Source organism: Panonychus citri, unplaced genomic scaffold, assembly GCF_014898815.1.
Source record: "Panonychus citri isolate SS breed McGregor unplaced genomic scaffold, ASM1489881v1 Contig00140, whole genome shotgun sequence".
In the NCBI taxonomy this organism is placed as follows: domain Eukaryota; kingdom Metazoa; phylum Arthropoda; class Arachnida; order Trombidiformes; family Tetranychidae; genus Panonychus; species Panonychus citri.
Window position 1 is genome coordinate 2,714,098 of NW_026515545.1, and position 275,535 is coordinate 2,989,632.

General features: G+C 30.5%; 33 protein-coding genes, 1 long non-coding RNA gene and 2 pseudogenes across 38 annotated transcripts; 18 read left to right on the plus strand and 18 right to left on the minus strand.

Moving 5' to 3' along the window:
- Positions 1-15,578: 15,578 nt before the first annotated feature.
- LOC128394751 (UDP-glucuronosyltransferase 3A1-like) lies at positions 15,579-17,308 on the minus strand. Its single transcript, XM_053355112.1, has 2 exons — positions 17,148-17,308; positions 15,579-17,013 (listed from the first exon to the last, which is right to left on the minus strand). The coding sequence occupies exons 1-2, from the start codon at positions 17,189-17,191 to the stop codon at positions 15,738-15,740; spliced, it is 1,320 nt and encodes a 439-aa protein (XP_053211087.1). The 5' UTR covers positions 17,192-17,308; the 3' UTR covers positions 15,579-15,737.
- Positions 17,309-19,211: 1,903 nt separating this feature from the next.
- On the plus strand, positions 19,212-23,241 carry LOC128394978 (TOM1-like protein 2). The gene is made up of 8 exons (XM_053355361.1): positions 19,212-19,361; positions 19,488-19,712; positions 20,014-20,098; positions 20,322-20,406; positions 20,479-20,607; positions 21,074-21,946; positions 22,048-22,242; positions 22,308-23,241. Exons 2-8 carry the CDS (start codon positions 19,649-19,651, stop codon positions 22,494-22,496), a joined length of 1,620 nt encoding a protein of 539 aa, XP_053211336.1. The 5' UTR covers positions 19,212-19,361; positions 19,488-19,648; the 3' UTR covers positions 22,497-23,241.
- LOC128394983 (protein cornichon homolog 4-like) lies at positions 23,211-24,511 on the minus strand. The gene is made up of 3 exons (XM_053355366.1): positions 24,350-24,511; positions 24,042-24,223; positions 23,211-23,850 (listed from the first exon to the last, which is right to left on the minus strand). The coding sequence occupies exons 1-3, from the start codon at positions 24,422-24,424 to the stop codon at positions 23,679-23,681; spliced, it is 429 nt and encodes a 142-aa protein (XP_053211341.1). The 5' UTR covers positions 24,425-24,511; the 3' UTR covers positions 23,211-23,678.
- A 131-nt stretch (positions 24,512-24,642) lies between these two features.
- On the plus strand, positions 24,643-26,669 carry LOC128394977 (transcription factor IIIB 90 kDa subunit-like). The gene has a single exon (XM_053355359.1). It carries the CDS (start codon positions 24,777-24,779, stop codon positions 26,523-26,525), a length of 1,749 nt encoding a protein of 582 aa, XP_053211334.1. The 5' UTR covers positions 24,643-24,776; the 3' UTR covers positions 26,526-26,669.
- A 382-nt stretch (positions 26,670-27,051) lies between these two features.
- LOC128394982 (ras-like GTP-binding protein RHO) lies at positions 27,052-28,659 on the minus strand. Its single transcript, XM_053355365.1, has 3 exons — positions 28,504-28,659; positions 28,075-28,243; positions 27,052-27,798 (listed from the first exon to the last, which is right to left on the minus strand). The coding sequence occupies exons 2-3, from the start codon at positions 28,228-28,230 to the stop codon at positions 27,376-27,378; spliced, it is 579 nt and encodes a 192-aa protein (XP_053211340.1). The 5' UTR covers positions 28,231-28,243; positions 28,504-28,659; the 3' UTR covers positions 27,052-27,375.
- Positions 28,660-28,718: 59 nt separating this feature from the next.
- LOC128394981 (protein-L-isoaspartate(D-aspartate) O-methyltransferase-like) lies at positions 28,719-30,183 on the plus strand. Of its 2 annotated transcripts, XR_008326482.1 has the most exons (4): positions 28,719-29,298; positions 29,385-29,470; positions 29,541-29,782; positions 30,033-30,183. XR_008326482.1 is itself a non-coding variant. In XM_053355364.1 (3 exons), exons 1-3 carry the CDS (start codon positions 28,881-28,883, stop codon positions 29,718-29,720), a joined length of 684 nt encoding a protein of 227 aa, XP_053211339.1. In that variant the 5' UTR covers positions 28,719-28,880; the 3' UTR covers positions 29,721-29,787. The 2 variants fall into 2 exon arrangements, 1 of the variants encoding a protein (XP_053211339.1); XM_053355364.1 differs by lacking the exon at positions 30,033-30,183 and having other exon boundaries at positions 29,541-29,787.
- LOC128394896 (sulfhydryl oxidase 2-like) lies at positions 30,011-30,980 on the minus strand. The gene is made up of 2 exons (XM_053355269.1): positions 30,893-30,980; positions 30,011-30,624 (listed from the first exon to the last, which is right to left on the minus strand). The coding sequence occupies exons 1-2, from the start codon at positions 30,978-30,980 to the stop codon at positions 30,011-30,013; spliced, it is 702 nt and encodes a 233-aa protein (XP_053211244.1).
- Positions 30,981-31,322: 342 nt separating this feature from the next.
- LOC128394979 (poly(ADP-ribose) glycohydrolase-like) lies at positions 31,323-33,455 on the minus strand. Its single transcript, XM_053355362.1, has 2 exons — positions 32,655-33,455; positions 31,323-32,551 (listed from the first exon to the last, which is right to left on the minus strand). The coding sequence occupies exons 1-2, from the start codon at positions 33,329-33,331 to the stop codon at positions 31,618-31,620; spliced, it is 1,611 nt and encodes a 536-aa protein (XP_053211337.1). The 5' UTR covers positions 33,332-33,455; the 3' UTR covers positions 31,323-31,617.
- A 543-nt stretch (positions 33,456-33,998) lies between these two features.
- Positions 33,999-43,442, minus strand: LOC128394980 (homeobox protein ceh-17-like). Its single transcript, XM_053355363.1, has 3 exons — positions 42,408-43,442; positions 42,090-42,286; positions 33,999-34,464 (listed from the first exon to the last, which is right to left on the minus strand). The coding sequence occupies exons 1-3, from the start codon at positions 43,105-43,107 to the stop codon at positions 34,231-34,233; spliced, it is 1,131 nt and encodes a 376-aa protein (XP_053211338.1). The 5' UTR covers positions 43,108-43,442; the 3' UTR covers positions 33,999-34,230.
- An 8,494-nt stretch (positions 43,443-51,936) lies between these two features.
- LOC128394544 (lysine-specific demethylase 5D-like) lies at positions 51,937-59,357 on the minus strand. Of its 3 annotated transcripts, none has more exons than XM_053354870.1 (12): positions 58,964-59,357; positions 58,567-58,704; positions 57,822-57,848; positions 57,238-57,382; positions 56,338-57,087; positions 56,038-56,159; positions 55,799-55,913; positions 55,438-55,601; positions 55,021-55,280; positions 54,638-54,878; positions 54,124-54,553; positions 51,937-53,541 (listed from the first exon to the last, which is right to left on the minus strand). In XM_053354870.1, exons 1-12 carry the CDS (start codon positions 59,111-59,113, stop codon positions 53,051-53,053), a joined length of 3,033 nt encoding a protein of 1,010 aa, XP_053210845.1. In that variant the 5' UTR covers positions 59,114-59,357; the 3' UTR covers positions 51,937-53,050. The 3 variants fall into 3 exon arrangements, with proteins under 3 accessions (XP_053210845.1, XP_053210843.1, XP_053210846.1); XM_053354868.1 differs by having other exon boundaries at positions 56,038-56,183; XM_053354871.1 differs by lacking the exon at positions 57,822-57,848 and having other exon boundaries at positions 56,038-56,183.
- A 93-nt stretch (positions 59,358-59,450) lies between these two features.
- Positions 59,451-60,573, plus strand: LOC128394545 (uncharacterized protein DDB_G0283697-like). The gene is made up of 3 exons (XM_053354872.1): positions 59,451-59,611; positions 59,818-60,086; positions 60,196-60,573. The coding sequence occupies exons 2-3, from the start codon at positions 59,822-59,824 to the stop codon at positions 60,525-60,527; spliced, it is 597 nt and encodes a 198-aa protein (XP_053210847.1). The 5' UTR covers positions 59,451-59,611; positions 59,818-59,821; the 3' UTR covers positions 60,528-60,573.
- LOC128394546 (NADH dehydrogenase [ubiquinone] 1 alpha subcomplex subunit 5-like) lies at positions 60,527-61,240 on the minus strand. The gene is made up of 3 exons (XM_053354873.1): positions 61,133-61,240; positions 61,019-61,066; positions 60,527-60,897 (listed from the first exon to the last, which is right to left on the minus strand). The coding sequence occupies exons 1-3, from the start codon at positions 61,148-61,150 to the stop codon at positions 60,613-60,615; spliced, it is 351 nt and encodes a 116-aa protein (XP_053210848.1). The 5' UTR covers positions 61,151-61,240; the 3' UTR covers positions 60,527-60,612.
- A 1,102-nt stretch (positions 61,241-62,342) lies between these two features.
- LOC128394758 (neuropeptide CCHamide-2 receptor-like) lies at positions 62,343-63,814 on the plus strand. Its single transcript, XM_053355119.1, has one exon. It carries the CDS (start codon positions 62,533-62,535, stop codon positions 63,568-63,570), a length of 1,038 nt encoding a protein of 345 aa, XP_053211094.1. The 5' UTR covers positions 62,343-62,532; the 3' UTR covers positions 63,571-63,814.
- Positions 63,815-67,303: 3,489 nt separating this feature from the next.
- LOC128394659 (eukaryotic translation initiation factor 3 subunit D-like) lies at positions 67,304-69,643 on the minus strand. Its single transcript, XM_053355013.1, has 3 exons — positions 69,367-69,643; positions 68,033-69,273; positions 67,304-67,938 (listed from the first exon to the last, which is right to left on the minus strand). Exons 1-3 carry the CDS (start codon positions 69,493-69,495, stop codon positions 67,653-67,655), a joined length of 1,656 nt encoding a protein of 551 aa, XP_053210988.1. The 5' UTR covers positions 69,496-69,643; the 3' UTR covers positions 67,304-67,652.
- A 555-nt stretch (positions 69,644-70,198) lies between these two features.
- LOC128394990 (serine/threonine-protein phosphatase 2B catalytic subunit 2-like) lies at positions 70,199-89,930 on the plus strand. Of its 2 annotated transcripts, none has more exons than XM_053355373.1 (7): positions 70,199-70,347; positions 71,033-71,595; positions 75,036-75,140; positions 75,238-75,331; positions 75,886-76,053; positions 88,784-89,094; positions 89,187-89,930. In XM_053355373.1, the coding sequence occupies exons 2-7, from the start codon at positions 71,040-71,042 to the stop codon at positions 89,555-89,557; spliced, it is 1,605 nt and encodes a 534-aa protein (XP_053211348.1). In that variant the 5' UTR covers positions 70,199-70,347; positions 71,033-71,039; the 3' UTR covers positions 89,558-89,930. The 2 variants fall into 2 exon arrangements, with proteins under 2 accessions (XP_053211348.1, XP_053211349.1); XM_053355374.1 differs by lacking the exon at positions 70,199-70,347 and adding an exon at positions 70,689-70,847.
- Positions 89,931-96,212: 6,282 nt separating this feature from the next.
- LOC128394993 (sorbitol dehydrogenase-like) lies at positions 96,213-97,863 on the plus strand. The gene is made up of 4 exons (XM_053355377.1): positions 96,213-96,394; positions 96,621-96,948; positions 97,020-97,505; positions 97,580-97,863. The coding sequence occupies exons 1-4, from the start codon at positions 96,310-96,312 to the stop codon at positions 97,725-97,727; spliced, it is 1,047 nt and encodes a 348-aa protein (XP_053211352.1). The 5' UTR covers positions 96,213-96,309; the 3' UTR covers positions 97,728-97,863.
- A 138-nt stretch (positions 97,864-98,001) lies between these two features.
- Positions 98,002-100,618, plus strand: LOC128394992 (prostatic acid phosphatase-like). Its single transcript, XM_053355376.1, is given in 3 exon segments — positions 98,002-99,341; positions 99,344-99,501; positions 99,563-100,618. Coding segments are annotated over 3 exon segments (1,371 nt in total). The 5' UTR covers positions 98,002-99,034; the 3' UTR covers positions 100,469-100,618.
- Positions 100,619-101,498: 880 nt separating this feature from the next.
- LOC128394995 (E3 ubiquitin-protein ligase MARCHF8-like) lies at positions 101,499-109,413 on the minus strand. Its single transcript, XM_053355378.1, has 3 exons — positions 108,756-109,413; positions 108,419-108,589; positions 101,499-101,932 (listed from the first exon to the last, which is right to left on the minus strand). The coding sequence occupies exons 1-3, from the start codon at positions 109,071-109,073 to the stop codon at positions 101,732-101,734; spliced, it is 690 nt and encodes a 229-aa protein (XP_053211353.1). The 5' UTR covers positions 109,074-109,413; the 3' UTR covers positions 101,499-101,731.
- Positions 101,939-106,374, minus strand: LOC128394991 (ammonium transporter Rh type B-like). The gene has a single exon (XM_053355375.1). The coding sequence runs from the start codon at positions 104,821-104,823 to the stop codon at positions 103,054-103,056; it is 1,770 nt and encodes a 589-aa protein (XP_053211350.1). The 5' UTR covers positions 104,824-106,374; the 3' UTR covers positions 101,939-103,053.
- Positions 109,414-110,380: 967 nt separating the features above from the next.
- On the plus strand, positions 110,381-112,450 carry LOC128394629 (uncharacterized). Its single transcript, XM_053354973.1, has 2 exons — positions 110,381-111,243; positions 111,528-112,450. The coding sequence occupies exons 1-2, from the start codon at positions 110,505-110,507 to the stop codon at positions 111,863-111,865; spliced, it is 1,077 nt and encodes a 358-aa protein (XP_053210948.1). The 5' UTR covers positions 110,381-110,504; the 3' UTR covers positions 111,866-112,450.
- Positions 112,451-115,355: 2,905 nt separating this feature from the next.
- Positions 115,356-118,093, plus strand: LOC128394628 (mucin-5AC-like; annotated as a pseudogene).
- Positions 118,094-118,419: 326 nt separating this feature from the next.
- Positions 118,420-125,625, minus strand: LOC128394627 (putative uncharacterized protein DDB_G0286901). The gene is given in 4 exon segments (XM_053354972.1): positions 118,420-119,241; positions 119,244-120,062; positions 122,657-122,941; positions 122,944-125,625. Coding segments are annotated over 4 exon segments (2,886 nt in total). The 5' UTR covers positions 124,697-125,625; the 3' UTR covers positions 118,420-119,212.
- Positions 125,626-130,488: 4,863 nt separating this feature from the next.
- On the minus strand, positions 130,489-132,404 carry LOC128394590 (cysteine-rich hydrophobic domain-containing protein 2-like). The gene is made up of 2 exons (XM_053354930.1): positions 131,401-132,404; positions 130,489-131,097 (listed from the first exon to the last, which is right to left on the minus strand). The coding sequence occupies exon 1, from the start codon at positions 132,224-132,226 to the stop codon at positions 131,660-131,662; it is 567 nt and encodes a 188-aa protein (XP_053210905.1). The 5' UTR covers positions 132,227-132,404; the 3' UTR covers positions 130,489-131,097; positions 131,401-131,659.
- Positions 132,405-135,597: 3,193 nt separating this feature from the next.
- On the plus strand, positions 135,598-150,447 carry LOC128394898 (ATP-binding cassette sub-family G member 1-like). The gene is made up of 3 exons (XM_053355270.1): positions 135,598-135,970; positions 146,135-149,472; positions 149,504-150,447. Exons 2-3 carry the CDS (start codon positions 147,553-147,555, stop codon positions 150,044-150,046), a joined length of 2,463 nt encoding a protein of 820 aa, XP_053211245.1. The 5' UTR covers positions 135,598-135,970; positions 146,135-147,552; the 3' UTR covers positions 150,047-150,447.
- Positions 150,448-151,068: 621 nt separating this feature from the next.
- On the minus strand, positions 151,069-153,578 carry LOC128394720 (G protein-activated inward rectifier potassium channel 3-like). Its single transcript, XM_053355077.1, has one exon. It carries the CDS (start codon positions 153,258-153,260, stop codon positions 151,941-151,943), a length of 1,320 nt encoding a protein of 439 aa, XP_053211052.1. The 5' UTR covers positions 153,261-153,578; the 3' UTR covers positions 151,069-151,940.
- A 691-nt stretch (positions 153,579-154,269) lies between these two features.
- LOC128394565 (ctenidin-3-like) lies at positions 154,270-155,519 on the plus strand. The gene is made up of 4 exons (XM_053354899.1): positions 154,270-154,601; positions 154,726-154,764; positions 154,832-154,894; positions 154,978-155,519. Exons 1-4 carry the CDS (start codon positions 154,538-154,540, stop codon positions 155,391-155,393), a joined length of 582 nt encoding a protein of 193 aa, XP_053210874.1. The 5' UTR covers positions 154,270-154,537; the 3' UTR covers positions 155,394-155,519.
- A 1,813-nt stretch (positions 155,520-157,332) lies between these two features.
- On the plus strand, positions 157,333-158,894 carry LOC128394928 (astacin-like metalloprotease toxin 5). Its single transcript, XM_053355305.1, has 6 exons — positions 157,333-157,566; positions 157,665-157,822; positions 157,937-158,018; positions 158,091-158,205; positions 158,267-158,508; positions 158,577-158,894. Exons 1-6 carry the CDS (start codon positions 157,497-157,499, stop codon positions 158,738-158,740), a joined length of 831 nt encoding a protein of 276 aa, XP_053211280.1. The 5' UTR covers positions 157,333-157,496; the 3' UTR covers positions 158,741-158,894.
- A 74-nt stretch (positions 158,895-158,968) lies between these two features.
- On the minus strand, positions 158,969-161,885 carry LOC128394926 (QRFP-like peptide receptor). Its single transcript, XM_053355304.1, is given in 4 exon segments — positions 158,969-159,506; positions 159,593-159,880; positions 159,959-160,158; positions 160,797-161,885. Coding segments are annotated over 4 exon segments (1,374 nt in total). The 5' UTR covers positions 161,248-161,885; the 3' UTR covers positions 158,969-159,071.
- A 350-nt stretch (positions 161,886-162,235) lies between these two features.
- LOC128394924 (solute carrier family 26 member 6-like) lies at positions 162,236-174,981 on the minus strand (annotated as a pseudogene).
- Positions 174,982-177,045: 2,064 nt separating this feature from the next.
- On the minus strand, positions 177,046-178,930 carry LOC128394925 (signal recognition particle 54 kDa protein-like). Its single transcript, XM_053355303.1, has 2 exons — positions 178,517-178,930; positions 177,046-178,414 (listed from the first exon to the last, which is right to left on the minus strand). Exons 1-2 carry the CDS (start codon positions 178,845-178,847, stop codon positions 177,252-177,254), a joined length of 1,494 nt encoding a protein of 497 aa, XP_053211278.1. The 5' UTR covers positions 178,848-178,930; the 3' UTR covers positions 177,046-177,251.
- A 312-nt stretch (positions 178,931-179,242) lies between these two features.
- LOC128394929 (cytochrome c oxidase subunit 4 isoform 1, mitochondrial-like) lies at positions 179,243-180,714 on the plus strand. Its single transcript, XM_053355306.1, has 2 exons — positions 179,243-179,632; positions 179,809-180,714. Exons 1-2 carry the CDS (start codon positions 179,347-179,349, stop codon positions 180,075-180,077), a joined length of 555 nt encoding a protein of 184 aa, XP_053211281.1. The 5' UTR covers positions 179,243-179,346; the 3' UTR covers positions 180,078-180,714.
- Positions 180,715-183,046: 2,332 nt separating this feature from the next.
- Positions 183,047-184,118, minus strand: LOC128394930 (cytochrome c oxidase subunit 4 isoform 1, mitochondrial-like). The gene is made up of 2 exons (XM_053355307.1): positions 183,741-184,118; positions 183,047-183,559 (listed from the first exon to the last, which is right to left on the minus strand). Exons 1-2 carry the CDS (start codon positions 184,024-184,026, stop codon positions 183,291-183,293), a joined length of 555 nt encoding a protein of 184 aa, XP_053211282.1. The 5' UTR covers positions 184,027-184,118; the 3' UTR covers positions 183,047-183,290.
- A 402-nt stretch (positions 184,119-184,520) lies between these two features.
- LOC128394931 (signal recognition particle 54 kDa protein-like) lies at positions 184,521-186,249 on the plus strand. Its single transcript, XM_053355309.1, is given in 4 exon segments — positions 184,521-184,758; positions 184,761-184,805; positions 184,808-184,849; positions 184,950-186,249. Coding segments are annotated over 4 exon segments (1,488 nt in total). The 3' UTR covers positions 186,113-186,249.
- Positions 186,250-190,355: 4,106 nt separating this feature from the next.
- On the plus strand, positions 190,356-208,988 carry LOC128395045 (myosin heavy chain, muscle-like). Its single transcript, XM_053355436.1, is given in 26 exon segments — positions 190,356-190,724; positions 190,879-191,019; positions 191,111-191,267; positions 191,972-191,999; positions 193,026-193,288; positions 193,379-193,477; positions 193,809-193,912; positions 194,986-195,393; positions 195,849-196,019; positions 196,997-197,401; positions 197,610-197,697; positions 198,561-198,678; positions 199,583-199,703; positions 200,674-201,117; positions 201,119-201,148; positions 201,454-202,029; positions 204,219-204,303; positions 204,306-204,467; positions 204,470-204,515; positions 205,526-205,604; positions 205,845-206,090; positions 206,169-207,278; positions 207,358-207,485; positions 207,487-207,938; positions 207,941-208,083; positions 208,182-208,988. Coding segments are annotated over 26 exon segments (5,835 nt in total). The 5' UTR covers positions 190,356-190,535; the 3' UTR covers positions 208,224-208,988.
- A 246-nt stretch (positions 208,989-209,234) lies between these two features.
- On the plus strand, positions 209,235-210,361 carry LOC128394543 (uncharacterized). The gene is made up of 2 exons (XM_053354867.1): positions 209,235-209,538; positions 209,690-210,361. The coding sequence occupies exons 1-2, from the start codon at positions 209,335-209,337 to the stop codon at positions 210,140-210,142; spliced, it is 657 nt and encodes a 218-aa protein (XP_053210842.1). The 5' UTR covers positions 209,235-209,334; the 3' UTR covers positions 210,143-210,361.
- Positions 210,362-210,652: 291 nt separating this feature from the next.
- LOC128394752 (uncharacterized) lies at positions 210,653-232,375 on the plus strand. The gene is made up of 3 exons (XR_008326455.1): positions 210,653-210,941; positions 216,114-216,226; positions 232,267-232,375. It is a non-coding gene; the product is annotated as an uncharacterized LOC128394752 (long non-coding RNA).
- Positions 232,376-275,535: the final 43,160 nt, after the last annotated feature.

Sequence of the window (275,535 nt, forward strand, 5' to 3'; positions counted from 1 at the left end):
TAAATATAAATAATTTTATATAAATTTTTATCACCATAAACGAATAAAGTACAATAAATCCTTAATACGGCTTTTATCCAATTGAAAAATATCACTTATCACAGGTATAAATCCGAAAAACAGGTATATCCTTATGGCAATATAATGATAATCTGGTTCATTTAATTTCACTTTTTTTCTTTTCTATTAATTGGATGAACTTCATTAATATTAGCATCAAGAAAAGCATTTAAAAGTAAATCAAAAGAATTTGAAGGTAAATGTTTTAAACGTGGTAAAATAGGTCATATTTTAAAGGATTGCCGTGTTGATATTAATAATATTAATAAATATTAAAAAGAAAAGAAAGACAATGAAGATAAACCTAAAGCTAATAATGTCCATGAGTTCGAAGCTCTTATGGCTTATGATGTGTCTGTCTCTGGTAACGGTTGGTAGTTGATTCTGGGGCAACTTATCATATGTTTAATAATATTAATTTATTCCCAAATTTGATAGTGAAGCTAAAACAGTAACTCTTTCTGATGGTAATCGAGTTAAAAATCACGGTGAAGGTGATATTATGATTAAATTGCCCGGAATAGAAAAAGAATCAGATTAACAGGTTGTCTATTCGTACCTGAATTAAAACATAATTAACTTTCTATTTCGAAAATTGTTGAAAAAATAGTTAAAGTTATTTTTGAAAATGATTCTGTGCGTGGCTTTCGTAATAATAATATTATTTTTGTTGTTCGAAAGAAAATGGACTTTTCAAAATTGATGATCAGCCAGAGAGTAATATTGTTACAAATGATGAAGATGAAGAAGTTGTTTGGCGGTGAGACTCTAGAACACCACCGTTCGAAAATCGTCTTGAAACTTTTTCTGTGTATAGCCTTCAACATCATGGTCATAAATATTGATGGAATTTCTGCGGAAACCATTGGTTCAGAAGATACAGGTAATCAAATATCCATTTTTACATAGGAGTGTATGGAGAAAGTTTTCTACAGCATGTCAAAAAATTTCTAGAACGATGTTTTTGATACCATGTATACATATAGGTCTGATGATGTCGAGTGTAAAAATTCAATTTCTGGGTGCCTTGGTTGTGTAGTTATGACCTTGACTAGTAAATTTGACCTTGAGAATAATATGTACTAAATTCTGAGTGTCTGACTTCCGGTTCAATAGTTATCCATGAAAACAGTGACAGATTCCTTATGAAATCTGGTCAGGTAATCAAGCTGATTGCAATCATCTCAAGGTATTTGGTTGTATTTATTTCGTTCGTATCTCGAAATTTTTAGGGATAAACTTGGTAATACTATATCAAAGAAGCAACTATTTGTTGGTTATAGTGACTACCACAAAGGCTATAAGGTCTGTGATCAGGAGAAAAAAGGTAATCGTGTCACGTGATATCGTTTTCAAGGAAAATGGGTTTCGAGAAATTGAAGATGAAAAAAATTATGTTAATATTGATAATAAATATTAATTTCCAATCTTTGTTCTCACTTTAAAATGAGAGACATTCAAATGGAACGACTGAATTAACTTAAGATTACATTACATCCCTCCACTTAGGGTGGAAAACGGAAGGTAATGGGTTAGGTAGTTTCTGTGTTATATGAATTGGTTAATGAATTGAAATTTTATTAATAATAATAATAATAATAATAATAATAATAATAATAATAAACGTAACCCAATTAGGTTTTAATAATAATGACATATATAAAAAAATTAATAATAAAGAATTAGAAAGGAAATGAATTGAATAATTGTTTAAATTAGTTTATGTTGATTTGATTGGAATTAAGTTTAGAGTGAATTTCTTCAATAGTTAATGGAGATTCAGTTTTAGCTACATTATAAATATTAGTTGCGTATTTATCAATTATTTAGGTAAGGTTTTAGTTAATGGTGGAAGGAGTGGCTTATGTTAGTTTTGTTTGGTTAGTTTTCACACTGATCCTCATCAGTTAATCGATTAACTCAATTCATTTATATTGTGGTGAAGTGAAATTTCAACTCACTTTCCGAAACAGTTACTTATCTAACCCATAGAGGGAAAGACAAAATTAGTTAATTCATCATCTCTCATAACCAAAGATGAGTAACTAATCAGAAAATTATTTTCAAAAGAAAATAACCAATTAATTAACCTCAATTTAACTAACTCTTTTTAATTAACTTTTAATTTCAATTTGACTACAACAATTACCATTGATTAACTACCAACCGTAATCTCAATTAACCAAATGAGTAATTTGGTCTCTCTCCCCTTAAATTGTAACAATTAACCAATGGTAATTAGTTATTAATAATATCCCTTTTAAAATGGGTATAAAAGAGAGAATTTTCTTTAGGAAAATTAGATCAATATTTTTATAATCTAAGATTAATTTGTGTTAAATTTCTGTTAGAGAAATTATTGTATCTCATGATAACCTTGTCTTAATTAATTAACTTTAATTAAGTTACCTTGTTTTTTTGTTCCCATTTGTGTTCCCCATATTTAATCTTATGTTTAATCACCTTCATATATACCGTTTTCAGCCTCGCAGTTAATTTGGTTTTGTCAGTTCAAGAGGTAGTCATTTAATCACAATAAATATTTGATTTTGGGTTATAAATATTAAATTGTCACTTGGTTATTTTTATCAATCTTAAGTCAACGGGAAGTAACATCCTGAGAATCGTTGTGGAATATTCAAACTCTAACGGTTTCAAACATCTGAATATTAAAGTGAATTACCGAGTTTTCTCAGTCTCTCATTTTAATCTACGACAATATAAGAAACAACCGGGATAAAAATCAGCAATATCTTATAACACAATCGAAAAGTGAATACCAAAATTTTTAGAGAAATAAGTTTTTCGATAAACCTACTCCTCGATGTAACTTTTCCGACCTTTCTCATTTGCACTTTTAGACAAGCAGATCTTGAGTGATCTCCAGGGTCTCTCTATTTTCTGAGTGTTGATTGAAGGTTCAATTGGATCAACAAAGTTCTTGGAATGGTTAACTTGATCAAAAATATAATTGTGCTTAGTGAGACACAGATAGGATCTCCACTTGTCAGTGATCAAACGTGTGTATGAGTTAACCCATCTCATAATCAACTCTTTGGTTTTATCTGCTCATCTGTCAGAAACTAGTTTGGCGAAACACGAATTAGTAGCACGATCAATACCACCGATTACCCAAGACTTTTTTCTCTCACTGAATAACAAACGAACACGATGGGATTTCCGGTGAAAGGCTTTAGTCTCATCAACTTCCATCTCGTGACCATGATCGCAAATCTTAATTTTGTTGTCACTACACTTGTTTATACACAATTGTCGCAAATCGTTGAAATAATTAGTCACGGTGTTTTTATTAAGTCCAAGGATCTTAGCAGTATAAATACGTGTACATTTAGTGGTCCAAAAAAATATTAACCTCAGCGACATCGACACATCTAGCCGAGTTCCAGAAAACCATGTATATTTAGCCATGTTGATCACTTAATTGCACTTGTTACAAATGTAGCGGTAGTTTAGCTTAGGTGATAATTTTTCTTCCTTGGTCATTGACTCACTACAATTAAAGTCGACACATCAGTGGGTTTCTGGAGCTTTAATTAGTTTAAAGTGTTTACTTAATTTGAACGCTGGTAATACTTCACCTTCACATTTAATCATTGAATCAAAATTAACTAAAGTTAATTTAGAAAAATTAAAATTATCGAAACTCATGTTCACAAAACAATAATTCAGATTTGTTTATACCACTTCGGTTTACAATAAAAACCAGATCATTTGGATTCAATTGATGAAGTTGATGATGTTGTTGATAAATAAGTTTATATTTTCATGGTATTTTATACTATTGCTTCATTCAGTGGAGGAAATTTAACCTCAGAGCAATTAGGAGGTAAAGTACACTTGATTAAATAATAAGGTATAAATTGAGTAGTTGAATGGGGTGAGTGATTGTATTACTGATCGTTGGATGTACTTAACCCAACCACAACGGTAATTATTACTAATCATTTTGACTCGAACTTTGTCAATTATTGTATCACCAACTTTTTCACAGAGCCCATTACATTGGGGAGCAGATTTGGGAATGAAACTAATATAGATATTGTAATATAAAAATTACATGAAAAATAAAAGGTGTTGAATTTTCTTATATTGAGCACAATTTGTTGATGATTCACCTTTAGCCTTCACTGGCTATTCAATATGTCAACAATTAATCAATTTTTATTATCGAACTGAGGGTCAAATAAGGTCTTCACTGACGCGGTATTTGACCCGGTTAAATTAACACAACAATTAATAGGTTTTAACTAATCTTTATTCACGAATTTTATTCTTGTAAAATGTTATTTATTAAATAGATAAACAGATTCATTAAACATTTAAACAATATTAATTAAACACCGACTTTGGTTGCCCTTCACTGGAATCGTAAATTGATCTTTACTGATCAACTTTGACTTTGTCGTTGACTAACTAATTATTACTTACTAACTAACAGAAAATCATTATTTATAAAACAATATTGAATTTTATCTTCAGGTAATCTTGGATGAGTCTTTTGTTTTTTCTTATTCTCTCTATCGCAATTGTTGATCTCTAAGTCTAAAGTTTAGTAAATGTAACATTGCATAATATTACAACAAATATTATTATTTGTTAAGTATTCAGAAAGTTGATTTGAGGTATTTATCAGCAACTATCAATTTAGGTTGACCCATTTTTTTAATTTTCTCAATTAGTTTAATAAATTCACTTGCGCTTTGGAGAAGTGATCGACAGCTAAATGGATGTACCTTTTCTTACATTTTTATCCATCTAGACCACAAATTGTGTCAATTACGATTATTTCAAATGAATCTTCAGGAAATTACTGTGATCATTTTTCTAACACCTGAATGACCAAATTGTTCATAACCTGAGCTTTCAAATTTTCAGGTAATATGATTGTTGATAAATTTGGTTGTAATTTCAATTGTTCACTTTTTATTAGATTAATATTAATAAAATTAACAAGACGAAGAGGAGATTCAATTTCTTCATTTGAAATTGGTTCTCTCGACAGAAAATTAGCTTCGATATTTTCACTACCTGGTCTGGATTTAATTGCAAAGTTGTATTACCAAGTAAAAAGGCCCAAGTGAATAAGCGGGAATTTGGTTTCTTAATTTTTCTGATTGAAGTCAAGGCACTATGATCAGTAATCACGTGAATTTCCGGTCATAAAGATAATGGTGCCAATATTTAATTGACTCAACTACCGCTAAACACTCAAGATGAGTAACTGGATAATTTTGCTGATAATTAGTTACTTTTTTTGAAAAGTACTCAATTGTGTGTAATTGATTCAATTCATTTGGTTGTTTAAGTACTGCACCTATTCAAATTTACTGGCATCAGTTTCAATGATTAATTCATTATTGGGATTGAACATTTTTAATAATGGTTCAGAGGTAAGTAATAATTTAATTTGTTGCAAATGATTTTTGACAATTTTCGTTCCATTCGAACTTATTTTCTTTTCTCAATAATTGATGAAGAGGTTCAAGAATTTTACTTATATTATTAATGAATTTTCTATTATAATTTACTTTATCAAGGAATTTTCTTAATTCAGTTATTGTTTTGGGTGGTGTTAATTTCAGAATCGAATCAACGAACTTCTCTAAATAGATGACAATAATGACGATGCAAATTTCGAAAATTAACTGGAATAAAATAAAACAATATTAATAAGGATTACATATTTTTTTGATTAAATAGCACAGAATATGCGGGAATTAATTGGGAGGAATATTTTCTTTATTAGCTCCAACAGGATCTCGAAATTCTTGACGAATAACGTCCAATGCATTATCCAATCGAAAATATCGCCAAGCATTAAGGTCATTAAATTCTTCGAAAAATTCTGCAACCAGAATCGAACATTCGACCAATAGTTCCTTAACTCTTTCATAATTGGCTGCTAGTTGTTCGATAAGAGCTTCACCTCTTTTTTCGCAAATTGTAATCAGTTTAATGCATAACATTTGCTCATTTTCCATCATTTCTCTCATTCTAATTCGAGGTTGATAGTTTTCGATATCTTCGTCAATTTGAATGATTAACATACTGCATTGACTATAGAGTAGATTGTATCGCTGATGACGAGCTGTAAAAAAAATATCATAGATTAATATAGATGATGTAAAGGTACTTCTTCGACTTTTGATGTAAATATTGATGCGGTTAAAGTTGAAGTTCGTAAACATTTAATAAGCAGCACACAAAAAGCGTAAAGCAGAGTCCATCCAACCAATACTAATGAGATAGTAGTGATATAATCTTGATAGTTGTGAAGGAAATTAGTGAACCAATTAGTGGATCCAAGACTTGTAAAGTTTAATTTATTGAGATTCACCTCCTTTAGTATCAATTCATTATCATCACTAACCACAAGATGGAGATTAATTTTGTCAGACCAAATAGAAGTTTCAGGTGTATTAATGTTAGTTAAAATGGTTGACACAGAATAATTAACCATATCAATACTAAAATTCAAAGTTGTTGGTATTCACATAACAGCATTTGGACATTTTCTGGTGATGTCATAAATTGTTATTTTATGACCAGGACAATCAACATAAAACATTTCATCAACACTTTTGATTTCAGGTCTCATTGTTGTTAGATTCTCCTTAAAACAATCAGTAATTTTCCATTTAACATTATTGATATTGGTTAAACAATTTGGTCCATGGTGAAGGATAATATTATTCATTGTAATATCTGATGTTTTCATTTTGTTGATTTAAAACTTTAACATACTCTTTGTTCATCTTTAATTGATTTCCAATATTTTCATTTTTATCGATTGAGAAGTACATTTTCGTACCAAGGACCAAAATTCCGGTGGTAACCAAGGTTGTAAGAATTTCACGTTTAACTTTAATTTTAGTTAAACACGTACTTTCTAAAGGTTCGAAAAATTTTTCTTTAGCGTGAATTGAACAAAGTTTCTGGCTTTGGATTAAATAATCACTGATCGAGAGAAAATAATCACATTTTCCATCTTCCAAAGTACAATTAGGTTTATCTTTTTTTGAATTGTTAATTCACAAGCGGAAGACGTAGGTTCAATGTTCTTTTTCTTAAACCATTCGTCCATTTTCGAAAATGTCCGATTACAGAATTTGGTATTTCTCAAAATCAGAACCGAAAGATACTCACCCCCACTAGGTAGACCTGAGCACGGATCAGGTATTGCAATATTCAAATTTACCTTCATCATTCCTTTCATCAATTTGTGGTCAGTTTTTCTCCAAACTAAAGATGATCCATAGTCAAAACATGAAATCATCGAAATTAATATAAACACAATAATCATTGTAATTAAATTGATTTGAGAAGAGTCACGTGAACGATAAGGTTTGATTTGTGAACCATGAACTTTTTTCATGTTTCTCGTTTCCTCTATCGTCAGTAATTATATATGTTGTGTTTCCAATTTTTCTTTTAATTTCATAAGGACCATCGAATTTACTTTCTAATTTATACGGATTTCGTTCTTCAATTAGAATTTTATCTCCAAGATTAAACTCTCTAGTTTTGTGTTTATCATCATGTCGTTCTTTTTGTTTTGTTTTTGATGATTCATCATTGACTTGTGCAATTTCACGAATTTGTGGCCATTCATCTTCAATAAACTTTGAGTACTCAGACAATGTACTTGAGCCGGTTTCTGGGATGATTTTAAGATCGATTGGTAATGTAGGTAAACGGCCATAAAGTAAATAAAATGGACTGGCTTTAGTACTTTGATTCATACTTGTGTTATAAGCGAAAGTGATCAACGGAAGAGCATCAACCCAACTAGTTCGATTTTGCCGTTGACAATAATGTCTCAACATAATACAAAGTGTTTGATTAACTCTCTCAGTCAACCCATTAGTTTGTGGATGATATGGAGTTGAAAATCCAAGAACCTTTGTAAGATTGAGTAACAAACTAAGTATCTGACCAGGACTCGAATTGGGGTCAGAGACTTTAAAAGATATTTTCGACTTACCCAATCCCTTGGTTGTACGGCTTAAGTGGACCAGTGAGTTGTCAATGAAGACGATAGAGATTATTAATAAACTTGGTGCACTAGTTTATTCATTAAACAATTAAATTGAAACACAATATACAAATACAATTTAATAACACATAGTTTAAACAGTAACATTAATGTTGGAAATACAAGTATTATTTTGATATTCATTTAATCATGATACTCTTAGGACTGACCCCTACCCCTTCCTCTACCTTCCTTTTTATTTTAGTTATTGTTTTCCTTTTATACTCCTTTCTCCCTAAAGTTTGATATAGAATTATTTCAATCGGAAGTATTTTGATTAACAATTCCGAAACCTTAAATGAATTTAATTAACTTGTAGTAAATTGATTAGAAATTGACATTCATGAAATCTTATAAATTCTGACAATAATTAATTGTGAACTTTTAAGTTTCGATTAACTAATCGGCTGATGCTTCCCTGTTGCGCTACTTGATTGCCCTTACAATATTTTTGATTAATTCGATGATAAGTTTGTTGAACTCCCACATATCCAGAAATCGGGTCGTTGTGATAAGCATTCATCACTTCAGATCGTTGATTTATAGGTAAAACAATTAATTTTGAATTACCGAAAGGTGTAGATTGTATTCGGTTGAGAATTCCATTTATCAGTTCATAACGTTGACAAATTTTAGGATCGTGTTGTTCAAGTTTATTTAAAATGATCATGATTTCAGGATCTGATCGTTGATCATTTATCAGATTATGTTCATCTTCGATATTCAAAGCTACCAACATATTGAAAGGATCATCTGATTCTTCATCATCAATCTTACCTTCATTCAATTCGATTTCAACTGGATATCTACTCAAGCAATCAGCGTCTGCATGAAGTTTTCCTGATCGATAGATAATATTGAATTCATAACTTTGAAGCATTAAAGAGTAACGAAGTAAACGAGTGGGTAATTGTTTTTTTGATTTTAGCCAACAAAGAGCACAATGATCTGTCACAATTTCAAAAACTAACCCTTCGAGATATTGTTTAAATTTTTCAACAGCGAAAACAATTGCTAAACATTCTTTGTCTGAGATTGAGTAAGATTTTTCTGCTCCTCTCAAAGCACGACTAGCGTAAGCAACTGGATGCCATTTCTCAGCTCTTTTTTGTAGAATTATTGCTCCTAACCCTTGATCAGATGCATTAGTTCGTAGTTGAATGGGTAAAGTTGGATCATAATGCATGAGGACAGGGAGTTGAATCATTTTTGATTTCAAAGTTTCAAATGCTTCCTCTTGCATTTTACCCCAAACAAATATCACATCTTTTTTTGTTAATTCGGTCAAAGGTTTCGCTATATTCGAAAAGTTTTGAGTAAATTTTCGATAATATGAACACACAACAACAAACAATTTAACATCTCTAACATTCTGAGGAATTGCAAAATTTTTTATCGCAACTATTTTGTTTGGATCAGGTTCTTGGCCTTTTGGTGTTATTATGTGACCAAGATACAAAATTCGAGTTTTCAGCCATTCACACTTACTTGGTTTCAAAGTCAATCCAGCTTGAATTAGTCGAGTGAGAACACGTTCAATTTTATCACAATGTTCTTCGAATGTTTTGGAGAGTATGATAACATCGTCAATATAAGCTAGACAAGTGTTAAACAAGAGTCCAGCTAATACTATGGTCATCATTCGACTGAAAATTGCTGGAGCATTACAGAGTCCAAAGGGCATTACCTTGAATTGCCAAAGACCATCCATAGTTATGAAGGCGGATTTCTAAGCATCAATTGGATCAAGAGCGATCTGATAGTAACCGCTACGTAAATCAAGAAGAGAAAAGAATTGTGATCCACTCAGAGCATCCAATGAACATTGGATATTAGGCATTGGATAAACATCTCGTTTAGTTATTGAATTTAATTTACGATAAGCGACACAAAATCTTTTTTCACCAGTTTTCTTGGGTACAATAACAATTGGAGATGACCATGGAGAACGAGAGTCTTCGTTAACACCTTGAGCCAATAAACCATCAACCATCTTAGCGGTTAATTCTCTTTTCCAAGCTGATTGTCGATAAGGTGTTTGTGAAATGGGAAGAGAGACTACAGTGTCAATTTTGTGAACAAACAAATTTGTTTGGCCTAATTCAGAATCATCAAAAGCAAAAGCTTTTCTATTCTTTTCAAGAATTGATATTAATCGAATTTTTTTATCTTCACTTATCTCTTCATTGATATTCCATTTGGGTGGTTGAGGATTATCAATTTTTATCGTTTGCGTATAAATTTTTTCATCATCACTCTGATCACCATTTGATTCTCTTTCAATGTCTGAAAAATCATCAGAACTTGATGGATCTCCATTTAAAAGGTGACTGATTTCTAATTGTTTAGTTGCACAGTTAATTGAAAACTTACCTTCACATAGAATATCTTGTCTAATGAGAAGTTCAATTTTAATCGGTAACTCTTTCACCACCATTAATAACGACTCAATCGTTACTTGAGAAAATCCATCTTCAAACGTTAATTTCAAACAAATTTGACCAATTGGATTTAAAGGTGAATTACCAGCAGTATACGTTTTTGGACCATAATACTCAGTATAATGTAAATTTAACCTTCTGACGGCATCGATCGTGATTATCGATATCTCTGAACCAGTATCAATTAACCCTCTGAACCTCTGTCCGTTGGTCAATATATCCGTGAAGATCAGGTCCTTTTCATTGCCAGAATTCGAGTGATTGCAAATCAGAGTTGAAGAAATGGTTTTATTCTCACCTTCTTGATCATCAATTGTATTCGAATTTACGACTTTTGGTTTATTCCAGCCTTTACTACCAGATGTAGCTGCTTTACCATTTTTCTCATCATTCGCTTTTTTCCAACAATCAACAGCTTTATGGCCTTTTTTATTGCAATAATTACAATTACCATTGAATTTTCTTTTTTGATCGTTTTGTTGACTTTCATTACCTCTAGAAGTTACCCTTTCAATCTTCTCATGTAATGAACTTAACAAACTCTCAACAGTTCTCATTTCTTCATTTGGTTTTAGATTTTTATTGCGATTGACCGATTTCTCAGCAATTGTTGCTTTTTTTAGGAAATCTTTCATATTCACTGGAGTCAAAAGATCTAAAGCTTCAGCTATTCTAGGTAATAAACCAGCATACATATAACCCATGGTTATCAAATCTGTCATATTTGGATCGATTCTTCGACAAATATCTATCATTTCATAGATATAAGAAGCTACACTTTGGTTTTCTTTCTGTTTGTAATTTGCAAGTTTGTGTGTTAAATAACTACGATAATTAGTGGGACAAAGGCCTTCAATGCGAGCTGCTTTTAACTCTTTGTAAGTTTTTGGAGCATCAGGTAAACATCTTTTGCACAATTAGTAAACCATCTTCTAGCTGTTCCCTTTAGAAAGGCTGGCAATTTATTCATCTTCATCACATCATCCCAACCATGAGCTTCGGAAATAGTCTCATAACAATCTAACACATCTAAAAGATCTTCATCATCATCACAAGTCAAAGGTTGAAGTGGGAACAAAAATTTTTCGGAAGTTCTAACATTGGTTGAAATGGAAATTGGATTGGAGGATTCAGAAGCGTCAGCATTATCGCTCATGGTGTTTTAAAACTTTATTAAGAGCGGAATAAGCAATGAAAGCGACTAACTAATGCAAAAAATCTTTACCTGGATTGTATTCCATTATGACAGAAAAGATGAGACCAAAGTTTAAGCCAAAAAGAAATCGAAATCAAAATCAAGATATAAAATCAGAATCAGAATCAGAATTGAACCAGAAATAAAGTTGGAACCAGAATCAGAATCAGAATCAAAACCAGGATCAGAACGAATTGGAACCAGAATCAGAATCAGTAATGATAATAATAATAAAGTCAATTGTAAATGTTGAATGATAATTGAAAATTTGAAAAATAAATCACAATTAACAAAAAAATAATCAATGAAATAATAAAAATTATCATTTAGATCAATTTAACTGATCACAATTAACTGATCACAATTAACTAATCACAATTAACTAATCACAATTAACTAATCACAATTAACTAATCACAATTAACTAATCACAATTAACTAATCACAATTAACTAATTAACTTTTTTTTAATTGTTATCAATAAATTAACTGCATTAATTTATGACCTGGCGAAGACACCAAAATTTGTTGAACAAATTAAATTAACTAATTGTCGATAATCTTGATGATTAACTGATTAATTTTAATCAAGAACAATTTTCTTTTTATACATGAAGATTGAAATTAATATCAACCTTAAGGTTGATATATAAATCTACTTATCACGATTAATTAATATCTTAAAATCCAATTAACCATATTGATCAAATCGACCATATTAATTAACCATAAGGGTTAATTAATATCAGGTAACTCAAGGCATTGGGTATTTATTTAATTTATTTCTTTTAATCATTTAATTTTCTGTGATCGCTACAAAATCGGCTTTTTTCATTTTCCTCTCTTTTAAATGCTAAGGTGACAGGCGAGGCATAAGGTGTGTGAGAAGGGTGAATTAGATTCGCTTTTAGTAAGCTCGTTATTTCATTTTCGATTCTATTCTGTTCATTAGATTAAGTTCTGTAAGGTTTACAGTTAATTTGAGTTTTAGAATCTATGAAATAATACATTGTGCCTCAGAAAGAACACCAATGTTAAATTTGTTGTCACTAAAAACACATTCAAATTTTGTTAATAGTTTGATTAAATCATTATTATTATTAATTGAATTCAATTTAGATTCAATATCAATGAGGAAATTTAAAGGTAAGTTAATTTGAGGGTTAATTAATTGAATGAATAGAGTTTGTGCCTTCGAAAATTGTCCATACATCATACCAAAACATCATCATAATTTTTACCTACATAAAAGATACCATAATGTTGACCATATTGAAAACGTCGTCGTGCAAATGACCAAGGATCAATATGCGGCACGACGTCATCAATGGGAAAAGTCTAAAAAGCGTGTACCATCACCAGAACCATCAGCAGAACCACTGGTTAACTGATCAACCACCAGCAATTAACTTTTAATTGTTTTCTGTTACCGCTGGTGATCTGTAACGAGGCAATTGAATTGAATGGTTGATTGCTTGGATCATTAATCGTTATTATTATCTATAAGAAGCTGTCAATCGTTTTGGTGACTATTTAATCATCATCGTCATTGTTAAGTTATTATCATCGCCATCATGGTCAATATGATGATTAATAAGTAGTAATAATTAGTAAACAACAAAACTTATTGTCATGAATAATATTATTTTCATTAATATTGTTGTAAATTAAGATTGTTGAATGGATTGATCATTACGAATCAGAAACTTTATTCTAATTAAATTAAATTAAATATGATTAAAGGTTAAATAGTAGACAAAACAACAATTAGATTTATACTTAATTGTAATATCCTTGATTAAATAATTAAGCTAACAATTAGCAAATTAGTTAAATGGACAATTGATAAGCAGAAAAGAAAGAAGATATTAATCTTAACCATTTCTCTTTCTCTGTAACTCAACTTAAAATTTTGTTTACTTTTGATTAACTTGACTTGTATTTAAATAATAATAATAATTGATTAATAATAATTTAATTAATCAACATCGATAAGCATTTGCTTCAACAAATATAAAGAGCAACAAAAAATTAAACTTACGGTCAAAAGGCCAGTTGACCGTTTTTTTAAGATAATAATAATAATAATAATCTTCATCATCATCATCCTACTCGCCCTCTCTCAGGTTATTCATAATATAATATGATCGATATAATATTCACCAAAAAATTTTGCTAGAGTTCAGGGTTACGACGACGACTTACTCGTAAGAGAGACGAGAAAGAAAGATGTTGACAGAACAGATCATCAAAATTAATTGTAAATCTTTTTTCAACAATCAATATAAATTGTTACTAATTAAGATCGCTCTTAATTTTCGAGCGATTCGAATTAACAATCAAGTTTTATTTGAAACTACAGTAATCTCTTGACTAATGCATAGAAATGTAATTAAATCGCACTTAGCGCTCAATAGATAGCGTTAATTTTTTCTGCCTTTCGCAGTGCATTTTTTCCTATTCTAACGCCACCTGGCGTGAATAAGCTGCGATTCAACCCACAATTTTATGCGTTAACCGAGTTATGCATTAGTCAAGAGATCACTGTAGTTTTATTTGAGGTTCATCAAGCTTAATTGTTTGGCAAGTTTCTTAAAATTGATTTTCGATCTCAGATTGATGATTAAGTTGAGTAATTAACGCGATAATAATCTTATTGTCTGTCCAATGAACAAACCTATTAGTTTGATCGGCCTGGATCCAGGTTTTGATCAGAGCTAATTACTGAACTTAATCATTAATCGACAAATCAAGTTTAGAAAACTTGCCAAACAATAAAGTTTGATGAACCTCGAATCAAATACTTAGTTGGCTATTGAATACGATCCAACCAAATATTATTGGCACTATTGCGACCAGCCTTAAGCCTGTCGTTGTTCTGGTCGTCGAAATGAGATGGACACTTGTAAGCTTCCTGGTTCGGCCAATCATGCATGCGTTTCGGGGTGTGATCCAAATTTTATTGGTAATCGACCTTACGTTCCGACTCCTGATGGACGAGCTGGTCAAAAAATGGTTCCTCACTGGCGCAAAATCAGTTGCAACGATGGTGAGGAGGAAATTACAATGAACTTCTTTTCATGTATTTGAATTTCATTTTCAAAAGCATAAAATTAAAATTAAAATTAGCATTAAAATTTAACAATTAAAACTTATCTAATCTACTTCATTTATAACAATCGTGACTTTGAGCTGAACTAAAGTTAGATTTGATCAAATTAAGAAAATAGTTATAAAGACACAGTAGTAGTTATATCGGGACATTGAGTTTAAAATAAAGTATTAATATATTAATATATAATAAATTCAAAAAGGAAGACAATGATAATACCACTTTCTTTGTCGACTATCATAAATCTAACGATAAAATGCATGCTGATAAATACCTTATGACCCTGAAGACATTATTGATTCTATCTATGGGAGTAAATTTCTCAGTGTCTTTGACATTAGATCTGGATTCTGGCACATCAAAGTACGAGAGCAGGAAATTCACAAGACCGCCTTGATTACTCAACATGGTTATCATGAATGGCTAGTGATACCCAGTTGATTTTCTATTTAAACTAGTAAATTTTATTAATGCTGATGAAATTAAAGCTGAACGATCAAAAATCAATAATATGGATTTACAAATTGCTAATGAAGCTGGAATCTGTTACAAGGTTGATAAATATGCTAACAGGAAGGTGATTCTACCTCTAACCGTGAGGTACAAGCTAATGGACGCTGTTCAACATTTAACACCAAAGTTTTAATTGATGAAATGGAGATTTTTGATTGCAATTATAAGATGATTGTAAATGAATTTAAAGAGAAGTGGAAATAATTATACTTGAACTTTAATTGTTGAAACCAAATTAAATCCCCTTCTCAAACCATAGTAAATAAAGTGACAGATTTTCAGTTGATAAACTGTCAATTTAAAGTGAGTAACAATCAATTGATGAGCGAAATTTGAACGATAACAATCAGAGAAATAAAATCAATTGGTTGATGATGATTTGTGTTTTCTAATTACTTCTTCAATCATGGTGATCGCTTCCGATGAACTTTGTGAAGTTTTCATGGTCTCAGAAATTTGAACGATTCGTTTTTTCATCTCATCATCAACAAGCGATTTCTCAATACAATCTAATAGATAATCTTCATCAAATTCCCATGGATTAACTCGGAATCCGATCTTCTTATCCACAACTCTCTGAGCATTATCCAGTTGATCAAAATAATATCCAACTACGATCAACGATTTACCATATAAAAGTGTTTCCATCAAGGTATTGTTACCGCCATGAGTTATAACCAAATCAACTGATTGAATAACCGCAATTTGATCAACATAATTATCTCCCCACATATTATCAGCTAATTTAAGTTGATCTCCTCGAAATCCTTTTGAAATGATAAATCGATGAGGTGATTTAGCAAGAGTATCAATCATCCTTTGCATTAATTGAATATCGTTTGAAGCAGTTGATCCAAGGGAAAAGTAGATCAATGAACCAGGTTTATCTTTCAGATTATCGGGTATCTCGAAGCACTTTGATTCGGAACATCTGATGAAATTATCGATTCGATGCCAACCAGGTTCAATTGGTTCACATTCGGTGTAATCAAGTTGCTTGGGATAATGATAGAAGCCGATATTGGTCAAGGGTAAGGAAAGTCGAGTAGGACGAAAGACCGGAGGTCGACCGATTTTAGCTAAATGCTCATTCATACAAGTGATGAAAACTTCATGGGAATCGAGAAGGTGATTCCTCATCTCTGCCCATAGTTTACGATCAGATGATGTTGATAAACCAAATTGAATCGGTGGTCCGTTATTGTAAAGTCCAAGTGGATTACAAGAGTGTAAGTTGATCACTGGTAGACCCGTAGAGAAAATAGCACCAGTAAGATCACAACAATCGTGAATTATGCCATCAAATTCATCGATATTCGTCCGACTAAGAAATTCTTTATGAGCTTCATGAAGAGTTAACCAAGCACTCATGTCATTCATATTCTCTTTATCCTGTTGAGTAAAATTAGTGAATCGAACCATCGGATCGCGACGAAGTTTTTCCATAGTCTTGTCGATCGTTTCAACAAGAGAATCTTCATTTTTTTCTGGAAAAAGTTCCTTTTTGAAGGCGATGAAACCGAACCCACGATTCGTAGCAGCCTTTTCGTACTTCGGTAAATGAGCAAAGGTCACTTTGTGTCCATGGCGGGTAAGAACTTCGCCAAAACCAAGTGTCACATTGACTGGTCCATATCTGCAACAGTACAAAGAGGTCAAAAAATGAGGACACGGGAATAAAATGTCGAATTATTAGTAAACTATGTAAGCACAATCAACAATGGTCAGTAAATCCTAACGATAACCATTTATATTAGTTAAAATACTCACGCATTCATAGTGGTCAAGAGGAAGTGAAAACTTGTGTTGGTCATTTTAACGATAATTTATTCAAATTAAGTTGGCGATTTACTTATTGTTGATCTAGTTTTACTGAATACAACTAGAACACAAACAACCTGTTTATTTGCAGTTCTAATTGTACAATGATAATTAAAAGCGAAATCGTTGATTCCAAGATGACTCGAATTAATGATTAAAAAGCGCCTCAAGCAATTAACTATGCGTGTTCGGAAAAATTATGGGACTTATCATTGATTTATGATTCTAACTAGTACTTGACAACATTTATCATGAAAATCACTCTGTTCTGAAGAGAAACTCGCAGCTACCGAATAATCTTTATGAAAATTTCTTTAATCAGTTTATAACGATTGAAATTAGATTAAGTAATTAAATACCTGATAATAATCTTTCAACTTTTTCTTTAGTAAGCTCATAACTTTGCAAAGAAAGATCGCAAAAATATAAATGTAATATCATGGAAAAGAAGAAAAAAATGCTATTCATTTCATTTAATCAAATATCAATTGTTTGCGAAATAATTACGATAATCTGATTGGAATAAATAATTTTCCGAGATACTCGAAAAAACTGGTTTCCTCAGGTTAACATGTAAATAACATAGAATCATAGGGTCTAAGTTTTTTTATCATCGTGTTTTCAACTTAAACTTAATAACTTTTTTGTTTTTGAATCATTAACTATAAAACTTTCGAGATATGTTGTTAAATGTTTGCATAATATTTAATTGAAAAAATCAAGACGATCGCATGAAAAGCCACTGAGATATTCTAAATTTACTAATCAGTCCCATAATTTTTCCGAACACGTTAGGTTGATTCATTTGATTCTGGTCGATCTTATTTTTGAATATCATTTTTGCTTGACCTTCAAATGAGCTGAATGTTTGTCGGTTACTAACATAGACCTTGAGCATTCACTATCAGAGATCTTCCTCTATGGCGAGATTCTATAACAGGGTCACCTTGTTTGATTTTCATCGCCCAATTTTTCACTGAGGATGGTGAGGCGGCTTCGTCTCCTAACATTTTGTATAGTTAGTTATGAGTAAAACCCGCTGATCATTCCAAAAGGCATGAAAACTTCACAAAAATCATGTTGTTTTTGATAATTTATTGAATTCATCAAAAGTTCTTTGGTAATCATTTTTAGAAAAACTTAAAATTTTCATATCTCAATGTCCGTTACTTCAAAATGGACTTAGAACAATTTTTCTACATCTTCTTAAGCTGAATTTAGAGGGTGACAAAGGCCAGAATTAAGTGAATCAACCTAATAGCTTCGATGATTGTGATGTAATCAATCAAATTGTTTCAATGTATTAATACATATTTTCCAGTGCAATTGTTATCATTTGATTGAAATCTTTTTTATCACCATCGAAATGATTAAGATACAGTTTTAATTGTATCAAACAATTGATTAAAACTAAAGGGTGTGTAGTTTAAAAAGTTCCCTTTTTGAGATAAGAAAATAGCAGAGGCAAAGGGTAAGAAAAAAATTTTATCTAACCTTTTACTTGTTATTTTCTTATCTCAAAAAGGGAACTTTTTAAACTACACACCCTTTATTTGACAAGACAGTTGATTTAACAATGAAAACATTTCAGAATTAATTATAAAATGTCAATGATATTAACCAAAGAGTAATTAAAGTTAATTTTAACCTTAAGCAACGACAATTAACTCAAAATACATGTAAAAGGTTACATGTTAATTGAATCCACCAATTATTAATAATTAACTCAAGCATCATTTTCACAATTTTGATTAGTCTAATTAACTTTTTGTTTTCCTGATGAAACCAAACAATCAAATGTAATGTAATAAAACTTTCATTTTTCATCGTTGATTATTTCTAAATTGTAATTAGTCAACATGAAGATAATAAAATCGAGAGAATAATTAAATTTATCTAACGCGCTGGAACAGCAATTAGACGATAATGTTAACCAATAGAATCCAATGGAAATTGAATTGTTGGTAAACAAAAGAGAAAAACAATTGATTGTTTTCAATGGAAAACTAAACTAATCAAGTTAATAACAATCAAGAGAAAATCAATTGATTGAATGGTCGATGTGTAGATTAATCGAACCACGTTGAGCAAACTCCATAGGAAGAAAATCAGTGTTATGGTTTTTACTTCATTCTCTTCATCACCTTGTCATCCATTTCCAACGTAAACAATCAAAAGAATCTCTTTCATTTCTCTTTCTTTTTCTCTTTCTCATCTTCTTCTTTCTATTTCTTCTCTCTCTCTCTCTCATTCACATTTTGAGTCACTTTTATTATTGTTTTCTTTTAGGTCTTCGCATCAAAAACATCTCTCTCTTCACCGGATTCTATTCGTCAACCAAACAAATATATTTCCAATTCTCTCCATCTTTCCAATCATCAAACTCTTTCATCTTATTCATCATCACCATCATCTTAATCATCACCAATTAATTAATCCAACAGTAAACAATGGCTGCTCTACTACAGACCTTAAGTGGTAATCCATTACAAACACCAATCGGCCAGAAAATAGGTAACCTACTCACCTTTTTTTATCTTTTCATTTATATTTCTGTTATTTTCACTTAATTACGTCTTATTTCAACAATTAATCTTTGAACAATTACAATTAATCAACCGTATATTGTACTTAAACTGTTTAATTAATTATGGAGCGACGAAAAAAACAACCAAAAGCTTCATCACTTAGCAAAAGAAAACAAAAATCTCCATCAGCTCATTTTTAGATTGTCATGTTTTGTTTACATATTTTCACAGTTAATCATCATCTTAACTAATCAATATTATTTCATTTTCTACTCAATTAATTAAAGAACAAGCAACCGAATCAAATTTACCTTCCGAGGATTGGGCTTCCTTCATGGAGATTTGTGATATGATCAATGATACAGATGAAGGGTAAATATTATGATTCTTTCATGATTATTTGCATGTTTCTGAGACCTTGAGACTTATGAGTTTATCTTTCAAGAGACAATTAGATAATCACTTAATTTACTTTTATCAATTAATCAATTCTAATTATCCTTCCTTCTCTCTCTCTCTCTCTCTCTCTCTCTCTCTCTCTCTCTCTCTCTCTCTCTCTCTCTCTCTCTCTCTCTCTCTCTCTCTCTCTCCATAGACCCAAGGATGCAGCTCGAGCAATTAAGCGACGACTTCAGCAAAATGCTGGAAAAAATCATGTCACCGTTATGTATACACTAACGGTGAGTAATTATTAAGCTGATTAAGAGTAATTATCGATGATGATTAACTGATTAATTTCCTTCTAATTACAGTTACTGGAAACTTGTGTTAAAAATTGTGGAAAAAGATTCCACACTCTTGTTACTAGTAAGGATTTCGTTCAAGATTTGGTTAAGTTAATTGGTCCAAAAAACGATCCACCTCCGGTTCTTCAAGAAAAGGTAAATCACCTAATTGGATTAATCAATTTCCAATTATATTCTGTATTTCAAATCAACTGTTCAACTGGATTCTTATTGTTTTATATATATAATATTTTTCCGATTAATGTGATAACTGATCCGGACAATTTACTTGTAACGTTACTTTAATCACTGACAATCAACTTGAGAAACATTTAACAACATAACCTTTCAACATTTCACCTTGTTAACCATTTCTTTTATCCAATTGTTTACCTTTTCCGTTCATGATTGTTTACAATTTAAGTTTTCCCTTTTCAAATTAACTATTCTTTTTTTTTTTAATTCTTTCTTCCAAAATTTCACTTTCGATCAGTTGTTGTTTTATCCTCAATTTTTTTGTTCCTTCAAATCGGTTGTTCAATTGACACCAAAGTAACTTTGATCTTAATCTATTATTATTATTATTGTTTTTTACTTCTACTTTTGGTCTTTTTGATTACAGGTTTTAAATCTCATTCAAACTTGGTCTTTAGCATTTCGAGGACAACCAGAATGCTCCGGAGTTGTTCAGGTGTATATCGATTTGATGGCAAAAAAGGTTGAATTTCCAGTCACTGATCTTGAGTCAACTGCACCAATCCACACTCCTCAACGAAGTGTACCACCATATCAACGAAAGGCGACCAACGAATCAATTGTAACAACTGGATCACCTACTAATGCATCAAGCAATTCATTGCTAAATCGTTCACTACCAACAAACATTATCTCAGGATCATCAACAGCAACATCAACATCATCATCGTTACCTTCATCAACCACAACAACAACAGCCCCATCCTTAGCCGCTACCGGTATATCAACAACAATCGGTGCTCCTGGATCATCACCAATTAGTTCATTTCATCATCATCATAACATGTCTACTGGTGGACAAGTAAATCATAGTCCAGATCAGTTGATTAAACTGAAAAGTGAATTGGATGTTGTTCAAGGGAATATAAAAGTCTTCCATGAGATGCTCAATCAATTGATTCCAGGTAAAGAGCATCCAGATGATTTAAGTTTACTTTGTGATTTAAATACAACATGTCAAGCGATGCAAAAAAGAATCGTTGAACTGATTGAAAAAGTGGCCAATGAAGAAGTGACCAATGAGCTATTGAGAGTTAACGATGACCTTAACAATGTCTTTGAACGTTACGAAAGATATGAAAGGAAACGATCCAATGCTTCATCGTCAACATCAACAACTTTCCCGAAATCGAAGGCTTCAGAACCAAGTTTAATTGATTTAAGTGTCGATGAGACAATACCAACGGTAGATCTGTTATCCAAAGGAGTTCAAGGAATAAGTTTATCAAAAAATGTCAAGGTAATTGTCTCAAGATGATTGATTCTCTCTTGACTAATTCACTGATGGATTAATCAATTTTTGTTTTCTTTTCATGTTTCTCTCTCTCTTTTTTTGTATAGTCAAGTAATTCTGGTGCTGAAGAATCTGCTGGTTTGGGTGATGCTGATTTCGACTCTTTTGCTCAATCTCGAACGTCTCTTGGCCGAACTGAGCCGAAAACCGTTGAACCAACAGGATTAGATTCTCTTGAAAATGCCGTTCGCTCGAGCGGAGGTCCACCCGATTCTCTTAATAGTGAAGGAAAATCTCTTATGGTAAGAAATTGATATTATCACGAGATCAAGACATTATCATAATCTGTTTGTTTCTATTTCAATAGTTGGACAGTGTTCGTGATTTAGTTGAAATGGAAAATTGGTTACGTGAACAAAACGCTTCCGCTAATTTGGGAACAACAACAACCACAACCACGAACACATCGACAACACAACAAACCGGAGGTGATTTTAGCTTCGAAAAGTTTCTAACCGAAAGAGCCGATGCCAGAGATAAAATGTTCAAACAATAATTCCAATTGATTGTGAACAAAATCAAGAACCAATATAAATAATCAATAGAAACAAAAAACACTTTCTTCATTATCCATTGTTGATCATCATCTCCAGCGATTCCTGTAATTGGTACCGAAGATTATCATGATCACCATTGGGATAATCTATTGTTTACTTGAAAGAACTTATTTAATGAATGACAATTTAATGGATCTATGATGTTATATCAAAAATTTATCTCTTCTACAATTTGGATAACGTTAATTTTAATTTTCTTTTCTTTCTTGTAAAGTCAAAATTCAAGAGTGATACTGAAATTATCTTCATCTTACCTGAGAATCTTGTATTAACTTCCCATGTGAGCATGTGAAGAATTTAATTGGAATTAATCACAGTTAATCAATTCCCTTCTTCTTAAAATAATCTCTCCTTTCTCTATCAAGAAATTTGCCTACTAATTAATACGATCAATTATCAAATTTCATACACGATTTTGTAATCCAAATATTTTATTCCTTTAATTGTTGTTATGTATTTAACGTGAGACCTTCCCGATAGTTTAGTCAATTAGAATCACTAAATATGCTTGTGAATGTATTAATTATATTGATTGAAAGAGAAAAGGACTAAATGATTTATGAGGAAAATCATTTACATTGATTAACTTTACTTCTCAATACAATTTAATGAAACTTATCTTTCTGTTCCTAATATTAGTTAAATTGCACAAATTAATTTAAATAAATGATTTTAATAATTTGATCACTTTGATTTTACTCTTATTATATTACAAATTAATTGTTACCGTGGTTTCGATTATAAATTATTGTAAATTAATGACTATTGGTAAAAATAAAACGTTGATAAAGTAACGAGAAAATGGTTAAATTCAAATGTAGAAATAGATGATTAATTGATTGTGAGTTTGCAATTGGGTTAAACAGAAGCCATTCTGGTTGATTGGGGTTAATTTTTTTATGATTTATCGATAATTAACTTTGTAATCATCTTTTTTTTCTCACTCGCTTCTTAAGATCTTGGAAATTTGCGATCTCTCTTGAGTATTTACAGTTGGATTATTGGATTTGGTTCTTTTAGCGAATAGAATAAGATTGTTTTCTGAGTAGAAATCGGGAATGATTTGTGTAGATTAAATCACAAATTGGAAAGAAAAAAAAAATGATTTCACTTTAAGTGATTCAGCTACTTGTAAGTAGAGAAATAATTAAACAATAAAGGTAAATGAAAAAGTGAACCAATTGAAAACAAAGATGAACAATGGAATGAGTTGTGTACTGTTTCAAGTTCCCTCGGTGATAAATTTCCGTTGGATCAAAAAGTCCCATGTTTCCTTGTGGCACTGAACAGTATCTAAATTAACAGAAATCAGATTAATTAGTTAAATAAAAAGACACCTGTAAGTTAATTGTAATAGTATTTGAAAAGTCATTGATTGAATCTGTTTCTCTCAATTTTTGTTGACAAAAAGACAACACAATTCAATCAATCATCCACTATCATGTACTACCAATCATGATTGTCATCTTTTCCATTTAACTTACCTGTAAATCATCCACAAGGTTAAAGGAGCATTGAAAATGAACAAAATCCAATGACCGGTCAAAAGAAGAGCAATTGTTATGATCCCATGACCGAATATTTCTAATTTAACAAGTGGATTAAGTTTATTACAACAATCGCGAGCGTTGATATAATCACATTCCAAATCTGAAAGGGTAATAATCTAAAACGAAAATAACAAATCAAACACATTAAAACAAATTATTCGATTCGAGAGAGAGAGAACAAAAAACAATAGAAACCAAAAAAGAGAATAAAAAAAAGCAAAAATTAAAAGAGAGAAACTTACAAAATAAATAGAGAGAAAAAGTAAACATCCAGTGTCAGCGATTGCGAATGCAAACAAAAGCGATTCCAAATTCATTTTGTTAATTAGTGTTTAATCAATTGGTCCAAAATGTTAATCACTTTAATTGTTGAAAATTGAAACAAAAACAAAATGAATTCAAGTGACTAATGAGAGAGTAAGTGTCATGCTCATTACATTGAATTCTTGGCGTTGATTTGAAAAACGCGCGAGAAACTCGGTTGCCAATGGAAACCAAATTAAAGGGAAAATCATCTAATTAAACTTTGATCAATGAGTCTTTTTCTTAATCTGTAAACAATAATTTTAATTTCATTTTCAATATTTTATCATTTTGATTGTAATCAAGTGGATTTGTTTTAATTGTTTTACTTTTTTTTGTGACTGTTTATTTTAGCCATTCTAAAGGATGGCTTCTCGGCAAAGTTGCCCTAAATGTGGCTCAAGTGATTTGGAAACTGATGCTGCCAGAGGTGACACTGTTTGTACTAATTGTGGTTCAGTTCTTGAAGATAATTTAATTGTAAGCGAGGTTCAATTTCAAGAGGGTAGTCATGGTGGTTCCAATATTATTGGACAAACCATTTCGGTTGATAATGGGTTTCAAGGTCTTTCCATGGGAGGTATGATGGCCACTGGTAAAGAATCAAGGCAAATAACATTAGATCGAGCTAGGAAAAGGATCAAAGCAATCGGTGCATCTTTAAGCCTTAACAATCATTGTATGGACATGGCTTTCAATTTCTATAAGATGGCTTTGAGTAAACGTTTAACTTGTGGTAGGAAAAATAATCACGTCATCGCTGCTTGTATTTATATTACTTGTCGTGTGGAATGTACTTCACATATGTTACTCGATTTATCTGATTTGATGCAGGTAAATGTCTATGAACTTGGACGAACCTATTTAAAGTTATCTGGTGCTCTCTGTTTAAACATTCCTGTTCTGGATCCATGTTTGTATATTGTAAGATTTGCCCATAAATTAGGTTTAGAGGAAAAGACTCATGATGTCGAAATGACTGCTCTTCGTTTAGTTCAAAGGATGAAAAGAGACTGGATGGACACCGGTCGCAGGCCTTCAGGACTTTGTGGAGCTGCTTTACTTGTGGCTACTCGATTGAATAACATTGAACGATCGGTAAAGGAAGTTGTTGATATTGTTAAAGTTTGCGAGACAACAATTAGGAAACGTTTAAATGAATTTAGTGATACACCAACAAGTAAATTAACTTTAGATGAGTTCATGACGGTTGACCTGGAAGGAGAGGAAGATCCTCCTTGCTACAAAATGGCTAATAGGAAAGCAAAATCGATTGTGGAAGATAAAAAGCAATTGGAAGAAGCGGAAACTCAGGTGGCCAAAATTCAACAGCAAATAGAGGAAAAATTGGATAGTTTAAGGAAAAAATTTCGTTCACCTTATGTCACATTGGCAGATATTGAAGAGCTTGCACCTAAACGTAAAACTGTCGGAGATGAAGGAATAGAAGACGATTACGTGGATGTAGAAGAAGTTATTGAGAAAATAGTGGAAGAAAATCATTTCAATATAATCAGAGAAATTGTTGGACAAGATAATCCTCAAGCTGATTCTTTCCTTCAACAACTTCAAACTTTCAGGCCAACAGCCGCTAGTCTAGGAATTAGAGAATCTTTAAATTTAGGATTTACCAATGGATCAGATGAGGAAAATGGTGATATGATCAATCAAGAAGATGATGTAGATAATGAATATGACGAAGATACTGACATTGATGATGAAGAAAATAATTCAATCAATTTACCAACTTCAGAAGATAATCAAAGCTCATCCGAATCTAAAGAATCGGGAGTCTTAGATTTAGAAGGAATTGACGATACTGAATTGGATAATTATATTCTATCATCTGCAGAAATTCAGGCGAAAACTAAATTATGGTATTCGGCGAACGCTGAATACTTAAAGGAAATGGAAGAGAAAGAGAAACGTAAAGCTGAAGAAGAAGCCGAAAGAGCCAAAAAGGAGAGTTTAGGTGAAGTTCAACCGAAAAAGAAACGTAAAAGCAAAAAGAAAACACCAATTGAGGCCAACACGGCCGGAGAAGCGATTGAAAAAATGTTAGAAGAGAGAAAACTATCAAATAAGATTAACTATGATGTTCTAAGAAGATTGTAACATTAACCTTGTAAATAGAAACAAAATTATTTTATATCTTGTAAAAAAAGAAAAAGAAAAATATCATTTTGACAAAAAATCTTTTGTTTACCTTTTTTGTTTTCTTCTTTTCCATTAAATGTCTAAAGTTAAATCTCTTTAAAAGAGCCAATGGATTAATTTGTTTTCTTGTTTTCTAAATTTTTGATCATTTGTTTTTCTTGTAAACGAAAATGTTGAAAATTATTGTTTCATTTGTGATCATTTGTTATTAGAAATTTGTGATTTATTCTTGGGGGAGGTTCACTTGTTGCTATTTCATTCTAGTTATGCTAATTAGTGAAACTCTCTCTCTCTCTCTCTCTCTCTCTTTCTCTCTGTTCTCAAATTGTTGCTCATCTAAATCTTGTTTATCTTCCTATAAGGGATAAGGGATTTAACTATTGTCATCAATTCAAGTTCTGGGTTTGTGTTTACATTTATGAGCTTTATATGTGGTACCGATGGTTGAGAATCCATTTTGAGTAGATTTTGGTTTAAAGATATGTTTATGTTGGTGGTGGTAATTTTTTTTAATCAATTGATAGTTTAATTACTAATTTTCACAAAAATTCATAAATGAGAGAAGGGTAAAGAGGGAGAGGGAGAGAGAGAGAGTGTGTGTGTGTGTATGTGTGAGAGAGAGAGAGATTGGAGAAAAGGGTTCTCAGATATAGAGAGAAGAGCGTAAGAGAGTGAGAGAAAGAGAGGAAGAAAGAGAGACAAAGAAGACAAAGAGAGATAAAGGAGAGAGATTTTGTATGGCGGTGTTGTATCAATTTTCCACCGAAAAAAGGAGATAAAAGCGTTAAACATTGCAAAATAACGACAATTAGAGAATAAGACACTTCGTCCTTTTCTTTCTTTTGGTCTGGAGAGCAGCTCTGGTTGCTGTCTCAAACACTTCACGGACACCTTCCTTCGTTTTAGCGGAGCATTCCAAATATCCATAGGCGTTAATCTTTTCAGCCATAGCTCGGCCTTCCTCTGGAGTTACCGGCTTCTGTTTCATTTTTGATAGCTCTTTAATAGTGTGGCTATCATTTCGCAGGTCCTTCTTATTTCCAACAAGTATTATGGGTACATTTGGGCAAAAATGCCGTACCTCGGGTGTCCATTTTTCCGGAATATTTTCCAAACTGTCTGGACTATCAATTGAGAAGCACATTAAGATGACATCAGTGTCTGGATAGGAGAGAGGTCGTAGCCTGTCGTAATCTTCCTGTCCAGCAGTGTCCCATAATGCTAATTCAACCTTGAATTGAATTGAAGGAGAGAGAAAGAGAAAGAGAAGATAAAAGATAAAATAAAACAAAACAAGAAAAACAAAATGTCAAATTAGAAAATTGTATCCTCTTTTCAACAAACAAACAAAAAAGAAGAAAAAAAATAAGCAAAGGTCTTAAAAGGAAATGTTGAATCTAAACAGAATAGCAGAATATACATAAAAATAAAAGGAAAGATAGGATGAGTAAAGAGAGAAGAGAAACAAAAAAAAAGAGAAGAAGATAGAATAGAAAATCTATTTTACCTGTTTACCATCAACCTCAATGTCAGCAACATAATTCTCAAAAACAGTTGGCACATAGACCTCAGGAAATTGATCCTTACTGAATACAATTAATAGGCAAGTTTTACCACACGCACCATCCCCAACGATGACCAATTTTTTTCGTATTGCTGCCATAATAATAAAATAACTGAATGGCGGTTAGAAAAAAAACACAGATGAGAAAAAAAAAGAAATAGAAAAAAAAGAGAAAGTAATAGAATTAAAATGGGGACTACAAGGTGTGGTCTTTGTATTGAAAGGTGAAAATGAATTCACTCTGCTGCCATACAGCGTCTAAATACTCAAGAAAAACAAGTTAAAAGAGAATAATTTAATTTTCTTTTATTAATTGTTCTTCTGGTGGTTCACAGTTTATTTAGAAAATAGAAAATAAATTAAAATACTCACCTTAGAATACTAACAAATTGAGTAACAATAAAACTACTTGTAGATAAAATTACCTTAAACAATCAAAATAAATTTCACCGTAAATGCAGTGAATACAAACTGAAAGATTTTCTACAAACTCTCTGTCTATTTCTCTGTCTATTATTCGTCTTCTTGACAGTCTCACAAATGGAAAACACAATTTGTAGATTAGTTAATGTTCCCCTTGTTTTGGAACATTTTTTTTCGGTTTTCGTTAATTGTTTGAGATTTTGACTTCATTCGGTTGATTGTTTAATTTTATATTCGTTTGATTGTTTTACTGTTTCTGATTTGTTCCTTTTTGTTGAGTTATTTCTGTTTCCATCATTAGGGTGTTTAATATTCGTTTGTTGTCAATGGCTTGGAAATGTTCTGGAAGGGACAATATTAATTTGATTGAGAATTTAAAGAGAAATGGAATCATTACTTGTGATCGAGTTGAAAGGTCAATGTTAGCGGTTGATCGGTCCAATTATTGTCAATCTAATCATTTCACTGATGCTCCACAAAAGATTGGATTTGCTGTTACCATTTCAGCTCCTCATATGCATGCTTATGCTTTAGAGTATTTTAAAGATCATTTGGTTGAAGGTGCAACTGCTCTCGATGTTGGTTCTGGTTCGGGTTATTTAACTGCTTGTATGGCTCATATGGTTGGTCCAACTGGTAAAGTCTATGGAATTGATCATATTCCTGAACTAGTTGAACAATCAAAGGTCAATATTGAGAAAGATTCACCTGATTTACTTTCATCTGGTAGAGTTACATTAATTGGTATGTAATTAAGATTTTATATCAATAAGTTTATTTCTTTTGTAATTTTCCTTTTTCCTTTTTCATTTATTATGTTCATTAACTAGTTGGTGATGGTCGTAAAGGTCATCAACCAGGAAGTCCATATGATGCTATCCATGTTGGTGCAGCAGCTCCAGTTCTACCTGAAGATGTAAGTTACAATCAATGACCATCAATCTGAAATTGTGTTAATTTTGAACCTTTTTCGTTTAATTCTACAGCTTGTTAATCAATTGAAACCCGGTGGAAGATTAATCATACCTGTTGGTCCAGAGAAAGAAGGACAAAAATTAGAACAAATTGATAAATTACTCGATGGAAGTGTCAAACGAACTACAGTTATGAATGTCATTTATGTCCCATTAACTGATCGAGAAGCTCAATGGCCAACAAAGAAATGAATGTTGCTAAAAGAAAACAATTTTAAACATAAATTTTGGCGACAATAAACTACTCAGTCAATGTAAATCATTATTCTATTAATATCCTGGTGTTATGATCGGTCCATCGGTTGATCCAAAATTGAAAATGACAAAATGACAAAAAGAGTTGATCAGTTTTTTACTTGTGAAAGACAATTCGAAACTATTTAATTTAGTCGCAGAAATTTAGGTAGATAATAGTATTAGTACATTGAAAAAGAAAAGTTGACAATCAGTTGTCTTGAGGAAGTAAAAAGTGAAACAATTGATTAATTTTTGGTTTTTTCGCAGGGAATCCAATTGGAAGGATTGTATCGATTAATCAAATATTGAATGACTTGATTATCGTTAAATCGGCCTCGAGTCCAACAATTGGAACATTGAGTTTGTAAAGGAAATTGGACTTTTGGAAAGAACGGATCTTGAGTTGGATCGCCGGCGATTCTTTTGTTGACTGAATTGTGAACAGACCAAAGATATCGAATAGATGAAAATGGATCCGATTGATGAATTACTTGGAACATGTCGATTGTCTCATTGATGAAATGTTGTCGACACTCTTGACATGAGAAAAAGTCTCTGATGAATGAACGCATCGTAAAAGCGACCTGATGATTAGTTAATTGTCCATCAACTTGGAGATACTCGGCTACAGACAATGTGTGCCAAAGAAGCCACAAGGAACAAGTGTAACCTCGATAAATTGGATTAGATCCTCGACAAGTGATCCAATTGTTTGGCTTAGGAAGACGATGAACTTGTTGCAATTGGTTAATTTTCCTAATCAATTGGTTAACTGAAATGGAATCTAGAGAATCATTGGTTAACAATTGATTCTCATATGATTCTAGTGATTGTGATAAATGATTGAAAAAAGGTTTTCCTGTTGATGAATTAGTGAATGGAAAGTAATTAGCAATGAGATTGGTAAAATTTTTCAATGAATTAATTTTTTTCCAATGAATAATTGTCATAAATCAAAATTGACTGTCGAAATATTTAACTCATTGGTTGGTTACAACATGAGTAACAATTTAATCTTCAAGGGTAACATTTCAGAATAAGAATGACATTGATTCCTTATTTTGTTACAACAACCTCATTAATGGGTGAATCTTCAATTAATTTAGGTGCATCACTTGATAGAATACCATGTGAGGCTATAACGTATATTCTAGTTGCTCCCTTTTCTCTTGAAAATTCAGCAGCAGCAACATAATAGACAACATCATCAATCATATCTTAAACCATGATAGCGATTCGTCCAGAAACATCACCAACTACGGTAATCGGGGTTTCCTCTTTAGAAGCCAAAGTCGGCATAATATCGAGACCAGGATCTAACGGTTTGGGTGCAGGTTCCACAGTGGGTGGTGAATATCTTCCATCGACTTCATCAGATTCAGCGGTTTTCTGTGGTTCACCATGAAGAACAGCAATTCCCAAACGAAGACGCTCAGCTTATGATGACGCCTTTTCGGCTGATCCCGAATCTTTAGCCACTATCTCAGCACTTTCATAATCAGGAATAGAATCGTGAATTTATTGTGAAAGAAAGGGTGAAGCTCGTAAATGATCGTATCGTAATAGAATAATACTTTTTAATAACTGATCAAGAATGAAAAGATCTCGATGAAACTAATTTGCGTTTAAAGATCAACATGATGATCAAATTTGATTCAAATGAATGAATATGATTAAACAGAACGTAACAGCCAAATGTTTTTCTAACGATCGATCAAAATAAATGACAAAGTGACCTGAAAGTTACTAGCGCTCGTAAGAATAAATATCTGGTTGTTACGCTCTAAATATAAAAAGAATAATATAAAAAATTGTACAAAGTTAATAATTTTGTAAAGTCGATTAAGAGAAATTAAGTTGATTCTGTTAAAAATTTTCTTATGACATAATCAAATAATGGTTCCTTTTCTTGGTCCAAATCAAGGGATGAAACATAATCACCATAATCAATTAAAAATTGATACAATTGACCAGTTGTGATTTTTTTTTGTCCTAAACTGTTAACAATTAGACTCATATCAGTTGATAGTTTGGCATCACCAAAGGTAAAATACATAACATCTCGTCCCGATAATGAAGCAGCAATTAACTGTATTAGAGACTTTAATTGTGGATCACCTCGAAAAACACCACAACCCCAATTACCAGTGGCGACGGCACAAAGATGTTTACGGTCCAATTTCCGTCTATCCATAAATGCGACATAAGCCTTGGTTAATTCTCGATCAATGAATAATCTTTTATATTGATCACGAACTTTATTACCAGGAAAAGATTTCGCATCCATGGCCACAATTTTGGTATAACGTCGACCCCATTCATCTAATTGCGTTGGATCATAATAATTACCATCAAAGAGAAATGTATTACCATAACCAGAATATTTGTTAAATTGTTCCGTTCCAGTGATTAAAAGACATTCATTTTCAAGGAGAGTTTCAGTGAATAACATGGAGACCATTAATTCCGGATTAATTACAAATCTAATCTCTTCCTGTACAAGGCCAGATCGCAATACACCACCGCCGACACATTTATTTGCAAAATCGGCCTGAATCATACCATAACCATGAGATTCAATGGTTCCTTTCAAATGGACGGAAACTTTGGACAATTTTAATGATGATGATGACCAGTTGACCATTTCATTTTCTTCCAAGTGTCGCCTTTCAAATGAGACAATACCCTTAGGAGGTTCACTGACCACTCGATGTAAATAGTTCAATATACATTTAAGCTTTTCCAGTTTACGATTAAAACGATCATCTTTGGGTGATGAGAATAATCTGAAGAAGATAAAAAGAAAAAGTAAATTGTTAACAATAAGCTTATAAGAATATAATTTGAATTCTAATTTTTTCTTTTTTTTTCGTATTTATATTCACTTACTTGGAGAATGAGAAATCTTGTAATTTGAATTGTTTGTGTTCTGGAAAAGTACAAAAAAATCCATTACAAAGTAACGATGATATTTGTTGTTGACTAAAAAATAATGAATGATTAGATCGCTGCTTTAAGATTGGAATTGGTTGACGAATTAATTTGGGTAAATCAACAGTTAATTTAATCATTTTGGGTAAAATGATTGAGAAAAAGTGTTCACGTTCACTTGGAGTATAACATTCATCTAGGAGAGTTGATAAAACACTGAAACTTTCTTTAATCAGGCCTGGATTATAATCTTTAATAACAGAGATTAGGTTAGTTGTTGTCAAGATTGAACTTGATGTAAGTAGATTAACAATTTTTGTCCATTCACTTGTTCCCAATAGTTTATGTTTAGATTGATTGTCAACCTTAAAAGGCATTCTAACATAATCTGAAGGTAATGAATTCGATGGTATCACTAAAGATGAATAAGATGGCGATAATACCCATGAAGATGCTGTTGATGACCAATTGTAAACAAATCGTTCAGGGTAAGGTTTGGGTGGGCCATCGGTAGATAAAGGGATCTGATAGAAAATTGTTTTATCCAATGAAGCTTTTAATTCACCAAGAGAATAAGAGCAATCCGGTTCACGATTTAATTCGAAATCTTCATCTCCCGCCGGCGGAACTTCCATAATTGTAAAATTAATTAGACACAATAAACTTTACCATTGCAGAGAAAATTAATCAAAGTAAATTAATTGAGGAAAACTATTAATCAACATGAGACAATTTTGATAAGAATTTTTTGTTTACCTTTACAACTTTATCGGCGCTCACCAGATGGAAGCACAAGCGAATTCTAAAAAAAATTCTGATCATGAGCAGTGAGAGAATGAGAAAAATTGATTCGATAAACTTTCAGAACTTATTAGGATGATTATCTTTTTGGAAGAAAATATCGAAACGTTACTAATAATATGTAAACATATTCCATCGAGTAAAAAATAATCAGCATCATTCATTTCATCAGTTTGATTGTCAGAATTACCGAACGAAAACTTTAGATGAGAATAAAAGTTTTTGTTTTGATCTTGAAGAATTTGATAAATAATTAAAATAGACTAATTATCTTGTCAATTAGGTTCCAGGTGAAATTGAAGTAACTTGACAAACTTGGTCAATTCGAACGTTGAATAGATTTTCCAATTCTATTGGAATATATTCATTTCGAACCAGAGTTCTGACTCTATAAGAAAATTGCTCGAAAAGTAAACTAATTCAGTTACTAAGACGCTTCTTCAAGTGTCAGGTTAACATTTACCGTTATGAATTTTGTATTAAATTGATGATAAAGTTCATATGAAGATGATTTTAATAGTCTTTTTTATGTATAATGAAGGTAGTTTTTTTAATCAATTGATGTTTATTACTAATTTTCACAAAAATTTGATTCTTAAATGAGAGATGAGATGAGATAGAGAGAGAGAGAGAGAGAGAGAAAAGGATGACAAGAGATGAGAAAAAGGATTGACAAGATATATATCATAATAGAGAGAAAGAGAGATATTTGTATGGCGATGTAATCAGTTTATTAATTATTCGATTCTGGTGAAGAGACAATTGAGTTAATTCCACTTTGATGACATGAACCATTAAGTGTGGGTGTTGGTGTTGGCCCTTGTGAAATATTACCGTTACTTGATCCATTGCTTCCTGGACCAACTGAGGAACTTGTTATATTACCTCCACCACCACCACCGCCTGATTTTTGATTATTTAAACGCTCTTGCTTACGAAATTTAGCTCGACGATTCTGGAACCATACCTTTCATTATAATCAACGAAATTAAAGCAAAAGTAAACGTTAGATAATTAATCAGCCTCAGTATTGAATAACGAAAAAAAATAAAACGAAAAGTTTTTCATAAATATGAATAAAAAATTTTCTCCATTCTCGCCATGTTTATCATCTTCATCCCGAATCAACCCTCATGTCTCTCATTCTGAGTGGTTTCTGTATTATTTACATAAATATAAATATTATTATTATTCTTCCCTGAGAATGAATTACTCTGTTGATTGAATATGAATGGAATATGTGTTTATAATATCTCTCTCTATTTTTTTCCTCTCTCTCTCTCTCTCTCTCTCTCTCTCTCTCTCTCTCTCTCTCTCTCTCTCTCTCTCTCTCTCTCTCTCTTTAGAGTTTCAGAATCATTTTCATCATTTGCAAGTGGCTTTATTTTTACATATATGTTCATCTTCATCTTCATTTTGTTGACAATCATCATCTATATTTCCTAGAAAATGAAAGGCGAAAAGAGAGAGAGAAGGAAATTTCATCCTTGATGAAATATAATTCGAGAACCCTGCAGATATCTAAATGAAGAGTAAAAGAAGAGAAGAATTTTTTTTATCATGAAAATGAACAAGATGATGATGATGAGGATGGAGTGGGTGTGGTGAAGTCACTTTCACTTTTTAAGATGATGAAGAAAGAAAAAGGGAGAAAAATATATAAAAAAAGATATGTTCATTTCTGCTTTTCTTATCCAATTAGGAAAGTGAAAAAAAGTTAGATTGATGAAAGAAAGATGAGCAACCATGATGATGATGATGATGATAAGGATGAGGATGCGGAAGAGATGATATGAAATTCAATGCAATGTTTAGCTCAGGATATTTTTTATCTTATATATGTTGACGTAACAATGAGAGAGAGAGAGAGACTAAATTTCCAATCAATTTCAATTGTTTGTTCAATCATTGTCACAATAGTTTTGCCACTTAAAGTATCATCATAATTGTTTAATCGTAATAATGACAAGTAAGATAATCTTGATTCATCTTTTAATCCACTTTCTTAATCTTATCTATCAATATATTAATATGTATATGAGAAGATATTAATAAATGTTGATAATTTGCTACCTTGATTGTGGTAATCATTTAATGTGAAATAAATTGATACTTGATAATAATAACATTACATTTGTTATTATATCAAGATAAAAATGTGAAAACTCAATTAGGGATTTGAGTTAATTAGGTTATCGGTTAAGATTTGGGTTTCATGATAATAATAATAGAGGATATCAAGTTAACCCAAATCTTGTTATTATCAATCATCAGTGTATCAGTATCATCATTATCTTTATCATAATCATATTGATAGTAAATAGTATTGAATAATATCACCTTGATAACGGTAAAAATGATTCAGTGAGGTAATCAAAAGATGAACTCGTAAAATATATTAGCAAGAAAAATAAGATGATAGTGAAGAAGATGGAGATAAGGATGATGAGGAAAGAGGAAGTCAAATTGATGATGAAAAATCAAGGATCATCTTCATCTTCCAATCCTATAGAAGACTAAAAGTGATGAAGAAAATGTTATTTCAAGATGAAAATGATAATGATGATAAAAGAAGAAAAAGAAGACAAGAAGTTGGACAAAGAATGAAGATGAAGATGATGATGATGATGATGATGGTAAAGGATGAGGATGCTCTTAGCTATCAGTTTCATGTGAACCTATTGGATAGGCGTAAATAGCAATGAAGATGAAAAGCTGAAAGGCTCATAAATATCAACCTTTTTTTTGTGATAATATTTTTCCCTGTAAGGAAATAATTCAGAATGACCATCACTCTATACATCCACAGTATAATATAATAATAATAAGAATATACCATATGTGGTCATTCAAATGATAACTTATATTCAGTGGAAATAACCAAAGCCTCAAATGACCATTATCATGATAATAGGAAAGCAAAGACAAAACCATTTATCCTCCAATTCACTTCTCATATCAATGTTTATGTTTCCATATTTGTTTTCTCAATTCTAACACTTTATTATTGCAAATAATTCATCTTTTTAATCAACTTTAAGTAATCTCATGTTCTCGGAGTAATTAATTAGAATACATAAATAGAGGGAGAAAATAATGATAACCATGAAAATCGGAGGAAAAAAACTTCGAGACTTGGAACTTCATTCATATTTTATCTTTACTATTCTTCATGTTATCCGCATCACTTTTTACTCTCTCTCTCTCCCCATCATCTTAATTGAATTAGTATTGATTCAGACTGAACAGTAACATGGTAAAAGAATATAAATAAAAGAAGGAGCCAAAAACCAAGAACAAGGGAAAACCCTGTTTACCTAATTTTCCGTTTTCAGAGAAAAACAAAACCAGAGAATAAGATTAAAAGGTTATATTACTAATTATCTTCTTAAATAATGATAATTGATTAATTATACACCGATTAAAGTTTCTCTCTCTCTCTCTCTCTCTCTCTGTCATCCATTGATTCATTAACTGGTGGTGTAACTTTTTCAGGGTTAATTTAGTTTTAATTATCATTTAATAGTAAATTGAATATAAAATATTTTCCTTTCGAGTTCAATTTGTGCTGATTGAGATATAAACACCAAGCAAAACTGACATATGCTCAATTTATCATTTCTAGAGTATTAAAAGTAGATGATGAAGATGAGGATAAGGATGAAAAGATGTCAATAAATGGTATCATCATCATCATCATCTCCATCCTCATCATCATCATGGAGACAAAAAAAAAGATGCAAAAAGCTTAACACACATAAACAATGTTCACTTTTTTGTCTGATCGTATTGTCAATAGTATTTATAATGTTATACATACACAAAAAGGACCACAAAAGACCTGCCCAAATAGTATTTATATCTAGTTCCACTTTCCTCCCTCTCAACATCATCATAATCATCCTCATCCTCATCTTCCTCCTCTTCATCATCATACTTGTTTTCATCTTTATTATCTCTCTCTCTCTCTCTCTCTCTCTCTCTCTTGCTTTTTAATTCACTTTTACAAGGTTAATCTTTATATACAGTTTTATCCTCCTCTCGTTTACCGTTCATAGACCACCCACAAAATCACTTTACATTTCCTCATCCTTATCGCCATCACTTTCATCCTCATCACCACCACTATCAAAATCATCAATATCATCGTAATAATAATAATACAGCTCAAAGTGTATAATCAATTCAATGGTTTTCGATATTGAACAAAAAGTTTCTTTTCATATTATTTATCGTATTATAATATTTGGATACTAGTTGTTAATCCTCTGGTCTCTTCATCTCAATCCTTTTCGTAAACAAAAAACTTTTCAATCAAGAAAAAACTTGATCAAATCGACCTAATTTCAATCTATATTTACATCGTATCACTAATCAAGATATCAAATACTAAATTTATAATAACAATCAGTGATTAATTCTGATTGACCAGATGGATATTGAGATGGACAAAAAGTAACAACAACAATCAATTGTTGATTGTTGTTGATAAAGTGAAACAATTACAATTGAAAAATAGGATAAGATGAAAAATTTTTTTTTTCCTGTTCTCTGTCTTCACTTGATTCATTTTTCCAATTGCAATTAGTAAATTGTTGTACTTATGCACTGCAAAGGTAAATACAATTAGTAAATTGTACAGAAAAATTAATTCAAATTGTTGACATTGGCACACTTTCAATTCTCTCCTTATTCTAATAGTAATAATAATCAAACAAGAAAAAAAAAATTAATAAACTCGACAACTAAATTGATAATCAGGAAATACCTTTGAAATTACAATTTGATTTATCCATTAATAGATTGATAATAGTCACAATTTAAGGATCATTAAGTGTTAATAGTAAATGTTGACAACAATAGATGACAAGTAAAAATAAAGTATTTAAATGTTGACACGGTTATTTGATCATCATTGATGATGAAGATGAAGATGATTATCAAAAGTTAACTGTACTTCATTCATGATCATTGTATTATTGTTAATAATATTGTATCATAATTAAGGTCACTAAATATGATAATAGAAACTGAGAAAAATAATCAACTATCATTGACACTTTTTTTTACTCTGATTGTATTTAGTTGATTGTTAATCTCGCTATTTATTACCATATGTTCATCATTGAGAGGGAGAGAGAGAGAGAGTTACTAGCATCCTCATCACTTTTTCATCTTCGTTAATAACAAAGAAATAGACTAATAGTGTAAGTGTAATATTTACTTCCGTGAATACAAGTTCTTTTCATTGGAAATTTAAATGGTTGGATTAAGGATTTGGATGGAAAAATATTGTCAGGATTAAGGATTAATTGTGAACAATATCTGATCACTTGAGGTGTGATAATAATACAAAACCATTGTAACAATTGTGGATTTATATTATCATCTAATAGCGAGTATATTATATAATTGTCGCTACAATTATCTAATTACAAGGTTAATTGTATCAAATAAGATGAATGAAACTTTGCTGTTTCAATAGTTGAATATGAGGATGATGTTTATCAAAGGATCATGGAAATCTGGTAAATATCATCTCAATGATTCATTTTCATGATAATAATTCACTGGGATGAGTAAAGAGTAAAACAGAAACATGATTATAATTATTATCCAAAGAATAGCAAAAGATGTTAATCTTTAAATATACTAATCCAAATCTCTTACCACAATTTACTGTTGAAGTGAATTTAATATTGCCTTTATGTTGATTTTAATGGTCAAGCTTTAATGGTCATTCATATGATTATGATGATGATGATGGGCAAGAGATGACCACCATCAATAAACATTGTTACTGTTACTTAAAAAGCATGATAAAGGTAAATGATTTAAAAGGCTTGACCATTGATAATTGATTGAAATGCATTTAAACCTTTCTGTTCATCTCAATGGTCAAATTGTGATCGCTTGATAACTGGACATTGTCTTCATCTTTTATGTATCTCACTGGTCATCAATATCTAACCAGATATTGACCATTGAAATGACCAGAAAGAGTTTACCATCCATTATAATGGATATAAACAATTGTTATTATTTTCTGATGATACATTTTGATCAGTGTAATCAATTTTAATCAATCTACTGGAACCAAATAATTATCTTGAATCAGAAATGGACAATCAAGCTTAGATATATATGTAAAAGTGATTAGTTATAATTGTTATTTAATTTTCAATGGTATTGAAATGATTTAACCAATCAAACAATAATTAATTTCAAATCTGCATTAAATCCTGAAATGAGTGAGTGAAAGTTTATTGAGGTAAATCAACTCACGGGAATACTGATGGTTATAAATTGTAATCAACATTGAACAACAATCAGAATGAAAACAACAAAAAAATTAATCAAATATTTACACAAGTGACTGTACAATAACAAACAACGAGGCAAATTGTCAATAAGGTCAAAATACAAAGATGAGGATGAGGATGAAGATGAAGATGAAGATGAAACTCTGAATGTTTATTTTTTTGTTCCATGTCAAAAATGTTCAACAATCAACATCAATATAATTGTAAGAATTTAATCAAGCAAAAATGAAAATGATTCAGTTGAGAATCTAAATGCTTATCAAATAGTAATAATTTTAATTGTAACATGAAAATTGGGTCAAAATATTTAAAAAAAAAATCGAAATCAAATAATGAAATTGGTTCCAATCTACTTGTTATCGTGAGAATTTACAGAAAATTAGAACATTTTAGATTTTAGAAAATAATATCACTTTTCGAATGAAAAATCCAACAGAGAGAAAGAATAAGAGGGAGTGAGTGAGTGAGTAAGTGAGAGTGAGAGAGATTCTCAATGTTATCAGAACGATTGTAACGTATTTCGAATTTGAAATCCTCAAGAGGATCGAAATTTTTTCACACTAATCCTGAGAATCTAAATTATCATTATGATAACGATAACTTCGAGTCCATTGTGAGTTATTACCAGGTTGATATCATCAAAATTGTAGTTAACTGATTAGTTGATTGATATAATATATTTTCACTCCCAGTGAAAGTCCCACTTTGTATGGTTACCCTATTGGGATTTGTTGTTTTGCTGTTATGTTGATCTTGTATTACTTTTCTGATGACGGTGATGATGATCATTATGATGATTATCATCAGTATTTTTTATTTATATTCAATCTCCCTTGATAAAGACAAGATAATTTTACTCAAGTGATTTGAATTTAATTTCCCACGAAAAAAAGGAGAAAGTTAAACGACAGTTTAAACCTCACAGTATTAAGTTAACAAGCTCTCATGGAAAGAGTCAATAGAATCTTCATCATGATAAACTCAGAATTTCCATATGATAGATTCTGACAATTAAGAGATAAAAGGAAACAATTAAAGAAAAGATTAATAATAAGGAAGTAAATTAAGTTGCTATTAACACTTGAGAGATAGGAAATGCTAATTGATTAGAAAATTGTTAACATTGAGTTTGATTGTTATTGGAGGAAAGTCATTGAAAGGATAATTGTTGTTGGGATAAAATCGGATTTTGAGGTTAAATGGACATTATTCAAGTGGATTTATGTGGATCAGGGGGTTTAGTGTGATTCAAGATACTGATAATGATGATTATCATCCGAAATGGATGAACATTGATCACGTGTCAAGTCAAATTTAATTAGGATTAGAGGGTTGATTTGGTAACGGATGATTAACCTGAACGTTGGTTTATTCATTAACTATAATAGGAGATACAGATGTCGCAAAGGCAATGAAAAATCATCTTGAGGATGAGGAGGTGATGCTGATGGTGATGAGGGTGAAACGGAAAAGGAAAAGATAACCTTGTTGTTATTATTGTTTCTACATGTTAATCTTGTTTCTTTGATCATTTTGAGTTATGAGGCACGCGTTCAAATGTTGAACGTGTTCTGTTTGTACTACCAACCGTTATATTCAAATTGAAATAAAAGGAAAGTATCAAAAATCTCATAACACTGCACACGACTGGACACATACAAGTAAATACAACATTTATACAAAATGTTTCCTTCCTTCATCTTCATCTTCATCATTGAGGAACAAAAAAAACACCAAACAAATGACAATAAAAATTTGTCGAAAAAAAAACTCCAACAATTTGTTATTGATTCTTGTTGTTATAATCAACTTAATCATCAGGTACAATAGTTGAAAAGATGATAAGAAGCATCCAAATGTCAACAATTGATGAAGACACACTTTCGTATTATCTTGTTTATCATCATCATCATCATCTTCATCATCAGATTATCATCTGAGCTGCTCTTCATCAGTGTTACCTTTAACATCAACAGATGCAGTTAACTATTATCACTATAAGTACAACACGCGATTCGCATGTTCAAACGTGCCACTTTCCCTTTCGTCTCCTGATTTACCTTGATTAAGCCTTTAATTTGACAATCGACAAATAATTTCAATTGAAGGTATTAAATAGTAATGATAACATTATGATAACAATGTTTCTCTCTCACTTTCTGGTGATATTATTCATTAGTATTCATTTGTAGTATAGTCGATTAATGTTTCGTTTTTAGATATTCAGTTAATGTTGTGTTAATCATAACGATAATTAGCAGATATTTACCTGTACACGAGCCTCGGTTAGATCGGTTTTACGTGCTATATCCTCACGAGTGTAGATATCAGGGTAATGAGTCTCATGAAAAGCTCGTTCCAACTCTTTTAATTGTGCACTTGAAAAGGTTGTTCGGATTCGGCGTTGTTTTCGCTTCTCGGTTAGTACTGCTTCGTGCGATGGAGAGTACATTTTATAAGGCAAACCTGTTGGAGAAAAGTTCGAGACAATTTTCGAAAAAAAAAGTTACAATCAAAATCGATAAGATGAATCGAGATGAACAGAATGATAATCGATGATGTGATAATTATGCCATTAATTGTTTACCTCTTATTGATGATGGATTCGTATGAGCTGATAGAAGGTCAAAAGTTGATTTAGTTGATGATGTATCAAAAGGATGATGAACATAATGTGAATTCGTGTCCCCAAGTGAGTAATGGCAATTTTTTTTGGACAACTTTGATTTACATTCATCAAGATCAGGTGATGTATCCCATGATGTTACTAATTGAGCTCGAGCTGATGAAGAAGCGGTTAATTGTTGATAAAGTGATGCCGATGCAGCCGATGAAGCAGCAACAGCTACTGCAGCTGAAGCATTATAAGCTACCGCTGCGGAGGCACCACCGCCAACTGAATAATAAGAACCCGGATATCCTCCTGGTCCAGTGGATGGTGTTGAATATGCACTATGATTATAATTATCAAGAGTTGTTGGTATCCCACCTCCTCCTCCTCCACCACCACCACCACCTCCTCCTCCTCCCCCACCTACACTACTTACACCACTTCCACCACCACCTCCGGTTACTATTGATGTGATTGAAGATGATACAGATCCAGTTGAAACAGCTGATTGTTGATGACAGTTATTTAATGGGGAAGATGAATGTTGAACACTGTTACTGTTAAATCCAGTTGGATTATCACCATCAGAACCAATCATACCCCAATAACAATTTAAATTACCAGTACCTTGTGAACCTGAAGAGGTTGGTGTTGTTGAACTGCCCATGATTAACATTTGTATTACGATTATGTTAATTATTCAATCATACACACGAACAAGAAACAAGATAGAAATTAAATTCAATTAAAAAAAAAAAGAAACACCGATTGTTGAAGACTAGGAAAAAGGAAATTGACACAGAAAATTAGAGTAATTTGTTGATTATCATCGTGACGATCACTTGCATAATTTGTTTGAATGAAAATCAACTAATTGATGGTAAAATTTGTCGATAAACAAACAAAATTTTCACTCGAAAAACTTTTAAATCAATTCATTTGGTGGTAAAACTTTTTCTCGAAAAGAAAAAAACTTTTTTGTTGTGACTCTTTTTTGCGAAAACATTTGACTGTTCACTTGCATTCGAAAACTCATCTTCATCTTTAATCTCTTTCTTTTTTTTTCTCTCTCTCTCTCCATCTCTCTTTCTTTGTTTCTTTCTTTTCCAATATCATATTCACTCCTTGTTGAATCTATAGTCATGATATTTACGAGAAAACCAGTCAACACTTTTGACTCCTCCTTCCAACTCCACCCAATCTCTTTCTCATTCTCATCTTCATCTTTTTTCCTATATAAACATCAAACTCATCATCATCATTATCATTATCATCATCATCTCCTCTCCCTTCAAATTGTCTCCACTTGCTTCACTTTTCATCCTCATCACTTTTTATCCTATAGATTAGACTTGCAGCTTCAATTTGCCTTAAGGTTTTTCCTTTCCAGGCATCTCACTTGCCTCATCATCCACATTCATCCTCATCCTCATCGTCTCTCTCTCTCTCTTTTTCACCATTCAATCCATTCATTTAGCTAACATCCTCATCACTTGTTTTTAAGGGATGGACACTTTTTCTTTCTTTTCATTTTCTTTTTATTTTCACAACAAGGACTTGGAATTGAGTAGAAAAATATTATCAAACAGAAAAAAACAAAAGGATAAATGTTTCTCTTCCTCATCCTCATCCTCATCCTCATCTCTCTCTGACCATCTAGACTGATGCTGAAAAAAGGTCAAGAAAATGTTGAGATAACAAGGAAATTGATTGATTCCCTCCTAAGTGTTACTTCATTTGGGTTAACATACAATTCAATCAATTGATTATCTTAAAAATACAAACATAATTAAGATGATAACCATTGAGCAATTAAATTATGATTTGTGTCACCAATTATTTTCATTCATATACATAATATAATTATCTTGTTAATCATTTTTTTTTTAAAAAAAGTGACACCAACCAAAAAAACCAAACTAAAAGAGTAATTAGTTTGCTAATTTAAGAGGGAAGAAAAAGTTAATTGAAACAATTTATCAACACAATTAACACACAGCTAATTTAACAGTTGAGAAAAAAAGTTTCATTTAAACAGATTAAGTTAATCAATTGGATAACATTAAAAAGGCGAGGATTGATAATCCATGATAATATTAGTTGATTAATAATGTTTGAAACTTAATATTGTTCAATATTGAAATGGTAAAAATAATCACCAAATCAAAACGTAAAATATTAAATTGTTATTACTGTTAACAGCTGATTAATGATTTTCCCTTTATAATCTTAGGAGAAAATCATTAATCTTAAATTCATCTGATTGTCCAAAGGATCATCATCATCATCATCATCATGTTAATGTTGTTATTTACTCTCTCATTCTCATGACAATGAGATTTTTTCATCTCAAAGTTATAAACAAAATTGGACAATAAATAACCAATTTCAATAGCGTAAATGGTAAGTAAGTGTTTTTCCAGATTCGTGCGTGTTTATCCAATGTCTTTTCATCTTCGAACTTTTCTCTCTCTTTCGAAAAACTGATTCTCTATTTGATCTTGAAAGATCGTTCTTCCTCCATCATCATCATCATTTCCATCTTCATCCTCATCATCCTCATCATCTTCTCTTTCTTTCTCCTCTATCATCCCCTTCCACTCTTAATCATTCACTCCAAGTCCCATTCAGAATTATGCAATTGATCTTCACTCTTTTTCCTCTCCATCCTCATCCTCATCCTCATCTTCATCTTCATCCTTCTCCTCCTCTTCTCTTTTTTTGTATACATCAACCTTCAATTCCCTTTATATAGGTCTTACCTCTCTCTCTCTCTCTCACCCACCCCACCCTCTCTTCCTTATCTTCCTCATCTTGTTCATTTTCATTCATTCTCTTTCATTGACGCCAATGTATCCCATCTAAACTGAATGCATTTAGCTAATTGATTCCAATAAACTTTTCCATCCCTTTAGAGTTACTTTTTCAAGTGAACATTTATTTTCACCATCAGAGAAACAACATCAACAACCAGGTAAACAAAAGTTAAATTGTTACCCGAATATAAAATATATAACATGATCAAATTTCCCATGGATTAAGAATGATTAACAATTAACCTGATTAACTTGATCTACAGATTAATACATATGAATAATAGTAGACTGATACATGTAATATTATAATAATGAGAAGAGGGAGAGAAAAAAAAAATTTTTTTTTCTCCCAATTTTCTGGTTAACTAATTAACGTACTTATCTGAATTAAATGATCATTAATTTGTGAATAATTTGAATCTAATTGATTTGAATAATCAGATTAAATCAACAGTAGATTAAATGTTTTTACAGTCAATCAAATAAAATATTGAACAACAACAACAACAACAATCAGCTGATCGATGTAAAAATAAATTGTCAACATCATTTAATCATCAAGAGTATAATCAATATTTTCTCATCATTATCATCATAAAAATCATCATTCATATCAAATTATTATTATATATTTTTCACCGTGAGAAATGTTAATCACAATTAAATCCTCAAGAGACAACAATCAAAATCTGAATCTCAAGCCAATACAAGTAAATTGTTAATTAACCAGGAATAAGAATTGACAAGACAATTAGATGAGAAAGTGTTATAACAATTAAACAAAACGGAAACAATTTAGAAACGTTTTTCTTAATATAAACAATATATATTCAAATATATTATATTATATGATAATACATAAGGTTAATATACAATCAGGATTAATATGATTAACTATTTATTGGTTAATCTGTTGAGTTAATTTAAAATCAATGATGCAAACCAGTTAATCAAGTTGATCATTGAAAATCCTATTTATTATTATTATATCATGATTATGAATGACTATTTGTTTAGCTTATTATTCAACCAGCAACTGAATTAATATCAACTGTATTCATATCCTTATATACAAATTAATCTGTTAACCAACAATTTAACTGATCCATCATATGTAATAATAATCACATCAGGATGATGATGATGATGAAGATGAAGATGAAGATTAAAATAAATTATCCTCATCCCTTGTATATGATTTTTTTTATATACTTTACTGAACATCAATCTTCAGGCATTTTGTATATTTATATTCATGGAGATGAGGATAAAAAATGAGATAATCATTTGCTAGAGTAAATTGTTGTCGGTGGTAACAATTAATCCGATGATGATGACGATTGATTTAATAGTGAAAATATTAAACCAATAAATGATATTTGATGAATGGAAAGTGAATCTTATATTCAATTGGCAATATTGTTTATTGTTTATTCAATTGATAATAATAAGGCCATTTTTAAGTAAATAACTTGTTTACATGATTGTTAAATGATTCGGAATCAGGAATAATATTTAATTTGCCTGAAGCTCAGTCTGAACTTTATTCAATCATTTCAACACTTTTTACCTCAAATATCATTTTTCATGATAAGTTAAACATGAAAATCAATTGCAATTGTTCAATGATCAGTGTAAATATAAAATGATGATGATAATCATCATGATATAAGATGAAGCAAATGATAATATCATCAGTTAAATAGCCTCAAGGAATAATAATTATTACTATCAATCAATTGATTTTTAACAATCAATTCTAACTGGTTAATGTTTTCAATTATTCTGATTAAGTTTTAAATGCTTGAAACTTTTCTTGTTATCAATTGAATTACTTAACTTTCAGTTTCCATAAAGCAAATTAAATTTCACTTTATGATTAGTTAATTGCTGTCGTTCATATTAATTGTGGTGTCAATTGGTCATCGTAATTGGTGGAGGTTGTAAGTGTTTGGTCAATTGGCGATTCGATTGATTGTAAGATCGTAAAGATGATTTCGATTGGTGCTAATTTCGTAATTAAAATATTCGTAATTATATTTGATTGTTTTTTTTAGAAAAATGTTTAATTACAATTGCGAAAAGTTAATAACAAGCAAATTTAGAAAAGAGAAATCCTAATTTTCATTAAGTTAATTGTTCAATTTTGTTAATTATTTCGCTAATTTATCATAATCACTTGTTTAATTAATCATAAAAGTGGCAATTTAGTTTAATCTAATTTTAATTGTCATCTTTCTTGAGAGAAAGAGGAAATTAAAATCCTCTTTCTTTAATTTTCTTTAACACTAAATTTTAATTAGTTAATCGTTGTTCATTTTGATGATAAAAATTGTTAGTCTCATTTTGTTAGTTAATTGTGATTAACTAATAATCTTAGAAATTAATTGTTAATTAGCTGTTATCATTTAATTTCTATCCGCTAATTTAAAGTAAAAATAATAAATTACAAAATAATAGAAAGAAAATTAATTGTGTAACAATTTAATCCAAAGGAAAGTGATTTAATTGTGTCAGTGTTAATTGTTCCGGATTAATATTAGTCTATTTGTTTATCCATTCATTTTTCTGATGGAACAAGAATTCAGCAAAAACCAAGAAAAAGACATGAGAAAAAAAAGATGAGGATGCTACTGATAAGTGAAGATTCGGGATGAGGATGCTAAGAGAGAGAGAGAGAGAGAAACAGAAAGAAAGAGAGAGATGATCTTTATGATGATGAAAAAGATGCTCCATTCATTTGGATGATGTGGAAACCTCAATAATGGTTTAGGTTTCATTGGAGTGTTAAAAATTTGATTATCATCATTTGATTGATATTGTCTCTTAATCTCTCTCATATTAAATTGTTTTTTTCCTATTAGAAAATGTTGTAACAGTAAAAAATATTATTCTTACAGAGAAACAATATCATTGAGCTTTGATTTGATGAAGAAAATTAATCATTTAAACGATCAATTAAATTCTGATGATGGTTTTCAAGAATATACCAAATTCAGGGAGAGAATCAGATGAATTGGTGTTATTTAAATGATCCCAATTATGTTTACTCATTTTTCTTGTTGTTTTACTTGGAAAACCAATTGTTTGGAGTGATTTCTAAGGTAACAGGAAAAGAATCTTGTTCTTCTTGACCAAAGAGTAAAGTGACCATTGGATTATATTGTTTTCTACTAATCAAAATACTCTAAATTGTTATCGTTATCCCTAATTAAGGGGATCAAATGGAACAATAAAAATAATATGAAATTAAGGAAAAGGAAGGTTAGTAAATTGGGAAAAAAAGAGTTGATCCTTTAAATTAGTGAATAGAAAAGAGGTTAATATCTTGCTGATCTTGTTTCTTTTTATCATCAGCATCTTTACTCTCTCATTTTCTTCTTGATGGTCATCATCTTCATCTTCATCCTCATCCTATTCTTATATATACTTTTAACTATAAAAACAACTTGAGTTTAACGTCTCTCAGGAGTAGGGATAAGAATTGTGATATGGATTCAGGGCTGAAAAGGGAGAAGATGATGAAGATGATGAAGCTTATGATGATGGTGATGATCTTCCATGAAGAAGGTAAAGAGTGAGAGAGAATCAACTAAAGGCTGTAATCTAATCCAATATTAAAGGGTTGAATTAGAATTGGTAAACTGAAGGTAGACAAAAGGGTTTACCTGTAGTCAAATAAAACGAACCAATAAAGTTCAGATATTTATCATTATCGATTCTCAATTCAATTCTCAAACTTTTCTCAATACCAAGGGTATTCAAAATTCTAACCGCTGATTCTAAACTAAGAACATGCTTTCAATCAACTTATTGATCAATTGATTGACTATCGTATTGCAAAAAGTTAAAGGAAACGGAAAGTGACCGGCGGATGAGGAAGTAAAATAATAGATTAACGGTAAAACCAAGTGAACATATTAACTCCCAGTAGAACTGGAAAAATAATGATGACGATTTAAGATGAAGATTAAGTCTCATAAAAGGATTTGAAATGAAGTTGTTTTCTCACTCCAAATTGCCCTTATCATCTTCATCTTTTGTGGACTCAAAAATTATTCTGGAATTGGTTCAGGATTGTGTACGTTTTGTATATACACATCTCAAGAGAGATCTAGGGTCAGATGATGAGGATGAGGATGGAGAAGACAAGGAAAGGATGAGCAAGAGAAAAGTTTCTAAAAGAGAATAAGAATTTTTTTTTTCTCTTTTCTCTTTCTCTTCCCTTTTGGTATTTATATTTAACTGATGAAGGGACAGTTTACCTATTTTTTTTTTCATTCTTTATCCATTTAATCCAATTGGTGTTCTAACTCATAAAAATAACGGTTCTTAGTTGTTGTTATAATCAATTGTTTACTCAGTGTTTTTATTAAAGTATAATAGCTTAATATTATTACCTTTATGTTTACCTGATGGCACAAAAGCATGCGAAGCAATTTAAGAGCAATTTAATATCAGGTAAACTTTGGACAACAATTTAAATTATAAATTTTCATGTCGTTTTTATGATTAGAAGGATAAATGATCAACAAGGAGGAAATAATTGACTTGAAAAGGTAAATTATAAGATGAAGGAGCTAAAAACAAGTGAAAGTGTTTACAAGTTTTTCTTGTGAATCTTTTTTACTTCATGTTGATTACATTTCAGTTTTCATCAGTTGAACGATCAATTCAGTTATCATGGAACAGTGAAAAATGAGTGATGAAGATGATAAAATATCTCTCAATTTGATTTGATCAAGATAAAAGATGATAACAAGAGGAAGAGGAAGAAGAAAAAAAAATATATATATAAAAGAATTGGAATCAATATTGGAATTGATATTTTCATCATCAGAATCAATTTTCAACAAAAAGAATCAAGAAAATAACAACAACATGATGATGTTATCATGATGATCATGATGATTATTGAATAAGAATCAATAGAAAAATATATTGACAATCAAACAACAGTTTTCACAAAGATTGATTTGAAATGTGAGACATGAGAATTGTAAAATTATCTTGACAATTTGATTTGATTAGAAGATGAAATCGATTGTTGATCAAAAATGGAAAAGCAAACAATATCATTATCGAAACAATTACAACTTATCAGCTAATTGTTTCCATAGATCGATTGTTGATTATTGATTAATGAACAATAATTAAAAGGATATTTTGTTTCCTTACACTTTTCTGATTTAATTACCTTGAATGATAGGCTCCTTTTAACACTTAATTGCAATGATTTATTCATTTAATTATATTATTAACCTCAGAATGTGTTATTTTTTAAGTGATAGTTACAATGATAATAATAATATAACTTGATTATGGTTAATCTTTTTCACTTGTTAGTTTTTTTTCTGGTTGTTATTATGTTAGATTATTAAGTTAACTTGAATCAATGTAACAATCAATTGTTCATCTAATCAAAGTTAATATAATAATAATAAAAATCAATATAATCATCTGATGGTCAAGAGTTGATTGAGAAATATATTAATCGGTTACACTTTAAAATAATTAGTATCATAATGAAAACAATCAGATAAGTTGATTGTGATGGATTAGGATTAAGTGATTATATTATCATCATGTTAAAGAAAAGGTATCAACATTTGACCAGAATATTGATCAGATGTGAATGAGAATTGTTAGTTTATTTTTTTTTCTCGTTGATTCTCAATTGAAATTGTTGTTGATTCTGTTGGTAATTCAGTTATTAACATGATAGTCTAATGCTGGTGAGAGAGAGAGAGAGAGAGAGAGAGGTGATTGTAATCACAATTGACAGTTAATCAAAGGCATTGGATGTGAATTGAAAATTGAAATTGAGAGGAAAATGTTATGATGAATTTTTTGATTGTCAAGATTTCCCTTGAGTGTTAATTGTAAACAATAAATATATTAAGTGTTAGTGATGCTGGATAATGATGGTAAAGAATATGGATAAAAGTTGATTAACGTTGATTGTTATTGATTGATAAAGACAAGGGATAAACAATCAATGAGATGTTGAACAATTGTAACTAATATATTATTATTATCAATTGTGTTCCCATGTCATTCACTGAATTATCAACATGATGATTGGGTAATTTTCAGAATCATCTTGATAACGTTTTTGATACAACAATCTAATTTAATAATAAACAATAAGACCAGAATGATAAACATAATTTAGACTCGATAACATCATCATAATCATAATCAGTTAATAATCAACATTGTCCTCTTGTTGTTATCGTTGATAATTAAATCAATTGAAAGGTTAAATCTGTTCACAAAGGTTTAATCATTCATCAGTTAGCATTATCTAAGTTTATTGTTAATTGTTTACACTAATAACTTTTCACAAATAACAATTAGTTAATTATCTCCTATTCTAATTGATAATTCAATGTAAATTCATTTTCATTTTCACTAATTAACACAACACTTTCTAATATTATAGCTTTTAACATGTCAATTAGTTAATTATTTTTGACACTCATTTAACTTGACACCATTATCATCAGTTAATTGCCTATTGATTATGGTATTGTATTAATAGTATAGTAATTGTAAGATTAATTGATTATCAGCAATGAGAAAATAATCAAATCATCATAATCAATATTTATTAATTGTGGTCAGTTCATTTCTCTCTCTCTCTCTAGATTAACAATTAAAATCAATTTGAGATGAAAATTGAAAAGTTAAACATTTCATGTAAATCTAATTGTGGTTTTGTAAATTAGATTTTTATATATTATTGGTTAATCGCATCTAGAACAGGGTCACACAATTTATGAATGAACCTTAATACAGTTACAATATTTAATGTTTCGAACACCAAAGATTGAATTTACAGAGAAAAGAGAGATTTTGTTTTCATGATGACAATTTCGAGATGGAATACAGAGGATAGAAAATATTGTTTTGTAGTTGAAATGATGAAGGTGATTGTTGAAAAAAAGCTAATTGTTGATGATTTGGATTCGAGAGCGAAGACAAAGTCATCGCTGAAGGTATTTTGTTGTTGTTAAAATGCGATGAAAGAGAAAGAGAGAGAGAGAGAGAGAGAGAGAGAGAGAGAGAGAGAAGTGTTAGAAGGAGAATATATAAGTTGTAGTAGAGATGAAAACGGGACAAAGGGAAGAAGAGAGATATTGATGAAGATGATGACGATGAGAGAGAGAGAGAGAAAGAGAGAAAAAAAGATGATGAGGAGGAAAGAAAGTAGATGAAAACTACTTCTCAACTCTGGCTAGTAAATTGGATGTTGCACAAAAAAAGGAGGATAAGATGAATTGGCTAATTTGATCGGTGATCTATTCAGCTCTCATTTGATCGATTTCAAGCAAGTTTATCGATCAAATTAATTCATATTCAAATATAATAATAATACATTTTCTGTTGGTTTTATACTTTATATAATATATAACTTTAGGGTATAGGGAAGAGGAAGAAAAAAAGACAGAGAAAAAAAAGCTAAGGAAGAAGAGAGTGTGAGAGAGAGAAGGAGGGAGAATATTATTCTGCAGGGTGATTTTGGGTGTAAAGTGGAGTGTATATTTATATTATATATATTTATGTATATTATTTATAAGCATTGTATATGAGGGTTGTTTGTGTACTTGTAAATATTTTGTATGATTTTGTAGTTAATTCAAGATTCTGATTCATAGCGTAGGTGAGAATGGATTTATCCAAAGCTGGTAATTGATTGTTATTGTTGTTGTTTCTTTTTGTTTTCAAAGTTGATCATTATTTTTTTTTACTTGACATTAAAACGGCTCGAATTGATGGTTCGATTTTTTAGATTTTCATTTACACTGCTTTCTTGAGCTTTTTGGTTTTCATCATGCTGTTCATTTCATCCCCTTCTAAGCTCATGTCATTGGTGTAATTGGTTATCGATGAGTTTCTACCTAAAAGTTCAACCTTGAGTCTCTTTAAAATTGATAGATTTTCTCTCTTCTTTGCTTGTTCTAACATTCTTCTTTGCACTTTTGATTGTTCTTTCATATCTTCGATTAAGGAGGACAATTGTTCATAAACATTGGTGTTTGTTGGAAAAAATTGGATCTTTGCTTCTTCGGATAAATTTTGGACTTCCGCGAGGTGGACTACTTCCTCTGTATCTCCATTTAGAACTTTTTGCACTTTCATTATCCATTCGTCGTAGATGTTAATTCGCTCCTTCAATTTTTTCATCATTTCTGGAAATTCTTCTAAACCATGACGATATTTAAGGATATGTTGAGATGGTGTGCACTTTTTACACAACTTGTCCTTATGAATTAGACAAACAAATTTATCTGCAATTAAAAGGAAAGTGAAAAAAACAAATAATTAGTAAGATAATTATATATATTGAAAATGAACAACAATCGAATCCATAGAATGTACCAAACTCCATAGAAGATACGAGAAGCTTGAATGGATTGGATAATAATAAGTCAATTATAATAAAATGATCAAAGAAATGAAATAATACAAAGTAATTACAGTTAAACTGTTAAAAAGATGAAACAAATTAATCATGAGGTTACGTGAGTAAATGTAATATAAGGACGAGATTTGTAATGATTTAAAACAAGTATTAATGTAAAAGATGCAATTAAATTGATTAATTGACTATTGAGAGAGTGAATGAAAGGTAAATAAAAAGATTTGGAAACAAAAAAAGTTGAAACATATTGAATTTCCTGTAATGTAATTGTTAACAACAACTATTCAATGAGATCTAATTGGAACACAGTTTTAACGGAAACTTGGATACTTTTGTTTGAGACTAAATGGAAAATTAAACTTTGTTATGTTAACAAATGAAAAACGAACTGAATAATCAAGTTGAAAACATTCATTTTCAAGTGAATTGAGAATTAAATTGTTCTCACCTGATTTACATTGACACGAAAGAGATGACAAGTAACATGTAGTTCGACAATAATAACATTGTCTTTCATCATCGGCTAATGCTTCAAATACCATTTGTTCAGTTTGTATGATACCCCAATCGTCTAATTGGCTTCTAAGGTGTGTCTCTTTCTTAACCATTTCCAGCATATCATCATATGTTGCAGATGCAATGGCTATATCTAATTCATCAGCTATAAACGCCATTCTACATATAAGTTCATCGTGACTAAAAACGGGATAACGCTGAAGCATAGCATAGTGATCTACACAAATTCTGCCCATTGATATCCATTCAGATGGCGCAAAATTAACAGCTTCAGCTAAATTTAATCCTTGATTAAAACCAGCGTGATACGCTCGTGGAAATGTAACCACAAATTCGCCGGCTTGTTGATTTGTCCGATAAATCTGTCAAAAGGTAAAATGAGATAAAATTAGTAACTAATGAAAAGAAGCAATAAGATTGATAATAATAATCAGCATGATACTTACAGGTACGTCAGATTTCATCAGAATATTTGGATTACATATCGTCACAAGTTGGTGTAAGAGATCAGGTTGTGAATCGAAAAGTTCGGGAGCTACTTGTTTCATTGCGTCTTCGAATTTTTCAGCAGCATCACCAGGGACTCCATACCAAGTTTTGGCTTCGCCCCAATGGAGGTAGTTAATTGAATAGGACCAATGATCCTCATTGTGCCAGCAAAATGTTGAGAAACACATGCCAACATATCTATCAAAATAGACAAAGAATTATCCAAAAAATTAGTTCTCTTGCTTGTGTGTAAATTAGTCCACAAAATGATTACTGATTATTAATCGCCAATAACAAGTAAATCAATTATTAGATGTGCTATTGATTAAAATTAACTTACATCCATGGAACTATCATTCCACTAATATTTGAATTGATATATTTGAAAACACTTCCTTCGAGAATAGGTAAATTGTTGAGATTCCAAGGATGATCAATATATTCAAGATCTGCTGGTGAGATGAATTTTGACTTTTTAGTCGGAAAACCTGAGCCGAAATCATTGGTGTGGAGATCAGCTCCATATTCAACTGTAACTGATTCATCCATGGAGGACACAAGTCTCCAAAATTCTTTTTCTACTCGAGATAGTGGAACCATCTATAAGAAAAAAATCAAAACAACAAGAAAGAAAGAAAGAATGAATGAAAGAAAGAAGAAAATACAAATAAAAAATGAAATTAGAAAACAAGGTCATCTAGAGGTGAATTGGAGGAAGTTCAAATTAATTGATTAAAGATTAAATTGATTCAATTACATGTGGTGGTAAACGGAAATAGTCCGCTTTAAATTGGTCTGCCATTTCACCAAAATCAGCTAATGTATAATCTCGTTGACTTTGGGCGAAGCCGAACTCATGTGTAAATGGTTGTGGCTGATTTTGTACAAAGGAGGCTACACAACGGGGACAATGCCAAACACCTAATGGATTAGGATTAAGCGAGAGAGAAACAAAAAATAAGATTAGCAATACATACAAATAGATTTTGATTTTTCCCATTATTTCTGACGAAAACAAAATCTAATCAAAATGCATCATATTAGTGAATAACCATGAACTAGATTGATGCTAATTGAAAACTCGTGTCCATGTACTTGAATAAATTTTAATAACATACCCGTCGGCATATTGTTAAGAGGAGGAATAAGACAGTAAAGGTGAAATAAGTGATCACAACCCGCACACCTAAGCAATTGATGGGAGAATGTATTTTCATTACAAAGAGTGCAAATCTAATATTGAGAAGACAAAAGAAGAAAAAATGTAGAGAGAGAGAGAGAGAGAAAATTTGATTAGTTCGAAGTAAAGAACAAATTAAATCGATTGTATAATTTTCATCAATTAAATTTGACGAACTTGATTTTTTCCATTGGTGATTTCTTTTCCATTCTTATCCTGAGTTTTAGTCTTTGATGAGTCTTGAGATGAGAAACCAGGCATCTTAGGTCCAGCTCCATATACTTGTAGTCTTTGTAATTCTGAAAAAGGACAAGAAAACAGACCTGAACTGTCTGTGTAAAATTGACTATTCAACTAAAATCTCATCTAAGATGAAATTTTGTATAATTATTTCATGATAAAAAAAAATTTTACACCCTGATAATTATAGATATATATTTATATATAAACTCATCTATCATTTAATAAGTGACAAACCTTTGTCCACCCTTGGATAACTAGTTCTACGCCTTTGTCCTTGTTGAGTTTGCATTCGATGAGCAAGCCTTCTAGGTGATGGTCGAAGTTGAATCGGCTCATGTTTATCTTCCTCTTCTTCTTCATCTTTAGATTCTTCACAATCGGTTGTTTCGTCTTCATTAAAATCACTTATACGAGAATTAGGAGCACCATCAGGTCGACCATTAAGTCGAGCCTGTCTGCTTAGGTCAACATTTAAATTATAAGTTATTGGTCTTCCAACTCGACGTGGAGATGTCCGTAATTGTTTACTTTCTTTTTCCACTTTAAGATTTTTGTTAATGATTGGACCTGAGGGTACAGAGGTTGGAGTTGATGGTGGTGGTAAAGGTGAAGGTCCTTTAAAGGACGACATGCAAGATTCTTCAGAGTTACTAATACCATGAGAAGAACCTTCTTTGTCCAAGATAAAAGTAGATTTTAAACAATCACCATCATTTGATTCTAAATTAACAGGTTCTGTCTTTATTTTAGGCTTTTCAAATTCCACGGTGATTGGTGTTCCTTCATTGAGTGTTCCATTATTATTATTGTTATTATTATTAGAATTGTCAACATTTGGTTTGATATCATGAGTAACTTTGACTCCAGGGATTTTAAGATCACCGCCAATTGTGGCACCACTAAGGAATACATCGAATGGATATAAGATGCGCTCGTAGTGTTGACGTAATAGAGATGATATTGTACCCTTATTGTTGGGATTTACTGTAGTTTGTATAGATGATGATAGTAGAGTAACCAAAAATGGGTGTAGCAAGATGCAAGAGTAGAGGGAGAGAGAAAGAGAAAGAGGGAGAAATTAGTAAAGATGAGCCATGATGGAATAATTTATGTATTAAAAGTGAAAACACTTACAGTTAAAATTCATGCGACTTGCAACTTTGGACCATTTTCTTTCTCTTGTACATGTTTCAAAGCCTCCTTCTTCTGCGACAACTTTATGTAACGAGTAGAGATCAAGAACTTTCCTTTCAACTGTCGGTAATTTAAAAGGTGCTCCCTGAATAGGAAAATAAAATTACAAGAGAAAAGAGGTTAGGTTAATGTGACCATTGTAAAAGTAGTAACAAGATAAACAAAAAAAAATAGGAAAGGAGAGAGAGAAGGTCAAATGTACAGTCGATAGTAAATACTGGACACAGTTAGTCAATCAGTCTTAATGGTGATCAATCTGAGGGCAATAATCCCCCTCAATTGATTAACCAGTTAACTGATGAGCAAAAATATAAGTAAATGTAGACAATAATTAAATAACAGGGCATAAAAATAAGATAATCAAAATAATCAAAATGACACAAATCATTTGAGCTGTGTCACCCTTAATCTTTGACCTTATATATAACCTTATAAGGTTTTGTGACCAAAAAGTCAAGATTATTTTGGATAAATAAATGATAGTAATGATAATTATAATAATCAATTCCAATAAAGGTTCCTACCTTAACTTTGTCTTTGGTCAAGGTTCCCTTTAAAGGGCAAGTTTGTAAAAAAAAGAGAAAAGCAAATGAAACAAATGAATTTGTAGAAATATAAAAAAGTTGACAGAAACCTCAAATTAATAACGGAGATTAAAGATTAGTGAATTAGAGATTAGGGATAGACAACAATATGGGTTAAGAGATTTTGAAAAATATCGTTAGTTTGCAACAATAGGAAAAAAAGAATAGATTTGGACAGTTATTAATAAAAACAGTTTGAATTATGAGAGATGCTAATAATGGGAAGAAAGAGAGTGGGAGAGGGATGATAGAGATAGGTAGAGAGAGAGAGAGAGAGAGAGAGAGAAAGAAAGAGAGAAGGGGGAGTTTGAAGAATGGAAAGAGAAAGAAAGAGAGAGAGAGAGAAGACAGACAAAGGAAGATTTTTTTTAGAGCTAACAGAAAATGATGAATATGGAGATAGAGGTGATACACAAAGGGTGACAGAAAATTGAGTAACATTCACAACTGAATAAATAGGTGAAAATGAAGTTTCATTCATGAAAATTGAAGAGAAAAATTATAGGGAAAATCATGATGAGATAATTATTGATAAAGAATCGTAAGTGAGAAAGAAACAAATTCGCTTCAACAGAAATAGAACACGAGATGGAGAGATAGATTACTTGTTGACAAGAAAATTCTTTTCTTTTTTCTCAGTAATATTATTTTTTTACTTGCACAAGTAAAACGAAATAAAAATTACCTGTAAATCCCAATATTTGATTATTTGTTCCAAAAAATTTAATTTAACCCGTGTCTGTGCTTCCAATTCATTTAGTCGTTGAACCCTCGGGGTGAATCGAAATTTTTCAACATCAACCGCAAATGGAGGTTGAAAAGACTGTTGCAAGAAAAAAAGAAACAAAATTAACAGAAGAAAAAAAACAATTAAAAGAATGAGAAATTTAAAAGGAGGAAACAACATTAAATAAATTAGTTGTCATAATCATGATAATGGGATAAGTGTGAATGTGAATCAACATGAAAATAAATGAAGAAAATCATCTGAACCTGAGAAAGAAAGAGAGAGAGAGAGAAAGACACACACACACACTACCACCATTGTTATGAGAAAATAAAAAAAGACTCTAAATACTTACAGGGGGTGGTATGATTTTACAGATTCCATGTTTTTCAGCTAATGGTCTTATTTTAGAAATATACTCGAGCGGACCTTTGATAAAATCCTCTTCTGATGGACGAAATATGGGTGCCTCGGCTGGTGCAATGAATTCTGTTCCTGGTCCCATCCAAAATGCCTGGATTATTACACTATGTGTGTAATCAAACCCTTTGTCAAATCAATTTTCGGTTTTTATTTATTTTTGGTTTTCTCCTGATAAACACAATTCCAGGAAGAGTTAAAATGAGTTGATTAACATCTAATTAAACCAAATTAATAAATTACACTTATTGTTTTAAAAGATTATCGATAAAAATGAAACACAAAAATTGGACATTAATGTTTAGTCTTATTTTTAAATGGCTACCAAGTCAAAGTCTCTCTTTCTTTTCTTCTCTTTCTCTTTCCTCTCTCCGACGCCATCTGGTGGTTACAACTAGAAAAAAACTTTTTCTTTTTCTATTGTTTACATTTTGAAAAATTCTTTTTCTTTCAATTAATTTTGTCTTTTAATTTAATTCCATCTTCTTCTTTTTTTTTCTATTAATTTCTCATCGATTTTTTTATTTAATTGTTGTGTTAATTTTCTTCTCTCGCATCATTTGGAGAGAATCTTAGAAACTGTGTAAGTATTAATCACTTTTTGGTAGAATTAGTTTAATCTCTTGGTTACATGTGGTAGTGAATTTTTTTTATTATTATTTTGTTAATTTTTTTTATTTAAAGTAAATTTTGATTGAATTGTTTGAGATTTATTTTATCTGTTATATTGTTGTTTTTGTTTCCATTTGATTGTTTTCTAATTGATTCGTTTTTGTTTTTCATTTACAGAGAAATGGTTCATGCAAGGTATGCTAAAAGTAGTAAACATAAGAAGTTGAAAAGTGTTGATCCTGCTTATAAAACGCATTCGCAGCCGATTTCTAGTGCGAGAAAATCTAAGAAAAAAGCTCTAAGGGAAAAAGCGAGAGTAAAAAAATTGGCCGAGCAACATGTTCCTAAAAGAATGGCCGCTTTAATGGACATGGATGGTGAAGATTTTGAGGAGGAGAAACCAAAAAGAAAAAGAAAATCAAAATATGGACAATCTTTATTGAAAGGTAATTAGTTTATTGAATTTTTTAATTGTCACACATTTAGATTGTTGTGTGTGTGAGAGAGAGAGAGAGGGAAAAAGCAAAGATTAATAAAGATTGTTTCGTCTTCTAGTTACTACTAATATGGATGATGGAGATACTATTGGTGCCACTCGACCTCTCAAATCGATACCCGAGACTCTGCAACAAGGTCCATATGAAAGTCAACACTCATTTTTAAAACGATTGGATAAATTATGCAATAAAGTTCGTGGTGAAACTAAAATTGAAGCAAAATATAATTTGGGAGATAAAGTTGAAAAGGATGAAACCAAGACAAGTAACAAAATATTGAGACGACGAGAACGAGATAAGAAACGAAAATCTAAGAAAAAAAGAAACCGAGGCCAAAAGGATGACAACGATTTCCCGAAAACCGAATCAAATATATTTTTGCCTGCATAAACACAGTATAATTGTTATTATTAAACTATTATTTTGGTTCAACTAATTCAATAACAAGAACAATTTTGTTATTCTTTTAACTGGTTTAAACAACCGGCCATTTCCATTGGGTTTCTGATGGTGTTTTAACTAAAGGTTCCCAAACCTTATACTTTGCCATATTTCGAGCACATTTTAATTCATCCTCTGCGTGCCAAATCAATTCCTCCATTTGTAGTTTATATTTGGTCTCCATTCTCCTGTGATCAGGATCTTCTTCAAGATAAGCCAATCTTTCATTAATCAACTTCTCGGTGTGATTTCTATACCCAGATTCCTTTGGCATCGTTTGAACAACACTCAATATCCTCCTGTAGACGATAGATAAAGCCTGAAACCAGAAAATCACAATTAAATCAAAATCATCAGCAATTGAATCACAAAAATCAAACCAAAGAAAAAAAAATTAAATCTCTTCACATGCCAAAGAAACAAAACAAAATTAGACTTACCTGAACAGGCTTCTCAATAACAGCTAATCCAGCAAGTTTAGTCGTTGACTGGAATAGATTAATAGTCACAGATTAGTCATAAAATAATTAAATTGCAAATGATTTAATTCTTACCTTTAAAACAGCAGACATAATGATTAACTTAATTGAACAAAAATGTAAACAATAACCTTCAATTCAAAGCAAAATTTGCTAAGAAAATGAATAAGTTCGGGGATCGTATTCTCATTAAAAGATGTTTTTTGTACTTGGATTGAAAATATTTCGATTTCTTTTTTGAACTGAGCTGTTTAAGGAAATTTTAATCGAAGGTAGAATCTAATTAACATATAGAATATGGATACACTTGATTGGCACATTTATAGAAATGATTATAATGATTAATTGTCTGGGCTTCGATCAAGAAACGAAAATTGTTCATGATGAAAATTTCCGGATTCGGTTTTTTTGTGAGTTCGAAATAGAAAATTTTATAACGACATTATAATAGCATTGCCTTGGATCTTCAATTTGGTGGATGGTCTAATTGTGCTTAAATTGGTTCTTATTTCTCGCTCAATATTGTTCAATCGATTCAGAATTCACCTTAGTGATAAATAGAATCGCCATTCACTAATATCATCGAACTCTCTTTCGTGGTGTCTTTGATAACCATCTAAAGATCAATCTCAAGGTCGAAAAAAGTTCTAACTATAAAGGTCATTGCTTGGAATCCTTAAAATCAATTAATTTCAATTAAAAGAAAGTCAATTCAAATGAAATAAAAGACGAAAATTGTTCATATTTAAATAAGAACAAAAAACAACGAATTTCAATGATTAGCAATTAATCTGATTTCCAATGGAAAATTTCAATTGAATTCATGTGATTTGAAAGGTTTCAGAACTATTATCATGATATCAGCATGTTGATTGAAAGTTCATTTCATCAGATTGATAATTAATATTTAATTAATACACTTGAACCCATTCTAAGTTCAAGTTGATCAAAAGGAATTAGCAAAATAATACTTTCAATGCATAACTAAATCAACTAATATGTAATCATTGATCAGGTTTCCACCTTAATTATCAACGTAATCAGAGCACCAATGAGATATTTGGAAATGTCCATGTAAATATGATCAAAGTTTCATTGACACTTTCATCAAAATCTTGATTACTCTTAATCATTAACCTGATGATTACTATTAGTGAGTAAGAAAAAAAAATTAAATTCATAACTATGATAATCACTTAATCAAAGTTGATCAACTTTCGACGCATGTTAACTAATCACAATTAACGTTTCTCCATTCATTGGTAGTAGTACTTAATGGTCAACTCAGAGAGAAAATTAAATCAGTAGTAAATTGAGTCTAATTGTGTTAACATAATTCAAAGATGATTTATTTTTAATTTCCAATTGTAATTGTTTACTAAATTACTTTGTTCTCATCACAAGCAAACCAACAATCAACCGAAAACTTTGCTCTTTGATTGGAGAGAAAAAGAAAATCAGTTTAATTGTTAATCATGTGGAAATTATTTGATGTTGATTGGATTCGCAATGAATATTATGGAAAAATCGAACTACTAATTGTGGCAATATTGTTCTCACCAATCTTTTTAACTGGACTTTTGGGCAATTTATGGTTAATTGTGACAATCTTACGCAAAGAGATACCGGTAACATCGTCAACAATTTACACCTTGAGTCTTGCACTTTGTGATCTTTGTACAATCTTAGGACTTATACCAATGTTATTATCAACTTATGTAACTGAATCTTCAGAATCTTCATCATCAACTCCATCGCAATCATCATCTTTATCCTTAATTTCACCTTCAATGGCCTCATCAATGTGTATATTATCAGATACCCTTCGAGATATAACAGTTTCCGTTTCATCTTTGACCTTAATCGCCGTTTCCTTAGATCGTTATCTTGCCGTTCTATCAGCAGTGGCCTGGATGCAGAAGCAAGTTGATCGTAAACATCGTAACCTTGCACTGGGAACAATTTATCTAATTTGGTTAATATCAATCCTTTTGGCCTTACCAACCTCACTTTCCTCTCATTTAACACCAACTCAATTGACCTCAGGTACAACTCTACTCATATGCACACCAGGATTCACCTTTCTACCTCAACCAGGGTCACAAATATTGATCACAATGAAGACAATCATCTTCTACCTGTTCCCATTGATAATAACCTCTTATTGTTACTCAAATGTTGCTCGTAAATTGGTTTTCAATGTGAAAAACAAGTTAACTTATCGAAAAAGTTCAAAAGATCGAGCACTTCGAAAGGCCAGTTTTACCGTTCGATTGGCTTTCCTATTGGTCGGACTTTTTGCTCTCTCTTTTCTTCCTCATCATTTAGTTAATTTGTATTATTACTTTAAACCAATTAAATCAACTGAAGCCCTTTTCTGGCAAACAGCAAGAATTACATCATTCATGTGCATCTTTATTAATTCAGTTGTTAATCCGATCATAATCTGTAGTACATCTTGTCACCTCAAGAAATTAATCAAATCAAAGATCTCATTTCTCAAAGATATCTAATCAATAACAATAACAATTTATTTTTAATTGTAAATATTTGACGATCAACCAAAAACAAAATCCCAACAAGTAAAACCAATCAAAACAATTAAGATTCAAATTATGAATTATGAAAATGATTTAATCAATTTTATTAATAATAATATGAAACAATTTAATGTAATCAAATGAAACATTTAAATTTTGTACTTTTATATTCATTACGATTTAATCAAATTTAATTAAATTGATTCCAATTTGAAAATTGATTGTTTTTTGTTGTTGTTATTTTAAATTGATTACTATTAATATAATTTTTTTTTTTGCTATCGATCAATGAAATTAAATCATTTGGTAATTATTGATAATTTAATGATCTGTTTATGCAATTTAATGTACACATTTGGTTTGTCAAGTTAATAATTAGTTAATGGTTAGTTAATCATTTGAGGTTCAAAGTTAATTTGGTTGATTTTTTGGAAGACAATTTAATCTTCAATGTGTTTAAGTTGAATAACTGTTATGTTGATGAAAAAAAAATCTTAATTCGTTCATTAAATTGTTGAACCTCAATCACATTGATCGTCAACAACAATTAAGCTTCAGTTATTTACAGTAATTGACAGAGTTTAACTGGACATTGGTCAACATTTGATTCCTTATTCTTATTGTTTCAATTTCGTATTCAGGCCGAAAAAGGAAAAAAAATTATTTCGAATTGTCGATTTTTCTCGAAAACTTTGTTCATTCAACTATTAAACATAAATCACTAATTAATATCAACCAAATCGGTTTAGATGATTAAATATAGAAACATTAATTAGCCAATGTGATTAAAACTAATTCTAATTACTATCAGATTTATCTCTTGAACAGTTGATTAGTATCAAGATGATTAACTTGTGATTAGTAAATATCGTAGCCTTGACTCTACAAAATGACCTGAATCTAAATCTTATTGATCACAATTACCAACACACTTAATTGATTTAATTTAATTTCTGTATAAATGACTATTTGCCAATCAAAATGGTTGATCAAATCTACTCCAGTTACTGTTAATCCGAGTAAATGATTAATCTGAGAAATGTTGATTAACAAGGGAATTAACATTAACTTTGATATTGATCATTGATTTACCAATCACAATTGGATCAATTGATTAACCAAATCAATTGATCTGAATTTGGTGATAATTATTTATCCATGTGAGACCTTGAAATTAATATATCAGGTAAATCCATAAGTCTAATCAGTAAATTACTTTGATTAAACCAATAACACAATTTTAATCTAAAAAAGGTAAATTGTTAATCCAATAACTGGACAAGAAGGTCAATGGATTAAAATGATTTTTAATCAATCACATTGAAGATTAAATTGTGTTAATTTGGTTTACTTTTTTTTCACCTTTTTTCCGTCGTAATCAAATCAATTAAATTGATTCAAACTTGACCAATAAATAATACAAATACTAAATCACGTTAAGATTAATCAAATTACTTTTACAAACGATTAATTGGTTTACCAACTGAATCAGTGGTTGATTAAATTATTTTTTTATTCCATTCTTACAATTTAATATATAATCGTTTTAATCACGTTCCTAAATCTATGTGATTCCAATATTGGATAATAATAATAATAGAAAACAATATTTTCCAAATTATTATTATAACAATTTACGTTTCCATTGGTTTATCATTTACTAATTGTGATACTAATTATCTAATAGAACATCTATTTATAACAATTAACAAGTAAAATCAATTTCTCTTTTGTTTAAATAATAATAACAGTTAATTTTATCCAATCATTATAACGGTAAATTGAGAGGTGCTCATATTATATTTACGAGTGGACATTGTCCATTCAGGGGTTTGACATTTATGAAATATTATTAATATAAAATGATAATAATTTCACATTGAAACTTTTAATATATAACAATCAAACAATCTGATTGATTGTAGATGAACCTTAATCAGCTCATTTTCATTTGGTTAACTAATCAACTTTATCCATGTGAATTAAACATTCTTGTTGTCGATTGTTAATCTTTTAAACTCATTATTGGTACATGTGAATATGATTAATTGATTGTTATTAATATCTATTAGCATGTATCTAATTGATTTTATAATGTTCATTTAACTTATTAATCAGTAATTAAGGATTGTTGGACTTTATTGATTGTTTTCATTTCGTTCAACTTTCAAATTTGAATGTGTCAATGGAAACTAATCCAAGTCACATTTTCCTTTAATCAAAACAATTAAATTAACTTTAACCCGCCATTGGATTTATCTTAATCACTTACAATCAACGATAATAACTCTTTAATCATTTGTGTAAATAAAAGTGGACAATTTGTTAATCAAGCTCATTGACGTGATTAATTTACAATCTAACTGATGTAATAATTAATTCATCTTAAGCTACAATATCTTATTAACTATTGACGATCAAATTTAATCATCCCAAAGGTCGTTAACTACTAATGTAAGATTAATTTCGTAAACTAATTAAAAGTTAAAATAACAATTAACAATCAAATTGTGCGACAAAAAAAAAAGTAGCGCAAAGTTTGAAAATCATTATGGTGGTAACGTTTTGATTAGTTATTAATTGGCTAAATCATCAGCAGTTAATCAAGTTAATCAATGAACGATTACATTGACTTCCGTTAATCATATTAACGGTAAAAAAGTTTTCTCTTTACTTGTTAAGTCATAAAATTGTAATAGTGAGAAAAAAAATTTACTTTTTGCGATTTAATTGTCGCCTCATCTAAATGATGAGCAGTTAATATTAATTGAGAAAAAAAAGAAAATCAGTTAATTCCTTACAATCAAATATTATATCTAAATGTTTACAACTAATCAGTTGATTCTTCCCACGATTAACTTTTCTGTATTAAAGGTAATTGGGCTCTCGATATAAATACAAATAATATCGACAGGTAATAAGAATCAGAATAACATAAAAGTTAAATAAAGTTGGAAAAAAATGACCACTGGTCAATATCCTGATCTTTGACTTCATACATTGATGATGTCGATTGTTAAATGATGTAAGAACCAGAAAGTAATTTAGTTAAGAAACTGTTGATTAACTGTTTTCGTAAGAGAGAATCACAATTTTTTTCATCCTTTCCAATGGTCAAGTAGATTTAAGTTATACAAGAGATGATGAATATTGTAAGAGGGAGATGAAGATGAAGATGACCAAAAAAATTCATATTAATATTTGGATGAATTATCCGCATCATCATGATTACCGTTTGACGATTATCATCAGAATTAAGACTTTCATGATTACATAGACATTTGATAAGTTTCAGCGTCATGTTCATTCAACTCAATCAATTCAACTTACAATTTACTTGATTCATGTTATTTAGATTATGTTTTTTTACCTTTCAGGTTAATTGTTCATCTAATCATCAAGTTAATCATAAAATCATGAGTGAAAAAAGATACAAATTGTAGGATGAATAAAAAAATAACATCTAAGCACAAAAAACTTTGCACTTTTTTTTACGTATCAGTTGATTGTTGAGATTGTCACTAATTCACTAATTTAACAAATTAGCATCTCATTTGTAATTGTGAATTTATATTCAAGTCAGTGGTTAATAATTGAAAATTTCTGTTCAAATTGTCGCAAAGTTTAAACAAATTTTTAACTTGAAGAGTTTCAAATGACAGATAATAGACTAATTAAAATATTAGTTAAACTTGATGTTAGTTAATTGCTGGATTAATAATTTTACAATTATTATTACAACTTTAAAGTTACACAATGAATAGAATCAAATCAATTGTGATGTTTAATCAAGTTTTTTTTTTGATTTGTTAAGAGGAGAGTCATTGATATTTAATCACCAATAACATAAATGTATCTTTTTTCATGATTGATGTTACTATAAATATCGGATTAGTTGAAGTTCATTGGACAATTGTTGATGTTTATAAGTGTTACGTTTAGATTGACAAACGTTGATTTTTTTTCTCTTGCTTCATATTATCATCACCTTATTACATTTGAAAGTAAATGATGAGGATACGAAACAATTACGACATGGAAAACATAAGTTTTGATCAATTATCATTGTCATCATCATCGTCAGATCCACTTTCTCCATCGTCCGTTTCAAAAGTGTCATTGGGAATATCGTATAAAAGTAAAGCTGGTTTATTGGGATCCTTAAGAAGAAGATATTTGCCCTCAGGTAATTTCATGCAAGTATCTATGATGTATCGAAGGACACCCCAAGCATTGTCCATATTCAAATTAATTTGATCAGCAAATTCTTTAGGTTTAAATTGTTGAGTACCAAGGATTGAATGTTTAGTACTATCACGACTGTGAACTCGAGACACGTATCTAGGAAAATGAATATTGAGAATGAGAAATTCATGAGAAATCATAAAGAAAAAGTATTTTCCAAAATTCATGTGATTGATTTCATGGAACTTACCCAAATTTAATATAATCAGATCCTGCGAGAAGCGCTTGGACAGTCCATTTACCAAGTTTACAAGAGTTATTTTTCAATTCGTTTGCCAGAACTGCTCCTCGTTGTACATCCAATTTTTGTCGCCAATCAATTCCACCAGAGTGTCTTGAATCCCATTCATTAAGAGCCTTGATGTTCATAAATTGAATCTCATCTTTACCCGATCCATGAGTGACCGCATCATGTTCACAACGACAGATTAGCTGAATATCATCACCAAGATCAAATTTACGATATCGATAACCAACAGAAGCAACTTGTTCAATTTCATCTTCTGAAACGAATGGATTTTTTTCTGGAAATTCAAATCGTTCCTCTCCTTGTTTAAGAACTTGCTGTGAAAAGTTATGGTTAATGAATGTCGCTTCCAGAGCTAAATTTTTCGGCCAATTAATACTATTTTTGGTATCTTCATCGTAATAAGGTGGATCAGCGGCTGTCTCATTAACGGTAAGCAGATCAGATTCTGAGTCATCTCTCTTATCGAAAAATAATTTGTCACCAACTTTTTGAACAAGTAAATCCCATGAAATAACTGATCGAGTGGAACACATTAATGTAGCAATAATGGCATCGGTAGCATAAATGTTTCCTTCAGTTTTTGACAATTGACGGATAATTGGATCATCGGTGGTGGTAACTTTGTGGAAAACTCTATTCACTCTGATTAATCTTTTCTCATTTTTACAAGTCACTCTATCATAAAGTTTATCGTAAAAGTCCATAGCCCCACATTTTTTAATATCTTTAGGCTCAACAACAGAGGGTAATGATAGTTTACCCAAACGAGGAAAATCCATTTCTTCAATAATCTTCCATGTAGATTTAATAGCAACCGATGCTTCCCTTTTCTTCATAGCAGCAGCTCCTTTCTGATCATATCTACCTTTCATGCCGACATTTTTAGCAGGCCATTTACCACCTCGAGTCTGACCACCAACTGCACGACCTGAGCCTCTTAAATTTTTAGATAAAACTTGCATACCACCAGGACCAGATTTACCTCCTCTTGAACGAACCCTTTGACCAATCTTAAGTTTACCTCGTTGAACTTTAGTAGTACCCCGACCGGCATCAACCAACTGGAAGGAGCTCTCATCATCCTCTTGAATGTAAGCATATTGTGCACCTACACCAAACTGAGAATTGTATTTACTGGCCATTCGCTTATCGGCATAAGTTTGATTAGTCCAATCAGCAATCTAAATGAGAGAATAGAATAAATTTAATGGTAAAGAGAACAAAAATCAATCATAAATTTTAAATACAATTTAAATCTAAATTAAAGAACAAACCTTTCCAAGTCTATCAGATTTAGAGAAAGGCTGGTAAGGCATATCCTTATACGCTTCCGCTATGGAACAAGGTCCCCATCCTCTTGGATTGTCCTGAGTTTCAGGAGCTATAAATGGTTTTCTTTCCATAAATAAAATCCCAAAGTTTCCAATAAACAATTGAAAAAAAAGAAAATAAATTGACACAATTAAATTAATTCACTAAAAAAGGAACAATTATTTTCCGGTTATCAAATCAAATCAAAGAAAAATTTTGAACACGTTTAAGTGACTCCGGTTGGAGAGAAACAATAAATTCCAACAGGTGGAGCCACAAATCGAATTCAAATCAACCCAAAAGCAGAAAATAAAATAACCGCTTCTTTTGAATGGATTGAGAAAAATCTGATTATTAATTAACTAGAACTTTTCGAACTTTTAGAAGAAGGAAAAATCAACAAACCGATTCATCTAAATCGAAGAGTTTACTGTACATATGAAGAAAAAGAATATTAATTCATTTTTTTCGTCCTTTTTTTCACCGTAAAAGATTTCATATAATCCTTTCAATGGAAAAATTTAATTTTCTGATCAATAACATTGGAGAATTTGTTTTTCTGGCTCATTTTAAGGATTTGGATGATTGTTGATTTGGAGAGAAAGAAAAGCTTTACATATTAATCAGGGGAAAAGTGAATCAAATGGATTAATTAATTTAATTGGAATGGAAATTGGATCTATGAATAGTGAGAATAAGCTATTTTCACGAAAAATTGAATTTTCTCTCAGGTGATGAGAGAAATTCTTTGTGCGCATGCGCAGAAAGGGGAAAAAGAGAACATTTTCCCCATTGTTTACATGTGGTTGCCAAGGAAAAAATTAAACCAATTTTATTTTTCCTGAAGAAAATTTAATTTATATTTAATTTTAGTTTCAAATCTAAATTAGTTACTATTTATTTTTTGTTTTCTTCAAATAAGTTAATTGATTACAAATCAAAAGGTAATTGTAATTTTCTGTTTGTTCGTTTTACGTTTTTCAAATGATAAAAATAAGAATCCATATTCCATATTCTTGATTGTGTGTGTGAGTTTATCTCAATAGTGATTATTTTTTTCTCGATTCCACTTGACATTGCGAGAGCAGCAAAAATTGGGTTCCAATGGCTTTGGTGTTGAGTCAATTTTCACATAGTCATGCGTGACAACCGTAAAAGGACGAAATCTAAAGAGAAAGAAAGAGGAAAAAAATAGAAGACAGAGAGATAAAGAAAGAAGAAAAAAAAATATCAGAGAAAGTGAGATAGATAGAGAGAGAGAGAGAGAGAGAGAGAGAGAATTGAGTTTCACGAGTGAGAAAAAATGATAGAAATGATGATGAGAATGATGGAGTGAGAAAGGTGAATATAAGTGAGTCTTATTTATTTATTTCGCCATCTTGATCGAGATTATTTTCTCCTCTTAATTGTTTTTATTTGTAGTTGCAAATTATTAGTGTTTGTTGTGAGTTAATCAATTAGTTTTTTAATTATTTCTTTTATTCTTCTTTTTTCTTAATTTTCTTTACATATTATATACAAATTATTCTCTAATTTTGTTTTCTTCTTTTTTTTCTTTTCGTTTTTTTCTTCCTCTTCTTCTTCTGGTGATCATCTATTTTCCTTTTTATTGTTCATCATCACCATCAGCATCATCATGTCTTCTACTGGTGGTGGAACAACATCATCATCAACAACCACAACAGTAACAACCACATCAACGTCAACCACCTCATCTAGCAAGCTATCAACAACTGAGAGAGTGATCAAAAGTGTACCTCTACCACCACCTAATAAATTAACAAGTGGAGAAGTCTATGATTCAAAGACTAATAAGCCTCGCCCAGAAGTATTGAAAAATCATTTCATCTTAGAAGGAAGAATAGATGAAAATTGTGCACTAAGGATAATCAATGAAGGAGCAGCGTTATTACGAGCTGAAGACACCATGATTAACATAGAAGCACCGGTAACCGTTTGTGGTGATATTCATGGTCAATTTTACGATTTAATGAAATTATTTGATGTTGGAGGTTCCCCTTCAACCACGAAGTATTTATTTCTGGGTGATTATGTTGATAGAGGATATTTCAGTATTGAATGTGTTCTCTATTTATGGGCATTGAAAATAAATTACCCAAACACATTATTTTTATTGAGAGGTAACCATGAATGTCGCCATTTAACAGAATATTTTACTTTTAAAACTGAATGTAAGTATAATCACCATGATCCCTACTTTCTCTCTCACATACACACACACCAACTCTCTTACTCTATCTCTTAATCCACTATCTTCTTAATCCTTTTTTTCCTGTAAACTCCATTAGCCAACAATCCATTTCATATTGTTAATATATTTTTCATTAACTGACCTCAGTCTCTCTCTCTCTCTTACTCCTTCTCTCTTTCTCTAATTTAGTATCACTTTCTATTCTTGTATCTTATTCCAGTATTTTCCTATTTTTCTTCCCTCTTTCTCAATGTAATATTTTCTGTGTCTTCCATTTTATATCATATCACTATGATGGTAAATCAGGTCTTCTTTTCCCATTCCTGTGAATTTTTTTTTCAGCTTTTCTTCATTTTTGATCAAATATTATTATTCTATTCTAACAATTGTTTACATGGAAAGGGAAGCAAAGCTATACTCACCTATGGACTTTCCTTCAAATTCACTTAAATCATAAGACAGAGAAGGAGAAAAGTAATCAGATCGATAGAAGGATCAATGAAATGCAAACCTTTTCCACTCTCTTGCCATCCTTACTTTCTTCTCTCTCTCCCTCCCTCTCTCTCTTTCTCTCTCTCTCTCTCACCCACTCTTACCACCTTACTTTTCAGTCCCTTTTTTCTTACCATAATTTGTCAGGTTAATCTTTTTCTCTAAATTTATTCTCAAGATTCCCTCATGATCTGATCCCTTTTAATTCATATCAATTATTAATTTCATATTTACCGCTTTTATTTCATTTATTTTCTTCACCAAGATCATGATTTTTTCCCATCCTTCTCACAATATATCACCACACGAATCCAGACTCAATATTGAAAAGTAACTTTTGTTTACCTCTGTTTTTATCTATGTCACTATCATTGCGATTGTCTCATCATCCATACTCCTCTTATATTCCTCCTTCATTTCCATCTCCATCTTCATCTTTTTTGTTTCTTTAGAAAATGAAATCCAACTTCATTTTCAACAACCCAATGTTCATTAATTCATTCAATCCTCTCTCTCTCTCTTTTGCTACCTCTCTCTCTCAGTGTTTCCTTGTCGCTCTTTCTATTAGCAACAATTTTCACTCAAATTTTTTGTCTACTTCCCAAGTTTCCATGTTATTTTTTTGCCACTCATCCTCCTCATCCTCATCCTCATTCTTATCATCTTTTCATCATCCTTTGCTTCTTCCTTTCTCGTCATCTCTCTTCTTTTTTACCATTGTTCCTATTGACTTAACAACAAATAATGGTTACAATCTAAATTATCTTTCTCTCTATTAACAAGTAGCAAGTGAGAATACAAAGTGTAAAAACTTGGTAAATATACTCACAGAAAAGAGTAAAAGTCAAGTTATAGTTTAGTGTATGTTGTTAAAATCAAGGTATGTTAAGGTTAGAAAAGAGAGAGAGAGAGAGAGGGAGGGAGAGTGAGTAAGAGAATTATGATGAAAATGAAGAGAATAGAAAAAAAGATGATGAAGAAGAAGAAGAAGAGAAAAAAAGTAAAAGTGTAAAAGAGAAAAAAAAGAAAGAATCTAATTGGATATTTCTAGATGAAGATGAATAAGAGTCTGGGTTAGAATGAGATGAAGATGATCCTCCTTGATTTGATTAGAACACATATTCTAATCTACCAGAGATGTAATTTAACTTTAATCACTGTGAAGAAAAGATTAAGATTCGATTCTAATTTTTAACTGATAATCATTCAATTTTGGATGATTAAATTGCACCATTTAGCTGGATTAAGATGATTTCTAGTGATATTATTTACCTGTCGATTAATTTCCACGAGATTCATTTTTAATTGTTGCTAAAAGTTAACAAATTAGAAATTAATTTACAAACCTAAATGAAAAGCAACAAACATCCGCTTACGTTTTTTATATTTAATTGTTGTAATTACACCACAATGATAATTCAAACAGTTAATAAGACAAATTAGCTAATTATGATTAGTATATTAAAATGAGAGAGGCAGAAAAGTAATAAGCAATTTGTGTTAATTGTACTAATAGTTTTTTAATCAACCAGAAAGTAAATGAGAAAACAATTAATCAACAATAATAATAATCTAAAGTTTATTATTATTTTTTATTCACTCTAATGTTAATTATTGAAAACAATTTAATAATCATCATGAGTGAAATTCATTAACATCCTAATTGACTAGATTAATACAAATGATAAAATATTTGCAATGGATTAAGATTATCATTATGAGGAGTAAAAAAAAACAACCATTAGTCTATCAATCAATTAACATCATTTAATTAACATCGTTAATATCTGGTCAAAGTAACTGTTGTTTGATTGTGATGATGATATTATAATAATGATGAAGTATCAACGTAAAGTTAACTGTTATCATTGACAATTTATCGTTACCTTGCAAGTTTATCAAATGATGATTTACTGAAGTAACCTGTTTCTTTGGGTTGTTAAATGTGTTGTTGTCAATGATGATGATGATGATGATGATGATAATGTCCTTGGTGTAACTTTAATTCAATTGAATGTCTATGTTACCTGTTTCTTTTATCACCAATAAGGAAACCATGTTGATGTTAAAATCAGCAAAGGAAATATCCAATCAAAGGTTCCTTTTTCTTGATAATCTTTTTCTTGACCTTATATCATGTATATACTCATCTTTTAGGTTTAATGATAAAATGAAGATGAAGATGACGATACTGACGAGATGAAGAATGATGAAGATGAGAGAAGAGTAAAGAAAGTGAGAGAAAAAGAAAGAAAAAAAATCTGAGTATCAGGTTACCTTAAATCAAGACGAATACATGTAAACTTTTGGGTAGAAACTGAAAAGGAAAGATAAGGAACTAACATTATCATCATCATCTTCTCTCTCATTCTCATTCTCTCTCTCTTTCTCTTGCTTTCTTTCTCTATTTCTCCTCATCATTATCATCAAGATTGAATAGACATTGGAAAATAGATAACATCGAAAGATGAATAGACAGAGAGAAGTAGAAAGTGATGGAAGATGAGCAAGAAAAAAGCAGGTTAAGAATTCTGTTTGTGGACTTAACTGAAAAGATACTCAGGTAAAGATGAAGATAAGATGATACTGAGATGACGATGATTATGATGATTCAGAGATGTTGGTAATCTAAGTTTTATATGTACATTTATTTATTAATCAGAAATCTTCATGAATATATTCATATCTCCCTCTCACTCTCTCTCTCTCTCTTTTTCTCCCTATCTTACATATAAACCCAAGAATTGTAAGAAAATAATAAGAAAGAAATTTCCTATTATAATGACAATCGTAAATTTAATTGTAACACATAAAAAATAATTCTTATTGATTTTCAATCATCTTTTTCTTTCCTTCCCTTAAATTGACTTAATTATTTCTCAAGGATAATTAACTAATCATTTTCTCATCTTTTTCATTTTCTCACAGGCAAAATAAAATACTCTGAGAGGGTGTATGACGCTTGTATGAACGCATTTGATTGCCTTCCATTGGCTGCTCTTATGAATGGTCAATTTTTATGTGTTCATGGAGGTAAATATGATTTAAATGACATTTTTCTTTAGATTATCCTTTAACTAATTGAACAATTAACTAAATTATCTTGTTTTCTTATTCTTTATTCCTTTAGGTTTATCCCCTGAAATCCATAGTCTCGATGATATCAAGAGGTTAGATCGTTTTAAGGAGCCACCGGCTTTTGGGCCAATGTGTGATCTGTTATGGTCAGTTTTACTTATTTCATGGACACAATTGTTTTCCATTGGAAAATTTAAACCATTGAAACAATTTCACAGAGAAGAGAAAATTCTTGTACACTTGGACATTCATTTAATGAAGAAATTATCAACTAATCAACAATCTATATTAGCATTATTATAATGCTTATCAGACTGAGATCCATAACGAGAATAGTTGAATTGATTTTGCACGAAAATATCCCGTTACTTTTTAACCCAAATACTTTGGATTGAAGATTAACATGAGATCAAAGGGGATATAAGAGTAGACCATTTTGTCTGTTAAATGTTACCAGGGATCAAAAAGGACTTAAAAAGAGCTTGGAAAGAATGGAGATAATCATGATCATCTTTGAGAATCCACAATCTAAACAAGTTGATTTGCAAAATGAAATAATTTATATATATAAATCTGTGAATTTGTATCCCATGAATCGTGAATTTCACTCAATCGTTATCCTTTTATAGTTACCAATTGACCTGAAATCGAATCATTGGAGTAAAGTTTCTCTTCTTTTTCTTTTCTTCCATTAATTCAGGTCTGACCCTCTAGAGGATTTTGGTAATGAGAAAAGTGGAATCGAGCATTTTACTCATAATTCAGTTAGAGGTTGCTCGTACTTTTATTCGTACGGTGCATGTTGTGACTTTCTTCAGCAAAATAATTTATTAAGTATCATAAGAGCCCATGAAGCTCAGGATGCAGGGTAAGTTACTATTCATTTATTATTATACATACACACTAGTAAATCATGGACACACAAAATTTCCCCAATCAAATTAATTGATTTTTAAATTGTGATGAAAAAACAAACAAACATGAATAATACAATTATCATGTTGCTTTCTTTATCATTTGTAACCTCTGTTGGAAATATTTTGGCAACAACAACACGAGAAAATTTAAAGAGACCAAAAGTGATTTAAAGTAGTATTTTCATCTGTTTAAAAGAGATGCAGAGAGAGAGAGAGAGAGAGAGAGAGAGAGAGAGAGAGTGAGTGAGAGGAGGAAGAGACTATGATAAAAATGAGAAGTTATATTGATGAAGAGAGAGAATGAGAAGAAAAGAAAGAAAGAGATATTCGAAAAATAGAAAGAGGAAGACGAAAGTTGCTTAGTATTTGTTGGGGGATCGATAAAATGGTCTTGAAGGTGTACTTGAAGGCTCATTGAATAAACTGGTTACTATTAAAGAGGAAGAAGAAAGTAGAATGATGAAAATGATGGTGATGATAAAAAGAGGAAGAGAGGGAGTCACATATTCTATGTTACTCTCTCTCTCTCTCTCTTTTCCTCTCTCTATGTTTTACTGTTGATGTTATTTTATTGTTATTGTTGTAATTTCATTGAAAAGGCGCAGTCTCACCCTAAATTCAACTGAAAAGGCTCGTTAACCTTATCAAACTGATTTGGTAACAATTTATTACCTGAAAACCCAACCTGCAAAACCTTATTATTATCATCATTTTCTGCATCTTCATCCTGATACCTGTTCTCCCATGAATATATCTAATCTATCTGATAAAAAGGTCCAGTTACCTGAGCTCGAAACCAAAATGTTTTCAGTGTTAATGATTCATTTTGATGCTCAATCATTTTAGTTTATTTTTTTTTTCTTCATTGATTTTATAAGAATTTTTTTTCTCCTTCTTTTCACCTTTGCAACATTGCGTGTGAGGTTATGCAGATACCTGTTTGTTATCATTTGATTATTATTACATTTGTAATAATAATGATGCTGAATTGATGTCAAAGTTGATGATCTATTTATCTATGTACTTTGACCTCACCCAATAAGAAAGAGAGAGAGAGAGAGAATGAGAAAGATGAAGAATGATGATGATGAATGTTGAAAATTTTCTCCTTTTACTTATTTTCTGCTCGCTGATATTCATACATGATGATAGACTTCCTATCAAATTTTGCTTCTCATGCACGAAATTATCTTGAAACTACTTTCAAGATTACATGATTAATTGCAGATTATTAGGATGCAAATTTAATTAAGACAAAATTATAATTGGAAAACAACAAGAGATAACCTGACAATGGCAACGGTTTCTTCATTAACTTGAACATTTTCATCTTACCTCTTACATTATGTTGATGATTTTAACCAATCGGCCAATCAATTAGTTAAATTAATCAACAAGTAGACGCTTACTTTTCGTGTGCTTTTGATTTAATTGGAAAATTTGATTAACTAGTCTAATACGAAAATAATTATACAATATGCAATCAGTCAATTGATTAATTGTGTATTCAGAATATTGTTTATTACCATTATTTTGTACATAAAGATGCTAATAATTATATTACAATAATGATTATATTTTCTGTATTTTCAATGTGTATGAATAATGATGAAACAAACATAATCTAATGTTGATGTCTACTATTAATGATGATGATGATTTTGATAAAAGATGATGATGAGAATGATAATCAGTTTAAGTTAAATTGAACTTTCATCAGAACTTTGGTTACATCCATCAAGCTAAATGTCATTTTCTTTGTTATTCTCATGAGGAAAAAAAAACTCTTATCATCTTCACTTCTCTCTCACTTTTTGTCTTCTTTTTTTCTTCATCCCTTTGACACACATTATTTGAATTGCATCCTCCCCATTTACTCCCACTCTTCCTCATCCTTTTCCTTCATCATCATCATCATCTCCCTAGTTACTCAATCAAACAAAATGATCTCAATGAATATGAACCATGGAGAAACATTGAAATATTGTAACCTGAAAAAATCTCTCGATTGCAATTTAATCATGATTATCATTAATATCGTTGATCATGCGTATGAATTTTGAGAAAAAAAAATCCCTGTTAACTATTATCATCACAATTTACGAAAAAAAAAAACTCTTCTAATGATTAAGAACTTAAAGATTGGTAACCAATGCATAATTATCGTTAACTGATTTTTAATTGTTCACCAATTAACCAGAATTTATTTATCTCTCTATTTTCTTTATGTTATTTTCAAGTGTCAATCTTCCCAATTCTCAAATGCTTATTACCCTTAATCCACTTGAATTGTTTAATTAATTAGTTTTACAAGAAATTCAATGTGATAACATGATTAATCTTTGAGGACAATTTAGTTTCTCTCTTCCTTCAATTGTTAATCAACATTGAATAACAATTAATTTATAATTATTACCTAAAAAAAACTCATCAACTTATAATTTGAAAATTTGTTTGTTTTAAACTCATCATGTTGACCTAAATTTTTCCCCTCTCACTCTCACTGGGCAATTTAGATTGACCAATATCTTGAAATTTAATTGAAAACAATTAACTGACCAGTGAAATTAATATAACCTTTTATTATTATCACTGTTAATTTTACGTGATTATAGTTAATCTTAACTACCACTAAGGTGTGTTAATTGTCAAACAAGAAATTTGTGATTAACATGATTAGAAATAACATTTTATATATTCTATCTGATTATTTTTCATCACCCTGAATTTTGACACTTATATTAATGTCAACAACCAAACCTCTCTCTCGAATAGATTTAGTTTTCTATTTTTATTCTGAATAGTTCTGAATTACCTTTTTAATAATCGCAAAGATATCATGACAATATTTTCAATCTAATTATCTTTTTTTAAACACTTAATTTGCAAGAAGAAAACATAATAAACAAGAAAAGAAAAGGACATCAACATGAGAACTGAAATGAAACTCGATGTTCAATATGGAACATGATAGAAAACTGTACGTGTCTTTTACTTTCACTCGAATTATTGTATATATAAAATGTTAGAACTTTTTTCTTTTCCACCCACTCCACCCACTTTTTTCTTCTTCTTTTTTTCTCTATTCTCTTTTATTATGATATCATTTTGATCCAGAATTCTAGGTTCTATCTTTCTCTCTCTCTTCTCTTTCTCTATGTCCCATAAGATTTATTCCATTTCGACTTTTTTTTCTTCTTCTTCTTCCTCATTTTCTGGTCATTTCATCATCCAATTCCATTCGAAACATATTCTATCTCATATTCTATTCTTTACTACTGTCCCAAATGTTTTTATTCCACCAGAATTCTGATGGAAACTCTCATGATTATTATGTGAATTTTTTATCACATGAGTAAATGTAATGAATAAATTTCATCTTTAGAACAAGAAAAACAAAAAAAAACGAAATCTTTTCAGTTAATTCAACTGATTTACTTGTGAATTAGATTTAGTTACTTATTGGTTGTTATTATTTACGATCATCATTAAGATGATGATCTTTGATTATCGATTAATCCTCTTGTATAATTAATATCGATATAATTTATTAATTACCCTTTACCTTTATATTATCACCAATACTTTTATTTTATGTTACAGATTTAATTATTTACAATCGATTGCAAGTTAATAGTTAATTTACTCAAGGAAAATAGTAACAACTAATATTTTTTTTTTCTTCTCCATATATAAATTGTTATTAATTATTCAATATTGAAAATCTTCATGGGGATTTTGCTGATTCTTTGTTTTCAATGAGAGTCTTTGTATTCATGATGATGATGATGATGATGATTAGTTAATCAATAGTTACCTATTATCTTGATTATCTTAATGAAGAGCATCTTTATCATCCTTAATTGTTCATCAACTCATCTTTTCATCTCTTCTTGTTTAATTAAGAATAGGAAAACAAAAACAAAACTTTCGATACTCATTTCAAGATAATTAATGAAAATAATGATAAATTGTATTAACTATTTACATGATGGATTATGATACAGTTAAATTAATAAAGATTTGTGATTATTTTGAATTTAATCACAAATCCCTTGTAATCATTTATAATAATTTTACTCTAATCTCCATTCAAGTTTATTGATCTTATATTCAAACTTAATTATATTAATAATAATAAAATTAATAATCATTAATCAAATGTGTGTCCAATTGAACAATTAAATGATATGATATTGTTAAGTTAACTCAATTGTATCATTGAGTTTTTAATTGTAAAGGGAATATGATTGAATTATAATTAATATTTGCAATTTAAATTAAGTTTTTTTTTAGTGCCAATAATTGTTGTATGTTGATTAAGTTAATTGTTGTGTCTATTTGTTGATTATTTCTCTAATTAAATACCAACAACAATTACAATTTAATACAAGCAAATGTATTAAGGACTACAGGGAGTCAATTTTGTGATAACACTGAGATTGACAGTTTCATTTGATTACAAGTTAAATTGTTGATGTCATTTTTAATCAACATTTGATTATTAATCTTAAATATGTTGTTCATTTAATAATCAAGTTAATCATCTTTTACTATCCTTCATTTTATTATCCATCTAATTGATACACTGAATAATAATATCAGGTTATCCTCATGTTTACCAACTCTCATCATGAAAGTGAATTAAATTTTTCAATTTCTATCAAGAATAAATTGATTTTCGTTTCTGTTTTTCTTTCAGAGAAAATTATTTATGTCATTCAATGCACTTCTCTCTCTCTCTCTCCCTCCCCATGAACCCCTGAAAATTTCTGAATCAAAAAGTTAGTCTGAATTACTTGAGAATCCTTAGTCTCAATGTTGTATTTTTTTCTCACTCATGGTAAACATGAACTTTGGGTTGACAGTTTTTTTTTTCATTAGCAGTTCTCACATCTCGATATTGATCTCCAACACTGGAATTACAGGTGACAATATATATCGATAGCTGTAGGTAAATATTATGAGAGTCAACCTTTTTTCTTACTCATCATCATCATTTTTCATCTTGTTGATAATCTTCATCATAATCATTCATCTTTTTTTCCATGACAATCATTTTTTTTCTCCATCAATTTTTATTCATAATTATTTTTGACACTTGAATTGTGTCTTGAACAATATTCATTCACCTTGATCATGTTGATTATTTTAATTTCAATGGATGACCATTCATTCAAGAAAATATCATTATCATGATAATTTCATTTTAAGGCCAAGTTTTTTTTCCTCTTCTCAGGAATCATGAAAAAAGAAACCAGAAAATGAAAACATTTTATTCATTTCACTTTTGAACTTTTTTCTTCCCCATGTTGTTTATCATTAGAATGATGTCTTTTTTTTCAGTTGAAAAATATTCATTCATAAGAGAAGCAAAACTTTGGAAACAATGGAACATCTCTCAGCATTCATATCATCATCTTCTCTTACCCTCTACCCTGTGTGTGTGTATGTGTGTGTTTCTTGTTATAAATCGAGGCAAGAATCAAGTCATCCTCCTCTATGGTCGATTACTCCATAAGCTTTCTCATCACGAATTTCTGGTTGACAAATTTCACTGAGAATGAGAATGAAGATAATGTGAGAGTCTCGGTGTTTACCTTACAGTGACATGGTTATTCTCCCTCAATCTTGTTCCATATTAAGAGACTTTTAAGACAGAAGACGAGAGAGAGAGAGAGAGTTTTTCTCTCTCTCTCTCTCTTTCTCTGATTAAAGTTCTTTCTTTCTTCGTTTCGTTGCTTGAGAATAGAAGATGTTGATGGTGATGATAATTCGGGATGATTCTGATTATTGTACGATTGTTGATGATACAACAATAGAGAAAAACAAAAGGCTCAAGTTGTTCCATTCCAAACGATTTTTTTGTTGCTCATCATAAACAACATCATCTTTATCCTTTTATCTTTATCTTTCATCCTCTTGAAACACGTTTCATCCATTTCATTGAACTTTTCACTTTCCATTTCAAATTTATCATGAATTTATTTTTACTTTCAATCGATTGCATCATTGTTTACTTTTCTCTCTCCATCTTATTGATGAAAATGAGGAAAAATTAATATAATACCTTCATATAATGAGTAGTAATACATATTCGTTAATCTCCAATAATTTAAATAACCGTTAGTAGTTTTATTGATTAATCAGCTTAATTAACTAATGAAAAACAATGACAATGATAAATCAAAAGTGTCTCTGTTAATCATTAATCATTGACTGGGAACAAAAATGATTAAAAATAATAATAACTAAATAGTCATTAACAGTTAAATCAGATAATCAAACCCTTGATGATTACCTTGACATTGATTAGCATTATCAATCCTGATTCAAAACTTTTTTTCTTGCCAATCATTAATCAATTAAATTCATAAATTATCAACCGGATCAAAGATAATCACAATTGAATGAAAATTTTGAAACTAATATTACAATTAATTTATGGGTCAATAATTTTCATTTGGATTCGAGATGAAAGAAAAAGTTTACATTGAAACTTGTGCCGCATGATATTGAAAATTGATTGTTACACAAAATCTCAACACAATTAAGCTAATTAAATTAACAGAATAAATCTTAACCATGATACATTGATTCTCATACCAATTGAACTGAACGAAAGTTAATTGTGAATATTTTATACCTGTTGAACTTGAATAATTGGTTTAATCATCTCAACTATTAATATTATTATAAACCATTATGTTCATTGTATAGTCCGATTATTGATAATATTATCAATTCACTTGATCGATATTATTGTGTAATAATATTACTTTTTTTCATGGTTAACTGTTGAAACTATATAATATACTTGAAAACACCAAAGTATCATGATAACATTACCTTTTTTTGATGGTTAGTTGAATATCATAATGAAACTGATGAAATTTATCATCAACAATTTAATATGCTCATTAGATTATTACTTTTTTTTATTAATGTCCATTAACTTGATAATATGTTAAGCTAATATGTTGATATTCATATTTTCAATCAATACTCACTCCCAGGTTATTCCCTCCCTGTAACTCTCTCTCTCTCTCTTTTTCTCTTCTTCCTGGTTTATAGCTTCAAGGCTATTCCATGAGCCGTGAAATTGTTCATTAATCAGTTTCTCGATGTGGTTTTAACAATTGCAGCCTCGGTAATTGTCCAATTATCGTACTAAACGAATCTCGTTTATCTCAATTGTTTGGATTACTGATCATCGTTTTGATTAAAAGTTCTGAGTTTCATTCAGCAAAATGTTATTGAAAATATTTAGTCTTTTATTTACTTTTCGTTTTTTTTTATTTCATTTTTCATCATTTTTTGGCTCAATTAATATTCAAAACTATTAATAAATTGACCTTATCATGATTTGTTTCAATTGCAATTGTATGTTAATTTGTTGACATTAAGTTGCAAACAATGTGACTGAAAATTTTTGTATCCAGTTAATTGTTATGACCTGAATCATATTCATTGATTTAATCATTAGTTGATTTGAAATCTTTTTTTTTGTTTTGTTTTAATCGTTAATTGCGCAGTAGCGATAATAACAATTGCCTATTATTATTATCATGTTAACCAAAGTATTAATAATAATGATAATTTAATGTTAATTAATTATTAATTTTTCAATCTTGATATGACACAAGTGAAACTTATGAGAAAAAAAACTCAATCCCACTGCAATTAAAGTTAATTGTGTCAAATTAACGAGAAACTTACTTATAATTTTAAGTGAAAATAAACTTGGAAACATTTGATAACAATTAACTTTTGATACGGATATATTTTCATGCTATTAATTAGATAAAGTAATCATGAAATTGATTTTAAATTAATTTCTACTAATTGTTGATGATTGTGATTTTAAATCACTAGACAATTTGATTGAATCTCAGTTTACATTTAATTCAATTGTTAATAAGCTATTATTTGAGTCTCTAATTAACAGTTTATGCTCAACATATAATCAAAGTTAATTTAATACTTTTAATTTGATTACTTGTAACTACTTTTAATGTCTAGATCATGTTGTTCCCTTGATTGTTCAGTTTAAATTGTTTTACTTTTACTTGATTAAGTTTTTTTTTATATATAAATTATACCCAACAATCCTGATTAGTACATTGTTTTCAATGTAATAATACATTAATTGTATTTTTTTCCCTGGATTCAAGACTGAACATGTTACTCTGATTATCTGATTATGAATGAAATTACATTGTCTTAATCTTGATAAACTTTTATTAACCTTGTTAGTTGTTACAATAGTAACAATTGTTAATACTATTGTAGTTGCTGATGATGATTACATTGTAAAAACCTTTGCCAACGATCCCAATTTACTTTTTAATTACAACTGTCACCGTTGATTGTTAAATTAACTTGGTGTTTTAATTATGTCTCATCAATTAGCATCTTAACTAACTTATTATTACTACCAAATAATTAACTTGTTTATCTTCATGATGGATTGATTATCATGTACAGAGTAACAAGTCGACTTTACCTGAATTCTGCCATAGGAATTGAATATTGAGTTCTCTCTCTCTCTCTCTCTCTCTCTCTCTCAAAATATCTGAATTTGCAACATGATTTTTTTCAATTTCATCAGGTATATATTCAATCATCCAAAGGTATATATCACTTGAAAGCCTTTTTTATCATCACGTTTCTCACTCACTCTTCATTGACTTACATCCAATGAACCATTCAGGTTATAATACAACCACAATTGTATTTATTGTTGTTGTATTTTCATCAAAATGAACATTAAATTGAGTTGCAATGATCAATTTACTGTTAACAGCAAACACTTTTTTATTATTAATCCAAACAATTGATAATTTAATCAACAATAACACAAAAGTATTCAAATAACCTGAGGCGATATTTAATCAACCTGAACTTTAACCATATTACACTTGAAACATCATCTCTAATTAGCATATATATTTATATTTTGATTATATTCAATGGTAATTTTTTGATTGACCTCTAAAATTATCAGCTATTAATCATGATGACCTCTATTGAAATTGAATACAATTGATGAAAATTTAACTTGATTACCGTTATTATATTTGCAAGAAACAATAATTTTGTTTGACAATAGTGTTTACATATGATGAATGATTTAACTATTTTTCTGGCTTAATGATTGATTAACAAAACAATTGTTGGAGATTTTCAATTGTTATTAATCAAATTGAAGCTGGACAATTGGCCAATGGTCATGAAAATAAATTAATTCATTTGTAACCATCACCTTATCGTTGATTGTAAATTAAATCAATCAAATGTATTGTTTTGATTGAATTTACAATGAAATCAACTGATTGTCATTTCTCGTTAAAATTGTTGCCTTGATTGATTTGATTTCCTTTCTATATGGAACATATTGCTTTTAATTAAAAACAATTGTCATGATTAATTTGTTAATTGTTCTCTCTCTCTCTCTCTCTCTCTCTTAATCAATCTAGTTAATTACTAATTACAATTTCAATTCTTTTTGTCTTTGTCTTTCTCTCTCTAACTGATCAAAATTGCCAACAAATTAATTCCAACTGATTAACAATCATCACAATTGTTATAATCTTGTAGGTGACTAGCTAATTATTTGAATTATTTTCAATTGTTTGATTAATCAGTCAAACTATTAGTTATAATTATCTCTCATGTTGATTATCAATTGAACTTAATTATTTCTTTAACTTGAAGGTAAATTAACTCATCATGATTCACACTGAGTTTCAATCAAAACCAATTAACGAATAATAATAAAATCAATGTTATTATTACCTGTTGATTATCATTCAAACATAACAATAAGATACAATTGAAGTGACAATAATCAGCTAGTTAATTAATATAAATTATATTCGATAATCAATTAATCTAATCGTCTTAATCTAAATGTTTGAAATGTTCCCATTTCCATTGTTGTTATTGTTGAAAATGAACAAGATGAAAGTTCAATTGAAATGCTGAAAACGGAAGTATATTAACAATAGAAAATTGAAACAATTTCTCTTGATTAAGATTGAATAGATTCAATGTCCGTTTCTCTTGACCATCATCATTCTCATTCTTATCTACATCATCTTGACCACTCTTGTTCCGTTCTGTAGCCTCATCCCAAAGTTATCATTTCAAATTGTTATCCTTTAGCTGACCGGTCAACGGAAACTAACTATTCCTTGGGATAAGTCATGATAAACAATGTAAACATTGTTATTCTGATTATCATGATGATTAAATTGGTTATCCTTTTGTTGATTATCCTTGTTTTTATTATACATCAATTCAATTGAATCAATTTTATTTTCCACATGATTATTAATATCTTAATTATCTTAATTACATTGTAAACAATGTAAATATATTTACTTTTTAGATTTACTTATAGCAATCAAAAGGACGATGATGATTATTATTTTTCTAAATTGTTTACAATTAAAAGAAATTAGTTTCTCTAAATTGCTGATATAAAACTCGTTTTATTATACACCATCATTAGAATTGGTTTAGAAAGTGAATTAGATTTTAATGTAATCACAATTTATCCTTTTTCCTTTTCTATTCTAATGAAATTATCTAATACAATTTAATAATAGTGATTAACAAGTAATCCAGTTAATCAACAATTGATATAAATCTTTGATTTAAGATTACATTTATGAAAATATTTCAGTTGATTGGTTTATATCTTGATTCAGAGTTTTTACCTGAATTTGAGGTTGAGGGGAAAAGGAAAAGCATCAAGATGAAGATTGTGAAGATACATGGTGATGGTGATGGTGATTTCTCTTTATCAATTTAATGATGATGGAAAAATGAAGATCTTGGAGGCAAAAAGAACTTGGGAGTTTTTCCTCATCTCTTTTTCCTTCACAAATCTGACAGAAAATAATCATCTCTCATCCTCTACCTTTCACATCACCATCATCATCCTGAAATCTTTTCTGTTAACAGTTTCTTTTCGAGTCAACATGAAGCAACAGCAACAAGAAGATGAAGAAAATTTTTCTCTCTTTTTATCTGATTCTCAAATTACTTAGCTCTTTCCATCTCTCCATCTCTCCATCTCTCCATCTCTCCATCTATCCCTCCCTTCCTCTTTCTCTCTTACTCACTCGCTCAGTCTCTTTCTCTCCTCTCTCATTTTCATCTTCTTTCAATTTCTCTCTCTCCTTATCCATTATTATCATTTTCTTCATCACCAGCTCTCTCTTCCTCCCTCGTACTCCCATCTCAATAATCCATTGTATCTTTAAACTTTCAATAATATTGATTCATTTTTGACGAGATTATTCAAATCATTCATTGAAATCTTATTGATTGATTTATTTGAGAAAAAGATCTTCACCTCTTCAGATTTTACCGTTACCTCAATACAACGACAAATAGTCGATATGATTAATAATCGAATGAGTAAAAATCATTAGAATCCTTTATGATTATACAATTAGAACATTTTTTGTTTATTCTTCTAATTCATTTTCCTACTAAATGTTATCATTTCTCTTATTAGTTTCTTTTTTGTTTCATATCATTTGCCTTGAATTTTTTTCTGTATCAGTTTTTTTATCTTTATCATGATCATTTCTTTTCTTCTCATATTTTCATCATGCTTTTTATCCTGATAGCACCAGAAGATATATATAAATATATTCCAATGCAAATACTGTTGAATTATTATCATTTTGTTTAGAAGAGAAAAAAAAAATTTCGATTTCAAATATTTAGCGAAAGAAAAACAAAAAGTTCTGATCAGAATTTTCAACATTTTCCTCTTTCTTTTTCTCACTTTCATCTAAAATTGATTATCTTTCTGTTATAATGTTAAGATAAAGTTCTAGTCTTTATCGAATATTATATCACGAACTTGATAATCAGCTTAATTCTGTGACATTTTCTTAATCATTGGCTCATTTGTTTTCATTTTCAAGTTAAATCGCATCTCCAGTTTTACTCCTTCTCGATTTAATAACACAACTTTTTCCTCACTCGTTTGGTCCTGAAAATGTTCAATCGATTATCTTGCAACATCTTCATCGTTTGTCAGACATTTAATCAACTATTATCTTCTTACAATTTTCATTTTCTCAAGTTAAATAATATTATCGTTTTTCATGAGCTTCCTGGTCATACTCATGAATAGGAACCAGAATATGAAAAAAAAAAGTTGTCATGGTCACGCAATTTCAAGTTTCTCGAGGTTATAAATTGTCAGTGATAACATTAGACTATGAATATTATAATAATCATCTTGAAACTCCCAGCAAAAAGATTCACCATGAATTCACCATGAAATTTTTGTGTCCTTGATTTGCTATATTTGAAATATTTTCCTCCCCAATTCTTATTAAAAGAAATCAAAGTTAAGACAATTAATTAATTCTTATAATATTTTTTCTCTCTCTCTTTTTTATCATTCTTCATCTCTTTACTTACCTGTCTTCTTTTTTACATATGGGCGTTAACACGAATCCACACCCATCAATATATACCTTCTCTTTGATTCCCTGTATATTATCTTCATCATCTTGAACTATTATCATGCTCATTCCATGGATTCTGGTTCTCTGGCTCTATGGTTCTCTCTATCTCTTTCTTTCTTTCTTTCTCTCTCTCTTTCTCTCTCTCTCTTGATCTATTCTATCCATTGATTGAATTAATTAGTTACCGAATGTACCGTAAATCAAATGTAACTGGTTTCCCATCATTGATAACAATATTTAGTGCACCCAATTATCTTGATGTTTACAATAACAAAGCTGCTGTCCTTAAATATGAAAATAACGTTATGAATATAAGGCAGTTTAATTGTTCACCTCATCCTTACTGGCTGCCTAATTTTATGGATGTTTTTACTTGGTCATTACCTTTTGTAGGTGAAAAGGTAACTGAAATGCTGGTCAATGTTCTCAATATTTGTTCGGATGATGAACTGATGCACGAAGGAGAAGAAAACTTTGATGCCTCAGATGAAGGTTTGTAATTGAAGATTGTGTCTTGGAAAATTGTCGATTATGAGAGAGATTAATGGTTTTGGTTTTTATTTTTTTCTTCTTTTTCTGAATAGCAAATATGGCAAGTTCTGCTCGAAAAGAGGTTATTCGTAACAAAATTCGTGCAATCGGTAAAATGGCTCGGGTATTCTCAGTTCTCCGTGAGGAATCTGAAAGTGTCCTGCAGTTGAAGGGTTTAACACCATCAGGAACATTACCTCTTGGAGCACTTTCGGAAGGAAAAGAGTCTCTTCGTCATGCTTTAGCTGGATTCTCACCACATCATAAGATCACAAGCTTCGAAGAAGCCAAAGGTCTTGACAAGATCAATGAGAGAATGCCACCTCGAAAAGAGGCTCCACCGCCACCACCTCCTGCGGCAGCAGCATCTCAAGAGCATTCAGGCCAAACTGGAAACCAGATCGGCTCACAAGCATCATCGTGATTGCATCAATAAAACAATAATGATACTGTTCTTTTCTCCCCCTGTCCCCCTGTCCCTCTTTCACTCTTTCTCTCTCTCTCTCTCTTTCGATCTTCAATGACTTCTGTCTTCTTCTCTTCTTCTCTTTTTTCTTCTTATCTCAATTGTCATGCAAAAAAATATATAAAATATATAAACAAAATTCAAAAAGGATAAACAAACAAATCAACAAAACTAATATAACCATGCAGATATTAATGATGTTACCGTTATGAAGCAATGATGAAAGTCAACAACAACCAAAAACCCTTCACCATAACACACTCATAAATATATACAACACAATTCACACTAAATACAAATTAACATTAAATCTCTCCCCTCTATCACTCTATCTTTCTCTCTCTCTCTCATCTCTCTCTCTCTCTCTCACTATCTTCACATTCTCAACACAAACATACACAAATACACAATGCGATGCTTAAGATGTTGATGGTTATATTTACAGCAAAAGAAAACAACAAAAAAATCAATTATAATGATGCTTGACTATAAATATATATACATACTGATAATAATTTACACGTTTAAACAAAGAGGAAAACAAAAAACCACCAAACTAATTGAAGATAATTAATGATTAAACCAAATGAGAATTTCAACAAATTGATGATTTAAAAACTAACCAAATAAACAAAAACAAGAAGATTTCAAGTTTAAGTGGAAATTAATCACAAGCAACATGAAAAAATTGAAACATTTTTGGGGATAAACTGAATGTGGAATATCAATTGAACCAGTTTTCATTTTCTTCCGACAAATAACAACAAATTTCTTCTTTTCTCTTTTAAATTCCTTTTCCCGCTCTTCTCTTCTTCTTCTTCTTGATATTGGAATATAATATAACAAATGAATATCGCCTCTATTTACATCCTTATACTTTCCACTCTCTTTCCTCACCCACTCTCCCTGGAAAACCCACCACATGATCCAACCTCTTACCTTTGTTATTTCTCTTTCTTTCTTCATCGTTTTCAGTGTGACTCACATATTTTTCAAAATAATTCTTTTTTTCTTCATTAGTTTATCCAATAGATTGTGTACTCATCACCTGTTATCAATTTTTCTCATGATGATTAACTTTTTTTCTCTTCCTCTTCTCACTCTCACTCTCGTCCTCTTCTCTCTTCCTCTCCCTCTCTCTCTCTCTCTTTCCACCCTGACCCACCTTCTTTATCAAGCAAAAACATAATAAAATCCTATCTGATTAAATTGACTCTCTAACCTATTTAATTGATTGTTATTGATCTTTAATATATCATCAAAATAATAGAAATTTAAAATTTTATTGAAATGTCAAGAAAAAACCGATTATCAGGATTACCTTTGGATACAATTGACATTTTCCTGATTTCCTGTTTTCGGAAAAGCAAAATTTCAAATTGTTTTTAATTTATCTTTATGAGAATACCGATAATGAGCCCTTGCCGCTGATTCCGTTCTGAAACTTTTACAACAAGTTTTACATTCTCGTTGCTGTCTCGTTAGAATCGCGTAATACTCATTCCTTGCGGTGATCACGGACAAATGTCGACCAGCGACCAGTTGAGCTTGAGCACGAGCTCTTGACATGGATGAAAGTCTCGATCGTCGGATGAATATCGGCTTAACCATTTTGACAACATTATGATGGTCATTTTTCACCCGTCTACTTATTTCAACCTGAGCAATTCTTTCACTCTCATGTAGAGATACACAATTATCCCGCTCAGTTAAAGTGAAATAAAGAGTTGAACAAATGCCGCACTTAAAAACACCATGATCACGATTATGATGATCCCTTACAATATTCAACTGATCGGAAACAAAGTAACAATCAATGTATCTACATTGGTAGATAATCGCTCCGGAGATGATTATCTTCTTGTACGTTGGTAACATTTCAATTAAAGGTGAATCAGTTTTTGGAACACAAGAAATATCAACAGAATCAGAATTAGAATCAAATTGATACAGATTATCACAAATTGTTGTTTCTCTTTCAGGTAAACACTTAGAATCATCGATCTCTTTTGAAAGCGAGCCAATTGGTTCAATTTTTTTCTCTTGATGGTCAATTGGTTTGCTCTCTTCTATGTCAACATCACTAGAGGATAAATAAACCCACCACATGATCCAACCTCTTACCTTTGTTATTTCTCTTCTTTCTTCATCGTTTTCAGTGTGACTCACATATTTTTCAAAATAATTCTTTTTTTCTTCATTAGTTTATCCAATAGATTGTGTACTCATCACCTGTTATCAATTTTTCTCATGATGATTAACTTTTTTTCTCTTCCTCTTCTCACTCTCACTCTCGTCCTCTTCTCTCTTCCTCTCCCCCTCTCTCTCTCTCTCTCTCTCTCTTTCCACCCTGACCCACCTTCTTTATCAAGCAAAAACATAATAAAATCCTATCTGATTAAATTGACTCTCTAACCTATTTAATTGATTGTTATTGATCTTTAATATATCATCAAAATAATAGAAATTTAAAATTTTATTGAAATGTCAAGAAAAAACCGATTATCAGGATTACCTTTGGATACAATTGTCATTTTCCTGATTTCCTGTTTTTGGAAAATCCAAATTTCAAATTGTTTTTAATTTATCTTTATGAGAATACCGATAATGAGCCCTTGCCGCTGATTCCGTTCTGAAACTTTTACAACAAGTTTTACATTCTCGAAGCTGTTGCTCCGTTAGAATCGCGTAATACTCATTCCTTGCGGTGATCACGGACAAATGTCGACCAGCGACCAGTTGAGCTTGAGCACGAGCTCTTGACATGGATGAAAGTCTCGATCGTCGGATGAATATCGGCTTAACCATTTTGACAACATTATGATGGTCATTTTTCACCCGTCTACTTATTTCAACCTGAGCAATTTTTCACTCTCATGTAGAGATACAAATGTCGACCAGCGACCAGTTGAGCTTGAGCACGAGCTCTTGACATGGATGAAAGTCTCGATCGTCGGATGAATATCGGCTTAACCATTTTGACAACATTATGATGGTCATTTTTCACCCGTCTACTTATTTCAACCTGAGCAATTCTTTCACTCTCATGTAGAGATACACAATTATCCCGCTCAGTTAAAGTGAAATAAAGAGTTGAACAAATGCCGCACTTAAAAACACCATGATCACGATTATGATGATCCCTTACAATATTCAACTGATCGGAAACAAAGTAACAATCAATGTATCTACATTGGTAGATAATCGCTCCGGAGATGATTATCTTCTTGTACGTTGGTAACATTTCAATTAAAGGTGAATCAGTTTTTGGAACACAAGAAATATCAACAGAATCAGAATTAGAATCAAATTGATACAGATTATCACAAATTGTTGTTTCTCTTTCAGGTAAACACTTAGAATCATCGATCTCTTTTGAAAGCGAGCCAATTGGTTCAATTTTTTTCTCTTGATGGTCAATTGGTTTGCTCTCTTCTATGTCAACATCACTAGAGGATAAATTAACTTCGTTTGTTTCGCTTGTCACATCTTCGAGTGTTATGGTCACTGGCGATGTTCGTGTAGTTGTTGATTGTTGAGGTGATAAACACGATTCAGATTTTGGAGATGAGGTTAAGGAGGGCGAAGAGGAAGAGGAGGAAGAGGAGGAAGAGGACAAAGGCCGAGAGTTCATTGTTAACTCCAATATCTCTTTGGACATTGTCAACAGTTCGTACAACGAGTAACATGATAATCTGCTGTAATCCATTTCGTTTTGTGTGAATAATCAGTTGGATATCAACAATTAACAGGGAATTCTGGAAATAACAATTTACTTCAAACAGAAAATCAGATGAACACTTTGATTGATTTTGATGAGAAGACTAAATTAAATCATAAAATTAAATGACCACTTTGATAAGGTTCATCATAATGATCTGGATTAATATCAATTTGGTTCACAATTTCAAAGTGATTGGACATTAAACTTTTATGCGGTCAGTTGAGAGTTGAAACAATTAACGTTAACATCCGAATGATGAATTAATAGTTGACCAAATTGTTACCATTAAATCATCATCACTCAAGAGCAAATTATCAACTTTTGATTAGATTATTAAGTAAATTGTGCCATCATTTTAACTACTAATAACATTTGTAACAGTGTTCTACATATCAAAATCATCGTGATTATTATGATAATCTGAATTCTATCATCAGATCAATTGACTATTCTCATCTCACTAAATATAAGTAATATTTTCATCTCTATGTACATTTGTTATCGTGATGTCAATTTGTCTATCGAGTTGAAATCTCAGTTTGATTTGTAATAATTATTACAAAATTGGAATCGTTTTGATATAATCCTCGTTTCGTTTTGTGTTGTTTTTTTGTGGATTTAAGTGGCTGGATTAAGGGGAAAGAGTATGAGGTCACTTAATCCCCGATAAGTCAATTTCGTATGTTGATTTTTTCTCAATTTTTGGAGGATTAGTAGTCGCTTGTTTATTATTATCACTATTGTGGATTATGATGACTCGATTATATTGTCGCCATTTAGAAAAAATTGAGAGATAAAGGCGAAGTTGAAAAAAAAGGAAAATGGTTCCACCTCAAGAATATCGGTGAAAATTTCATGCTAATCAGGTGAAAGATGATTTAGTTTTAATCCTCATGAAGATTCAAACAAATCGAAGATAAAATAACAACAATTGGTTTCGTAGCAATTTATGCAAATCCATTGGAAGCCAGATCAGCAATAAGTGTTTGCCACTAAAAAGTGTCTCTTGTCACCCAATGCATGGGAACTGTTGAGTTTATTGAAATCGATGATGACAAAGAAAGAAAAGAGGAAGATGATGATGATGATGATGAAGGTGATGAGGAAAAAGTTAAGTTTCCTCTAGATTGCCCCTCTGATTTAACCGATTCCCATGAGGAAGTAATCAAATGAGGCCACAAGAGTGCCCATGATGATGCAAATGTAAATGTGAGTAAATTGAAGCTAAACTTGCAACAGGGTAGATGAGCTCGTTGATGATAAACCTAATCCAAGTAATGATAGAATCATATGATCACGAAGATTGGGTAAATATCGTTCAATTGGATTGGACATTTGATAAAACCCATCGACGGACGAGTAACGACGATCTGATGGCTCAGCGGACTCTTCGTAAACACTGAACAATGTCAACAAAATGGCGATAATTGTTTGGAAAAACGTTATGGTGAAACAAAGTTTACCACGTTTCCAAATGATACTATTGACCCTCTTGGTCGATCTGTTGACCAGTTGATTGTTGTTTGACAACATTAGGCTTGACCAGTGAGAGAGACTCAATAGCAAAGGTAAAAAAAGACATGAAAATATCACAACTACTTTGAAACAAGTTCAGAAAACAAGTAATTACGATTTCCCATGAAAAGGACACAAAGATAAACATGATAATGATAAACCGGATACAATTTAATTCTCAATATCAATAACTAATTGTTGACGTTAATTGTTGTACAATTAAGCAAAATTTTCCTCAATTTAGTATATGTAATACGGTTTCCAGTTGATTTAAAACAAAGGAAACCAAATTGTCAACAATTAACCAAATCAAAACAAATCAACTAAATTGTCAACAATTAATTGTAAAAAAAACAATTGATCAACTTTGAAGTAAATTACATTTATGATTAACAACAAGACAATCAACTAATTGAAATCACCTTTGTAACAATATAAATAATCAATTAATGATTGACATTTACAACCAACCAAATTAAAAGTTTTCATTTAATCGTTGACTTAATTGTACTCATTTAATTGCAATGACCTGTGTCATTTATTTATCGGTTCAAATGTAATTAACTGATTGGAATCACCTTATAAACAACTGACAATTAACCAAAAACAAACTGTTCAATGTCATTAAATGATTGATTGTCAATTTAACCTTGAATCTGATTACTAATCTAATCAGCTGATTCAGTTTCTTCATCTTTAATTATTTAACCAGAAAACCGAATCAAATCTTAGTTCTTGATTAAATTGTCAACAATCAAATAAATTGTGGTGTTTTCTCCTTAAAGATAATTAAAACGAGATTTAAGCATTCGTTAATTGTGATTAATCTTACTGATTGCTAGTAATGAGTTAATTGTTTCTTTGAACACGACACTTAATTATGATTAAATAATCACAATTTGTGAGACCAATGAAAACAGTAAATCTATTCACAGGGTAACTAATTTCACGACAACAATTTATTTTTAATTACATAATTTAATGATTATTCACTTTAATCATGAATGACGAGCAATCAATTACCAAGATTAACCAAAGAGGATTAACTAATTGTGATTAATTTGATACACGTTTTTCTTATGATTATCAATCAATATCAAGACAAGACTTTGATCAAATTAAACCATTAGAGTCTTATAATTGTGATAATTTTATTTAATTTTGATTACATTTTCACAATTTATCTTTAATGTTGAATGATTTGTTTTTTTCTTCCCTTAACCTTGATTGTGATTAAACTGTTTGATTAAACCAAGGACTTGGAATATCATCATTAATCAACATATACAATTTATTAATTAACCAACAATCAGCTATACTTAATCAACTACTACCCTCATGGTTTCGTCAGCATAGTTAGTTAATTTCTGAGAATATAAATTGTCAAGACATTTTATTTAATCCTCACAATTAAAAGTTTCTCCTCTTGAATCACTTTAAATTCTCAATAGTTAGTTAACTAATTGTTACAATGGTTAAGGATAGTCTTGTGTTTGTTAAACCAGGTCAATTGCGACTTGATCACTACGAGAATGACGATGAACCATCTGAATCAGGTATTTAATTGTAATCAATTTAAATTGTTAACAAATAGACTTTAAATTGAGACAAAGACAACAAACAAGATTCGGATTAAATTAAGTCTTTACCTTGATTGAAATTGATTAATTTTGATCAAAATCTATTATTTGATTTGACCATTTTATTTAAGTGAACGTTAAACTTTAAATTAACTTTAGTTTTGATTGTTGATTGTTTGTCTTTGCTTTTTAATTGTTTTAGAGGTTTTAATTGATGTCGCTGCCTGTGGTATCTGTGGAAGTGACCTTCATTGGCACCTTGAAGGTAAATTGGGTCCGTTTTTGGCCAGGGACAACGCGATTATGGGACACGAAGCAAGTGGAACCGTCATCAAAGTTGGATCTAAGGTAACTCACCTTAAACCTGGTGATCGGGTTTGTGTTGAACCTTGTGAACCTTGTTGGACATGTGACCTTTGCCGAATCGGTTCAAATAATTTGTGTCATGATGCTGATAACATGTGCTGTGGTGGATTACGGAAAGGGTTCTTCAGGTCAACCAATGTTTGGCCTGCAATCTTGTGTCACAAGTGAGTTACTTGGTTGATTGGTCGGTTGAATTAATTTCAACTTTGGAAAAAAATTTTATTTTGTCCAACAGATTAGCCGACAATATGACCCTTCAAGAAGGTGCCGTCGTTGAACCAGTGGCCTGTGCTGTTTGGGGTGTTCGAAGAACCAAACTCGAAGGCAACGAGAAAATTTTGATCACCGGTTCAGGACCAATCGGTTTATTAACCATGATGGTAGTTAAGGCCTTTGGTTCGGGTAAAATTTGTATCACCGATGTTAATGAGACACGATTATCGATCGCTAAGAAACTTGGTGTTGATTATTCACTTCTAGTTGATCCTAAATTAAGTCCAACCGAAATCGCTGCAAAAGTTAATGAAATCATGGGCGGACCACCGGATGTTGCCATTGATTGTACCGGAATTGGTTCTTGTATTAACACTGGTATTTATGCTGTTCGTCGAGGTGGAAAGGTCACTTTAATGGGACTCTCATCTCATTCCGTTCAAGCTGATTTAAGTACAGCATCACTACGAGAAGTTGATTTAATTGCTGTTGCTCGTTACAACAATACGTAAGTACTATTCACATGTACATATGAATTGACATGAAATTAATTGTTATTTTCATCTTAATTGAATTGAACAGATTCCCAACTGCAATTGATTTAATTTCATCTGGTAGAGTTCCTGTTAAATCATTGATCAGCCATGTAATTAAACTTGATGATTATCAACAAGCCTTTGACACTTTACTTCAAGGCAAAGGAGTTAAAGTTTTACTTGTAACTAAATAATTAACTTAAATCCAGTTCCTAGTCCAAACAATTAACCTATTGATTGATTGAATAGAGATAATAATCTTAATCATTTTCACTTCAAATGTACTGAAATTTAATCATTTTAAACAATTAAACAATCGTCGACTTTGAATTGGTTATTAACAAACTCTAGTTGATTAGTTAAGCCCCACAACACAATTTATCAGTAATTAAAGTTAATCAAAAGTCTCTATGAGATTATTAAAATTAACAAATCAAACAAATTGTATCACAATTAACTCATTATGATCAATAAATGATGACAATTTTTTCAAGTTAACTAAATCATTTAGTACACAATATGAATTGGAAAGTTAATTTGAACTGATTAACTTTCTAATCAAATAAGGAAAGACAGAAAATTGAGTTAATTGTTACAATGATTAACTAACTATCAAGGAAAACTAATTGTAATTTTACAACTAGATTCAGCTGGTTACTAATTGTTGAATATTAATCACAATCAGATGAAAATCTATCAGTATTAATAAAAATTAAAGACAATCAATTTAATCATAAACCATAAATAGTTTTTAATTGCTCACACCTCCAATGATTATAAATCTAATACATGGTAACTAAATCAACCACACACCTTTTTAATTGTTTAATAAATAATATATTGATTCATTGATTATCCTTTTATTGTGATTGATTTAATTAGCTGATGTTTATAATGATAACAATTAACTTCCCTTTTGGTTTCTCAATCTTACAATTTGTCATTGTTTAATTGTAAAGATTTAATATAAACACAATCAAATTAATCAACAGTTAGAAAGTCAAATAGTCACCACACCTACTTAATTATCAACAATCAACAAATAATATTGATAATTTAATTGCAATTAACTCACCAACAAACTGTAACAATTAGTCAATCTCATCATGTTGAGGTAACTTCCATCATTAGTTTCACAATTAAATTAGATGGAAAATAATCAACTATTGATCGTGTTAATTGTAATTAATTAAATGAACTAAATCACGTGTAAATTTAACAATTTACAGTCGAAGTGAAAAAAGTAATTAAATCTTAGATTATGATCATGATTAATTGTGATTAATTTGATTTGGATAAAAGTGAAATCAGAACATGAAACATAAAAAAAATATTATTCATTATTAACTAATTGTTGATCAATGATTATCAGAGTAACATAAAAATGTCAATCAAATTAACTTTCACCAACAGTTACAATTAGTCTGTTCATCACAATTAACTTGTGAATAAAGATCATCACTTTCCTAATTTAATTGTGATACAAAATTTTACATTGATAATGTTATTTTCAACTCAACAATTAACCACAACAATTGTGTTAACAATATTATCAATTATTGGAAATTATTTTCTAATTGTTAAAGGGCAACAATTAACTTCACCATCAGAATTGAAACTCAAATTAGTGGCCATTGTCCATCGACATGGTGACCGATCACCTTTATTTTTCCTACCTGGTGATCCGTTTGCCGATGACATTTATTGGCCTGATGGTAAATCGCAATTACTTGCAACAGGTAAAAATCGTCTTTTCCAATTAGGTGAATCACTACGATCTTATTATGGTCACTTTTTGACGGACAATCCCGTGAGGTTCAGTCTTATAGTTCGGATGCCAATCGGTGCCTCGAATCAACTTCATTACTGTTACATGGTCTTTACAAAGCCTCAGGGCGTTGGAAGTACAATGATCGGACTAATTATCTGCCAATTCCAATTCATACTACACCCAAAAGTCATGATAGGGTAAGTTGATCATTGAAAAAAGCTTTACAATTTAGTTAATTGTGTTATTTTCTTTCAATAGATGTTAGTTGAAGGTGTTAATTGTCCAACTTTAAACAAGGAATTACAATCAGTCCTTGATCGACCAGAGGCTAAATCCTTTCTAACCAGTTATTCATCGACAATCAATGAGATCTCATCGCAATTAGGGATTCCAATCAATGATTTAGGTTCAATTCTGGGTCTTTATGATGTTTGGAGCATTGAGAAATCAGTTAATTACAGTTTACCCTCTTGGTTAACTGATCCAATGATGTCTGATTTAGAGTCAATGGTTGATTTATATTCAACCATTCAAAATGATTCACCAATAATCCATCGCCTTAGGGCAGGTAATTTTTTCAAAAACCTGAAACAATACCTAATTGATGCAATTTACCAGCAATCAACTGACCAATTACCTAAATTGTTAACATACTCAACTCACGATACAATGTTGGGATCATTTATGTCTGCATTGAAAGTATTCAATGGACGACGAGTGCCTTATGGTGCATCCTTGTTGATTGAATTGTTGGCTAATCCAGTTAATCAGAAAGAAAACTATATCACAATTAAGTATTGGAATGAGACTTATGTTAATACTCAGCATCAATTAAGTTTACCTTTCTGTTCATCTGGTCAATTGTGTCCATTGGATCAATTTTTAAATTACATTGAACAATTTATCCCAATCAACTGGGAATCCGAATGTGGATTTGATCAAAGTCAACCCGAGAAATCAACAGTCAATCAAGTTAATCAAGAAGAGGATAAAGCTTGGAAAATCATTGGAATCGTAACTGTTACCTGTTTATCAACAATTACCTTAATTATTTGCTTCCTTTTTGTTTCCTTTGTTTACAATTTATACAGAAAATCAACTCACTTAAATAGTGATTCAAATAGATCTGATCGAGAGAAACAAGAATATGATAGAATATTGTAAAGTTTCATCCTAATTGCTATTGTAATTACTTTGTAAATAGTAGACAATCATCATCATCGTCTTGTCCAGTTTTCTTTTCCTGGAGACTTTTTTACGATACAATCAAGTTCTAAAGTAATTAAATGTTGTAAATCGCAATTCTAATGGAAACGATGCATTTTGTGTGAATACTTTCGAGTCTTAAACCAGCTTAAAGCTGTTGAGAATTAACCAGTTGATTGAGCTTAAAGATCACTAATCCTAAGAACTGGAGACAAAGAAATAAGTAAAGTATAGTTCAGTCCATTAGTCGATGTCCATTTGAAGAAGAGCCAAAGTCCGACACTTTGAAGCTCCATTTCTTGTTTGTTATTGTGAACATCAGTTGAATTTTTCCCATCGCCATGGAACCAGAAAATGAACTGAACAATTCAATGATCCAAAGTTTAGGTGAATGTTTCTGTAAATTTGGAAGCTGCAATGTAACAACCGGAAGGTGCGATTGTCTCATGGGTTTTACTGGAATCAATTGCCAATCTCCATGTGAAATCGGATTCTATGGTCATCAGTGTATTAATCTATGTTACTGTCCAATAGAAAAGTGTGACAATCAATATGGATGTTCATTTGATTCCTCATCCTACCAACACGATGAAAATACCGCCAATATGATTGGTCCAGCATTCATTTTATCCACCATGATATTCACCATAATGATTATCTTTATAATTTTACATAAAATCCGAAAATATGAAAAAATGATTCACCAGAGAGATGAAAACTACAATGGACAACCAAACATTCACTTCAATCCAATGGAAACCATTGAATTTGATACTTGTCACCATCAACAATTTTGACAATCAACACAAAACAACAACAACAACAATTAAACACCAAGGACCATCCGAATCCAATATAAGGAGCCAAACAATCAACAACAACAACCTAATCCATTTAGTCCCAGAAAATAATGTGACAGGTTCACTTTTGTCACCTAGAAAAGGATTTGAATGGTCACTAATTGTGAAAGAAAAAGATCAAATTAAAATTAAGATTATTGTGATTCTTATTTTCATCTTTAAGTACATTAAGTTTTGTCAATTAGTTAATTTAAATATATGAATTAATAGTTATCGAGATGTCCTTTTGTCAATCGAGTCGAAATCTCAGTTTGATTTGTAATTATTACAAAATTGGAATCGTTTTGATATAATCCTCGTTTCGTTTTATGTTGTTTTTTTGTGGATTTAAGTGGCCGGATTAAGGGGAAAGAGTATGAGGTCACTTAATCCCCGATAAGTCAATTTCGTATGTTGATTTTTTCTCAATTTTTGGAGGATTAGTAGTCGCTTGTTTATTATTATCACTATTGTGGATTATGATGACTCGATTATATTGTCGCCATTTAGAAAAAATTGAGAGATAAAGGCGAAGTTGAACAAAAAGGAAAATGGTTCCACCAAGAAAACCAATAGAAACGACCTGTTGGATTAATAATAGAAATAAAGAAAATCAATTAATCTACCGGATTAAATCGTTAAATCCAACAACAACAACAACAAAGTGCAACAATAATAATAGAAGGGGAAAAAAAGTTCTAATCTTGAAAGCGAAAAGTTTTCGTCAACATAAGACAATCATCAACCGATTTACATGTTAATTGTTGACAATTGTACAATTTGGTGTCTTGATGTTGATACCTGGAAAGGTGAGATATCAAGAAACGGAAATAAGATGAATGAAAGAGCACAAATTGTCAGTTCTATTAACGGGAATTACGGTTGGTGAATCAGAAAGATTTACGTTCATGGTAAAAGGATATCGGTGAAAATTTCATGTTAATCAGGTAAAAGATTAACTAATTTAATTTTAACCCTCATGAAGATTCAAACACAACTAAGATAAAATAACAACAACAACAACAAATTGTTCCGGTTATTTGATCAGTAAAATTAAATTGCTTGGTCTATATATATATCACACTAATTAGCAATTAAACCATGAAATTGATTGTGACAAAAGCAAAAAAAAAGCAAAACTGGTTGACAATTATTATTACATAAACAATATTATGTGTGTAGTAGTATTAGTTTGAGATAAACAATTAGCAAACAATTAACATGCAGTTTTTACAATTAACTGTCTTCTTTTGTTTAATGTATTGAACATTAATAAGAATTCATTGAATCCATAATTGAGATTTTCCTTTAACAATTAATATTAGTAATACATGTACGTTGATTATCAAACAAATCACTTTCTTTTCAAGGTATAATCATAATTGTTGCCTGATTGTTTACAAATTTATCCTTAATTAATTGTAATTGTAACAATTTCCTGTAGCAATTAACAATAAGGAAAAACGAGGAAACCCTTTGTTGGGTCACAATTAACATGGAGATGATCATATTGGTTAATAGAGATGAAGGAAAAAAAAATTGTTCATCAATCATAATAAGGGTGAAGGAAATTAATATTAAATGATCAATTATCTTAATTAACTGTTGAAGATGCTAATTAATTTGTCTTGATTATCAAACTAATTTTGTTCTAATTGAATTTTCTATCAAGTTATTAGAAGAAGAAGAAGAAGAAGGAAAATATTATCTTCTATTCCTTTCGTTGTTCATTTCCTCTGAATTGGGTTCATTTTCGTAGACACTTTGAAAGGTATCTTCATGTTCACTGGACAACACCCAATAGAGTCCATCTTGAAATAGATCAATTTTATCGGGTGGATCGAAAACAGGTTGAATTAATATGATTCCAGCAATGAGACCAGTTATTATTGAGATTAGAAGGATGAAAATGAGTCCAGTTAATTGGTAGAATGCTTGAGAATGAGCAGAACGACCAATACCTGCTTGGATTCGGTGTAAATTTACCTGAATCTCTTCAAGATCTTTTGAATTCTCGGGTGGAGCTCGAGCAGGAAAAAGTTCATACAAATTTAGATCATATGATTTCTCATTAGCCATATATGCAAATCCACTGGAAGCCAGACCAGCAATAACCGCAGGTAAACCATAAGTTGCATGCATGGAAAGTGTATCATGAATACGGAAACGATTAAGTAAATAGGGATTCAGATAAATGTGAGTTATTATTGATAAACCTCCGATCATCATTCCTGAAATGAATGCTGTATATGGATAGAGTATGTATTGACCAATGATGGACATTAAAACACCTCCAGAAGAAGATCCTATTCTTATATGTCGAACTGAGAATCGATCTTGTTCATCTAAAAGTGATGATATTGAAAATGCCGATAAACATGAGGCCGTTACCGAGATCCAAGTGTTTACCGCTAAACGGTGTTTCTTGTCACCCAATGAATAGGAACTTGTCATCGAGGGAAAAGTTAAATAGATGAAAATTGTTCCTAAAAGTACCGACATCTCCCTATCCGAGTTGTAATTTTGATTCTTACGGTGGGTTGATTGAATATTCCGACAGATTATACATGAGACACTTAATCCAAAGTAAATGGAAAAGGTATAAATAGTTAATCCATTTGATTCATCTGATACCTGCCAAGAGGATAAAACATATCCGGTAAGTGACATTATTGGAACCTCGATAACTGCCAAAATTATACATTGTATTGGACTTAATTTACCCTGAAGGCTTCCAAGTGATAGGGTGACACCTAAACCATAATGAGCTGACCTTAGAATTGAATTGATTCCTAAGGTTATATGGAATGATTGTCGAATTGATAATTTAACGGTTGGTTTAATTTTTTTTCGATCTAAATCAGATAAATAATCATCACAGGATAAATTAGATTTAACTTGAAGATCATGAGAAGGCGATGAAATTACATAAACTGTTGAATTTACTGGAATCGATGAGGAGGAAGACGAAAATGGTGATGACGAAGAAGAAAAAGATGAAGAAGATGATGATGCTGATAATGATGATGAAGGTGATGAGGAAAAAGTTAAGTTTCCTCTAGATTGCCCCTCTGATTTAACCGATTCCCATGAGGAAGTAATCAAATGAGGCCACAAGAGTGCCCATGATGATGCAAATGTAAATGTAAGTAAATTGAAGCCTAAACTTGCTAACAGGGTGGCAGATGAGCTCGTTGATGATAAACCTAATCCAAGTAATGATAGAATCATATGATCACGAAGATTGGGTAAATATCGTTCAATTGGATTGGACATTTGATAAAACCCATCGACGGACGAGTAACGACGATCTGAGGGCTCAGCGGACTCTTCGTAAACACTGAACAATGTCAACAAAATGGCGATAATTGTTTGGAAAAACGTTATGGTGAAACAAAGTTTACCACGTTTCCAAATGATACTATTGACCCTCCTGGTCGATCTGTTGACCAGTTGATTGTTGTTTGACAACATTAGGCTTGACCAGTGAGAGAGACTCAATAGCAAAGGTAAAAAAAGACATGAAAATATCACAACTACTTTGAAACAAGTTCACCAAACAAGTAATTACAATTTCCCATGAAAAGGACACAAAGATAAACATGATAATGATAAACCGGATACAATTTAATTCTCAATATCAATAACTAATTGTTGACGTTAATTGTTGTACAATTAAGCAAAATTTTCCTCAATTTTGTATATGTAATACGATTTCCAGTTGATTTAAAACAAAGGAAACCAAATTGTCAACAATTAACTTTTGATTGAATCATTTCTTACATCTCAATGATAATTAATATTATTGATTATCTAATTGATTAAATCATGTTTTCGGATTTAACTGTCACGTTGATTTGTTGTATGTTATAATTGTGCCGATAAATCAATCAATTAAATTGTGAACAATTAAATTAATTGTTAATAGGAAAATAACCACAACAATTGATCAAAGTTTTCCAATCAATGTGATTAACTTTCAAGTATATTTGATTAACAACCAGACAATTAATTACTAGTAATTAACAAGCCAATTGAAACTACAACAAGAGTAAAAAAGTTTAATTAACTTGAGTGTGAATTAAGTGTTTGAAAGGTTAACAGTTATTAACAATTAATGTTAATGAACTTGAGAAAAAAAAATTGATTAAGGATTAAGATTATAAATAAAGATAATCAAATGGTAAAACAAAAACAGTAAATCTGATTAATTAATGCAATTGATTAACCTTCAAAGGCGATGAGTTTAACAACAATTAAACTTGATTTGATTTGATAGATTTGTGGTCATTGATTAATATTGTTTAAGTTGAACAACTTGATTATCCAATTAGCTAATAATAGTTAGATTTAATCACCTTTGATCATGAAATGATTGCTAACCAAGAAAGTTACTATAACATGAGAGATTAACGATTAATCAACAAGAGAGATGATTAAATTGTTCACGCCACAATTAAATCTAACAATCAAGTTAAAGTAAAAATCTCACTCAATCCTAAGATTGACGTTGTATTAAGTATATTACATAAGAGTGAGAAATAAAATCCTAAATCCTTGGCCTGAATTCAGTTATCATCATCATGATGGTGATGAATGAATGAAATATAACAACAAATTTAATTTAACAACAAGTTTGGGTTGATTAGTTATTGAATTTAATTCAATATAAAGACAATAATGAGAGGGGGTGGATGATTACTATCAATAGGATAAGCCCGATAACCATGAAAACTTGGCGATCAGAATGAAAACTCATGAACCATAATAATAACAACATGAAATCAGTTTGAGATTTGATAATAATAAGGTAACACAGAATCTGAATTCAACTGTTTCAGGGTAAAAATATAATAATAATATTGATGATATTTGACAATCGCGAGGGCGTTAAGGTGTATTATCAATGTCTATTTATCCAGGTAATTGGGATCAGGTTAATCTGAATATTGTTTATCTTATCACCAAACCCTTAACCTGTTAATTAGATTTCATTAAATCATTAACCTCGTAATTATTATCGGTGAACAAGGTCCATGGTAACTAATAGAAAATCAATCAACTAATAAAAACGGTAAAAATTATCAAAAGTAAATCAAGAATATCTAAAAATAGAGATCAAGATAATCAGTTGATGAAAAAATATGAGAAATTATCATTGTCTTGTAATAATAATAACAAGAAAGATTATCAGATTAAGAGATTATCAGATTAAATGAAATAAACTTGTCTCAACTTATATATAATAAGTTTCTTATTAACTGTCCTGGTTAATGTGTCCATTTAGTTTATTGTTATTATCATGTTGATGGAAATGACAATCAACGTTAACAACAATATAAAGTTATCATCAACTTCCGCAATTTAAATTGTTGATTATCTTTTGATACTTTATTTATATTTTTGTCAACAGAAAATAAAATAATCATAATATGAGACAATTTAACTCAATTGTTACAATAAAATGAGTAAAAAACATCATCATCATCATCACGCATCAATTGTCATCTTCATTCATCAACTTTAAATTACTTTCATGTCAAAGGATTAACAAGAGAAACGTCAAGTTAATTAAAATACAATTAAGATTAAATTGTTATCATTATGATGATAGAAAATTTAATCTTTATTTATAATCAATATGAGAAGAGATAAACAATTTAGAAACAAGATTAATGATCAACCGTTGAAATTATTAGCAACAAAAAGTTCTGAATCAATACAATTAAACAGACTAATCGTTTTTCAGGCTCACAAATTTACCTCAACAATTTAATTAATCAAGTTAATCATATGGAAAATATTAATTCTCAAGATAATCAAATTTTTACAATCAACTTTTGTCAATTGTTTTGCTTTCATGTTTCTGATCAAATATTAAAGTTGATCATTAATTTCAGTTGATTGAAAAGTTTCAAGAAAATTTCAACTGATTAATGTCAATCACAAATCCGATACCATGACAATCATCATGAAATAAACAATGAAAAAAAATAAGGTAAATGAAATTTTCATCAATGAAAATCAAATTCCATCAATATAACTGTTTAAATGATGATGATGACCTGTCGATGACTTGATTTAAAGGCTGATAAAGATGATTATCGATAAACAATCAATAGATTTTGTTAATCTCGTTCAATATAAACGATTATGTTTTCCAAAATAGTAACAATTGTTTAATAATAACAAATGATAAGAATTAGTGGCGATTAAAATTCAATTGGATAACTTGATCATCTTGATCGTTAGCCTTAATTTTTTTTTTCCTCCTCATCATTATCTTAATTTGAACAATCATATTGATGATAATACATAAAAGACACCAATGTAATAACTCAGGTAAACCCGGAACCAGTATGAAAATAAAGGTAACTGACATGCTACTGTTACTACAGAATTGAATAACTTGCTCAACAGGTTAGTTAAACATAACGGGAATATCACCAAGTCCCGATAACAGGGCCATTCGGCCAATGGGCAGAAACTTTTCCAGGTAAACACAAAACAACAAATCCTCCTCTCACAAGGTACAATTAGAGGAAACATGAGAGGCAATCAAGTGAACAGGTAAACAATTTAGTTACCATTTAAATAGATTCTGTCTGAATCTCAAAGATTTAGATTAATCCTCAAGTTTATTTACCTTTGTGGTGAAGGAAAAAAAAAATATTATATTTATAACTTTGAATTTACATTTGACTTGAACTAATTTATGATTTAAGTTAATTGTTTCAATACATTATGATTATTCAATTGATTGAAAAATAATTTTCACCATCTCAAATAGTTAATCACAATTGGTTAATTTAATTTAATGATGATCATCATTAACAAATCAACTGTTAAATGTATGTCAATCACACACACACACACCAAGCAAATATAATTAAATTTCTGGTTAATAATTAATATTGATTAGTTGAAAGCTCAACAACAACAAGGTGATTGAAGGACTTTGGTAATTAAGTGTTATTATTATTATTATTATTACTGTTGTTGTTGGTGTAATTTCAATTGGTCAACCTTGGACTGACCATCAGAATTTTTTTTCTCATATATTACTTACAAGCATTTTGGTCCAAAAAGGCCAATCGAGAAGACCAAATTTCGCTTCGTATGTCGCTCTCTCAATCAGAACATAAATTGACCAGAAAACACAAAACATTGAAATCAAATTAAACAGCAAATTGTATAACAATTTACGTCGTTCACTGTTGGTCATCTCAAGTCGTTCCCACTGAGATGGACAAATGATGAAATAAGAAGGATAAGAAAAAAAAAAAATAATAATAACATTAGACAAGAAAATTTGCATATTGATTGATTATTATTCTATTGAGTTTTGGTGTGAAAATTTCTCAATCAATGGTCAACTGATTATTAGCTAATTAACTTGTATTTACCTTGTGAATGGGCTTAAATTTGATGGACATTTTAAAATGATATTTACAAAGTTCACAGTATTTATTATTTGATGATCTAATCCATTGTTGAAGGCAATAATGATGAACATATTTTAATGAACCTGAGCAACAACAGGGTGTAATTAAGTCCATATCAGATGATGATGAAGATGAGGATGAGGATGAGGATGATGAGAAAGTCGAAAGCACTTCATTTAGTCCACAATGACAGATTCGACAAATTGGTAGATCAAGTTGGTAATTGTTTATTGAATAATTATCTACAATAGAGATTGATGTTGTTTCATCAGGCATCATTAATAAATATGTATAAGTTAATTGTTACAATTAAGTCTTTTTATTATAATCCATTGACTTTAATCAATGAGAGAGGATGAAAAGACACAGAGAGAAAACCATTCGAATAACGGTAAAAAAATTAATAATAACTGTCAATGGTAAAGTAGATTGTTATTCTTATGTAACAGGATCAACAACAACAATCACAACACTGAATGAAACTGAATAACCGATAACTTGGTTATTCATAATGATGAATGAAAACCTGAATATCTGGTTTTCTGGATTCTCATGGATCTGAATCTTTTACCTGATACACATTCAGGTTAATACAATTTTATTTTCATTCCAAAGGTCAACTCTTGTTATTTTTACTCTCAATCAATTGGAAATTTGCTTCATTACGATTGATTGTTGAGTTTTTTTTCTACTATCGGTTATCAAAAGCTCTTTGGTAATTAATGATTAAGTAAATTGTTTAGGTTTGTTGTTTGTTTTCTCAAACCAGATTAGTTTTGTTACTTTCAAGAGATGGCGACACCAGTTAGAACAAAATTTTTCCTCGATTTTATTTTCTCTGATCACAATTATATAATCAAATGATTAACCAATTAATTTAGGGAACTGATCAAGTTATTTGATTAAAATAGCAGTTATCAATTGGATGATATCCGATAAAGTTAAAAGATGATTGATCTGGACAGTGAAAATCAAAATTGATTGATCATAAATTGCTAATTAATTAGTTGATTAAATTTTGCAGCAACAATTAAATTAAGATGAGAAACTGGTGATAAGCCTGAATACTTATATAATAAGTATTACAATTTAACCGTTTGGTTATTTTCTGTTTACTTACTATTAACTGGGTTAACCAAATTAACCTTTCCAATGGTAAATAAAGTGACAATTAGCCTGTTCAAACAATTAAAAGGTAATTAAACTTTTCAATTAATAACAAAAAAAATCGGTTCAATAACCAGAAAATTCAAATTGATCCATTGATTTATCATCAAATTAAGGGAAATGATGTCCAGTCACTTTCAACAGGTAAAATTTTAATGATTCAAACTGACCATTGGTGATTAGATTGCTAATAATTAAACTTAATTGCCTCTTGATTATTCAATTAACTTAAACTCTATCAACACTAATCAACATTAATCTTGCTCTTCCTCTTCTTAATTTTCCCTCATCATTGATTTTCCTGTTTAACTTCCGATCTGATATTCTTCCCATCAATATATCCAATAATACTTGGAGAAGATGATTAACTAATTGTTCATGATTAATCATCAATATATGGCAACATATTTTCAAACAATCAACTAATACAAATGGAAATCTATACAACATGAAAAACAAAGAGGAAATAATTAAATCCAGTAGGATTAAATTCACATACACAGCGCAATTAAAAACATCTAAACATTAGAAACAATTAACTAAATGATTATGAATAAATGTACTTACAAATCTGTGATTAAAATGATTAAAATTGATCAACTTGTGTTAATTATTTTCTTAGTATTTTTTACCCAATTGATTAACTGTTTTCCCTCATCACCAACAGAATTGGAATCAATTCAATTCTGTCCACCAAATTGGAAGTTCATTAAATCAAGTTATAAGTGTATTTATTTTGATCGAACTCAAAAAGGAAATTTCGAGGAAAACGAAAAGTTCTGTAGGTCCGAAAATTTGAACAGTTCAATGTTGGTTATCGATTCATCCGATGAGTCGGAACAAGTGAACAAATTGATTAGAGACTCATCGATCAGCCGATGTTGGCTTGGTGGTAAAACTATTCAGTCCCATGGAGGAGGAAAACAGGCCAATCTTACAATTGTATGGTCACCAAGAAAGATGACCAATTACACTAATTGGGCACCAAAATCACCTAATTGTTTATCATCACCATTTTGTTGTGTTACGATCAATTCCAGATCATGGTGGACTGATATTAATTGTCAAGCAAATGCCGTCATGATTTGTGAAAAAAGTGCCATCAAATCAACTCGAAGTGAAATCGTTTCATATTTTACTCAATTGTTGCAACAAATTGATTCATCTAATTACAGTGAGATAATTAATTCAAATTTAACTGAAATTGTCCCGAAAACTGCTGAATACGATTCATCATCATCTCCATTCAATTCAATGGTTTTAATTGCTGAAATTCAACAAAGTGAGTATTCAACCAGAATCAATAATTTAGATTCATTTATTTACCATGACATTGATAACTTTTAGTCCATAACCTTTAGTTGACAATTAACTGATGATGACTTAATTTCAACAATCAATCAATCATCACAATAATAATAATAGTTTTTTAATTGTCCAACTCTTAAAAAATTAGCCATGTAAATAGATTGGCAACAATTAAAACAACACTTTGAATCTTTTAATTATATTAAACAGCTACTGATTTGATTTGATTTTTTTTTCTTCTTTCTTGTAACAATTTAGAGCAATTGGAAATGATTAAATTCATAGTGTTTTTAATCAATGATCTTAACAATTTAATCCAATCCCGAAATCAAGATGAACCAATCAATTCAACTACTGATTCAATCATATCCCAACTAAACGATCAACTTAAACAATCAATTTTTGGTACAGAGATTTGGTTGATTGTAGCTGTAATTGGTTTAACAGTAATTGTGATAATAATCGTGTTGATTAAGATAATTAAATGTTATCACAATCGATCAGCCAAAAAACGTAGACCTGAACAACTTTTGCCCAACTCAGTCCAATGGCCCTGTCATCAAAATGATTCAGCTTATGGATTTCAATTAGATTAATTAAAAATATCAACAAAATAAAGATACAAATCAACAATTATCCATTAATATTATCTCAACATTGGAGATGCTTTTAGCTTATTAAAGATAAATATTAATAGCGACAAATAATGAGTCTAATTGTTGAGATGTTTAATCGTAACAATTAATTGTAATTTAACACGAATCTTGTTTAGCATCAAAAGAGAGAGAGAGAGAGAGAGAGAGAGAGAGAGATTGTCAATATTGAGAGAGACTTTGTTTGCGTTTTCCAAATAATAGAATTGCAATTGATTCCAAAGAAAATAAATTGTTACAATTAAGGAAATAATAATCATCAGCGTCATCTGATTAATCATCCGCATCATTATCATGATAATAACTAATAAAAACCACCGATTGAGATGAACCAAATCAACTGGATGAACCCAATGGATGATAATTAATTTAAATATTAATTTACTGATTGGGTGGAGCAATTTACTTATCTCTCTCTCTCTCTCTCTCTTTCTCTCTCAATGTATTTAATTATTACCATGATAATAATAAGAAATATATGATAATTAAAATGCTACTGAATAAATTGTAATTCATTTGTAATCCAAATAAAAATGAATATTTGAAAAAAAGGGATAATCAACAATGAGAAATGTTAATCTACATGACAATTAGTTTAATAATGAGTTATTGTCATTACAATTAACTTAATCGATTAGAATTTCTTTCTGTGTTTATAATACATGTTGATTCATTTGATGATAATACACGGGAAAAGTAAAATTGATTTAATTGTGTTTCCATATTTACGTTTATCCTCCTAATGGTTTAAAAAGGAAATGATCACAATCAATGATTCTATGATTATGATTGTTGATTTAATCAACTTTTATAATCAATTGATTTTTATAGTAAATCATTTCACCAACGGTTAAAATCAGTAAAAAAGACAATATTAACAATTTAAATTTCTTTACATTTCAATTGATCAGTTAATTGTTTTCTCAGTGTTGATATTTTTTCCTTAACTTTGTGAACATTTAAATTTTCATGAGATGATGATGCCAGTTAATAGAGTGAGACTCGAGGATAAGGATGATGATGATAAAGAAAGAGAAAGTTAAAGATGAGGAAGATAAATGATGATGATGATGATGATGAGGGAGAGCTGAGGGCAGATGGATTAACCAACATATGGATATTTGAATTAAATACCTTGCATCATATTAGTGATATAAGTGGTTGGTAGTTGGATAATCATGATTAAATCAACATTGGTATTAACAATCAGGAAAATTGTGATAACAATCAGGACAAAATTGATTGTCAACAATCAAAATTGTTTATTGAGTGGTTACTTTAATCATTTGGGTTACCAGTTGAAACCAAAATCCGTTGGTAAAAAAAGTGTAATAATAATAATCATTGGATTAGCTTAATAATCAGTGAAACTATTTAGATTATCTCATATCTTAAATTTAGTTAATCGTATTGAGCAATTAAATTTGTATTATTATTGATCCTTGTTCAAGTCACAATTTAGTTTAATTGTAGTATCAACTACAATTAGTAAGGATAAATTGTTGTTGATTTGAATACTTTCACTTAGATAATCACAAATTCAAGTATCATGACTTTTCATTGATAAATTGTCGTTATGGTTGATTGTTGCTGGTGAAATTGTTTCAGCTAAATTGTTATTTTAACTGTTACTTTGTCAACAATTTAATGTTGATATTATATCATATCTATATGGGAAAATATATACATATGATAATGATGATAAATGATGATAGGATGATAAAAAAAAATGCTCTGTAAATATTTATAAGGTATCGAGACTTTAACTGGGAGTTATTATTATTATATTACTTTTAAATTTAATCTCAACGCTTAAATTGTTGTAACAATTATGCTTGAAGCGATTGATTCAATTAAACTGTTACAAATAATTAGACAGTTAATAAATCAACAGGTTAATCAAAATTGAATCAACAAATCAATCATGAAATGATTATAAATATTATGATATTACAATTTATTTCATCAGGGAAACAATTAGTTGATTGATTGAGTTTAAAATTGATGATTAAATCTTGTGAAATATATATTATAGTAAATGTTAATTGTTTGTCCGCTAGTTTATGATAAATTATTGTAAATTAATAAACAATTAATAGGATAGAATCAAGAAAATACTTATAATTCATATTGACGATTGAATAATTTAAAAAATGAAAACAAAGGTAAAAATGTGAAAATATTGATTACATGTGATTATATTTCATTATTATACTTTCTGAATAGCAATTTATGTTATCTAGATGATGGTTTAATGATGATGATGATGATGATTGTGAATGAATTGTTTGCAAAATTTTTTGCGTAATTTTCATACCCACCCCACCCACTTTCACCCACCCAGAGTATTTTATATTAAATATAATGTGAATTATGTGAACATGTAGTAATAATATCAATCGATAATAATAGTTTTTTCCTCTTTTCCAAAGAGAGAATTTTTTTTCTCTTCATCTTCTGGACAGGTAACCCAATGATAAAAGAAATACAGAGAGAGAGAGAGAAAGAGAGAGAGTAGATGATGATGAAAAGTGAGATGGAGTAGCAGGTAAACACGCGATGTTATCATTGATTCTTAATAAGTTCTAGTGAATAGTAAACATAAACTCACGGAGATATTATTATCTTTATTATTATTTTGAAGGAGCTTGAGGGAGGAAGGTGAGTGATATCATTGTAGACAGAGTGGGAAATTGTGAGTGAGCTAGAGAGAGAGAGAGGGAGGGAGAGACAATTGTGACATCGCATTTATATAATAATAATAGTTTATGATGATAATAACCATAGGTAAAGGTATGAGGCTTAACGGTAAATGATATTGATCCGTTTCCATTGTATTCCTTTGGCTGTTTTATCTTAATGGTTAATGATTAACAGTTATAATTGTTAATGTTTCACAAATCACAAATTACTTTTATCAATATTCATTAATTGTTATCATTATCTTTCGGGTGTTGATTGATTGGAAATGTTCATCATGATTAAATTTGATTTCTTAATACATGTAAAGATATTAATTGATCTTGGAAATTGTTGAACAACAATAATTCAATGTTACCTTTCATTTGATTGTTTTAATGACTTTCTCAACAATTTAACCCTTTATATTGCATTTGTATCGATTGATAAATGATTAGTTAATCAAGTGAAACAATTTTAATCACTTTAAATTGTTAACTATTATTTTAATATGAAAATTTGTCAGATTTTCATTTTTTTTTTTCATTTTCTCTCAATCGATTTTAACTGTTTTCCTTTTCCTTGTACTCGATTTTTTGACAATATTTTGATTGTATTGATGACAATTTGTTGAGCAATACTGATTGTCATTAATAGAGAGCATGATTTAGTTTCAATTGTAAGTGAATTTAAATTGTTATCTTTCACAATTCTCACTCTATTTTTGTTTACTCTTTGCCTATGGTCATGGCAACGGCGGAAAAGTTTTCGCAAGGATCAAGACACAAATTTAATGTTACCTTTTTTTTTTATTTAGTCTATAACATTTTTCTTACTTTTTCAAAATATATCACCACAATTAACAGTTAATTAGACCAATTTAATCTCAAGTGATTAACACCTTATCCATAAATGATTGTGATCAATAGGAAATCAATCTAATCCTTATGAGTGATAATCAACAATCATCACGACTTTTGTTTCACAATTTTCGTTAAATTTTCTTACACTCCCACACTTACATGTTAATCCCAACAACAATTGGATAATAATTAATCAGGTAAGGAGATTAACTAATCCTGTTTCTTTCTCTCTGTCTCTGTATCTGTCTCTCTCTCTCTCTCTCTCTCTCTCTCTCTCTCTCTCTCTCTCTCTCTCTCTCTCTCTCTCTAGTTTAAGAGCAATTAATTAGTTATACAGTTTAGTATCTAATTAGAATATTAATTAGTTGTAAATGTGATAATTTTTTGTCTTCCATGTTATGATATTCGTATGTGTGTTTTGTTACCTTGAATATTCAAAATAAATTCAACGGTCGTGGTAATGACCTCACTCTATGTTAGAGATCGACCGTTAAAAAGGGAGAAAGTAACAGTCAGAGAGAGAGAGAGAGAGAGAAAATGATGATAGGAAGATAAAGAAAGAGAGGGTAGAAAGAGAAGATAAACTGGAAGATGAAAAGAAAGTGAGTATTAAGCAGATGCATTGGAAGCAGAAAAAGGTTGAGACATATGGATTTACGCTTAGATATCGAGAGATTGAGTTACCGTTGGAAAAGCAGTTTCCATTGAGAATCCATTTGGTTTTCTTTATAAATGTATTTTCGTATTTGAATCTGTTAACAATTCTGATTATTCTGTATGGTTAATAAACCGCCACCATGTTGATTCATTAATTCTGTGCAATAATATGTCTCTCTTTCTCTCTCTCTATTTGTATCTCTTTCTTTTTATTTAACTTAATTGTATTCCAATGAACAACAATCAATGGTAAATGTTACCAAGTGAGGAAGAAGAAACAAAAAACTTCTCATCGAAAGTTAATCATTCCAAAGGATCATCACAATTTCTAGTCGACAAAACTTTGATTCTGTTTCTGGTGATTAGTTTTCGAGGATGGGATTATCTTTAATTGGTCATCTTTTATCATCATCTTAATCCAGTTTCAAACTTTCTTTAAGTCTTCAAACTTGCAACAGAATTAAGGATATTCGAGTTGTTATTTTATTGTTATTTTATCGCAAAGTGAGGCCATGGTTATGTTAACCGATGAAGCTTTAGCTGAATTGGCAAAGATTGAAAATAAGATCGGCGATTATATTTGTCGACTTTGCTGCCAGAAATTTGAAAACGCCTTCAGTTTGGCCTTACATCGTTGTAGTAAAATAGTTCATGTTGTTCATCGTTGTCCCTGAATGTGCCAAGGTGTTTAATTGTCCAGCCAATTTAGCATCACATCGCCGTTGGCATAAGCCCCGTTCATCTTTAGGTGACCTGAAGGAGACACTCGGTAAAGAAGAAGGTGAAATTGATGATGAGGATGAGGATGAAGATGAAGGTGATTTCATTGAAATCGAAGGTGAAGAAAGTACCAGTGGACAGACAATGGTCAATTCGCCGATATCCAATGGTAGTATTTCACCTTTGTCCCAATCGTTTGTTCAAACTAACGATCTCGACCTCCGCCTTCATCATCACCTCCACCTCTTAAAAGGACAAAAACTGTTTGTGTAACTGGAACGGTGAAAATTGATTCACAAGAAACATCTTCAATCAATCCAATCGAATTGTCAACAATTAACTCACAATTACCAATTCCATTGATTTCCAAATGTTCAATCAAATTTCCATCAATTAGATCACCAATTAAATCACCGATAAGATCACCATATAAGCCATCGCCGTTGTGTTCATTATCGCATCAACCACCAACACCACCGCTTAAATTACCTCGACCTTCACATGGACCTTCACCTACGATTTCAACTAAATATCCATTAATCAGAAACTCTGCCAACATTTTGCTAAATTGTGAACCAACAATTGCACCAACAACAACTGAATCAGAATTACCTTTAGCATTGACCTCACCAACAACACCAACTTCACCTACATCTCCCTCAGTACCAGTATCATCTTCATCTTCATCTTCATCCTCATCCACATCATCTTCACCTCCGCCCCAAGGACCAAAAACATCAACTAAATCGAGACCAATTATGGAAACAATAGAATCATCATCATCATCATCTTCATCATCTTCTAGTCCATCACCACAACCACCACCACCTTCATCAACACAGCAACAAATGAATACGCCAACAACACCACCACCCACTCCACCTCCACACCAACAGCAAAATCAACAACAATCATCATCATCATCAACAACAATTATCGGTGAAATGACAACAATGACCAAAGATCCTCTATTTGGTTGGACATATTATCCGAAAAAGTTTCGTCGACAAGCTTACATGAGGATTAAACATTGTTGTCCTTAAATTAATCACGATCAACAATTTGAAACAATTAATCAACAAAAAGAAATCAACAATTAACCAGCAAACCAAATAAGCAATTGACAAAAAAATCAATCAACATTAATCGCTCATTCTAGTCCAATTGAATTCCTAGTCCATTTATATTAATAACAAGAAATTAAGAAAAAGAGGAAAATTAAATGTTCATCTATTCAGAGAGAGAAATTAAATTTAATTGTATTTGCCAATAATTAACTGATTTCCATCCAAATCAACTAAGTCAATCAATCAACAATCTAATCCATCCTTTCTTAATTATAACAATCTAATTATTTTAAATGTTCTTAATGATTGTGATTAACTATTTCAATCATATTATTATATCAAATCAACAATCTTGTCAATGTAAAACCCAAACAATTACCCTGATCATTTAATAATTGATTACAATTAATCAATAATTTAACCAATCAATTCCGTCTATTAAATATGAAAGATTATTGTAATTTTTGGGACAATCAATTTTTGAATAAAAAATTTAACTTCAATCAATTTTAATTTAGTTTGATCAGAAATCATTTGCAATAAAATTAATTTCATCATCTATTGATCAATTTTAAACAAATACAATCAATTTGATCAATATTAAAGTTGATTAACTGATTATGATGAAGGTGATGATGAAGATGATGGGTAATGATGAGTCTCTAATTGAGAAAATTAAACAAAATATAAATCCAACAATTAACAAAATGTGATTAGTAAACAACAATTAGCAAAGAGATAAAAAAATGAGAGCTGATTAAGAGCAGAAAAAAGTTAATTGTGATGATTGATTTGATTTGATTCCTTTGATTGTGCAGCTTATCACGATTTTGGTTTTCTTTTATCAGAAATATGATTTAAATTATTAATCCATGTTAATCAATTAATCCTTAATTCCCCTTTTTCTGATTGATCAGTAACAATTAGATTAAGTTGAGAAGCAAAAAAGTTACAAATGATGATTGGGATGAAGATGAATGAACAAAAAGTGATGAGTATAAAATTTATATGGATTAAGATTAACAATTAACCAATAATTTACAATTAGAAAAAAATAATTATCATGAAGATGATGAAATTGGTGGTGATGATGAAATTGTAATGATTAAATCAATCGATAAAATTGATAATTAACTAATCAATGTTTGTGCGTTAAAAAAAGGTAAGGCAGTTTAATAATAATAATTAAAAAGATGATGATGATGATGATGAGATGATTGAATGAAATTAAATTTCTAGAATTGATTGTTGGCCCGGATGATGAATTGTTGTAATAATAATAATGATGATGATGATATTTAAGATTAACATTGATTGATAGCCGCTGCTGCTATGCGGCAACTGCTGCTGCTGCCTGAGCAGCCATGGCCTCAGGGTGTTTCGTCCTCTTGTGTTTTGAAAGGTCACCAGGCCATTTGAATATTTTTGGACACATATTACAGGGATGTCGTTCATTAAGATGAACAGAGCGATAATGAAGCTTAAGTACATCGGGTCGGACAAAGACTTTGTGACATTCGGGACACGGGCTAATGTCTTGAGCTTTGTTTCCTTTTCGTGGTCTTCCGGGTCCTCGAGGTTGCAAGAAATCGGGTGTGGCTAAAGGTGTTGAAGATCCACCATTTGAGTGACCATTGTTACCAATAGAATTGTTATTCAGTGTTGATGTTGTTGTCGTTGTTGTTGTTGAGTTTGTGGTTGTGCTATTAATCCTGTTATTGTTGAGTGGGGATGAAGATGAAGATGATGCCGATGAAGATGAGGAAAAGGGTAATGGGATAGCGTTACTTGGAGCCATCAGGCCAGGATGATGACCCATTGCAGCGGCAAGTGACATGTTATTATGATTAGAGACTAACATTGCTAATGAGCGATTCTGAGCTGCCAGGGAAGCCACTGAATTAGCATGATGGTTACGAATATTTTTATCAGAAGGATGATAATCATCCATGAAACTTTCCTGATCATCTGAATGATTATCACCATTGGTTATCTGTTTACCATTAAATGGAGCCATTGATTGTAATTGCTCATAGAATTCAATTAATTTGGCTTCTTGAGAATCGTGATGAAATGATTGTTGAGATAATTGATAAAGATGTTGACGTTGTAATTGTTGTAATCGAAGTTGTTGTTGTCGTTGGAAGATTAAATCTAAATTTAATCCAAATAGATTAACATTAAAGATGATGAAGAAGAAGAAGAAAAAATCAAACATCAAATGCGAAAATTAAACAATCAAAGTCAATTGAGATTCCATTTGAAATGGGTGAGAGAGAGTTAATCCATTCAGATGATGATGATGATGGTTAACATGATGATTATGATACCAGATGGATAATTCCAAACATGATGATGATGGATTAAGAAGATTAGGAAACAAAAAGAAGAGAGAGAAAATTATTATTAGAAAAAGTATAATAAAAAGTTAATTCGTAATAAAATACAAGATGAGAAAAAGATTACGATTGAAAGAAAGAGTGAATTAAACTACAATTAACCAGCAGGGTGGATTAACAATCATTCATAACCTTAAACGATTAATGAATCAACCCAATTGAAGGTTGGAAAATGGGTCAACAGAGTGACCACAAAGTTTTTCTGGTTTTCTTATTATTATTTTCGGGCCTCATTCGTTATTCCGTTTAAAGTGTTTACCATGAGAAGAAAAAAAAATTTCATGATAGAAAGAGAGAAAAGAATTGACTTTCTTTCTTTCTTTCTTTCTTTTCTCTTTCTCTCTCATCTTCATCTTCTTTTTGGTCAGTAGGAAACTAGGACATGATGATGATGATGATGATGAAAAATTCTGGTTTCACCTGAACATCAAATTGATACATAACCAGTTGATTATCTCAACCATTAAAAGTCAATTCAGTTTCATTTTAGCATAATTTTCATTTTGTTCATAATCTGATTGGTTAAACTGATCATCAGAACTTTTCCCCTGGGTCACAGTTTAATCAAATTATCATCATGAAGAAATAAATTTCAGCTCAATTATATTTTTATGGCTTTTGGAATAATTTAAATTCACTTGACCAAATTAACCAAAGTATCAATCAATTATATGGATAATATTTTAATCAATAATCAACAAAACTGACCATCAATTTGAGAGATGAAAACTTTTCTCATCTTAAAATCGTTAAATCTTAATGATTATCATGTTCTAGATGATGAATATCATGTTAGTCAAATTAATGAATATCCAATTGAATGTAAACAGAAAATATCTTTAGATAAATTGAGATGAGAGAGAAAAGTTTCAAAAGAAATCACGATCATGAGAGATAAACGATAAACGAACTGAACAACTTTCCAAAAGTTTTCTTTCATCGTTGTTGTGAATAATTCTGAGTGAAAAATGAACAATGAATCGTATAGATACAGAAGAGAGAAAGATAATAATACGATGAAGAGAGAGAGAGAGAGAAAGAAAAAAAACTCAGAAATTAAGAATCAGAATTAAATTGTAATCAGATTAACGTGTAACCCAGAAAAATAAAAAAATCCTAAAATTGGTTAACATAAATAACAATAGAAAACATGATTTACATTGTTGTTAACCTTGCGATTAAAGTGCTTGTCACCTAAATGAACAAATTTTTACTCTGGACGATGACCTTCGACCTAAATCAATTGATTGTCATGTGATTAACCTTCTAACCATTGTTATCAAGGTTTAATTGTTTCCACGAAGAAAAAAAAAATTAATCAACAACAAATCAAGAATCAAATCTCTTACCTAATAATATGAAACTTTCACAAATCTCTCATTGTACTTGTTTCAATTACTCTTGATATTAGATAACTGAATCTTAGATTGTTTTTTATTTTCATTCAATTCTTTTTTTTTCTTCCATTTTTTCAGCTTCTTTTTTAAATCACACACATTAAACAACAATCAAGGTAATTGATTATCGTTGATTAACTCTAATCATGTCTACATTTATATATATATAAATTTCTTAATCAAGAATAAGAATAAAAAAAAGGTACAGTTAACTCACAGTTGAGAGATCACAAGAAAATATTAGTAAACATGTTGATAGGGTTTTCCCTTTGAGAATTGAAATTAACTCATAATTTCTTATTACAATTAACTTGATTGCTAATTAATTCATAATAATAAGTTTCCAAGAGATAATTTCGTTTCCTATTTTCTTAGGTAAAACTTTTTAAAGGTGACAGGTAAATAGTTATGATAATAATAATATTCAATGTCCTGAGAATGAACAAAAAAAAAAGGATAAGATTCAAGTTAAATTGTCAAGATTAACCTTGATTACAGGAAATACACAATCTAATTAGTTTGAGATTTGTATTCAATGTCTCTCACCAGATTGAACAATTTAATCTAGAGCAATTCATTGAAAACAGTAATCAAAATTATCGCCAATAGAAATTAAAAATTCAGGTTAACTGATTAAATTAACATGATGATGGATGATGAAAACTTGAAGCACCAAAGATATAATAAAGAGAAACCGATAAACCAAAAACAAACTGATTAAAAATTGGGAACACAAGACAATCAATAATTCATCAACAATCTACCTGAAGATTAACCAGAATCGGATTGAAAAGATGAGAGAAACGGATTAACTGTGGAAATCAAACTGATCACCTTTTGGGTTAATCTTTGTCCAATTTATCAGAGAGAAACCCTAATGATCATAATTGATAATTTATCTTTTCCTCATCAATTTTGATGTTTCATTGATTAAATTGTCACTTTAACTCACCTTTTGCTATGTCAACCTCATAATCTTCATTATCACCGTTAATCTCATCGCTCATGTAACCATCCATATCTTCAACCGAGGTATTGATTACTATTGGCTCTTCATCCATATCATCATCTCGTTTATTGTTTTCCTCATCATCGTTATCCTCATCACTTTGATTACCATTCTGGTTGAACCTTTTTCTTGAACTGTTAATGTTATTCATCATGTTATTTCCTGTTGATCCTTCACCATTCCGGTGATCATCATCATCGTCAATATCTTCATCAGCCTCTTCATCACTCTCTCAGTATCACCATCATCGTTATTATTATTAGAATTATTATTATTATTATTTTCCTCTCCACCAGCATTCAAATCTTTCATATTATCATCACGATCTCCATTATGATTACGATCAATTTCCTCATCATCTTCCCCTGATCCACCATTCGCTTCAATTGTTAATTGTAACGGTTTATCTTCATCATCCGATTGATTATCATCAGCTTCATCTCGACGCGATTCTTGATTCCTATTGGTAACATTACCTTTTTTACTCTCATCATTTCCACCATGACCCTCAGAACGGACATCCTCACCATCTTCCCTTTCAATCTTATCATCATTTACATTGGTTCTCATGTCTTCAGGTTTATCATCATCATCAACTTTAATCTCTTCTGATGATTGACATTCAATCTTTACTTTTAATCCAGATTCGGGTGTTGATGATTCTTTTGGACTTGATGCTCTTTTCGATGCCTCGGAAACTCCTGAAACTGTCGGGGAATCACATGAACGTGAAGGTGAACCCTTGGATCCATGGGATGAGATTGATGAACAAGAACCAGGTACCAATGATAAAGGTTGAGATTGTTGTTGTTGTTGTGGTGATGAAGTTGATGAATTTCTGAGTAATTGTTGTTGTAAAATTTGTTGTTTCATTTGAGCTTGAATTTGTTGGGATCGTAACTTTTGCGACTTTAATTGGCGCTGTTGATGCTTTTGGGCCAGAAATTGTTCAACTGTCATGTTTCGTGATTTTAACTGTTGATTCAATGTTGCATGAAGTATTTCTCGTGACGTTGAATAACCAGATAAATTGGAACTGAATCTTGCTGGTGATGACAGTGCATTCCTAATCGATTCAGCTGAAGACAAATTTAAACCATGGTGAGTATAATCACCATTGGAATTACCCAAATTAAGCCTATCCGAATAATTTGATGAACATCCATTGGAATTACCATCAACCGTAATCCGTGATTTTTTCATTACATGGGAATCAATACCATTTGAGAAAAGAGATGAAGATATTAACGATTCAGTTGATGATCGTTTCCATCCAGATGAAGATGATATTGAAGATGAACCATTTGTTGATAGATTTAGTGATCCCATAGGATGACCAGAGGTCAACGAAGCAAGGATACTATGGGTTGATGTGGAATTGGGTGAATTTGAAACAGGTAAAGAGGATGAGTGTTGTTGATATGAAGATGATCCTGATGAGGAAGATGAAGATTTAGCATCTCCATCACCATGAGAATTGTTATTATTATTATTGTTATTGTGGTGAGACGATGATCCAAATCCATTTGCGGCCATAACTGCGGCAACACCAGAAGATTGTAAACTAGATGATTCCACTTTTAGGTCAGATAATCCGCTTACTTCGAGGGCTCGAGCTGCATGTAAAATGGCTGAAAGTTTATCTCGAGAAACTGAAACTTCACCTTTGTAAATAAATTCAACGATCGCCCTTAATTCACTTAGGGCTAAATCTTTAATCACAATTACCGGATATTGGCATGGATTATTTGAAAAGGGTTGTGCTTCAAAAATGGCCTTAAAATAGGGTGAAAATGTTGATAAAATAACACGATGAGCACGGATAGTTTGACCTCCGTTGCAGATCAATGTTACATCGGTCATTGATTCAGTTTTGAGTAACTTTGAAAAGCCTGAGACAATTTCATCGGAATGATTAACCCGACGAAGTCTCAATGGTTTACTCATTGATGGTGTTGATGAAGATGCTGATGATCCCAACATGGTGATGATAAGGATGATTAGCTAACAATTAACTGTAACAATTTACTGTTACTATGAAGAAAATTTTGTTTACAAACAAAGTAACTTGAACAGTTAAAACAAAAGTAACAATTTAACTCTACGAATGAAAAAAAAAGGGAAGACAATTGGTAATCGATTGTGTATTTGATTGTTAATTGTTGACAGTTTGATTGAGATTTGATCGGTTATTGGCACAATTAAGATGAAACAAAGTCCATTGGGAAATTAATATTCGAGGTGAATTCAAGTTTAACATTGATGGTTAACGAAAAACTTTTTCAGCGAAAACAATTTACTCCAAATTGTTCACATCGATAAAAATATAAATGAGATGATCACTTGGATATATTAACGGTAATTTGTTGATCAGTTGATTATCATGATGATGATCACAATTTACAGGAAAAAAAAGTTCAAAGTAAAAGATGAAAAACTTAAAATAAATGATGAAAATTGAACTTTAATCAACGTAAATGATTAAATGACTACGGTAATAAGTAAGTAGCACAAAATGAAACTAATCTCAATCTTTCATCTCTCTCTCTCTCTCCCTTGTCTCCCACTCTTAATCTTGTTGAACTGACTCACTAAAATTTACTTTCTTTCTCACCTTGCCACAGGTCTTAAGAAATTTGGTGAAAACTGAATGGAAGAAGCTCCACTGAATGAAGATAAATGATGAAAGAGAGATGAAGATGATGTTAAGGTCAGAAACTATTCTGTCAAATGTCCTGGATTATTTTCTTTCTGGTACCGTTAGTTTGGCCTGTTAACCCTCAAGAACCGCCCTCGAGAAGGAGAGACCTGAGATGATAAAATAGGTTGTACCTTGAGAGAGAAAATAAAGTAAGTAAGAAAGAAAGAGAGAGAGAAAGAAAGAAAAAGCCAGAAGAGAATTGCCGATTTCGTCTCTTCTTTTCTTCTTCATACCAATAGTACCGTTATCTTTTCCTTCTCTTTCTTTTTCTCTTTCTATTCCATTGACAGTTAACTTTGGTTAAGAATGTAAAAGAGAGAGAAAGAAGACCTGAAAAGTAACTTGCTAACAAAAGAAAGAGAGAGATGAAGATGATGAGAGAGAGAGAGAGAGAGAGAGAGAGAAAGGTAAAAGGTAACCTGGATAATAATGAAATGTGAACGTAGTAAGAGGCAGAAAAAGGGGTTAACTGTTGATTTCGTGTTTTATTTTGATTCTTGTTCTTGCAACGTTTTCCCGAAACAACAGCGAACCAGAAAAAATTATGCAAAATAACATTTTTGCCTAACGGTACCTAGTTACCTAATAATCCTTAAAAAAAGAGGAGGAGGCAAATAAACAGGTAACTTTAAATTGCTTGGAACGTAGGTTACGTCTTATCATTACCTCTCTCAATCTCGTTGCCTCCCATGAACAACCTCCCACTTACTTTGAATCTCTTTCTTCAGACACTTTGTTTACCTCTCTCTCTCTTTCATCATCACAATGATGCTCTCTCTCTCTCTCTCTCTCTCTCTCTCTCTCTCACTCACTCACTCTCTTATCCCTTCAAGGTACCTGTAAGGCAACTTTACCTCTTTACCGAAGGGCTTCAATTGGCTTACCTCTTTTGCGCAATTTTTTATATGCACTTATCTTTCCTCTCTCGCTCCCTCTCTCTCTCGTCATCATCTTACCTGTTGATTATTCTCTCTCTCTCTCTCTCTCTCTCTCTCTCTTAATCTTATCCTTATCTTTCTTTCTTTTACTTTCTTTTTCTTGTTTTTTTTCTACTCCTTTTGCGAATGACCCACTCCACCGATGAATGAGTTCTAAAGTATGTTTGTCCTAAATTCTTCTTCTTCTTCTTCACAGGTTTTTGTGTAATTTCTCTCTCATTCTTTTCATGAAGAAGATAAAAATGATGATGATGAGAGTGGGAAAAGAATGAGATATTCTTTTTGTTTGTTGTTATTCTTTTTTTTGTTGATGTATTCATTTTCTTTTCTTTCAGATGGACGCATGATAAATATGAAAACTTTGTTAGTTCAATCAAAGAGGTTACTCAGTTTTCTCTTGAATTGAGATTGAGAAAAATGAACGACAATAAGAAGAAGAAAAAAAGAACTTGTTCTCTCTGCTGAATACTCTCAACTCTTTAATTCTTATTTCATTCAATACCATTATTATCTCACCATGAATTTCCACCACCTCTCGATTTCCCTCCTTCTACAATAATTAGATAATCATATCATGTTTTATTTTCCTTTTTCTCTCCTTTTATAGTTTTTCATGATTCGTTGGATCTCAAGAATCAGGCGAATCCTCTGCTGGAGCGAAGACCTAATTTAAGTCTAATTCCATCTTGGAAAGAAAGAAAGAAGAGAGAGAGAGAGAGAGACGATTAAAAGGAAAGGTAGAAAAGAGAAGATTAAAGAAGATAAGATGATGATGATGGCGAAGAAAATAACAATCGCTCGAGGCTTCACTATTAGAAAATGATCATTTTCGTTCCTACGATGTAACCATTTCTTTTTTCCCCAACTGCCTTTAAGCTTCAGAATATTAGATAATTTACTCAGTCAGTTACTTCCATTATCATCATCATCACCTCTCACTCTTGCTCTCTTCATACATATAATTTGCTCCTTCCCTGATTTTTTTCTCTCTCTCCACCATCATGATCATACTTGTAACCTGAAACAAGAAAATTTGTTCAGAAAGTCTCGAATCATTAAGTATCTCTTTCTTTCTCATTTTCTATCAACAATAATCTTAACTGTTTTTCTCTTTCTTTTTTTTTCTTCTTCTTTCTCTTCTCATTCTCTCTCTCTATTACTAATCACTTTGCTCCCTTTTTATCATGATAATAATCACACTCACACACAAACTTTAATCCACCTTCGTCAGTTTTTACCCACTCTCCTTCTCATCGAAAAATCTTCAATTCGTCTTCTCGATTAACCCATTTTCATGGAGAGAGCGAGAGAGAGAGACTGGAAAAAAGAGATAATCATATTTCATAAACTAAGGAAAATAATATAAGATGAATAAGAAGCGAGAAAAAGTTCTGATTCTGATTGAGGCGAAAACTATTTTCACTTGATTCGAGAAACTAACGGTTAACAAATTATTACCTTTTCCAAATAAGTTGCTGCCTATTCGGAGAGTTTATCATTCAGGGGCCTGTGCCCTAAATAACCTGATAATTTTTAATTCTTTTCCCGCCTTTGGCTAATTGTTTGACCCATAAAAATGATCAACATGCTAATTTAATATTAAGCAGGTGAATTAAGAGACACGAGAGAAAGAGAGTAACAAACCAAACGAAAGGTAAATTAATGGTAAAAAAAAGGAAAATGATTAACTTTAAAAGTGATCATTATAATTTAACTACGAAGATTAAATTTCGTACAAAAGTAAAATCAAATTCCCGTTAACGTAGGTCGTTGACAACGATAACGACACAATTAATGATTAAACTTTTTTTCGTTTAAAAAGTTTTGTCTCTCAACGAACCTTAATGTTTATGCTTCTTTACCATTTTAATTTTCTAATCGTAATAATAATCGTTAGTTGATGATGATGATAATTTAATTTCGTTATTTGTGGAAAAACTTTTCTCAATTAATTAATTTGTTTCTCTTTCTTTCTTTCTCCAGGTAATAGAAGAAAAGTTCTCTCTCTCTCTCTCTCTCTCTCTCTCTCTCTCTTCGCTTCGACAACGATTTAAAGTTAATTGATAAAATAGAAAATCTGATTCCATGCTGATGATGATTCTAATTACTCCTGAGATTTTGAGATAGATTATCAATAATTAATATTTGAACAAGAAGATCATACAAACTGTCAACATGAATTATAAGTTAATGCAGATTAATTGGCATAAAAATAGAAGCGTTTTTTTAAATTACCTAAATTGTTTACAATCAATTGCAGACCAGTAAACAAATAAACGGTATCAGAAAACAACAACAACAACAATTGAGGCGAGTTTTTTAAATCGATTTGGCATCTTGACGGAAAGTTATCAAGTATTATATATATAAAATAATGACCTGACCCAATGAGATTGACGTACAGGGAGATAGACACACGTAAATTTTGTGTATATAATATTATGAGAAGATTGATCTACACCAAGGAAAATTTAAAGTAACTTGTCATCATCCTCATCATTTTTATCTTCATCTTGATCATCATTAACCATCATTAGTGATCATCTTCATCTTTTGACCTCAACGAGATTTCCAGATTTACCCAGATTCTGTTTCCATCTTAATCTTACCTTAAAATCTTTGAACTATTATATTAATTTTCTTCTATTTTATTAGGCCAACGTCACATCTCAACGAAAGATGATGATGATGATGATGATGATGGAAAGAAGAAAAGAAAAGAAAAGAAGATAGAAAAAAGAAGCAAAAAAAAAAGAGGCCAATCATTCTTGAATTACCTATTACCTTTTTCATCGGAATCCTGTTTCAATGAATGAACCCGTTGAACATCATGGAATCAAGATTTTCACTTCGTTATTAAACTCGTTTCTCTTTTTTTTCACTAACGAAATAATATATTTACTCAATATCTTTTATATTCTTGATTGTTATCATCATCTTCGCAACCATTATGGCAATAATAATAATATTAATAATGATTCTAAGCTACAATATTATATGTTTGACTTACATCTTCTTACCTGGTTTTCGTTATTTACTTCAAAGTTCAACTCTCACTCAATATCCTTAATCACCTGAGAACTGAGAGAGAAACTGAGTGTAAACAAGTGAATGAGTAACAGGTAAAGAAAGAAAGAGAGAAAGATGATGAAAAAGGAGTTGAACAGGTAAAAGAGAGAGAGAGAGAGAAGATGAAGAAACGGGCTTCAAGATCGCTGTTATATTGTGTGAGTGTATGCGTTTGATGTGTATGAACATGAACAATTTCAACAGTCCGTTAACTCGACCTAAAAACATAGATTCAGAATTGAGTGAGTCAAATCGAGAGAGGAGAGAGAGAGAGAGAGAGTATGTGTTCACTCACACAGCACGTATAATAGGTGCTTTCTAAGAGAGCGACGATGATGACGAGGAAAAGAAAGAAAAGGTTTAGCATTTGTAAGAGAGAGAGAGAGAGAGAATCGAATAAGATATTTTCTTTTATTTTCTTCTCACTCTTTCATTCCCTTGACGTTTATCAATTGTACCGTACAATTGTTACTGTAATCAGTTGATTGTTATCATTAACTGAGCTCGAAGAAGAAAAAAAAAACAAAAAAATTACCTTAACCCAAAGTCGCAAATTTCAATTGTCGTTTACTAACTGTAAATGTGAATGACTTTTTCCCTTTAATTTCATACTAATTATCTCTCCATCTCTGTCATCCATTAAAAACTTAATTCATATTACAATTTAATTACCATACGAATTAAATTATATTTTATGAGTTGTAATTGTTGGTAATTCTAAAATACAGTCGAAACTTTTTCTTAACTAATTATTATTTTCAACTTTTTCTTTGCGCTGGTTTGTTTGTTTGCTCTGCGATTTTGATTATACACCAAATCGAAATATACTTTTGTTAACTTAATTGTCAACGATTATGATTGTTTCTTGATTTTTTTTCTCTCTCTCTCTCTTTTCAGGATAAAATAATAATCTACCTGTTGAATCTGTAATTAAGAGAGAGAGAGAGAAAATCGTTTTTTTTGTCTTCAACTAAGAGGATAATTATTAGACTGGAAATTAGTGTTATCATTTACTCAGTTTGAATCATGATTACTACGTATTGGTAAAACTTTGAATTGATTAACAATTCTGATGGTTGAAATATAAATATATTTAGTGTACAATTTTTATCAATGGATGATTGAATGATTTGGGAAATTAAAATGATTTGTGATTTAGATACAGTTGAAAATTAAGCTGATCTTTTGGATGAATACAACAGGTAAATATATAAATAGTATATATTTATATATACATGCGATGGCTTAAAGGCTCAAGCGAGGAAAAAAAATTACCAATAAACAGCTAACGTTTTAAATGAATAAGCAAAAATTATCGATGGATTGTGAATTAATTAAATCAATTTTAAAGAGGTAAATCAGTGGCAATGAACCGAAGAAGAGGGAAGACGAAGAAAAAAAAATATAACGGTAAACAATATTTTCAGATGATGATGATGAAGATGATGATGGTGATGGTGATGGTGATAGGGATGATGATGATGGAAACTCGTATTTTATCTTGCAATTTAAGATGGATTCCAGTTCCAAGTTTGCACCGAATGAACCATATTAATGATATATATATAAATACATCAATTCTATTGACATGGTCCGATACCTTGATTGATTGAAGGAGATGAAGAGGATGATTGAGATGATGAAATCAATGATGAGATCAAGTGCACAGCAAGAAGCTAGAAAAAGATAAAAAGGGAGAGAGAGAGAGAGAGAAAAAAGTTAGTGAGAAAATGAATGAATGAGAAATAATATAATGAAAAGATGATGATGACGAGAGAGAAAGAAAGAAAGAACAATAAGAAGAAAAAAGTCAAACAGAAGCCATTTTGATTGTGGGTAGAATTTACTTTCTTTCTTCTCTTCTAACTACCTGAAGATCTTGATTTTTTTTAGAGGAAAGATTAAGGTTTAGGTTCATCGTGTTGATAATTTTCTATTCTCCTTGTTTAAGGAGAAGATTTTTCTAAATTAACAATTACCTTTTTAGAAATTAAGTCAAATTAAGGTGAAAGGTAGGGAAAGCAAAACCTGTTGCTAGTCACATAATGTTGTTGGTGGTTTGTTGTTGTTGTTGTTGTTGTTGATTTCTTGCTGCTCTTGTGACTACTACTGGATGATTGTTGATGATGAGGGTCAAACGATGGTGAAAGAGAGATAGAGAGAGAGAGGGAGAGATGTAGTTCAACAGGTAATATCTATCGATATACCGATGACTGGGAGAGGAAGAGAAAAAGTCAATCAATCGGGTAGATAAATATGATATTTAGGTAGAAATTCAATGATGAGAACGTAATCCATGAAAGAATTGTTATTGTGACATCTTTCTTTTCCCAATTTCCAATTAAGGCCCAATTTGTGATATAATCGATTATTTTCACTGTACAATAGTTTCTCTAGAGCGCTTCTTGTTCGTTTGGATAGTGCAAGGGTAGGCCAAAGGAGAGAGCAACCAAATGAACAGCAACAGCATAAACATCCAACCAAAAGAAGACGAGCATTAATTGAATGGTGACTTTTCAATAGATTGTTAACTCGGTTAATGGTTCCTTCAAATTCTTCCCTTGAAACTTTACCAATTAAACTGGTTGGATATTCATTGGAGAATGTATTTGATAGGCCGAAAAGGGTCATATTACCGTTACCACGGATTGTTATCTGTTCCATAATTGGATAGTCAATGTCGGGCATTGAAATGATATCACTCTCATGGGAATGAGATTCATGGTGAGATTCAACTTCTTCAATAATATCATCAAATTGTTGTCTAAGTAAAAATGATGATGAACAGGGAACACTTTGTGCCATGGTTATTACACTTTTATCGATAAATACATAAAGAGTGAGGGAGAAACAGAGAGACTGGTTAGATTGGAGAGAAAATTATTAATTTAAGTAAAAATGAAACAATTTAATTCTCACACAGAGAAATAAATAAACAGAAATTGGGAAGAAAAAATAACAAAAGATAAAAATGTAAACAAAGAGATTGCGACAATAAAAAAGAAAGAGAAAAAGAAAGACCCAATTCTAGTTGTAAATCGAAACACTAGATGACACCACTTGTTCACTTTCTTTATTATTATTAACCCAAAGATTCAAAGAAACGAAGACATTTTGTAAGGTAATATAGTTAATCTAATTAATTGATTTGACAATTTACCTTGGGACAATTTGATGAATAAATTTGAATAAAGAATGGATCACAGATTCGTTTAGACCTTTGAAACAATTAAATTTAATATCGACAAAGAAAAAAAAAGAAAACGAAAGTAGTGAATAGTAGTGACACCTATTGGTCAACCCGAATAGTTATTAGTCTTTCGAAAATCTAATAATGAGTTCGAAAGTCACCAGATGGCAGCATTAAAGTCGAATTGGAAACTTGTCCCAAATTCGTGAAACTTTATCTTTTTTTTTGTCATTATTATTAAATTTTCGCTCTTTTTATATCGGTGGACATAAATATATATCAAATTCTATAAAAGAATCAATGGAAATGGAGATTTCCCAAGGGAATTAATGACTCTGGTTCATGGAAAAGTATATAATACACATAAAATAATTCTCGATAACAAGACTAATAATAATCAACCAAGAATAAATATATTCTCACATAATTAATCAGCAAATTCGATTTTTTCTCCTCTCTCTCTCTCTCTCTCTCTCTCTCTCTCTCTCTCTCTCTTCTTCCTTAATCTTTACCAATAATACTAATCATTAACACACCTTTAAATACCCACCCTTAACCTTAACATTTAACACTTTTTTGTTACAACAGGTCGATAGTAAACCTTGACCTAATTGTTGATCACAATTGTTAATAAATATTATTGATGAATAATAAATAATAAGTTGATCATTTGATTTAGTTAGTATTTGATAAACGACTGTTAATCATACCTGATCAGGTAAAACATTAAAGAGAATCCTTAAAAGTACAAAAAAAGTTATATTATCACAACTCCCAGCAATTTAAATTTCACCATCGGATCAAATTAAAATAATCCTTTAAATTATCATCCCTATAATTTGTCCATCACAACAATCAGTAAATTGTTTTACCATAATAATAATCATATTATACATGTTTTCCTTTACCCTAACAACCTTGGCACCTTTTTGTTGATTATAATCTTGGACTGATTGTTTTTTTTTATGATTATGATTATTATTTCATGGATTTAATCATCATCATCATCATCACCACCCTTTCAACACCATAATCACATAATCACATCATTAAACAACAATTTGATCATCTTTTAAGTTTCATCTTCGTGATTTAATGTTTTTTACACCTTAATTATTAACCACCACACCAACAATTTCACCATGAATTTAAATTGTCAATTTTTATCAACAAAAACAACAACAAGTTAAGGTCATCACACTTGATAATAATAATCAAATTAACAATCAACCATCACAATCATCATCTCCATATAATCATCATCATCATCAACTGGGTATGTTTATTTATCATAATTCACAATTTACTAATCATAGACAATGAATACCAATCAATCAATCAAAATTGAATTGTCTTGATTGTTAACAATTTAAATAAGAATCATATCTTATTCAATATCAATAGTTTTCAATATCAAATGGTCATCAGATATTCACTGAGAAGGTCAAGTAAACAAGTTAATTGTATTGTATTGAAAGTATTGATTACTGGTAATCACAATTATCGATGATAGTTAAGATCAAGATAACTTTTAATTGTTTGAATAATGTTTAAGGTAAATAGTGTTGATTAAATGTTTTGAAACAATCAACATGAAAAACTTAAATAGTTAAGATAATTGTTTGGGGTTAAGAAACAAATAAATGTCTCTTCCTTATAATCATCATCATTGTTATCATCATTCTGATCACAATTTAATCTTGATCATCATCTAGATGATAGTTATGAAGATGATGAGGATGATGAGGATGATAATAGATGAGGTAAAGCGGAAAATGTTTTACTATTATAAGTAAACATTAACATGGTTGAGACACTTTGAAAAGGTTGAATAAATATAATAGAGATCAAGTAAACGTAACGGTAAAAACTGTGATATAATCATAACAATCAGTTAATTATTATTAGTACAACTGATCATTTGTGTTTCATTTAAGCAAATTAAAAACAAACTCTATACAAAATCAAAGTTAATCAAGTTTCTAACTCGTAGTTACTCAAATAATTAACTTTTCATAAGGGATTGAGATCTAATTTCTCAGTTATTAATTTAGCAAGCCCATAATTGTGATTACTAAATTAACTGTGAAATTAACTTCATCTCTGCGTAGTTATTTAGTTAATTACCATTTTCTAAGAAATGTTTACAATTAGATCTAAAATTCATCATAACGGTGGTTCTAAAGGTCAGAACTTTCCATTGAACATTTACAATTAACTCGATTTCTCGAATATACCAAACATCTCGAAAAGAAAAGTTCTAACACACTCAGACTATTTTCGAACAGAAAAAAAATCTAAATTTCCATTTGAATCAAACTATTACCAAAGACAAGAGTATGAACTGTTCACTCAATTTATGATCGACGATTTCGAGTCCACAATCGTTACTATCGAAAGTTTTTCCTATGTATTCAAGTAGTAATACTTTCAGATTGAATGAATTTCAATCCTACAATTAGTATTAATTCCCAATCAGCATAATAAATCATTTACAGCTCAAATTACCAATGATTAAAAGCTACAATTTACTTAATTGTAAAATGAAAAGTTTGATATTTCAGTTAATTAACCGTAAATGATAATCATTGATCATATTATTGGTTAGTCGATGTTGAGAATAGCGAGCAAAAAAGTTGATCATCTATCCAATCAGACAAAATAATCAATTGACAAGCTATCACAATTAGTCAATTTAGAGACAAGGTATCTAATTGATCAACTAATTACGATTAAAATATAAAGTGTTTCAAAAAAAAACCTGTAAAGAGATTACAGGTAAACGGTATCATTTACCGTTATGTTTACATCAACAACATGAAAGATTCTGGAAAACAGGTTTATCATTTATCATCATGATTCTTTCTCTCTCTCTCTTGACTCTTTCTTTTTTCCTGGTACCTCCTTTCTCTCCCCCTGTCTCTCTCTCTCTCTCTTTCTCTCTCACCTTCATCTTTCTTCATCTTCTACTTGATTTTTTGGTGAGTTTGTTGTAACTTGCTGATAGTATTTTAAGTTTCTGATTGAACCCTGATTCTAATTCTGGTGTTGAAATGAATTCCGTAGAAAAATACCAAATCCATCATCATGAACACCAACAGTAAATTACTCTAATTAATCTCAACCTGAATTAATCACTTACCTCTCTCATCTTAATCCTAATCCATTGTTGATATTTTTGTTTCTCACTTGATTTCCTAATCCTTTTTTACAATCAACAATTGTGTTCCAACAATTAAATGGACTTAACAAAAATAATTCTGATAACAATGAACTCTAATAATTGTCTCTCTTGGATTAGCTGATGTTAATTGTGCTTCTTAATTAATCTTGGACATTTGCTCAGCATCCTCATCAAGGTAAAACCTTTTTGCTATTATTTTTACTATTATTACAATGATTATTTCAATTATGACAATTTGGTGACATTTCAATTGATTCATATTATAAACATTTCTCAGGTAAATTAATCTACTCGTTAATTGTGTCATATTTGATCAACTGTGTTGATAGATTACTAATTATTTCATCTCCATTGTTACACAACAATATTAGTCAATTATACTTGTAATTATTTGATTGATATTGATGTTGATTATCATTATTATCAAAGATTAATCAACAGGAATCAACGACAATTTAAAAAAAAATGAAAGAGACAACAACTAGACATGTTAATCTATTGATGACAGTTTATTGGATTTACTAATAATGATTGTTGATTGAATCCATTAAGATGATTTCGTTGATTTAATTGAGTTTATTTTCTGAGAAATGGTGAAACTAAATTATCTCAATGAATCAATGAAACGATCAAGATAATCAAGGAACTAGAAATGATAAGGTCAAGATAAATAAGATTATATCAGTTGATAGCATTTTCTGATGAAATTTTCATCAACTTGTTCTGAATTTTTCACTCATCTTTCATCATGATCACTCTCATCATGATAATGATGTTGATGATCCATTGACCAACATACACATCTAACTCTAATTGGTGATGAGTATCATTTCATTCACCAATTATATAGTAATAATTTATTAATTTTCCAGGTAAAAAAATGTGAAATTGTTTCAATCGTCAGGTTAAAATGAATTTTGAAGACCATGAGGTTTACAATCAATTTGAATTGGACATTTCAGCTAATCAGCTTATTGATGAGATAAACTTATTGAGCACTTATTGGAAATCAATCTAATAGAAAACTTTGATAGTCTGGAATTGTATAATAACGACCGGAAATGAAAAGAAAAGAGGACAGAAGATGCAAAAAGATGATGATGATGATGAGCAAGTAAGAGAAAGAAAGAAAGACAGACAAAAAAGACAGTAAAAAAAGCCGGTTTATGGGGCCAATTGATTTCATCGAAAAAGTGATATTGAGACCAGTTTTTTTCTTCTTCTCTTTCTTTTCTTTCTCTTTTCCTTTACTCCCTCACTCCTTCAATTTCTCTCATCATCATCATCACCATATTCAGCTCACTCTAAGGTGATTACATGAGACTATTGATCCATATGGTGCGTTGATGAATGGCCTTTGTATGAGGTACGCTTTTATGACGACGACGATGACGACGACGATGATGATTAGTGATGATGATGATGATGATGATAATGATTGTTGAAAATATTTGATATCTTTTACCTGTTCTAACGCGTCCCCTTTTCTTGTAAAGTGATGATCATTGATGACAATCTTTTAACATTATAACTTCAATTAGTTTACCTGATAATGGTAATTATCATCTATTCGAGCGAATCGAAATGAAAATACTCTATATATTATCAATCGATGACGATGATACAGCATACATAATGATGATGATGATGATGATGATAACATTCAACGTCTCATCTTGTTTGACATGATCGCCATCATCTCATTCACTCTTCATTCTCCGGTCGAAGTTCTCATGTTGGTCAAGACGTGACTCGTATCTTTAGTTTAAATCAATTTAAAATTCACTTATAAACCAATTATAGTGCATTTCAATACTATACAACCATCTTTGCCCTTAGGCCTTTAAAATTGAGTCTTAATTTTTTCTCAATCGCCATTTCAGTTTCTGACGTTTATTATTATTATTTTACTCTTCTTTTTCTTTTCAGGCTATACATTCATATATCTATCTTGTTGTTATTGAACATTCTGATGATGAAGATGATGATTAACTTGACTAATATAATTACGCAATCAGATATCGTAACGATAATAATAATAATAGTATAACGTTACAACGAAACCTAACGTAGTAAAACTGTACGAACGATTTGTAAAACTTTTTGATTCATTCGAAAATCTAAAACCAAATCATCAAGCTCGTCTCTCTCTCTCTCTCTCTCTCTCTCTCTCTCTCTCTCTCTCTCATCTTCATCTCTCATCTTCATCCTCATCTTCAGTTACTGTACAAAAAAACCATATAATATAAAACTAATAATATAATAATGATACCGATGATAATATATTTATATATTATAAATAATCACCATCCACACAAACTCAATATAAAAAAGCAGAAAATTTTAGTTACAACTTTTTTTTTAATATATTCTAATAATTATTATTATTATAAATATAATCAAATAAAAGTTATTTATTATTTTTATTATTAATAATTTAACGCAATTTATATATTATTCAATTAAATATTAAAGTTATTAGTTAATATATGAGTTTGTTAATAGGAAATTGATTGGGAAAATATAAACTTATTGATTTGGTGGTGAAAGCAAAAAAAGTCAAAATTGATTATTGTTTTCTGTTGTTGTTGTTGATTGTAAATAATTTAACAATTTAAATTGTTGATTATCTATTATTTTGTTAATGATTATGATGATGTTTGTATCTATTGATTGATGTATCCATTTCTTAATCATGTTTAATCATCAGATTGTTAACTTTTAAATGATCATGTTAATGATAATAAGAATTTAAGTTTTTTTTTATTTATCAGAATTGAATTGAATCATTAACTTTTATTTATTTTGTATTATTTTCAATCATCATTATTGTTATTATTATATTGTTACTGTTGATTGTTGATTGTTGATCTTTGATTATTGTGATGAAGACAAGATGATTAAGGTGATTAAGATGTTGATTATTAAGGTTTGGGAGTGTGACAAAGTTTTTGTTTTTGCTTTCTTCTTGTTGATCAGGATGAGGATTAAATAATTAAACCATCTCAACGATTATCATATGAGTTCAAGGGTGTTTGATTGATTGGCTACAATTACATTCAGATTATCTATTGATTATCTTGTTGGATAATCTCATTGATGACAATGATGATTAAAATGTTTCACTTGATTGGTTTGCTATTTTTTTGCACTTACCTTAATGAACGAAGTAGGAAATTGATAAGTTTTGACAATGAATATGAAGAGAAAAAAGTTTTTCATTCAAAAAAACGATAATTGATCATTGATTATATTTCTCAATGATGATGATGATAAACATGATGATGGTGATGATGTTAATCTTAGTGTTTGGGTTAACCGATTGGGTTGGATGAAGGGGTTTGATGTTAGCTAGGAAAAGGTATGAAAAATGATGATAAAATGGGAGTTGGTGCATAACGAATGTCCCAGAAAAGTACTTACCTTTCATGATTATTATTATAACGGTAATTTTGTCTTACTACAGGTAAATGCAAAATAGAGAGAGAGAGAGAGACGTCAAAGTGTCATGAACGCTGTGCGTACATAATTGTAGGTAAAAGGTGAAGATGATGAGAAGATGATGATGATGATGAGTGTGAGTTGTATTAACACACTGGCCTTTTGCTTTGGTCCGATGATTTAATTGATTGAAGTTCAAACAAAGCCAAAAAAAGGAACCACGATCATGATGATTATTGAGTCATTAAGATTGTCATTTAAAGAGACACCAGAGATGACTGAATAATGTTGATCATCATCATCATCATCTCATCAATGTTGACAGTTGTCAATTAACAGTTAATATGTTTACATGCCTCGATAATTAATCATGATTCAATTTCCTACCTATCCTACTTACCTGAGCTCCCATGTCCATCAAGGTAATAAAAAAAGGTCAGTATTTGTCTTGTTAACAAATAAGAAACTTTTTTTTTACTCTCATTTATATATTCACACTTTTTCAGGCTCGAGCATTTCATCATGTAACCTGTTGATTTGTTAGCTTGTTTTTTAACTGTATTTCTCCTTCATCACTTACATCAAACACCAAATCATGATCATCAACATGATGATTTCTCATTTTTTCTTTATCATCATCATCATCATCATCATCATCATCTTGTCCTTTAGTTTTATGAGTTAATCCAAACGACTATCTGATTGTTGATATTGAGTTTTTTTTTCTTCTTTCTTCTAAATTCATCATAATAGTTAAAACTACTTGAAAAAAGTTCTGAAATTAGGTGAAACCCTGTTTTTCATCCTCATCTTCATTTCTATCATCATCTTTTTTATCCTTATTATTATTATTTCTTAAAATGTAACAAGTTTTTTAACTTTAACCGGATCACGATTAACATCTTATTTCTATCAAATTTCTTCCCTCTTATTTCTCAATGATATTCGATGATGATCATGATGAGGATGATAATTCTCTTTCATCTCATCATCATTCTCATCATCTTTGCTCATCATCACAATCTTTTTCTCTTTTCCTATCTTTAGAATGAAAAACCCGAAGGGTAAGCGAGAGAGAGAGAGAGAGAGAAAACTATTAGCAAATCGAGTTTATTAAATCCCGAAAAACTGATAACTCTCATTGATTCCAATATTATTTAAACTCTTAATTCCCTCAACTGTTAACTAATCAACTGATAACCCATTTGCAATTAAGAAGATGATGAAGAAAAAAACTTTTATCATCATTTAGATTTTGTAAATCAACAATTTAGATTTTGTTTTCTTTTTCTTTCCTCAACTAATCAACAACAATCATTAATCAACTCGAATCAAGACAAAAAAATGATACACTTTTTTCAAATTTTACCTTTGGTTGGTCATCTTCATCTTCATCTTCATCATCCTCATCATCCTCATCATCTTCCTCATGTATCATATTGCTTAAGGATATTGTATCTGAGTACTTTGAACAGCTAATCCAACTTAATTTGACATTTCCTTTTCCGTTCAGGTATCAATACAAGAGCAAAGTTTTTTAATTAAAACGCTTTTGCCTCATTAATCAATAAGTACAATTATTACTTAGGATTAAGCTTAATCCATTTCAATCCTGTTATTTATTTATATTATACAAAAAAAAACTATCGGAAACAATTAATCATCAATGTCACAATTTAAAGTGTTTCCAATTCTCAGCTTGTTAATTGTTTCAATTTACTGATTAACAAATTGTCTTTATAAACAATTTATGAGGGTGAAAATTTTGTTGATCCAATTTTGATTTTGTTTTATTATTATTACCAAAGTTAATCAGCTAATCAACTTGCATAGTCATTGATATAACAACGGTGACAATTTGTAGTAGTAGTAGTAGTAATCAAGTGGATAAACGCATCATCATGATGATAAATAAACGTTCAACGACATGAGAGTATTGCTGAATTATCATTTCCTGTATTCTGAATGCTGAAAGTGTTAAAATCGTGAGAAATATTCACCATTATCATTACCATTCCAATATCATCTTAGATTGAATTTTCAAGTGCTCGGTGTTAATCCGTGCATACTGGAAACACACTGAGCACACACACCCACCTTGAGACACCAAGAAGGATGTGTTACCTGTTATTGTACCTGACAGAGCATCCGATTACCATGGTGGAGGATATTGAATCGCTTCCTTGAATATCACATCAACCATCAAATTGATTCAACTTCATCAATACCCAGAACTTACAATGATCAAACTTGTTTTTCTTTCTCTCTCTCTCTCTCTCTTTTAAATTGGTTGACAAATTAACTTTAATTCACCTGATAAATTAAGTGATTAAATTGTTAGTTAATTTTAAGTGATTTTCAACCTTTTTTTCCCTGTCGATTGTTGTTGATTGTTGTTGATCAATGTAAACAATATTTGATTGTTTGTTTTCATTGTGAAAAACAAAACCAAAACTTATCCTTACAAAACTACTCAAGATAATCAACTTTAAATTGTACTCTTAAATTTAATTGTTCAAACAATTTACTACCTCAACTCTTTGATTACTATTAATAGATTTAGTTGATTGTCTCTTCAATTAATTGTTTTTCTAGGTAATCACAATTACAATGACAATTTTCACTTGTAGCCATTATCATAATTGATTAGCATCAATCAAACTTATCGACAATTAATTATAAATAAGATTAATTTTTCAATTGTTTTAATCAACTGACCATTTAATTGCATTGACAATCAATTTACTTTTTTGTTTTTCTCAATGACTTTTGCTGATATTCAATTGTTACTTGACATTAATGTTTATAATTATTGTTTTTCTTAATTGTTAATGAAATTATTGTCATTTATTTCAAACTTGGCTAATTAACGGTTCCACAATTAAGCTGATTACTTTTATTATATTATTATAATAATTCAATTATCACAATAATTTAAATCTAATATCTTTGTTTCAATGACAATTATATAAAGTTAATCAACGATTGATGATTTTGTTGAAAGCAAAATATTCAATGTTAATTGTTTAAAATGAGCATTAAATTTTTGATGGTTAATCAAGTTAATTAACAACAGTAACAACAACAACAAAAAAGGTTAAGGTAAAATGAATTAACTTTGATTGTTGTGAGTTAACTTGATCAAAATTGATTAAATTTGATTGACAGCAATTTAAACTTTATTGGTTTGATGAATTGGGATTGTCATTTACAATTAACATTAAGAGTAAAAAAAAAGCGATAATATTAACTTTAATTGTTGGTATTTTTTTATTTACCTGTTGATTGTTGTTTTTACAAATCGAACCATGAATTTTGTTAGTTATTAAATTGTCAAAATGTGACTTGAAAAACTGAATCAATTGATTAACCAGATGATTAGTAAACTATTGATGAGGTAAAGGTATTAAAAATGATAATAATGATTAAGTTTTGTTAATTTTCATCATGATTATGATCAACAATCAGTCTGATCTCACCCAATTGTCTGAAAAGTTTATTTATCTTTACCTTTTTTTCAGCATCATCATCATGTTATTCAATCCAAATGATGATGGTGATGATGATCAGAAGGATGCTCATATCATGATTGTATCAAGATTAATCAACACACACACCTTGATTGCAGACAATTATTATTAAACTAGTAGCCAGTTAATCAACAATTAACCACCAACTCTTTAATCACCACAATCATCATCATCATCATCTATTAATATCACTTTTTATACTTGAAACCATTTTCACTTTTTTTCTCACTTGTTTTAATATTAAACTGTTGATGATAATCAATTTTAATCATGTTGTTGTTGTGATGATGATGATGATTATTAATTCAGATGATACCTTGATTTATATTTATCATGTTAATTTATTATTATCAGATTGGGATTTTTTTTTATTTTACTTTAATTACTTCTGATTGGAAATTGTGCTTTTTTCAATTCACATTTCAACATGTTTAAGATTAGAAATTTACTTTGGACGATTATAATTATCGTCATTATAATTGGAATAGTTAATTAAATTGTGATCAACGGAGAGATTGCAAATGATTCTTTTAATTGTTTGGCGAACAAAAAAAAATGGGAAAATAATCGAATCCAATTGTTCAATTATCTAATTAGTTAATTACCTTGGATTCTTATAATGTTCGTTCAGATCCGAATTTGAATTCGTCTCCAAGTATTATGATAACATATTGTCCTTGTCGAAAAAAAAAGTTCTAATGGAAAGATGAAAAGTTTCGAGAGAGAAAAAAAAAATGGAAAATAATTTAAATTCTAATCATGCTGAATTCTTGTCATGATTAATTCTGATTATCACCAGTTCAGAGACATGGTGGTTATCATTCAATTTCTTGTAATCATATAACCGGATCTTTGATTTGGAAAATAAAATGAATGAAAATTTGTTAATGATAATTTTTTTTTCTGTCTCCAATCTGAGTAACTTTTTTTTTGCTTCTCCTCTCATTCTGATGTTACCTTCATTCAGCTATTAATTATCATTATATTAATTGAGAGAGTTCATGTCCTGAGGGCTTTTTGGAACAATTTTCAAAAGTTTCAGCTAAATCCAAGCTAAGATACAGTTATAGTTATTAGTAACAGATAGGGTGGGGTTAAAGGTTCCTAGAGTTATCTTGATGAATCCCCACCCGAAATCAGGTGATGAGGTAAACTTGAAAGTAACCATGGTAACGGTCATAGTTTTAAGCATTTCAAGTTAACTTTTTTCTGCATTCTGATAATGAGAAATACTCACAACCCGGACATGGTATTAATCGTATAATATATATATATTTATATGAATAAAAGGATTGAGTTGTTGATGATGATGGAGATGATTCAGATTCTGATTCATGATTGATGAAAAAAAAACAATTTTCTTACCTTTTTTTGTTCACATCATCATCATGACAATTAATTAACTGATAATCAGGTAATCGGTTGATACTTTTGTGCCAAGTTTTGTATTTTTTTTTTCGTGTTTTATTTGTTAATTATCAAGCTAATGTGTTAATTGCAATGATTAACAATAACACAATTTGAACAATTAACGATAATCACTTAACAAAATTAACAACATTCTGCTTTCTCATTTGGGTATATAAAATTTTCATCATGAAATGAAAATTTTCTTGTGAGTTTAATGTTATTATTTTTCTGTTAATTGTTATGCTTAATTGTTGCTGTTGTTGTTGCTAATTGTTGTTTATTTTTGTCTCTCTCTCTCTCTCTCTCTCTCTCTAAATTGTTTGATTCACTTTGATTAGCTTCTTGAATTTTTATTCAACAATAATTTTATCATGAAAAAAAACCATAACAATTGAAATGAGTAAATGAACTTTATCTCCATGAAAATGAATTGAAATTTTTGTTTTTCTTTTCATTTTCTCATTTATATCAATTGAATTATTTTTCACATTTTAACTAACAATTAATTGAACTCTATTTTTATGCTGATGATTTTATTATCATGTAAATCAGTTAATTGTCTATGGTTTAATGGTTAATTGTTTGGTTAATGGTTGAGAGGATTAAACGAAGAAAGTTAATTAACGATAACAATTAACTTATCGAGGGAATGAAGGTTTTAAACTTATATGTTAATTACGTTGGTTAGGTGATAGATTTTAATTGTTAAGAGCAAGTAAAAACCTATGTTATAAAAAAAATCACAATTAGCTAATTGTTAACTAGCTGTTCATAATGATTACCCATTAACTGTGGCAATCTTATTAATCAGTGACTCTTAATTGTGATTTAGCATTTAATTTGTTATTGTTACTGCTTATGGATTTGTTATATTTACCATGTTTGATAATTAATTGTGTGTTTCCCTGTGACAATGTAAAAACAAAATGGCAAATCAATTAGTTAATTTTGTTTTAGCAAATTGCTGTTAAATTAAACAACAATTTACCTGTAATATAACAAACAGGGCGTTGACATTTACCTGTTGATTGTTGTTGTACCTTGTCAATGACAATTTACCTGTCGACAAATTTTGATCATCAAGTATTGATTCAAGTTCACTCAATACTTATGCATATACATGTATAGAGATGTGTGTACTTAGATTGACAAACAAAGAGGTCATAGGTTAACAAGAGGATGGTCAATATACTTTCAAGAGGGTGACAAAATCAGGAATCAGGAAAAACAATGATGAAGATGAAGATAAACATTTACAATAAAAAGTAATTGTCCTTTCAATTGGTGATGCGGATAAAAAGTGAAAGCGAAAGTGATAAATTGAAAACCTTTGAAAATTGGTCAACAATTAGAAAGCAATTGTAGTTAAACATCAATAATTTGAATATGAATATACTTGAAACCCTCTTGACCAATTGTTATCCTTATACTGACCATTGAATTACCTTTATCACCATTTAACTCCCAGTGTTTATATTTAACCATTTTAATTGTCAACTTGATAATAAGTTTTTACCTCAAGGTTTATATCGTTTAGTTACCCTTGATTATTTCATGTTACCTGTGATTTTTATTATCATAACAATTTATTAATCATAACTTCATAGCAATTGACTTGATTAAGGCTTTTTTTTAACGTAATTGTTAAAATAACAACAACAGGTAATAATTTATTTATATTTTTCTGCAAAGAATCAACAAATAGTATTGAAAAAAAATCCCCTTTTTGGTTAGTTAAAAGTACCAATAAAATTATATGGAAAACATCACAATTAACATTATCATCATGATGATTAACTCCAATTGTTTACAATTAAATGTTTCCAACAATTTATATAATCATCGGTGTAACATTGATTTGGTCATCATTTGTCTTTTACCTGTTCAACTAAATTGATAATATACGAAAAAGTTAATTAACTGAAAATTTTACCTTTTCTTTCTCTATACATTTATAGTGATCAACTAATTCTAAACAATTAATATTCAACATTGTCCAACAATCAACAATATCAACGAAAATTGTTAATCACCTTACCCAAAGTTGCTGTTAATTAAATTGTTAATTCGTGATAATATTTAATCATAGATTGGAGAGATAAACAAACAATTGTCAACACCCGATTTGTGAACGTTAATCAATCAATCGAAATCAACACAATCAACAAATAATTTAAAACTTTTCTTTCTTACAATTAATTGTTAATCAGATAATTAAGGTGTAATTAGATTATTAATTGTTACCTTAACGTTGTTGATCATTGATCAAGTTTCATTTTCCCTCAATTATTGGCCTTTAATTCAATTTCTTTGGTGGATTTTTCATTCAATTCTCTTGATTAATTCTGGTGGATTAACTCATTTGGATTCAATTGAGTTTGATTAACAATAACAATAACTATTATGAGGAGATCACAAATGATCATTACCAAAACCATTGGATTAACTATTGTTATTAATCAATCAACTACTCTAATCCAACAACAACAACAAGGCGATTCTATAAGATCAACAAGTCCTTGATTAACATTTTTCGCAAATCACAATCAATCTTGATAGATTCAAGCGTGACACCTACAAGTTTCATCCACAATTAACAGTCAACAATCAACTGATCATATTCGCAATCATAATCTAATCGAAAATTAAGTTTTACCTTCGTTTTCTTCATCTTTCTATCTCTCTCCTTAATCTTGTCCTCTATCGACTTTTCATCTCATCGAAAAACGGATAACGTTCAATCTGACGATTTATCCTCATAATCTCATATAATATAATCACAACAATTAATCATCAATAATTAACCTTAACTTTGACCTAAATTCATTGATCGAATCCGCAGAAGACAAAAAAAAGTTATCACTTCTATTTAGAAATCATAATTAACCAGTTTGATTGTTGTGAATACTTTTTTCTGTTGTTTCTGTTGTTTAATTGCTTACAATTAATTTTGATTAGAGCTGAAAAAAAAACTTCTCTTCAATTTATATTAATTCACAGTTAAATCATCATCATCATAAATCATCATCAAAGTTGATCAACGAAAATTATCAACAATCAAAACCGCCGAGAACCTTTTTTTTGTGATTCACCGTAAACTTAAGGCACGACGACGATACCCAAAAGTCCAAACGGTTCACCCGTTACCAGGTCATCACAAGTGACCCCGTGTGACGTAACGGGAAAGTGTGAACCCATAGGAAATCGTTACCGTGATTGTTGTAACGGTTTAAATAACCAATCAGCTGATCCTGATAATCAACCATCTAAACAGGTAACCAACATTCAGCATCACGGATTATCATCAGGATCATCAACAATCAAACCGATTGATTTGAGTGGTAAAAAGTTATCACCACCGTCAACAAATAACATCATGTGTCCACCTCAAGTGACCACCGTTGATGAAAACAATCATGTGGCCGTTGTCTGGCGAAACCTTACCGTTTATAAACCAATGGATCTACTTGACGGTTTCCTGGTTAAATCCATGTCCCATAAATGTCGTAAGGCCATTTTACGAAACATTTCAGGTGTCTTTCGATTCCATGATCTATCCGCTATCATGGGACCTTCGGGTGCTGGTAAAACAACATTGTTACAATGCTTATTTGGTACATGGTCAGGTCGTTATAAGGGTAAAATCTATCGTAATCCATTAGCAAATAAGGCCTCATTTATAACCCAAAAAGAGGAAGATCACTTGTTCCCTTGTTTATCGGTTATTGAATCCATTTTTTATGCTTCCCGTTTAAAGGGTGCTCAAAATGAGTCCAAGGTTGTTGAAGAGCTTATTGATCAACTTGACCTTCGTAATTGTCGCCATACTTTGGTACACTCATGTTCGGGTGGTCAACGTAAACGTTTGGTTATCGCTCAAGAATTGGCCTCAGAGGTTAAACCTAAAATTTTATTCATCGATGAGCCAACATCAGGTTTAGATTCAAACGTTTCTTTTACCGTATTAACTCAATTGCAAAAACTTTGCATGGCCCATGGAATGGCCATAATTGCGACAATTCATCAACCCTCATACAAGATTCTTAAACTGTTTGATCAACTTTACGTTCTTTCACGAGCAGGTAAATGTCTTTACCAAGGTAGACCGGAAGTACTTCGCTCATATTTATCTCAATTCCAGGTTAATTGTCCAAATGGACATAATCCAGCGGATGTTATCATTGATGCCGCTGCGATAAATACAGTTTGCCTTTTGGACGAAGAAGAACCAACCGATTGCTTTAGTCGAAGCCATCGATCATCTCGATCATCATCTAAATCCTCATCAGCAGTCGCCAAGTCACAAGTCAATAAAACGACAACCAATTTATCATCAAATTCCCTGTCACCTTTACCCCTTTCACCCTCACATTTTACAACAACAACAAATAATTGTCTCAATAACTGTAATCACACCAACAATCATAATAATTGTCTTCATCTTTCACCACCACCAACATCCTTCTCATCTCATCCAATTTCATACTCATCCTCATCACCACCAAATGGACCTGCAAGTCAACAACAACAACGTAAAAATCACCAACAACAACAACCCAAAGAGTCAACGACAATTTCAATAGTAACACCATTAGATGAGAAAGAATTATTAAAAGTTCGATTATTAGAAGAATCTTCTGCCAAGTTGATTGAATTCGAAATGGATTCAATTGATACCAGTTCAATGTCTGAAGTTGAAGAAATGAGAGAAAATCGGAATCACCTTAGCCTTCGCCATATGATGTATCTACTTCGACGTTCATTTCTCCATGGTACTTGTCGTGAACCTTTATGGTTATTTATTCGTGTTGGTTTACATGTATTCGTTGCCCTTTTACTTTCAATGCTTTACGATGGTAATATTGGTGTAGATGATGGTTGCCTAAGGGTAAATTCAGCTGGATACTATTATCGACCCAATTGTACGGAGCAAGTTCCACTTTCCCGTCTTCGTGAGGAATCAAATATCGATAGGAACATATCTTACCTATTTTTCAATCTACTTTTCCTCATGTTTGCCGCTCTCATGCCAACGGTGTTAACCTTTCCCTCTGAGATAAAAATCTTTATGAATGAACATCGTAACGGATGGTATTCAACCGCCTCCTATTATATGGCCAAAACATTAACAGAATTCTGGATTCAGTTAATCCTTCCCTACCTCTATTCCCTATTCACTTATTATACAACCCAACAGATTGGCCTGAATTCATGGGTAGACGCGATCCCCTTTGCCACCAAGTCATCAAGATTTAATAACTTTGTCTCAATATCAATTCTTGCCTCTTATATAGCCCAAGGGTTGGCTTCTTTATCGGACCATTTTCACCACCAATTTTAACATCTCCATTTTCGTGGCCACCGTTATAATGTTATTCAATTTTCTTTTCTCTGGTTTCTTTGTACGATCCAATTCAATGGGTCGAGCACAATTTATAACTTACCTTTCCTTTATACGATTCGCTTTTGAGGCCATTCTATTAACCATTTATGGACAGAAAAGATGCCACTCCGATGAGAATGGTGTCCGTCTAAGTGATTCTGGTTCGTCTTTTGCATCAAACGATCAAAGTGATTCTGAGTATAATAATGTGATCTCCGTAGTGATGTTCAAATTTGAGCTCAATGATAAAGATTATTCAACCCATTTTACCGCTCTAACATTTCACCTTATCCTTTGGAGGTTGGTGACATTTTTCATCCTTTACTGTAAAGTTAATCCGGAGATTAATTTCCGTTTCCCTAATTTATCCTGTTTATCACCAAGGAAAATTTTCTCAGCCAAATGCTGTCTCTATTTTTCAACCCTTGTAATAATTATATCTTTAGCTTTTATCATTTTTTCCGTCTATTATTTAATCACTGAGTGATTAATACAATCTAAATTTAAATCGTAATCTCGTAAACAAAATCAACACCATAATCTATAAACACACACACACAATACAATTAATTACACCAGGATGATGATGATGATGACCACCACCTCCACCACCACGATGACCACCACCTCCATCAATCTTTGCCCCACTTCCTCCTCCCAATTGCAGCATTTACAATGGATCCAAATTTCCCGCGAAAAACTTTTAATCAATTATATGAGAAACTAAAAAAAAAACCAATCGACAACAATTAACAATTTAATTATATCAATTGTAAGCATAATTATAATTTCAAATTAATTTGATTTAAATGAAATACACACAAAAAAATACATACATTGTAATAATAATAATGAGATAATAATTATATTGTTTCAATTGATTGTTAATTCATTTCATTGCAATCGACTACTAATTAATCAATTTAATTTAATATCTATTACGGGACAATTAAGTTAATCACATTGCAACGTATTCAAGTAATCATCTTTATTATATTGATTATCGTTAATTGTTTATTACTGTGAATACATTTTGGTTAATCAAATTAGCTCAACAATTTACGCATTTCAAGTTGATTTGTAAACAGAAAAGTTTTTTCTCAATTTACCCTAAGGGCATTTGTAGCATTTACCTTAATTTAGATTTAGTTTTTTCTTTCTGTCCGGATGTTCAATCACTTTCCATTATATTTAACAATTAAACTAATCACAATCAAGTCGAGTGTCTTAACTGTAGTATTTATATTTAACTTGGATAATTGATCTTTAATCAATCGGAATCAAATTGGTTATAATTAATTGCTCTGTTATTTAGCCGGAAAGAGTTAATTGATTTCCAATTAATTTAATCTAAAATTAACAAAAGTCTCTTGATTTATATTATTAATTATCGGTAATTAATTCAACTTGAATTAACCTGAATTGGTTAAACAGTATTTACTATATTAAATTGTAACAATTAAAGCTACTTCAAGTGTATCATTTACTAAATTATCAACTAATATGATGATGATCATGATGATATTTAATCAACTACAATTTGTTGATTTTTATCAATCAATTTAATCAATAATCAAGGTGAGTAATTCAAAAATCAATATATTATATATCAACAGAACCTTGGTAAGGTTATTTAACTACTTAATCATAACAATTAACTGATTGCTTGAAAATTTTCTGGGTCAATGCCTACTTAACAATTCATAAATCATGATCAATTTGTTTTGTTACAGTTAATTGTTAATCTTAATCATGTCTGCCAATTGATGCAAACTACCCAATCAATCAACTACAATTACGATTTTTGTATTATTAATAATATATAATATAAATATAAACAGATCAATGGACAATTTAACAATCAAAACAATTAACATCTTAATGATAGTGATGATTAGTTACAAAAACAACAATTAAAAACATAATAACCTTTTTTTTAAATATATAAATATTATTTACCTTAATCATGATAATTTAACTGTTAATTGTTTTAAATTGATGTTATTACAAAAGTATTAGCTTTGATTGTGATATGAATACATTAATTGTTCAAAGTGAAACTTAATCATTGATTGTTAATCATTATAGTTGATTACGATTTATCATGATGATGATGATGATTGTCACATTTGATTGTTAAACTATTTCAGTTTAGGGATATAAATTGTTTGCTATTAAAATCCAATGATTAACATTAATCACTTTGAGGATAAGTTTGATTAGTTATCCATTTGTTTGTTGTTTTCACTTCTCAAGTTGATTAACTTTGGATTCTAATTTGATTGTATGTACACAATCATCATCATCATCATCATTAGCAACATTATAATTATATCTAGAAACTTAAACGGATGTTAATTGTTGTTGATTTGTTTAAATTTCTAGATTAGCATTTGATGCATTGGGATAAACAAAGTGCTCGACACTCCCGAATCAGGTGAATAGGCTTGATTGTTGTCTTCTTCCTCTTTAATTTTGTTAATTGTCGCTGCACCATTGAACATTTCGATTGGTATTAATCCTCTTCCACTCGTTGAATTGATAAACTTTTGATATTCATAATAATCTTTAGCTGATGATGTTGGCGTATCGATTTCATAAGTGTTGTTAAATTTTGAATAATCGACTCGATATTGTCCAGTATCTTTACGATAACCGATCATCTGTTCAAATCGATGGCCCCACAATATTTCACATGGAAGGTAAGAGGTTCGAGCTTGTATTGATTGACCAGTTGATTCAATTGTTCCCTCAAGAATAACAACAATCTCAAAACGTTCTCGAACCAAATGATCAGCGGACATTGAATAAAAGGGTGAACTTGAATCAACCTCATGGACAATTGTCGCAGGCCAGACAAGGAAAACATTTGAATCGCTATTATCAAATTTAACCGAAACTCTATTGTGATAATAAGGGATCACCTCTCCTTCCGATGTAACCTTACGATCAATTACAAGAGCCGAAATGGAAGCACCAATTATATGAGATCGATTACGAACATCACCAAGTCTAAACATTAGACACAATTTACCATCTCGAAGGCAAATACAAGCATTTTGACTGAACATTAAAGTTTGCGATCGCTTCTTGGGCCGAGATAATTTGGCGAAAACAAAACCAACCACAAAACATTGAATCATTACTCCGGTTATTGATTGGATACACATGATGATTAAAGCTTCGGGACACTCGGTTGTTGGTAGGCGACCTCCATAGCCGATTGTGTGCTGAGTTTCAATCGAGAAAAGAAAAGCTGAAGTAAATGAATCGATCCCATGGACACAAGGTTTAACAACAGGAAAAACACCATTAGTGGAAACAGAATCAGGAGCAACTAACTGAGAGTCACTTTCACCACCACCACCACCACCACCAACTCCACTTCCACCGCCACCAGCAATAACCGAAGGCTCAAGATCACCGTGAACATAAGCGATGAAATACCAAATGATGGCGAATCCTAACCAGCTGAGTAAAAATCCCATTGAGAAGACCAGTAGATTCCACCGCCATTGAATGTCCACCATTGTGGTAAAAGTATCCTGAAGATAACGTTGACTCCGTTTCTCAACGTGTTCCTTGCATAAATTAACCGAACCATTTTTGAGAACGACCCGTTTCCGTATTCGACCTGGAAATATTTTCGTCTGTTTACCACACTTATTATTTGAGTGGTTTCGATCATTAATAACTATCATCAGTTAATTGTCTCCGGATTGATTGATTGATTAATTAACACACAGGGAAAAATAAAACAAAACAAATCACAAAAATGGCACAAATGAGAGATTAAACTTTTTCTTAATCCAATTGATTCGGATTAGCAACAGTATATTAATTGTTACGAGAGAAAACACAATCAAACCTGAGTAAAATTAGTTAACCAACATAATCAATAACAATTAGTTGATCAATTAAACTAATTTTAAACTAATTGTCTATTAATTTGACTTTGTCTCTCTCTCTCTCTCCTTTGATTTTGTAATGAAATGATTTACATTTATCAGGAAAAAAAAGTCTATGAAAATATTAACTACGTTGATTGTTGATTAGCAATCAACTAATCAGAAAATTGATTATCGTCTTAATCAGATACTTTACTAATCAATTGTTTGTAAATACTTTCAGGTTTATTTGTTGTTAAGTGTATAGTTAATTTGACAACAATTAACTAACTGACTTGATCTCATCATCCTAATCATTACCTTAATTTTGCTCGTTGGGAGTTTATTTGAAACAATTTACTCTCTTCACCATAATCATCAACAAATAGACAACTTTAATTATAATTAATCATCTTTTAATCATATTCAATAGATTTCACCTAAATTGAAATTAACCAAGAGAAAAATTAATTTAATTTAATTTAATAAAAAATAAAAAATTCAAGTTCAATTGTTTTAATAAGTTTTCCAATTACACCCAAGAGATGGCGCTACAGTTTGGATTAATTGAAAAAAAAAAGTTAATTGTCATTAAAACAATCAATTAATTAAGTCTTAATTTGTTACAGTTAAAATTGGAACAATTTATTTTCTGTATTTAGTGTTAAGAAATTGTTAATTGGATCAGTTAATTTATACTCATTGTTTTTTTTAATCATAATGGAGACAATTGGTGATCATTAGACAATTTAAATTTCTAAGACAATTAAGTGTTGTTAATGATGAACAATTTATTAATAATAATTAAAATGAACTATTGTCAATATGAGTGACTGTTGAAACAATTAACTTTAGATTAATTATTAATTGTAATCATCTTTTTCTTATCCGTTTCTTGCTGCTGATTCTTAATCTGAGAGAAAAGTTTTGACAATTAAATTGATTATTATTAATTTGATTGTGGTGATGATGAGATGAAGAAAAGTCGATTAATTTAATTGTGAACTTATCTATCCCCTAACTGATTATCTTAAATTGTTAATTACTTTTTTCTTAAAATTATTGTTTCTTTTTTTTTTCCTCGTTACAAAATGAATATTATTTGGATTCAATTGATTTTAATTACTACAAATACGATTGGACTGGAAGCAGGAGGTAAATTAGTTAATTTCTGTGATTAATTTTAATTGTTTCAATTTTGATTGATAAAAACATCACAAAAAATCATCAAGGATTATTGTTAATTGTGTTAATCATGTTTTCCCATGATATTTCATAGGTGACAAAGGAGGTGGCGATGTGATCATCATTGGTGCAGGTAAGATGAGATGTTGATTAATTTAATTGTGAACAATTAATGTAACCATTAAGATGTAATTTACTAGGTAATGGTGGCGGTGGTGGATCAGGTTGGGGTGGCGGTGGTGGTGGCTGGGGAAGTGGAGGAGGTTTGTAATGATCTTTTCATTTATTGTTTTGGTTAATTGAGAAGCAAAGTTTTTAAATTGTTAATTGTTTACTATTAGTTTAGGAATGCCAATGATGGTTTATGAAGGAGATGATGATGATGACGATGATAAGGGAAAAGGTAAAGGTAAAGGAAGCAAAGGAAAAGGCGGAAGTTCACCTACAATTATTATCATCGGTGGAGAAGGTAACAAAGGAAGTGGTGGCGGAGGATGGGGTGGCGGTGGTGGTGGATGGGGAGGAGGAGGTGGTGGTGGTGGTGGTAATGGAGGTGGAGGTGGAGACGGTGGAGGATGGGGAATGAGCTCTGGAGGCTGTGGAGGAGGTTGTGGAGGATCGTCTATGAGCCCGATACAATATTTACCGATTCCTGTTCCGATGACCAGTAAAATGATGAGGTCAACTGGCTGGGGAATGGCTGGTGGCGGTGGAGGGTCAAGCTCGGCGGCAAGTATGATCACTCCAATGGTTTGGGGTTAAATTGTTTCCAATTGAATAGTCAAAACAATTTACCTCTTATTTTTAAAAGTTGCAGGAAACTTTTAGTTTAATATGAAAAAATTAACTCATTTAACTAATTAACTAAAATTTACTTAGATAAATCAATTGCCATGATTATAATTGATGAAAATCTTAATCACATTCATCATTTAACAATTAGATTAAAACATTTTTTTACAATTGAAAAAAAAACTTCAAAAATTAATTGTAAATTTTTTTGTTTGCCCGATTGATTTAGATGATTTCAATATGTTTTTATTTGATTGAGTTAATTGCTGTTTAATTGTCTCACTCATTGAGATTTCCAATGAGTTTTTAATTAAAACCTCACATTGGTCCAGTTTTACAGTTTAAAAGAAGTAAATTTTGTTTTAAAACAATTGAATGACTATTATCATTTACTGGAACCAAATTGTAAGAATAACAAATTACAATTATAATTGTGATTGTGATTAGTTTTTTTGTTTTGATTAGTTGATTGTTGTTGCTGCTGATCATGGTGATGATGATGAGTAGGAGGCGGAAGAGGAAGTAGTGATGATTATTGGGATGGAAGACAAGTTGAGCACTTTGGTACGAAATGATAATATTAATAAAATTTTTTGGTTAAATTAGTAATTGTCCCTTAATTAATAAATGATTTTCTTTCATTAATTTTCATTGTAATTTCGTTTAAATTGTTTCTTCATTGTGACGATTCACCTAAAGGAGTAACAATAATTAAGATTATAACTTTCAATCAGGAAAAAAATCTATAAATATAAACTCATTTTCCAATTGAATTTGCTTGAGAATCTGAGGATCAATTATAAGTATAAATTCCGGTGAAAGGAGATTAATGAAATGACTATTGTTACTTTTTATTCATAATCTCTGGTCTAATCATTGGATTTATCGTAAATACAATTTATGTCAAAGTGATGAAACGAAAAGTCGCTGATAAATCAGTATCATTTGAATTTAATCGAAATACATTCAGTTGGACTCGACAATTAAACGATGAAACACAATCAACTCTTCAACAATCGACAATTACAAGAAAACGATCAATCTGATTAAGTTCAAGGATAATGATGAAAACTCTTGGACGTTGTAATGACCAGAAAGAAGATCAAATTGAAAATAAAGTTTCTGTTATTTTTTTACTTCGTTCAGTCCAAGTAATGTTTTTCGTTCGTTTTCACCAATAAGATCAACTAATTTCAATCAAATCATCGCGTTAAAAATGGCCTTAATTTTAGCTTTGGCCTTTAATTGATTTCCCAGTGAGCATCATTACTTGGATTTTGACCTTCAAATTTGGACTTTTGTCACGTAATATTAATACAATCGCAATTTGGTCTTGCGATTACCTTGATTGTTTCGATTAATTGTCTCCTCATGTTTATTGTAATATTCATAGCGATTTATTAATAGATTGATCATGACAAAATTATCGATGATTTCAACATAAATCCAAGAGTCTAATTTTTATTCTAATTGCTATGAATTGTCCAATTTACAATCTAATTGTTGATTTATCCTCAGACAATCAAATCTAATCATATAAAAATATCAACATTATCTACTTAAACTAATTGTTGTGAAAAAGTTTCTCAATTTCATCAATACGATGTAAAAGCAATGAAAATTTGTCTCTAATCATTAGGAAGGTTAATTGTTCAGAAGCTAAATAACATTATTAATGTGTGATGATTAATTAATTAAACGTAATTACAGTAATGAAAAGATGATAAGATTTAAATTGCTGTTATTTGACAATTAAGAGAGTGAGAAACTTGAAGTGCAACCATTTAATCAACATAATAACAATAGTTGATAATCACAATCAAACAATTTAGTTATCATCTTTTTCCTACCTTTTTGTCAAGTAATTGTTGATAATTTAATTTCATGTTCATTAATAATGATAAGTTAATTTAGTTAAGGCGTTTTTAGAGTAAGAGTAACATCAATTAAGTAAAACACTGACACTGACAATTAAAACTAATCACCCGTAGTATTTAAATTAATTGTCACTCTGTTTTTGTTCACTGTTAATTAAATCTTTAGCTTTCCATTTTTCATTTGTTTAATTAAATCATGATTAACTTACCTTTGATTACGTTTATATTTTTGATTATATCAACAAGCACAATCAACTCACTTCCAGGTAAATGGACACTAATCAAATCAATGAACATGGTTACAATTAAGGTAAACAATTAACTTTTCTTTTAATTTTGTTTCTATTTATTTGTTTATTAATAGTGATTAATGAGATAGACAATGAGTTCAATGATGATCAGTTAATTACTGAAGTGATTACAAGCCAACAATCAATTAAACCATTGGAGGATTTAAGTTTATTTCTAGGAGATATTAAATTGCGAGCAAAAAATGAATCAACAAACAATGATGATGATAAGGTAAGTCGACAATTAGATTAAATAATAATTAATTTAATTGTTATCTATTAATATCAATAAGAAATTACCATCAAATAATAACATTAAATTGATTCGTTGATTGTTTATGATTAGATGTTATTTAGAAACGCAATTGAATTTGATGATAATCTTTGGTCTTACGCTTATGTACCAATTGAAATTGATCCAAAATTAGGTTAGTTTATATTGTGTGATGACAAAAGTTAATCAACAACAATTAACTGATTTTCTATTCGAAACAATTTAGATAAAATATCGTCAATGATTGAAGAAGCACTAGATGAGTTCCATCAGAAAACTTGTATACGATTTAAGACTCGAATCGCTGAACGTGATTATGTTAAATTCATTTTCGATGAAGGGTAAGTGATCCTCGTAATTTGTTAATTGTTTCATGCTAAATGTTAATCATTCTGTGATTAGTTGCTATTCATTTGTTGGGAGACTTGGAGGACTTCAGACAATTTCATTAGGTGATGGTTGTCATTGTAAAGGAACCATAATTCATGAGACCATGCATGCTCTTGGATTTTACCATGAACACAACAGATCAGATCGAGATGATTATGTAACAATTAACTACGATAATATACAATCAGGGGCTAAGAATATGTTCATTAAACTGAATCCACATGAGAATCGGCTCTACACAACTTACGATTATGGTGAGAGTTTACATTTTACTTAATTGTTAGAACCTTTTTTTTTCTTATATTTATCTTAATTGTTACAGAATCAATTATGCATTATGATGGAGCAGCATTCAGTAAATCAGCTAATCTATTAACTATGGTTCCCAAACAGGAAGGAGTTAATTTGGTTCATCCTTGTGATAAACCATTTCTATCAGTAAAAGACGTTGAGAAACTAAATCAACTTTATAAGTGTTCAAATTAGATTCTAATTGTAACAACAATTAACTCGAAATACTTGTCTAGATATGTGCCTATTTTTTACATTGACAATTGTAATTTAAATACTATTAATTGCTAATCTTTTATTTGATAATTTAATGTCCAATTAAAAGTTAATCAATTTTTTTGCATCAACATTTGTTTTTTTATCAAATTACATTTTGATTTAATTGTTGTGACGGTTGGTGAAGTAATTGTTACAATTTTCGCGTTTAATAGTTAATTAAATTATATTAGTTTAATTGATTGGGTATTTTCTCAATGAAATTTCAGAATTAATTGTTTTTTCTCTCTGTTAATTGTTAAATAAATGATTAGATTTGATGATGATTTGTTTTTGCTCTCAACGCTCTGAATCCGGTTACATTAATATCAACCATTTGAATTGATCGTCCGCTGATTGTTTTAATTGTTGATGGTTGAAGTTGATGATTAAGATGATTAATATGATCATGATGTTCAGTCTTTTTTTTACCACAATTAGACATGGTAAATGTTGATTTAACGAGATCTCGGTCACGAGTTTGTCCATTGGCTCCTCCAACGTTTCCATTATGACCATTGGTCACTCGACGAGATCGTGAAGATGAACTGTCCAATCTTAAGAACCAGGAAAGTTTTGGATAAAGTAAACAAATGGCTTTACGAAATGAACCATTAGTTATCCCATAGATTAATGGATTAAGAGCTGAATTAGCCGATGCGAAAACTTGAGCCCAAAATTTAGCCTCCTCGTTCCAGGGTTTAACCTTTAAACAGTCAACAAAGAGAAATTCATTTAGACAATTAGTTAATTGTCAATCGACAACAATCAAAACAATATATATATAGTTACCGAATCGACTGATTTGAATGCAATGAAACGGTAAAAAACGATAACTTGTAATGGACTCCAACAAATGGCCGAAGTGATTAGATAGATGAATAACATTAAGATCACTTTCCGTCGGTGTTTAATTTTGATACTATTCTCATCGGTGCTTATTTTATTCTCAAAGTTTTTCATCTTAGCGATAACCAGGCAATAAGAAAAGGTCATTATGAAGAGCGGTATATAAACCATAAACGCTAAAAGGACAAACATGTAAACATCAATTTTCCGACCATCGGTTTTACACCAAATCTAAATGATAATCAGAATGAAAAAAATTTCTCAGTTAATTGTCAAGTCTTTAATTGATTAAGAACAATTGATCGGCACCTCTAAGTAGTCACACCATTGACGGGTACGATATTCACGCCAAAATAAAGGGAATCCGATAACGAAGGATAAAAGCCAAATAAAGGCCATAACGGCAACGGCTCGAGTTTTTTCATCGGGTTTCTAAAGGTTTGATTATCCGATTAGACGATCACACGAAATCCATGTTAATGAGAAAACACTGGAAATTAAAAATAATACTGAAAAAGAAAATGATTCAAATTAATTAACAATAATTTGCATGGAAAATTAATTACGTTGGATAACAATTAGACTTGATTTCTATCTCTCTCCATTTAACAATCAAATTGTGACATTAATTTGATCACATTGATCTTTGATTATCCCCCAATTAATATTTTGAGTAATAATAATGATGATTTTAAATTGTTACCAATTCATTAACTGTAATAACCTTTCAATTAAATTGATTTAATCAATTAGTTTGCATGTGAGATTGTCTCATATGAACATTTAACTGATTTAATTGATTACTCATGTAATTGTGTTTCTAATCAAATGTCTCCTTCGATTGATTGAAAATTTGATTGCGATAATGAGAGTTAATTGTTGGTGAGAGAAGAAAAAAAGGTAAATCAAATTGAAAGATGAATAATTGATGAGCAATTTAAAACAAAAAGAAATCAACTAATCAATTAATCAACAGAATTGATTTAGTAAAGTAAAAATAGATCAACAAGGTTGACATCAGATAAATGAATTAACTATTACCACCGGAGTCTGATGACGTAAATCTAACAGGTAAGTCTCATTAACTTACACCAATGTGAGTTAATTGTTAATTAAAACTAAATTAAATTGATCAACATTCACTTACCTTTAGCTGAGGTTTCAATTTTACAGAAAATTGGACCAAGAACATAATTTTGATAAAGATTTTCAATCAACGAGGCCCATGCAAACATTAGAGTGGTCAACAGGTCAGCAATTGCCATGTTACAGATAAACAGGTTGGTACAATTTCGAGAATTTTTGAACTTAATTATAACCATGACAATTAGATAATTACCAATGCAAGAGACGCCGATTATGATTAAGAAAATCAATGCCTTCAGGCTCATCTCTAGATACGTTTTGTGAACCCAAACAGTTTGCTGGCTTTGGTAAGAGATTATCGTTGTATTGTGAAGCCAATCCTCTGGACTCCCGGTAGCAAGGAAATCTAAACATTTGAATGGTGTTGATGATGATGATGATAAAGATGAGGATGGAGATGAAGATGAGGATGAGTAAAGATCAAGATCGGCCAAGAGACCGTCCGAGTTCATTTAGGAATCAATGTTCAGTTCCTAAGGTTGAGTGAAAAAAGTTTCCATAATCTTTATGAAAGGGAAACAATTAAGATTATTGTTCAACCCTTTTGTTTGATTTTTGTTTTACTCAAATTTAAATCAACAATTAGTTTAAATTGTTAATTTTTAAAATGCTGTTAACGGAAATAAACAATCCACACAAATTGGTAACAATTAAATACAATCAATAACGTACGACAAAAATTAACATGAAAAAAAGTTTAACTGAATCACATATTAAACACATTGATTAACTTTCCATTGGTTGATCAGGATCAATTGATTAAATTGCTTGTGATCAAGTGATCCGTTAATCCGTTTGGTATTATTATTATTATTATTATTATACTTAATTGTTACCAATGTTTACCAAATGGAAATAAAAATCAATACACTAATTACAATTAATAGTTGGACTTTTAGGTTTTAGATTTTAGTTGCTGTTGTATTTTGATTGTTTGTTTATTTCTGATCATTATTATTACTACAACAATTATCATTTGCTCATTGATTGATTATCGGGAATTCAAACCATGGGAGGGATGGGAGAGAGAGAGAGAGAGATAATTAGATTAGATTAATTGATTCAATTGCAATTTTTACAGGTATTACAATGGCACTTGATTCTAATTGCTAATCTAATCTATCTCTTATGTTAACTCGCTGACTTTTAATCATTTTCTCGCTCTCTTCTAGTGATTAGTGATTAAATTTACTAGATTTTCATTGATTCCATATTATTAAAATATCGTTGAAAGGTTTGGTTGGTTAATAACATTTGTGACAATTAATATAATTGATTTCTAATTGAATTTAAGTTTACAAATACATTAGACAAAATTGATTCACTTAAATTTCATTTGACATTATTAACTTAATAATTAGTAAATTTGTTTCTATACAGTTCGGTTAAATTGAGTTGGTGGTTTTATATCATTCGCGCAGTCAAAAGTGATAACAACAATTTATCAATCAAATCAATATATATAATGATTAATACAGTTAAAAGATTGAATCAAATTAGTTGATTGTCATAATAATTGTTATAATATGTAACATGGTTACTTGGAACCCAATTTATCAAATCACAGTTAATTGTTTTCCCATTTTCATTCAATTGGTTATTATTATTGTTTGTTTGGGGTAAAATTTTGATCAAAAATAAATTTTGGTGTAAAAACAATTTATACAATTAGTTAAATAGTTGATCAATTGTTGATTGATTGCTTGATTGCTTTGGACAATTTAAAATAAAAAGACTCTCAAGTGCCAATTTTGTAAATTGATGATATCGAAATGGTGAGATTACCATTGATTAAATTTAATTGTTGCCTCTTTTTTTTGTTGATTATCTTTGTGTGTTGTGCATTTAAAGTTAATTTAAGAAATTAATTGTTGTGATTATAATCATAATGGTATTGATAATGATTCTGCAATAACGGCATCATGAATTGTCGGGAAAATTGGTGACCTTTTAGCTGTTATCTTTTCGGTGAATCGAGTCCGCTCTAACATGGAGAGTAAAATGGCCGGACATGAGGCCAGATAACAGCGAACCCGAATATCTCTTAATCCATTGAAAATCTCAAGGATCATCTCAACTCCCGGTGAATCAACGTAAGAGATTGTTGAACAATCGATTATTACAGCGGTCGTTTTACCGAGAATTAGTTTACGTGTCGAATCATCGGCTTCCATCAACTCGAAAAAGGCACAATCGAAGCAAAATTTGAACAAATTTTCACGAAAAGTTTCAGTATTAAGGAAGAAAAGTGCCGATGAGAATCGGAATATTTTAATTCCATCCAATTCAACTGCTTGTTGGAAATAATTTTTCTCAACATAAATCTCTGTATTAGGAAGTTGACCTAAAAGTGATACATTTGGTGCCATGAAACGGACTAGAGCCATGATAATGGCCACCAGGACACCGACAATAAGGCCAAGGTCAACATCAAGTACAATAGTTGAAAGGAAAGTGATCAGGTAACAGATACCTTCGAGTCGGGAGACTGACCAGATTTGTCTTATATCACCAATTTGAATGAGCATATTTTTCAATGCCACCAGAATGATACATGAGAGGACACATTTTGGAAGATAAAAGAAGAGTGGACCAAGGAAGAGAAGGATGAGAAGCATGATAAGTGAGGCGATAAGTGCGGTGAGTTGAGTTCGAGCACCAGCGTTTTCTTGAACGGGAGTTCGTGAAAGTGAAGCAGAACAAGGATAACACGAGAAAAACGAGGAAAGTAGATCAGCAGCTCCAAGAGCGATAAGTTCCTGTGAGGGACGGATTTGATAGCGATGTTTCTTGGCGAAAATTTTACCCAATGAAAGTCCAATAGCATAAGTTACCATTGCAACGGCAAAACCATCGGGTAAAAGTTTAACCGAAAGATCAAGATTCGGAGTTGATATTGAAGGTAAACCCTTGGGTATATTTCCCATTATACGAACACCATAGTTTACATTCATCCTGATAAAATATGATGCACTTGTTGATGAGATAAGAATGAGCAGATCGATCGGAACGGAAACCGGAAGGTGAAACTTTTTCTTCATTGGTTCATCAATAAACTCCTTGTAAACCGATAAAATAACAATGCAAACAATTGAGAGCGACGTTGTTACCCAATTAGTTGTACTCGCGGCTTTAAACAGATCAATCCAAGTCTATTTTGGGAGGAAAAAGACAAAGACAACAATTAGTTGAAATCAATTGATTGTTCACCTGATTTGCTTACATAGATCAATTTAAATGGTCCACTGACGGTTTTGGGTGATTTCCAGCCGAAAAGATCGGCGATTTGACTTGTGGCCACATGAATCGCTGCTCCGGTTGAAAATGCTGATACCAATTGATCAGATAATAGTATTGATATAATTCCGAGGCGGAAAACTCCCATTACTAATCTTATGGCACCCGCCACGAAGCAAAGAGCTGTGGCCACTTCTAAACTTGTATACAATGGAGTTGGATGATTAAGATAATCCAAATTAATTGTTCTATTCCCATGTCCTATTGACATAGTTCCAGGAGGAACTCCGAGCTTGTTCATTGTATTCCGAGTCATGATACTGGCGATGGCAAAGGTTCCTGATTAATTAGACAAACAGAATAATCATTCAAATGGTTAATTAGTTAATTACTATTATATTTTTTTTTCTCATTAGTTCATCTATTCATTATTCACAAGTTAATTGGTATTATCATCATGAAATGTTGATCATTATGATTATTTAAGCTAATTAGATTTAAGTTGATTAATTAACCATTAATAATAATACACTAATTAGTTTATCAACTGATTGTTATCATTATCAAAATTAAATAGTAAAGGTCAAGGATTGACCTTGATAAGGTCTTTCAATTGATTAAATTTTTAATTTAATCACAAATCAATACAAGTGAAAGTGTGAAATGATTAGTAAATCATTGATTGATTGATTGATTGGTTAATTAGACGATCAACTAATCATATCCTTTATGTTTCAATGACAATTATTAACTAATTAAAGCTTATCTTATATATATTAATTAGTTAATTTTGTTACTTATTGTTAATTATAATCTGATAGATATAATTTTCATCAATTTTCAAGGTTAAACCAGGAAGTAGTCAAATGATTAACAATTAAACATTCATAACCTTCATTAGTTAATTTGATTCCTCATTAATGACCTTCAACAATTAACAATCATGATTTACCCTTGATAATGACCATTTACCAGACACAATTAAGTCTAATCAATTAAATCCTAATTTAGATCAGAATAAATTGTTTGATTGTTTATATTGATTGAAGATAAACAATTTGATTGGGAAACAAAAAGTTAAACTTAATTTTAATATTAAAGACAAATATATAATTAGAATTAAGCTAATTGTAAATCAAGATCAAATATAATCGCAATTAATGATTAACTGATAGTAAATCCCAAGTAGGATTAATTAGAAACCATTAGAATCTAGAATAAACCAGATTAATAATTACATAAGATAATTAGATTATCCTAGACAAGAGATGAGAAAGTATAACAATTAATAACATTGTACACTAACTATTGGCTAATTGTCTCTCTTAATTGTTACACAGACAAAAGAAATCAAATCAAATCGAATATGGATTAACCAAAGAAAAATGGATTAAGAGGATTAAAGTAAATTGAAAGGATTAACTTACCAACCGATGCGTGTCTTGATGTACCCATAAGAGCATAAATAATGACCGGGAAAAAAGATACATAGAGTCCATTGATTGGCGAGCAGTCCATAGGCCATTCCTTGGGGTAAGTGAGCGGCAGCCGTTAACATCGTTAACCAGATCATGTTTAACATCGTAGGATTTAAGCCAAGAAAGGATTGGAAATAGACTTGAAAATATATTGAACAAAGTGTTATGGGAACAACAGGAACCAGCGTTACGAGTTAAATGTACTGTTGTGCTCATTTGACGTTTAAACGGGACTTTCCCGTAGCGTGTTTCCAGGTCAACCCATCGGACGGGATCACGGGAAGGCATGATTCGTCCATGGGTTGATATTGTTTCTGGATTACGTTTTGTTGGATTATCTGGACAAAGAAATGGATTGAAAAAAAAAGATTAATACTTGGACTTTATAAGAATAAGATTCAAACTGATCAGATTGATGAGAACTTAATTTTGTTCAAAAAAAGAGAGGGAAAAGTACGAGAAAGAGGAACATGATGATGATGATGATGATGATGATACAGGTAAGAGGAGGAAGATAACAAGATGCAAGAGGAGAGGAGAAGAGAGAGAGAGAGAGAGAGAGAAAGTCACATTGTGATCACGTTTTTTTTTCTTCAACAATAACACCAATTTATCCCGGAAGAGTTGAATTGATATTAAATTGGAATGAAAAGTAAATAACAATCAACAGGTAATGGATTAAGAGATGGTTGATTGTGATGATTAAATTGGAAAATAATATTAAGATGATTACTTGCAAAATCGTCAGGATCAAAATCAATAAATGGCCTGAGGCTTGATTTTTCCAGATCAACACGATGGTCTACCCATGATGAAAATGAATTAACCATAATTATTAACAAATTATAACTTTTTAACTTTTTATATTTGATGTTTAATTAGGTTTCTTTTTTTTTGTTATTTAACACAGAAATGGCTTTGATTTTGTGATAGGAAAACAATATTGTAAACACCGGTGAAATTTTAGTAATTGTTGCTGTTTAAAAAAAGTGTTTTGTAAAAAAAATGGAAATTAAAAATTAATCAACTTTTTGATTGGCACATTGTTTAATTACTAAGGTGTAGGTTAATTGTTGGTGTTAATTAGCAGGCAAATTCAATATTTTCATTATGATTGAAAGTGATAACGTTAGTTTGTATAGACAACAACATTGAGATGAAGAAGATGAATTCGAGAGAGAGAGAGAGAGAGAGAGATGATAATAAGGATAAAGATGCTGATGGATTGTAAGAGAGAGTAGTTAGTGAGCTTATCATCGTGTGTCTTCAAGAAAGATTTTACCTTTCTCACTCTCACTCTTACTCTCTCTCTCTCTCTCTCTCTCTCTCTTCTTCCTCTCTCACTCCTTACAATCACAATATCGACAATCAAAGTCTCTCATTAATTGCTGGCACGATTAAACTTACATCCACCATTGATATTTGCTACTCACTTTGTACTGATGGGTTCATGAACGAAACACTGACAGATAATGTCAATTAAAAAAATACTAACATTGGGATGACGATGACGATGATGATTATGATGATGATGAGAGAGATAAAAAAGTGAGAAGATGGATTAAGATGAGTGATAACAAATGATAAAAATGATGCGTTTCATTGAATCCACGGTGGGATTGGTGATAGAAAAAAAAAGAAAACGACAAATTAATCGAAATGTCTTTATCTTCCTATTACCTACTCTCCCTCTCCCTCCTTCTCTCTCATTTATCTTCTTCTTAATTCTCATCATATCATCTCTTCCCTCCCCTCATTAAGGAGCTTAATTATTGTGGTAAATCCAATAAAATGGCTCCGGATTAAGTTAACCCTTTTCCCCTTCCAAATCATATCATCATCAATGGAAACACAAGATGATCAGACTTTTGGTATTAATTGTTGAATGATCACCTGAACCAATTTATGTTCATTCCTAACAATTAATCAGTGGAAATTACATCTTTTAATTAACGTAAATTAATCACAATCTAAATTTAAAACAATGTTAATTTCCCCCACTTTCCAATTGCAATTAAAAGGCGAAACTGATTACATATAATTAACTGTCCAAGTTTTTTTTTATATTGTACTTAATCAAGGAAATGATTTAAATTGTAATTATAATTGTTGGATTGATAAGCAAAGGGTTAATCACTATTATATTAGTGGAAAAGTTTAATTGTTAAACTAAATTGTTTGACAGTCTCCTTTAATTAATACTACACAATTAAACGTTTTTTTTTACTTCATGAGAACCATCAATTTGTTATTGTTGATTAACAATCAGTTGATTTAATTTGTGTCAACCTTGACATGTCGTTACTTTGACTGATTAGTGATTATAGTTGATTAAATTATAATGATAATCAATGGACTTATTGGATTTTTACATGTTGAACAATTATAATTAGCCAATGAAAAACCATTGATTAAATTGTTGAAATGTTAAATTGTTATCCAATAATTAAAATACTGATGATGATTACAAAGGGATTAGAAAACTTTTTTACCGTTAACAAGGATAATCAAAAATTGATTATCAATACAATCAGTAAACTATTCAATTATTTCATTGTTGTTGAAACAACAAGGTAACTAATCTTAATCACTTGAAATTATATTTGATTAGTCTGATCAAGATACACAATTTACCTTAATAAACGTCCTTGTCTAATCAATGGACTTAATCATCAACTCAAGTGGCAAAGGGTAATTGTTGCAATTGGATTAACCAAAATTAAGCTAATCAGTTAATCTGATTGCGATTTGGGCAATTGAAATTATTATAACTAATTTTTCATGTACTTTTTCATAGTCAGTCAAATTTAAGGATTTAATTGCGATTTTAATCATGCAGATTAGCTTAATTGTTACCAAGATTGTCTCATTATCTGTATCACCATCTTAAGTTTATTTATTGCAATTAATCAATTGAATTGAATTTGTTTAGTTTAAGAGCCCTGGCAAAAAGGAAGTAAATTACGTGTGTGATTGATTACAATTAAATGGTTACAATCAAATAATTATTATCTAATTGTTGTTTGTTTTGGTGAATGAAGATTATGAAATTTGAGTGGATTATTCTGATGATCGTTATTACCTTTGGACTTTAAGGATTGACAAGAACGACGAAGTCGGTACGATTATGGAAAAGGCCTTAACGATTTCAATAAGTACAATTAGCTGATTAGATTGTTAAGAGTCTAATTAAGCCTTCGACAATTTTAATTGTTGATACAATAAACAACAACAACAACAACTGAAAGAGATTCAATATTTGTTCAGATACTTAATTTTTGTTGATTGTGAAAATCCTTAATCAATTCAGATCCATGAGGTAATTTGATTGGAAATCAATAATTAATCGAGATCGATATCAATATTAGTCTTAATTGTTGTCCAATATTATATCAATGAGGAATTGCAATCAACGGTTATAAGTTAATTTTCTGGTTAAAACTGCAAAATCAATGACGTTAATTGAGTTAAATTAATTTTACAACAAATGATCAACAACAATCAACTAATTTTGCATCAATCGTTCAATTCAATTAATTTGCAATTGATTTGCATTTGATACTTTGCAATTTAGATTGTTGTTAATTAACTATTTGAATCAGCATAAAATAAATGGATACTTGAGACTTGATCAATGATCTTAATTGATGACAATTTAATGAAATTAGCAGTGATCAATTAAACTCAATGATTATCAGTCTAGATAAATGAGTTAAATTAATTAACCATTTTAAATTTTTATTTATACCTAATGATTTGTAGGATTTAATTACATTGTGATTGCAATAATCAAGTATTCATGTAGGTTAATTGTTGCTTCAGGTCAATGGTTAATTAATTTCTTGATTGTTGAAACATTTTTCATTAATTGTTATGAAAGTGATTGAAAAAAAAACTTATATAACAAAATGATTGGGTTTATGTAACTAAATGATGAGACAATTTCAATATTTGTACTTTGATTGTAACAATCAAGTGAATGATTGATTAAAGATAAAAAATTATTGTATCTTCATTGATTTAATTGTCGCCATCTATTGCATTTAAATTGTTTGATTAAACAAGAAAATAAATGGTTAATTGTGAATCTGATTACTTAACCAACAACAACAGCAACAATTAAATAGTTGGAAATGATAATCAAATCTTCAATTGATTGGAAAAAAACAATTAATTAATAATATCTCTTGACAATTAAGTATTGTTGTTAAGTTAATTTTTTATTACTCGATAACAATTGATTGGATTAACTATCTCTTAATCAAATTGATTGTGTTATGAATTAATCACTAATCTGATTAGATTTTATCATCATCATCATCATCATCATCAAATTATATTATTATTATTATAAAATATCAGCTGGGAATTTAAATTGTCATCTTAATTGTTGTCACTAATTGTTATCAAGTAATCGCTTGATTTTTTGCTCGACAATCAATTAACCATTGTTCACAATTAGCTTGGTAATTAAATTGTTTCGAGGTTAATCATGGCAACAATTAAATGATCAACCAATTGAATTAGAGGACAATTTATAAACCACTAGATGATTAGCTCTTCAACAGTAAATCAAATTAAATTACAATCAAACTGAATTAGTTAATTATCTCAAGTAATTTTCTTCATATTCTTAACAATTTACCTTGATTAATCAACTGATTGTCTCAATTAAAATCTTCATGATAATATTTCAAGGAAGTTAATCAAATATGTGTAACATTATAAATATGAATCTAATTCAGTTGTGATTAGTAAATTGTTCAATATTTGATTTAGGTTTAGAATGGAAAACAAAACGTTAATTAATTATAATAATTAAATTGATTGTTATCTCATCTCGTACATAATTGATTCCCAGAGTGTTGATTGAAATTAAACCTCATCAAGTCTTGATAATTACAAAGTCTAACAATTAAACAATCATATTGATCACCTTATTATTAAGATTATCAATTGATAATCAACTGATTCTCATAACAATCTGTTGGTAACAATTAATTTTTTCAATAACAAAAAAAGTCAATTTCTAATCAAAATTACCATATAACATAACGACAGTTTATCATTACCAAGTTAATTAAAGGAAGTTAATTAGTTAATTAGTGTCTAATACCATTTGATTAGGTCTGATCTGTCAAAAATCCTAAAACAATAATCAATTGTTCATCTCAATAATTATCATTATTATTATTGATTAATGATTGATTAAGGAAACTCAATTAGATCTGATAGATTGTGATAGTAATATTTTGTACATTGAATATAACTAATTAAAACTGATTAACCAACAGAAAGATAATCATTCTGATTGGTAATTTATATGAAAAATTAAATTGACAATGACGTAAATTGATCAAGGCTTAGTAACAGTAATTAATTTGATTACCGTAATTGTAATTAATTAATCGTGAAAATAGTAAACAATCAAAAGTGGTTCAGTTTTTTTAAAAAAAGCATTAATTGTTTACTCTGAATGGTAAGAAAAATAATCAAGTAGTTAACATATAATACTAATAATATACAATAGTAATTAACTAACTAGAAACAGCAATTAATGAGTGCTCATGATAACAAGTATTAATTATAAGATGATGATCATGATGATGATGATGAAAATCACACAAACAGATGATTAATATAATAGGAAAGTTTCCAAAAAATTTCAAATGTTATTATTTGATTTCTGGAATTGGATCAGTTGAAAAAAATTCAGTTCCATGGGAAATCATCATGTCAACGATATAATGATAATATTCATAACCTTGGAATTTCAATCTCTCGAAAAGGTTCAAGGTATTAAATTGTTAATTGTGATCACAATTAACTATTTAATTGTAAAGATTACAATATACACAAAATGAGAAGCTAACAGTGTATTTGTATATGAAAATTAAAGTTAATTGCTACTATCAATTAATGTTAATTATCTTTAAATTACAATTAAGATATTTTCTTGATCAGTTGATTAAGATGATCTTGAGTGTTAGTCGATGGATTGAAAGAGAGAGCAGATTATAAAGTGAAAAATTCAACATTTACAGAGAAACATAAAGTTATTGATAGAATAGTTAATTGTTGATTTGATTGTCTTGGTTTGCCTTTTCGTTTCGTTCACAATTAACTTAATTACTTAATGGATAATCTATCGGTCAATGAGGGTCCCTGAGGGTCAATGAAGAAAATCCCTCATGGAAAAGGTCAATCAAATTCCAGGTATCGGTTTAGTTATGGCCATGGGATCGGGTATTTCTCTGGCCACTGGAGGTTTAACCGTTAAACTGGTTGATTCACTTTCGGGAATTGAGATTGCCGTTGCTCGGTGAGTTAAATTGTTATGATATTGTCGAGTGATTAACGTGATAAATGTGATCTTTATCTTTAGTTCTTTGGTAACTTGTGTATTGGTTTTCATTTTCATTCTGTTCCAACGGGAATCGTTCATGCCACCATCGGGTGAACGTTTCCTCTCTTAATGAGATCAGTGACTGGATGTATTGCATTGATTTTCTCATTCTCAGCAATTAAGTTAATTCCTCTCGGTGATTCACAATCAATCGTCTTTTCATCACCAGTGTTTGTCTCGATACTTGGATGTTTAATTCTTAAAGAACCTTGTGGAATAGTCCAAATTTTTTCCGTTTTCATGGCGATCGGAGGCATTTTTCTCATCTCAAGGCCAAGTTTCATATTCCCCTCGAACGATGTTACATTAGTCTCTACATCTTCGAATCGTACCCTTGGCCTAACGTTTGCCCTTTGCTCGTGTCTCGGTGCTTCATTCACATTCATATGTATGCGTCGATTACCCAAAACTCCAGCATCGGTTGTAGTCTTTTGGTATTCAACATTTTGTGTAGTCGCTGGTACAATTGTCTCATTTACCAATGGTACATTCACCTTACCGGAAACACTACATGATTATGGTTTACTTTTACTCTGTGGATTGACCGGTCTATTTGGTCAAGGGATATTAACACTCGCTCTTAAGATTGAAAATGCTGGACCAGTTTCCTTGGCTCGATCAATTGAAATCGTCATGGCCTTTATTTATCAAGTAACGATTCTGGGTGAAAGTGTATCAATATATTCAGGCATTGGTGCCATTGTCCTAGGAATCGGTGTAATTACCGTTGGTCTTCATAAATGGTACCTAAGTGACCTCAACAATTTAAAGTATTTTCTGTTGTAAAAAAAAGTCCAACACAACAGTAAACACTTTCTCCAATCAAACATAATCATTTAATCATGGAAATAAATTTGATTAAATTAATCCATTTTTTTCCTATCATCAATGTCATCACAATTAATAAAAATCTCTCTTTCCAAAGACAAATTTTGTAACTCTTAACATTTTCCCTAAATCTCATCAAATGATTAACTAAATTGTTACACAATTAATTAATTAGCATCAGTTGCGTGTAACTTATGATGAAAAAGGTAAATTGATTAACATTATAATTTCCAATAGAAACAATTAACTAATCCTGTGATGGTGATTTAAAGATTATGTTGTATTACATTACAAGCCTTTTGTATGTAGCAATTTGTTATTTGTTAATTGTGATTAAGTTAATTGTCACTCTAATCAATGGTATAAGGATAAGTGAGAGGGAATCACGGGTGACAAAGATAAACAATGGAAAGTTATTAACGATAACAAGATGACTTGGGATGAAGATGATAAGATGGATTTAATTGTTTTCTTTTTTTTTGGTTAATCATAATCTTTGCAAATTACTGATCAAGGTTTTCCTTTTTCTCGTTGATTTTTCTGAAATTAGTTAATTGTTACTCACTTGATAATCGTTCATCATCCTGAAATCCAACGTTAACATAAGCTCTTTTCGATAGACTATCAATGGGCATTGAATAGGAATTAATTGATGAGGGTGAGGTTGAAGGTGATGGTCATCATCGTAAAGTCCATTTTGTCGGAAAGTTGAAGGCTGAGAGAAATGTCGATGACCAAATTGTGAGGCATTGTGATAATTTTCAATTGGATGAGCATATTGAGAAACTGATGAGGACAATGTTGATGATGAATTTGATAGATGATTATTATTACTATTTGAATGATGGTGATGGTGATGATGAGCATGATGATGGGGAGGAAGAGAATTGTGAGAATGGTGAAATGATACATTTCCAGGTAATGATGATGATGATGCACCATCAACGTAACATGGTTTATCAAGAGCTCCATAACTTTTAACATAGGTAACATCACCACCACCACCACCACACCCAACACCACCTTCACCGTCAATACTTGATGGTGTTGATGGATGTGAGATGAAATTACTGTTATCAAGATCCATGTTGAATTTGATTGATTCAGAATCGGTGAAATCGTCATTGTTTATATCAATATGAGGATTGATGGTGGTCACTTTTTTACTACCTGAGCTTCCCGAGTTACTTGAACGTTTCATATTGACGATAATTCAATTTGAATTTGAAAGTTTTACAATTTATAATATAATAAAATGTCAATCACTTGTTGTTGCAATTTGATAACAACAATAACACAAAAGTATTATAAGTGTTTCGTTGATTGTTAATTGCTAATTTAAGTTTATTTCTCTCTCTCTCTCACTTGCTTTATTACTATTACTAGATTTGACTATCAATTTATATATCAACTTGATTGTTTCGAGAGACTAAGGAGAGTAAATTGTGAGTGAGAAAGGGAGGCAGGGAGAAATAGAGAAAGAGAGAGAGACTGTGATGAAGAGTGGGAGTGGGAGGAGGAAGAATAAAGGAAACTTGAGTTTTTTTTTCTTCTTCTTCTTGATTTACAGTTAGTTAATTGTAGAGAATGGGAAGGTTAAGTGTATTCGAATGTGAATCAACTTGAATTACATATTTAGATTTACTAGGTTGTCATTTAAATAGCTAATGTGTCGATTATCATGGAAACAATTGTTCATCATTCTGGGAATCGATGATTATATCGATAGAAAAGATTATTTTTCGCTTGATTCAATGCATTCGTATTTGATTGTCTTATTATCAGATCATCAGATCATCTACTAGATTAGATTAACTTTTCGGTGTCAATTGTTTGGTTAAACTAATGAACTAAGGACCAAAGTGTTAATGGTAAAGGGAGAATCAATTTTTACCGTTAGATTGAAAGAGGAGATAATCTTAATAGGAGGACATGGAGATGAAGCTTTTTGTCAATGGAAATTGAAAATTGATGAAAAAATGAATGAAAAAGTTACAATTTCATTTGTCTTTTCGTTGATTGTAACAGTTAATTAGTACCTTTTGATGGTTTACATGGACATCAATTGATAGGTGATGGTTTATATGTGACAATTAAGAGCACGATCACTTAATTAGGTTTTGAGGCTTTGGTGTAATTCCTTTAATGGTAATGAAATAAATGATGAATGATCTTGTAAATTGAATCCTTCCAATTAATAGAATCATCAACAAGATTAAGAGATGAAAATTATTATTAATTTTCCATCAATTAGTTAATTTATATTGTCATTTAATTGCTCCGAGACACGGGTTTCATTAATCAAATTGATTTGATTGATAAACAACAACAAAAAAGTTAATCGTTTTCCTAACAACCCCCCTTTTAGATTTAATTGTGATGATTAAAATGATGATGAGGGATTAAACGATTTAATCTCATAAATAATCAACAATTGTTTAATTGTTTGCAACCCAATTAATTTGATTAAAGCTCAATCAGTTAATCGATACGCAATTAAATCAATAATCATCAGGTTTTCATCTATTAATTCAAAGTTACACTTGAAATCATTGAAAAAGTTAACAACACAATAGCAAAAAGGTTAACCTAAGGTTAACAATTAACGGTAGCAATTAACAACTCGGATGACACTTTATTATATTAATAAAAACAATAACCAAATTAAAATTAATCAAATAAAACAGGTGATTAGATTGTGATATTAATTTAGTTCAACAATTAGTTAACATGGTTGATGGAAACATTTTCCCATTGATAGAAATGATTTTTTGTTTCTTGTTAAATCAAATTGTTGTTGATCACGATCATCATGGTGGTTAATTGATTATAATCAATTAAATGTTAATCAACTATTGAGACTCGTCACAATTAGATTAATCTAATTTGTTTACTTGTGTAATCTCACTGATTAATTAAAACACAACAACAATTAACAGACGTAGTTGATTAAAATGATTCATCTGAAAGTTTTTCCCTCGCTTTCAATTGAGCTAATCAGATATTAACGATGTATCCATTTGATTTTGTTTCAATCACAATTAGTTGATTAATTAACTAGATATCAATTAATAATGATAATATATGTAACTATGAGGTAAACTTGAAACAATTAAATCTTGTTGATTATGTTATATGATTACAATCAATTTGTTTAAGGGTTAACATGGTAAATCAAGTAGATGGTTAAAGTTGATTGTCTTTTGGATTATTGTATTCATGGTATTGTTGTTGTTTAGGATAAAATTAATTAATCACTTAGAGAAAAAGGTAAATGATGATTAGTTGATTGTTTACGTTAAGAAATCATTGAGATGACAATTAAACGGAGTTTGATTTGTTAAGAGGCAAATTGATGATGATCATTTTCACAATTTAATTGATTTGAATTTTGCTGTTTCTTTGTATTGATAATTTCAAGCTCATTTAAAAGGGAACACAGTTAATTAACTAATTATATCAAATAGATAATCAATAGATATTGAAAATTGTTGTTGTTAATCAAAAAGTAGTAAAAAGATGAGCTATTGGGTTGGGCTGATTACTTAAATTGTTGATTAACAGTAAACGAATCAAATCTTACTATTAACATGATAAGAATCAAATGATCATTAAGTTGGCAAACTTGTAGCAATTAGTGGTTCTAATTGTAGAGAGACTTAATTGTTTCCATATTGTCAGCAGAAAACAAAATCCAGAACAAGATTAAACAGTTCGAGAGTTTTTTTAATCACATTCTAGATCATTAATCACTTGGAAATCACATTAGAGACAATTAACTAACGTGTTGACCATTAACTTACTCAACAAATTAATCGACGATTAGAAATAGTAAATTGATTGTTTATTGATTGTTTTTCATTTTCTCTGTAAAAAAATTAAATTGATCAACCAGAAAACCAGAAATCGAAACATAAACAAACCAGAATTGGTGATGCAATGATTCCCATGGTTCCTAATATTAGATTGACCTTCATTTTAAACTTGGATCGAAATCAAAAATTAAATCAACTAATCACAAGATTAAGGGTGACAATTAACCATGAGAGATGATTTTCTAATAATAATCTTAATCCCTTAATCCTTGTTTTCTGTCTCATGATCAAAGTCTATTGATTCATAAGTATTAATGATAATCATGTTCACAGTTGAAACGATTAACTTTTGTCACTGATTGTTAATTGTTATTACATCGTAATTATATTTGGTTGATTGTATAAGTTGTAATAATAACCTTGGATTGATTATTGTCTATGTCTAATGTTCTCAACGAGGACAATTAGTTGATTGTTGGAGGTAAATCGTTTCTTTAACTGTCTTTTTTTTAATAACAAACAAATACTTTTAAACTATACAACGGATTTGATAATTTTGTCATAATATAATAAATATAATAATTATTAAAATTATAATATTTCATCTATGTGTGTGGATGTGAATTAAATGTCAATTAAAAATTACCAATGTATAAATTGTAGTAACAAAATAATCTAATCAGAGTAATTAATCATTTATGATGAGCAGCTGATGCAGCTCCTTGTAATTGTCTCATCATATTTTGTAGGCCACTGAATCCACCCATTTGTTGTAATATCCTTGGGTCCATTGATTTAGCTAATTGTTGATTTAATTTAGCCATTTGCATTGGATTAACGTTCTTAGAGATGTCACCTCCTTTGAAGAAACCTTTGATTCCTCCCATTTTCTTGACCACAGCGGCAAATTTAGTAAATTGTGTCAGGAGTTCATGAACTTCCCTGGACGTGACTCCGGCTCCTCTCGCTACTCTGATCACGCGGGTCGGCTGCTTTTGGAAAGTTTTAGCACCATCTCGATTATCGAGTTCACTATCACTCATTGAATCCATGATTGTCATTAATCGTTTTAATTTTGCCATAGAATCTGCTTCAGATGCTCCACGAGCCAATTCCTGTCCGAATCCGGGAATCATTTGTAATATCTGATTAAATGGACCCATTTTCATTATATTAGTAAATTGTTCATACATATCACGTAAAGTAAACTCTCCATGTTTAAGTTTCTCAATTAATTCCTCATTATCATCCAATTTTAGTTCGTTTACTTTATCAATAAGACCTTCAATATCTCCCATTCCTAACAATTTAGAAACGAAAGGTTTCACTTTGAAAGGCTCGAAATCATCCATATGTTCACCAGTACCGATAAAAGTAATCGGCGAATGAGTAACCGCAACTGCACTAAGAGCACCACCTCCTTTAGCATGACCATCTAATTTGGTCACTATTACAGCTCCAATATCCACTTTACTTTTGAATGCTCGAGCTTGTGCTTCACATGCATGACCAATGGAAGCGTCCATCACGAAAATTACTTGATTCGGATTAATGGCATTGCTAATTGATAACATCTCTTCAAATAAGGCACTTTCTTGTTTATGTCTTCCACTTGTATCCACAATTATTATCTCAAAACCTTCTTTCATGAATTTATCAACCCCTTCCGCCGCTACTACCACTGGATCCGCTTCCGTGTATGAACCATAAAATGGTATTCGGGCTTTAGTTGCATTCTGTTTAAGTTGATCAAATGCTCCAGCACGAAAAGTATCAGCACAAACCAGACAACATTTCCATCCTTTTCTCAGATAATAATAAGCCATTTTTGTACATGTTGTTGTTTTACCAGCACCTTAATAGTTGTAAATAATTAGCAATTAGTAATTAGTAAATAGTATTATCCAATACATTTTTCAATACAACAATTGAATCAATCAATACACTAAATTGTTACCTTGAAGACCTACAAACATGATTATGTTTGGCTTTCCTTTTGTTGGTTGCCAAGCTTTTACTCCAGGATCAACTAATTTGACTAATTCTTGGAAAACGGCCATTTGGATCATCCGTCTTTTATTAAGACCTGCGGCCATTTCATCGAAATCAATAACTTGACGGACATTTTCTCGCAATTGTTTCACCAATCGTATATTAACATCACCTTCCAGAAGAGCTTTACAAATCTCTTTCAATAAACTCTCCAAAACATCTTGGTCAATAATCGTCGCATTTCCAAGTGAACGTAAAGCATTTGTTATCTTACGTCCTAAATCTGCTAAAACCATTTTTATTAATTAACAAAAAGAAAACAATTAATTAAAAAGAAAACAATGAGACAAAATTAAAAAGCAAACATGAATTGATGACATAATCAAATTGTAGATGTAAACAAAAATTCATCACAACAGTGACATCTCTTGGTAACGAAAATAAATACGATTTTCTTTTTAATTTACATTGAAATTAACTAAATTCTAACTGGAAAAAGTCACAATTTTAATTTCTCGACAATTAGAAATTTAATGATAAAGCTAATCATTTATTAATTGATGTTCCTAATGGATTCAACTTACTTGGAACAATTAAAATTAATTGAATTTATTTTCGAGCAAATGAACTGAGCGCCATCTCTTGGTTCTTTTTGTCGACTTTTGGAAAACATTCAATTTTCTGTTTTCACCTTTGGTTAGTTGAAGGCCTTTCGGTTTTACTTTGCTGATTGTGTTTTTGGGTCTTAATTAGATTTGATTAATTGTTTTTTTTGTTGGTGATTGTTAATGAAAAATGTCTATTTTACACCTTCGACCGACTCTACAACGTGAAATAATTAAACTATTACGATGTAAATCTAATTTTAAATTATCTTCTGCTAGTTATTATGAATTTAAAGATATCATTGGTAACCGGGAGATAGTTGGTTATGGTAATGATGGTCAACCTTTTTATTATGATCGTCTTAATCAACCATTTCCAGCAATTAGATTTAAGGAAGATTCACCTGATATGTTAGCATTAAAAGAGAAAGAAAAAGGTGATTGGAAATCATTAACCATAGAAGAAAAGAAACAATGTAAGTATCAAAATTCTCTTTTCTCTATTTCCTCAAGTATCAGAATATAGAGAAGAAGAAGAGAGAGAAAGAAGAAAAGAAAGAGATTTTCTTTTGTTTACTAATTTTCTTTTCTTTTCTTTTCTTAATTGTTCTCTTTTTTTTTGGTTCCATTTTTTTTGGTCCACTTTGTCTAGTATATCGACATTCATATTGTCGTACATATGCTGAATTAACAGCACCAACTGGTGATTGGAAACAAGTGATTGCTGGTATTCTTGGAATTGTTGGTTTGACTTTTCTAGTTGTTGTTGGAGAGAAAGAGTTTCTTTTTCCACCATTACCCGAGTCTATGAATGAAGAAAATACCAGGAGGTTCATGAAGTTTGCTCTTTTCAACAGAATAGATGAATTTGATGGATACGCATCTAAATGGGACTATGAAAACAATTGCTGGAAGAAATAAATACACAAACACAACAACAACAACAATCTAAATCATCTCTCTCATGCAATGTTATCAACGACTAACAAATGATCGAGTGTTACCATTTTGTAACCTGATCATTAAATTAGATGCTGCCCAAAGTAGTCAATAGAAATACAATAAATTAAATTGTAAAAAGTCAATTGTTTTACAAAAAAAAATGCAAATCTCTAATCTTTAATCTCGGAAATGGATTATCGTCAACGTGAATAATAATAAGAACCATAGTCTCAGTTTTAAAAATTAAATTATTCCGTTGATAAATTATGTTAATCATTTCAATTTGAAAAAGCAATTGGTTCATATTCATCATCATTGGCAATTAATCATTAAAATTGGTTGTAACACTTTTATTTAAATCAATATTAGAAATGTAATTGGACAAATTATTGATCAATTCAAGTCTTATTTTGAAAAATGAATCGTACCCAATGATCATGATCATAAAATGTAAAGATTAATTGTAATCGAAATGACAATTGAATGTGCTGAACATTAGATTATCGTCATTACCGCCACCGAACGCTAACAACCTACGAAAAACGACCTTTTCACTATTAACAAATCGATTGTCATAATATTTATAAACATAAAGGTTAACCTGTTCAGAACATTATTCCGAGTTCGACGTGACCTGATTTCGAGATATAATAAAGTGGAGAAAATTAATAATAACGATTTTGTCAACAGAAAAAGTCATCAAGTTCTTTAGCTAACTTCCGCTAACTTAAGTATAATATCAAAAGGAAAAATTTTCATCCTCTTTCTATCAAGTTATTTAGGTTTCCGTCATTGAAATGATCAGGCCAAAAATCGTGGATTCCATAAGAATAGCAATTGCTAAACTCTTGGACGCAAATTATTCCAGAATATATGTATAAATAATTAGTAAATTGAAAAAAGACAATATCATGGTTACTCCATCGTTAGCACTTATTTAGTTAGCTGAGCCAATTTATATATGGTTAACAGGAAAAGGAAATACATAACTTATAACAATCAAATATTTTCTCATCGGTTGTCCAGCAATTACATAAAATTCAATGTCACATTGATTTTCACCGCGTTTGATTTTGAAGAAACCTGATGGATAAAAAGATTACAATTAGTGGATGATTATTAAACAATCAACTGATTTACCTTCATCGCCTCAACTGATATTCCAGGTATTAGCAATTAACCAATAATCAATACCTTTATCATTACACAAACCAATTATCTTAAAAGTATGATAACCAAGCCATTCACCAGTTTCATATTGATAAACACCAAAAATGATGATAATAATTAGTAAATTTCTACCTAAATTTGATAGGATAAAATGTACTAACCTGATTTATAATTGTAGAAATCGGAAAATATTAACATTTTGGCCCATTGGTCATTATCTCGGCCATTATATCGTAAGGTTCAAAAAACGAATAAGATTTTTGTCCAAAAAATTTACCAGAATCAGATTTTTTTACCATAACTAGAAATACACTCTTGTGGGCACGATAGAGCCTCAGAAAGTACCTCCTCACCGACCGAGTATCGTAAACACTGCGTTTACATGGTGCTATTGAATAAGGTAAACATCCAAAGGTACTGACCACCGGTAACAATACCATGTTTAGTTCACTAATCGAAGGTCATAATTGCATAAGTTTACAAATTGTAGATAAACTTTACCTCGCTCAATAAGTCAAGAGAAAGTTAATTAACTATTCTCATCGAAACTCGAATGAGTTTACTAAAACTGAATTTGACCGGAACATAAAATCGGTCAAATAGGTTTGTACCCGTTCATCGGTGATGGAAGGATCAACTAAGGAACCGAACGAGACTGATCATGTATCGAACGAATAAATTGATCAGATCAAATTCATCTTGAATTCATCATTGATCTAGATGATTGATAATTTCGAGCCACAACTTGAGGTGTAACATATGGAACTCGATCAATATCATACTGGTCGAAAGATGAACGGGAAACTCGAAAACGATTCGAAAACTTTTGATAAGTTTTGGCCGCTTTCGAAATACTTTCGACTTGGCTAATCACAATCTAAATAGCTTGTTAATTAACCTAATCAACAGCTTCGAATCCTTTCAATGTCCAAGTTGATTAGGCAAATTTTCCCAGTAGACATTATCAGGTTAAATTAGATTGTTACAATTAAACATTCAACTGGTAAAATAATCAACTAAAAACGCTGAGATTTTTTTTACAATCTTATTGATTCAGACCATTGAAAATTGTTGATTGATCAGTTGATCAATTTTTTAATAACTTAATCAATAAGTTTCAAATGACTATCAGCTTGGTGATTTACTTGATATTATTATGTAATAAGACATTTTCTTGAATAATTGTGATCTTAATTGTGTTTAAAATTTGTTCGTGACTTGGAAAATAATTTGATACTTTCATAGTTATTAATATAAACGTGAAATGAAATGTTGATTGTTTAATTGAACTGATTCAAATTTGATTATATTGATTAACACGAGAAAATAGTTATCACGTAATGGTTATGCTAGACAATCAATTGATTAATTGGACTATTTTTCAATTCATAACAATTAATCTAATTTTTTTCTTAATTAATTGGGAATATGAATTATTAACAAATGTCAATTTAGATACAATTCAATTCACCTGATTAAGTAAATGGTTGGTTATCATTTAGAAAACTTTGACTGGAATTGATTTCTCTCAAAAATTAATATCAGATTAATTTAGTTGAGAATTGAATCTTTGATTGTATTATGATTATCTTATAGATATCTAATTGCTATCAGATTAGATTAAAGGCTATAGTAAACAGAGAAGAGATTGGTTGTAATTAACTGAGTTTCGTTAGGCGATTGATCAATTGAATTGATTGCTCGAAGGAAAATCTTCATTAGAGTCAATCTTGGTATTTCGATTGATGGTAGATAAACACTTTGGATAATTAGGTTGATGAGAGACTAAAGATGACCATCCATTTATTAGTGTAATCATCAAGAATCGATAAATTCCATGAGTAGTATTTTCATCTAAATTTAACAATACATTTTCTTTCAAGTTATTGGATTTGAAACTTGATTTCTGATCTTTTGGATCCTAAGATTTCAAAATGATCTTTAAGATAAAACTGGCGACGAGAAAGGTTAACATTACATGAGAGAGATGATTTAGATTGTTTTGTTGTTGTGTTTGTGTATTTATTTCTTCCAGCAATTGTTTTCATAGTCCCATTTAGATGCGTATCCATCAAATTCATCTATTCTGTTGAAAAGAGCAAACTTCATGAACCTCCTGGTATTTTCTTCATTCATAGACTCGGGTAATGGTGGAAAAAGAAACTCTTTCTCTCCAACAACAACTAGAAAAGTCAAACCAACAATTCCAAGAATACCAGCAATCACTTGTTTCCAATCACCAGTTGGTGCTGTTAATTCAGCATATGTACGACAATATGAATGTCGATATACTAGACAAAGTGGACCAAAAAAAATGGAACCAAAAAAAAAGAGAACAATTAAAAAGAAAAAGAAAAAGGAAATTAGTAAACAAAAAAGAAAATCTCTTTTCTTTTCTTCTTTTCTCTCCTCTTCTTCTTCTCTATATTCTGATACTTGAGGAAATAGAGAAAAGAGAATTTTGATACTTACATTGTTTCTTTTCTTCTATGGTTAATGATTTCCAATCACCTTTTTCTTTCTCTTTTAATGCTAACATATCAGGTGAATCTTCCTTAAATCTAATTGCTGGAAATGGTTGATTAAGACGATCATAATAAAAAGGTTGACCATCATTACCATAACCAACTATCTCCCGGTTACCAATGATATCTTTAAATTCATAATAACTAGCAGAAGATAATTTAAAATTAGATTTACATCGTAATAGTTTAATTATTTCACGTTGTAGAGTCGGTCGAAGGTGTAAAATAGACATTTTTCATTAACAACCACCAACAAAAAAAAACAATTAATCAAATCTAATTAAGACCCAAACACACAAACAAAAAAAGGCCTTCAATCAATACATTTGAATGCGAATGCTCTTGAACAAGGGCATGGGATCACTTCTTTTTGGTTCTTTTTTCTCCCAACAGGTGACGCTGTTTGAGAAAGAATTTCAAATGATCAATTGTTTTCCAATTGGAATTTAATTGTTGAATTTAGATTTTTTTATGGTTATGGAAATCGTTCCGAGTTATTGAGGATCGGAATTTAATTTATAAATTAATTAATTGTTGAGAATTGAATTAATTTGTGTTGATTGTTTTTTATTGTTCGTTGATCAAAGTCTAGATGTCGCTGATCTTGTTTACCTTGTTTTGGTTTTCAAAATTGTCAAAATTTCATGTTTTTAATTTGGTTTTTTGAATGTGATTTGTAATTTATTTAATCTACAGTTATAATTGTTTTCTTTTGTTAATTAATAAAATGGTTTTAGCAGATTTAGGACGTAAGATAACAAATGCTTTACGTTCACTTGGAAATGCGACGATTATTGACCAAGATGTTTTGGAGAGTTTATTGAAAGAGATTTGTAAAGCTCTTCTGGAAGGTGATGTTAATATACGATTGGTGAAACAATTGCGAGAAAATGTCCGTCAAGTTATTGATTTCGATGAAATGGCCGCAGGTCTTAATAAAAGACGGATGATCCAAATGGCCGTTTTCAAGAATTAGTCAAATTAGTTGATCCTGGAGTAAAAGCTTGGCAACCAACAAAGGAAAGCCAAACATAATCATGTTTGTAGGTCTTCAAGGTAACAATTTAGTGTATTGATTGATTCAATTGTTGTATTGAAAATGTATTGATAATACTATTTACTAATTACTAATTACTAATTATTTACAACTATTAAGGTGCTGGTAAAACAACAACATGTACAAAAATGGCTTATTATTATCTGAGAAAAGGATGGAAATGTTGTCTGGTTTGTGCTGATACTTTTCGTGCTGGAGCATTTGATCAACTTAAACAGAATGCAACTAAAGCCCGAATACCATTTTATGGTTCATACACGGAAGCGGATCCAGTGGTAGTAGCGGCGGAAGGGGTTGATAAATTCATGAAAGAAGGTTTTGAGATAATAATTGTGGATACAAGTGGAAGACATAAACAAGAAAGTGCCTTATTTGAAGAGATGTTATCAATTAGCAATGCCATTAATCCGAATCAAGTAATTTTCGTGATGGACGCTTCCATTGGTCATGCATGTGAAGCACAAGCTCGAGCATTCAAAAGTAAAGTGGATATTGGAGCTGTAATAGTGACCAAATTAGATGGTCATGCTAAAGGAGGTGGTGCTCTTAGTGCAGTTGCGGTTACTCATTCGCCGATTACTTTTATCGGTACTGGTGAACATATGGATGATTTCGAGCCTTTCAAAGTGAAACCTTTCGTTTCTAAATTGTTAGGAATGGGAGATATTGAAGGTCTTATTGATAAAGTAAACGAACTAAAATTGGATGATAATGAGGAATTAATTGAGAAACTTAAACATGGAGAGTTTACTTTACGTGATATGTATGAACAATTTACTAATATAATGAAAATGGGTCCATTTAATCAGATATTACAAATGATTCCCGGATTCGGACAGGAATTGGCTCGTGGAGCATCTGAAGCAGATTCTATGGCAAAATTAAAACGATTAATGACAATCATGGATTCAATGAGTGATAGTGAACTCGATAATCGAGATGGTGCTAAATTATTTTCCAAACAACCAACTCGAGTGATCAGAGTAGCAAGAGGAGCCGGAGTTACATCAAGAGAGGTACAAGAATTGTTGACACAATTTACTAAATTTGCCGCTGTGGTCAAGAAAATGGGAGGAATCAAAGGTTTCTTTAAAGGAGGTGACATGACAAAGAACGTAAATGCTATGCAAATGGCTAAATTAAATCAACAAGTAGCCAAAATGATGGATCCGAGGATTTTACAACAAATGGGTGGATTATCCGGATTACAAACCATGATGAGGCAATTACAAGGAGCGGCATCGGCTGCGCATAAACAATAACAAAATGTTCAAAGTTTCAATCAGCTCTCGTAAAGAATGGTGTATAAATGTAAATTGTTTATTAATTTCTACTAAATTTTGCCTCTTTTTTCATATAATTTGGTTTATCTAAACAATTAAAATTTAGATAACACTGATCCTGATGATACAGAAATATACACAATAATTACCTTGTAATTCAATGTTTTCAGTGAAATTTCCTACTTATTCAAGAAGAATATCGTACATGTGAATAGCATGAGAGTCGAAACAAGTTCCAAGGTGAACTGAATTATTACCGAGTAACAAGTTGATGTTTCTTACAGTAAATCGATTTTAATAACAAATTTTAAGTTAATTGATTCCAAACAAATGGAATATCAATTAACTCAATCATTCAGGAGAATAGACAAACTATCTCAAAGGAAAATACAATGAACAATAAAGGATAGAACATCAGATCAATCGAAGAGAATGGTTTAAATTGTTCGATAATTTGAACATTTACCTGGCAAATATTTTCGACTCATCTTTATTTACGAATCACAATTTATTCCTAATACTGTTCCAATCCAAGGGAATCGGTGCCCAGAATTTAGCTCAAGTAATTAAGTGAATTTAGTTGACTAATTGTACTCAGATCTTTTGCTCGAGATTTTCAAAATAATCGAAATCAATTATCATCATCAATTAGAAATTAAATTCATATCAATTCCCTTTAGATGTTTATTATCATGTTCATCCTAAATCGTTACAAGATAGAGATAGTTAGTAATTGTTATCAATAATATAACTAAATAGTTGGTGATTTGAAGTTATTAATAGTTAATAAAAGTTAAATACGAAAGCAGAATTTAGAAATTGAAAATCCTGTCGATTTAAAATTCTAAATCGTCTGAATAACAGAAAATAATTATCGGTATCAAGCCAATTGTTACATTAGATGAAACTGGCGTTAAATTGGTCCAGTTGATTAACGTTCAAACTTATTGGGACATAATTAACTTAACGACATATTAATAGTAAACTTGATTGACATGGATTCGAAAACGATTCATCAATCATTTGTATATAAATTAACACAACCAACAATCATATCAAATTAATCAGGAGATTATAATTGATTAACTTGATTCCATAATAATCATCAGAATTTTTCTCATCCTTCATAATTCAACCTTTTCCAACAATTGAAACACTTTACAAGGGAAAACAATTAGAAATACAAAAATCTAAGTAACCGCTTTGATCACAATTAGTTGACTGACAGAATTGAATATTTGTTCAACTATCTTTACAAGATGAAGATGGAGGTGATGGTTGTTGTCGTTGATGATGATGACGAGAATGAGAATGTTGAACATTGTGAACATTTCGATATGTACATTACTGTTTACAGAATTTTTTTTCTTTCTTCTGTCGAATTCAAGTTTTATTTCTTGGAGATAAGCCCGAGATTATCTTCTGAATGGATGAACAAGATAAAAGGAGAAAACTTTGGCTTCACTAATCTTCACCCAGACGCGATAGAATTAACCAAATCGTATCCAAATAAATTCTGTTATCAAAATTTAATCCATTTCTCTTTTGGGTTAATCTGGTTCTCGCAAATTATAATGTACCAATTTTATATATTCAGTAAATTTAAAGTTACTAATTTTAGCGAAATTTGTACAATAATAATAATAATATCATTTGATTAGTGTTTTCTTTGCATAATCATAATGATAACTGAGCATCTTTGTCATCTTTTATCATCCTCATCCTTCAAATTAACATCAAGGATCCATTTCAACCAGAAATCAGTTGAATCAGTTGAGTAAATATGAGAAAAAGTTATGTAATAATAATAAGAAGAAGAAAAATCAATTCTATTGAATTAGAAAACAATCAAGATTAATTAATCCGAATCACTCAATCAAGTATATCATGTGGGAAATTAAGATAATACAGTTATGATTATTGTTTGAAGAAAATCAATTTCCATTTTATAATTAGAGTAAATGAGTGAGTTAGAAAGAGAGAGAAAAAAACTAATCACTAATTAAGAGATGGAAAAAAAGTTTATCAATTTCGAGTGGTAAGTAATCATTTAAATGGTGGAAATTATTTCAATCTGAAAGAGAAGATAATCATGATGATAAGTAAGAAAGAGAAAGGGAGAGAGAGAGAGAGAGAGAGAGAGATGAGGAAGATGAGGAAGATGATAATTCTTGTCTGGCCAAATAAGGTTAACTCGAGAATTGGCAAGTTGCTCGTAATTTTATTCGAACATTGAAAAAGTATGTGTACTGATGCTCCACCTTTATCGCAATTTAAATGATTAACATTCAATGGAAATAAACTCCACCTTAAAAGCAGAATCTAACACTCTATTGAGAGAGAGAGAGAGAAAAAATGAAGATAAACATTGAAGGAAGATAATGGAAGAGGAAGTTTTTACTTGGATGAATGAACATGTTCGTCCACTTGTGAACTTACTACGATATTTACATCTCAATCTGTAGCGAAATAATCTAAGTCTTAATCTATCATCTACAGTTCGATAACTTTATTATTAGTAATTTAAACTTTTTCGATTCTGAAGAATGAAGAAGATGAAAAAGTTCATTTACTAGGGGAAAAGAAAAGATTGTAATTGGTAAATGATAATAGTTTAAATTGAGCAGAAAAAAAAATTTCGAACTTCATTTAATACAAACTGAAAGCTAATACTGAGATAAATAAGAACGACAGAACTTTTCTAGAATGAGTTTAATGTGATTGGAATTGAACATTTATAGAATGGAAAAAGTTATCAAATATTCAAATTCCATAACATGTTATCGAATGAGGTTTATTTCTTTTGACCAAATTCTGTGTCCTAATGTCCTAATTGTGTGGAGAACGTGAAAAATATTAAAAGTTTCGAATCAAGTTACTTAATCATCTAGAATTATTTATAATTAAAAGGAGGAACTAATTCGAACTTTTTTTTTACACTCTCGTCAAAATTTAGTTCTAAACTGATGAAGATAGAAAAGGAATTTCTCCCATAGCATCTCCTTTAATTGTCTCTTTGCATCCTCATCCATCCTATCATCCTTATCGTCTCTCTCTCTCTCTCTCTCTCTCTCTCTCTCGTGTTTTCTTCCTATTTTTCTCTTTCTTTTCTCCTCTCTTTTGCCTCTAAATATGGACTAGAGTCTAAGCCAATTCATTGGCAACATGTTTGTGAATTTCTCAATTTTTCCCCATCATCTTGTTTATCTTCCTTGTCTTTCTTCATCTTCTTTCTCTCTCTCTCTTTTATCTTCTCTGTCTCTCTTTCCAGGTCACTCGAAAGTCATCTTACCAAGTTAACTGTATAATAGACATAAAACATTCCATTGGGATGCTAAAAAGAAAGAAAAGAAAGGGAAGATTAAAGATCACACCTCTTGAGGCTTCATCATTTTCTATTTTCTTCCTACATCAACTTTATCCTTATTAAACAATAAATCAAGTAAAAATCATCCCAATTCACAATTGCCTTTTAATCACAATTGTAAATCACTGATTTTCAGTGACATTTTACATTTGGATGATTATCTCTCTTTCAATTGATGGACAGTCAAGATTAATGACCAATCAATATAAAATAGATTACATCGCTACCGATTACTGATTGACAATTAATACTTTCAAATCAAATACTAAAGAAAATAAATATACTGATTACATTAATTGATAGATTTAAAATATTTGCTTAATTAGCAAGAAGAAAATAAACTTTGGAAATTGTTACTTTATTATAATCATCTAACCGGATTAAGGAAAACAATTAAACGATTACCTTAACTGTTGATAGATGTTAATTCATATTAAACTTTTAACCTTCGAGAGTCTGAGAGAGAGAGAGAGAGAGAGAGAGAGAGAGAGAGAGAGAGAGAGAGAGAGAGAGAGATTTCCAAAAGAGGGTGGTTCAGATTAGAAAATCGAGAGATGCGAAAGAAACGCAAGTATTTTCGAAGAGGAAGCTCGAATTTAGAAGAACCAGTGAGAGAGAGAAAGAGAGAGATGGGAAGGGGAAAGGAGAAGAAAAGAAGAAGACAGAGAAGAAGAAAAGGGAAAATGTAAAGAGAAGAAGAAAGAGAAGAAAGAAGATGATGTTGATCGCATGTTCAATGGTTGTCGTAAAATCCATGAGCTCTATTTATCCTCATCTCGGTGAAAAAAAGGAAACAGAAAACTTTTCTTTCCATCAGTTTAACTTCTGTTGTTGTTGTTGTTACTTGTGACAATTTTGGATAAACAAAAGAGAGAAAACATCCAAACGGATTAACAATTATTACCTGTTGATTATCTTAAGTGGTGATCATCGAAAACGTTCAACGTTCCTTAAACTATAAAACTGTGTGTTTGTTGGTGAAAAGCAACAAAAAGTTTATCAAATTTTAACTAAACAATATTCTAACTAATCATCATGGCCGAAGATCCAGATCCAACTGAGTATCTTTTCATTTCTCTTGAACAAAAGAGAAAAGATCAAACTAAACCTTACGATGGTAAGAAAATGGTCTGGGTACCCGACGAAAAGGAGTGTTACATCCTGGGTAACATCGCATCGACCAAAGGTGATATTGTCACCGTCGAATGTGGTAAAGGTGATGAAGTAAGTTCTATTATTGTTTATACATGTTTTCGATATCAAATGTATCATCTGATGATATTTTTTTACTAATCGATTCTTTTACTTATTATTTGTTATTATCTCTCAATTTTGTGATGTTTACTTTTCCTCGAAACAAAATGATTTGGATTAACAGAGACAAGTGAAAAAGGATTTGCTTCAACAAGTAAATCCACCCAAGTACGAGAAATGTGAGGATATGTCCAATCTTACATATCTTAACGATGCTTCCGTCCTTCACAATCTTAGGGAGCGATACGTTGCCCAGCTTATCTATGTAAGTGGTCAATCAACTGATTGATTATGATTAACAATTCGATATTGATATTGATTGATATTCTTATCGTTTTTCGTTCCTTTTTCTTTAGACTTATTCTGGTCTTTTCTGTGTTGCTATCAATCCCTACAAACGATTTCCCATTTATACTGGTCGAGTTATCAAAATGTACCAAGGCAAACGACGAAGTGAAATGCCACCTCATTTGTTTGCTATTTGTGACGGTGCTTATACCGACATGTTGACAAGTAAGTTTCGAACTTGTAGAACTTCGATTACAATCAATTTCCTGGTTCTAATTTAAAGCATCAATTTAAATTCCTTCATAATTAACTTTTCATGGGTTAAACAAAAAGTAATCATGATAGTTATATAAGAAAAGACTTTCTAATCCATTTAATTTCGAGCAATAATATTGTAAAGTTTATTTAGAGTTTTAAATTGGAAAAACTTATTAGAACTTTTTTTTAAATTGATTTTTCTCTAATTAGATTTTCTTTTTCATAGTTTTTTGTTTATTTTCGTTCATTTTAAATTGCTTCGATAATGCGCTCATCATCATTATCATCTCTCTCTCTCTCTCTCTCTCTCTCTCCATTTTCTCTCTTCCATTTTCTCTTTCTTTTTGCCTGTCTTTCAATTCGTGTTTCAATTCAGAGTAACTTGCCAATTCTTGGGTTAACCTTATTTGGCCAACACTGTAACTTACTTTCTCTTTCTTTCTCTCTTTCTTTATCATCTCTCTGTCTCTCTTTCTCTTCTATCATCATCATGATTATCTCAGCGTATTTTTATCTTGATCAATGATTTGATAATTAGAACCAACAATTAGTTTAACTATACATTCTTTTCATATCGAAATTGATTATTTTCTTTTTTTTTCTCATCCAAACAATTAACTAATCACAATTTAATCTCACCACTTTCTACCAAATCCAATTCACTCTTACAGACCGAGAAAATCAATCTATGTTGATTACGTAAGTATCTAATTAATGGATTAAACAATTGATATAATAATGATGTTAATCGCAAATCAAAAGCTCGAGGCTTTTTTGCAAATTAGAAAACAAATCAACGAAACCAATTTAATCAAAATTCAACATTGAAATCAGAAGAAGAACATGAAGATTCTGAAGATGATGAGAGTGATACATAAACACCTAATTCCCTGTAAAGTGTTGCCCCAAATTGTGCGAGGCTTCAATCACTTCGAGTTAACCTAACCTAAAATAGTAACACTCGAGAAAAAGAAACTCGAAAATAAAACAGTCTCTCTCTCTCTCATTTAGAATTTACAGTTATCTCTTGAACCAGAATTTCCAAGCGAAACTCAGAAATTTCGCTGTTAATTCTTAGTTAGGAACTTGAGTTCCAATTTCTCTCTCCTCTTGTTGCTCCTCCTTTCTAAGAGTAGAAAATAAGTTAAGCCAAAGTTTTTCCTCTTCTACAAAAAGACTCTATGGGCTTTTCTCCAAGAGTTTAAGGAAAGAGAGAGAGAGGAAAAAAACAAAATTCTGTTAAGGTAACATCCTCTATCTTCATCAGTATCTTTATCCTCATCACTTCTTAATCTTAATCATCTTCTTTATTATTGGATAGACAAATACAATCTCCATCAAGTATGTCACACAGATTTAAACTCTACCATAAAGATAGAGAGATAATTGTGAAATTACAAGTTGTTAAGTACTAAAACCACTCGACAAAAGGATAAATGAAGGATAAATTCCTTAAATTAGTATCAACAGATTAGGATAAATGTATTAAGATTAAGAGAGAAGCAAAAAAAAAATTAACTCAGATGACTTTTAATCCGAATCATTTACATCATTCTAATGACAAAAGTCATATTGAAACAATCACATTGCAAAGTGTTTCTATTGATTCAAAGGTTGATATTGATCTGCGAAAGTATTGGTTTTATATCGATTGTTTTTTTCTCTCTTGAACTTTTGTGTGTTTGTGTCGATATTAATATAAAAAACTAATATTCTTAACGATAGCGGTGAATCTGGTGCTGGTAAAACTGAAAACACGAAAAAGGTAATTGCTTATTTCGCCCAAGTTGGTGCATCAAGCAAGAAGGAAGAAGCCAAAGACAAGAAAAAAGGTTCATTGGAAGATCAAATTGTCCAAACTAATCCCGTTCTTGAGGCCTACGGTAACGCTAAGACAGTTCGTAATGACAACTCTTCTCGTTTCGGTAAATTTATTCGTATTCACTTTGGTCCCATGGGAAAACTGGCTGGTGGTGATATTGAGACATGTAAGTTACAATTACTAACTGAGATAATTAGAAAATGGATCACAACCATAGAATTGAATTAACTTTTCAATATTAAATTCTGTCAATCAGATCTATTGGAAAAGGCTCGTGTCATCTCCCAACAAGCTGCTGAACGATCATACCACATCTTTTACCAAATCATTTCCGGATCCGTTCCTGGTGTAAAAGGTAAGAGATTTATTGTTACCAATTTCAGTTCATTTCAATTATAAGATTATCATGATTTCATCGTCAAATTATCATGAATCTATTAGGTTACGATTCACTTTTCATAGCTCATTGGAAGGATGATTAATCTCGTCGATTATCATAGAGAAATTTTTTCCAAATCGTTTTTACCAATCGTCTTAATCCATTTTCTTATTTGATATTTTCTCTCTCTCTCTCTCTCTCTCTCTCCTTCTCACTCACATGGATTTAATATCTTTATCTCTCCCCTCGATATTTTGATAAATTGTCCACCGTATCGTTTTCGTATCGTTAATTAATTGATTAACAGAATTGTGTTTACTTAGTAACGATGTTACCGACTACCATTTCGTAGCTCAGGGTAAAACTACAATTCCTGGAATGGATGATGGAGTTGAATTCAGTCTTACTGATGTGAGTTGAAAATTAAACGACAATTACAAATGTGATTAAAACAATTAAGCGAAATCAAACCGATAAAGTTGATTTAAATCCGTTGACCACTTAATTAGTTATATAAAAGTTTCGAATGTGTGAAAGTAAATCAATCGAATGTCGATAAATGTCCTTTTTTTCCATTACACGTAGATTAATATTCTAGTTTTCGATTATTTTTCTAATAACAACTTTCCGTTTATCTGGTCATCTTGAAATTGCTCGAAAATTGAATCGACCAAAAAATCGTAATGAACTCGCTCGAACATAAACTTATCCTGTTATCCGATTAACATATCGAACGATAATAATAATAATCATTCTCAATCGAACTCATCCTTCCCAATCGTAGAGATTAATTTAGTTATATTAATATAACTTCGTAGTTTGATCCTTTGATAATTTGTATTTTCCAATTTTAAATCAATAGAATTAGTTAACTAATCCATTGCAAACTCTTTCTTTATTTAACTTTTACCTGTTAATTGTCACATTATCCCATTAAATTAGAGCAATTACTTTTGGGTAATGATGCAACCAAGTATCACTTTGTATCCCAAGGTAAAACTAAGATTGAAGGTCTTGACGATGCAGCTGAGTTTCGGGTCACTGATGTGAGTTATTAACACAATGGTCAAGATTAATTGACCAATAGTTTTTCTTACCTTAACCTTAAATTAACCAATAATTAAATCCTAAAAAAAATATACACTTCCAATCCAATCCATCAGCAATCACAATCACAATTTCAATTTAAAATCCCTTCTAAATGTGTCAACATCCCAGTGTCTTTGGTTTGCATGATAATTGTGCTGTCTAATTAACATCAATCAATAACAATCAAAATTGTTTATTGAAACTTTATTGTCTCTTCATGATTTACTAATGCAATTAAGGTCAATCTTTTTTTTTGCTATCGCTTATTGTACACACAGAATGTAATTCAATTTTGATTGTCTTTACCAATTAAGAGGATTGACATACTAATTGTTATTTTTTATTTCTATCAAATTTTATTGTTATGATATTATTTAAATCTTAATGATGATTAGGAAGCTTTTGATGTATTGGGTTTCACTCTTGAAGAGAAGCACAATATTTACAAGATCACTGCATCAGTTATGCATTTCGGTGAATTGAAATTCAAGCAAAGACCTCGAGAGGAACAAGCTGAGGCCGATGGTACCGAAGAGGGTGAACGAGTTGCTCATTTGTTGGGTCTTAATGCCGCTGATTTGTACAAGAATCTGTGCAAACCACGAATTAAGGTCGGTAATGAGTTTGTCAACCAAGGTAAGAGTAAGGATCAAGTATCATACTCTATTGGTGCCTTGGCTAAGGCCATGTTTGATCGTCTCTTCAAATGGATGGTCAAGAAGATCAATGAAACTTTGGACACTAAGCAAAAGCGACAATATTTCATTGGTGTACTTGATATTGCCGGTTTTGAAATTTTCGAGGTAAGTTCAGTTTAAATCGATAAAACTTATTATTATTATTAATTATCATTCTATTAAATTTATCAACAAATTTGGGATAAAAAAAAGTAATATATAAGTTGATTACAGTTAATTGGATACACATAATTACAATTAGCAACTCATTCAGATCAATGGTCAAGTGAAACAGTAAAAGATAATCAATTGATCAAAAGAAAATCCAATGATAATCAATTTCTCATTAACAACATTTAATTTCAACCAATTTAGCTAACAATTAATATACTCCAATTGTAGTAAACTTAACAATTAATTACTTGAATCTATCTAACGGTTAACTGATTTTACTTTTAGAATTTTAATTTTCACTATTCTAATAATATTTTCTTATCCATTACCTTCATATACTCACCATTGGGGGAATTGATTCTTGATTGATTGATTATTTATTTTTAATCATGTTGACATGAAAATAGTTCAATAGTTTTGAGCAACTTTGTATCAACTTTACCAATGAGAAACTTCAACAATTTTTCAATCATCATATGTTTGTCCTCGAACAAGAAGAGTACAAACGGGAAGGAATTGAATGGGAATGGGTTGACTTTGGAATGGATCTACAAGCGTGTATTGATCTTATCGAAAAGGTAAAGAAAATGTTCAACAATCACTAATTTGTCTCTTTTCTCTCTCTCTCTCTCTCTCTTTTTCGCTATTTCATCGTATATATAAACTTCCGCTTCCGTTTCACTTGCGCTTCAATTTCATCTACGAATTCATGGTTTCATCATCATTCTGTTTCCATGAAAACAAATATATTCATTCATTCATATATATTTATATGTCCCAATCGTTGAATGTTTTATATATATGTGCGTTAATTTCCGTTTAATTAACTACGATCCCGTTGATCGTTTATCCTAATTTCATATATATATCGCTGTACATATCTATCTGTACAATTATCGTGGTAATAGTTTAATGGGTTCGAGCAAATTTGTATTAACTTTACAAATGAGAAACTTCAACAATTTTTCAACCATCACATGTTCGTCCTCGAACAAGAAGAATATAAGAGAGAAGGTATTGATTGGGAATTCATCGATTTTGGTATGGACTTGCAAGCTTGTATTGAGCTTATCGAGAAGGTAAAACATACGAACAATAGAAAATCCATTCGAGCACAATTAGTGTGCGAAAAATTTGGACGATGTTTACCAACGAAAATCCTTAGATTCTTAGAAATCACATGCCTGCACCATTTAGAGAAACAAAAAATTCACGAATTATTCCTTAGCGTAAATGAAATAATTCTAGTCGATTCCTTTTTTCCATTTACAAATATTACCACAAATTCAATTACCGTTTTCGAAACATCCTCATAAAAGTAATAATATGCTAATCGAAATGCGTTTCATACTCGACATTAACATAGACCATCATCGTTTTTATACTAATCCCATCATCGCACTTTCACCGTAACCGTTTCATATTCATGAGCGTCTCATGAGCGTTGACTTATCGTTCGTGAGACATTTTCTATTCATTCATTTGGAATTTATTAATCTTTTTGTTATTCTCTTTTTCCCCTCAAACAATCAATTGAATATCGATAAAAAAATAGCCTATGGGTATTCTTTCAATTTTAGAGGAAGAGAGTATGTTCCCTAAGGCTAGTGACAAGACTTTCTTGGATAAACTCAACACCAATCATCTTGGTAAATCACCAAACTTCCAGAAGCCCAAACCACCAAAACCAGGTCAAGCTGAGGCTCATTTCGCTTTGGTCCATTATGCTGGAACTGTACCTTACAATATCAGTGGATGGCTTGAGAAAAATAAGGATCCTCTTAACGATTGTGTCGTTGATCAATTGAAACATGGTTCTAATGCTCTTTTGGTAGAGATTTTCTCTGATCATCCTGGTCTTGGTGCCGATGATTCAACTGCCGCTAAAGGTGCTGGTGGTAAAGCCGGTGGTGGACGTAAGAAGGGTTCTGGTTTCCAAACTGTATCTGGTTTATACAGGGTAAGCAATTTTATCTACTCATTTCTTACATCTTTTCTGTCGCAATGATAACTATTTTTTTTTCACTCACAGAAACACAAAATTATTCAATAGTTTATAACATTTTACTCTCATAGACTCACATTGAGAAAGTTCTGATACAATTTATCAACTATTGTTAGATCATTTTGAATATTTTGACCTTAACTGTTGTCAAACTTTTTTACAGGAACAACTTAATAAGCTGATGACTACCTTAAGATCAACCCAACCTCATTTTATCCGGTGTATCATTCCCAATGAAACTAAAACTCCAGGTACATTTAGATGACCTTTTTTACCTTTACACTTCCCTTTTATCAAAATTTCGAGAAAACTATTTCCGTCTCCTATTAGGAACCTCGTCTCTTTGTACCGCCGTTAACTTATTATATTCAAAAAGAGCCCAGGGTATAATTACTTTAATAGACAACGATCGAAATTAAATTAATCATATCGTATAAGAAAACTTTATTATTCTTGCGACAAACTAATGCGACATTAATTTTCGATAAATTTTACCGTTAAATCTAAATGAATTTACTAACCTCGAACTGTTTGAACTCGAATTTTTTTCTTCTCATATTTATCTTCGTCACCTATCGTCGTAATCCGTTGATATATAATAACTTTTTCTCGAACTCGTGATACAAATAATCAGGAACAATTGAACAAGCTTATGACTACCTTGAAATCGACTCACCCTCATTTCATTCGATGTATTATTCCTAACGAATTGAAGAAACCAGGTAAACATTTAACTCGAAACAAATTCCGTCAATTTGTTGTACCAATATATTCCCACATTATCCATTTTACGTCTTATTGCATGTTGAAAATTACGACCATTTTCACAATCGATCCAATCCAATTTACGAACAATTTAATAGAAAATTTCCTTTACGAATCCGATACCCAAACCTCCGTATTCACGCAAAATACCGAAAATAGCCCGATACTCAACCACTCGAACAAATGACGAAACCCTCGAAACGAAACCCCAACACGAAATTATCCATTTTCTTATTCGTTTTCTGACTCGCTCGCTTTTTTCTCCAACGAAATCCAAATTTACACCTGACCCATTTTCCTATCAATTACTGATTCAGATAATTTCACAAATCAAACTCTTTCCTCGCAGGTTTCATTGATGCTCATCTTGTTATGCACCAGTTGACCTGTAACGGTGTACTTGAAGGTATTCGTATTTGTCGAAAAGGTTTCCCCAACAGGATGAGTTACCCTGACTTCAAACAACGGTAAGTGAATAAATAATCCATAATCTTAATCAATATGACGATCATCGGATATAACGAATCTTTTAACTGTCGAGTTGAAATTTAAATATTCACGAACTAAACTAAAAAGACTTAGCCAGATGAATAAGCGACAATTGATACTAAAAATATTCGAAATGTTCAAGATAGTTATTAGAAAGTTGTCATTATAAGTCGAGTCCTTTTAAGACGTTATATTGAAGATTTTTTTCGAAAGTTCGAAAATTTTGGATCGATGAATAATGTTGATAATATTATTCGATACCATTACTGACGATTATTTTTCTCTACAATTACTCTTGTTCGAATATATAATTTTACCAAACGAAAATGAAATAGTTATACCATCTTGGCTCCTACTGCAGTACCTAAGGGTTTCGTTGACGCTAAGCAAGTTGCCGATAAAGTAACTGCAGCTATTCAACTCGAACCTGAAAACTTCCGATTGGGACACACCAAGGCACGTATTGTTTTTTTCTCGAACAGAAAAACATTCTCAAAACTGAAAACACTTGAATCGTTTTGCAAAACGTGTAAAACTTATCGTCATATCGAATATCAAACAATTATTACTATTTTACCAAAATCGAAATTCACTAAATCGAAAAGTCAAATTACTCCCCCAATAGATAATAATAACGCTTAGTCTATTCCCGTTCTCTAGTATTATCCATAATTGTCGCCTAAAACTAACGTACCAACTGAAAAACTTTTAAAAACTTACGAACCAAACTCGATGCTCGAACATGATTTAAACCAAACTTCCCTGTATTCCAATGTAAACATTGAAACCTGAAACTTTTCCTTAGTTGATTATGATTAGATTTTAATTGACTTTCCTATCTGCACTTTGGCACTTCCTGTCAACCATTTCTCCACCCTGTAGATATGCTATTCTTGCTGCAACTGAATTACCCAAGGGATTTATTGATGCAAAAATTGCAACAGATAAAATTCTGAAACACATTAATCTAGATCAAGCTGAATACCGATTCGGAAACACTAAGGTATATAATTGAATACAATTTAAATCTATTGTATGATTATCTCAATGATGGATTCAAGTTTATATCAAGATGAATGTGAATATCATATTTTCATGAGATTAACTGTTAATCTATCCAAGAAGTTGAGCCAAAAACAAACCAGCAACAATTAGCATCTAATTGATTTTGGACTTTTAATCTCATGATAATTTCATCTCAATATGCAAAATGATTTAAATGTTTTCATCACCTTTTCATATGTTTCTCAATTTCTCATCTCTTATTATACATGAGAGAAATTGAATTCATACAGAAAAATGTTCATCACGATCGCTCTGATTAGCAGAAAATATTTAACTTTACTTTTCTCTATTTTTCTTCCTTATAATCTATTCCTAATCCTCCATCATCATCATCATGATTCTCAATCTATCTTTATCCAACTATCTTTTCTGTCTGTCAACCAAAAATCTATACATTAACGAACTGATCATTCTGATGGAAAATTTTGCTGAAAAAATTTCATATATTCTAACCTGAAATCCAACCTTTCTTGGCAATATAAATCCTCCCTCTTCCCCATGTTAATATTCATGGTGACAAACAAATTTTTCACCGAAAAAACTGTTAATCATTGGACCCTCTTTTCAACCCAAAATAACAAACATTTATAAATACTAATCCAACTTGATCCTAATCTGTTTGCTTGAAATGTTGAATCTTTTTCTGGTCTGCATCCTGATCCCACCTCCTGATCCATAATGATGAATGGCCGCCCCTCTAACCAACGCCTATTATTACCGTTACTTCATCTTTTCCTCTCTCTCTCTCTCTCTTTCACTAATTAACATGTTTGTACGTGTCTCCCTTTCAATCCATTACCACCTTCATCTTTTTCTCCCTCACTCTCTCTTTCTTTCTCCATCTTCCCACCCTCTTCTACCTTATCCATGGGATTTTTTTCACTTTACTCCACCCACCCTGTCAATAGATCTTCTTCCGAGCCGGTATTTTGGGTCGTCTCGAGGAGATGAGAGATGAGAGGTTAAGTAAAATCATTACATGGCTTCAGGCTTGGTGTCGATGGTGGTTTGTTAAGAAGACCTTCAAACGATTACAAGAACAACGAATTGCTTTACTTGTTATCCAAAGGAATCTACGTAAATTCTTAACTCTACGAAATTGGCTCTGGTGGAAATTGTATTCTAAGGTTAAGCCTTTGTTGACCATGGCTAAGGTTGAAGACGAAATCAAAGCCTTAGAAGATAAATTGAAGAAGGAGACTGAAGAAAAGGAGAAAGAAGCCAAACTTCGTAAAGAACTTGAAGTTCAAAATGTTAAACTTTTACAAGAAAAGAATGACCTTTTCCTTCAATTGGAATCCGAACGATCTGGTGCTGGTGATGTCGAGGAACGACTTCAAAAGACAATGTCCTCAAAAACACGATTTGGAAGGACAATTACAGGTAATTACAAACAATATTCTTTAATCTCCCTGTGAAATCCTATTCCAAATCCAAGTGTCCAAATCATCATTTAATCAACGAATCAAACATCAACAAGTGATATTACCTTTCTTAATTGGTGAATAGTTGACAATGAAAACTCAATTGTTCTTGTGGATAACCAAAGTGTTTACCTTTTTATTATTGTGTCACCTTTTGAATTTTTCATCTTATTAATTTGCTGAGATAATCTTTCAATGTTTAATCCTTTTTTAATTTTTCGTGTGTGTATTTGTGTTTCTATCACTTTTTCCTCATGCTCATAGGAATTACAAGATCGATTATCTCACGAGGAAGATTCTCATGCCCAGTTATCTGGTACAAAGAAAAAGTTGGAAACTGATATCGCCCATTTGAAGAAAGAGATTGAAGATCTTGAACTTTCTCTTCAAAAGGCTGAACAAGATAAAGCCACCAAAGATCACCAAATTCGTAACCTTAACGATGAGATCGCTCATCAAGATGAGATGATCAACAAATTGAACAAGGAAAAGAAACATCTTCAAGAATCTGTTCAGAAAACTTCTGAAGATTTACAAGGTGCCGAAGATAAGATTAACCATCTCAATAAGGTTAAGGCTAAATTAGAGCAAACCTTAGATGAGTTGGAAGATAATCTTGAAAGGGAGAAGAAACTTCGAGCTGATGTTGAGAAGAACAAACGAAAGATTGAATCTGACCTTAAATTAGCTCAAGAAGCCGTTGCCGATTTAGAGAAGAACAAGAAAGAATTAGAAGGAGCCGTTCAACGAAAGGAAAAGGAAATGGCCACATTATCCGCTAAACTCGAAGATGAACAATCCTTAGTCGCTAAACTTCAAAAACAACAGAAAGAAATTCAGGTAAGCCATGGAAAAAGTTTTGTTTCGAATATCGAACTAAATTTGAACACATTCGATTTGCTAGAAAAGAAACGTTTGAATTTTCTTACTGTTTCCGGTAACATTTGAATACCATGAATCAAAGCGAAATTGTAAACAAACTGGAAAAGAATTTTTTTTTCTCTCTATTTTTCCAAGTTATTTTCTAAACTTTATGGACCAGTTCCAAATTGATTCTAATCTCTTTCATGATGATGATTGAGACGAAATATTTCTCAATCAACAGCTTAAAGTTACACAGAATTTGATTGAATTCTTACTGGAAATAGATTATAACCTTTGAATAGAATTACAAAAAAGAAACTGCTACAATTAAGATTGTAGAAAATAAGAAAATGGTTCGAATTTTTCTACACCTTTGAAAATGTTACAAAGCGATCAAAAATTTCCAGACTTTGATGAATTTCTCCATGATCATGAAACATCATGAAGAAAAGTTCCAACTGAAGTGAAGTGTTTCTTTTTTTACCAGGTAACAGAAATTAGATGTTGACTATCAACAGAAATTGATACTAATCTGAAAGATCATCTTTTTCCAGTCTAATGATGAAAAAGATCATGACACCAGAACTTTTCATATTATCGTTTCATTTATTTTCGTTTCAACATTTAGTAGCAAAAGAAAAGTTATCATTCGAATGAGAGAATTAGGGAAGAAAAATTGTTTTTCTCCTGGAAAAAAAGAAAAGAAAAAAGCCTAATAATGAATTTACTTCGCTATATTTAGTTACATGAATTTCTTAGAGAAAAAGACAGAAGAGGAAAGAAAAAGGAAACTGATATTCCTTGAATATGAATGATGATGATGATATCCCAACATGGATATAATATTAATCCATGCAACACTCATGCTCCAAGTTTTACCTTTTACCACTTGATGCTTATTTTATCCTCCCTGTTGATCATTGATACTCAGAGAGTGGGTGGAGTGTCTTGATTACCTTTCACTCTTATAGAATCTCAATCCTCCTTCCCAATCAACACACTTGCAATCGTTTACCCTCCTCCTGTTTACCTTTACGCAGATATTTTTGTCATCATCTCGCAAGAAAATAACTGTAAGATTGATATGATTTTCTTATTGGTTCTCCTTCATCTACTATTTCGACTCTCTCTCTCTCTCTCTCTCTTGCTCTTTCATTTTCTATTTGAGGCTCTTCTTAGAATAAACTTTTCCCTCTACTACTAGTGAATTAGTTCAATAGATGAACCCAAAGACTTGTCACTGAATTTCAATCATCGAAATCACCAGAATTCATGAGCTGCTGCCTTCTTTTCATCACATTCCCTTGAACAGTTTTCTCTCATCTTCACTATTGAATAACATCTTCAAGTATCAGTTTCTATTCTTTGTTTACCTTTTACTTGAAAGTGTAACTTAATCACATTGAACTTTATCGAACTTGTGAATCAATTGAACGAACGAAATTATCGTAATAGTTTTTCCATTTTTCTTTTGAAACTTTTTCTTTCGCAAGTTTAACTTTTATTTTTGACTTTGTTATCAACAACAACAAAAAAAAATGGATTCGAATCTTGAATTTGAAGATAATTTTCAAGTAACTGAACCTTCAGACTCTCCTGATCCAATATCAGAGGTCACTTTTTCTCGACCTCCAACTTTAATTCGACACGGATCTGGTAGTGGAATATTGATACAACAGTTAAGTTCTGAAGAGCCCAATTCACCTCCAGCATTCTCAGTTAGTCCAATTGGTAAACATCATAGTCCTTATCAAGATTCTAGTCCAACACTATCGGAGAGTAACGATCATCATCAACCAACTTCATCTACTCGAACTTCCTTAACTGCCCCTCAAGGTCAATTCTTGGATCCTAAAACTCATTACCCATACTCACAAAAGGCTCCATACATGTCACCAAATCCTTCGTTGAGCTTTGAAAGTAAACGAGTAGTTCGACAAGCTCAAGAGCCAATGTACAATGCATCACCTCGAGTTGCTCACTTTCTTTATGAAGTAATGTTTTATTACAATTGTGCTTTTATTCAACAATTTATATATTGTTACAATTATTTCACTTCGAATGTGTCCAAATGATCAATCAGTTTTTTTTTATCCATTCAGTTACAAGAAAAGAAACATCAATCAATATCTAACAACGATCTTTCTTATTCTATTCTACTCTAGTCACGAATTGAAGAGCTTGAAGAGGAGCTTGAAGCTGAACGACAAGCTCGAGCTAAGGCTGAGAAACAACGAGCTGATTTAGCCGAGATGAAGAGTTATCTGAACGTCTCGAAGAGGCCGGAGGAGCAACAACCTCACAAATTGAACTTAAGAGACGTGAAGCTGAGCTTGCTAAGCTTAGACGCGATCTTGAAGAGTCAAACCTTCAACATGAACAAGCCATGGCTGCCCTTAGAAAGAAACACAATGATAGGAACTTTCAGAACAGCTCTCAATGTATGTAAAGATAAAGGCCAAGTAAGTTTCAATCAATTTGATTTCCAAAATTGCTACTACAAAAATATAACTAACACAATATCTAATCCACTTTAATATGCTGCAAGAGATGATCCAGTTTACCTTGATTAACACTAACTATTAATCAACTTGATCCAACTAAAGTTATCCCAACGTTTTTAACAATCAATAAATTCCAGTTAATTTTCCGAGGTAACAATTAGTGATAATCACTGATAACTATTGATTTCCGATGCTTATAATCTGATCTCTCAATTTGATTGAACTTGTCTTTTGCTTTTGCTTTTCAATTTGCTATTCAATTGCTTTGCTGCTATACGAAATTGCTTTTGGCTTAAATTACCTAAATTGTGTACGATCGTTACAATTAATTAAGGATCGAGAAGAGAAACAACAAATGAAGGTGAACTTGATGACATGAAGACAGGAATGGATCATGTCGCTAAAGATAAGGTAACATAACGATGGAAAAGTAGACAATTTTTGGCTTAGATTATCATGTATACAAAATTCATTTCCATTCTCAGAGAAAATATAATGATAATTATCGTTAAGAGAATTGATTTGAAATTCTTGTATAAATATTAGTTCAATGGAATTGATTGTTCATGATAATTTAACCATAATTGAATTTTTCTTTCCTCAATATTTCACCTTCCTTATCCATCCGACCAAAGAAATTGATGAATGGGTATAAATACTTTTCTCTTTCTCCGAAAATCATGATGATTAAATCAATCAATCAATTCTGCTTCAATATTAAATGAGACTACGATCTCAATATGGCTGCTTGACTTGTTTTTCCCTTCGCTACAATGAAAATACTAAAATGAGCTTATTGAAGACGCAAATAGACTTGTGCTTATTTCTGCTTATTGGTGTTGCTTTTTTGCCAATGATTATTATTTGTGGTATAATTATGATTACGAGGTAGAAAAATGATATTCACAGTCGATTCCATATTCTTTTATTCTTGTGCTCAATTTTTACTAATCTGATCAACTATTCAGATTAGAGAAGGAGAGAGCAACTTTAGCCGCTGAGAATCAAGATCTTCAAGCCGTTGTTGACAATTCCACTAAGAACCAGGTACAGTTTTTTTTCCTTCTTTTCAATTGTGGTGATCGTTTCAATGCTCGAAATTGGTGGATTACGAATCACTTGGAATTGAAATTCTACAGAAAATAGGAATATAAAAAAGAACCATTCATCTAGAAATTCATCTCACACTCTCTTTGATACTCTTTTTTTTCATATTCTTTTTCCATTCAACTTATGCTAATTTAACTTTTTCTTTCTTTTTCGAATTTTTTTTATGCTATTAATCAGGCCAATCTTGAGAAACAGAATAAACAAATAGAAATGCAATTAGGTGAATTACAGCACAAGATTGACGAACAGAACCGAACATTAGGAGATTTCGATGCTTCCAAGAAGAAACTCGCCGTCGAAAATGGTGAATTACAACGACAATTGGAAGAAGCCGAATCACAGGTTAACCAACTTGGTAAATTGAAGGCATCACTCCAATCACAACTCGAAGAAGCCAAGAGAACTGCCGATGAAGAAAGTAGAGTAAGTATTGTTCGAACTGCAATCGAATAAACTTTGAGATGAATGTTCATCTGATCAACAATTTGTACAATTTTCTAGGAACGAGCTGCAATCATGGGTAAATTCAGAAACTTGGAACACGATTTGGACGGATTACGAGAACAATTGGAAGAGGAAGCCGAGGGTAAAGCCGATTTACAACGACAATTATCTAAGGCCAATGCTGAGATTACCGCTTGGAGAACCAAATTTGAATCTGAAGGTTTGGCTCGATTGGAGGAATTGGAAGAATCTAAGAAGAAGTTACAAATTAAATTACAAGAATCAGAGGAACATATCGAACAACTTAATGCCAAATGTTCAGGCTTGGAGAAGACTAAACAACGACTCCAAGGTGAAATCGAAGACATGTCAATCGAAGTTGAAAAGGCCAATTCATTGGCTGCTTCTCTTGAGAAGAAACAGAAACACTTCGATAAGATTGTCGCTGACTGGAAACACAAGGTTGACGATTTGGCTGCTGAATTAGATGCTTCACAGAAAGAATGTAGAAACTATTCAACCGAATTATTTAAACTTCGAGCCTTATACGAGGAATCACAAGAACATTATGAAGCCGTTAAGAGGGAGAACAAGAACCTTCAAGATGAGATTAAGGATCTTATGGACCAATTAGGTGAAGGTGGACGATCAGTTCATGAGCTTGAGAAGATGAGGAAGAGACTTGAAATGGAGAAGGAAGAATTACAAGCTGCTTTGGAAGAAGCTGAAGCTGCTTTGGAACAAGAAGAGAATAAGGTTCTTCGAGCTCAACTTGAATTATCTCAAGTTCGACAAGAAATTGACCGACGTCTCCAAGAGAAGGAGGAAGAATTTGAGAATACACGAAAGAACCATCAACGAGCCCTCGATTCAATGCAAGCATCACTTGAGGCTGAAGCCAGAGGTAAGGCTGAGGCACTTAGGATGAAGAAGAAGCTTGAATCTGATATCAATGAACTTGAGATCGCTTTGGACCATGCCAATAAGGCCAATGCTGAGGCTCAAAAGACTATTAAGAAATATCAACAAATGATCAAAGATCTTCAAACATCATTGGAAGAGGAACAAAGAGCTCGAGATGAAGCTCGAGAGCAATACGCCATGGCTGAGAGACGATGCAATGCCCTTCATGGAGAGCTTGAAGAGTCTCGACAGCTTCTTGAACAAGTAAGTTCTAATTAGTTTTACTTTCTATTACTCTTTTCAAATGCTAATCAATTTAATTTATTTTTTCAACCTTTTAAAGGCTGACCGAGCTCGACGAAACGCTGAACAAGAGAACGGTGAACTTCATGAAGCTAACAATGAATTGTCCGCTCAAAATGCATCACTTTCAATGGCCAAGAGGAAATTGGAAGGAGAAATGCAAGCCTTAAGCCGATCTTGACGAAATGTTGAATGAGGCTAAACAGTCAGAAGAAAAGGCTAAGAAGGCAATGGTTGATGCCGCTCGATTGGCTGATGAGTTACGAGCTGAACAAGAGCACGCTCAACAACAAGAGAAGATGAGGAAAGCAATGGAACAACAAATCAAGGAATTACAAGTTCGACTTGATGAAGCTGAACAAGCTGCTCTTAAGGGAGGTAAGAAGGTTATCCAGAAATTGGAACAAAAGGTTCGAGAATTGGAACAAGAGCTTGAATCTGAGCAAAGAAGGCACGGTGATGCTGCTAAGAACTTACGAAAGGCTGAAAGACGCCTTAAGGAACTTCAATTCCAATCAGAGGAAGATCGTAAGAACCAAGAGCGAATGCAAGATCTGGTTGATAAACTTCAACAAAAGATTAAGACCTACAAGAGACAAATTGAAGAAGCTGAAGAAATTGCTGCCTTAACTTGGCTAAATTCCGAAAAGTTCAACAAGAATTGGAAGATGCTGAGGAACGAGCTGACATGGCAGAAAATGCTTTAGCTAAATTGAGAGCGAGAAACCGAAGCTCTGCTTCAGCTAGTCGAGCCATGAGTCCAGGAGTAAGTATTACATGATAATAATATCAAATGAGCTAATTTTTCATATAATCATAATAATCAACTAACTTTTAATCATTTTCTCTTCCCAATCAATTTAGCCTGGACTTCCAAAGGCACGGGCTCAGCAACATGCAGACTAAATTCCATAAGATTCAGGATGGTCATTTGCGAACTACAAAAGGACATTCTGACCTTTTTTCCCACCTCTTTCTCTCTCTCACCACAACCATCACCACAAAGATCAACAACAACAACAACAACAACAACAACAATAACAACAACAACCTCCCATCAACAGCACCTCAGATCGGAAAACAATAATAATACAACAAGAAGACACACCGAAGCCAAAGAGAAATTTAAATTTACATGAAAATCCTGAGGTTCGCTGAAAATTCATATTGGCCCATTTTTTTCTCTCTCTCTTTCTCTCTATCTCTCTTTTTCCACCCAAAACTGCTCAACCTTATTCTGATCATGATTAAGATCTAATTAGAGTAAACAATCAACTTGCAATCACAGTAACAACAACAACAACAGCAACAACAACGACAACAACAACAACGACGACAGCAACAAAAAATTTACACCAACGATAATTAGTAAATTGAAAACATCGAGCAAGTTGTAATTGATTTAGATTTTTAATTGATTGATCATTTTATTTGAAAATCATCTTTTAATTTATTTGTGTCTCTTATATTTAATAATCAAATTACAATCGATCATTATAAAAAAAAAACAAAACAATTAAGATCAAGATTTTATGGTGAACCAAATTGATTAATAACAATTGTAACTTTTGTCTGAATTTGGAGGCTGAGTGTTAATCGGTTAATCCGATTGGCAAAATATTTAAAAAAAAAATTACAAAATAAAACATGAAGCATTTTAGTGCAATATAATCAATTACCTTTGTCTAAAATTTAATTGTCACCATAATGATAATGATAATACTTGATTACCAGTTAATCCTCAGTCCTTGAAAGTTAATTAACTCTTGTTTAATTAGTAAAATCTTTATCCCAAATAATCAGATGGTTTGAGAGATTACAGCTTAAAACTGATGGAAACAGATGAGAAACTTTTGAATAAATGATTAGATTGTGGTAATTAAACAAAACCATTACTACAATTAACGGAATAAAAGTAACAAGCAATTAGTTTTAATTGTCTCTATAAAGAGCCAATTAACTTTCATTTAATTGTCGTATTTGACTTTACATTACAACCAATCAATTTGGAACCATTATGATTGTTATCAAATTTTTAACAGTTTTACCTTTAATTAGCTTGTTGGTTAACTGTAATCATCTACAACGAACTGAATTAGTTGATGATCGTATTCATATTATCACGGAAAATGTTGATTGGTCATTTTTTCAAGATCTTGATATAATTCATCAGGCCATTCGGCTTCGCCATGGTGTCTCTGAATTATATCCAAATGAAACGGTAAGATTAATCTCTCTCTCTCTCTCTCTCTCTCTCTCTCTCTCTCTCTCTCTCTCTCTCTCTCTCTTCATGTTAATGAAAATCTTATGAATTTTCTGAATGAATCACATTTTCTTTATCCATTTGTCCGTCGATTTGTTTGTGTGTCCAGTTGATTACTGCAGCTCGTCATCGTGCTGTGGTACGTGCATGGTATGAAAATGCTCCACCACCGGAAGAGCATGACAATGATGTTGCTGAAAATGTTTACTATCAATCTAATCCAGAAGATGCTGTATCAGCTGTTAAAGTGTTGACCAATTGGTATGTCCAAGAGGAGAAATCATATAATTATGAGAATCCAATTTTTACACCTAATGTTCAACATTTTGTCAACATTGTTTCAAAAACAACTCAACAATATGGCTGTGGTCAAGCTCGATCTGCTGGTCAACATGGAGGTGGTATCTATACGGTTTGCCTTTACTCTCCCCCCTATCAACCTGGAAAAGAGAGTGAAAATATTGCCAAGCCACTTTTTGACTTTAAAACTGACCAATTTGATTTCTCAATGGTCGATGATTTAAAAGTTGGATTAGTTTCCCGGTTAAACTTTCGAGGATAATAAATCAATGTCCAATTTAATACACTAATCAAATCCTTTCGAATCACTATCATCAGCATGATTCCATGGAGTAGAAACTCTGAAACAAATATAAATTATCAATATTCCTACCGATTAATTTCCAGAATATTAATAGAGTTGCTTAATTGAATTAAAGTCTCTCATTAATATCAAATTGTGAATCAAGAAAAATCAACAAATAAAGTTCATTAATCTGAATCAATTTAGCAAATGTTTTGCATTAATGATAATCACTCAACGATTATTATCAATCTTGGCTCACAATTTATTCAACAATCAATATGTGAATCAACGTAATTAATAATAATAAGAAATCACAATTAACATTCAAATCGAACAAAATTTCAATTGAAACCGAGAGATGGCGCCTCATTTCTCTGAAAAAAAGAATTTCAAAAAAGCGCCATCTCTTGTCATAGAACTTCAACTTTTTATATCTTTCGCTCAGTTCTTACTTTCAGAATTTCAGTTTCAGTTTAATGTCAAACTTTCATCTAATCACTTGGATTCTTATATATGAATATATATTTATTCAACTCTACTAATTATCAAGTTTATCCAATTGTGATCGGTGTGTGTGTGTGTGTTTAATCAATAACAATTTAATCACTAATTGTTTATTAAATATTGAACGATTAAACTTTTCATCAATATCCTCATTCTTCATGATTCTCATTAATTCATCGGTTTTGTTAGTGTCAATTTAATTGTGAATTTAATATCTAGATTATAATTACTTTATCACAAAAAAATCTATTCTATTATTAATAATAATAAGGTGAGTTGTTTCTTGTATTAATTATCTAATCATTGGCCTTTAATTAATTGAGATTAAATTGGGAAAATTAGATACAACCATTTGATATGATTATGTGTTAATTGTGAATTCAAATTGCATGAATCTTAATTATTTGAAACCAGAACTCTAGATAATAAATAATGATAATAGAATAACAATTTTCCTTTTTAAAGAATTGATGTAATATTTATGATTTACATAATCAGATGATTAATGTTATCAAATTAAATGTTATTAATAATTGATAAACTTTTCCTTAATTTTTATTAAAAGCAATTCTCATGTAATTCTGAGTTAATAACATGATTGATTTCAAATAACTTTTAAGATTAAAATGGTTTCCTTTTACAATAGAAACAAAGAAAATTTCAATCTACCCTGAAGGGATTTCCATTGAATAGTAGAGATAAAAGAAAGTATTACTTAATGAATATTAATATTGTGCAGAAAGAAAAAAAAATTATTCGATAAACATGAAAGATTTTATCGTTAAAACTTTAATTCCGATCAGAACATTTTCCATGGAACCATGGAACTTGGACTTATCGATATATCGAGAGAAACTCGAGCAAATGATTTGATGCTGAGCTCATTAGATTGGTGGTAAGAAAAAGTTGACATGAATTTTCAATGAACTAAATTCAATGAATCACATGAAATGAATACTCGATTCCTTTGAGAAGACGGAGTAACTTTTTAATTCTTTAAAATTAAACTCTAATTTCTTTAGAAATTTATTCTTTGATTGAACTGAAATCTGAGCCAATATTCATTCACATGATAATCTTATCTATCATATACTTTCATGGTTATCATGTTATTGTCCACTCTTATTCAGCTGACCACCACAATAAGCTATGTATTTATTTACATAACTATGAACCGATTTTTTTTTCTGATCTGTTAATCCAACTGATTTTTTATTCATTTCACCGAGTCTCCTTTTCAATATTAATCTTTATCATCATTCAATGTTTATTCAAAGTGATGATGGTTACATTTTCCATGGGAATCATTTCAATCATGATTTAAACATCGTCCAATCCACCAACCCCACCCACATATATAAATAAGGAAACCTTTTTACAGTTACTTTTGTTCATTCCATGATTTACATTCTCAGGTAATTTTCTTACATTTCTCTCATTCTCCTTCTTTTTTTTCCATGAGGCATAAACATGCAATTTCCATGAGACCTTCTTTCGATTTCTTTCGTTATTTTCGAATGAAAAAAAGAGAGAAAGAAAGAAGAAGACGAAGAAGATAAAAGAGAAAAAGATTCTAATCTTCCAATGATGATTTATTTATATGCGATTTTATTATTCTTTTTTTTTCTTTCCCCATCCCATGAAAATAATTCTATCATTTTCTATCAAGAACTTTAGCTGAGAGAACAAGAAGAAAAAGTAGGAAAATGATGATCAACTTTTCGTTTCCATCTTTTTCTCCATAAGAAACAAAGGAGCAAAAGAATTGTCAAAAATTCGTAATTGATAACTTTTCGTTTTATTTTTTCCAATGATATCTGAACTATCTCAAAGTAATCAACTGAAACTAAGGAGAAGGCGAAGTAAAAACGATGAGCGAGAGAGAGAGAGAGAGAGAGAGAGAGAGAGAGAGAGAGAGAGAGAGAGAGAGAGAGAGAGAGAGAGAGAGAGAGAGAGAGAGAGAGAGAGAGAGAGAGAGAGAGAGAGAGAGAAAGATTTGAAAAAGATGAAGGAAAAGATCAGAACAGAACCGGAAGTCGATGAAGTTTACAGAAAACAATGATTGAGAGGATTGAATTTCCAATGAAAAATGCGACAGATAAATAACCAGAATTTAATAGCTGAACTTTTGTGTTAGGTGAAGAGATGAGAAGAGCGAGCGAGAAAGAGAGAGATGGTAGATGATGATGAGTAAGAAAAGGATAAGAGATAAAAAAGGATGAAAATGAACAACAGGAAAAGGATGAAGGAAAAGAGGATGAGTTACATGGTAAGTGTTATATTGTTCCCAAGGTTATCATTATTTGGAGTTATATTTTTCTTCCTGTGGGTTGAATTTGAAACTACGTGTTACGATTTTATTCCCACCGTGTTTATTTTTTATCACCATGATTCTTGATTATATATTGTTTTTCTCCCCAATTCCAGTACTACTAATACAGTTGAGATGAACAATTTGTCTTCCTTATTAAGTTAACCATCATCAGAAACAATTGAAAACATACACATCCTATTAATGCATGTAAAGTTTACAATCAACACCTCTTAATAGCAGTCGACCCTTTCCAAGCTAATCTCTTGACCACTAACTTTATCCATTGTCCTGTCACATCTAATCCAGTTCAATCATTGACAATCTAATGTTCAACACAAAAAGTTAATCAAAATAATCAGTTTCATTGATGAAAATGTTACTATTTTATTTTCTTTTGTTCCTCATCCATTCAAAAAAAAAAGTTCAGACACTTTAATAAGTCACTATGAGTATGAATATGCAACATGATGATTAAATCATTTGCTGACAGTTTCAAGTAGCTTTATAACGAGTAATAAATTGCCAGAGTTACATGGTGATGTTGATGGTGAAAAATATCATCCAATCAATCATGTGAAATATTACCTGAGTAATTGATACAAGTTGAACTTTTTTTTTGTTTCCTTTTTTTTCATCAGCTCATTTTGTATTCAATGATTGTATTATATTGGTATCAACAATCAATATATATAAATCATCGAGAGTTGATTAGATTAATTTTTCACCTTTAATCATGCAATCAGAATATAAATTTAGGTGAAATTCAACTACAATTGAATCAGAATAATCTATTATCAATGACAAGAACAATCATCATGAAAACTTGAATAGTTATAGTACATTGAGAGATTAAATAAAACAACAAGGTAAATATTTACTGGAATTATATTAATTGAAAGACTATGGAAAACTAATGAACATTTATCAGAATAATCTGAGTACTGAATGTCAACTGATAGTTTATGTGTATTATATTACGAAATAAATTTGAAATTTTACTCTCAACATGATAATATTTACTATTCCCCCTGATTCAGACTATTAATAAATGAAACTCTGAATGGATTGGAAGGCAAGCAAAAACTGGATAAATTCTGAGCTTTTTTGTTGAAAGATTCAACGTTTACCATGATCATTGTAGAACCTTGAAATTACCATGAGTACAAATATCGAGAAAAACTGTGAAATTGATAAACTTTTTTTTCCAATTCAATTTGTATGTACGATAAAAGTTTGATTCTGTTTCCCTTTTTCTTTTCGTTCCATTCAAAATTCAATCTCATGTATCACTTTCTGAATTGATCGCAAAAGTTATGATGATGAAAGAAATATTAATTTCCTAGTTCATGAGAGATAGAGAGTGAGAGAAATGATTGATGAATAGCAATGGAATTGAAATTGTGACAAGGAAGATGTTAATCTATGTTTGATTTAATTGCTCTGGGAAAAAGATTCCAATTCATGGTGATATTAAGATGTATGAGAGAAGAGACGAAAAAAAAAACAAATAAGAAACAGAAAAGGAGTGAAAAAAACACCATGAGGGATAATGAATGAGTAGTAATGAATTTTACAGGAAGAGGAAAATGAGATAATACCTTGAAAAATATTCTAATGAATTGGAAGGGATTGAATTTGCTTTTTCTTCCTATGGTGAAGAAATAATAATAATATTTAATTTTGATCTTTTCCAATAAACTAAAACTGCGATTAAATGAGTTTACGAAAAAGTTTAAAACACTTTTCGAATAAGAAACTATTAGAACTTTTTTTTTCTCTCTCTCTCTCTCTTCGATTTTTCTCTCTCCATCGAAATTGCAACTTTTCTTTTACATCAATAGTTTCGAAAGCACAATTATCCTCTTTCGAAATTAATTGTAGCCATTAATTTGCAACACTTTTCTTCTTCCATTGTGATTAGAACTTAATCAACTATCTAATACCCACACACACCCAAATACCATCATTCTCTTGCCTGCAAATCTAAATTGTTACTGATCTTTATTAATGAGTAAAAAGCTAATCAATACATTTGCTAATGAGAATCTCAATTTAATTCTGTCAACAATTCTGTCAAAACCAACTGATTTAACACCTTGAATAACCTTTGATTATCTGGTTAACCTTTTTTTTTTAATCTTCACCTTGACAATTACCATTGTTATTAACCTTAATCGTCTTTTAAATTGTTAAACAATTAACCAATAATCAATCAATAGGAAAATGGTTAGTAAATTGTTGCAACTTGAAGCCAAGATAAAAAAAAATTACCAAACCAATCAAATATCAAGCAAAACTATTATCATTTATTGTAATCATATTTTGATTGCAACATTTGAAAAGTGATAATGTTGTAAATGATTAACCCAAATATTACAATTAAGCTTAATTTAATTATACTTTATGAATGAAAAAAAAACTAATAATAATGGAAACCCTCTTATATTATTAATAATGTAATATTGCCTAAACAGGGATACATTAGGTTAATGTAATAATAATATGCCAAGTAAAATGCTCAATGTTTTTTTAGTCTTTTCAAACAATCTTGGTTAGCAATTCCCACCGGTGGAAATAATCATTTTCATATAAACTTGATTATCATTGGTATTTGCATTTACTGTTATCTTCATCATTTGCATTTACTCATTTTTTTTTGTTTTTGGGTTTTTTTTATATTAACATTTCTCTTCATTGTAATCATATATATTTATGATTAAGCAAAAGATGATGATGAGGATCAAGATTAGATTGAGATATGGAAACAAAGGAAATGGGATAAGGTTGGGGATAGAAACTTAATCTCGTGTTTATAATGTTAAAAAAAGTTGCTCGTTTACCATTAAAAGGATTATCCCCTTCTCATCTTCCAGAGAATCTCTCTCTCTCTCTCTCTCTCTCTTCCTCCTCTTCACCGTCATTCAATCTTATTCTCATTATGTTGTATTTACATGTTCAAAGTAAAGGAGAAAAAAATTCTGGCCCAAGTTTCATCTTCCGGGAATTAATGAATTGTTCAATAGTTTCAATGTGACTCTTATCAACTTTGCTAATGGATTAATGGTCAATGTGCTTTCAATTTTGTCGTTGAATTTATGTTCCAATTGGATTATTGTTTCTTATTTCCAGTTCAGGATTAATAAAAAGTGTTAACAATTGACTCTCAATAATCAACAAATTACCACCAATTAAACGGATAAAATCAATACTTTACTCATCGAGCTCTGCAAAACAACTGACTGGTAAGTTTGAAAGTTTTTTTTCTATTTATCTTTACTTATTATTATCTTTATTTCAAATGTGATCATGAAAAGTTGATACAATTAATCTGATAACATGATGAAGGTTAAGAAGAAAATTTTCCAATGTGTTTTCTTTCTCTTGTATTATCTCTTAAGCTGAGTAACATGAATTTCTGTGGATAGAAAATGTTAAAATATCTTATCAATGGTAGAAAAGAGAGTGATAGAGATTAGCTTGCGAAAAGATTAACAACTTAAATAAGTTCTGATTGACACCAGAGTTTCTCAGGATTAATCTCACTTACTCAGTTACTTGTTCTCTCTCTCTCCCTTTCTATCTTCCCATTCCTTTGACATTGTTACAACCTAACATGTAAATACGCTCAACTTCATGGGTTATTCAAAATTATTGATTGTTTCAGCTTATAACCATAATCGCCGAAAGGATAAACTTAGATTAGTATTACAATTGTCACAACCCATTAACAACTTGAGTTCATTTTTTATCTGTCTCAATTCATGATTAACTAATGACAATCAATTGTGTAGTTATAGTGAGATTTAAATACAGTGCTGATTTAAGTAACATAAACATAGATAGTCAAGTGATTATACACCATGATTGTAACAATGAACTTTTTCAATGAAATGAGAAAAAAAAATCTCTTGAAAATGTTGAAATTTTCCCCATGAGATGAGATTTTCATCTAATTTTTTTTTCATCCAACAAAAAAACAAATATTATCACTTAAAGTTGACATGTGACAATCAACTAAATTGATAAAACTTTTGACTGTCACTTAATCAATGAGTAAACAATTTATGGTTAGTAAATGAAACTTGGATCAAGCATCATGAATGATGAACCTTCAACTGAAAATTAATAAAACATTGAATTAGATTAACAGTTAACTGATTTATGAATTGTTTGCCTGAAGCTGACAGCATTTAAGTTAATTCAGAAACACATAATAAGTGATGATAATATTAAAGCATCCCAACCCCAACCCCAACCCCAACCTCACCACCACCACCAACAACAACAACCACAAGATTGACAAATGAAAAACAAGCAATATTAGAGCATAAATAATATGATAAACATGGTGATAAGCAGATTCTGTTCTGACCACTCTGAAAAAACTGACCATGACAGTATATATTTAATATAAAGTCAATGGTAAATTACACAAATGACAAAGTCAAGTATTGTTTTTGTTTTCTTGATTCCTTCAGACTTTGCTTTGAAAATTTGATGCTTTTAAAAATGGTCAAGATGATTTTATGAATGTCCACTGTTGATGATTAAATGATGAAACACCAAAATCCCTAATGATGATAATGATAAATTGTCAACAATATAAAATACACATAAACTTTGAAGGACAAGACAAGTTAAAAAAAAACTCCAAAGATAAACAACAAAAGACTCTTGTTAATGTTGAGAAACAAAAACTGGACATTGCAGAAATGTTTTCCAGCTGAATAAGCTGATTGTCCAGAATTTCCTAAACATGGTAACCCAATTTTCATATAATAATAATTATAATAATAGAATATCTGATTCTTGAGGTTTTTTCTTTGCTCATATTTACAGAATCCCCATGAACTTTGGGCTTTTTAGTGATGACTTGAAATGAAAATTAAATTGAATCTTATTCTTTGAATTTCTTTTGCATCTAATATATTTAAATAGAGTAATTAATAGAATTGATTCTTGGTTAAAGAAAACTTTATTCTTTTTTTCTGTGTTTATATTTGTTTGTTGTTCTAATTTCATGGGAATACAGAATAGCAAAAAGACTGGTGAAAATAAGGCTTGAATCCCCAAGAGTTCAATTGGCTCTGAAATCTTTTTCTTGGAATCATGAAAATGGATTAGGAATGAAAGAGTAAAACCAGATGATGAATATAAGAAGAAGACAGAAAGAAAGAGTTTCAGATATTGTCATGATAATGTTCATTTTCACCATCATTATCATGCTTATGATGATAATGATGGTGGTCAACATGATGGTCAAAAATAGGTTGGGAAGGGTAGGAAAAGTTCTTTGATTTTTTCCTTCTCTCTTATTGTTTCTCTATGTTTCTTTCTGAATCTTATTCTGAATCTATTTTCATGATGATGATTTTCACCACTACATCTTCCCCCCTCCTTCTGTGAATAACACTCTACACTTTTGGCTTATACACTTTCAGCTCAGGTAACTTTGATACCAATGAAACTCAGATGACTAACATGATAGTTACATGCAATATAATATTGAACATGATGGATGTTTATATAAATATCTTCATCTGAATAACAATGACCAAAACTGAATACTAGATTATCATTATTCTTATGCTGTCAAATCAAGAGAAAGTAAAAAAAAAAACAACAACAACAACAACATTGTTATTACATTGACGATAATCAATATCTTTACATGGTAAACGAGTTGAACAATTACCTTTCATGATATTGTGATGAAAAGTGTATTAAATATATATTTATTTCCATGTACTCAACTGGAATACAAGAAAATCAGAATTAACAAGAGAGAAGAAGAGGAAAATCATTCCATTCATTTTCATCATCATCAAGTAATTCAAAGGTGTAATCATGCAAAGTTGATTATCTCATTAGATTAATCACCTTTGTTGATTATCAGCGATTAATATTTCCGTTAATTTATTGTAATGATTAGTTATTCAAATTTTTTTCTTCTTCTCAATCATTTTCTGTCATCAACCAATTTACTAACCATGTAAAATTATTATTCATATTTACCTGGTGAATGAAATTGAGTTAATTACAATTCATGATTTGCTATTGTAATTAAATACGTTTTTGCTTGTTTTTGTTTATTATTGTCAAGGTAAATTGATATATATCCACAAAACAATTGAATGAAAACCAAAACAAATCAGATGAGAATTGATTGATCATTACAGTTGATTATTACATTCAGGATTCAGAAAATGATGATGATGATTAAAGATGATGAAAGAGAAAAGATGATTGTAATCATCATGCATCATGATTATCATCTCATCTGATTAGTTTCCTTGATTGTTAGTTGGATTATAACATTTTACTTTTAACCGTAAATCTTATTTGAAGAGATGCTGGTCAAGAATAAAGGAAGTAGAAAGGAGAATGAGTGAGTGAGTGAGAGAGAGAGAGGATAAGGAGGATGAGAAGGTTGATGATTTAGAGTAAGAAAAAGGATAAGATTGTTCAGTTGTAACCTGATTCTGATTCATTTGTTTTTCGTATTATTTGTCTCTCATGTTGGTTTATTGATTCACGGTCAATATGAGAATTTTTCTCCAACTCTTTCTCTTTCATTCGGCTTTTATATATATCTGATTCCATGGTCATTATCCAGCCTCTTTTCTTTTTTACTCCTTCGATTATCCTTAAGGCCTTTCCTTTCAATTGGAAACCAAAGATATAATATGAAGACAAAAAGATGAAGATGATGATGATGATAAAGTTAAGCAACTAAAGATAGTAAGAGAGAGAGAGAGAGAGGATAACAAATATTGCCCAGAAGCCTTATTGGTCGAGGATAATCGTTGTCAGAGAAAGATGAAGTTACCTTTATATCGTAATAATCTGACCATCATTAATCTCTAGCCATTCTAGTCTCTTTGTTTCATCTTTGAAAATCAAAGAGAGATAGAGAGAGAGAGAGAGAGAGAGAGAGAGAGAGAGAGAAAGCTAAAAAAGTTCTAACAATTATTTGGTAATAATTTTCTGTTCACAGGCCAATGAATTTTTACCTTTCTGAATTTCGAAAAGAAATTGAAATTTTTTCATTTATATATCACAGAACGAAATATTATATCCTTTTCTTATATTGGAAATAAATAGTTCCAAATTCATTAGTTCGTTGGATGATTATCTTTCAATTAGGAAGCTGATAGAGAATAGGAAACTTTGTGCCTTCTCGATTGATTTATTTTTTCTTTTCTCTTTGAATTTTTATTCTCATGGAGAATGATATTATCAATGGAACTCATAAAAAGGTTGATTGTCTTTATATTAGATATAAACCAAAAGAGATAATGATTTAGTTGATTGTACATAAAATTTTCATTACCATGTTGAGAAAGTAAACATGATAATGTTGAGATTAATTGATTCTAATTATATGTGGTCAATGATTGTAACTTGGGAACCATTAAAGGCGCAATTTTGGACTTCCTTGATGTTTACAGTTAATTAAATTTTCACCATTAAACTAACATTTATTTATCCAGTTAATTAATATATTTCACTAATATGCATTAAACGAATAAATTTTCATCATTTAAATTACTTAACATCGACTAAATAAGCCATGGAAAGAAGCTATTAACATCATCGATTATCTAATTAAATACTAAAAATCATTAATTCTGTGACAATCATAGGAATTTATCATGAAAATTGATCGTTGAATTACTCGATAATCATTAGCATTATTATTATTATCATGATGGTAATTAAATGTATATGACTAATGATCTGAAAAGTTGTCACCCAAAAGTAACCAAAACATTTCGTAATCTATGTAAATATAATCCCTTCAACAGTTAATCATATGTAAATCATTGATTGACCGATATCATCAATCGATTTACCAACATGATTAAATTTCAGTATATAAATCATTTAATAAGAAAGTTGATGATGATGAAAAAATCAATCAATTCTAATTAGAAGGAAATTCATTCATAACAATTAGATATCATTTGATATCATCTGAAATTGGGTCAACAATGACCAACAAGTAATAAGAAAATAATATGAAGAAACTTGAATAATAATAATTATCAACAATTACCATAGATTAATATTTCCAAGAGTGAAATTTATATGAGCAATTGATTAATTGGTTTATTGAATTTTCTTCATGATAAATCATCACAAACATGGTACTAATTTGATTTATCTATTATCTTGGAGTTTGAATATAATAGTATCTCCAAATTGTAAATTTACATGTACAATTTACCAACTCAATTAGTTGAGTATTCTGATTATTAATTGTCAACAATTTAATTTTCAGTAGTAAAAATTTGACAACTTTCACTTTTCAATGAGAAACAATTAACACTGATATCAAATGAATGGTAAATGTTATCATTATGATGATCTGATAACTACGATGATAATTATCATCATCATCATTAGATTGTTAATTGTTGTTGATAATTTATGGTAAAAGTATGTTAATAATTAAGAAAAACACGCAAAAGAGAATTAAAAAGAGAGAGAGAGAGAGAAAAACAAAAAGAATAAATGAAAAGTTAATGAAGAAGAAAAATAAAAAAAGAAACTAATAATTCTAATGATGATAAAATGATAAACTCTCATTATAATGATGATATTTACCTTCATATATGTATGATAATCATCATGATGATAATTGTAGCGAAATAAAAACATTATTATTATTGTAATGGCAGATTAAGAAGATGATAAAGGAAGATGAGGAGAAGTAAAAGAGAAGAGAAAAAAAGAAAAAATTCTTGTCATCAGCAATATCTTTATATTACTCATTTCTTTTCACCCTGATTATTATACGATGATCTGATTTCAATGGAATCATTTGAATCTTCATGGTTCACCTTTTTATCTTGCCACTAATTCTGCTATTCTAATACTGATAATATATTATATGTGTATTGGTTTAATAAGGAAAAAGAGTAAAAAAAACTCTATTGAGGAGTGGATAAGATCTCTCTCTCTCTCTCTCTCTCTCTCTCTCTCTCTCTCTCTCTCTCTCTCTCTCATTATCATGTGTCTTATTTGTCTGTAACTCTTTTCATGTCAGAATATTTTTCATATCAATCGACTGTCTTAAATGTATTACATTTGATATTAACCTTGCTCATCTTTTTCATCATCCCAATCATAACCTGGTTAATTTATTAGGGATATTAGATGATTCATTTTATTTATTTTCTCTCTTCCAATATCATCATGGCGACTTATCTCTTTTTCCTATTTCATCATGATCATCTTATCATCATCATCCTTACCACTAATCCCAACTTGACTTTATGTAATATCTAATATCTTCATTGATCTTATTGCAATTAACTTTCCTTCATGATAATAATAAATGCTAAAAATGATAATCAACCATAATAATAAAATCAATCGTAATCAGGAATTGAATGACCTCTTCTGTTGGCATGAATGATAAAGACAAGTGAGAGAGAGAGAGAGCGATAAAAAATAGACAACATTATCTCCCTTGACCAATCTGATAATGTTAATCTATCAACTAGTATGCACTATCTGTAACAATTAAGATTAATTTTAGTATTTTCGCTCTTGATAATCAGCTTAACTTTTTCAACGATTAATTAATCAACAAGCGTAAGATTTGTAAACAAGTTAACCTGTTAATTGGATAATTTTATCAATGAATCTAAATCCTACTAAATAATCCACTTGTTTCAACATGGAAAAATTGACAAAGGAGAGTAAAGAATGAAAACTTTTTTTATTATTCTCTCTTTCTTTCCTTCTTTCTCGTTCTCATTTTCGTTCTCGTTCTCAATCATACTGACCAGTGGATATCTTTATATTGTCTTGAATCAATAATTATTTATCAAATCACAGAATGACTAGTATATAAGGTAAAATTATTGGTTTATCATCGTCATGAATCAGAATGAAATAATCCTATCGATAAATAATAATATTGACTTAGAGCTGATAATAAACTTTGACTTGATTAACGATCACAGTCAATCAAGTTATTTCCTATGGTCAATAGATAACTGTCCAGTCTATGGTATTAACATGATATCAAGGATAATAACTTCATAAATATCATTTCTCTCTCTCTTTTGATTTTTTTCTGTGAATTTATGTAACTCCAAGAAGAAGAAGAAAAAACTTTTCCTGCTAGTTGATTGTTCATGATAATGATTATAATACACGAGGATAAATAATAGAAAATAAATATTTTCATGATTGAAAATCATGATAGCATTTCCAATGAATATCATTATAATACAGATGAAACATTGATAATCAATAATAACAGTTACAATTAACTCCAAACTGTAATTATCATGGATTCAATCAGAAGAATAAGCAAAAATAAAATGAAAATATCTATCGGTTTTTCAACAACCCATGAACTTATTGATTCAGTTCATGAAATGACAAATATTAAATACAATGTATCAATATTGTACCATGAATATCAACCAGTTTTGATAATCTCAAACCTTGAATACCAAAGTTAGCTGCTTTTCACTTGCATAATCATCATCATCATAACATTATCAGAATAATAATCCATATGAAAAATATCATGTATTCAATGGACAGCATAGATCATAGTAACATTTTGAATTTTTTTCGATTTTTTTTCCAAAATAATTCAGATTCACTGGTGAATTTGTATCAAATTCATTTTCTCTTTGAAATAATATCTGTCTTTTTGGTCTCTCACCCAATTAAATGAATGATATTCATGTTGAATGTGAAAAGTACTTGAAAATGAGTCAACTTATCTGTCCAGAATTCTGCTTATGTTAACTGTTACCCAATGGTCACTACTGTTGTGAATCAAATGGATTACAGTTCATTAAATGATGGAAAACTATTCAATCTTCTGGGAATCACTTGAATTGAGTTCATTCAGTTGTAATTAACAGTTTGATTGTGTATATGATTTACTCCCAGTTTCAAGTGTGTCATTTTCATGTTATGACTTTTCATCTCTCTCTCTCTCTCTCTCTCTCTCATCTCAATCCATAGGTATCACTTTTTTTGCTCCTCAACAAATTGCACTTAATTTTAATTGCAATCAAAGTTCAAAGCCTTCACCTATCAAATGAAATTCATTCCCGCTCCCACTATCTTTTTACATATACATGTACTGATTTGATACATTTTATTCAATCTTCAATATGAAAACGGTTACCATGAACATCTATCTGAATAAATGTCTATTTTATTTCAAGTAAGTGTAAAGATAATTAATAAAAGATCAATGAGGTTAGAAAACATAAATTATAAGATTTAGTCGGAAAGTTAAATTTCATTTTTATTTCCAAAGGTAAACATTAGCACCGATTAACTCATTTACCTTGAGAGATTCATTTCTTTAAGGTGGATAATATATTTCTTCCACATGATGGATTTCATGATGAAATTATTAATCTCTTTTTCTAAAATTTAACTTGCTTATCATTTAATAAGGTAGATTATTATGCTTATAATTAATAGAAAATTATTCTCTCTTCTTATTTATCTCAGTTAACCTAACATGATAGATTAACTTGAAGATTTTTTTTCAATTCTGAAATATGATAACATGACAGTTTTGTAATAACAGAATTTGAGTTTAAATGTTTTTTTTACCCCAAATAATACTATCAGATAATCAATGAGATTTTGATGATAATGATGATGAAGTCGAGCTATTAATAGATAATTGAAACTTTAAGGGTGATGCTCAGTTTTTGAACTGATTCAGAATCTGTTTCTCCCTGATAATGAACCAATAAATCAATCAACACCCTTAAATAAGATGAAAATGTAACATTAATGTTTCCCTCTTATAATGAGCAGTAGATTAAATTGATTAAAAATGATGAACAGTTTTCCATCCCAAGTAACCATAATGATGGTAAATGATGATAATATAATTTTTGAAACATCGGAAGAAGCGAAAAAAAAATAAAACGATAATCTAATATACGAAATTTTGATTCGTTATATTAAGATAGACATTTAAATAGTTGACACAATAAGTGAATTGGGTTAATCTTACCTGAGCTTTTTCAACCATCTCTTCATGTCAAGATATTTACATGGGATGAAGAGAGGAGAGAAACTTATATTATATAAAAGATGATGAGGATAAAATGTTCATCTCCTCCATTAGAATATAATATTCAGATGAACATGAATATTATCTTATCTTATCATCATCACTCAATAATCTACATCTTTTCCATTCTCTTTTGTTCTGTTCTCTCTTGTTATCCATTAATTAACACTAATTAGCATTCTCTGTACACACACACACACACACACACACTCATCCAGCTCTCTGATAACCTTTCAGTTGATACTTTTTATCTTGAAAACACCTCAGGGAGATTCTTAGGAATCAATAAGAAACTTTGAATAACATCACAAAACAACCGATGGTGACAATGAATGAGATTAAGATTAAGCTAAATAATGATCGTAACAATAATAATAATGATATTAAGTTGAATCTTCCGACCACAGCATTTGATTATTATTATTATTGTATTTACAGCCCACTCAAAGGTAGATATTAATGAAATATTTACCTTTTTCTGGATATATGAAAAGTTTTGATTAAGATTCATCATGTTGGTAAATTCAATTAATCTTATCATGTTTATCTCCCTGTCTCCTATCCAATTCCAGAATTCTGTATCTCTTAAATGTGTATATACTAAACTTACATTCTGATTACAATGATAATTCAAACTTATCATTAACTATTATCATGATTAATAATATTATTATTGCTTATTGTTATCATGATAATTGCTTTTGATTCAATTCCAACTCCTAACATTACATTCAATTGTAACATCTCATTATATTAATGATATTATTTTTGTTTCATTCACATTTTCATCATCATCATCATCATCAGGATATAATTTTTTTTTTTTCATATTCATACTGAGCACTATTATTATCAACAATCGTAATTATAATTATCATCGTTACAATTGCCCTTTGATTACTGATCGATCAGCTGATTAGATGCCAAGGAAATTATTTGTTAATTTAGTTTCAAGATGGATCATTTAATTGGGTCAATATAATAATCAGTATTCAACTATTAGAATGAGAAAAAAAAATCTTAGGTAAAAGTTTTCACTATCTTAGAATTATCTCTTTTAACCTGAATTTAAATTCATATGGTTAATGTTTTGATTCTCTTTTCATGATATATACATGAAAATATTCAGTTTTATCTTGAGAAAGTTTCCTTGAACTTATTCATTTGATACACACAAACTCACTGGTGATAGTGATTCCATGTAATATGCATAAGTATCATCAAGGAAAATTGATTGAGTTCTGAATTTGAATATTTCAAGCATGATTTTTATCTGAACAAAATTGAATTTTCTCCTTGTTCTGTCTCAGAATTTTTTACTCTCTCTCTCTCTCTCTCTCTCTCTCTCTCTCTCTCTCTCTCTCTCTCTCTCTCTCTCTCTCTATCTATCTTTCTCTCTCTCTCTATTTATCTCTTATCTGGTTAAGATTGACGATTAATAATCAATTGAGTTTTAAGCATGAAAAGGTGGCAAAAGGAGAATGATTCATTCTGATGAAAATAATCATCATTTTTCAACCATCATTCAAAAAAGAAGCAAAAGTTATTCAACTAATGTTCATGGGAAAGAAGGAGGAGAAGAAGATGATGATGAGTAAGAAGATAGAAATTGACGATAATTCTGATCATGATGGTGATGATGATGAAAAAGAGGAGGAGAAAAGAATCCAGAGTTTACAAAGGAAAGTTCAATGAGGACATTAAAGCAAAAACACATAAACACACACACACACACTGAGTCGAAAGAGAAGAGGACAACACAATCTCAGAAGTTAATGATGCTGAAAGATGAGGATAAATTGAGCCTGAAAGCTTTGTGTCACTTTCGTCCGAATATTTTGTCTTCTCTTGTCATTCTCCTCTTCCTCCTTCTCCTCCTCTTCTCTCATCATCCTCTTTCTCCTTTCATCATCATCATCACCATGAAATGACCAACTAGAGGCATAGCTTCAATTCCAATATCCACTTCCTCCTACACGAGACTTTTCTCTCTCACTCACTCACTCTCTGCTATTCCTCTTCTGATTCTCATTGTTTTTCATGATGCAAACATGATAAACTGAATTCTTTAGTCTTCTGAAGATGATATTTGGAAAATTTTTCCTAATGAACGTAAAAACAGCATCTAATGGTTTACTAACAATTTTCTTTACCTCATTAATGAAAGATGATGATGAGAATGATAGATATCAGATAGTTAATATTGATCTAGAACTTTTTTCTTCCTTTTTCATTGACTGTATATAATACTTGTATTTGATGAATAACTTTTCCTCAATTTTAACGTCTAATCTGAAGATAAAATATGATTTTCTTTTGAACACAAGAGTCAAAGTGTTAACATTACCAGAGATTGGCAACTGATATCAGCAACTCTTGCAAATACATCATGTGAGAATGAGCCAACTCTCAAAGTTACAACTCGAAAAAAACAGGATAAGAACAAGAACTGCAAAGGAAAGGAAAAGTTAACTTCCGTTGGACAAACAAGTAAACAATAACATCGTCATCAACCTTATCCACCTCTCGAATCATTATCATCAATAGTGTCAATGTTTGATTAAAGAGTTTATTTCTCTCTCTTTCACTCACTCACTCACTCACTACAACTCAAAGAAAAGTTTCAGAAAAGTTCTGGATTCTATGATTTTCTCAATAGTTTCTTAACGATGGATTTCCTGAAAAACTCCAAGTAAACTTGCAAGTAAATATCTGCCTGATAGGAGTATATATTTAATAACTGATGATAAATTGTAGTATTTGAGGTTTTGTCAAATATTAGATGAACTTTTCATCATGAAATACGCTTTAAGTAAGAAACATTGGAATTAAATGTAAAAACAAAGTTTTCAGCTTTTCTCTTTCAATGAACTTTCATCATCATCATATCGATGATGATGAACATAGATTGATGTTTACTGAATTGCTGAACATTGATGAATCTCAAGATTCTAAGTTTTCTCATTGAAGAAAAGTTTCATTTATTTGGATCAACATTTTTCATTCATTTCCATTGCTGTATATACACAATAAACTTGAGAGAACTCGTTAAGAAGAAAAGTTCTAAGAGATAAATTTCATGAAGAAGTTTGTGATAAAAAATTGTGAAGGAAAAAAAATTTCACCCATTCAATTGAACATGATGAAAATAAAAAAAAGCTCGATATTGGAAGAGTAAAAATTGATAAGGTCTATCAATCAGCTCAGATATTATCATAAATTACAAAGAAAAAAAAAATAGAAAAAGTTTTCTCAAGGTAACATGAAATTGTAAACCTGATCAAGCTGAACTTTATCAAGAAAAGGTGAGGTATCAATAACAGATTATCTTAACTTTAGCAATCAATTGATTGATTGATAATGAAGGTGAAATCAATACCAAGAATATGAAGTTAATCAAATGAATGGTTTACGATTTCTACATCATTATAATGATAAAAGTGATTCTTATCTCTTATTGTTTGCGATATTATCATTGTTTATACTTCAATAATCATCATTTATTGTTATTGATTTTTATCGTTATTATTATTATGGTTCCCGTGATGATGTCGATAATGATAATCAGTTATGATATCAGATTATAACGGTAAAAATGAGTGAAAATTGATTAGTTTATAACCTATGATTTCAATTCTGATCCATGATCATTTATCTGATTGTATGAAACAAAAAAAAAGGTGAACCGTTTTGGTGACTTGAAACGTGATATCCTTTTACTATTCATTGACACTTTTGTAAACACGATGACATAAAGGGGATGATAATGATGATAAAAGTGAAGATGACCAAAGACATGATGATTTATTTATCTGGATATGATGAAATCAGGTATTCGCCAAGGTTACAAGTGATGAACGAAGGAGTAAAATTGTTGAAGATCATTATGATTACAATAGTTATTAAGGGTGGAAGATGACGATAGTGATGATGATGTTGATGTGATGAGGTGGTTAGAATGATGAATAAGATCAACATGATGAGAAGTGAAAGTCTTACCAGGAAAAGAATAAGCAAAAAGAAAATCGTGACTTGTCTACATTTCTATTTATTTTCCACAAACAATTTATGATTTTTCTTCTTTTTCTCATTTTCGACATCATCATCATCATCATCATCATCATGTTATCTGTCTGAGTTTTTTTCTCCTTTTTTCCAATTTTCATCTACTTCCAACGCCTTTTCCATTTTCTCCTTTGACCATCAACTTACATTTCCCTTTCAGTTTATCAGTTAACTTATTTCTCTTTCCATGATAAACTTGTATGTATGTAAGGATAAAAAGAGGAATTGAAGATGAACAAGAAGAAGATGATGAGGAAGATGATCTTTCCTCATCATTATCATTCTTTTTCATCCTTTAATCTTTTTTCCTCTCTCTCCTTTCTTATTTTTTTCTTCTTTTCGCTTCAAATAAGCGTCAAATTTTTTTTCTATCTATTGTCATTACAGAACTGGACACAACTTTATCAGGGTATATGAAGACTCTTGTTACATTGTTCAGGTCAGAATTTTCTTTTCTAATTTCTGTTTCTCTTTCTACTCACCAAAATCGCCATGTAATGTTGTTAGTGATATGTGACGATCATTTATTTTCTCTTGAGTTTATCACAACTATTTGTAATAATAACATTTTAGATTCTCGCCTCTTCTTCAATTTCATCTTATCTTTTTCCTTTCTCTCCCTTATATTGATCAATTTTTCATTCTTTCTTTTTTTCCCTTGACCATCATGATTATCATGAAAGGAAACTTGATGAGTCTTACTGAAAGTTATATATATAAAAAAAAGAAAAGTGTCTCGATATTAACTCGAAATCTACTCTAAGGTAACAAAAGCTTTACTATTAAATACTACCTTTAAGTTTCCCTATTGATTCAATCTGAAATCAAGGTTATCAAAAGTTCAGCTTACAGTTAACCCAACTTTGTTTCCATGAACTTGCTACTCATTAAATATCAATTCTTAGACTTGGTCATGAAAACTGGAAATATTTCCAATCTCCAAGGGATTTTTCAGATTTAATCATGAGATTTTAACTCGAAAATTCCAACCATGGTTCTCATATTCATATTTAGTGATAGTTATCATAATTTTCTAAGTTCACTCAATAGATTGGACAAGAACTGTGAATGAAAACTCACATTGAATTAACTTTTGAATAAAATTTAAAACTGTCATTCAAACTGTCAGAAGAATATCAGATAAAATGTTATTAGCTACATCTAATAATTATCTATGACTTGCATTGTAAAGTTAATTGATCCATTTGATAGTGAATTGAAATATCACCGAAAAACTTTGAAAACAATGAACTGAATGTTTATTGTATCTTAAGATTATCCAATTATTATTATGACTTAGATTACAGATGAAACCAAGAGTCTTATTGAGTTACAATCATAATGATACAAAACAGATACAAATGAAATATTAGCTAGATTCCTCTATAGATTAAGTCTATTGGTCATCAATAAGATAACTGGAATGACCATCATGTAATGATAATACAAAAAGGTAACAGAATGAGCAAAATTGTAATGATTGAATCATGTTCAGATTGTTTTGTTGTATTGGTTATTTTTTTTTGCTTCGTTCCAATATCTACATTATATTCATAGAATCAATTTTGATGTTTTTCGGACCATTGGGATGACCATTGAGATTGCAAGAATGACAAAAGAGAGAGAGAGAGAAAGAAAAGAGAAAATGAGTAGTGTGAGGATGTTCGTGAGTGAGAAATCCATATAAGAAGAAAAGAAAAGTTGAAATTACCATGGATTGAATGAGAATCGACAAACAATCAAGCTAAATTGCCTTGGATAAATAGCCAAGGAACTTTTTCCATGCATCTTATTGATTCTTTCCTAAAAATATCCTCTTATGCTTTTCACTTTACTCTCATTTCCAAGTCTCTTTCATCCCTCAATATTAGTGTATCTTATTGTAACACTTTCCTCCCTTTTCAATAACTTTATTACATGAAATCTCAGGTATTATCTTAGGAATATATTAATAGCTGGATTATATTGATTCAATTGTAATGTAAATAAATTTAAATCATTGATAGTTTCTTGTTGGATAAATGTAACTTTTGATTACTAAGGACTAGGTCATGATGATCACTCAATTTTGGATCAAATCGATTAATTCAAACTAAATTTATTTAACATGGAAAACCACAGTTGAAGCCATTAGAGATCATGATTGATTTGTGATTGAAGATCAATTGTTCAATTCGTCTTCTTTCCAGTTAATCGTTCATTTGCATTTTCGTTCAATCGAAAAGAAAGAAATAGAGAAAGAGAAAGAGAAAGAGAAAGAGAGAGATTGACTTTGTGTGAGAATATGAAAGAGAAGAAAAGTCAGAATACACATGGAAAAACACAGAGAATCAATTGTAACTATTCAGAACTTTTGAAGTTGAATGAATATGCAAAGAGTCAAAATCTCTGAGTCAATGAATTTAATGAAATATCAGTCAAACATTCAGACGATTTTCACTCTTTCTTATTAATCGGCTGGAAGTATAATAATATCATGCAACAGATAATTCAATCTTATCCCAAAGTGAGAGTTAAAATTAGTGAAATCAGATCAATACTCAGGGAGAAGTTTAATGAATTAGAACTCAAGGGAAAGTTTTCTTCATCATAAAAGTTGTAATAAATGATGAAAAAAGATTGTTGCAATTACGACAAACTGTTATTCAATTACAATCATGTTTATCTCAACGTCAATTTCAATAACACTCAATTCAGTGAAACGATTCAGTCAATTCAGAGAAATTTATATAACCTGAAAATATAACCAATAAAATATTCTGATGGTGAAAAAGTTTCCTTCTGAATCTTTTTTTTTGTTCAGGTAAATATGATCATTCAGGGTGAAAGCAAATGGATAATATTGAGAATTGGTGGAAGATGAAAAAACTTTTTCCTTCTTTCCTTCAATTCAAATTCAAATTGTCATAAGTCTCATTTTCAATATCAAATTTGATGAAATATTGAAAAATGATACTTGACTGATTGATGAATATGCCTTACAGGTGATTATCATGAGATACATATTATCTATCATGAATTGTATCCACGGTTCATATCTTTATTATTATTCACTGTCGATTACATCAATTTATGAACATTTTGTTTATTTTTTACTTTCCTCCCACCTGATCAACATTTTCCTTAATCTACCATCAGAGATGAAACTTTTTTTTCTGCTATCACATAACGGAAAAATTTTCTCAGACAAAATGATACACGGAAATGCAATATTACCTGTTCACCTTTCACCTCGAGGCCATCGAAATGCAATATATACAAATAATAATATATGTATATATAAAAGAAACAACAACAATGTAGCAAAAATATTATGGAAATTTTTCCTCTTCCTTCTCATCCAAATTAAACTAACCATCTAAATTCATGTTGTGTTCAAATTTTCAATATTTAATATAGAAAATGAAATGAATAAGATTAGATAGTTTTTCATTTCATTTCAATTCTGATTAATATCGTATTTATATTATTTTGAACCCTCTTTTTTTCTGATACATGGTGTCTTTAAATTGATAGTTGATTCATGTGATGTTGAAACTGTTTTTTGTTTTGTTTTGTTTTGTTTCGTTTCGTTTTCTCCTTCACATCTCATGAAAAGTTCATGTCAAAGATTGAGATGAAATTTGAATCAAGTGTTTATCTTGAGTAAATTTAATTTCACCTCGTTTAACAATTTGTGTCAATTTTGATCAATATTAAAAGTGACAACTTTTGAATTTATGTTGAGAGATATTGACGAAACGTTTATTGAATAAATTTCTTACTTCTAGTTATTATAAATACATGTATTTATTGTTGATGTTTAATTTGATATGTTCAACTTTCTTTTTTTATTCTAAATTGATTGTTTCCTACATGTAATATTATCATGGGATTTGGGAGTTAAATTGTGAAGATACATGGTGACGCTGAATGATCACCAACAAAGATAACGTGCATAATAATTCAACTTTTGTTTTTGTCTCTCGAAAGTTCTGATTGATATCGAGTAAAAGAAAAATATTATCATGGTACTTTTTCATCTAATTTTCGAAATTTTATCTCTTTCTTTTCTTTATACGTCTTCGATTCTCTTACTCTCAAAATGAATCATGTTTCAGGATAAGAAAATTTATTCCATACTCATTGAGAATTCCTTATATTCATCTTACTCTCTTGAAAAGTCTCTTGAGTAAGATTTTGATTGAAACATAAAAATGCTACAGAAAATTGGATGTGATTGATATAATTCATCGAGGAGCTTCAGCTGAGCCTGATCGTTTCCTTTGGGTAGTGGAGATGATGGTGGTGACAATGAAAATGCTTTAAACATATTGAACTGAATATATATATATGCAAAGGGTAACAAAGGTGAATTCAAGTCACTTCAGGGGTAAGCAAAAGAGGAACAAAATAGAATCAGAAAAAGTTACAGAGAGAGAAAAAAGTTCCAACTTTACTCAAGGGAAATTGATAAATAAAAGTATATGTTCATCTAAAATTAATATTATGATTAACAATAATGTTCAGTATTGATGAATAGGAAGAAGAGCTCTTTAGATGGCATAACTGAGCCAAAGACAATCAGAATATTGATAATCATGATCACACTTATGATGAGGTTTAAGTGGTTTCAATTGGCCTCAAGGTGATTGTACATTGTGAGTAATTTCATCGTCACAACTTTTCCTCTTTTCTTATTTTCAAAGTAATTGTTTTTCTCACTGTTGTAAGAGACTTACATATCAAGTCTCTTAGTTTTTCTAGTCTTTCTGGTTTTTCATGAAATCTCAACGAAAAATTGTTAGATTTACGCATAGTATTAGTACATACGATGTGTTGAAACTATTCAACTACACGACTTTGCAATGAATCAATTGAAAGATTAACTGTATAGCATATACTTTATGCTACTGCTAACAATTTTGTTAGTAATTTTACAGAATTGGAAGGTAAATTATTTCCATGTCGAGAGATCAAGACAGTGAAAACTCTCAGGAATTGAAAGTAATATTGTCATAATATCCGATCGTAACAATATAAATATATCTATATAGATTATCATGTATCTCTCTTGCAGTTATCTCCATGAGATGTAGTAATCATCATGATGACAATAATAGTACACATACAACTTTAATCTGAAATCAATTCATCAGCTTTACCTTTACAGTTTTCTTTTGCCTTCACATTTCATGGTAACCCTTCATTTTACCTATTAGCAATGGGTAATAAATGTTATATTATCATTATCATCATCATCTTGGTGAAAGCAATAATAAAGATAATGATGATAATAATAATCTATGTCCCTACATTATCTTGAGTAAAAAAACAGAGCAGATATCAAAGTAGAAATATGAATTTTTCAGATAAATATTCATATTCAAGAATCAACGCCTTGTTTTCATCATTATCGTGATACTTTTTTTTACTTATAAAGGTTAAAGCTATTCTTGTGACCCATGTTCAAGATAATCTTAATCAGAATTCATCTGCACGTATACAATATTATCTCTAATTGATTATTAAATTGATACTATGATACTGGTAATCATTATAACTATCAATTACTTAATATTATCTGAATTCTAGAGAATTAGGTTTATCATATGAAATTTAAACTAATAGAAATGTGGACTTATATAACTTTCTATTAACCCAAGAAATTTAGATTCATATTTTCAATTTTATTTTCTCTTACACAATGAAATTGAGATTGGTCATCGTGATAATAATCATCTATTAGAATTGAGTTTTACCCAAAATTTAGCTGATTCATTGTAGTGAAAAATGTAGCCACTTTAGTAATGGATGTTACCATTAAATTGGAATTGAACAGAGGGGAAAAAGACGAAGAGAAAAATAAATTTTCTTCTCAATATTTTCTTCCTTTCCACTGAATTTATATTATTCTAGCTTCTTTTATATATTACAAAAGTGTCTAACCTACAATTCACTTGGAAAAAGGTAATCACTGTTTTCATCTGGTCATCTATTTACACCTATTTACTGGTGATAATGGTCTCTAACTTTCCCACCCAACTTAAGAAAAATTTTGATTGCTATTAGTTGTATAACATTGACCATTAAATGGTCAGTATGAGTAATTTCAATTCATCAGATAAACTTTTCTTGTTATTTCAAAGTTTATTACATGATAATGAAATTGTTTACCCTTTTATATGCTATCAACATGATAAATAAATAATTATCACTTTCACTCCCTCGCCTCAGCTCAGCTCAACTCAACTCATCTCTCTGTCTCTCTCTTTTTCCACCTCAATCTACAACCTTCAAACTTTCACCTACAGTTTGTGTGTTAATTTACTATGTTACTTCATTTTAATCAACATTCATTGATATAAAGTGTGTCTATGTGAAGCTAATAAACATTTCCATGAATTATTAATTGTTCAAACTAATTCAATCAATATGTTAATGGTAACAAGAATGTGATTAGACTGGTAAACATGGTAAATCCTGTTGTAATACCCGGTGTGTATACAAACCAAATTAATCCACCATGTAAATATATAACTTTGAATTAGCTTCATCTTTTTATCTTCATTCCCTAATGTTGAGTAATATTCATGAAAATAACTATCAACTTAGATCAATACTTTCTTTGATTGTTAGTAACGATCAACTTACTGATCAACATTAGTAAATAAAAATAAACTAAATCACAACACAATAATACAAACTCATACACATATTATCTTGACCAAAGGATTGATAAAATCCTACTATCCTAATATGACTAAAGAGAGTTAGTAGACATCCGATAAATTCAAATTTGATTTTTTTCAATCCCATTTAACAAGTATTTCTGGAAATAAGCCTAATCCTTAAGAGGATTATCGTTATTACAGTTTTAAGCTAGTGGGTCATCAAGATTATCTAATATGCACTGAATAATATTAATATTCAGATAATTAGGCGTCAGTCATATTATGTCTACTTATCTCTTTTTCGATGTTAATTCAGTTTTATCATTCATTTACTGATGATTGCTCCAAGCTAATAGATGCTTCATCTTCAGATGAACACTGAATATTAGAAAATATGTCTCATACTATCACCAAACAATTCTACTCGTAAATGCTAATCTTGATTTTCACAATTCGCCTGAAGTTAAATCTTATACAGGGCAAAAAAGCAAATATCCGGACTTTGACACTTTACCATTTCTAGGCTATTGTCACGTTTGTTTTTTGTGACGATTTTAAGTATGGCAAATTAAAGTTTAATAGAGATAATTCTATGAAACTTTTGAAAAAGTATACAAGGTAAGAATTGATTTATAATTGAGGATGAACTTTAAAGAGATTAAGGTATAATAAAGAGGAAGAAATATAAGAATACAAATCAATAGAAAAAAATTGATGAAAATCATTTTAACACAAATTAAAAGAAAAGAATTGAGAAAATCAATTGCATACAAGTTGAAAAAAATAAAGATTAATTATTTAAATCCGTTTATATTGTGAGGGGATAAATTTGATTAAGATGATTTCCTTTGCTCTTCGTTCGGTGTAGAAAAGTACCAAACAATATCTCGACTGGTGGATGGTGTATCAATGGTATATGGTGTTCATGGGTGATGATGTATAAATTTATCAATTCGTTGAAAGTCAAACCTGAAAATCCCTTTCCTTTTTCTGAATCGATTATTTAGCTAATGGTCTTAATTAATAATTGTCTGATTATAATTGATTTTTCTCTAACTTGGGAATTGTAACCTTATTAGTTAAATAACCTTATACATAAAATATAAGATAAAGATAAATAAAGATGACTAATCGGGCTACCCGGTTAGTTCGATGAGGTGGTAAAGATTCTAATGATAAAATTCTGACGATGAGATTCTGGTGATGAGATTCTGTTGATGAGATTCTGGTTTAACTCGAGTTAGGATTAGTCCTAAAATTTTTTAATTGTGATTTAATTTTGTTGTAATTTGCTATAGAGGTAAAGGCTTTATTGTGATGAGATTCAACTATAATGAGATTCGGCCTTGATGAGATTCGGCTGTGATGTTCGGCGGCGTTAAGATTTGATGATATATTTTTATTAACCTTTTTCTGATCTAATTTTTCTTTAATCTATTAGATTCAACATACTTCCTTTCAATGATTCGTGCACCCGAATCATTGAAGTTTCAATATATCAAAAAACGAATCAGGGAGAGGTAGGAATTCCACCACAACGGACACCCGTTGTGGTAAGGAAATGTTTGGGGAAGGGAAGGAAATTATATTGAAATATAATTATAAACTTTACCTTTCGTTTTGTATAAAAAGAATTAAATTTCACATGTAATTATTAAAAATATTTAAGGAAAAGGCACTTTCACACCAACAATTATTTGTTATAGTTGTTGTTGAGGTTTCTACCAAAATGAAGAAAAAGGAAATGAAGAGAAAAAAGAAAAAGGTAGAAAGGTAAAGAAGAAAGAGGAAAAGGAATGTGGGTGGAGCGAGGAGAAAGAGAGAAAGGAATTTGAGTGAGAGAGAAAGAGAAAGGTAGAGGTGATGAAATTTACTTCATCACACTATGTTGGTGTGAAGATGTTTGCAGTTATTTATTTGTATTAATATTAGATTTAGAAAAACTTTATCGACTTTATCGAGCAATTTTAATCAGGGATTTTAATTGGATTTTCAATCACTCATGTTTAATGTTTTATTTGATATTCATTTTGAATCATTAATCCACAATAATGTATGATGTTTAAATTTTCAATGAATTTGAATTCTTAATTCACCGTTATATTTTGTCTGTATAGCAATGTACTTATCTGATTCCTATGAATCCAAGGATGAGATATAATCCAAGTGCTTTTGAACGTTAAATTGAACTACATTGGATTTTTTAGGAAACAAAAATTTTACTGCATTGGTATAAAGATTTGGGGTAGAGTTAAATCTTTTCTTGTTGTCTCCACCTGATGTTAACACAAATTTTAGCAGTACACATAACCACTTTTCCGAATAGATGCCTTGAATTGTTTTTTACAAATCGTAAGTTAACTATAGTTGCTGCAATCAGCGCGACGGACCAAATTAACACCCTGTTTGTTATCACAACAAATTGAACATTATTTTTATTACAACTTGAGTTTGCCAACAATAATCATGTATTGAAATCAAATTGTTTTTGACTAAAATTGATAAGCTAATCATTAAGATTTAAAGAAATTAGTTAATTTCTTCAATTAATTTTGTTGTCTTCTTCTGGTCTTGTTAAAAGTTAATAAAGTAATTTTTTGATTAAAATTAGTTAATTGTGATAATCTAAATAATAATATTTAAATCATTTCATTGGTTATATTTCAATTGATTGTGATTTATTTTCCAACTTACCAATTACCACTCAACTTTAACGATTAGCTCTATCTCATTGTTGATTCTAGTTCTGATTCTGGTTCCAACTTTGTTTCTGATTTAATTATGATTCTGGTTCTTATTTCATATTCTTATTTTGATTTTAATTTTTTCTGATTTCAGTTTTGTTACTTTTCTATCGTAATGGAATATAATCCTATTGAAGATTTTCACAATTAATTAGCACCTTTATTGCTCTTATCGCTCTTCTAAAACAAATGAAATTTCAAAACACCATGAGTAATAATACTGATGCTTTCGAATTCTCAAATCCCTTTGGATGAAACTGAGGTTGATGAAGACCAATAAGTACACACTACATGAAACAATCTTTTTCACATTTTGGAGATATTATAGCACCATTATTTTAAATCCAATTTGGTAAGGCCTACTAAAACACCCACCTGTGTGTGGTATGTATTTAGATATACGTACTATAAGAATTTTATCGATAATCCAACCACTTCCAAAATGTGTAAACGTATCGATTCGTCCATTTATTTCCTGTTTACAATCTAGTAGAAAATCATTGGTTTGTTCGATCTTCATTACTGTTTTATTGCTGAACAAAGATATGTAATGATTTTACTGCCATCTGGTCTAACAAATTCAATCTGAAGACATATTTGAAACTTGAATATTCCAAAATTTTCATGAACATAATTTAATAAACTTTCATAATTCTTCGACTTCTCTGTGAAAAAACTCTCTGGATCCATTGAATCAATATTTTGAAGAATGAAGAATGATAAAAACTATTTGAATGCGCTTTTTTGTAGAAGAAAATACAGATTGACACTTTTCAACATGCTTATTAGAATTAGTTTCAATTTCAAAATTTTGTGTACACTCAGTACACTTAAACTTGAACATTGTTGTGAATGATTGGCTCGAAAAAAGAAAGCTTTATATACGAAGAACTCAATGTTAAATTTATGAGTTGGAAAATCTTAGAATTATCATTATTTCCGTTGTGATTTAGAAAATACCCAAAATTATGACCTCGAATAATTACTCAAATTTCATATGATCTTGATTCTTAACAAGAAAATGACTTTGATTTTTTTGTATTGGAGTTTAAAGGTTGTCCTGGACTATATATATTTCAACTACTAGGTGATTTGTCTAGGTACCAGTTTTATGTAGTACCTCGTCAAAGTTGTGAATGAAAGAGAAAGAGACGCGAGAAAAAGAGAGGAGAGAGAAAACGACTAGGTTACAAGAAAAAGAAATTTATTATCAAATCCACGATTAAAAATCTTTAAAAAAAATGAATTCCATTTCAGTATCCTAAATCCACGAGTCTCTGTATGAAAATTAACAAACTTTCAGAAAGTATGTTCTCGCTTAATAATTATTACGAGAATATCAGGATGTATATTGGTCAAAGTCTCGAAGGATTTACAATCCTTCCAATCTAATAAATAAGTAGAAAAAGATCCAAAGGAAATAACAAAGTTTGGACCTTTTTTTAGAACCAATGGATTAAAACGATTTGCCTAAGAAAAGATTCATAAGAAAAAGAACTTGGATTCAACACAAATGGTTTGACTGTATTTGAGGATATCAATCTTACGCATAGCAAGCCTCAAAATCTAATTACCTCAGTGTTAAAATACAAGCTAAGACTTGAAAATTATTAGTTATACAAAGACCGGGTCTGGGCCAAGCGTCTATACTGGACCAGAAGTGTCAATAAGATGGATCGGCTTTCAGATAAGGGTTTTGAACAATCGGAAAAGATTGTCAAGCAAGAAAAAGAAATATCTGAGAAAGATAATTATATTAATTACTTATTGATCCGCCTTGAGCGGTATACTGGTCTTCCCAAAGACGACTTTTTTTCCGATACGAGCGATGATGGGAGGCCAAAACTCGTGAAATTGAATTAAAAGAAAGAGAGTCCTCACGAGGAATTTGATTTCGTTTAATTTTCCATTAAAAAGCTATAATAGCTTCATTTTCATGCTAATACCTTTTTGTTTTTTTATTTATTTAAATTGCGCGCCAAAAAAATGACCGAAAAAGTTTGGTCCAGTATGGACGCTTGGCCCAGGCTCGGTCTTTGTATAACTACTAAAATTTCTAATAAACGTGATCTAACAATCGGTTAATAAAATCATACAGAAAAGTCATTTGAATTTAAGCAATTTATGCTTTAAGATCAGGTTCATCTCCCCAGTCACTAGCGTTAAGAACCATTTCACTCTTAACTTGATCACTATCTGTTCATACCACACCACCAATTGATAATGATTTACTAGTATTTGGCTTTTGTATTTTCAAGATACTTAAATAATCTAGTTTTGATCTAAATAATCATGAGATATTCACATATTTCCGGAATGATCCATCATGCTAAGAGTAGAAATGAAACGACTGAGCCTTGCATGTTAAAATACTCCATCATAATGAACTTTTACCTTAGTAATAACCAGTCAATACCTAAAACGATATTTATAATTTTTATTTGCTTGCATGAGATCAGGTAAAAATAAGACGGAAAACTTCAATTGTAGTTATAATTTTGATAGAAGTTAAAAATTTCATGTTTCGCTCAAGTTATATACACGAGACTTAAACTAAAAGAGACAACATAAATATTATCAACTTATCAAAATGTCACATATTTTTAATTATCATGATATTGAATTAATCTCCAGTCGATTAATTTCTAATGAAGCTTTTTATATTCTCTCAACTGTTTTTTCTCTCATTTTATTCACAATTTACAGGTAACAATTTTCTGAAGATTGATTAATCATTTCACCGTTGCCATCATAAGCAAGGATGTTAAACAGTTAATCAATTGCAATTTAATCAACTCCAAGTGCTAACTACTTATACTACATGAGAAACATTCATTGTACCAATAGAGCAACAATTTAATCGATAAGGTGAGTCAATTGTATTTGGATTTACTTTTCAAATTAATCTTTCAAATGGTTGAAAAAAAGAGAGAAAAGAGAGTCAAATAGTTTATCCAATGTTAAAAGTTCTAACTTTTATTTAGTTCATAAAGATATAAAAATCGTATTGAATTGGAGTTCAGATTAATAGGAATGTATTATTTCTGGAAATATTTACTCAACATTTTCCAATGAGGAAATAAAGTGGAATCCAAATAAAACTAACTGAAAAAAATGGATGAAAAAATGATCGTTATCATCAATTCAGTATTATCCTCAGGCAATAAACTGCTTTCAATGTTATCATGGTATTCATTTAGTTTGATTTAATTTCTAATTGTCTAATAATCTATTGTTCAATCATTGCACTTTAATCCTGTTATTTTGATCTTTACAATCTCGTGGAAAATTTTCCCTGTTACTTTTAATTATCTAAGAGATCCAATATGTTTTGAGATTTTCAATTTCTTTCCTTGAAAAACGGAAAAGGAAACTTGAAACTGGACTAACATAATCTATTTCATTATTGTAATATACCTATGAGATTATTGTGACATATAAGTTTGCGGACATGATCAACAATGGAAACTATCAGGGTGAATGATAAAAGATTGCTGAATAAAAGTCTTTTATGTTCAATAGAAAAGGAAAGGAAATGAAAACAAATCAACAGAAAAAAAAAGAAATTGCTTATCCTCGAACTTTTTTCCCCTTTCCAAACTAGAGTTATCTTCCTGATGGTCGGATAATTTCTACTGTAACTCAATTAGAACTCTAATTCAACGAATTGATATAAAATTTTGAAGCTCAGCATTTCCAGTAGGCTTAAAAATATTAGTCAAGAAAATTTCTTACCTGAAAACCTTTATGTCATGATGATCATAATATTACAATCGATAGATAAATAAACTTTTCAAAAAATAAAACATTGGTTAATATACTAATTCATGAGCTTATAAAAAGAAAAATTTTCTCATAATAATGGTTAATGATAACAATTGATATTTTATATATCAGATTTGATAGATGATAAATATCAATATTTTCAAGTAAATGGAAACAAATATGTTCATTTATTAGCATTGGCCAGTTAGTGGATATTATTTGCTACCCAATTGAAGTAGCAATTGCATTTCTGTTGGAAAAAAACTAACAAAGACGGATAAAGTAACTCAAGTAGCCTCGAGTCAAATGCTCTTTCATGAACATTCAGGGTAAATTCATTTAGGGGAAACTTGATTGCAACTAATGATGTTGGAGTCGAAATGACTTTCATCATGTTAACCTTGATAAAAATCCATGTAAACATAAATAGCAATAAGTTTGGTAGTTAATAACTTTACCTGTAAGTGGAATACATGTACAAGAAAGATATCTAAAAATAAATGTAACAAAAGTCGTAGGTCTTATTAGTTATTATGAACTTTCGAGCCATTTGCTGAGTTATGGAGAAACCACAAATGTAAGCAATTGTTTTTGCTTTTCTTTTCCAAGTTTGAGGGAAAAAAGAAGCAAAAATCAGTTCCAATGAGTATAGTTACTCCTAATTTTTGAGTAGATTTTTCCTTTTTTTCCACTCACCATTTTTTACTCCCTGTCTGTGTAAATAAAAATTCATCTTTTCTCATGGAACGGAAAAGAACAAGGAAAGATATCAGAGAATCAGAAAAACTTGAAAAGCTCAAGTCTATGAGTTTATTATGAAAAAAAGAGAAATATTTCCAACTCATATTGATCAGAACTTGGAGCCATTTTGATGCAATATAATCTGAACCTTGTGAATTATTTATATCCACTTATACACAGAAAACACTGAATAAACTTCATCTATCCATTGGCAGTTAATATATAATTATTAATAAATTTCTGATATGCAACTAGAAGTGTAAATCATGGGACCAGTGGAAAAAGTTTAATCAAAGTTACTGATTATAATCAACGAGTTTGAAGCATTTGATTTACTCTTATTGCATTTGATTACTGATTAAAACTAATTCTTATGAATCACCTTGAAAATAAAGAAGATATTAACATCTAGTGATATCTATTGTCATGAAATAGCTTTAAATACAATCTAGATTTTCATTTTATCAAATATGTATTCTAGTGTATCAAAGATTTCAAAGGGTTGATATTCAAATGAATATGAATTAGGATGAATTAATGTGAAACAATGTACAAGTTTAATTCATAAGCTTGAAATCAGATAGCCTGGTGAATTGCTCTCCCAATATTATTCCATAATAATAATAATAATAATAGTAAAAGCAATTTCCTACCAACGATAATTATTCTAGGTGTTTGGTGTGTATATATTTTTTTCCATCTTTCTCTTTTCTACCATGATAATATTTCCTTTCTCATCTCAAGTGGATGAGATAAAATTTCATCGTGAATGCATATTACAAATAAAAAAAAAGAGTCCAAAAGTTTCATGATAATCACTTGAGTGTTTATTACATTGAACATTTTATCGTCGAGTTTTTTTTATTGAACTTCAATCACCCAAAGCAATATCCATTTGAAATTTACATTTAAATTCTGAATCGATTCCAATAACTTTTTTTACTTCAACTGTTTTGTAAACATTTTTCAAGAAAATATCATAATTCAGATCAAGAATCAGAAATCCACTTGATGAAATGATCAATTACTTTTACAAGCTAATTTTTCACAGCCATTAAAATGCTCTTGAAGCTTATTATCATAAAGAAAATAACAAAAAAAATAGTGTTAACACCAATTCTGATATTAATCTGAATAATCTGTGAAAACAAAGAGCCAACCTCTTTCCTCATCTATTTCATGATGAGCTCTTCTTGAATCAGATTTTGTCTTTCAATGGATGAAAACTTTGTCACCAAAGGAAAAGTGAAAAAAGTTTACCCTTGTTAGCATGATATCTTCATGATGGATAATTCAACTTTTTCACTTGCTCATTTTGTATCCATTTTTTGTTCCCTGGTATTTTTTTCTTCCTGTTTCTACAGTTTCATCATCATTATTATTACTCTTATTTATCCTTACATAAAAATTTTCTTCTACATGGTGATGGAAGGAGCGTTTTGCACTCTTCCTTTGTCAAGTTAACGATCTCATAGTCAATTGTTGTCTCTTCTTCAACGATATTAATATTTTAAAGCCCAAAGTGACACCTCAATTAAAATAATGAGAGACACAAAGTAGAAAAAAAAAGTTCTGAAGGATAAATATTTATCTTCAACTGCAGAATCCTCATTACCATGAGAAGATAACAAATGATGCAACATGATAAATTGAAAAAAAGTTCTTATCTTCTTTTTCTCCCTGGTTTCATCATTATCATCATGATTTTGAATTTTCATGTATGGGATAAACGATGAAAATACAGTAAAATGGTTGAATATAATTCTACTAATTAAGTCAACTCAATTCCCAGTTCTCTCTCTCTCTTTATTTACCACCCACAACTTTAACCATCTTCCGGTAGGTTTGTTGAAGTGTTTTTCAATTGTCATTTCCGGTATATATTTTCAAAGGGAATTTAAATTTTCACTTAGGGTAAGAAAAATGTAAACATTTCGAGACATTACCAATTCAATTTGTAGATAATGATTCTATCGAATTTAATTTACTGAAGAAATTAAAGTTACTAAGTATCATGAATTTCCACCCAACGATTCAACTTAATTCAATGTTCCACTAATGATGAAATATATTCACATTCGAACGTAAATACCCACAAAAAAAGTGAAAATTTCTGATTATCTACTAATCATTTCATCAAGAATTCAAAGTGCATCCAATTTGCTAAAATTCAATTCAATCCTATTTTCTTTCAAAAGGTGAGTCGGTAAGGAATTAAGACAAAAAGTTTTTGGGTTTTTCTTTCTCATGTATTCAATCATGAATCTCCCACCCGGTGGGATTTTTATCTCACTATTTAAATTATATTTTCTTTTGTACGTAAACGAAAACACTAAATAGAAGACTGGAGACTTTATTTATGTCCTTTTCTCCTTAGTCTCTATTGTCATATGGATTGTTGATGATTCTGGTGCAATACTTTTATTCCATGATGGTGATGATGATGATGATGATCTTGAACAATAAAATGAATACAATCTTGTCAATTTGAAGATCACTTGTATACTATTGGGTAACCTCTAAATTGGCAACAAATCAAAACTAATTTTCTAGTGAATTAGTTTCAACGGTGGGTGTTATTAATGCTCCACATGATTTCAATTGTTCTGTTCAATTGTTATCATCAAGTTTTTGGGTTAGACTGACAAAGGAAAGAGAGGAGAAAATAGAGAAACAAGAAAAACTGTTTATGTAACATTTAAACTTTCAAATGTATCTTTTCAATTGTTACAAATACTATCAGCTGACAATCAAGATTCATAACCGTAAATAAACACAAAACGACTTTTCTAGTCCAATTTCTAGCACAAGAAAAGCTAAGATGAATTATCGTGAAGGTTTGTAAAAATATATGAATTCTTAACCAAAAATTATCATCAAGCATCATTCACTATTAGTTGATCAATAGCTTGACCAATTTTCTGAAAATTTAGGTTGAAGAATTGAAACTGAATTTCAGTTGTAGAAAATCTCGTTTTTCCATCACCATCGTTCCATTATAATGTTTGTTCAAATGTGAAGACAATCCTTGTATAAAGTTCATCTTATAAAGACAGTAAACCGATGATAACTCTGTTCTCTTTTATCATTCTTTCACGATAATCGTGATGATGATTCTCTCTGATTCTGACTGAATGAGAGATTTTTTTTCTATGTATTTTACTCTTCTCTTGCTTAGTTTGAGCGGAAGAAACCAGATGAATCAGTTGAAACTATTTATTCTGTCAACCCATCATTCTCATCTGTTCACCATGATAACATCAACAATTAACAATCACCTAATCAACAGCATAAAGAAGAAGCTAAAACCTGGAAAGAAAGATAGAGAAAAACAGGGAAAAAGTTCACTCCACCCTTGAAAAAAAAACTTGGAACCAGAATCTCATGAAATGTTTGATATATCAAATACTAATACAAACTTTATCTGTATTAATATACCATTAACTTTAGTCTATTGTATTTAATAAGTCAAATACAATATCCACTCCCAGATTACCCGCCACTTTCATATTTCACACTCCCTCTCGATATCATGACATTTTTTATATATATTCTCATTACTCTATCAATGGAGAGCTAAAACAAATCGATATTGAATTCAGCCAAGTGTCGCAAAGACAGTCAAGTAAATAAATAAATATCTATCACTAGATAAATAAATATCTAAATTTTCAACTCAACGTTTTGACCAAGTTGATAATATAATCAACAAATTATTATATTTATTAATCATTGATCAAGTGATTTTGTAATTTATCTGTGTCTCGAATGATAATATGGAAAGCACAACAACTGAATTTCATCAATTTTCCCAGTTTATTGATTGAAGAAAGAGTAAATATGAAGTATAAACTGTATCATCATGATAGATTTGATTTGATCCATGTGATAAAACTTTTAGCATTTGATTCATGATGATAGAGAATGTAAGTATACACAGGGAGTAAAAATAGAATTCACATTTATTCATATTACATGTAAATTAGTTTGAATTTATTCTGTTGTTCATGGTTTGCCAAGATTTTATTATCTTTCTGTAACATGTTATCCAACAAACTGAATCAAGTTTATAAATCCACAAGGAGATAATGATTATGATACATGGTAATATAACAGAGACGATTTGAACAAGGTGTTTATACTTGAGTTTCATTTTAAAGTTTCATTAATTCAAATTGAATTGAGTGAATTAAATGCTTGGGTGTTGAAATGAACAATTTTCAGAATAAATTTCTCATGACTGATGATAAGACAAAAACTCGATTTGAAACAAATAAAAACCATGAAAGTGTGAATAAAATGAGAAATTGAGGTTCAGCTTGGAAAAGAAAATGAATTGGAGGGGAAAAATAACGAGAAAAACTACATGATTCTTTTGATTCTGCTGAGAAATCAGCTGAGGGAGAGTGATGAATAGATAGAAAAGCTGAAATAGAGATAGTGAGAGAGATTTCTTATCATGTTATTTATGAAATTTAATCTCTGAATACATGGTGGATTAATCAGTTTCCTAGGCTTTCCCTCTCGGAATTTAATTGAGCTCTTTAACATAGGAATATACTACTTTAATCGTCAAATGATAGACAACTATTTACCTTGGATGAAGTTTCATCAGTGTTAGTCTGTATCTTTGGTTTACCTTTTCAACTTTTTGCTACCAAGATGAACAAAAAATTTCTCAATTGAGTTATTTAAAAGTTGAAACATTACCTGAAGTTTAATGATGTTCTGGTTAAATCTTTTTTCCAATAATTTGCTTCTGAGCAGGAATATCAAGGTGATAATGAGTAATTCTCGAGATAAATTATTCACTATTTTCTGCAATCGGGGGTTTTTTATGTTTTACTTGTAGTCTTTAATTGTCCTTTCATCCACCATTATTGTATTATATGTAATATTATAATATTAAATTAGAGTAAACGTATTCTGTCCAGACTTCTCTCTCTCTTGATGTCTCCAACCGTATTCATTTTGATAATTCACTATTCTCAGTGAACTAGTTTTTGCCTTATAAATATTCATCATTAGCTTTGACCATGATGTATCATGATTGGAATGAATAAAGTTGTTCGTCAATTGTAACTGAATAAATCAGATGGCACTCAATGATATTTGATGATATTTCTGATACAGTTTTCACCCATGATACATCAAAAGTGTTTCATTGAACATTAATGTGTTATACGAAAAAAATGGTTACATTGGAATGTTTTCTCTAAAAGTCATGAGCAATTTCTGGTAGAATGATGATAGAAAGGAAGATAACAATTCATTCATGTTCATTGTTTTTATGTACATTCGCTGATAGTCACAAAAAAAGCATTGTTACAATTTTTAGGTCGAAAATTTTATGAATAAATACAATAAAAAGAAGCAAATTTTTAGACTAAACAAATTGAGCTGAACTATTGATTATATAAAATTCAATCGATTCTTAAGTGACCGAAAGATGTGTTTCTAAAGTTATTTAAGATTTTGAGCTCGCTCGGCTCATCATTAAGATAACAATACTACGAAATGAATAGCACTTCTATTGTACATTCCAAGTTAGTATCATTTTTTTACTTTGATTTGATGATAAGTTGAAAGGAAATAGATGATGAGAGAGTCCGGAAGTTCATGGACTGTTGAGACTGAGAGTTTAAAGACATTGACAAATTACCAAGTGGATCAATCAAAATGAGTCTCGAGTTTTTCTTACTAGAAAATCAGGCTGAGTTTTTCTTCTATCAACTGGTATTTGATTTACTGAATAGAATTGATACAAGAGAGGTGAAAGTTGATGGGTGACATGATTAGAAAATACTTTATGTGTTGTGCAGTATTATACAATATTACCTTTAGATAATTTCATCAGTATCTGTGTGAAAAGATGGTAAAAAATTGTGACTCTGTTGAAATTCAATTAGATCATGAAGGCAAAAATTCTGAGATGAGATCGAAAAAGTCTAGAAAAATAAAGTTAGCTTAGATTGACACAATTTATAGAGTCCAAAAGCTTTTCTTTACCGCTGAAAGGATCTAAATCTTCACTCTTCCATCATTTTATCTATTTGATTGGAAAAGAATTCATTAGAATTTTTTATAGCGAATTAAAGTAAGGAGTAAGAGTAGGCGGAGGTAGACAATTTGATTCTAACACCAGCATCCTTTTGAATTGAAATTGCCTATTGGGAAAAAGAAACAAATAAAGCTAAGGAAAAGTTTGTGACGAAGATGGTTACGTTAGAAAAATGTGCATTTAAAAAGCGAAACTGCATACATGTAATAACGAATAATCGATCCACAACTATTTACCTCGTTCTTGCGTTCGAATTTTATAATTGTACAAAATTGATATCATAAAATAGAAGTTTTTGATCTTTTTTCATTTTTTTACCTTTGTAGTAAAAAACAACCATATACTATCAATCATGTGCATCAGCAAAGACGGTAAAGGGTATGGCGGGATTGAAGTTCAAACGAACTAAAAATAAGATTGTGACTTTAAATCAGAAACAGAAAAGACCAGCAGAAATATGACTAACAAGGAAAACCTTATGGATCGAAGAATACAAAGAATCTCAGAGTTTGTCCACCTAAACCCAATTCCTGGCTTCTGCTCTTCACTCTGAGTTCTATCGCTATTATTATTATTATTCTGTATCATGATGATAAAATTCTTGTTTTTATTCTTCTTTTCTTTCTGCTTCTTCATCTTAAGATTATCGTTTTCCTAGTGAAGAGATTCATTTCACATACATATGTTTGTAATTCCTTCCTTTCTTGTATATATCTTTTCTTAAACTTGGTTTGCAGAAAAGTGATTACGAATATCACCCTAATCGTCATTCATTACTCATTACCATCATTGACAATTTTATGGTTCTAGTGAATATGAAGACTCATTTTGGAAAGAATGAAACAAAAATGTTATTATTTTCATTATGATTACTTTAGATTGGAATGGATTTCATAACAGTTATCATGATTATTCACCTTGTAAAACAATAATTCACACTGGAATTTCTGTATTAAGTTATTTCTAGCAAATTTGTCTTTTTTTTGTTTTGTTCTCTTGATGGTAAATTGCTAATTACTATCATCATTAGTTGAGCTCTTATGAAATTAACTTCAACTTTAATTATTATTATAATAATTAGTGTAAAGATCCAAAGATAATTAATGAAACTGTTGATTGTAGATTGCTTTTGTCCACTTTACAGATTTGATTATGGTGATCATTGAATGTCCATTAACAAAATTGTATCAAAACGTTTGTGATAACAATTATAAAATCCAGTCTAAGCTTAGTAAACCAAAGTAACTCCTACTCTTAATTACACTTAATGGTCAATTATCCAATGAATGGTAAATTTAATTTCTAGGATATTGTCTTGATCATTAACACATTTATCGAACCATGAGAAAGAGATTGAATCAATCAATCAACATGCAAAGAGAAAAAACAGTTATTAAAGTCACTTTCATTGACCATCGTATTTGTTTACATTAAATAAAAATATTTCGAAACTATTAAAACGAAAAGTTTTTCACTCGATAGTATCGATCAGTTGAGAAGTCAAGTTTTTTTCCTATCGAATTTGTATCGAACTTTTTTCTCTCCCTGAGATTCCTTAAAAAACTTTTCGAACTTCTTTTAATCAAACTTAATTACTTTCCCTTGATGACTAACTAATCATCCATCTAAGATTTTAAGCTTGAGCTAATCAATTAATTATCTAGCAAGATTAATGAATAAACTATGATCAATTATTAACATTGAGTTTAAGCATTTTAATCTCGTCGTTGTTGCTTTATTATCTTCTATTGTGATAATGTTACAATTTATATACAAAACAATTAGTAATTAGTTAATCACTTGAAGGTATAATAATAATGTAATTCAAATGTATCATTAGTAGAAAATCTTGATTAACGTTTTGGAAAGTTAATTAAAACGTATTAATGAAGAAGATGAATGAAGAGCAGAGAAAAAAAATTAAAGATCAAAGTTAATCATGAATTAATTTTTTTCCTTTATTTTCCTTAAGAAACTATTGTCACATTCATTAGATCGTTAATTGTTAGATTAATAACAATCTACTGATAATTTACTGAATTAAAGGTTGGCTGGATATTCAAAACAAACAATCAAATTATCATTAATTTTTTTCGCTTCGTTTTTCCTATTGAATTATTAGAATGGAAAGTTTTTTACTCTCCTTTTCTCAGAATTACCATGAAAATATATCATCATTTCTGTTTAACTGGGAAAAACTGAATTATGATAAATTGTTACAATCAAAAACAAGTAGAGATGATGATTCATCTTCATGTCATCAGCATAAACGACAACTTGAAATGTCATGAGCTCTTTTTGCTGTATTAATCTGATACCATTAGAATGTTTCAAAACTATTGATAAAAAAGTTTCATCAGAAAATTTTCAGTTGGAACTTTTTCATTTTAATTTCTCATGGAATTGACTTTTTTGACTTACCTGTGATCATGGTGATGATCTAAATCTTGTTAGTCTTCCGGAATTACAGCTTTCTTATCAAGAGATTCCTTTGTTTTTTGTTCTAAGATGATCAGCTAAATGAATTCCATGAATACCTATGCTAATGAGATGTTATCAAGCATTTTTTCCCTCCGAATAGACTAACCTCCAAATAGGTCTATGGCCAGAATTGTAAGGAAATTCTGATGATAATGTTATAACATTATTTCGACAGACTATTTATCACAAATTGTTTCAGTCTCTTCTTTTTCTTTTACACCTTGAATATTAAGATGGAACTTTAAATTTCATGAGAAACTTTTCTCCACTTATATATTTCTTGAATATAACTGATCTTTTTTTTCTGATTGAAAGGTTGCTTTTTTTTACCATCCATAGTGTTGCATGTTGGTTTTACCTTAATATCTACAATTTTGATTGATGATTTCTGAATAGTTTTCATGGGCCTAAATCAATATAAAGGATATTGATTTTTATCCAAACCAAAATATGTAATTTTGTTAATTTGATGAAGACAAATTGATTCAATTTTGTGACATTTATCTAGATGGCAGATTTTTTCATCATATCAAATTTTGAATAATCATGAACTCAGATGAACTTTTTCCTTTTATCATTGAACAATAATAGTTACTCTGAAACGCTCGGGTGATTTACAGGGAGAAAAGGTTTGTCCCTATGACCAGAAGAGGAAACCTTAATCAATTTACCCGAGAATCCTTTTATTAATTATCATGAATTTTAGTGTTTCCAAAAATCTTCAATTAATCTGAGTATATTGGTGTAGTTACTTTTAGGCAAAAAGTTCTGATTCAGAATATGAAATGAAAGTAGCATGGATACCTTGAAATAACTGAAGCGCTTACATGAACCAGATTAAATCTTCAGTATCAATCAATCATTTCAATAAGTTATCATCACATTCAAAGGGGAAAATCATTTCGATCTCTGTTGGTTTTTTGCGTCTTGACAAAATTCAATTTAAACTCAATCTCATATCATCTACTCTGAATGTCTTCATTTGTATTTTGAATGAAAAAAAAGCATTGATGTTGATTGATTTTCGTCAGCAAATTCAACCATGATACAATTTGCAAAACAGATGATTCCTTGTTCATCAAATCAAACCTAAAGATTGATTATACGTTGACTTGGAAAATAGTTTCACCATGAATCCCATTCCGCAACAGGCTCAATGAACATTTATCATGTTAATATTTTCACTGCTATTATTTCAATAGTAATCCAAGAATTGGAAAATAATAATCAATTGAAAGAAAAGAAAGAAATGTTTCTCTCATAATCAAAATCTCTGGTGACAATAATAATAATAAATCTTTTATCATTGAGATGTTTACATCATGTAAAACATGGAGAGAGAGAGAAAAAGAGATTGAGATAGAGAGGCAGAGAAAAATCTCTGTAATAATTTCATCTGATCACCAATAAGTTAATATCTTTGATATAATATTAACAAAAATGTTCACCTTTCAATCTTATCTCAGAATTCTTGCTGAGAGAATGATGATCATCATGGGAAGAGATAAAGGTGAAAATGAAAGAGTCTTACATTGAATGCAAACTGAACATTCCAAGTAACATATACTTTGCACCATGTATATTTTTTTCTTCTCTCTCTCTCTCTCTCTCTCTCATTCTCTCTATCTATCTATCTCTTAACCATTATCTCTGTTGTTGTTATCAATGATGATTATTATTACTATTCTGAAAGAAGATGAAAAGAGAGATAAGATAAAGAAAAATAAGGAAATATCATCACGAGAAATGATTTAACATCATCATCATCATCTCATTTCATGATCATTTTCATTATCATTACTCCTTTGGAAACTAAATCAGTATCTTTGACTTTGAACCTGAATAAATGAATGAGAGACACAATTTTCATTACAACATAAGGAGAAATATCCTCATCCATTTATTATTATATTAACACTCATCATTCATTAAGAATTACTTTATATTTATCACGATGGTACTTATTAATTCAGAGAGCTCAGAAGAGAATCCTCATCTTCTTCTGTTCATTCAAATTCAAATTGTAAAAGTAGTTGGACAATGCTCATCATTGATTAGTATTAAGCTAAAAAAAGAGGTCAATCAATCGATTATTGGAAGTGATTAATTTCAAGGTTAATTGTCAGGAAACTCTGTATTCAGTTCAAGTAAATGAGACGTTTTTTTCATTCAACTTTTCACTCTCTCAATTACTATTCTAGCCCTTTGTCAAATGATCTCAATAGTAATAATAATTGTATTATAATTATTTTCCATTAACATTTAAAGTTAATGAATTTATTCACATTTGGAAACATTTTCTTTCAGTAATAAACTGTTTTCCTTTGCAAATGATTCAAAGGTATTCATTCATTAAGTAAGTATTCATTTTGTCCGATATTATAAGTGAATTAAAAGTTACTCATGAATTACCATGAGTTAAATTGTGTGAGTATTGATTAGATTATAAAATGATTTGAAAGATGAAGGTGTCAAGGAACAAAAAAAAAGTTCAATTTTCGATTCTCAGTTTTATATTTAATTCTCATTTCATGTTTAAACCTTTTCTCTTAATATTACTTTTTCTGTATATCATTATCTTCTCAATGGAATGTGTCATTTAATCCTTTTCCTCCTCCTCCTCCTCATCATCATCATCATCATCAGCATCTCGCTCTCTTCTATTTCTTTTGCTTCCAATTTCTTGTTGAGAAAAGTTCATGATATTTATCTTTCATCTTCTATCATCTAGACTTTGTTATTAGATTAGTTTCTCTCTGTCAGGGAAAATTCCGTCCTCATTGATTTTCTTTCAATATTCCTAATGGAACTTTTTCCCAAAATCTTTAGACAATTGAACTAATCTAAATTAGTCTAGTCTAAAGACGTTTTCATTTTATTTTTATCTTTATTTTAACTTTTTATTTTGATTTACCTTTGAGTAATTTGTTTTTCTTTATCTTCAGTTACTCTAATGAGACATTAATTTAACCTTATGGTTAATGATATTAATCTAATGATTAATTTTAATCTCATCTTCTCCCCTTATCTTATGTACTATGATAAGGCTATAACCTTTTCTTTATTAATTTTGTTTTTCTATGTAACCAATTTGATGATTGGGCATAAAAAAGCCAAGTTACCATTTATGGTAATGTCTAATGACAAAGCTTAATGGCGCTAAAATTATGTTCCAATTATCAACCATATTTTAACCAAAAAGAAGTTAGTTAACTCTGAGATCTTCAAGAGTAAATAACTCATTCTCTAAAGAGAAAATTTAACTTTCTTTGTGTAAAGGCTAAGGCCTAATTTTCATGTTCTTTCTTTTAATTTTCATTAATAAATGTTTCAGCAGAATTTACAATTTCTAATAATCTTAATTCAGTGAGTAAACTCGGATAAGTGAGTTAAAGTTATCCTAAAAGAATTTGGTAAGACTGGGATTGTGAAGGGCCAGTTGAATCTCTTGTGATAGTAGCTTTAATAACTAAAGTTAACAATTAACCAATTGATTCTCTTTACGTTAGTAGTTTAGATTACCTTAGTTAGAATCCCCTACAAAAGCCTAATCCACCTCACATCACATCATCTCTCCAAACATTCATCTATTTTTCCCCTTTCACATGGCGAGGATACCAGGATATCTTTAATAATCACCCGTGTTTCAACTCTAAAAAGTGTTAGTGTAATTCTGTGCTGTTAAAGTGCTAAAGCCAATTAACAAACAAAAACTCAAAAGAGTAAATGGTTACTCGTTCAGGAAAACAATTCCTAAAAGAAATTTCAACAAATTCTCTAGAAAGAACAAATTCTACGGATAGTGTTTCATCAAACGTGAGCTCTGTCGCTACAAGTTACTCTTCTACCGTCCCGTACAATTACTCCCCCGACAAGATGGATAAAGTGTCAACCTTACCAGTTGATGAAGTTATTAATCTTCTAAAGAAATACGAGGTCACAATTCCTTTAAGAAGCCAAACAACCCGGAAACTAAAAGAGGTAATAAAAACTCATTTCGTATTACATGGTACTCAGATCTCAGAAGAAGACATAGGAGACCTAATGGTAAACGAAATTTCCGAGGAAGAAATCCCAGAGTGGTTAACGTGCTGCAAATTGGGATTAGTCGAATCCGAAATTCAGAAGATATTAACTGAAGTTGGTCGAACAATCGAAGATATTGCTGCGCTTCATCAGAGGACCTGAAGTCACTCAAATTACCAATAGTTACCGTCGGAAATTGGAAAAGGTAATTGACGAATTTAATAGGAGGAATCGCGCTGATTCCCCGCCTATGGAGCTAGAAGACCTTGAGGAAGAAGCATCAACGATTGCTGATGTTACAACAAATTCTAAAGAATTACTAATGTCTGGACTTAAAATGATCGCTGAACAATTCGCGAATTCAACAAGAAAAGATCCTAAAGTGATCGAATTCGTCAAAGGTGAAAACATGTCAGAATGGATTGACAAAACAGTTAATCGCCTCGATTTGGAAGATTGTGACGAAGCTACCAAACTAAGATGTTTAAAAAAAGGGCTCGCACACGAAATACTCAGCTTAAGCCAGCGTATTGATGCTAACATAGTTGACTATGGTCTTTATGTAAAAGCTTTAAGAGAAAAATTAGCAATGCCCTCGTTGGTTGCTATGTCTCATTTCAAGTTGCGAAATTACAAATACCATGTAAGCAGTACACCAACAGAATTCCTAATGGAATTGAAAAAGTTAATCACCCAAGTGAAAGGTGCCCCTCCTGAAGAGAAAGGATTTTTATTTGATGTCATCACCCATTTGCCGGACAATATCCAACAAGAGATATATGATCTTGGACAAAATCAAAGTGAGGAAGGAATCCTCAACGTAATGTTTAGACATCATTCCAATTTTAAACTTCAAAAGGAGAAAAGTCGAGTTTCAACTCAACATGGAAATCGTAATTTCCAAAAGGATGGTAAACCTAGAGGACATGAGAAAGCATCTCATCCGCCTAAAGGTAACGGAAAATTTTGTACTGAATGTAAAAGAAATGGTCACAATCGTGATGAATGTTTTATCCTTCATCCCGAACTTAAAACTTATAAGTCTAAACAAGAAGCCCAAGCTGCTACAACAACTTCTCAAGCTAAAGCTTCTAAGCCTACAGTTCAATCGTTAGCTGAACTTATTTCTGATTCAATGTTACCTGATGGTATGAGAGACAACAAAGTTGTGTTCTCAGTTTCAAACAACGAAACACCAGTGTTAACACAATTAGGTGATATTATTGAACACATGGCTCTAGCGAATCTAACCTTCGTTACACCTGAACGATACTACCTTGGTTCTTCTCGTGTGCTGTTAGATAGTAGAGCTACCGCTTCGGTATTGGACTATGAGAAAGCCCGTGAACTTGGTGTTCACATTCGACCAGCCATAAGTGCCCTAAAAGGAATTGCTGGAACTCTAAAAACTATCGGATATGCTTACGCTGCAGTAAGACATGTCTCTTTACCTGATACCCGATTGTTAAAGATACAAATTGTGGAAAATTTTGAGCCAGTTTTTCTCTTAGGAAATACTTTCTTTCATCTGTACTACATGAACATTGATTCAAATGGCTATTACCATACCTGTTCTGCTCGTGCTGAAGCAGATTCAAAATTGTTACCTGCTAACTTCTTCTTTCGCTTCTGTACTCCAAGGGAGACAGAAAACATTCTATCCTCTGCTGCTAAGCCTGGACTTTGTCAAAAGACTCGTTTATCCATATTGGAAGAAATTAAATTCGAGGATGAAAAGGAAGAAGAGAAAAGTCCAACAAAGATTGAGACTAAAATTGATTATGATATCTTGGAAGATAAAAAGCAAAATGCTAAAGCAGTTGATCAACAATTCATCTTAAAAGTCACCGAAATGGAAATGAGTGTGAATGAAAATCACCATTTAGATTTTCGAAATCGTATTAAACAGCAAATCAATCCAGATTTATCCAAAGACAAAAAGAAAGATCTAATAGATCTATTGGAACAATTTCCTAACGTCTTTAGTAAAGATCGAAAAGACCTTGGTTTCGTCTCTAAAGAGATTTGTCCTGTTACGATTAATATCGGAGATAATGTTATCCTGTTTCAAAACCTTATCCTGCCACAATTGACAAAAGGAAAGAGTTTAAAAAGATAATCGACGACCTAAAGGCTGCTGATATCGTCGAAGAGTCAACCTCAGAAGGAGGTTGTCCATCAATGTTGGTACCCAAACCTGATGGTACCTTTAGGATGGTCATTGATTACAGATTATTGAATCGATTGACTAGTGTCCCTAAATTTCCAATGCCTCGAATTGAAGATTGTTACGAAACAATCAGAGGAGCTCGATATTTCAATAGTTTTGATTTATCACAGGGCTATTACCAAATTGAACTTCCTGAAGAAGAAAGAAGAAAAACAGTTTTCGTCACTCCAGATAGTAAACTCCAGTTTAAAAGACTTCCTATGGGACTAACGGGAGCTCCGTTCATTTTCCAAAATTTCATCAATAAAGTATTGATGGCCTCCAGTATAACCAATGTATCGGTTACTTTGATGATGTGCCAGTTATGGGAAGAGATTGGAAAGAATTACTAGAGATGACTAAAGTCGTGTTACAACGTTTTCAAAAATTCAACTTAAAAGTTCGTTTGGAAAAGTGCAAATTCGGATATGAGGAAATCCCTCTTCTTGGACACTTGGTAAATGGAGAAGGTATAAAACCAGATCCAACTAAAGTTGCTGCTTTAAAAGCACTTCCATATCCAACCTCAGTTAAAGAATTGCAGTCGATAATGGGTTGTTATAACTATTTTTCACGGTATATAAAAGACTTCGCTAAATTAGCCGCACCGTTATACCGATTAATTTCTAAAGAAAGAAAATTTAAGATGTTGCCTGAAGACAAAAAGGCATTAGATCATTTGAAACAATCACTGATCGAAACTACAATGCTAACGCATTACAACCCTGATCTTAAAAGAAAAATTGCAGTGGATGCATCTCATATTGCCGTTGGAGGAATTTTACTCCAAGAGGACAATAAATCTGAAAATTATCATAAAGATACACCAATCGACAAAATTAAAGATTGGGTTCCGATATCTTTTTTCTCACAAAAATTGCTAAAGCACCAATTATCGTACACCGTCTCTGAAAAGGAGTTATTGGCGATACTAATTGGAATCGAGAAATTCAAACATTATTTGATGGTACAGAATTTCTGGTCGAAACTGACCATCACGCCTTATGTCAGCTACCAAAGATAAACTTCAAGAATGGTAGATTACAACGGTGGGCAATTATGCTTGGAGCATATAATTTTAAAGTGGCCTATCGGCAAGGACCAACTCATGTCCCCGATTGCTTTAGCAGATACCAAAACGAATGGGAACACCGAAAGGTAATTGATCCAGAACAAGAATTTTTGGACAAAGTTTATTCCTTCAATTCTAATGAATCGTTCGAAGAACATGGTATCGATCGTGCTGTTAACATTATAATGTTCGGTCTTGGAAACCCATTTTACAACCTAAAGGAACCAAAGGAAATCATTTACATGGTAAAAGAAACAAATCCATGGTTCGAAAAGGTAAAAGCTTTTCAAAGCCAAGACCCAAATTGCAACAAAATTAAAGAGTTAATACTCGCCAACAACAAAACAGCTAAAGCCAAATTTCAAATAAGAAATGATTTAGTTTATCGAATCGACCCAAAAATTTTCGGTCAATATCGATTAATCATTGGTCCTGAAATTCTGAAAGAAGTTTTCGAAGAGGAACATTCATCTCCTTCTCTGGACATTTTGGTTTCGAAAGACTTACTTGGCTATAGCCAAAGATTCTACATGAAATACATGTATGATGAAGTCTTAAAACTTTGCAATAATTGCAACATTTGTGCTGTTAATAAATCAAGTAACATCATTTATGTGGATCCAGTTAAGAAAGAAATTCCTAACAGAATCTTTGGAAGATTAGAAATGGACGCACTTGGTCCTTTCCACATTGGAACTTCTCAAAAAGTTATCCTCGTCCTAATAGACACTCTCTCAAGATATGTATTTGCTCGAATCTATTCAAACCAACAGACTAAACAAGTCAGAAAGTTCTTAGACGATTTCATCTGTACTCATGGTACCCCTGAAGTTATTCAATCCGACCAAGGATCGAATTTCATGAGTTTAGAGCTAGAGCAATACTTCAAAGAAAAGGGAATAAAACATGTGAACTCATCACCTTATCACCCTGAAACCCAAGGATTGGTTGAGAGAATGAACAAGACTATAGCCGAAAGGTTGAGGACTTTAATCAATAAGTTTGGAACTAAGAATTTACCTGAAAGTTTACAAAAGTCCATCTTCGCAATAAATGCATCGATCCACAAGATCACTAGATTTGCCCCATTCTTTCTTGTCTATGGACAAATGCCTCGGAAGAAATTGGATAATCTTCTCAATCTAGACAACAATGTACCTTTTACGGTAAACGAAGCCAGAAATTTAGCCATCGCTCGCCTAAAAGCACAACAAGATTACTATTGTAATCGAATGAAAATCCTTCATTCACAATCACCTTACAAAATTGGTGAATTCCTATGGGTAAAAGATGAATCTCATTCTAAAGAATTGAGTAAGAAATTAAGTGAAAGATATCATGGTCCTTATCTTATCTATGGTATAAGAAATGGAGCTGTCAAGTTATTAAACCCTGAAACTATCGAGTTGTTCATTGTCAATGTTAAGAACACAAAACTCTATAGAGGAGAAATGACCTTAAGGATGAAGCTCTTAAAAGATACCTACTTCAACACCAGTGATAAATCGTGGTTAGAGTTAAATCGCCAAATAGACGAAGAATCAACTGAAAGTTCTAATGAAAAAGACCAACCCAAGGAATCTAATGATATGAATGAAATCGATGCCGATCAAAGTCAAAGTCTAAATGACAATTCAACTGAAATGATTGAAAAAATGGCTAAAACCAATAATGCAAATTCGGATATCTTGGTAAAGAAAACAACGAGATTAAGTGCCGATAAACAATTGATTTCGAATCAACAAAATGTTTTATCTAATGATAATGATAAGCCCTTAACTCGTTTCCAAAGGAAACAACAACAAATTTTGATGATCTATTTTACAAGCACTAAAGTGAAACAAGATAACCATCAATGGTTTAATCAAGAGATTAAAAAAGCTTGTGACTCAAAAACAATTAACCAAACATTGTGCTGTTTGAAGCTAATTAACGGCTCTAAAAAGCCAAAGCTTCTTAATCATCAACTTTGTGACGTCAATCATTTTCTCGTGTTTCCCACCAATCAATTTGGTATAAAAGAAGCAAAGTCAAAGGGAACAACTTTAGTCTGTGTTTTACTGTTCACCTGGTTAACTGTCAAATTAATTTTGTTAATCTCGTTCTCGTCTAAAGACTTTAAGTTTTCTTTTGAAAAATTTTGTGATTTTATCAGATTAAATCAAGTGAAATCCATTAAAATGGAAGAAAAAGTTGAATCTTCCGAATCATCTGATTCAACAACAACTACCAATTCTACAGAATCATTGATCATGGATTGGCCTCAAGACCGAATGGTCAATTTAAACAATTCTGTTTCATCATCTACTGAAAATGAAAGTGTTCCTAATGGAAAAGTGATGAAAATGTAATCACAGTTGATGAATCAAGTTCTTCTGAAAAATTGAGGTAGCAAAGGAAACTAAATCACCTTATCCAGGACCTGAAGACTACCCATGGTCTGAAGATGAATATCCAGCACCATTACCTGTTCGGCCATTGCCTGATTATGTCTCTAAGGAGAAATTTTTTGAAGTGAAAAATAAAGTTATCGCTAAAGCCGAACACTTAAGTGAAAAGAAGAAATTGTTCATCCAACACATCAAAGAAAAAATCTATTTTAACATCATCAATGATGAAAAGGTCTTTGATGTTGAAGTTCCTGAACTACCTATTGGTTTAACCCGTTCAAAGGTAATCCTAAAGGAAATAAATTCAATAATGAAAACAATTTCGTGTCACTTATGTGAAAATATAACCATCAACCCAAGGCTCTGTATCAGTTGTAAACAATGGTATTGCCATGAGTGTATCATTTGGCTCAACTCATGGGTTGAAATTTTCAACTTTACTCCATTCACCAAGAAATGTGAATTTCTGTGTATCAACAATTCATGTGTTACCAAGTTTTATCCTCAGGATAAATACCCATTTTATGGAGGTGTTGAAAACGAAAGTGTTTTAAACTGTACAATGAAGCTTTCTTCATTTGTAGAAGATCAAATTGCTTTATAAAGCTAAAGCCAATATGCTTCTCATGAAGCTCAGTGTCGTCGTGGCCTAAAGGAAGAAAACTTTGAAGTTAATCTAAATGAAACCTTTAAATCTGGTGCTACACGAAAAGAATTGGCTGCTCAACATCGTCGACTTGCTGATGTTTTACCAGTTCAAGTGAAAGAGGCTATTGCCAATCAACCCGACGAATCGTTAAAATCTTATGATAGTCAAGCGGCCCGATGGGAAGAAAAATTTAATGTTCTTGCCTGTCTTGCAGTGGAAAAGGAAGCAAATCCCGATGATCCCCGATTAGCTCCAGCTGCAATCAGAAGTTATGCCAATATTGGTACTCATTATTGGTCAGTTTATAAAAGATCTGTTGATGTGAATGCCCCCATTGATGAATCTGAAATGTTCCTAGAGGAAGTTATTGGGCTCGAACCCATTGTTGGTAAAAAACCACCCCCTGGAACTATTACTCGACCGGCTACAATCAGATGGAAATCAGTTCCTGATTATCTTTTAAGGAGCTCAAGCCAATGGTTGGCCTATTTCAATGGTTTACCAAGACGACGTCGTGGTAATGAAGACGTGCTCATATCTAAAGATAATGAAGGTGAATCAATGCCTTACATTCGGATCGATCCGTTCAGCCGTTTGAACGAAGATGAAAAAGAAAATCTAATGAAAACAATCTTGGAATCATATCCAAGTCTTCGTGGTCTTCATCGTGTGACCTTCGCTGAACCCGATGCTAATGCATCTCCAACCCCATCAATCTCTTCAAAATCCTCTTATAAGGAAAAACCAAAAGAGATAATAAAACAACAAAAGTTGGAACATTTTCTCAACAAATCAGCTATTGACTTTCCGTCTCTCGCTGCTGATTTTCAACAAAATTAAAATTAATGCCGGAACTCATCCCAATTTAGATTTGGTATTTGGGATACATATGGCTTATTGTCGCCTAAAGGAAGTGAGATACAATCGAAATGGTTATGAAACCAAACTGATTTGTCGACCTGTTTGGATAGTGATCGTCGACGGAAACCAAGAGGTGATCTATGAATCCTTCGTTCGCTATAACGATATTGAAAGGATGGACACCAACTATCATGGTCTTAGTCGTCAAGACGTAAAGTTTGCTAAAACTCTTCCATCCATCAGGGATCAAATTATCAAGTACTTGGCAACAGCTAAAATGATTGTTGGCTCAGGCCTAATCAACATGTTCCGTGGACTCGGCCTAATGGCCTGTGAAATTGAACTTTTAAAACCCAAGTTACGAGAAATCACTCATTATTTCTCGCCTTACGTTCAAAGTCCTTGTGCCCTCAGCCTAATAGCCTTCTTAGTGTTCCAAGGATTCACCATCCCGAACCGAGCTCATTCCCCAGGAATCGAAGCTCTATTGAGTATGAAACTCTATCTCGGATTCTGGCAAGAAATCGAGGAGAAAGTAAAGGAACTCGGTGATGGAATTCACTTTGCTAATGCAGTGTCAACCTGTGGAAATACTAAAGTATCGGCCCTATTCCAACTCTATTCTCAACGAGTTGAAGAAAATGAAGCCCATTGGCCAGAGGACTGGTTCTATTATGGAGTATCTAAAGATATTGTTTACAATCGACCAACCCCAAAGTTTGATGACAACTGTGTTAAAGCCTCAGGAATGGAATCACCACTTCGACTTTATGAACTACCATTGGTCAATCAAAAGGACCTCGTCGAAGATGAACAAGCAAAGATCAGAGCCATAACGGATCCAAAGATTTTGCAAAGTCGTTCCAATCGTCAACTTGAAAGAAAACCTTCAGAGGTTTCATGGTCTTAAATCCGAGGATGTGTCAGGGAAAATTCCGTCCTCATTGATTTTCTTTCAATATTCCTAATGGAACTTTTTCCCAAAATCTTTAGACAATTGAACTAATCTAAATTAGTCTAGTCTAAAGACGTTTTCATTTTATTTTATCTTTATTTTAACTTTTATTTTGATTTACCTTTGAGTAATTTGTTTTCTTTATCTTCAGTTACTCTAATGAGACATTAATTTAACCTTATGGTTAATGATATTAATCTAATGATTAATTTTAATCTCATCTTCTCCCCTTATCTTATGTACTATGATAAGGCTATAACCTTTTCTTTATTAATTTTGTTTTTCTATGTAACCAATTTGATGATTGGGCATAAAAAAGCCAAGTTACCATTTATGGTAATGTCTAATGACAAAGCTTAATGGCGCTAAAATTATGTTCCAATTATCAACCATATTTTAACCAAAAAGAAGTTAGTTAACTCTGAGATCTTCAAGAGTAAATAACTCATTCTCTAAAGAGAAAATTTAACTTTCTTTGTGTAAAGGCTAAGGCCTAATTTTCATGTTCTTTCTTTTAATTTTCATTAATAAATGTTTCAGCAGAATTTACAATTTCTAATAATCTTAATTCAGTGAGTAAACTCGGATAAGTGAGTTAAAGTTATCCTAAAAGAATTTGGTAAGACTGGGATTGTGAAGGGCCAGTTGAATCTCTTGTGATAGTAGCTTTTAATAACTAAAGTTAACAATTAACCAATTGATTCTCTTTACGTTAGTAGTTTAGATTACCTTAGTTAGAATCCCCTACAAAAGCCTAATCCACCTCACATCACATCATCTCTCCAAACATTCATCTATTTTTCCCCTTTCACTCTCTCTCATCGAAATGTTTTAACTCCCGAATGTAAATAACCCATGTTACCATCTTCCCTTCCCCTCACTTTCTATCCATCTTCCAATATCATCCTAATAATGATGCTTATGAGGATAATAATGATTATTTTATCCATTAATACCCATTGTCTTTACATAGACAATTTAATAATCATTGATTGTTTAGTATCGATAGAGATTTTGATAAAAAGTTTTTTTTTCGAGTTTCAAATTCAATGTTATTCAACTTTTACCTATTTCTATATCAGTCTCTTTTAATATGAATATTCACCATTGGATTACGAAGACAAAATACAATATTGATTTAATGCTTAGACAAATGTAGTTGATTAATTGTTGATTGTTTACATGAAACTAATCTCTAAATAAGATTATTTTTTACATAGAAATAATCAAGTGAATTACATTGATTAATTTCCTCTAGATTATCTTTAAATGATTAGTTAAAATTCAAGTTTTAGCTGTTACATTTAAAGGTTTACCTTTCTAATCTGTGATTAAAGTGAAAGGTGATTGATAAGCTTAAAGGTTGTAATTAGATAATAACAATTAAGGTGAGTAAAGTCAACAAACAATTAAAGTCAAGGTTTTTCTCTTTAAAGTGATTTGTATTTCATTCTGAAAGTCACATTGTCACGATTAAAGTAATCACTAAGTTAAGATTAACAAATTAACAGTTTATGCTAATTGATTTGTTCAATTGAACTCTAATTGTTATTTTGATCACTGAAAGAAATCAATTTTCCAGAACTCAATTAGCATTTAACGAGAAAACTATTGGTCAGCTTGATGGAGATAAAGATGATCATTCTAACATCTGATAATTTAGACCAATTAGATTAAAGATAAATTGAATTATTCTTGAAACATTCAATACAATTAAGCATATTAAGTGTTATCATAATCTCTGTCATCATTGTCATTATCATCATGAATTGAATTGCAATGATTTCTATTGAAGAGCTTCGGGTTACCATAATGATACAGTAATAGAATTGAATTATATACCCTGAAGGAATTTCGTTTATTTTGAGTAGGAAAGTTGCCCTGAGCTTAGAAGATGAAGTAGAAGCAAAAAGAAATTCTAAAAGATCTTGAGAAAGAATAAAAAAAAGAGTAACTATTAGAATTTGATAAATTTAATGGACAGACGAAAAATGGTCAATTTGGTTATGCATTTTTTTATTATCTCATTGGAAAAATACAAAAATTGATTATATTGTAATTCAATTGAATTTAGATTCAATATTCAACTTCATTAACCAGTTTCAAGTAAATGTAATAGAATCAAACTCTTAACCATAATTTATGATTCGAAAAAAACTCCCAGCCAGTTAGCGCCATCTATTGGTTATAATAGGAAATAGGTTGACAGATAAAAATTGTTTTCCTTAAACATAAATGAAAAAAAAAACTTGAAATTATCATAATTTTCCAAACAAATTGTTGATTATTAATGGTAAATGGATACTCTTGATCTTAGTGGGATTTCCGTTTATATTAAATGTTACAAATAATAATGCAAACTCGAAAGGTTCATGAATATATACACGAACTGTAAAGTGAATACAGTTCGTGTGAATTGAGTTTGGTCAAGCTACTTATAAGCTTGAAAATTGCTTGAAGCTTTATCATGCAATTTGAGTATTTGGTTGTTATATTATTCAAACGGAAGTCAAAAGTAATGTATTAAGATTTGATAAAGGATGTGTAGGGTTAAAGGCTTTTGGGGAAACGGAAATGGCTGGTGAAGTAAAGGTTATTCATAATTGTATTATCATGATACAAATTTGAACGAAGAAAAAAAAACTTGACCAAATCAACTTGTATTGGGGACAAAATCATTAATCACTCAGCTAACAGAATATCTCAAAAATTATGTCAACTCACAAATAACAAATAATATAAATGATTCGTTGAGCTAAGAATTCATCTATGGTAGAAATGGTGAAATTTTTCATGTATTTTGAATTAGCGGACTGATTACACCAATTTAATAACTAGATTTATCCTGAGGGCAGTGAAACATTCAATAAAATTCATCCTAATTGAATATTGTTCATTTTTAGAATGTCCAATTTGCTGGAAGATGTAGTTGAAAAACAGCTTCCAAATCATCTTATCAATATAAATGACCAATTGAGATAATCTAACCAATCTAGAAACTAGAAGTCATCTATTGAATAATAAAAAAACACAAGAACAATATTAACCTTAGCTTGATTATCAACTGGTCACTTTTGTCCATCAACATTTACTATTAATATCATTGGGTGTTTATTTTAAGAAAATAAAAATACCCAAAGAAGCTCAACAATATGAAGATTACGAAGTCTCTATCATTTCGTTTCTTATCCTCTTCTCAAGAGTCTAATCTTTGCCTTAGAAAAGATAGAGAGAAAGAAAGAGAAAAGTAATCATCATGTTTATAATAATAACGATAAATACATAATGAGAATCAAGAATTCATTGAGGTTCTTAACAAGAACAGTTCTCTCAATATCATTGAGGACACTTATCATTATTTAAGATGGTCAAATTGTTTATCCCCTCGGTAGGAATGATGCCTATTCAATATTCTGGTCACAATCGAACAGCTATTTTCATTTATCCCATGAATTGAATCAATTGTATTGAATTAGATCAAGAATGATGTTCATGAGTAATAAACTATTCACTATCAATCTGAAACTCAGCTACATGGTCATCATGTTTATCTATTACCGTTTGTTTTCTGCTCAATTCGTATATCATATTTATATGATTAACCAAATGTAAGATTTTAAAACATAATCAATTGGGTGAATTCATCTTTTTTATTTAATTATCTTCCTTTGTTATCATCACAGATAATTATAATTTCTAAGATCACGTGGGAATCTACCATATCTAAGAAAAGGTTATCTTATCCTTTACTTATCATCATTTCCTTTTCCTTTTTCTTTCAATCTAATCCAAAGAGTAGAGAGGTTTTTACTCTTTGATCTAATCATTAATTAGTGTTTCTTTTTTTCAATTATTGTTTTCATTTTACTGCTCATAATAGTTAATTAATCCATTTCTTTCACTTTTCTTGTTTAGCTTTTTAGTTCAAATATAAAGTGTTTTAATTGTGTTGTGTTGTTTGTCTAATTATTTGCTACTAAGGTCAACTCAGTTGACCTGAAAGTTATAAGTGTCAATTTTGTCTCGTTTTTGAATGAAATTCAGAGCCAAAGTGCAACTGGATTCACCAGACCATTGGAATGGATCAACTGATTGTCCACTAATGCCTATTTAATCGGGTGAATTCAGTACCACTATGAAATGAATATCGAGTTAATCAATTACTGACCAACCCTTTTTGAAGATACTATGAAATCTATCATTTCTTTTGTGTTGTTTTTTGCTGCTTATTTCATCTTATCATCATCAAGATTTATCATTTAATGGTAATGCTCATGATGAAGGGAAAAAAGATGCTGATCATTGGGAGAATGCAGATAATGATGATGAGTGGGAAAAAAGTGAGAAAAGTTTATGAGAAATTGATTCCATGAATGAATCCATTTGTAAAATTGCGATGAAATATCTTTCAGAACTTTTCAAATGAAACTTATTCTCATAAATGAAAATGTTTTCACCATCATGTTACCATGCACTTTGTACTTTCTCTTTTCAATCATCAGATGAGAAGAATCATCATCTCCATCATCATCATTCTTCAATTTAGTGAGTTGAAAAGAATCAAAAAATTTGATCTCTTTTTTTCTCTCTCTTTCTCTCTTTCCCGAGTCCAATTCCAGTTCTTCCTGTCGTTAAGGTTCATTGAAAATTATCGAGCAAAAATTTCATTCATTCTTTTGTCTTCAATACCAATACGTGACTTTGTTTTCTTTTCATCTGATTCTAATTCTGTACCTTTTCATGATTTATATAACAATAAGTATTCAAAATCCATTCCAATCTTTACTTGACTTACTTTCCATGCTAATGGCCAACTAATATTCTGATACATTCGATTCATCAGAAATTGGCCATTGAAATGTTTTCCCAATCCAAGGTAATTGCAGAAATTCCTATTCATCTAATAGTCTGAGAATTTAATAATGAATAGAAAACTTTGATTTTCATTCAATTTTCATGGAAATGCTAAAAACCCACGTTGAATCAACATGATCCATTTACTTGATCATCAACTGTTCTCGACATTTATTATTGGACTTCTCAAGTAATCAGACTCTAAGCTCAACATAATCTAATCGAGAAGACAATACATTTTGAGAGCAAGAAGAAATCAATATATAAGTTCAAAAACAACATTTTCTTTAGAATTTTGTTTTGCTCTTTACTGATTCTTTTGTTTATCAATGAATATCAGGCAAAGTTCATGATAGTATATTCGAAAAATTCATTTCCATCTGAGAAAATTTTTCTTTTTAGCAATTTCTTTCCCTTTCTTTCTTTTCGCTCTGGTTAAAATTCATGTTTACTTTAATAAATTCTGTGTCTCATGTTTCCTGATTTTTCATATTCTTTATTTTTCCTGGTCTCATCTATTCACCATAAAGCTTGTATTCCATGATAACTGAATGATCATTACAAGTACAGAACTTTTAACTCATTTTCAACTGGGAAGATGATAAATTTACATCTTCCATTTGGATAAGCTGATTATATCATCCTTTTGTTTTCGAGTTTACGTTCCATAGATTGACTTAACATTAATGTTTCGATTGCTAAGACCATGTAAGACAAAAAGGGAAAGAAAACCTTTGTTATTATTGTTTAAACTCATTGAATCTGAACAAATTTCATGTTTGTCTTTTCATCTTCTCCTTTCTCATCGATATATATATATAAATTCTGCTGAATCTTCAATATATTCAACAACATATAATCTGATAAATGTAAATATCATGATGAATGAATTTCCCTTTTTTTCCAATCTAAAGGTTACAAAGACTATTCCTTTCCTCTGGTTGCTAGATTTTCATTCACTATGATTCATTTTGAAGGACTAACAAAAAGTCTGATTGGAAGATTCAGCAATCATCATAATCATGATGAAGAAGGAAAAAATCTATGACATGATGAAGATGAAAGAAAGAAAGAGAGAGAGAGAGAGAGAGAGAGAGAGAGAGAGAGAGAGAGAGACATGATTAATGTTTATTCCAAACCAATCATCAGTTTCACATTTTCTTCTAATTTAAATATTTTACTCAGAACCATTAGATAGAAAAACTATTGATTGATTGAAATGTCGACACTTAGTTTAATACGGTGAGAGAAAAAAAAAGATGAGGATGAAAAAATAATGGACAAAAAGATGATGTGACATTAATCATATGGAACTTTATTTCTCCACCTCTAAATCTCACCATAAATCAGAATCTAAACCATCAGCAGACTATTAACTGATTGATTTGGGTGAATTAAATTCCAACATTTAATTTACGATCATTGTGCTTTTTAGTCTTAGAGATATACGAATGATTTTCATTGGAACAAAGAGTTTGAAAATTTGCTACGAACTTTTGTTTTCTCCATCAACCTGAAAATCATTTTCTGCAGCAATTAATTTAATTGTAGGTGAAAATTTTCTTGTTACTTTTATCTAAATTTTCACAAGAAAACTGTTCAAGTTTATATTCTCATTGTTGACACTCTCAATCCTTCAGTTCCTCTTTCATATCTTTATCACCAACTGAACCTCATGAAAACCAGGGAAAATTCAAGGGAAAAAGAAAGAGAAAGATTTAAGTTTTCATTTTTATTTTTATTCTTTTCCATCATTCTGTCTGTCACCTTCAGTGAAATGTGATTGTAATAAATTGTCACCATCGTGGAAAAGGTTTAACTTTATCACTAAGTTTGTCATCATCTCTCATGAGATGAGAGAAATCGGTTAGATAAACTGAACTTTCAGAATAAAATCTGTTGAACTTTGAGCATCTTATTCAACTTATTTTACGTTCTTTTCTTCAATTTCAAACCTTTATCTTCTTTTCATCTTCATCTCAGATTATCCTACATGTTATTATGTCTATTTTTCTCTTCATCTTCCTCATCTATTTTCTCTGTCATCATTGTCTCAACTTGACACCATGAAAATGTCAGATAAATTCCAATAGAAATTTTTTCTTTCTTTTCCTTTAATCAATTCGATATGTTTAAATGCTGAAAAAATAAACTTATATAACCAAGAAAAAAGAGAATTAAAATTAAATAGAAAAAGAAAAAGAAGCAATAAATTATTTACAAAGTTCGAAAGAAAGTCGAAATTTTCATCGACGATTGAGTTCTAACCATTTACAGAACTGAATTATAAAAATAAGAGCAAAACAACAACAACAATCAGTTCAGACGAAACAAAACTTTCATGAATATAATAATTGTCAGTCAAGTCAAGAGAATGTATAATAAAATCAATATAATTTCGAGGAATAAAATTCTTAGAAAAAGCGATAAAATTCAATTGATTGAAAAGGAAAATCAAAATGTCAAATATTCACACGAAAATTTATTTCGAAATAAGATTCAAAATTGATCATTAGAGCAATTTAAATAGCAACATTGGGTCAGATAATATACAGAAAGAAATTCATATTACCAACTAGGAAATTCTGGTTGATTGAGATAACATTAGATGGCGTGAGTAATACCTAGAAATCCCCTGGGATTTTCTAGTCTGGTTTCACCACAGTAGATGGCGATTCTGACTTAATGTCTGAAACTCATTGATCGAAAGTTGAATCCCAAGTTTAATCCTCTTTTGAAATTAATTGTCATTAAACAGAATTGGTGCCAGAAGCAAGAGATTTAGTTTGCAAACAAATCCTTAAATTAATGATGCAACTAATGAAACAACCAATTAATATGAGATCCACAATTGATTCCTAATCTCGAATTACATCAAATAACAATGTTACTTTTAATTGTGCTAACTTATCTCTTTTTTTATTGGTATTACTATCATATAATACGAGCAATTAATCAAATTTTGGATTACATCATTACCTGCACTTCCAATTGAATTAAATTACTGAATAAAAAAGGTAAAACTTTAATATTATCTTTTGAAAACAAATTCTCTGACAATGTAAACTAATCGTAAAGTTGAGTGATATTTGGAAATTTGAGCTAAATATTAATATAATAATATCTAAATTTAGAGAGAAAAAAAGTTCTTACAACAATTTAACAAGTTTTTTTATTAGTATGAAATTTAGAATAGAAAATAAAAAGAGATTATCATTGAAGAGATAGAATTTAATCCTTTCGTCAGATTTACCTTCACAATCCATTTACTGATATTATTATTATACTAATAAAGGATTGATTATAATTCTGATAATGATTTATATTACTTTTGGAGAGCGTATGAAGTTTTTAATCACAATCTATAGAGAACCATGTGAATACCATGGATGAAGATTTAATGGGTTTCAATGTTATTATCATATGGCTTATAATCATCTAAATTTTATGATGATGATGCTGAGAATTAAATTGTTAACGAGGAAGATGAAATTATCACTTGAAAGAAAATAGGATTACCAGTCAATAATATGAATCTCAATCTATTAGGAGATGATGATGATGATGATGTTAATAAAGCTGGTGAATGAGAGTGATGATATAATAAAATGTTCTCAGGTAAAATTAACTAATATTTTAAGATGAATTGCATGATGAATATAACTGAAAAAGTGGAAGATTTAAATTCTGTGAAAGATGATAAAGGAAAATTCGCTCCAATTGTCAATGGAAAAGGGATAATGATGAAGATGGAAGTTGGTTGATGGTGGATAATATTATGAAAGAATCCTTAGTGTTTATCTTTTCTTTTTGTTCTTCTTTTTCATTCAGCTGATAATGTTTTTCACCTCTTTGTCTTAGAAATGATTGAGAAGATGAGGAAGATGTTCAGAATGAGTTGTTTCTACAGAGAGTAACTTGGAATGTGAATCATGATGAGCATGGTGATCATGATTATGTCTCTCTTGAGATTAATGCTTCTTAAAAAGTGATTGCTTTTTATGCCATTTTTTTAAAGTGTTGATCGAGTTTCTCCTCTTTAACTTGTACTAACTCTTTTAGAACTTTATTTTCTTCCCATTTAATAGAAACTTGAAATGTTCTCGGAAAATGAAAGAAAAGAAGACGAAGAAGAAGAAGATTCCATTTTTACTGACTTCCAATATTGAGAAAAAACTTTCTCAACGAATTACTTAATTTACATCTTAAGTGGATAATCTTTAAAGTTTATCTTCTATTCGAAACTTTTGAATAAACTTTTTTTCTGCCATTTGAACTGTACGATTCTCATCAGAGTGTTGCAACAATTTTATAGATTATCAAACTGGTTCTTGTAACTTGTCCATCTTATCTGCTAATCCATCATCTTCTCATTATCAAGTATTAACATTTATCTTTATCATTTCCAAGCTAAACTTTTCTATGGTAATGTTAACTTACATGTTATTATCATGTTAACATCAAATTAAGAATCGTGTTCATGATAAGTACGTAAACAGAACTCTCGAACCTCAGTAGATTAGTTACCTTTAATCCTTGTATATACCTCTTTAGATATTTCTTACTTTTTTCCTGATTGAACTTGAATTGAGGCGATAAAGAAAAGCTCTCAGTTTCATTTATATATTCCCATGAACTCTCATAATCATTTACACCAAGAAAGATAAATTCAATTCTCTATTTATAGCATTCTTATTGGCCTCTTATTTCAATGTATGTATATACTACACATTCTTGAGTATATGATAACAAATATATGATTAACTATTACTTTCCACTTGCAAATCATTGTTGATTTCAGTTGTGAATGTTTCTCATTTCACCTTAGATTTGTAATCATGTAAACAGCAATTAAAATCAGACTAAAGTAAACATCAATCTGATTGTAAGAATTCAATTTTATCTCAGTAAATAATCTTCCATTCTAATCAATTAACTGATCATCTATCATTATCATGTAATGATAACAATTCATGTGCTCATGAAAGCTAAGCTTATCTTAATTGTTAGATTGTAAATTATTGTTATTTTATTTCCTACCGGTAGGAAAAGGGGAAAAGTTTGGTGATAACTCAATGTTTTTCCCTGTTATCTTACCATGAAACTACAAGCTACATGGGAAAAGATTGAGATTATTGAGCTGATATCGTTATACATAATAAAATTGAACATGAAGGAGGAAAAAAAATAAAATTCAGGCTCAGGAAAAAAAAGGATTCTGGTTATTTAACGAACCATATTCAGGAAGGAACAGAAACACACAAATTTCGTTACTCATTTTGCCATGTAAAAGTTGAACTTTATTCTAGGTTTTTATCGAGTTTATTATCTTACATGGAATCATTGTAACTACCGAACAGAATAAGAAAGAGGAGAAAAAAAATATTGTCATCATGAAGGTTAATCTAATAACGATACTGATGCTGATGATAATCAGGGATAAAAACAGTAAAGGTAACAGGGAATTAGGAGAGTAAGCAAGTATTGAGGCAAGAGAGAGAAAAAAAAGTAAATTAACTAATAACAGTTAAGGTTGATTCTTATTCAGAATAATGCTGTAAGGATATGATGAAAACTGCAAGGGTGGGTAATGCTGATGCTGGTGGTGGTTAAAGGTGGAAAGTGGGAAATTGCTAAAACAAAAAGGTCAGAATGAATGAGAAAAGTGTTAATATTAATAATATGTCTTGAGGAGTAATTTTTGGTTAAATAGATTGAGGAAAATGATTCAAGTGTAATGATGTTAATCAGTGAGAATGAGGCAAAAAAAACATCAACACCAAGTGCATACAATGTTATTATTGCTAATCACATGTAATGGTAAACATTTACACTGGAATTTAGTTAACCATTTTAGCCTTGGTTTAAATATGAAAATCAGAATCGATTTATATTCTTTACAAGAATAAGTCAAATTTGAATTCTTGAACTTTCAATCGCTGGACATTGTTTGTTTATCTCTTATTTATCAGATTACAAATGATACATAACTTTTCAGACGAAAATGATGGTGATAATGATGAGCTTCCAAACGAAAATGTTTCATTAATTATTCACTAGTCTCATCCTGGAAAACCACCATCCCTTTTTTCCTGTATCACTGAATCTCTCTCTCTCTCTCTCTCTCTTCTCGTTCTCTCTAATCACTATCATTATCCTTATCACCACCAACACCATCATCATCATCATGATAATTTCAATTCTTGTTTTCCTTATTCTCATTATTATAATATGTTTCAGTCTATCTGATAATCTTTACATATCATCATGGAAACAGTGAAAACTTATTAGTTGAAACATTTTTTTCTCATCTTCTTCCCTGGTACATGATTGAGATTAATAAAAACACAACAATATGAAATTCAGTTGAAATACAAGAGATATATTTAATAAATACACATACATGTACGTATGCTTACAGTTCATGCTATGTAATTATCTCCATGATAATGATGATGATTTTTGATAATATTCAACTTCAACTCTTGGTGTTGGTGGAAATGGGCAAGAAAAAAAGTTCAGAACTCATATGATTATAATATTTTTGATTAGTGTCATGATGAACATATTATTATACTATTAAATCATTAGAATCATTAACTAATACAATTAACTTTTATGATGATAATTATTATCATTGTTCACTGTTGGAAAAGATGAAAAATTTTATCTGATAACAATCAAGAAATGATATCAACCCCTCCGAGATGAGATAAACTCTGAAAATTTCATGAGATGATATTCATTGGGAAATTGGAATATTTTTTGCTCTCTCTCTCTCTTCTCTATCAATTCTTGGCTTGCTGATAATTAACTTTGATAATTAATTTTCTCTCTCTATCTCTCTTTATTATCCTCTCCAAATTGAAACCTAATTATTATCAAGTCAAGATATTTTTCATCAGATTAAGTGACTCATCAAATGATAATAATCAATATTAATGAT

Coding starts and splice junctions, on each gene's coding strand:
- LOC128394751 (XM_053355112.1), bottom strand. CDS start 17,191: ATGACCAACACAAGTTTTCACTTCCTCTTGACCACTATGAATGC. Junction 17,014..17,147: donor CTCTTGACCACTATGAATGC/GTGAGTATTTTA, acceptor GTACTGTTGCAG/ATATGGACCAGTCAATGTGA.
- LOC128394978 (XM_053355361.1), top strand. CDS start 19,649: ATGGCTGCTCTACTACAGACCTTAAGTGGTAATCCATTACAAACACCA. Junction 19,713..20,013: donor ACCAATCGGCCAGAAAATAG/GTAACCTACTCA, acceptor AATTAATTAAAG/AACAAGCAACCGAATCAAAT. Junction 20,608..21,073: donor CTCCGGTTCTTCAAGAAAAG/GTAAATCACCTA, acceptor TTTTGATTACAG/GTTTTAAATCTCATTCAAAC.
- LOC128394983 (XM_053355366.1), bottom strand. CDS start 24,424: ATGAATTTGGAATCGCTTTTGTTTGCATTCGCAATCGCTGACACTGGA. Junction 24,224..24,349: donor TTTTTCTCTCTATTTATTTT/GTAAGTTTCTCT, acceptor TTTTCGTTTTAG/ATTATTACCCTTTCAGATTT. Junction 23,851..24,041: donor ACCTTGTGGATGATTTACAG/GTAAGTTAAATG, acceptor CTGTTAATTTAG/ATACTGTTCAGTGCCACAAG.
- LOC128394977 (XM_053355359.1), top strand. CDS start 24,777: ATGGCTTCTCGGCAAAGTTGCCCTAAATGTGGCTCAAGTGATTTGGAA.
- LOC128394982 (XM_053355365.1), bottom strand. CDS start 28,230: ATGGCAGCAATACGAAAAAAATTGGTCATCGTTGGGGATGGTGCGTGT. Junction 27,799..28,074: donor TTGAGGTTGATGGTAAACAG/GTAAAATAGATT, acceptor ATTCAATTCAAG/GTTGAATTAGCATTATGGGA.
- LOC128394981 (XM_053355364.1), top strand. CDS start 28,881: ATGGCTTGGAAATGTTCTGGAAGGGACAATATTAATTTGATTGAGAAT. Junction 29,299..29,384: donor TGGTAGAGTTACATTAATTG/GTATGTAATTAA, acceptor TTCATTAACTAG/TTGGTGATGGTCGTAAAGGT. Junction 29,471..29,540: donor CTCCAGTTCTACCTGAAGAT/GTAAGTTACAAT, acceptor TTAATTCTACAG/CTTGTTAATCAATTGAAACC.
- LOC128394896 (XM_053355269.1), bottom strand. CDS start 30,980: ATGATTGATGATGTTGTCTATTATGTTGCTGCTGCTGAATTTTCAAGA. Junction 30,625..30,892: donor ATACGTTATAGCCTCACATG/GTATTCTATCAA, acceptor ATTCATCAACAG/GAAAACCTTTTTTCAATCAT.
- LOC128394979 (XM_053355362.1), bottom strand. CDS start 33,331: ATGGAAGTTCCGCCGGCGGGAGATGAAGATTTCGAATTAAATCGTGAA. Junction 32,552..32,654: donor CAAGATTTCTCATTCTCCAA/GTAAGTGAATAT, acceptor TATCTTCTTCAG/ATTATTCTCATCACCCAAAG.
- LOC128394980 (XM_053355363.1), bottom strand. CDS start 43,107: ATGTTAATCATGGGCAGTTCAACAACACCAACCTCTTCAGGTTCACAA. Junction 42,287..42,407: donor GAATCCATCATCAATAAGAG/GTAAACAATTAA, acceptor TTTCTCCAACAG/GTTTGCCTTATAAAATGTAC. Junction 34,465..42,089: donor TAACCGAGGCTCGTGTACAG/GTAAATATCTGC, acceptor TTATAATGAAAG/GTATGGTTCCAGAATCGTCG.
- LOC128394544 (XM_053354868.1), bottom strand. CDS start 59,113: ATGGGACCAGGAACAGAATTCATTGCACCAGCCGAGGCACCCATATTT. Junction 57,088..57,237: donor AAGTCGCATGAATTTTAACT/GTAAGTGTTTTC, acceptor TACAAACTACAG/TAAATCCCAACAATAAGGGT. Junction 54,554..54,637: donor TGATGAAATCTGACGTACCT/GTAAGTATCATG, acceptor ACCTTTTGACAG/ATTTATCGGACAAATCAACA.
- LOC128394545 (XM_053354872.1), top strand. CDS start 59,822: ATGGTTCATGCAAGGTATGCTAAAAGTAGTAAACATAAGAAGTTGAAA. Junction 60,087..60,195: donor TGGACAATCTTTATTGAAAG/GTAATTAGTTTA, acceptor TTCGTCTTCTAG/TTACTACTAATATGGATGAT.
- LOC128394546 (XM_053354873.1), bottom strand. Junction 60,898..61,018: donor TTATTGAGAAGCCTGTTCAG/GTAAGTCTAATT, acceptor TTCTGGTTTCAG/GCTTTATCTATCGTCTACAG.
- LOC128394758 (XM_053355119.1), top strand. CDS start 62,533: ATGTGGAAATTATTTGATGTTGATTGGATTCGCAATGAATATTATGGA.
- LOC128394659 (XM_053355013.1), bottom strand. CDS start 69,495: ATGGAAAGAAAACCATTTATAGCTCCTGAAACTCAGGACAATCCAAGA. Junction 69,274..69,366: donor AATCTGATAGACTTGGAAAG/GTTTGTTCTTTA, acceptor TCTCTCATTTAG/ATTGCTGATTGGACTAATCA. Junction 67,939..68,032: donor TCTGATTATATTAAATTTGG/GTAAGTTCCATG, acceptor TCATTTTCCTAG/ATACGTGTCTCGAGTTCACA.
- LOC128394990 (XM_053355373.1), top strand. CDS start 71,040: ATGTCTTCTACTGGTGGTGGAACAACATCATCATCAACAACCACAACA. Junction 71,596..75,035: donor TTTTACTTTTAAAACTGAAT/GTAAGTATAATC, acceptor ATTTTCTCACAG/GCAAAATAAAATACTCTGAG. Junction 75,141..75,237: donor ATTTTTATGTGTTCATGGAG/GTAAATATGATT, acceptor TTATTCCTTTAG/GTTTATCCCCTGAAATCCAT.
- LOC128394993 (XM_053355377.1), top strand. CDS start 96,310: ATGGTTAAGGATAGTCTTGTGTTTGTTAAACCAGGTCAATTGCGACTT. Junction 96,395..96,620: donor CGATGAACCATCTGAATCAG/GTATTTAATTGT, acceptor TAATTGTTTTAG/AGGTTTTAATTGATGTCGCT. Junction 97,506..97,579: donor GTTGCTCGTTACAACAATAC/GTAAGTACTATT, acceptor TGAATTGAACAG/ATTCCCAACTGCAATTGATT.
- LOC128394991 (XM_053355375.1), bottom strand. CDS start 104,823: ATGTTGTCAAACAACAATCAACTGGTCAACAGATCGACCAGGAGGGTC.
- LOC128394995 (XM_053355378.1), bottom strand. CDS start 109,073: ATGATGCCTGATGAAACAACATCAATCTCTATTGTAGATAATTATTCA. Junction 108,590..108,755: donor AATTTAAGCCCATTCACAAG/GTAAATACAAGT, acceptor TGTCCATCTCAG/TGGGAACGACTTGAGATGAC. Junction 101,933..108,418: donor CTTTTTGGACCAAAATGCTT/GTAAGTAATATA, acceptor TTAATCCAACAG/GTCGTTTCTATTGGTTTTCT.
- LOC128394629 (XM_053354973.1), top strand. CDS start 110,505: ATGATTATGAATAAATGTACTTACAAATCTGTGATTAAAATGATTAAA. Junction 111,244..111,527: donor AATTGCTGAAATTCAACAAA/GTGAGTATTCAA, acceptor GTAACAATTTAG/AGCAATTGGAAATGATTAAA.
- LOC128394590 (XM_053354930.1), bottom strand. CDS start 132,226: ATGGCACAAAGTGTTCCCTGTTCATCATCATTTTTACTTAGACAACAA.
- LOC128394898 (XM_053355270.1), top strand. CDS start 147,553: ATGTGTCCACCTCAAGTGACCACCGTTGATGAAAACAATCATGTGGCC. Junction 149,473..149,503: donor TTCTTGCCTCTTATATAGCC/CAAGGGTTGGCT, acceptor CGGACCATTTTC/ACCACCAATTTTAACATCTC.
- LOC128394720 (XM_053355077.1), bottom strand. CDS start 153,260: ATGATAGTTATTAATGATCGAAACCACTCAAATAATAAGTGTGGTAAA.
- LOC128394565 (XM_053354899.1), top strand. CDS start 154,538: ATGAATATTATTTGGATTCAATTGATTTTAATTACTACAAATACGATT. Junction 154,602..154,725: donor GATTGGACTGGAAGCAGGAG/GTAAATTAGTTA, acceptor GATATTTCATAG/GTGACAAAGGAGGTGGCGAT. Junction 154,895..154,977: donor TGGCTGGGGAAGTGGAGGAG/GTTTGTAATGAT, acceptor CTATTAGTTTAG/GAATGCCAATGATGGTTTAT.
- LOC128394928 (XM_053355305.1), top strand. CDS start 157,497: ATGATTAACTTACCTTTGATTACGTTTATATTTTTGATTATATCAACA. Junction 157,823..157,936: donor CAAACAATGATGATGATAAG/GTAAGTCGACAA, acceptor GTTTATGATTAG/ATGTTATTTAGAAACGCAAT. Junction 158,206..158,266: donor AAATTCATTTTCGATGAAGG/GTAAGTGATCCT, acceptor TTCTGTGATTAG/TTGCTATTCATTTGTTGGGA.
- LOC128394925 (XM_053355303.1), bottom strand. CDS start 178,847: ATGGTTTTAGCAGATTTAGGACGTAAGATAACAAATGCTTTACGTTCA. Junction 178,415..178,516: donor CATGTTTGTAGGTCTTCAAG/GTAACAATTTAG, acceptor ACAACTATTAAG/GTGCTGGTAAAACAACAACA.
- LOC128394929 (XM_053355306.1), top strand. CDS start 179,347: ATGTCTATTTTACACCTTCGACCGACTCTACAACGTGAAATAATTAAA. Junction 179,633..179,808: donor CATAGAAGAAAAGAAACAAT/GTAAGTATCAAA, acceptor CACTTTGTCTAG/TATATCGACATTCATATTGT.
- LOC128394930 (XM_053355307.1), bottom strand. CDS start 184,026: ATGTCTATTTTACACCTTCGACCGACTCTACAACGTGAAATAATTAAA. Junction 183,560..183,740: donor CATAGAAGAAAAGAAACAAT/GTAAGTATCAAA, acceptor CACTTTGTCTAG/TATATCGACATTCATATTGT.
- LOC128394543 (XM_053354867.1), top strand. CDS start 209,335: ATGATTGTTATCAAATTTTTAACAGTTTTACCTTTAATTAGCTTGTTG. Junction 209,539..209,689: donor AATTATATCCAAATGAAACG/GTAAGATTAATC, acceptor TTGTGTGTCCAG/TTGATTACTGCAGCTCGTCA.